This window comes from Eurosta solidaginis, chromosome 1 (assembly GCF_040869045.1).
Source record: "Eurosta solidaginis isolate ZX-2024a chromosome 1, ASM4086904v1, whole genome shotgun sequence".
In the NCBI taxonomy this organism is placed as follows: Eukaryota; Metazoa; Arthropoda; class Insecta; order Diptera; family Tephritidae; genus Eurosta; species Eurosta solidaginis.
Genome location: NC_090319.1, coordinates 136,352,996 through 136,629,750, shown reverse-complemented (window position 1 = coordinate 136,629,750; position 276,755 = coordinate 136,352,996). Strand labels below are relative to the sequence as shown.

The 276,755-nt window shown below is 37.9% G+C and overlaps 2 protein-coding genes, 3 long non-coding RNA genes and 7 pseudogenes across 8 annotated transcripts in view; 6 read left to right on the top strand and 6 right to left on the bottom strand.

Annotated features, from left to right (window-relative positions):
- The window catches only part of LOC137238186 (uncharacterized), a 4,166-nt gene extending 1,823 nt beyond the window's left edge, over positions 1–2,343 (bottom strand). Inside the window, exon 1 of the long non-coding RNA XR_010949127.1 lies at positions 1–2,343. This exon is cut by the window's left edge and continues 131 nt beyond it. This is a non-coding gene — a long non-coding RNA (uncharacterized lncRNA).
- Positions 2,344–2,445: 102 nt separating this feature from the next.
- Positions 2,446–8,466, bottom strand: LOC137236833 (uncharacterized). 4 transcript variants are annotated; one of them, XR_010948656.1, is made up of 7 exons: positions 5,560–8,466; positions 5,178–5,479; positions 4,796–5,123; positions 4,148–4,731; positions 3,665–4,086; positions 3,333–3,605; positions 2,446–3,251 (listed from the first exon to the last, which is right to left on the bottom strand). It is a non-coding gene; the product is annotated as an uncharacterized lncRNA (long non-coding RNA). The 4 variants fall into 4 exon arrangements; XR_010948657.1 differs by lacking the exon at positions 5,560–8,466 and having other exon boundaries at positions 4,796–4,943; positions 5,020–5,123; positions 5,178–5,538; XR_010948658.1 differs by lacking the exon at positions 5,560–8,466 and having other exon boundaries at positions 4,796–4,943; positions 5,029–5,123; positions 5,178–5,538.
- A 29,445-nt stretch (positions 8,467–37,911) lies between these two features.
- On the bottom strand, positions 37,912–102,238 carry Polr2F (RNA polymerase II subunit RpII18). The gene is made up of 2 exons (XM_067759861.1): positions 102,075–102,238; positions 37,912–38,576 (listed from the first exon to the last, which is right to left on the bottom strand). The coding sequence occupies exons 1-2, from the start codon at positions 102,101–102,103 to the stop codon at positions 38,210–38,212; spliced, it is 396 nt and encodes a 131-aa protein (XP_067615962.1). The 5' UTR covers positions 102,104–102,238; the 3' UTR covers positions 37,912–38,209.
- A 4,260-nt stretch (positions 102,239–106,498) lies between these two features.
- LOC137237911 (WD repeat domain phosphoinositide-interacting protein 1-like) lies at positions 106,499–175,088 on the bottom strand (annotated as a pseudogene).
- On the top strand, positions 110,108–113,478 carry LOC137238180 (gamma-tubulin complex component 5-like; annotated as a pseudogene).
- Positions 128,062–129,419, bottom strand: LOC137238177 (uncharacterized). Its single transcript, XR_010949122.1, has 3 exons — positions 129,408–129,419; positions 129,194–129,350; positions 128,062–129,131 (listed from the first exon to the last, which is right to left on the bottom strand). It is a non-coding gene; the product is annotated as an uncharacterized lncRNA (long non-coding RNA).
- LOC137238636 (trans-1,2-dihydrobenzene-1,2-diol dehydrogenase-like) lies at positions 129,424–136,078 on the bottom strand. Its single transcript, XM_067763787.1, has 6 exons — positions 135,904–136,078; positions 132,445–132,736; positions 132,127–132,373; positions 131,726–131,854; positions 129,469–129,593; positions 129,424–129,427 (listed from the first exon to the last, which is right to left on the bottom strand). The coding sequence occupies exons 1-6, from the start codon at positions 136,016–136,018 to the stop codon at positions 129,424–129,426; spliced, it is 912 nt and encodes a 303-aa protein (XP_067619888.1). The 5' UTR covers positions 136,019–136,078.
- LOC137238637 (transcription termination factor 4, mitochondrial-like) lies at positions 130,557–131,885 on the top strand (annotated as a pseudogene).
- LOC137237905 (histone H4 transcription factor-like) lies at positions 154,706–156,278 on the top strand (annotated as a pseudogene).
- Positions 172,973–175,544, top strand: LOC137237897 (putative OPA3-like protein CG13603; annotated as a pseudogene).
- Positions 175,545–233,370: 57,826 nt separating this feature from the next.
- On the top strand, positions 233,371–234,847 carry LOC137237890 (NADH dehydrogenase [ubiquinone] 1 alpha subcomplex subunit 9, mitochondrial-like; annotated as a pseudogene).
- LOC137237884 (T-complex protein 1 subunit eta-like) lies at positions 234,618–243,122 on the top strand (annotated as a pseudogene).
- The last annotated feature ends 33,633 nt before the right edge of the window (positions 243,123–276,755 follow it).

The following is a 276,755-nucleotide window of genomic DNA, read 5'->3' as shown; positions in this document are numbered from 1 at the left end:
TCTTAAGCCAAACTTGCTAAGAATTTCAGAAAAGACGCCTGTATATTAACTTTTGTGATCGGCCATTTGTATTTTAATTAATAAGGGATTGCTTTATTTGGTTTCGAATGTTTTGACCAATTCTTAAAATTTGTGTGTGCTCGCCTATATCAATATCATTCACAGCAACATTATTTGCAGTTACACTTGGTTGGTTAAAAGGGACTTTAAATTCCATACATATGTTGTGTAGAGCTGCGCAAACGTTGGAAAACATTGCCACCTTTTGTGGGTCATATCCTCCGCGCTTATCGTTGCATAGTATTTTCCACCGCCCTTTGTAAATACCAATTGTTCTCTCCACCATACATCTGGCTTTTGAGTGAACCGAATTAAATACACTCTCACTTGAATCGTCCGCAGGATTTCTGTATGGGGTTATACACCAAGGTTTAAGTGGACAAGGTTTAATGCACAATGACAAAATTTCCATCGTCTTTGGCGATAAAGTGCTGTCGGATGCGCTTTCTGCCGACAATATGTAATGCATTCTACGGTTGACAAAGCCAGACGGCGGGCCAACAGATGCGCACACAAGCATAAACACAGCACGTAACCAATTACCATTACCGCCAAAGAGATTTAAGATTATATCGTTCATGCTAAACCATTTAAATCAGTAGGCCCATAGGGCATAGCCATGCCGATGCTCAAAAAACTAGGCAAAGAGCGATTTAATTATCTAGCGCATGTCTTCAATCTGTCCCTGTCCACTTTCGTCATCCCCGAAAAATGGAAAATTACCGGGGTGGTTCCGCTATTAAAGCCTGGAAAACCAGCTAACAGATTCTTATCATCCGATATATCTCCTATCGCCAGTAGCCAAGACACTTGAAGCGATTCTGCTTCCGTATTTCACTGCAAATTTGCGTCTTGCCAATCATCAGCATAGATTTTGAAAACTACATAGTACTACCATCGCGCTAAACGCAACACGCAAAAATGTTGCTGATTAAAACAAATACCCCACCATTGGACAGTACTTGTTGCGTTAGACCTGTCTCAAAAGGTTGACCGCAAATTATGCCTGGTCGGCAAGCATCGGTGCAAGTCAGGAACATAACATCTAAACCCAGAAGAATTAAGCAACCTGACATTGTCACCGACCAAAGCATCGGCGACCTTATTTACATTATGGACGCGCCAAATGTCGACCACATTCAACATCCATGGTGATGGCATTACGCTACCGACTGTCTTACACTCAAAAATTTGGGGAGAATGCAACTGCAATTGTTACTAACATATATAGCGCCATAATAAAATCTTAGAATCTCTTGCCGACATCACTTGGGGTAAAGACAAAAAACGCTTATTATTTAAGTGAAACGAAACTAGCTGGGACAAGGTTTTAAAGGCGCCACCCCGTGTTTCCAAGAAAAAGTTTTCCCACCTCTTGTATACTAACATAACGCCAACTTTCATCGTAGCAAATATTTTACTTGTTGTTAATATTTCATTTTGGTTACAACAAAATTCCTCAGGAAAAGCAAAAACCTTACATTAGTATATTCAATACATGGAGAAATTATTTTTTAAAACACCGTTGTTGTTGGTTCTAATTTTTCCATATTTTTACTGGGGTGTATTTGAATATATTATACCACAATCTGTAAAAAATCCATTGGTTAGGGTCTTTGTGAATTAAGCTAACGATATGCACCTGTACGATAACAGATAAAGGATAGCAATTTTTATCAGCCTTTTTTTATTTATTAGCTGAAATCATTACAAAAAACGCTTATTATTTAAGTGAAACGAAACTAGCTGGGACAAGGTTTTAAAGGCGCCACCCCGTGTTTCCAAGAAAAAAAGTTTTCCCACCTCTTGTATACTAACATAACGCCAACTTTCATCGTAGCAAATATTTTACTTGTTGTTAATATTTCATTTTGGTTACAACAAAATTTCTCAGGAAAAGCAAAAACCTTACATTAGTATATTCAATACATGGAGAAATTATTTTTTAAAACACCGTTGTTGTTGGTTCTAATTTTTCCATATTTTTACTGGGGTGTATTTGAATATATTATACCACAATCTGTAAAAAATCCATTGGTTAGGGCCTTTGTGAATTAGGCTAACGATATGCACCTGTACGATAACAGATAAGGGATAGCAATTTTTATCAGCCTTTTTTTATTTATTAGCTGAAATCATTACAAAAAACGCATATTATTTAAGTGAAACGAAACTAACTGGGACAAGGTTTTAAAGGCGCCACCCCGTGTTTCCAAGAAAAAAAGTTTTCCCACCTCTTGTATACTAACATAACGCCAACTTTCATCGTAGCAAATATTTTACTTGTTGTTAATATTTCATTTTGGTTACAACAAAATTTCTCAGGAAAAGCAAAAATCTTACATTAGTATATTCAATACATGGAGAAATTATTTTTTAAAACACCGTTGTTGTTGGTTCTAATTTTTCCATATTTTTACTGGGGTGTATTTGAATATATTATACCACAATCTGTAAAAAATCCATTGGTTAGGGCCTTTGTGAATTAAGCTAACGATATGCACCTGTACGATAACAGATAAGGGATAGCAATTTTTATCAGCCTTTTTTTATTTATTAGCTGAAATCATTACATTATTTGTATAACTAAATTTATAGTATTTAAAAGTAACTATACTAAACAAAGGCACTGCAGTTTTTACAAATATGACTGGAATTCAATTAAATTTTTGTATTCAATAAATGTTTATATATATATTTATATAAAATTAGAACCAACAACAACGGTGTTTTAAAAAGTAATTTCTCCTTGTATTGAATATAGTAATGTAAGGTTTTTGCTTTTCCTGAGAAATTTTTTGAGAAATTTTGTTGTAGCCAAAATGAAATGTTAGCAACAAGTAAGATATTTGCTACGATGAAAGTTGGCGTTATGTTAGTATACAAGAGGTGGGAAAATCCCACCTTTTTTTCTTGGAAACACGGGGTGGCGCCTTTAAAACCTTGTCCCAGCTAGTTTCGTTTCACTTAAATATTTTTCATAATTTTTTTAGAAAATTATATGTCTATATATAATAAGAATTAAGCCAGTTTAAAGTTTACAAATTCCACGAATTTATGAAATAAATCGTTATATTCTTGAGTCTTTTCTTATATGTTTCTGATTGGATTTCGCGCTCTTTCAATTTATCGTTGGATTATCCAAGCACGTCAACTTCATCTTAAAGCTGTATTAACTCAGACGTGTTTTTCTTTAATGCAAAAAGATAAAATTAATACGTTAATGAAAATAGCAAATCTTTGGTTGCATTATAAATATGGACGATATTTACTATCAGCTCGTCATTACGCTGTTTTATTGTTTGAGTTTCATTTTCTTGCTGCTGAACTTTAATTTCAGGTCCTCTCGTGCAGCAGCTGATTGTTTAAGGTCTTCTTCCATTCGATCGAGCTGTCACGAAGTTCAGGATAACGTACAGAACCAGCTTGAACTGGAACCAGTGATACACCATCATCACCAATTTGAGCACCACCCGATGAACTTCATAATGCAGTTTATTAAGCTCTTGTTACATGTTAGATTTTTCTTCTATGAGTAATAAAATCTGTAAAATATGAAATTTAATATAACCTTTTTTAAGTAAAACTCAATTCCACCAAATACCTTTTTATCAGATTCAAAACACTTTTGAGCAAAGCATCTCGTTCTTACTGCAATATTTTATAATCGAAATTAGCTATACTTGACGAACTACGAGATGTACACCCTCCAAGCCAAGTTGACACAAGATCTTGCAGTGCTGGCATTATATTAGCTTGAATTGATTCCACTAAGCACGTTATTTGTCGTATATAATTTGCTTGGCAGCACAATTTACTGCGCAACGTAGTACAACCTGTAAACAACGCTCGAGCTCAGAAGGATCACATTTTTCGGAAATATGTTGAGCATCAGGTTGAGGAAAATCTGCTAATGAATAACTTAATACATCGCTGTAATAATCATATACTCCTTCAATAACTTTCTTTAAATGCTCATCGTCAAGCGCCAATTTATTCCTGTGTTTATTTAAGACAACCAAGCATCTGTAAACGGGCGGGATTATTATAGTTTTTTAGTTATTTCTCCTGAATTTCTCACACTTACCTGTAAAAACGTCTGGAGCGAATTGGTGTAAGGCTTGTGCCAGAGCCACTCCATTGGAAAGTTCTCAACTTACATTGCCTATATTATGTGTATATTGACACACTTTTTTGAAAAAGAGCGAAATTATTTCGTCTTAAGCCAAACTTGCTAAGAATTTCAGAAAAGACGCCTGTATATTAACTTTTGTGATCGGCCATTTGTATTTTAATTAATAAGGGATTGCTTTATTTGGTTTCGAATGTTTTGACCAATTCTTAAAATTTGTGTGTGCTCGCCTATATCAATATCATTCACAGCAACATTATTTGCAGTTACACTTGGTTGGTTAAAAGGGACTTTAAATTCCATACATATGTTGTGTAGAGCTGCGCAAACGTTGGAAAACATTGCCACCTTTTGTGGGTCATATCCTCCGCGCTTATCGTTGCATAGTATTTTCCACCGCCCTTTGTAAATACCAATTGTTCTCTCCACCATACATCTGGCTTTTGAGTGAACCGCATTAAATACACTCTCACTTGAATCGTCCGCAGGATTTCTGTATGGGGTTATACACCAAGGTTTAAGTGGATACCCGGAATCACCTAATTAAATGAAAGTAGAGAATAAATGCCCATAGTTCATACTAGTTGACTAAAAAATACATACCAAGTAACTACGAATTATTGTTAGAATTTATTTCAAATTTCTCTTCTAGCATTATTCTTTGCTCTGATTGCTCCCATACAAAAGAATCATGGGCAGCCCCTCCATATCTAGCATTTATTGCATTAATTTTGTATTGTTGATTGCATATCTGCAGCAAGATACATTTATACGTATAAAATAATTCCTTTGACCATTATATTCTTCGAAGTTTATATTCTTCTTACAATCATTACATTTAAACTATGAAATCCCTTGCGACTAAAAAACATATGTTCGTTTTCGCTGGGTTTCTGCAGGCCAATATGGGTACCGTCAATACATCCAATTGCTGTAGGAGGGAAAAGTATAGGCGCATCCAAAAAAAAATATTTCATTTTCTCACCTCGTGGTATCTTATACTTCTCGTAGAACCATTCCATACAGCCAGTCAGACTCTCCGGTATAAAACAGATATGTTCTGGACATAGTTTTCTTTCTATTTCAGTCGCTACTCGGGTGCTCAATTTTGAAACCAACCTTTGACTCATTCCCATTAGGTAATCGTCCCCTACAGCTCGCTGGTAACTGCCACTTCCAAGAAATGAAAGCGTTACCGCCAACTGGAGGATGGGCGGTGCAGCTGCTGAGGAATGGCAATTGAAATTTGTATTTCTCAGGACATAATTACGAAACCTTTTAATGAACCTAAAAATTAGCCAGTTAAATAAACAATTCGGTAACAGTTCCCAAATGTTGAAGTTACAGTGAAATATAAACGAACTTACGCATTTTAAGACAAAGAAAGAGGATTGCTTTTGTCTGTTAGGTGCTGTCTTACAACCTTCTGGTCATGCCCATCTACGTCTTGGTCGGAACTTTCTAAAAAGAAAAGTAGTTCCGGCTCCATGGTTTCAACTCTAAAAAACTACAACATTAGTTTCCTTGATATTTCTTCGAGTGATAGAGCTTATTGGTTAGGGCGAAGTACTGTTATAACAAAAACTTGAAATTATCAATATCTGCATCCCTCCTGTCACCTGCTGCCCCAGTGTATACCGCTCTGAAATCAGCGCACTACTCACCGGAAAAAATTGCATAATAGGAATGGCCCACCACGATCTATGGCATTCTGATCTACAGACGGACAGAAAGGCGAAATAGCGTTCTACTCGATAAAGGCGGACATCCCGTGCGTATGGTAGGAAGCTGTCATTGCTCGGCAGAAATCTCAATCGTGTTGCAGGACTCGTTAACTGCGTCAACTGGCAGCCGATGGTAACGCTTCGCGTCGTTTTATTTCCGCCTGAGGAACATCGAAAATCCGGCCACATTTTCCAGCGCAGGCCACAAATTTAGCGAGAGAACGTGACCTTATAAGACAATACGACCACGCGACCCCTAAATAAGGGATATAAACCAACGCTTAAGATTGCTAGTGGATGAAAACAAACGGGCGAAATCGGAGTAGCATTTAAAGAATTGCAACCTCTCTGCCGGTGTAGGTAAGCTATAGTCTACCGTAAAGTCCCTATCGAACCCGACTAAGCACAATGACAAAATTTCCATCGTCTTTGGCGATAAAGTGCTGTCGGATGCGCTTTCTGCCGACAATATGTAATGCATTCTACGGTTGACAAAGCCAGACGGCGGGCCAACAGATGCGCACACAAGCATAAACACAGCACGTAACCAATTACCATTACCGCCAAAGAGATTTAAGATTATATCGCTCATGCTAAACCATCTAAATCAGTAGGCATATAGGGCATAGCCATGCCGATGCTCAAAAAACTAGGCAAAGAGGGATTGAATTATCTAGCGCATGTCTTCAATCTGTCCCTGTCCACTTTCGTCATCCCCGAAAAATGGAAAATTGCCGGCGTGGTTCCGCTATTAAAGCCTGGAAAACCAGCTAACAGATTCTTATCAAATCCGATATATCTCCTATCGCCAGTAGCCAAGACACTTGAAGCCATTCTGCTTCCGTATTTCACTGCAAATTTGCGTCTTGCCAATCATCAGCATAGATTTCGAAAACTACATAGTACTACCATCGCGCTAAACGCAATTAACAAGCAAAAATGTTGCTGATTAAAACAAATACCCCACCATTGGACAGTACTTGCTGCGTTAGACCTGTCTCAAAAGGTTGACCGCAAATTATGCCTGGTCGGCAAGCATCGGTGCAAGTCAGGAACATCTAAACCCAGAAGAATTAGGCAACCTGACATTGTCACCGACCAAAGCATCGGCGACCTTATTTACATTATGGACGCGCCAAATGTCGACCACATTCAACAGCCATGGTGATGGCATTACGCTACCGACTGTCTTACACCCAAAAATTTGGGGAGAATGCTACTGCAATTGTTCCTAACATATATAGCGCCATAATAAAATCTCAGAATCTCTTGCCGACATCACTTGGGGTAAAGACAAAAAACGCTTATTATTTAAGTGAAACGAAACTAGCTGGGACAAGGTTTTAAAGGTGCCACCCCGTGTTTCCAAGAAAAAAAAGTTTTCCCACCTCTTGTATACTAACATAACGCCAACTTTCATCGTGGCAAATATTTTACTTGTTGTTAACATTTCATTTTGGTTACAACAAAATTTCTCAAAAAATTTCTCAGGAAAAGCAAAAACCTTACATTAGTATATTCAATACATGGAGAAAATACTTTTTAAACACCGTTGTTGTTGGTTCTAATTTCTTCATATTTTTACTGGGGTGTTTTTGAATATATCATACCAACATCTGTAAAAAATCTATTGGTTAGGGCCTTTGTGAATTAAGCTAACGATATGCACCTGTAAGATAACAGATAAAAAGGATAGCAATTTGTATCAGTCTTTTTTTTTATTTATTAGCTAAAATCATTACATTATTTGTATAATTAAATTTATAGGATTTAAAAATAAATATACTAAACAAAGGTACTGCAGTTATTACAAATATGACTGGAATTCAATTAAATTTTTGTATTCAATAAATGTATATAAATATATATATAATAAATACTATCCTTTAAAACTATGGAAATTTTTTCCTTCAAAATTTAAATAAGGTTCAACATTTTCATTTCAGTTCTTATATACATACCCAACAGGCATTTCTGTAAATGTTTCGAAAAGTTACTTAAAGCAAGCTTGTTGTGTTAAACGATTTCAGTATTAAATATATATTTTTTTTTTTTTCAGAAAACATTTTACGCGTTTTGAGACGAAACGTTAATAAGTAATTTAGCTGTGAAAGTATATTATAAATGTTTACAAAAAAGACGACAGAACTATTTGTCAATATTTTTCAACTTCGAAAATTTCAAATTACACAAGTTTACAAATTCAGGTCAACTTTTGGATCTGAGCAGATAAGAACGATTCTTAACTATATTTGATATGCTGAATTCGAATCTGCATTCAGGGTTTTAAGATTGATTTTAGTTTCCGAGTTCTCGCATGATAGCACCATTGTGCTGTTATAGCATTTTCTAAATAGTTTCACTGCTTGTTAAGTCATTTCAACTGTAACTGTAAAATAACATAAGTGATTAGAGCAAATAAAAATGCAGACAGTGTTGCAAAGTTGATTCAAAGTGTTTTTGTTGTTTTTTATGCTTGTGGGATAGCCGCGCAATTGAACATCATTTTGTGAGAAAGGAATGTCAAAGTCGTACTCAATATGAGCCTTGATAGCAAAACGCCTCCGCTGAACCATTTGTAAATCCACAAGATATTTTCCTGCCACCTCTTCACATTAAGCTAGGCCTTATAAAGAACTTCCTCAAAGCATTAAACCGTGAAGGACCGGCTTTTCAGTACTTAGTCAAAATGTTTCCTAAATTTTCATATGCAAAAATCAAAGAAGGAATATTTTTCGGCCCTGATATTAGAAAATTAATGGCTGATAAAAAATGTACAAAATGTTTAACGCCCGATGAAGCAGCCGCATTGGAATCTTTTCAAAATATCGTTCACCAATTTCTTGGTAATCACAAATCCCCTAATTTTAAGGGAATTATTGGCGATATGTTGGAAAATTATCGAAAGATTGGAGCTAAAATGTCTCTAAAGATGCATTTTCTGCATTCCCATCTCGATTTTCCCCCGAAAACTTGGGTAATACGAGCGACGAACAAGGAAAGCGGCTACACCAAGATCTAGCCAACATTGAAAGACGATACAAAGGATTTTGGGATGAAGGCATGATAAGCGACTACTGTTGGACTCTAATACGCGAAACAGATACTAAACAATACAAAAGGCAAAGTTCCACCAATCTTCATTTCTGATTTGTTACTTTTAAGTTAATAAAATTAATATTATTTGACAGAAATCTTTAAAAATGAATTTATTGACTGTATTATAAACTAGAATCAATCTTAAAAGACGGAATGAAGAATCGGATTCAGCATCATAAATTGTTTAAAAAACCACTTTTAGTTGCCTAGATCCAAAACCGTGTATACTTGTGTTATTTTCATAAACGTTTATTCATGAGAGGGAATGGCTGCATCTAAACCGTTTCCTGGATTCTACTACAACTTATTCGAAATGCAGCCATTCTTCATTTAATGTAGGCATGAAATTCAGAATTAATTCATATGTATATTTACATACACATATGTATTTCTTAATATTATTGAAATGATTGAACTAAAAATTATCATTATAAAAAGTTTTGGGAAAACATTTATAACAAGCGTTATTTTAGAATTTTTTTTATAAATTTACATTTATCGATTATTTCACGCTTAATTCTAAACAATTTGTAAACAAAAAATCAACATTTTGTAAGCTTAGTGTTTGTTTGAGAAAACTTTTTATAAATTTACATTACGTCTACTTTGCTTGTTGGGTATATATGTAATAAAAATATTATGAACTAGTTGGCCCGGCAAACTTTGTACAGCCTTAGAATGTATGGGCGCTGTCACGCCCCCTTTAGGAAACATTTTAATTCGGTACATTTCCGCAATTATGGTATGGAGAAGAATAAGAAGAAAAATATAGTAGAAGAGAATGGGATTGAGATTGAAGATGTGGATGGAGCTCACTTTTTAAATGTAAGAAAAACAATTTTCGGGTAAGAAAACGTCTGCCAGGTAGGCTAGATGAAAAAAAAAACTATATAAATTCAATATGGGAAAAATTATTGTCGCTATTTTTGCGAACACAAGTTTACAAAATTTGATATCTTTATTCGGAATCGGAAAATGGATTTAAGTCCCGCTTCCTCAGTTCTATTTCCAAATCGTTTAGGGCACAAAAACGTTTGTGTGTTTCTTCCCTTATCTGGAGCTTCCGCTCCTGGATTTGCAACATCCGCTCTTGGATTTCCACGAGTCTGCGAGAAGCTTGTCATCCATAGTGAGCTTTGCCTCATTTACAGATTTTAAATTTTGCTCCACTTACTTTTCTCCTCCTCTTCGAAGAGGACGGGACATTATATTTTTCAATGTCATAATCAGAAACTTTGATCTTCCGTGTCGAAGTTGTTGGGTTGTTTCCTGCATCAATTTCAATTGAAGGCATCTCCTCCTGCAAAAACTCAATCTCGTAAAAGTCCTTGCTTACCTCGACTGGAGATTCAAAAAGGTGTTGAGAAGAACTCTTCGAGATGTTACCCCAGGTTTGCACTGTTTGCAGACCATCAACCGTCGCTTCTAACCCGCTTTGCTTTCCTCCGCTGATGTTATCAATTTCTCCTCGTATGGTCCACCACCAGTCCGAGATTTTGAGCTCCGGTTAAAGGTTAGTTTTCGCTTCGCTTGGTATTTTTGGTCAGCATATACCTACAAATTGTAAATATCATAGAATTACAAATTATCATACCAACAGATGAGTATTTCGATCGGTTGTTTGATTTACCTTTCTCCACATTTTTGCATCTTTCATAGGTGGGCCTACAGCGTTAAGTTTTTTGATAAATTCCCCCACAACCGTTGAGATGTCGCCTTTCCTTGGGCACAATTTGGTGTGATGTTTTGGCCAGGTTGGGGTGCTGCTGCATAAATTCTCCCATCATTTCCTTTTGTTTATAATTAAGCTTATTTAGATGCGTTCTTTGGGGAAACAAACATTTTATATTATAAATACTTTTAACTAATTTTATATTTATTTACTCACATTATTAATCTTGAAATTTTCCTTTTTATAATTAAAATATGATTGATCACAGTTTGATAAAATTTTCCTTTTTAGTTGTGCTAAGATCACTTTATTTTTTTAAAAACAAATTTTAAACGTAGCAACTGTTAATTAGTTCGTTTAATTTACAAACTAAAACCAATTTTAAAAGCTCTCGAACGTCTTTTTGCTATCGTATAAAAATTTTTAACGTTTACGATTTGTTGTGTACGTTCACTGAACACATAATACCGAATTTCGATTGCAGCTATTCGTTCACGTATCACGTAACGTGCCCGACGGATGCACAGCCATCACACTAAGAGAGTCTAAATGCTGGAAAGAAAAAGGTTATGGCCACAGTGACATCCTAACAAGGCTCATCGATGTAGATTCGACAACAGATTACCTCTCAAAAACACTGATTTTCGACAGAAATTGCAAGGTGCAGATACCCCCTAGAAGGGCTGGGCGGACGACAGAGTTGGCGGGGAGGCCACCTCAATCTACACTGACGGGTCCAAAATGGACTGCGGCGTCGGTACAGGTGTCTACTCCAACCAACTAAAAGTCGCAATCCCCATCCGTCTTCCAAACACAGCCAGCATCTTCCAAGCAGAGCTGCAAGGAATAGAGAGGGCCTGCATCTTCCTTTTGCAGAACCGGATAGATGGTGAGGTAGTTATATACTCCGACATCCAAGTCGCAATCCCCATCCGTCTTCCAAACACAGCCAGCATCTTCCAAGCAGAGCTGCAAGGAATAGGGAGGGCCTGCATCTTCCTTTTGCAGAACCGGATAGACGGTGAGGTAGTTATATACTCCGACAGCCAAGCGGCACTCAAAGCGATAGAATCACCGTACACATCCTCTAAAGCCGTCGATAACTGTAAGAGGGTGCTACGTGAAGCAGCCAACCAGGCAGCTGTCACTCTCAGCTGGGTACCCGGCCACAGGAACATTGACGGCAACGAAAAAGCGGATGAAATAGCAAAGGAAGGAGCATCGTTAGACATCACGGAAGCAGTCGCGGTGCATCGACCACTCACATCAGTTCAGAGAGACATTCTCACCTATCTAAGGAAAACAATAATCCGCGATTGGTACTCTACGGACACCTGTAGAATCACCAAATTAATATGGCCAGACTACAATCAGAAAAGAACCGATGACCTACTAAATAGGTCTAGGAAGGAAATATACAGAATCACGGCCACTATTACAGGGCACTGGCCGTTTGGCACACACGCGAATAGAATGGGTATCCCCTACAATGAGAGGTGTAGGAGCTGTAGAGAGGGTGCCGAGGAATCGGTTACTCACTTTCTCTGCGAGTGCCCAGTCCTCGCGAATTTTCGGTCCCGAACTCTAGGTAGTTATGTGTTTCCGGACTTAAGGTCGGTGTCAAACTGCCGAATGAAGGACATCAGTAGGTTTATTAATCTAACCAAGTGGTTTGAGTAAAACTATACGCAGGAGGAAGTGCATCAAAATGGCGCCTGGAGCGCTACTTGGGCCCGGTTCCATAGGCGGGCAGCGCAGCAACCAACCAACCATTGTCCCCTCATCTCCTTCACAGCACCTCATCCAAGCCGACTTCCTCGATGAACCCTTTTTGTGAGTGAGGTTGAGTGGAATCCAAAGGATGCAGCCAATTGGTGGTGTCCTGGCCCACATTACCGGTAGTAATGGTAAGTGTTCAGTATTTCGGGCGATATGTAGATGAAACATAAAATTTTAAGATACATAGTTGATAGTTGGTAAGACATACCCTGTCTGTATCTGAAATCCTTCGGAGTAGGGTGATCGTTAAGACCTCCTTTGCTGCGGATAGCAGAAACTAAATTTTCCAGAACGACCTGATTTAGCCTATGTGTTTAAATGTATTCCACATACGAGTTAGTATTCAAATACTCGTATAGCATGACTAAAGCCCGATTAGACATCACTATGTCATTTTGGAACAGCTCTACGATATAGTGTTTATTTTTATTTTTAAATCTTGGAACAATCGGCTGCATAATAAGCTCATTCATTCTCTCTAGCCATCAAGCTGGTTTGAAAGAGATCTTCCACATGGTTCCTTTAAAAATTTATTGGTTTCAAAAAGATATTTTATTAAAGGTCTAATAGGGGTTGTACATGTTGTATCTGATTACCTTCCCTGGGAACCATATGTTTTCATGTTCGAGTTCATAACGTCAAACCAATCGTTAACCAGCTGAATAAAATCTGCTGTCTCCTTCGGTTTGTATACATTGAACCCTAGTGAGTGTCTATGGCCCCTATTATGAGACAAATTCGATCTTCGAAAGAGCTGATCGAACGAATTTTCGTTCGGTATTATGACGCTAATTCGATCAAGACTAGTGTCATTGTTCGATAATTCGATAAATTCAACCGTTCAGAAAAGCACATTCCCATCATCTGTCAAAAAAAAAAAACGCAAAATTATTTATGAAGAAAAAAGCTTAAGTACTGGAACTAGCCAGAAATATAAAACGCTGAAATGAGTTTCAACGCTTAATTGTAGCTTTCTAAACATTGTAACTTTCTGAACATGTTGTTACATGTGTTAAAAAAACTAAACCTCATAATGACCATAGAAGCGTTCATGGACTTGCTATCCAGTAAAGATGAATGGCTGCAAAAATGCACAAGAGCCAAGTCTATTCCAACCATTTTGAAATTGGCAACAATTCTCAGATTTTGCGTAAGGGATTGTCTCAACTGAGGATCTGGTACGAGAATGCAATCGGAATTTTTTCCACCTGATCCTTTCTGCAAGTTCGTTTTGTTATAAACGGAGTTTGTCCAATTTATGAAATCAGTCTTCCAAGCAGTTGTTTTGTATTCACGACCTTGGACCTATATGTAGGGTTCTTAAATTATATGGCTTCATACGGCTGAGTTTTCAGGTGCCGTATTTCCTCATAATACTTACGGAGATGACTTCTTAAGGCCCCCGGCGATGTTGGCCCATCAATCAGATACCTGTTGGGATGCCCAGGCTTCTGGGTATTCAACAGGAACTGTTTGGTTAGCATCCCATTTGTCTCCCTGACGGAGAGTATTCTCGCCTCATTATGCAGATGCTGTTCTGGGGACATAAGAAGACAGCCCGTGGCGATTCTGAGAGCAGTATTTTGGCAGGCCTGTAGCTTCTTCCAGAGAGTAGTTTTAAGGCTTGGTGACCATATAGGGGACGCGTAGCATGCAATCGGGCCAATTGCTTTGTAAGTAGTAATGAGCGTTTCTTTATCTTTTCCCCAAGTACTGCCAGCAAGAGATTTGAGGATTTTATTACGGCTCTGGATTGTCGCTACAATTGCGGCTGCATGCTCACCAAAATGTAGATCTTGATCAAACGTCACACCCAAGATTTTGGGGTGTAGGACAGTCGGTAGCGTAGTGCCATCGACGTGGATGTTCAAAATGGTCGACATTTGGGACGTCCATGTTGTAAATAAGGTCGCGGATGATTTAGTCGGTGATGCCAGGTTTCGCGAGACGAAAAAACTGTGAGGTAGCCGTTTATTCTGTTGCAACGCGCATCGATCTGTGGGCCTAGGCCTGTCGCCATTATTGTGCAGTCATCGGCGTAAGAAACGATAGTAACTCCTTCTGGTGGCGAAGGAAGTTTTGATATGTAGAAATTAAACAAAAGTGGGGATAGGACACCACCCTGTGCCACCCCTTGTTTAATTCTTCTTGGCTTTGATGTTTCGTTTCTGAATTGCACCGATGCCTACCGACCACCCAGATAATTTGCGGTCCACCTTTTAAGACATGGGGTAGACCTTTCCAGGTCTTGCAGTAACGTGCCATGGTTGACCGTATCAAAAGCTTTTGATAGGTCTTGCGCAACGAGTACTGTTCTATGGTGGAGCTTTTGATCTAAACCGCAATTTATCTGGGTGCTAATGGCATTTAGCGCGGTGGTAGTGCTATGGAGTTTTCTAAAGCCATGCTGATGACAGGCTAGCTGCAAATTTGCTTTGAAGTAGGGGAGCACAATGGCTTCAAGCGTCTTGGATACTGTCGTTAGGAGAGATATCGGGCGATATGACTCTCCTATGTTACCTGGTTTCCCAGGCTTCAGTAGCGGGACCACCTTGGCCATTTTCCATTTTTCGGGAATGACAAAGGTGGAAAGAGACAGGTTGAAGAAATGCGCTAAATATTTGAAATCCTCTTTCCCTAGGTTTTTAAGCATCGGCATGGCTATGACCCACTGCTTTGGATGGTTTAGCATGACCGATGGCATCCTCAACCTCTTTGGCGGTGATGATAATTGGTGACGCGCTGAATTTATGTTTATGTGCGTGTCTGTTGGCCCTCCGTCTATCTTTGTCGACCGTAGAATGCATTGTCGGTAGAAAGCACTCGCGCATTTTTTCGCATCCGACAGCACGCCGAAGGCGATGGAAATTTTGTCATTGTGCTTAGACGGATGCGATAGAGACTTTACGGTGGACCAAAGTTTACCTACACCGGCAGAGAGGTTACAACCGCTTAGGTGCTCCTCCCATTTCGCCCGCTTGTGTTCATCCACAAGCAATTTGATGCGTTGGTTTGTTTGTTTGTTTGTATGCTTTCTTCATTTTCTTATAAACATTTTCTGTATAATTAGTATTACAATCTAAGTTAATAATTAAATAAGAAAATAGATAATGACGTTAAATACTCATATTATGAGCAGTGGAAATGCCATTTCATCCATTCGGTATTCGCTTTTTTAAAATGCTTGTGGGGCGCATTACAATAAAAAAGGTACAATATATAAGATAAGCATGAGTAGAGAGATTCAATGATACAACTATTATAAATACAAACAATAATTAGAGATATAAAACTTTTTTTTTTTTCTTTTTACTATAAATATCCCTTATTTGCGTGTCGCCGGGATCGAGCTGTCTTATGAGGTCACGTTCTTTCACTAAATTTGCGGCCTCCGCCGGAAAGTGAAGCAGAATTTCAGGAATTCTATCGGCGGGAATGAAGCGAGCCGAGGCGGATTCGACGACCTTACGGAAAGCACGCTCCCATTGGCGAGCATCAGTCTGGATAGGGAGGGCAGCAAAGCGGTAGTCTGTAAAGGATTCGTATTTTTCCGACTTTCCTTTTGTAAAGTTAATGAAAGTTCTGTGACGATGAAGTCGGCGGTACGATCGAGCGAAATAAGTATAGGTAGGTGGTCGGATGCCAATGTTGCCATGGGTTGCCAGTTAACCCAGTTTACGAGGCCTGCGCTCACGATAGATATATCTGGCGAACTGTGACAGCTTCCTACCATGCGTGTGGGAGCGTCTCCGTTTATTTTGCAGAACGTGGTTTCTTCTATTTGATCCGCCAACATCTCACCCCTACTGTCTGCCTGCAAGTTTGAATGCCATAGATCGTGGTGGGCATTGAAGTCGCCTAGAATAATGCGATTATTGCCAGTGAGTAAGGTGCTGATGTTAGGGCGGTATCCACTGGGGCAACAGGTGGCAGGAGGAATGTAGATGTTGCTGATTTCTGGGTTTGCATCACCTGACCGGATAGATAAGCATTGACGTTCTAAGACACTGTCCCTGCGGCCGATGTCGGGATCAAATATATGGTATTGCACTGAGTGGTGTAAGATAAACGCGAAGCCGCCTCCATTTCCGCTCTCGCGATCTTTTCTGCGGACATTATACCCAGAACAGGTCTGCAGAGCAGATCTTGCTGTGAGTTTAGTCTCTTGAATCGCAGCAATGCGGATGTTGTGCCGCTTCATGAAACCGACTATCTCCGTGATCTTCCCAGTTAATCCATTACAGTTTAACTGCAGAATTCTGAAGTGCAACGGGGAGACGTCGTCACTCTAGGAGTAAGTTATGGGTGACTACGCCTGGGTTGTGAAAGGCTAGGACGCAACTGCTGTTGTGGGCCTGGGACTGGACGTCCTTGGGTAAGCATTGGGGTACCCGGTGTATTTGGGTTTGCGACCTGGCAACATGGCGGAATGAAACCCGTCGGGGGGTTGCCGTCGCGGAGACCACAACATCTAGGAAAGTGGCACCGTCCAAGGCAGGAGCTGCATTGGGCGGATGTCGCAAACATATATATTCTGTGCTGGCAAACGGCGCAAAAGGGGGTAGGGACTAAGAGTGTGTCTCCCTCACCAACGCGATTGCTGTAGGAAAAGAGGGGGGAAGAAGACGGGGGCAGGGGCTGATGCTCAGCATTGCTACCAACTCTACTACGGAGATAGTAGTTGAGCGGTGGCAGCCGTTTGAGTTGGTGGCGCCGTGGGGCGCGAGCAGCAGCGGATAATTGTTGTGGTTTGCTGCACAGCGGGGCTGCTAGAAGGTAGGGGGGGGGGGGGGCTAAGACTTAGACTACGGGACGCCCTTGGGCGTGAACAGCAAGGAGCCATACAATATTTATAAAAGTTACGTGGACGTCGGGTTTTGGGATCAAGCCCAGAATAGTCTGTCCGATGCAACCATCCCTTCCTAAAAAGATCCTTTTCCGGCAGATGCAGCAAACGGCCGGGGTCAGGAGACGGTGTAAAGAAGCTTTTCCTTGCCCCGGTGCTTCTTCAATAAGTACTGGGGTATACTCGCCGTGTCCAAGGTTCGCTTACAATAAATTTTTATTTTGGGGCACCTTGCAAATCTTTTTCATATAAAATTCACTTTATTGCTTTAACTCCTTAAACTATAATATAAAATGTAATAAAAAAAGATGTGTATGTATTCTTCACTTCGTTTGATGCTTGCTCTATGATTAGTGGTGGGCTAACGGTGCCTCATGTCCCGTTAGGAGCGTTCCGTCAGGACGCCTTGCTGGTCGCTGCCTGGGTATGTGTAAATGTATCTCAGTGACGCCTTGCGTCGGCGTGTTTCTCTTACAGTTAGCGACTGCGCTGTCTCTGCTGCGGCTTATGTCGGTGCGTCTGCGTGAGTGTAGCTCTGATATGGTTGACTTCGTATGTTTGCGTAACTCTGCTGCGGTCAACGTCGTATGTTAGCGTAATTCTGCTGCGGCCAACGTCGTATGTTAGCGTGACTCTGCTGTGGTCAACGTCGTACTCATGTAATTCTGCTGCGGCCAACGTCGTATGTTTGCATAGCTCTGCTGTGGCCAGCGTCGTATGTTTGCGTATCTCTGTTGCGGACAAGATTGCATGCTTGCGTGATTCTGCTGCGGCCAACGTCGTGCTTGCGTGACTCTGCTGTTTCTGCCGAGGCTTACGGCGGTAGTGCGCGGGCTCGTGACGCTGTGGGCCTTCGCTTAGCAGGGAGCGAGCGTGGTCTAAGGCGTTGTAGAGCGGTCAAAACCAGGTTACCCACAATCCTCAGCCCACGGCTTTCTCTGTCTTGCGATGGTCAAAACCGATACGCCCTTCAGATGCCTTTCAATTGCTGCTCGGGTAACAATCACAACTTCGCGTCCCGTTAGGTGAGATCCGTTAACCTCGGTACAGTGGCGTTTCACTTCGATTCACTTCTTCTGCGGATGCCGACGTACTTCTGCCACGGTTGACGTTTGTCTGAGCGCGAGATTACGATGCCGTGGAGGACGTTTGCTTACGAGAGAGCGAGCGTGGGCTAAAGCGTTGTAGAGTGGTCAAAACCAGCTTACCCAGAGTTCTTAGTCCACGCCTTTCTCCTATGAACCGCACAGGCTTGCAATGGTCAAAACCGATATGCCTTCCAGAGTGCTCCAATAGTAGCTTCGGTCGCAACCACAACCGCGTGCTGACTGACTGCTGTCTTCTTGTGTTACCTTTATCATAGCCAATGCTCTTGATGTTGCTAACTTAGTTCGTTGCGTTGCCATGGTTACGGTGTTGCTGTGGGGTATTGCGGCTACTTGTTGCGCTAGTGATGTTTCAGAGACTTGTTTGTGTTTCGTGTTGTGTTGGCTATGTTGCTGATCGTGTTGCTATGTAGAGTTTTATTTGTTTTGCGTTGTCTATGTTACTGATCCTGTGTTGTGCGGCGATGGTTTTGTATGGGCCAAATTAAGGGCTTATATTTGGTCCTCACACTCCCCCCACTTCGGCGATTTAAACCTCCGTTTCTACTTCTTGTATCGTTACCTTCCTTCTGGTCATCGTGACTTTGTATTTATCGGTTCGGAATTTTACCCGGGGGTTGCACCTCCCTTCGGCCATGTCGGTGAACAAATCTCGTACCTCATTTACCACCTCCTGTAATTGTTGTAGCACTGGGCCCTCTGCGTCCTCGATGGATATTGTTGTTCCTTGCCCGTGTCCAGGCCCCTTTGCTGGATCCGGCTCAGGTTCTGCTTGCGGCGGCTTATTACTGAGCTGGGCGCGTACCGTTTTAGCGAGTTGTTGGGGTGTTGGGTATGGCTGGTCGACGGTGGTGGTATGTGGCTGTTTTCTGTTCGTACTATGACTGCGGCGAATCGTGGCTAGGATTTCCGCGCGCTTCCGGGTTGCCATATCCTCCGTAAATGGTTGTTGTATGAGCCCTGGTCCCCCTTCTCGCCGTCCCGTATAGCGTAGTACTATCTCTATACTTTCGAGCACGTATGTGCCAGAGTCATTTTCGCTGCTTTGCTGGGGCACTGCTAGTTGCAATTCCTGGGCCATGAAGCCTGAAGTTCTGTATCTCTGTTGATATTCCCACCGCAGGAATTTCAGCCACACCTCATTCGCGTATGGGACCTTGCCCCTGACCCTGGAATCTGCCACCCATATGTAGTGCTCTTGCCATCACTCCACGTCGGTCACTTGCCGATTCGCCATCGCTAGTAAGTACCAGTGGTTCGCTACGTTGTGGGGTGCCAGTATGACGCGCTTACAAAACAGGTCCGTGTTTCTCAGCCATCGGTGTATGCGCCGATGGTTTTCCTCCTCATTTCCTTTTTGGGTGAGCTGCCAGATTACAAATGGACTTAGTGTGGTGCCTTGTTGCCCGTACTCGATTTCCAGGTCCTTCGCCCATGCGTCGATGACCGTGTCGGTAAGCCAGCGGCTTTTCTCAAGAGAGCGAAGATCGGTCGCATAGAGTGCGATACCGCGTGGTCCCGGTGGGAAAATTATCTCCGGCCCTTCCGTCTCCGGTGTCACTGACTCATTGTCTGGTGATAGCTCGATTGTATCGGGCTGTGTTATTAGGTTATGTGGGCGGTTCATATTGGCCTTATCAATCGCGGTAGCCTGGGTTACCCGTACCCTTCCCAGGATTTTAGTTGGTGTTGGCTGCATGGTTGTTTGCATGCCGGAGTCGGCCGAGGCCCCCTCCCGTGCTGCCGCGTGTGTGGCGTTCGCAAACGAAATAGTTGCGCGCATGACTATGGTTTCGGTGATGGCTGTGTTCGCCGCGTCTATGCGTGCTGCCTGCACGTATGATACGGCAACGCGTCTGGCGTTCGCTATGGTGGTGGCTGCGTTTGCCGCAACTATGCGTGCCTTCGGTCGCCTTCGGGTCGCTGTCAGGGTGCGCGTGCGGTGGGGCGCATGTCGTCAGCGGTGGCGTTCGGGGGGGCTGCGCATGCAGGCATACCGTCGGCGCTGGCGTTGACAGCAACTGCTGCTCGGGCTTGTTAGGTAGTACGCGTGTAGTTGGCGTCGGCGTTTGCAGCTGCATCCGTCTCCACCAGCAGAGCCCTGGGGCGTTTTGCTTCCGCCTCCTCATAGCTTAGGCGCGAACGTTTGGCGCTTTTGGCGAACTTTTCATCAAAATTTTCAATTTTGTTCATGTTGGCTTTGTTTAAGCGTGGTTTTGACTTGGTTGGGATATTCTTTGCACGTGTTATCACTTCGGTGGTTCCCTATAGAATGACTGGTGTCAGTCCGGTGTTCTCTGCTCCCTGCCTGTGTGTGTTTTTTTTTTTATTTAGTTTTTGATGATTTTTTTATTGTTTCGTGGTTTCGCCTGTTTCAGACGAGTGGTATGCCTTCAGCTCTGCGATGCTTGCCGTCTTCTCCTTTCCGCTGTCGATTTTCCTTAATTTAACAATTACTGGGGAGACGTACCCCAGGATTTGGTAAGGGCCATCATACTTGGGGCCAATTGCGCTGAAAATCCTTCGGTTGCCTTGGACAAGTGGTGCTCCTTGGCAAGGACTAACTCGCCGACTACGGGGGTCCATTTCCTCCGCCGTAGGTTATAATGACGCGCTTGATGCATTGCAGTTCCATATTCTGCCTTACTATTCTAAATGCTTCCTGCATTCTGTTGGACTTCTCTTCGGCTGAGGTGTGAGTTGCACCTGTTCCAACGTTGACTTCATCGAATAGGGCTCCTGGCAGTCGTGGCTCCGTCCTAGCACGAGGAAAGCTGGGCTGTAGCTTGTAGAGGCGTTGACACTAGTATTTATCGCTAGCTCAATTTCAGGAAGAAGGTCGTCCCATCGCTGGTGTTTTGCGTTGGTAAGCTGCGCTATGATCCGCTTAATGGTCCTGTTTGCTCGTTCCGTTGGGTTTTCTTGGGGGGTATATGGTGCGGTGTATTGTTGTCGTACCCCGACTTCCTTGAGGTAGCGCTGCCAGAGCGTACTACAAAACTGTGCGCCGTTGTCGGATATTAGTACTTTGGGGACGCCAAACTGTGCGAGGATGCGTTCCCTGAAAGCCCGGCGAAGGCCGTCTGCGGTAGCACCCCTCATGGGGATCAATTCCACCCACTTGCTGAATCGGTCGAAAAATACCAGTAACATCGTGTTTCCGTGTGTAGACCGCGGTAGGGGTCCAACGAAGTTGACGCATATCGTGGCAAATGGTTCCTGGGCTACCTGTGAGAGCATCTTTCCGGCTGGCTTTTGTTGTGTTTCCTTGTATTTCTGGCGGTACTCGCATTGACGTACATACCGGCTGATGTCACGGAACATACCGGGTCAATAATATCGGTTGGCGATTCGTGTTACTGTCCGGCGGATACCCATGTGTCCCGCGCTTGGTATGTCATGATTTTCCTGTAGTACTCGCTGTCTGAGTGGTATGGGTGCACCCAGTTTCCAGGGTACCGCCTCTTCGTCGTGTGACCGGCAGGGAATATGGCGGTATAACTGTCCATCCTGTATTGTATAGTCGGCGTATTTCTCCGGGTTGGTGCGTACTTCGCCGACACGCTTGTGCCACCACTTACATTGTGGTTGCGTCGTTGTTGTTAGTCGTATGCGATCCGCCTCGCCTTCTATACCATTGTGTTTATTGCTGGGTACGTCGCCGTAAATTCGGTTAATGGTGTCATACCTGTCGTCGCTCGTACTCGGTAGTGTTACACTCTGAATGGCCCCCGACGTTGCTCCAATGATGTCGTACCTGTCGTTACTCGTTCTCGGTTATGTTATACTCTGAATTGTCTCTGACGTGGCTTTCGGCGGTGTGTGCTGAGCAAGGGGTCTGGTTGACACGAGGTGGCCTTCCCCACATGATATGGCTGCTCCTATGCTCCCTAGCGTGTCTAGGCCAAGTATAATGTCGTCAATTGCGCCGGGCATCACATGTAGGACTGTGTGAAGTGACGAGCCCCCGAGGCCACTCTTACCTTCTCTCCGCTTCCAGAACTCACCACATGATTCGCTAGGGTGGCTGAAACGAAAATCCTTGAGGCCCCTGCATCGATTACTCCCTCCGATGATACTGTCCCAATCTGAGCTGGGGCGTAAAGGCGACCGTGTTCCTGGTACATAACTATTGCTGATTCGGCGCTGGGTTCAGTGGACTCACCGCGCCTTGTCCTTGGTGACGCCCTCCGTCGTTTCCCTGACGTCGACGGCAGCATTCAATTGTGCGTATATCGTTCCGACCGCACTCCCAACAGAAAATTGTCCGCGGGTTACGACATCTCCTTGCATAATGTCCTTCTTGACCGCACCTTCTGCATATGCTGTTCGGATCGAACACCCAAGTTTCTGGTGGTGAATGGCGCTGTACGCCCGGGGGGATGATCGTTCCAACTGCGGTGATGAACCTGTAGTTTTGTCACCAACGACGTGCCTCACTATTTCGCGACGTCATCCGTCTGATGACCGTCGGTGACCTTCGTGGATACCTTCGTATTCCTCGGCGAGAGAGATGAGTTCTCCTAGGGTGTTGAAATCAGTTCTGCGAATGTAGAGTAAATAATCGGGGTGGCTATTGCGGAAGATTCTTTCCAGGCGCTGCTCGTTGCTGTACCCGGCATGTCTCATCAAGCCATTGTAAATTTTACCAAGTAGCGCAACTAACAGCTGATCGGTGAGATTCGCACATTCACACGCACAGTTCTCGACTCAATTTCAAAAAAAAACTTTAGATTATTTAGCTTAAATTTTAAAGTGAGATAAACCTTACCAATTGATGTATAAATAGAATATATAAGGCGTATTTGTTGTTATTAAAAGAAGCTTTTTATTTATATTAAAGTTTTTAACATTTTTTTTTTTGAACTTTAATTTAACAATTTCAAACGTTTTTAAAGCATTTTCGCGCATTGAAATACAACCATGTGCATATACCTTTTGACATTATATTTCATACTCGTTCGTGTTTGCCATTCTCATTGTTTCTAAATTCGTAAACAAGGACTGCAGTTATTCGGTGTGATTTTTCCAAAAAATGTATTAATTTTGGGAAATTTTGCACTTAATCTGTAGTATTGTGGTAGTCAAAAAGGTTTTATGCAAAAATACTTTGGCTTACAATGCGACAATGTATTTCGTAATGTCGAAGTACTTATATGTATATGTATTTGATGTGGAAGCTTGCATTTGAGAACACGGTTGACACCTCAGTCCATTTGGACAAAAAATGGCCCTTTTCAACCCCATGTCCGCTGGTCCCTTTTTCTCAATTTTGGTTCTTGTTCGGCACGGATTTGGTACTTTTATTTCTTTTTCACTGAAACAAAAATTCAAAATACTGCTAATAAAATTTTCGGCAAATCTATTACCCACACATAATTTTCAATTTACTCCTGTAAACCCATTATGTACATGTAGCTTAAGTTATTAGAAGTTAAGCAACCCTATTGTAAAACTATCGATATGAAAATAGAGGGCAACCTTGAGAGTAAATATGGTGGCCGGCACTTCCGGTAAATCTAAAGACTAGAAAAGTCGTGTTTCAACTTAATCATTAAACATCGTATAAAATACACTTCAATGGAATTCTTACCACGAAAATCGCTCTATCTATAAAATGAAGCAGAACAATGACATTTCACCCGGTAGATAATTTAGGCAAGGCATTAAAAAGGAAGTGTTGAATATTCGGGCAAACACATTGTCATTAATTTTTGATGAAACAACGGACTTATCAGAAAAAATACTTGTTTTAGTGGTTAGATATTTAGATCGGTATTCAGTTATTACACAGTTGAAACTTTTAAGACGCTTAATTTTTAGACTGAGTTCCAACTCACACTTACTGAATCTAGGCTCTGGTATGAAGTTTAAACTGTTAGGGAAAAAGTAAACATCTATAAAAATAGCATTAGTTTTATTTACGATTTACTGAGTTTGCCACAACGGAAATTTTTTAACCGTTCTTTAATAAAACCTAACTGCGCTATGCACTTTATTCCATTGCAATCAAGCAAAACTAGGTTCACAACGTTTGGTTGGTGAAAGACATAGACTAATCCTAGAAATGTGAACATATAATACCTAAAGGTGCACTTTATTTTTGTTTATGCAGTTTGAATTAAAACCAAGTTTCTACTTTATTCAAATTTTATATATTAAACCATTGAAACATCCCAATTGTTTGTATACCAATAAAAACCTAAAATGTGGTCCTTTTTTTTTTGAGATCAGGTCTTTTTTTCGATGCATTTTGGTCCTAAATGAAAACATGGTGTGGCAACCGTGTTTGAGAACGCATATGACAAGGTTGCATTTTTCAGAACAAATTTTTTTTTTTTAAATAATGAAATATATTAAAGCGACATGTATGTGAATATTAAGCATATATGACACTACTTTATTTTTGTTGGATTCCAAGCTAAAAAAAACTGACGAAACTTTATCGTAACTTCAAAACACAAAAACAATTTCTATCATGAAAAATCGAGACCACTATTCCCTCAAAATTAGTGAGTTTGACATGTTTTTGTTTATGTTTTACATTTTATTTTTACATTAACACTTTTAACAATAAAAACAATGCAAATAACACACGAAAATTACTTCGGTTTCTAATGGTTCAATTTTTTCACAAGAAAGTTGATTTTAATTGTATTTTTATGCACCAAATTTTCAAACTAAAATCAAAATTTTCATGTGTCAGAAAAAATAAAGAAAAACGGCCGAAAGTCAAAGAAAACTTATCGAAATAGAAACTCGCTTGTTTGCATTTAATGAACTAGATGGAATTTTCCTTGTATTTCGTTAGTTTTTTGAAATTTAGTTTACACACTTACACCAGTACTGAAACCGTATAAGGAGGGAGTGCGACAAAAAATTGAAGATAAAATACAAGAAAAAATACACGAAAATAAAGTAGTGTCATATAGGTATTAGCAAACGTTAAAAAACAAAGCATTTTTCTTTGAAAATAATCTAAGGGAAGATGCACACGAGGCGTATCTTCATAGAGGCGTATTAGGTACAGCATTAGAAATCTTGAGGATTAGAAAATCGTAGCTGCATTCCATATTTTGTCAGCGTCTACGAAGCTATGCCTCGTATGTATCTTGCCTAAGTTTAGCTTCCTACCAGATCCAACATTTTTAATTAATAATGATAAATAACACGCGAAGCAACTAAGATTAAGGTGACTTTTGAGTCGTTTTGGCACTTGCGTTGCGCGTACATCTGACTTTGAACACACGCGCTTTAATTGTTTCAATCTATAAGCAACGCACCGCCAACGTCAAACACAAATAATTAAAAACTTAGGGTTCTTCTTGAAGTTTCCTGGATTTCTATAAGAATAAGAATTTCTATCGCCGTTCAACTAAATAAAAAACATAATTTTGTATTCATGTCGATTTCGTGACCGATCAGGAGAGACGGTGGAACATATCCTCCTAGAACGCGACGCAATCTGATGAGGGCACAATAGATCAACGATCGCAGTGCAATCCCCAATACATTTTCTATCTATCTTCATGTTATAAAAATAGTTGTATTTCATTTTTCCTCATGTGACAGGGGAACTTTTAACGTCCGTTATTTTAAAGTAACCCTTATTTGACGAATCACTGAACGATTTCTTTCAAATAAAGTGTTTGTTAGCGTTCACCGAAGATGGTAAAATGGCCCCTGGGATTGTTATCTTATATAGCCAAAGAAAGTTATGCATAAGCAAAATTTAGTCAGCACAAAACGAATAGTTAGAGAAAATTTAAAATATAATGCATATGTATAAAATGCATGCAATTTATGAAATCATTTTTATTATATAAAAATAGTTTGACATACCAGATTTGTCAATATTATTTTAGTCCTGCTACTTTTCAACACATTTATAAAATTTAAGAAGAACATTTAAGAAGTAAGAAACATGATTACTGCTTACATTAATACGTGTTTCATTTATTCTCATTGAGGAATAAGTTCGTAAAAATAAAAAGCACGTTTTTATAAAGTGCATGTGAAGCTCCATAAATGAAATGAGTAATAGAAGGAACATTGGTTTATATATTACATTTTTAAAATAAAAATCTCCTGCTAAAAAAGTGATAGAATGAACATTGGTTTGTATATTACATTTTTGAAATGAAAATCTCCTGCTAAAAAAGGAGCAAAACCTAACTAAATTTTTTCATTTTCGTACTTAACTACACTCCCTTTTGTGATTCAGGATTTCGGACGAATTTTGAAAAAACTCCGAACATCAATTCCTTCATGATATGACATTCGACTGCCTAGTCCACTGCCTTCCACTCTATTCGCAACATAAGCTCTATTTAAGCTGCCAAACTATATAGTAAACAATGCATCAAGCTCTGTATCGCTAGTACATAGTCTTTATATTTTTCGCGGGCGTGCTGCCTTCGTCGTCGAGACGCTCGAAGTACCTGGCTGGTAGAAAGAAGTTTAAAAAGTCGCGCTTGAAGGTCGTCCAGTCACTCCAGTGCACGTTGTTATTACGATACCATTGAAGGGCGGTGCCATCTAGCAATTCGGACATCGTTTTTGGGAGCAAGTCTACTTTGAGCGTGTAGACTTCGGCTAGTTCTTCCAGTCGTTCGACGAAAGCTAGAGGGTCCCGTCAACCTTCATATTTTACTGACCACTTTCTTACCTGGTCGATGATAGGTGCGAATATAGCGGTCGGTGCCTGAGATGTACCGTTGGATTGTACCGCTATTCCTGACGATAAGTACTGTTGTGGGGGTGCTGTACTCCTGGGAGGTACTGGATTTGCTCTAGTTGTCTATCGACGATGTTCATGGTGGCACTTCCGTTCGTCGGAATCGGTGTGTTAGCCTTATTTAACTCACTCCTGTCGGTAGTTTCCTTATAAGCGGCTTCTAGGGATACAAGTTTTGCGTGTATTTCCGAGTCCATATTTGCTTTTGAAGCCAGTGCTGCTATGCGCTTTCGGATTTCTCGGGTGGTGCCTGTCTGCTCAATACCCAACTCCTGTGTGATGGATATCAGCTGCTCCTTGGAAATATTGTCTAACCACGTGGTGTCAATCTGGTCGGCCATTTTCCGGTTAGGTTTCTAGTCAGGAATGTTCCTTCTGACTTTGTACGATTTGCAGGGTCCCTGCTCGGGCGCCAATTGTAACGAAGCTTTTCCTTGCCCCGGTGCTTCTTCAATAAGTGCTGGGGTATACTTGCCGTGTCCAAGGTTCGCTTACAATAAATTTGTATTTCGGGGCACCTTGCAAATCGTTTTCATATAAAATTCACTTTATTGCTTTAACTTCTTAAACTATAATATAAAATGTAATAAAAAAAGATGTGTATGTATTCTTTACTTCGTTTGATGCTTGCTCTGTGATTAGTGGTGGGCAACGGTCCCTCGTGTCCCGTTACGAACGTTCCGTTAGGACGCCTTGCTGGTCGCTGCCTGGGTATGTGTAAATGTATCTCAGTGACGCCTTGCGTCGGCGTGTTTCTCTTACGGCGACTGCGCTGTCTCTGCTGCGGGTTATGTCGGTGCGTCTGCGTGAGTGTAGCTCTGATATGGTTGACTTCGTTTGTTTGCGTAACTCTGCCGCGGTCAACGTCGTATGGTAGCGTAATTCTGCTGCGGCCAACGTCGTATGTTAGCGTGACTCTGCTGTGGTCAACGTCGTATGTTTGTGTAGTTCTGCTGCGGCCAACGTCGTGTTAGCGTGACTCTGCTGTTTCTGCCGCCGCCAACGCCGTATGCTTGCATATCTCTGCTGCTGCCAGCGTCGTATGTTTGCGTATCTCTGTTGCGGCCAACATTGTATGCTTGCGTGATTCTGCTGTGGCCAACGTCGTGAGCTTGCGTGACTGCTGTTTCTGCCGAGGCTTACGTCGGTGGTGCGCGGGCTCGTGACGCTGTGGGCCTTCGCTTAGCAGGGAGCGAGCGTGGTCTAAGGCCTTGTAGAGCGGTCAAAACCAGCTTACCCACAATCCTTAGCCCACGGCTTTCTCCTATGAGGGGAACTGTCTTGCGATGGTCAAAACCGATACGCCTTTCAGATGCCCTTCAATTGCTGCTCGGGTAATAATCACAACTTCGCGACCCGTAGGTGAGATCCGTTAGCCTCGGTACAGTCACGTTGTGGCGTTTCACTTCGATTCACTTCTACTGCGGATGCCGATGTACTTCTGCCACGGTAGACGTTTGGTTGAGCGCGAGATTATGATGCTGTAGAAGACATTTGCTCTTACGAGAGAGCGAGCGTGGTCTAAAGCGTTGTAGAGCGGTCAAAACCAGCTTACCCACAATTCTTAGTCCACGCCTTTCTCCTATGAACCGCACTGGCTTGCAATGGTCAAAACCGATATGCCTTCCAGAGCCCTCCCAATAGTAGCTCCGGTCGCAACCACAACTGCGTGCTGACTGACTGCTGTCTTCTTGTGTTACCTTTTTCATAGACAATGCTCTTGATGTTGCTAGCTTAGTTCATTGCGTTGCCATGGTTACGGTGTTGCTGTGGGTTGTTGCGGCTACTTGTTGCGCTAGTGATGTTTCAGAGACTTGTTTGTGTTTCGTGTTGCGTTGGCTATGTTGCTGATCGTGTTGCTATGTAGAGTTTTATTTGTGTTGCGTTGTCTATGTTACTGATCCTGTGTTGTGGGGCGATGGTTTTGTGTGGGCTAAATCAAATGCTTATATTTGGTCCTCACAACGGACCCGGATTGGGTTCGATATCATCCCGGAGCAAGAGAATATGGAGCAGTCCCGCTGCAAGGAGCTGCTGGGAGGTATGCAACAAATTAAACGGGGTTACACTGAAATGACAGTCCCTGGTCGGGAAAAATCCCGAGTCGCTCCGGTACATAGAACCGACTGCCTTGGGAAGCTTCTAATGGAATTTTTTTTGTATTTTGTTTTTATGGATATATTTACAAATTTGTCTCTCATGCACTATTAACGTAAATCTAGTTTTTATTGTCGGTTTTAATATGTATTTGATATTTCAGAAAGTAAAAACTCACCAACAGTAACATTCAACTCCTTCCAAAGCCCACGATTTTTTGATCCCATGTCACTCATTATGGCAACTACAGGGAACCCAATATTGTATAGCGCGAAAATTATGGAGTTTAAAATACTTTTGATTATAGAACAGTCGACGTCAAAGAATATAGGCTGTTTCCATGAGTTAAGTAGCCCACGAACCATTGCTACTTGTACGTAGTCATACACTTCAAAAACTTTCATTTCGTCAAACGAAAGGACGCATATTTGGTCTTTATGACTAAGACATTCATACATGGACTCCGTAACAGTAAGCGAGGCCGTAAGTATTCCTTAACTTACTTCCGTTTTGCCATACCAGCGCTTCAAGTTAGCCACAGAAGGAAGCGGGAAACACTCGCATACAAACGGTTATAGGCACAGGGACCCGACGCATGAAGGAAAATGGCACTGGATATATCTTTCCATGACCATTGCACCACTCCTCCTGAATATATCTAATAGTGCGGATTATAGTTGAATTTTCAATTATCGCTATAAACAAATTAATCATACCAGATACAATCATTTTTCTTATCTAACCTTTGCACAGTGTTTCGCGTAGAACAAGCTAGCTGGACAAAATTATTTTATGAGATTTTCCGTTTCATATGCAGTCATTTATTACAACTACGTAATTTTTTTCAGCCACATTTTCTTTTTTTTATTTTTTTTCCAAAATTTTACTTCATATGCATACATTTGCTATTTCATATACAGTAACTCATGTGAATAAGTGACATAGGTTCAAAAAAATTTAAAGGACTTGAGAATATACTTTATTATACTTAAATTGAATGGACTACAAATCTCAATACTCTAAAATTTTAAAAATTCTGAAAAAAAATTAAAATTTTTTATGAAAATTCGTCGAATTTTTCAAACATTTTTTAAATATAACTTAGTTTTTGTTATAGATCGTGACAAATTTTCTTATGGGAAATTAGTTAAAATAAATTTGCGAAAGCGAAAATTGTAAGAATTGTCCAAAAAGGGGTGTCTACTTATTTATGTGAGTGACTGTACATATGTACATACATATTTTTTATTTATTTGAGTATTTATCCTGGCACTACAATTTTTACAAAATTATTTTATAGTACCAGTCAGGAATGTAAAAGTGAATTACAACAAAAATAATAACAATGTAAATAATTAAATTAATTATGTGAAAATTACTTATTACAAAAAACTTAAAAGTAAAGTATCATACAAAGTAGAAAAGACAATAGATTTAAATTAAATAAAACCTGATCCAACAAAAAGTTATAGGGTAGGTTATCTTTTATAATTATGTTATTATTCGCTATCATCACTTTCATTCGATGAGTCACTTGTGGAATAGTCATGAGCATCAGCAACACTACTGTGAAAGCTTGAAACAACTGGGGTATTTTTTGACTCCCCAACATTATCGGGGGACAGTAAATTTAAGACATCTGAAGTCAGACATTTAAATTTTTTCTGAGGTATCTCCCAAAAAATGTTAACTAAATGATCCGATATTATAAGCAACATATTCATAAGATCTCTATTCGTGGCTTCACGCGACTGCTTTTGTGTGTTATCGTCCCTGAATCGTCTCAAATCTTTGTTACGGGCTTCCTCAGAAAGTTTAAAATTGCTGATTTTATAATATCAGTACTATGCACTAAGATTTTATGAACTGTAACAGGCATATTAAACCATGGATAGAGATCTATATATAGTTTTTTAGTCTCGACCTCAAATTTTTCAAATCTTTGGATATTTATATTGTACGCAGATGCTAATGCGCGAAGGAGAGTGTCGAATCTTTTGATGAGCGTTGCATCCAATCCCGTATTCTCAGCACTAGCCTCAGAATTTTCAAACAACCTACGAGCAGTGTTGCCGTCATCGGTATTGCCGAAACCTGGTTTTGGTTTATCTACTATCAATCCAAGTACACTTTTAAATTTATTCTGGATTTCGTTGGAACGTAGCTTTACACTCTCTTTATCTGCTTCATTCATAAGCTGCCATCTTTTTACTTCGAGGCGATAACTTATGTGAAGCAAGCATTACAAACATCTTATCCATGCATGGAGAGTAGACAAACCAAAACCAAGATTATCTAGGTTAGGCGTAAAGTCCCGTAACTTATTATTCATGTCTTTTGGAGTAGCACCACAAATATAACACTTTTGTACGGAAGAAGTTTCAGTCAAAGCATTGCAAACTTTTCTGTCAATCATTGTAAGAAGCATATTGTGATTTACGGAAACTTTGTATTCTTCGAGCATGTTCTTTGTTGGCAACAACGCACTTATCTCCTCTAAAACTTTGTTCGTTTCAAAAAGAATAAAATCTTTTGTTTCTTTAGAAAAAATAAATATAATTGGTAGAAGAAGGTCGAGGATTCTGCCGAACAATGTTACCTTTTTCATCCTGTAATTGAAGAGGAACGAAAGAAAATATAAACAAAAACTCATCAGTGTCAGAACTGCATGTAAACTTTTGCTTATATGTGCTATGGCCAGAGCTTCCATCGCAACCCCACTTGCTGATTAAAGTATACGTCAAGTTTGTAGGTAATAAACTAACAAAAACTTCTTGATTTGCTAAAACTAAACGCTCAACAGTTTTATCTAATACGGACTGGACTTTAATTTCCGCACGTGTTTCACCCACATCAATTTCATTTGGATAGCATTCTGCCTTAGCTTTTCTTAGACTATAAAATGATGGATAAACCTTATGGGCTGCCTTGATGCTCCACTTCCAAGTCGTTTTGTACCCATGAGTCGTCGATTTGCTATCTACGTAGTATGCTAAAGCTTTTACATTGCTCAATTATCTTGCATCTGGCTCACATGTCATCTTTTTGGCGGATATTTGAGTGGTTTCCTGTGTTTTTTTTATAATGTTAGCAACATTTCTGTTGCCGGACATACGCGTTGATACTTCTGCCGCATAAAGTAATTCACCAGGACTTCTAGATTGCAAGAGGTCATCCACTCGACGCCGTTTGGTTTTTTCACTGCAGCTGACAAAGTCCTTATTTCGTTTTCCGGGGTCGGGGTTACCTGAAGAAGTGGTTGGTTGGTCTGATGGCAACTTTGAATCCACCGTTATTGTAAATGTGAAGTCTGGACTCGAAAGCCACTCCGAGTTTTTATTCAAAAATCGCTCCTTATGTCTTCCAGAAGTGTTCCACTTTTGATCCAGCTTCGACGAATATGCCGATATTTGTAAGCTTAAACTTTTTATCGAATACTCTGCTGCTTCGCTTAAATCGTACTTAAGTACAACAAAACTCAATAATTCTTTATATCTGATTTCCTTCGAATGTTGAACCCAAATGTCAAAAAACTCCGTTCTTGCTACGGTTATAACTAAACTGCTTTGTGTTGTTGATTTTCCGACTGGGTGTATAGCTGATGATTGTTGTGCTGTCATCTTAAGTGTCGTTGATCGTTCTGATTTGTTATCAGTTGTGCAGTATTTATATTACATTCAGGTATTGGCGTAGATGCTACCAAATGGGGTTGTTTTGTGTAGCGTTCCTGTGTGGTTATACCTGCATTAGGATTGTTTTGTATGTACCTGTTTTATGCCTTGGTGACTTTTGCGGTAGGTTGTGGCAGGTTGAAGTCAGTGATCTTCGCCTTTTTGCTTTTGGTGTGCTCTGGTTGACCTTGCGCGTTTATTTTTGTGTGTTTTATGGCTACGTGTTTGTTCCCTGTACCTGGGAATTGGTTTGCCGTTTGTATATCAGCTTTAAAGGTTCAAATATCTCGTCGGAGCTGGTACGTACATACATCCTATTTTATATGTGGAGATAACAAAATCTACAAAAAAAAAATTTAAAATAGATGTGCAAAGAATTCGCAATGGTTTTTTCTTTCTACTATTAGAGAATACTTCCGACTATAACATATGTAAAATTTAGCCCGGATGTCCGCGGATGTATGTAACTTTTTTGTCCCTAAAGTTAAAAATATAGAGAAAAAATACCTTTTCTTATTAATAACGGAATGTTAAATATACTGAAAATACTCTAATTGCAAAAGAATTACTATTAAAAAATTTTGCTTACCTTCTGGCTTAGAATGCATCAAAAAAATTATATAAAATTGTTCACTTAAAAGAAATATGAAGCTTAATATTCAACAAGAATTTTGCAAATTAATCAACGCATTTTACGGTCACTCCTGCCTTCTTACTTCAATTACTCAATATAAATGAGCAAAAATATCAAAAAAAGCAAAAATCCCGTTATTTTGTTTGTTTTCTTTCACTCATTACACTTTTCTTGGAATAAGAACTTTGTTTTTGTCCAGCTAGCTTGTTCTAAACGAAACACTGTGCTTCGGTGAAAATTTTCCTTGCGGAATCCATCAAGGCATTTGCCTCCTGTAATACCTGCTCCAAACTACTTTTCTCTTCCTAGAGCTTCTTAATATCCCTTTTGAGGTCAGGGATTTATGTTACACTTATAGCTTCCAATATTTCAGGGCTACGAGTATATTGGAAATAAAATTATACACATAACAGATACAAAAATAGTCTAAACAATAAAAACATTTAATAAATAACCACTCACTCAGTCTTTGTACGTCCTTAGAATTCGAATCCCACTGCTGACTGTCTAAAACTACCCCAGAATCACATAATTCCGCTGGTTTACAGTATGTGTCATCAGAAAGTGACCTACATACAAACATGTATCACATAAGTCCGTTCTTTAATAAAAATATGAAAATGTGCGAAATCACAGTCCATCCAATACGTTCATTCACTCGTGAATGTTTATGCTCTTTTACTTCGAACACTTCTCTGCCGGATGTTTTCATAGTGTCTGGATATGAATTTTTATTTGCCCGAGGCATGAGCTGCACTGGGTAGAGTCCGCAAAAGTATATATTCTGTACTGGCTTACAGTGGAGATGTTCAAGGGATCATATTATAACAGGCCGGTCCTACCTATAACGACGATGTCTCTAGAAAACGCTACAACCGAACAGCATTCCAACTCCCATACGATATGGTAGCCGAGCTTAAAAGAAACACACGAGAGGAAACTTCAGGTCTGTCAAGATACAGGGCGAACTGCCCCAGGATGTCTTCCTATGTCGCCACATCATCATCTACACAATATTCTGGGAGTACTCCCCATCAAGTAGAAAATCTAAATGCTGCACAAACAGTAGATGTCAAATATTAAGAAATCTGAGCATCCTAACAGGCATCTGATTAAAGAGGCCTCGCCGCTCAGGGACATGGGATGAATCCTTACATCTTTTCAATCTCAAATTCCTAGGAAACGCGGGTCAGTCTGGCACAGCTTCGATCTGGATACCGCAATAGGTTAAGTCTTTTACATATCTCGAATGTACCCCGACATACACAATGTAGGTCCTAAATGTAATGTGTCTTAACCTGACACCAACCACCTTTTCAATTTCAATGCATAACCATCGCCTCAGTTAACATCCATGTCTATTTCGTCTAACATTGCTACAACAAGAGGAAGATTGCGACTGAGCAAACAGCCATCTAGGCCGCGGAGTTACCCAAGATCCACTATGATTTCGCAACGCGTCGTTCTTATACATAAATCTTACCCCAAATAGTCTTAATCAAGCGATACGATTCCGGAGATACATGGAACCACAGGTACCGTATTCGGCATTAAAGTCGCCCGCTTTCCTCTGAAAACGTAAACAGTGGACGTGCAGTGTTCAGTGCATATTACTTCTCTTGTTTTGAAATATCGCTTGCAAACACGGTTCCATACTTCGCGGCGCTTAAAATCTTTAGGAGCTTGGAAAAATAGACCACTTCCTGGTTGGGATCATTTTCCACATATCACACACTTGGACATGTTTCTTTTTTTCTTTGTCGATTTTCCGACAAGGTGGATAAATTATGTATATTGAAAGATTTTCCCGTCATGCCTTGTCAAATTTGGTTTCGAGACAACCTGGCTTCGGCGTTGTGCCGTCATAATACAGAAGAGAAATCAATAAAGAATCTATGGTATAAACTAAGGAAAAACAATATTGTCACAACGAAAGCGGACAAAGGAAACGCCACTGTGCTAATGGAGAAAGAGGAATATATAGCCAAAACTGAAGAACTCATAAAGGCAATGAAATGTCGGAGAACAAGAGAGGATCCCGCGGATGAATGCCAAAAACAAATCAAAGTTGCTATAAAAAATGCAACAAATATAGTAGATTCTAACATGGCACATAGATTGGTCCAAATGAACCCTTCGGCTCCTCCACTGATTGCGCTCCCAAAAATCCACATGCCGTACACGCCAATGAAGCCCATCATTAATTTTATATCGGCACCATGTTACAAACTGTCCAAATATTTAAAAACGATATTGAGAGATACTCTGGAGCTAAGGAACGAATATGCAATAGCTAACACAACAGAACTAATAGAGAAACTTGAGACCGTAGAGCTAACAAAGAACAGCAAATTGGTATCTTTTGACATAAAAGATTTATACCCATCAATACCACTATCGGACACTTTTGGCATAGTTAGCTCAACAATAGTTCATAATACAAAAAACAAAGTGAAAGTGAAAACGGCGGCCACCGTGGTGTGATGGTAGCGTGCTCCGCCTATCACACCGTATGCCCTGGGTTCAACTCCCGGGCAAAGCAACATCAAAATTTTAGAAATAAGATTTTTCAATTAGAAGAAAATTTTTCTAAGCGGGGTCGCCCCTCGGCAGTGTCTGGCAAGCGCTCCGATTGTATTTCTGCCATGAAAAGCTCTCAGTGAAAACTCATCTGTCTTGCAGATGCCGTTCGGAGTCGGCATAAAACATGTAGGTCCCGTCCGGCCAATTTGTAGGGAAAAATCAAGAGGAGCACGACGCAAATTGGAAGAGAAGCTCGGCCTTAGATCTCTTCGGAGGTTATCGCGCCTTACATTTATTTTTTTTTTAAGAACCACTTTCCCCCCTCTCCGTCACAACAGACAAACACACAAAACAATTAACGCTCCAAAACAACAAACCCACCAAGAAGGTCAAATGACTAAAATCACGGACTTTTACCTGCCTCTGTCAGCCACACAAATCGATCAGTAAAACCCTCCCTCGGTTGTGAATGAGCACACAGCACATACACATACCTAAATATACACAAACATTAATTTTGACAATACCTGTTCATGTACCTACGAACTATAAAAACAGGACAAACGCCAACAAAAGATCAGAACGAAAATCGACACTGATGATGGCACAACTCCGAAACCGGTTTGTTTCGAAACCAAATTTGACAAGGGATGACGGAAAATCGTTGCAATATACATCAATGGAAATTTACTTTTTCTTATATTTAGGATGGTGGAAAACGATTTAAACTCCCTTGGTGTGACCTATTGGCGCCGGTTAGCAGAGAGAAGAAGCGACTGGCGCGCCGCATATAGGTAGATTTCAGACATTTAGGCGGCCATAATTGAATTTCTGAAAGTTGCCACAATTACAAAAAAAAAGCACTCCCACAGCTTAAGAATAGACAGGGAAACAATAATTTTACCCCTTCCCATCCATCGCATATCTGACGTTAGCTGTCAAGTAATCTGAATTTAGCTATTTCTGAAACGCGTGTTATGGTTTTTTTTAACCTATGTGAAATCGCATATTTTAACGTGAATATTTTAAGTTTTAAGACAATTTAATTGAGAAATTGTTATGGATTCTGATATTTCAGGTAAATACAAACATTATTAATGGTGTTTGTGATTTTTAAAGGTTATAAATTGATAAAGAACCTATTTTATTTAGGATGTTAAAAAAAATTATAATTTTTTTTTTTGGTGTTCAAAACCAATTTTGTTATGTTTCCAAGTCCGTCCAAGTGAAAATTAGTTTTGAACATGGTACTTGGCACAATTAACTTGCCAACTGCATTGCATTAAATTTAGATGCAGGTACTTGCAGATAGGGGGTTAGATAGAGTGTTTGGTACACCCCTGTTGCTGTACAACATGAAAAATAGCCTGACTGCGCAGGTATTTTTTAGTGTTACACAGTGTAATATCTATTCTAATATAACCGATTAGTTATACAAATTATTATAATTTTTCATAAAACCTATTAAAAATTTACCCTAGATAAAGACAGAACTAAGTTATTACACTTCTTGCTGTACAAAAAGAAAAATAGCCTCACTGCGCTGAATTTTTTTTAGTGTTACAAAGTGTAATATCTATTTTTTTAACATAACCGATTAATTACACAAATTATTATAATTTTTCATTTATTAAACAGTTTTAAGAAGATATAGACAATAAAATATTTTCGGCCGCCTAGAACTTGAAAATCTACCTATGTGCGCCGTGTTGGACGGCCATAACCGTTTAAACGGTTAAGCGCCAATTATGTAAGTAAGTGAGTAAGGATTCACCACCACTTCTAGTAAAATATGCGGAATACTCTTTTCTTTGAATTAAACACAACTGCCTGTGGTTACAATCGAATGAATATTTTATTTCTTTTGTCGTTACATACCCCAGATATTAGTGCTTACAAGTTACCAGTATGTTTTTTATTTAATCGAACAGTGATGCCAGATAGTTTTTTTGTACTAAAACCTTATATTCAGTTCTACTACACTTTAAAGGTTAAGTATTACTTTCTGTTACATTTTATTATTATTCCACTCTAAACCGGGGATATTAACCAGTTTTTAACACCGGGATTATGTACTAGGGTAAAATAGTTATATACTCTTAAATAAAATGAAATATTTAAAACAAATCTTAATGATCCACTATAATTAATTCGTCTATGCTCCAGTCCTCATATGAGTGATCTGGAAGAAATCGTCTTATAATGATCGGTATCTTTTTTTGTTTTAACTCTTTCATTGCAATTTGCAATGGGTCCGTTTCGCCTTCTAGCTCTACCATTATGGGTGCACACATGGCAATTTGCAGAGCACGAGTACCTAAAACTCTCGCCCGCTCGTACTTCGTCATATATTTGGTAGTGATACGTTTTGCCTTGGGAACCCCGCCACCTGCATTCCCTGGCGCAATGATTTCAATATTGTCGGTCTCTTCCTCCTGATTTATGTCATCAATGTTGTCCTCTTCGTCAACGTCATCGAACTCATCACCTCCAATGCTGAAAGATAATATTCAAAGAAGAAATGTATAAATATATAATACCTTAAAAAATACCTGAAAAATTTCGGCAGGTATCATAATACGCGTTTTAACAATCCGAATACTATTGCCGCGACAGAAAACAGTGGCAAATTTTCAGGTGGTTGTTGTATTTTTCATGATTGTATTGTAAATTCACACAGATACGGAAATATTCTGCCCTGAAAAGCCGTGGATCGTAAAACCGATGATGGACCCACCCACGGCTATTTATTCGTGCCGAACTAGTACATTGGCGGATCCCCCCAAAGCCATCGAAGCTCTGTGACACAGATTCAATTCTAAACTAAAATAAAATTTTTTCCAAAGGAATTTCTTCTCAAAATAATAAAATATTTCTAAAAACAAAAGGAAAAACCTATCCAATGTGCAGGGAAATTATTTATAAAAAATGTCGGCCACTGTGGTGTGATGGTAGTGTGCTCTGCCTACCACACCAAAGATCCTGGGTTCACATCCCGGTCAAAGCAACATCAAAATTTTAGAAATACGATTTTTCAATTAGAAGAACATTTTTCTAAACGGGTCGCAGTGTTTGGCAAGCACTCCGAGTGTATTTCTGCCATGAAAAGCTCTCAGTGAAAACTCATATGCCTTGCAGATGCCGTTCGGAGTCGGCATAGAACCAGTAGGTTTTTATTATAATAATTCTTGTAGGTAATAAATTGAGAAAAAATTACTTTGCCTATTCAAGTCTAAGCCGGGCAGCCACCTTAAGCTGTAAACATAATGCCGAAATAAACACGACGAACTTCGCCTTGTCAAAAATTGAATCAACGTAATTACATTCAGCCCAATTCTAAATATTTCCTCAGAATTTTGTTCTCACCGATTTTTTTGTTTCCGCGGAAAAATTCCTCCAATTCTTTTCTCCTAGGGAGAACAATAATTGGGGAATAGGAATTTAGAATTTTCGAAGTCAGCTATTTTGTCATTTGAAATTTCGTTGCGCATTTCTTATTTTGTTTAAAAAATTTAAAAGTTTAATTACACTGGATCACAAATTCCAACTTTTTCTGCACCAGAGACGCCATTATGAAATTCCTATGTAAATGATTCCGAGGTTATTTTTAATTCTATGGTAACGTTTTTGAGATATTTACGAATTACCGTTATTTCAAAAAAAAAAAAAAAATAAAATTGGGTCCACTTAATCATATATATCTCAAGAACGAATTGAGCAATTCCAAAACGGTTTGAAGTTTTTAAAAGGGGCCCTGCAGAATCAAAGATAACGAACAATCATTACGAATTTTTCAATTTTTTTTGTAAAAATATAAAAAAATTGTACTTTGCGAGGAGGGATCTCGAAAACTTTTTATTTATTTTTGCAGATTTTTTCTTTTCTCTCTAAGCTCTGTTTTATTACAAACAAAAAATAAGCTTTCATTCAACAAAATGGATGGACTAATACAAAAGTTATAAGCATTCAAGTAAAATTATCCATTTAATACTTAAGTACCCTACTGGTACATATGTGTTAGTATTCGTATATCAGTTAGTTAGCAGGTAGATTTTCGAAGGGTTATTAGATACAAAAAACTGTTAGTGTCGTTTTCTCAAACCCAAGCAAGAGCATATTTTTAAGGCGGGTAGTGTGTTCTTTGTAGAACTAGGCAACCGTTTTGTCTAGGTAGGCTTGAATTTTTCCTTGATCTAAGTATAAATAATAGTAAATGCGCCTTGTCCCTTCATAATATCTACAAGGCTCGCCGGATACTGTTCTATTTATAACCGCAGTTTATAAATCGTCATTTACTTAAAAATATAATATGAATAAAAGGGCGCGAGAGGTTGAGTGTACAAATGATCCAGATATGTTCTGTTTCATCTGCGGTCAATTTATCGTTAAAAGGATGCGATGTGTGTTTTCAAATCCTTTGAAAGTTACATACTATAAGTATTTTGGAATTGAGCCTAAAAACAATGGACACCGAATACTGTGTGCACCACATGTCGAGTCGAATTGATTTTATCGGAAACCGGAACAAAAAGGTGCGTTGTAAAAATTAGGAATTTGCTCCCTTTTAATGCATAGCTGACTAATTTCTGAAACTATATATTTAGGCGACATATGAAATTTATTACACCAATGAAGTGGAGGGAACCAACTTGCCATTTAACGGACTGCTATATTTGTACTACAAAAGTACTTGGGGTTGGAAAGTCAAGAAAAGTTACCTATGCGAGCGTATCTACCATGTCATTACCAGAACTAAATTCAACGGAAGCTACATTGCCAGAATCAAATTTAACTTTAGTTCCGGCTCCAGTTTCATTGTCAACAGCAGTATCTGATTAAGCGGTTGTATTGGATTTGAAACGGAACACGAAAAAACTCTTTGTCACAAGCACAACTCAATGATTGGATAAGGGATTTTGAATTGTCAAAGGAAAAGGCCTAACTACACGCCTCTCGTATGCAACAATTTAAATTGGTTTCATCCGATGTTAAGGTAACATATTATAGAACTCATCACGACCAATTTTCCCAGTACTATACGAAGGAGGACAATGTTTGTTACTGCAAAGACATTGCTGGTCTATTCAAACAGTTTGGTGAACCATATGATTCAAAAGAGTGGCGATTGTTCATAGACGGCAATAAATTAAGTTTAAAGGCCGTATTATTGCATATTGGCAACAAAAAACCATCTATCCCGATCGCGCATGCAGTAAATACGAAGGAAACGTATGAGATAATGCAAAAATTGCTCAAATTAATCAAATACGAAGAACATGATTCGAAAATATGTGCCGATCTTCAAGTCGTTGGAATGCTATGTGGTCTACAAAGTGGATACACAAAATACTGTTGCTTTCTATGCAAATGGGATAGCCGAGCTCGTCAAGACCACTACATCATAAAGGATTGGCCAGAACGAATCGAGTTTAAAGTTGGGGTGGATAACATAAAATACTCCCCACTTATAAAGAAGGAAAAAATAATTCTACCTCCGCTCCACATCAAGCTCGGCCTTATCAAAAACTTTGTCGAGGCTTTGGACAAAGAACACAAAAAACACAAAAAATTTGTTCTGAATTGAAAGATAAATCCAGCCTAAGATAATGATATACTAATGTGTCACTAATGTATTTATCTAATATACTTTTTTATTTTTTTCAGGAGTAAATATGTCTTTAAAAATTAATTTTTTACACTCCCATTTAAATTTTTTTCCGCAAAACCTTGGCGACGAAAGTGACGAGCATGGCGAAAGGTTTTACCAGCAAATGAAAATGATTGAAAGTCGGTACCAAGGATTCTGGGATATCGCTATGATGGGCCACTAATGTTGGTTTCTCATAAGAGAAACCGATCCTAATCTAAATAAGCGTCAAAACGAGACACATAACTTTTTCAATTATAAAATGAGATCATATAGTTAAGACAGAATCATATGTACATATGCTATTATTTGTAGGGTACTTAACTTTTGTATTAGTTTATCGATTTTGTTGAATGAAAGCTTGTTTTTTTTGTAATAAAACAGATCTTAGAGAGAAAACAAAAAATCTACAAAAAAATAAAAAGTTTCCGAGATCCTTCCTCGCAAAGTACAAATTTTTTTATATTTTTACAAAAAAAATTTTAAAAATCCGTAATGATTGTTCGTTATCTTTGAATCTGCAAGGCCTAGAAAAAAGTTGTATGCACAGCTTAGAGAAAATTCTATTACCTTTTAAAAGCTTCAAACCGTTTTGGAATTGCTCAATTCGTTTTTGAGATATATATGATTAAGTGGACCCAATTTTTTATTTTTTTTTTGAAATAACGGTAATTCGTAAATATCTCAAAAACGTTACCATAGAATTAAAAATAACCTTGATTTTCAGAATCAGAGTGATTTTACATAGGAATTTCATAATGGGGTCTCTGGTGCATTTTGGCTGTAAACCAGTGTTATTGTTGCGAATTTGTTTGAAATCAAGAAATAAAGTATAAACAATGCACAGCATTGCATTTCATATGGTATTCACTGAAATGAGTAATGAATTGGTGCCACAGCAACATCAACAGAATTGTAAAAACATGAAAGAGTTAAGGGGCTATTATACAAATATTGTAAAGGACTACCTATTATGTAAAAAAGAAATACATTTTATAAATCAAAATCAATTATGCAAAATCCAAAGACTATACAATGTATAAATGTGATCTCATAGATTTAATCTAAGTCCAAAGACTGTAATAAATAAATAAATTATATTATTTTGTTTATTTCTTCAAAGGCGATTATGAAGAGGACTACTGCATCCCAAAGGGATCGCCATTGCATAACTTGTACGAGTTTGACAACTTATTATTGACTTTTACAGTGAAGAGACGGTTGATTAAGAAATCCAACTCGAAACTTGTTGAAGGATTACATGCGGGCCGATTTTATCATATGCTTTCTTGAAATCAATGCTAAGGACGGATATGTGGTTTTTTGTTGTTATTAAAATTTAAGTAACTTCCCGATAAGCTATAAGCTTGAAACTTGGAATTTAGTTCAGAAGAAAAAAAATCCGATAGGTGGCGCATGGATCGAAATATTTCAAAAAATCGTATTTGTGACCCGCTTAGGCTCATATTCGGAACACATATTATATACATGAATAGAAAGCGACATATGAAAAAATTGCCGCCAGGTGGCGCAAGGATCGAGATATTCAAAAAAATCGTATTTGTGGTCCGATTTGGCTCATATTTGATACACATAATACACACATGAATATAATGTTAATCGGTTGCATCCCTCAAGAGAGCTTTTTAAAAGTCTAGCGATTCTTCCAGTAAGAGATCTTAATTATTTAAAAGTTTTAAAAATTTTGTTGATAAGGTGTGGATACCTAGATTAGGGTGGGTAGATTTGTATGGACGAAAGTTAACCGATGGCGCGATCGATTTTTCGATAGGATTTGAGCTCAGGAAAAAAGTTTCACTACGCATACCCAAAAAAATAATTCTCGAGCCTGCGAATTTCAATTTTTTCTTACTTTGTTTCGACTTGGATTTTTTTTTTCAAAAAACTGTTATTGCTAACGTTTTCAGCGGACATTTTTGGGAGGGACGGGGTATACATGAAAATTTTACAATCAAATGAATATTTTTTTAATAGGTCATGAAAAAAACCTTAAAAATCAAAAATTAAATTTTGCAGGTTAGAAAATTATTTTTTTTGGGTATGCGTAGTTGAACTTTTTTTCCTGAACCCAAATCCTATTGAAAAATCGATGGCACGATATCGGTTAACTTTCGTCCATACAAATCGACCCACCCTAATGTAGGTATCCACACCTTATCAACAAAATTTTTAAAACTTTAAAATAATTAAGATCTCTTACTGGAAGAATCGCTAGACTTCTAGACAATTAAATAAAAGCGTTGGGCGCGTGAAATTTCTAAAAATGTGACTATCAATAGAAATTTGACGCTTCTACACTTTTATTTAATTGTATGATCAACGCCCTAGATTGATGAGGACTATGATGACTAGTACCTAGGACCTACCTAATTAGTTTCTAGCTTTTAGTATTATTATTACTTAATGTAAGCATTGTTTTCAATAAAACCGTTTAACTTAAACATTTTTTTTATTATTTTATTTGAGGATTAGACTAGTAGGGTAAGACTTCGGAAATCCTTATATGGATTTAAGCAGTCCATTCGCATGTGGAACATGAAGCTTAATTCTGTCTTGATAAAGGAAACTTGGTTTTAAAATATCAAATTTTGACCAATGTATTTACTTCAAGAGCTCGGCGAAAAATATTCCAATACTGGCTGTGTACGTTGACGATATTTTGATTTTCGGAAGCAGCACTACAATAATTGGAAAACTTAAAAAATATTTGTATGAATTAAGCGGGGACTGCCCTCATTGCTTTTTTAAATGTACGAAAACATTTATTTGAAGCAATTTATAATTTTTTTTAACAATTTGGGAAACATTTAAACAACATGACTTCAGGACGGACAAGGCGACAGCTGTTGCGATTATACCTTGTAAATCTCTTCAAAGCCTTTTCTCCCGGGAGTGGGATTTGAACCCGCACTCCAACGATGGTTGAAGGGTTACAAACGCATTCAGCCACGTCATGCCTTAGTTGTAAACTTTATCCCAATTGCCTTCCTTGCATATTTTATTCTTTTTGCATAGTAGATACTTTGTATGTAATCATGTGTTAAAGATATGCTTTTTGTTGGCAGTTTCAATAAAACTGGTATTTTTGCTTTTGTTCTATTTATAGAACTACAAAGAATTACCAATGTTGTCTATTTGTATGAATTAAGCGGGGACTGCGAAACAGCTGTCGCCTTGTCTGTCCTGATGTCACGTTGTTTAAATTTTTCCCAAATTATTAAATAAAATTGTAAATTAAAAATTGCTTCAAATAAACGTGTTCATACATTAAAAAAAGCAATGAGGGCAGTATAGACATGAAACTAACATATAAAAAGAGCAATGATGATCAAATAGTAGGATACTGTGATGCTGATTAGACTGGTGACCAAGATGAACAATATGGTTTAAACAAAAAATAGTTTTTTCACATATTACTATGTACATTACATATACTGTACACAAAGTTTAATTGTTAAAATACCGTTACTGAATTTTTTTAATGATAAACATGAACTGATTCTCTAGTGAGTGTATGTAGGGTACTTTTATTGTATTGTTCTTGTTATTTTAGCTTTAACACAACTCATGTTTCACTTTGAACTGTTTTAAATATTTATTTTCCAAATTATTTTCCAAATTTTTTCTTTCAAAAATTTTCATTCAGTTGTAAAATATAAAAATAAATAATAACATAATTTTAGGAGTGAACAAATAAATTTCTTCTTATTAAAAAATAGTGGTAAATTTATAACCACTACATTGGCGATCCTGCCAGTCTGTGAAACGTAAAAAGTGGAAAACTTTATAAATTAATTGGACTAATTTTAAAACTATAAAGAACTCCAAACTATCTAAAAAAGCAAATATAGTTTATTGTGTATTTTGCATAATAAAAGTTTGTGCAAATCAACACGCACTTCTACAACTACAACCGCTTTCACCACCAATCGTACCAGAACAAGAACAACAGCTAGAAGAGAGCGACAATAATATTATTGCTGGTGCAATTGACACAGTGGCTTAAAAAGCCATAACGGTTGGTGCATCTAATGAATTGAATGCTGATAACGCAACAACCAGTCGACAGCCACAACAATAAAATCTGTAACAACAGGAATCGTATGCAGAAGGCCGATCTCAATTTGAATTACCATCAAATTTAAGCAATGCTCAACGCTAAGAGGGTGGTTTCGGTGTACTTCTAGAAATGGGAAGCAGCGCGAAAATTCTTTTTCGCAATCTACTCGACGTAGCAAGGCGTTGGTTCTTATTTACTCTAATTAAATATTTTTCCTTCAACAAGAAATCATCAACATCTACAACAACAACAACATCCCTCATATCACCTGTTGCCCCATTGGATACTGCCCTGACATCAGCGCACTACTCACTGACGAAAATCGCATTATCCTAGGCGATTTCAATGCCCACCACGATCTGTGGCATTCAGTGTTGCCATCTTATCTTTTTTACAGCTAGATTTAGCTTTTTTTCCTCCTTTTAGCTTGAAAAGTTGCGATTTAGCTTTAAGCTTTTTTTCAGCTATTTTTTTAGAAATTTTTTAGTTCTTATTAGCCTTTTTCCAAAATTTTAGAAAACCTAGATAAACAGTTTTATGTAGATTCAATTTTAAGAACATTGAATGGATTTAAAAAAATTGAGGGGCTAAGGAACAGATAACGTTGGCATTATGGTTGGCAGAAATCGAAGCGTAGTAACTTTATCATGGCAACATATAATAATATAATTTCCGTTCCGTGTGTTTGCCACCCGATTCTATGACTGCTTCGAAACTGCTTCCGAGCGAAATTGAATTTTTGATTTCAGAAACATTTAACTGGGTTTCTAAGAGAGCTACGCAATGATACATATATGCTGCGTAAAACGACGGACACGACCCGTTGCAAATCACATCCCCACGAATAGGATAACTCCTTGTTTTTCTGTACTTATGTTAACAGGCATAATAATTATTTGAAAGATACCGTTGTGTGTAAGGCTTACTTACATAATGCCTTATTAAAAGAAGCTCTTTGCTGTATTAGGACCTTTTATATAAGGCTTATATATAGCCCATCCAAAATCAGGCTTACATAAGCTGTTATAATATCGAGGTTGAATAAGGATTGCTGTACCATAGTGTAACCTTATTATACGTTTTATTGCACATATTAAATAGCTTGGCCTTATAATAAGACACCATCTGACTTCAAATTCATTTATTCATATTCATAATAACATATTTCAAAACTTTATTTAACTCGGGGTCACTCATCGGCAGTGGTTCGGACAGCCCAGAAAGTGTCATGCAAATATTCCCTCCAAAAATTTATTTGCCAGATATCGCTTGGAGTCGGTGTAAAACACATAAAAACTTGAAAAAAAAAGGTTCTCAAACAGTGTGGTTCATGAGTTCTTTAAAAGGACAAAAAGTAGATTTCCTTATTGAAAAGTTTTATCGGCGTTCCTATTTTGAAAAAAAAAATAAAAATTTATTCTTATGTAATTATGTCTTTTATGAAAAAAAAAAATTAATAAAAACGCATAGAAAGTTGCCTGTTGGGTCAGGCATATACATAAATAGAAACTTCCATCGTGTCAGAGAAGATTTAATGTTGGGTCATTGGTCACATTCAGCTTGATGCTGGGTTGCATATATTACATACAAATACGTATATATACTCAACTGTATTTACTCATATTTAAAAAATAACTTTGGAGTTCTTTAAATTGTAGCATTAACTGAGTTACTCTTATACACACATGTATGTATATATCATGTCCAGATAGGAACATTCTCTCTATTGTTATATTGCATTTTATGCTTTGTGCTATATTTGTCATAGCTTCATGAATTTAATTGCTTGGCTAATAAAACAGATCGGAGTACGACAGCAGAGATCACGAGTGTTTTAATTTTAATGTTTTCACCCCCACAACATATGCGGTTCAGCTAAATATTTTCTGATCATAATTGCCTTTTCTTAGCCTTAAAAATTTTTATTTAGCCCTTTTAGCTTTTTATTTTTTTCAATCTAGCCTTTTTTTTTTAAAAGTTCTGGCAACACTGGTGGTATTCTGATCCACAGGCGGACAGCAGAGGAGAGATTATGATAGGTGCTTAACGTGAGTACCTGTCAGTGGTAGACTCAACCCCACGGTGTCAGACGCAAATCTAATTGCATGATCAGTGGCCCAACTATCGGCTCCATGTTGCCTTCCTCAACACTTCAGTGCTCGAATCATTGGTACCAACTTAGCTTGTAATCGGACGATTCAATTACAAGTTCTGATCTTGGTTTTTTATGGAGTATGTCAAGCTCCCGCCATTTTAAGGACAATGGCATCCGGTTGTAAGGCAACTCCACCCTGAATTCCACTACGATTCCAATCTATGCACAAGTACTTCGCTGTAACATGTTCTGATGTATGGGCTCATCAGATACATGATACTATCCCACAATTTTAATACAAGTATTAGGGGATGTAACAACCCATTCTGAGCACCAGGGAATTGCTGGATCACAATTTAGGGATGTAATTACAACTTGGCCAACACATCTAATAGAACTGCTCTATCACTGTGGCATATCCAACTACTACAATAAATTGATAACATTTACACAGGATTGAAATGTCCGTTCTTTGTGAAAAACTACTACGATGCACATATGTAGATTTTCAAGTTTTAGGCGGCCAAAAATATTTTAGCGCCTATGTCCTTTTAAAACTGTTTAACAAAGGAAAAATTAAAATAATTTGTGTAACGAATCGGTTATATTAAAAAAAAATAGATACTACACTGTGTAACACTAAAAAAAAATCCTGCGCATTGAGGCTATTTTTCTTGTTGGACAGCAAGAATTGTAATAACATAGTTGCCTTTATCTAGGGTAAATTTTTAATTGGTTTTATGAAAAATTATAATAATTTTTGTAACTAATCGGCTATATTAAAATAGATATTACACTGTGTAACACTAAAAAATACCTGCTGATTGAGGCTATTTTTCTTGATGGACAGCAAGAATTGTAATAACTTAGTTGTCTTTATCTAGGGTCAATTTTTAATTGGTTTTATGCAGTAGAAATTTGGGCCTTTCCAACAGTAAAAATGCCGGCTTAAAAAACTCATAAGAAGTTTGACGGTGTATATATTTGTTAGAAATACACCAAAATGGACAATATATGTATATGTGCAAAGAAATTGACTAATTTATTATTAGATTAGATTAATATTTATTATTAATATGTTTAAATATTTTTTGATTTCACAATAAATTTAAAATATCACAATTTCATTTTCATTTCACAGACGTGTATGATATATATATTGTGGCGAATATTAGCAACACTAAGGGATACTATCATTTCTAAGCCGATACTAAGCAGTCACTGGTATGTACATAAACAAATCAATCATTATATCTACACATATGTACGTACAAGCAGCGGAGAGAAACGCACAAACACATGCATATATCTGAGATAATCACAAAAGTATGCAATCATCGGTGGAAGTATCACTCACATATACACGCGCATATGGCTATGCGAGAAGCTATAAACGTGCATCTGTAGTTTATAGCTGGTAACTAAGTAATAAATTCTAGAAGAAGGAACGCCTAGAAGTATGCGAACGATACAGCAGAGAGTATAAAAGGAGCAAAAGCTGAGTAAGCTGCAATCAGTTTGATTTAAGCACGCTATCAGTTGCGAAGTGAAGTTTAATTGCGAAGTAGACTAATAAAGACCATTTTGTTATATAGAATATTGGAGTGTTTTATTCAACAGTTTAGCGATACGAACGGAAACAGAAGGTTGCAAATAAGCGGAGTTTCACTAAATTCGTTACAATATGTATATGTATGTATATATTAAGTAATAAAAAGTATGTATTTTAAGTAATAAAAAAGTAATACAAAAATATTTTAGCCTCGAATAAGATCTATGCATAGCCGTTTAAAATTCAAAATATTATTCTCTCCTTTGATATAATCAGGTAACGAGTTAAATATGTTAAGGCCCTTAAGTATATAATTTGTTTTGGGCTGCAGTAGTCCGCTGTTATCCTAGTCGAAAGTCATTCGCATTCCGGACAACATATTGGTGTGTATCTCTAACATACTGAATGCAATTTGTTAAATACATCGGCGCCATGTTGTGTTTAATTTTAAAAATCATTATTAGTGTATGCACAAGTTTTTGCTCAATATTTCAATGTTTCAGGCATGATACTTATTGGGGTGTATTTGTGGCATTTTATTATGGATCTCATACATTTGTTTTGCAATTTCTGTATTCTTCCTATTTGTGATTGGTTACAAGATGTGTACAGAATTATGGAACAGTACTCATAATGTGGCTTTATGATTGTATTGTAGATTTTTATTGCTGTTAAAGTGTCTAATTTATTTCGTATTCTTCTAAAGAAGTAAATTTTTTTTGCAGCTTTTTTACACAAATTGTCCACGTGATTGTTAAATCTGAGCTCATTGTCTATTATTACACCTAAGTATTTCATATTGGTTACTTGTTCAATAATAGTATTATTTATCACTAAATTTATTTCGCTATTTGTATTCATCGCCATTACTTTTGTTTTCTGTTCATTCAATTTGAGCCTATTAATTTTCAGCAATAAGAATAGACCAGAATATATGTAGACAATGTAATAGTAAAACAGGCGACCGATTGGACACAAGGCCTCTTCAACCGTTCGAATACTGCCCCAGGTGAAGGAATAAAGCACGGATTGGAGAGACGGCCTCTTCTACCGTGTGACCAAAAGCAGTCAACATAAACCCAACGACAAACCTACGGAATGGAGACAAGGCATCTCCAACTGTAGAAACAACACATGTAATCAGGGTTTATACACGGATTGGAGACAAGGCCTCTCCAACCGGTGGAAGTGCGAGAAAAGCCATCGTTACCTATTGTGGGGAAAAAGAAAAAAAACCTATTAAAATTAAATGAAAAAAAACCTATTACAATTAAATGAAGAAAAAAAAAAATAAACTTATTTGTATATACATATATAAAAAAAAAACCTACAATAGAAGTAGTCGAACGCACAAACATGCCACAAGCACTGTATGCACAGTGTTTAAGGTATGCTTGGAAATATTCGTCGAAGTGGTATGTGTCAAGCATATTGAGGTAGTAAGCAGGGCGTGCCAGTCCCAGCTTTAATTATACCGCGGGACTATCAAAGTACAGCAACGTGACCCCGACAGATGTAGAGCTAAGTGCTCAACCTACCTCCTGACGGAATACTTGACGGTAGTACCGGGGGGTAAATGGTACTGACGCTAGGAGGTTTAGTGCGGTTAAAATCCCACATTGACTATGAGCCATTTCAATGTTTCAAGCATCAGACTTATTGGGGTTTATTTGTGGCATTTTATTATGGATCACATACATTTGTTTTGTAATTTCTGTATTCTTCCTATTTGTGATTGGTTACAAGATGTGTACAGAATTATGATACAGTACTCAAAATGTGGCTTTATGATTGTATTGTAGATCATCTTTATTGCTGTCTAATTTATTTCGTATTCTTCTAAAGAAGTAACCCAGCCAGCATTTTTTGAAAATTTTGATCAAAAAATATTTAAACATCATACCCCAAGATGATTAAAACCGTTCAAATTTAAAAGCATTTTCTGTTCGAAAATTAACGTATTGTCGGGAGAAAAATGTACCATAAATGTGTTTATTCTTGAATAATCATTTATGATTCCTATTTCGAAACGCTTTTTATTCATATTTGATATCATTGTAAAATTGAGCTTTAATAGTTTTAGAGTAATATTTGACTGCTTTTCACAGTAATTTTCTGATCATATTCGTGAATATATTTCAATCGTTTTGGTTGAGATTTTTTAATCATTTTTGAATGACATTATAATGCATTTATTCTTCATATCTCATTCTAAATATGATACTACATAATAATCTTATTTCATCAGGGGAAGAAAGTATGCGAAAGTGAGCTATTCGAACCACAGCTAACTCACAAACAAACTTGACCGATATACACCTGCGACTACAACATCCAATATCAGCATTATTGTCTGGATCTTAAAATACGGATACGATACGGGATGTTGAAGCCGTATCCAGGTATGTCAAGATAGTTTCACTTACCTGGGGCTCAAATACACAACCTATGTATTGTCCAATCATTATGTATTTTCCTGGGAAGCTGGAGGGGAGAAATGGTTGGGGAAATCTTCGTTCACGATCAGCATTACATTATTTTTGTCTTGAAGAATATCTTTTGCATAAATAATAACATTTTTATATATTTTTTCTTGGCTTCGTGATTGAAAAAATATGTGTATGTGAAAAAAATTAAATTTTTTATGAAAGGTAAAATATCAACAAGTATAAAATTCATTATTCAGTCAACAAATATATTCATAAAAGATTCATAAAGCTGAATGAAAAATGTTTATAAATTTTTGAATTGTGTGTAAACACATTTGATTCAAATATGATTCCAAAATGTGATTGGAAAACTATATTAAGTTCTTGATCATCAAAGGTAAGTATATTTCATTATTCTTTTTGTTGGTTTTTATGTAATATTATTTAGTCATTAAAGGACTTCAAAAATGATTCCAAAAAGTGATCTAAAAATGCTTTTTAATTTTTCATCATCAAAAGTATTCATATTTGATTATTTCTTTTGTTCAATTGTATGATAACTCATTATTTAGTCAGAAAGAGTAATCAAATTGTATTGATATGTAGGGAAATTCAAAATTGAATCACCTAAATGCTGAGTGGGAAATTTTTTTTGCAGCTTTTTTACACAAATAGTCCACGTGATTGTTAAATTTGAGCTCATTATCTATTATTACACCTAAGTATTTCATATTGGTTACTTGTTCAATAATAGTATTATTTATCACTAGATTTATTTCGCTATTTGTATTCATCGCCACTACTTTTGTTTTCTGTTAATTCAATTTGAGCCTATAAATTTTAAGCCATTTCATAATTTCATCTATATCACATTCTAAATTTCGTTTACATTCTTCCACTGTTTCTGCTTCAACCAATGTATCGTCGGCATACATTACCACTTTGGATTTTGATATCACTTTTTCTATATCAATAAATATATTGGTTTGATGAGTTCGAGGCCGTAAAGTAAATAAAACACGTTTATTTTCCTTTTTCAAAAATATTTAATTGGTCGATATTTCGACTTCAACCTGAAGTCATCATCACGAACGCAATGATGTGCTTGATCGATTTTTCTATATGATTTATGTAAATTATAAAGAGAAGTGCTCCCAGAATCGATCCTTGGGGTACCCCTGTATTCAGATATGAAAAACTTGATTTTGTGGATTTTATTTTTGTTTGTTGTCTACGATTTGTAAAGTAGTCCTTAAACCAAAGTAGCTCTTTTCCTCTCATTCCATACATCTACAGCCTTTTTGTAAGAATACATCTGTCTAATGTTTCAAACGCTCTTTTAAAATCAAGAAATAGCTTGTCTATTATTGCTTTTCGTGGACGCTTCTTCCACTCACATACAACGAAGTTTATTGCACTTTCGCATGAATATGATTCTTACGAAATCCAAACTGGTTTAACAAAATAAATGTAGGGCGCGATAACCTCCGAAGAGATTTTAGGCCGAGCTTCTCTTCCAATTTGCGTCGTGCTCCTTTTTAATTTTTCCTACAAATTGGCGGGACGGGACCTTCTTGTTTTATGCCGACTCAGAACGGCATCTGCGAGGCAGATGAGTTTTCAATGAGAGCTTTTCATGGCAGAAATATACTCGGAGTGCTTGCCAAACACTGCCGAGGGGTGACCCCGCTTAGAAAAATTTTCTTCTAATTGAAAAACCTTATTTCTAAAATTTTGATGTTGCTTTTGCTCGGGGTTGTGAACCCAGGGCATTCGGTGTGGTAGGCGGAGCACGCTACCATCACGCGACGGTGGCTGCCTTTTAGAGACAGTATATTATTAGTTTCAAGGTACGTTTGTAGTTGATTTATCTGCGGCCAATTGTGGGTTTTAAAAAAATTGTCGGCTTGTATTGCCATCGTTGGTGTTACCATAATTTGCCTGGGGCATGTCTATAAATAACCCTGACTCCTCTCGAAACCTTTTTTCAATATAGCGGGTTCGAATCGAGCTCAAGGCCTAACAATAATTTTTTTAACATTATTATTGTTATGATACATTTTTTCTTAATTGAAAAAATTTTTTAATTAGAATAGAAGAAAAAAAAATTTAGACAACTGCCAAAGCTCGTTGTATAGATCCAATTCGGGAACTGCTAAATTCCTTCATCTGCATAGTTTAGGCACCGCTGCTATAACCATTCAGCCATCACAGCGGTTTTTTGTTTGTCTTCATTAATCGTACTTCTATTCTGGTTCGTGCCAATTGATATTCACAACACAGAATGCAGAATGGATGTGAAAATTGGACTTGTTTGATGGCAATGCTGCCATAGTGTCATATTTTATTGACACTTTTTTCCCCCCCGTGCACTGGGATGTATTAACAATTTTTTGTTGTTATATCGGCCTACTGATTTGTAAGATCGCGGGTTCGAATCGAGCTCAAGGCCTAACAATAATTTTTTTATCATTATTATTGTTATGATAATTTTTTCTTAATTGAAAAAATTTTTAAACTAGAATAGAAGAAAGAAATAATTTAGACAACTGCCAAAGCTCGTTGTATAGATCCATTTCGAGAACTGCTAAATTCCTTCATCGGCAACGTTTAGGCGCCGCTGCTATAACCATTCAGCCATCACAGCGGTTTTTTGTTTGTTGATTAATGAAGACAAACAAAAAACCGCTGTGATAACTGAATGGTTATAGCAGCGGCGCCTAAACGTTGCCGATGAAGGAATTTAGCAGTTCCCGAGATGGATATATAACGAGCTTTGGCAGTTGTCTAAATTTTTTCTTTCTTCTATTCTAATTTAAAAAATTTTTCAATTAAGAAAAAATTTATCATAACAATAATAATGATAAAAGAATTATTGTTAGGCCTTGAGCTCGATTCGAACCCGCGATCTTACAAATCAGTAGGCCGATATAACAGCAAAAAATTGTTTTTTGAATATTTTCTTTTATTTTTTCCCATTAGTTATCCCTCAACTATTGTCTTTGCTCTATACTTTTTCACTGGTAATTTGTAGGCCAAATGTAAAATGCTTTCAAATAATCTTATTCTTGAATGCAGGACAGACAGTCAAAAATCAAGAGAATCTGTCTAGACTATTGAAGTCTGTCTAAGCTTTGGGCAATTGAGGGCGAGCAGTTTAATAAGAGTTATAAATGAGTAATTTTATGTGCTTGTAAGCGTATGAGTCGTGGCACAGTGGCTGACGTACCCGACCAAACGCCCGGGGTTGCGGGTTCAACTCCCACCAAGCATTCCTTTTTTTTTTTAATTTATAAATTATTATTATTAATGGACTGTATTGAGTTTATGGGGTTTTTGATTTAATGTATTCCATTTATTGAGTTGGGTAGTTTTAGTGTTATTGGTGTATTTAAGTCATGGGAGGATGCATAGCATCAGTACACCTTTATTTATTTATTTGGGTTTATTTTAAGGGATTCAGTTTATTAAGTTGGGTAGTTTTAGTGTTATTGGTGTGTTTAAGTCATGGGAGGATGCATAGCATCAGTACACCTTTTATTTATTTAATTTGGGGGCGAGCACTGGGGGCTCTGAGGCTTCGCTCTACTGAGCCACCTCATCCTCTATTTGAAGAACCCTTTAAAATGTGATATGGAGGCGAGCACGGGACGGCTCTGAGGTATTGGCACCCCATTTTCTACAAGAAAAACCTCTATTTATTTAATTTGGGGCGAGCGTTGGGCACTCTGAGGTTTCGCTCTAATGAGCCACCTCATCTTCTATTTGAAGAACCCCTTCAAAGTGTGATATGGAGGCGAGCACTGGGCTCTGATGTATTAGCACACCATCCGAAGAACCTGGTTTATTTAATTTGGGGCGAGCGTTGGGCACTCTGAGGTTTCGCTCTAATGAGCCACCTCGTTTTCTATTTGAAGAACCCCTTCAAAGTGTGATATGGAGGCGAGCACTGGGCTCTGATGTATTAGCACACCATCCGAAGAACCTCCATTTTAATTAAAAAACTCAAACTATGTCTTTAGAATATTTCACTAACCAGTTGAGAATTACAAGCACACTCAATGGCTACTGAAACAAACGAACGAAAAATGTTCATAGTTTAAGTCGCTTAAACATACTCCCCCCTTAGACGGCTTAGTCGTCTAATGAAACTTCCATACGAGCCAGTGATCCGGCTCGAAGGACCATGTCTAAGCTTTGGGCAATTGAGGGCGAGCAGTTTAATAAGAGTTATAAATGAGTAATTTTATGTGCTTGTAAGCGTATGAGTCGTGGCACAGTGGCTGACGTACCCGACCAAACGCCCGGGGTTGCGGGTTCAACTCCCACCAAGCATTCCTTTTTTTTAATTTATAAATTATTATTATTAATGGACTGTATTGAGTTTATGGGGTTTTTGATTTAATGTATTCCATTTATTGAGTTGGGTAGTTTTAGTGTTATTGGTGTATTTAAGTCATGGGAGGATGCATAGCATCAGTACACCTTTATTTATTTATTTGGGTTTATTTTAAGGGATTCAGTTTATTAAGTTGGGTAGTTTTAGTGTTATTGGTGTGTTTAAGTCATGGGAGGATGCATAGCATCAGTACACCTTTTATTTATTTAATTTGGGGGCGAGCACTGGGGGCTCTGAGGCTTCGCTCTACTGAGCCACCTCATCCTCTATTTGAAGAACCCTTTAAAATGTGATATGGAGGCGAGCACGGGACGGCTCTGAGGTATTGGCACCCCATTTTCTACAAGAAAAACCTCTATTTATTTAATTTGGGGCGAGCGTTGGGCACTCTGAGGTTTCGCTCTAATGAGCCACCTCATCTTCTATTTGAAGAACCCCTTCAAAGTGTGATATGGAGGCGAGCACTGGGCTCTGATGTATTAGCACACCATCCGAAGAACCTGGTTTATTTAATTTGGGGCGAGCGTTGGGCACTCTGAGGTTTCGCTCTACTGAGCCACCTCGTTTTCTATTTGAAGAACCCCTTCAAAGTGTGATATGGAGGCGAGCACTGGGCTCTGATGTATTAGCACACCATCCGAAGAACCTCCATTTTAATTAAAAAACTCAAACTATGTCTTTAGAATATTTCACTAACCAGTTGAGAATTACAAGCACACTCAATGGCTACTGAAACAAACGAACGAAAAATGTTCATAGTTTAAGTCGCTTAAACAAAGTCTTTCGATGTTGCTTTACACAAATAACATTGGCTAGTGGCTTTAGATATGTTGCGGCATTGCAAACCTTACCGTCAATCATCGTCATCTAAAAAATATGCCGGAAAACGAGCTTACTTTCTTACAGCTCGATTTTAGAAGCAACTAAGCTCTTTAATGAGCATTCAACAAAATTAATTTCTTATTTTGTGACGTCTGCGCTTTCTTTGATGAACTTAAAAATCTTATTGGTCTGCAAAATCTAGGCGATGACGGAGAAGGGTTCTGCCATACAATCTTTCTGTTTTCGTTTCCACAGAAGATTTGTAGCGGCACAAAAGAGCTAAGGAAAATGTTGGCATCCGAATCAAAAGTATCCTCAATTTTTTATACTCAGCATGCTTTGCACACAGAGTATATTAACTTTGATTGGATAACGGTTGGTTGTAAAGGTATAAAGGAATCGATTGAGCCATGTCCGTCCGTCCGTCCGTCCGTTAACACGATAACTTGAGTAAATTTTGAGGCATCTTAATGAAATTTGGTATGTAGGTTCCTGGGCACTCATCTCAGATCTCTATTTAAAATGAACGATATCGGACTATAACCACGCCCCTTTTTTTCGATATCGAAAATTTCGAAAAACCGAAGAAGTGCGATAATTCATTACCAAAGACGGATAAAGCGATGAAACTTGGTAGGTGAGTTGAACTTATGACGCAGAATAGAAAATTAGTAAAATTTTGGTCAATGGGCGTGGTACCGCCCACTTTTAAAAGAAGGTAATTTAAAAGTTTGGCAAGCTGTAATTTGGCAGTCGTTGAAGATATCATGATGAAATTTGGCAGGAACGGTACTTTTTCAAAATTCCCCGAGACATTTGAAAATAAGAAACACCTATATATTTGTATGTGTTAACTTTTATTAGAAACGGTATAATATTTATTTCTGTATCAAGCTAATTTTTTACATTTGAATGACTTGAGAGACAACAGTTATCTGAATAATAAGAAACATGTTTTTCGCCTGCTGTCGCTGATGTTCCTTTTGTTATGGTTGTTGGTTTTACATATGCACGTAGAGAGCGGAGATCGACCAATCAAAGGCTGCGAACACATCAAAGCTCTTGTTAACGAAAGTAAGATGCACAAAGCATAGCTACCGATGACAGGTGCACTCTCAGCAAATATTCATGCGTTTTTATTAGGGTTGCTGTGCTGCCTGATTGTATTGATCTTTGACATTCCGCCCACCTCGCCCATCTGGTGCGACGAAATTTTCCAGTGAAAACCGCCCACCATACGAATCAATATCAGGGTTGGTCGGTAAGGGGAATAGCTTGGAGATGGCTCGCTTAAATGCTGGCATGGCAGTTCGTATAGTTGCCACCCTCACAATACCATCGCTACCTGGGTGTATATCTACAACTCGACCCAGGGGCCATTTCAACGGAGGAGAGCGTTCATCACGAAGCAACACTAAATCGCCGATCTGCAGGTTCTGACACGTCTGCTTCCATTTGTATCTGACTTGCAACGCCGGAAGATACTCACGGCTCCAGCGTTTCCAGCCATCTTGTTGAATCTGCTGTAACAATTTCCATCGTTACAGCCGATTTGTGTTTAGTTCAAGGAGGTTGGGCTCGGGGATCGCGACCAGCGGACCGCCCACCAAAAAGTGGCCGGGAGTACCTAAGCGCTGTTAAATCACTGTGATCATCCCTCAAAGCAAATAATGGCCTTGAGTTTAGTACTGCCTCTACTCGCTTGAGTACAGTGAAAAACTCGTCGAAGGTTAGTGTTGCTCGGCCTATAACGCGTTTTAAATGATGCTTTGCTTTTGATGCTGAACTCGCCAAACTCGAGTGATGCAGATTTTATTAGGTATCTTAGCGAAATATTAAACAGCCATTACCAGGATGAGAATACTGTAATTATTGAAGACTTCAATATTAACATGTATAGAACTACAACGTATAGCAAACAACTGATAGAGTTATTTCAATCCTGGTATATGTCACAAAAAATAGATTTCTATACAAGAAAGTGAGAAGATGTTGAAACTATGATAGATCTGCTGTTTACAAACAGTAACAATATTAAATGTAAAAGAATGGATATGCATAAAATCTCGGATCACGAAACTATCAGCCCAAGTCTAAACCAAAATTCCATGCGAGTTTTTTCCCTTCTCCCATTCCTCGTATTCTAAATAAAAATTCCTTGTGAGTTTTTTCACTTCTCCCTTTCCTCCTATTCTGAACAATGTTCGAAAAAGCGGAAGCCGGTTATGGGAGAAAAGTAGGTATTATGAATGTGAAGGAGAGGGAGATTTCTCTGCCATTTCATAGGAGTTTTTTCACTTGTTAAATTAAAGGGAATGCATCAAAATAGTTAAAGGAAAATAGGTTAAAATGGATTATACTCAAATCAAAACCAACAGCAACAACGCCAGAGCATTAATAAATAAATTACAGTATATTTCAAAAAAGTGGTAAAGCAAAAATGTAATATGAAGTTCCTTTTAAAGTGCAGAAAATCTAAGTTAGTTCCTAATTTTATTAAAAATTCTAAAAAATGTAACAGCTTGTTCATATTTGATCGTTATACACAAACAGACATAGACAGAACATTAGATAGACATACATACTGTTTTCACACAAAAATCCTTAGTCTGCTAATAAAACAAAAACACAACATACTAAAAAGACAGCAGCAACAGATGGAACAAACAAAAACAAAACTTAAGGAATATCTAAACGCGGGAGATTTTGAGAAATTACTTCAAAGTGAAACAAAAGTCGCAAAAAAACTCACAACAACTCTAAAGAAACGACAAGAAGCAAAACACGACAAACTGCGTCAAAATCGAAATCATCTCTTTGCTGGCAACAATAAAAATGAAGGTTGGTTCGTAAACAAAACGAAAGTCGAGTTTCCATCAGAAATACAAACGCTTTTGACAAAAGGTCCAAAATTTGCGCTTCCAAGCGAGAATACAAAATTTCCTTTATTCAAATATATAGCTGATGGAGAGAATCTTGTACAAACAATTAAAGTTAAAGAGAAACAAGAGGAAGCAAGAACAAAACTCTCATTACTTATAAAAGACCATACAACAACAAATAGGCAAAGTGCAATAGATCGTGCAATAACTGATACAGTGGGACGGACTCAGAAATTTCTTAGTAAAAATAAAAACATTCGTATATTAACATCTGACAAAGGCAACAAAACGGTAGCTATGGATATAAGTGACTACAATAAGAAAATGGGCGATATATTAAACGACTTGACAATGTATAGGGTTCAAAGACAGGACCCTACATCGAGACTACAAAGCAAAAATAACAGTCTGGTCGACAAACTTTATAAATTGGATTTAATTTCAAAAATAGAGAAAAATAAATTATCTACAACAACAGCTTTACCTCCGATGATATATGGACTACCAAAACTACATAAGGAAGGAACACCGCTCAGGCCAATCTGTTCGGCCACTGGATCACCAGCACATAGCCTATGCAAATATATAGCAGATATATTAAAAAACGCAACAGCAAACTCGGCATACAACATTAAAAATACACTTGAGTTTAAAACAAAAATTAAAAACACCTACAGTATATAGCAGATATATTAAAAAACGCAACAGCAAACTCGGCATACAACATTAAAAATACACTTGAGTTTAAAACAAAAATTAAAAACACCTACAGTAAGTACCCAGATTACTCACAAAATATGTCGACGATCTATTTGCTATAATACACGAAGATGATGTAAAAAGTACGCTAGACACACTAAACTCTTTCAATAAATATATAAATTTTACAACGGAACTTGAAGAAGACGGAAAACTACCATATCTTGACTCAGTTGTTATTAGAAGCACAAACGAATTGGTATAAGAAATCAACATCAACAGGACGAATCATCAACTTTTACTCAAAGCATCCAAAGACGATGATAATGAATACAGCAATGGGCTGTATAAGAAGAATGTTAGAAATTACGGACGACACTTACCACGAGGAAATTAAAAATGAAATAAAACTTATGTTAAGAAGAAATGATTTTCCTGAAAACATAATTAAAACACTTTTAAATAAATATCAAGAAGAAAAGAATCAAGAAAAAGAAAAAGAAAAACCGCAGAAAATATTTTAGTCAGTAGCTTATGTGCCAAAATTGTCGGAACGATTGGCCAAATCAGACTGCTACAACAAAGATGAAGTAAAAATAGCCCATAAGCCGATAAATACATTAAAAAACATATATAATCAAACAAAATCAAAAATTCCACATACAGAAAAAAGCAATATAGTTTACGAAATTCCTTGCAATGGAAAAAACAGCCAACCATGCCACAGCGTATATATTGGAACAACAAAAGGCAAACTTAAAACTAGACTAGCGCAACACAAATCGGATTACAAATATTGCCAACATACTGCAAACCAAAAAACTGCACTTATGACCCACTGTACTGAAAACTCCCACTCACCAAACTTTGACAAAGCTACTATTCTTCAACAAGAACAACATTACAGAAAACGATTTACTCTGGAAATGCTTCACATTATTAACACACCATTAACATTTGTTGACAAACAAACGATCAGTGATAAACTCCACGTCAAGTGATACACACGTGTAAAAAATGTATGTTATAATTTTTTTTTTTAATTTGTATGTTAGGAAATTTGTTATTTATTTATTTATTTTGTTGTTTTTATGTTTTGTAGTGTTCACCCTGAAGACGATTACCGTGTGTAATCGAAATATATTGGTAATATATAAAAAACCCTTGTGTTTTTATTTCAACTCAGACCTCAAGCCAGCTAGAAAAAAAGTGATTAGGAAATAGGTTCTTTTAAGAAAGAACACTTATTTGTACAAATTTGTGCTAAAATATGTATTTACATTCTACCACAATATTCTCACTGTTAATACAACAACAACGACAACCACAATATTCTTTTTTTTAAGTCGAAAAGTATATCATAAGCAACGGTAGAGCTCTTGGTATACATAATTGATGCAGCCATCCAGAAATTGCGCAAGGATTTTTTAATAAGGCTTAAATAGATTTTGGCATATGACGAAGGACGAATTCAACTCAACTTGGTCGCCAGAAAATTGCTTTGCTGAATGAAACCAGGCAACTCCGGCAGATTTCTGTTATGCGGCCGTCTTCTTCTTATGTTCCGCTGTTGATGTTGCTGTGGCACCAATTCATTACTCATTTCAGTGAATACCACATGAAATGCAATAAATACTGTGCATTGTTTATATTTTATTTCTTAATTTGCAACAAATTTGCAACAATAATTAAACTTTTAAATTTTTTAAACAAAAGAAGAAATGTGCAACGAAATTTCAATTGGCAAAACAGCTGACTTCGAAAATTTGAAATTCCTATTCCCCAATTATTGTTCTCCCTAGGAGAACAGAATTGGAGGAATTTTTCCGCGGGAATAAGAAAATCCGCGAGAACAAAATTCCGCGAGAATATTTAGAATTGGTCTGTATATCTTTTACAATAAAAGTTGAAAAATGTTTAAGAATGCGCTTAAAAAAGTCTATTGTGTCTTGGGAAAATTATTCAAGTGAAAATCTAGTTCACCTTTTAAGTACCTATAACTACTCTGAATTCTCACAGTTAGAGCTTAATAATAAAGTCACATTTTTAACAGCTATATTGACAAATGCTATGAATACCCTCAGTTATCCTAAAGAAATAAGTGTTAAATTAATGAACAAATGGTACGATAGTGAGTTAGCTAATCTAAACAGGCAAAAATACAATATATATAAATCTGCAATAGAAACGGGAAATTGGCAAAACTACCAAGTTATTAAGCATCAATAGAAACGTTTAGTGAGAGTCAAAAAGGTAAAATACATGGAGCGCAAAATCACCGCTAATATGAGAGATAGTAAAGCAATGTGGAACCATCTCAAAAATTGTATAAGTATGTCGAAGACTAGAAATACCATAAATAAAATCTCACGTTGATGTGACAACGTGTTTCAAATGCAGAGGATACAATCACAAGGCGACTGAATGCAAAAACGAGGAAGTTTGTACCAAATGCTTGGGTAAGCATAAGACCATTGAGTGTAATGAACAACCAGCAAACAAGTGTATAAACTGCATAAAGGCAAATGAAAAGTTAAATTTAGGACTAGATGTCAATCACTCGTGCAATAGCAGACAGTGCCCAGTCTACCTAAAGCACTTGAATGCAAAAAAACAAAGGCTAGGATACTAGCAGCGAACACCCGACGCACTGATAAGCCCGCCACAATCCAATGAGATACCGCTGAAGAAAATTCGATACAAAGAAAGACTGCAGACTAGACACAATGAACTAAAGCGCATATACTTGAATATTAATATCATAGTATCAAACAAATGTGTACTGGAAGTGTTGGCTGAAGTATCATATTATGTTCGGAAACGTGTACAACGAAAGATGTTGAAGACAGCGAATTAGAAATAGCATCGTATAATATGGTTAGATGCGACTAGCACAGCAGGCATACAGGAGGAGTACTAGTGTATGTTCATAGGACAGAGGAGATAAATGCAATTTATAATGCTAGTGTCAATATGAAATTATAGTGCATTATAATAAAATTGAAAAAGGTTGATAAAAAGTGGCCAATAGGGGTTCTGTTCGCGGCCACCGTGGTGTGATGGTAGCGTGCTCCGCCTATCACACCGTATGCCCTGGGTTCAACTCCCGGGCAAATCAACATCAAAATTTTAGAAATAAGATTTTTCAATTAAAAGAAAATTTTTCTAAACGGGGTCGCCCCTCGGCAGTGTCTGCCATGAAAAGCTCTCAGTGAAAACTCATCTGCCTTGCAGATACCGTTCGGAGTCGGCATAAAACATGTAGGTCCCGTCCGGCCAATTTGTAGGGAAAAATCAAGAGGAGCACGACGCAAATTGGAAGAGAAGCTCGGCCTTAGATCTCTTCGGAGGTTATCGCGCCTTACATTTATTTATTTTTTTTTTAATAGGGGTTCTGTATCATTCGCCAAGCACAAGTGATGCAGCTTTTATCGAGTACCTAAATGAAATAGTAATCGATAAATTTGAAAGAAGTAAATGTAATATACTAATCGGGGATTTTAATATAAACATGAGCTACATATCAACATATAGTACAAAATTTAATGAGATATTTTCTGTGATGAGTATGACCCAAAAAGTAGAATTTAATACTCGAATTACAGATACAAGTGCATCTAAAATTGATTTATTATATTCAAATTCAGATGAAATTCAGTGCAATAATTTGCCTGCATACAAAATTTCAGATCATGAAACAATGTTCAATATTAAAACGTCTAAATCATACCAGATGAGAATGACCAAGAAAATCACAGCTTGGGATAAATATAATAGTGAAATCTTAATAAACATCCTGAGATCATGTAACTTCAACATAAATGAAAACCTATTAATTGATGAGAAAGTCGAATTAGTGAACAACATAATAATGCAAGCTATGGAGAGTTTAACGTATGAAAAAGAAGTTCATATCAAGCTAATGAATAAATGGTACGACAGAGAATTGGCGCAATTGAATAAATGCAAATATAATAATTATAAGCTTGCGATACAAACAGGTGATTGGAACGAATATAAAAATATAAATCGTATCTACAAAAAGCTAGTAAAAATAAAGAAAGTTAAATATATGGAAAATAAAGTCGAAATGAATGAAAATAACGCCAAATGTGGAAACATCTCAAGCAAGTGGTTTGCTTAACGAGAGATAACGAAGGGATTAAAAAGGCGATAATAGATGGTATGATGGTAGAAAATGAAACTGAGCTGGCAAATGGTCTAAATAGGTTCTTTATAAATAGCGTAATAGAAATTAATAACATCATAGAACCTTGCCGTGTAGCACTAAGTGATGTACAAGTCAATTCTAGATTAAAGTTTGCCAAAATAACAACAGATGAAGTTATTAATATTCTGAAAGAGTTCAAATATAAAATAGGCGGCAGAAAACTTTTATCTGATGGAGTACTTAAAGACTGTATATCGTATACAGGATATTTCTACGCACAAATAATCAATAACAGCTTAGAAGGTGTTTTACCAGAAAAGTGGAAATATAAACGGTGATACCAGTGGAAAAAGTTAAAAAGACAGTAAAACCTGAAGAACTTAGACCCATAAACACCCTGCCTAGTGATTGTAAAACATAGATGTTAAGTAATGATTAGATAATGCTAATGATTGCTAATTAACCTTCATTTGCGATATTCTCTAATTCATTAAATAATTAGAATTAGTTCAACTAATTCCCATTAGATAATTGCAATTTTTATTCTAATGGTAAATCTAATTGCAATTAGTTGCCATTAGCAAACAAATTGGTTTACCTTTACAATTAGAAATCTAATTGACTTCTGCTAATGCAATTAGATATTCAATTAGCTCGAATTAGAATCAATTATTTTGATAAAAATAAATTTTATCAAAGAATTATTGAAGTGAACGAATAATGATGTAAATAAATATAAATAACTGATTCTAATTCGAACTAATTGAATATTTAATTGCATTAGCAGAAGTCAATTAGATTTCTAATTGTAAAGGTAACCCAATTTTTTTTTTGCTAATGGCAACTAATTGCAATTAGATTTACCATTAGAATAAAAATTTCAATTATCTAATGGGAATTAGTTGAACTATTTCTAATTGTTTAATGAATTAGAGAATATAAACCAATTGCACCAATTGCTAATTCTAATTGAAATTTAACATGTATGTTGTAAAATACTTGAAGCTTATGTTAAGAACCAGTTAATGAAATACCTTGAAGATAATAATATACTAGCCCACCACCAGTCAGGTTTTAGAAAGAAACATTCATGTGAGACAGCTCTTAATTTGGTGATACATGACTGGAAAGAAGAGTTAAATAATAAAAAGTGGTTGTTTCAGTCTTCCTTGACCTCAAACGAGCATTTGAAACAGTGGATAGGGAGATCTTAATTAAAAAAATGCAACGTATAGGTATAACTGGTATAGAACTTGACTGGTTTCGCAGCTATTTGAAGCAGAGGAGACAGAAAACGGTTATAAATACCGTGATGTCTGATGAATTGGAAGTACCCATAGGGTTACCACAAGGCTCAGTTTTGGCACCGATACTGTTCTTAATTTATATTAATGACATAGTTAACGCTATTTCGCCGATGATGCATTAATAATGATTAGTGAGAATAATATTAATTCTGCACTTTCTAAAATACAACATGAACTGAATAACCTGTATAAATGGATGTGCGGAAATAGACTGAAACTTAATATAAATAAAACGAAATTTATGATAATAACAAGGAGGAACGTTAATGAGGATATAATTGGTTTAAAAATAAATGATGAAAGCATACAAAAAGTTGACAGTATAAAATATTTGGGAATTATAATTGATAACAAACTCAAGTTTGAAGAACATATAAACTACACAGTCGAGAAAGTTGCGAAAAAAATTGGGGTTATGCAGAGAACATCCAAATATATTCAAAAAAAGTACAAAATAATTATATAAAAGTCCATTATAGAACCGCACTTTGTATACTGTCCATCTATTCTATTCATTGTGTCAGACAAAGAAATAGATAAACTTCAAAAGATGCAAAACAGATGTATGAGATTTATTCTTAAAAAACCTAGAGATACTCGTACGGCTTATATCCTGAGAAGTTTGAACTGGTTAAGTGTCAAGCAAAAGATTTTTTTCACGCTATGAAGTTTATATTTAATATTAAAAGTGAAAATGTACCTGAATATCATATAATATTAGTTAAGCAAACACATAACATTAATACAAGGAATAAACATAATTTCAAACTGCCTTTATTCAGAACTGAAATAGATCAGCAAAATATTTTTTATAAAGGTCTAAAAAGTTTCAATGAACTGCCTATAGATATAAAAAGTTGTAATAAAATCGTAGCTTTTAAAGCAAAACTTTACGAATATTGTAAAACCTTAGCAATAAGATAGTAAATTGTAATCTAATTTAATTTATGAATTAGGCTTTTTTGCCGTAATAAATAAATGAAATGAAATGAAATTGATGACACAATTTACACAGCTGAACGTGAAATTGCTTAATCGTTAAACAAGTATTTTATAGACAGCATCACAGAAATCAATTCAAAAATAGAAGTTGTTGATAGGGAGTTTCCCACAGGCCAAACAATTACAAACAGTTTTCAGTTTGTTGAAATAGATACGGATGAAATAATAAGAATTGGCAGGTCTGCAATATAAAATAGGCGGAAATAATCTTCTAGCGGAAGGAGTCATAAAAGATGCGATAAAATATTGTGGGTTTTTTACATGCAAATACTCAACGAGAGTTTGAAAAATGGGGTGTTTCCAGACTTATGGAAAACTTCTACAGTTGTGCCAATAGAGAAAGTGGCGAATACAATTAGAGCCGATGAGATGAGGCCCATAAACACATTACCGAAAGAGGAAAAAATACTCGAACGAGTGGTAAAAAAGCAATTAGTGCAATATCTAGAATCGAACCAAATATTAATCCCGCAACAATCTGGCTTTAGGAGAAAGCACTCTTGCGAAAGTGCTCTAAATCTAGTCATTGCCCGTTGGAAAGAAGAGTTGAATTGCAATAAATACATTATAGCTGTTTTCTTGGATCTCAAACGAGCGTTTGAGACAATAGATCAAAACTTGCTTCTAAAAAAGCTACTTAATATAGGTATAAGTGGTACTGAACTGAAATGGTTCGAAAGTTTCACAAAGAGTCGTAAACAAAGTACTGTAGCTGGTTCGTCAGTATCTGAAGATAAGAACATTACGATTGGACTGCCACAAGGATCAGCATTAGCGCCTATATTATTTAATATATATATAAATGATATTTCAAATTGTATAAAGTATTGTGATATCAATCTTTTCGCGGATGATACATTAATAATGATAAGCGGTGGAAATGTGAGCGAGATGGCTGCAAAGCTACAATATTATTTGGATGAAATATATGAGTGGCTGTGTTTGAACAAACTTAAACTTAATATAAGCAAAACAAAATTGATAGCCATATCGAGAAGAAATTTCGATGTAAATGACCTTAATAACATAAATATAAACCATCAAATTATAGAAAGAGTATCAAGTATTAAATATGTGGGTATTAAAATCGATGAAAAATTAAGTTTTAATGATCATGTCGATTACACCATCAGCAAAATTGCAACAAAGGTATATTTTATGCAACGCACTTGCAAATTTTTAAAGAGGAAGTACAAAATAATGGTATACAGAGCAATAATTGAACCTCTTTTAAATTATTGCCCAACCATATTTTTTATAATGAATGATAGCCAAATTTATAAATTGCAAAAGCAACGAAATCGAGCAATGAGATTCATTCTTCGTAAGCGCTATGACACGCCTATCAGGAACATGTTGTCGGCTTTAAACTGGTTAAGTGTTAAACAACAGCACTTATTACACAATGATATTTGTTAAAAGCATTGTAGATGGTACCCTACCAGACTACTTAAGGGTCAATATAAGGTATGGTAATGATATACACAACATAGCCATTCGTAGAAGAAATGATTTTAAATTACCTGCGTTCAGATGTGAGTCAGATAAATGTAATCTTTATTACAAAGGGCTAAAATGTTTTAATGAATTACCAAATAACATTGAGCAATGCAATAGCATAACTAAATTTAAAAGAAATTTGTTTGAATATTGTAAAACTACTTTTACTTCCTAGATTATAGCAGAGTTTATCTCATATTTATAAATAATTTTTTCTCTCTATCTACAGTTATAAATATTTTTTCCCCTCTTCATTTATGTTTTACTTTTGTTTCCGTTTACTTTTAAAACTTATTATGAATGAATGAAAGCATATGCTTTATCCCTTGAGTTCCTATAGGCTTAAGTTACTTGTAATTAGTTTTAAGCCTCTCTAGAAATTTGTTTTGATCTAGACTCAATAGAGTCGTAATAAATAAATAAATAAATAAAGTGCCACGAAATGCCTCTGACTGCCAGAAACAGAGCTGCAGCTTCAAATTGTTCTTTACAGGCCGCAAGGTCAGCCTTAAGTTCTAAATTCGCTCCAACAAATGTAGTTGCGCAGTCGCTGAATATGTGAGAAACAGGTCCTCTCTGCGTGATAATCCGTCGTAGAGCAGCTAAAAAAGCATCGGTGCTTAAATCGCTAACAAGCTCCAAATGAACGGCACGAGTAATAAAATATACAAACAGTGCGATATACCCTTTGTAGGTGTTATAGCCTCTACCCTTTGTGGTGCGAATATAATACGGTTCCTCATAGTCGATACCGCAATAATCAAATGCTTTAGCTATTGCAGCGATGTGAGGGGATGTTTCCCATAAGTTGCGTGAGTGTTGTAGTGTTTTGCCTGACGCATTTTATATATCTATGAATGTACTGTTTGACGGCTGGTCGTGCTTTGATAATCCAATAGCGCTGTCTTAAAAACAAGAGTTGCCTGTGTACCTCCGTGTAAGGTAGTTTCATGTGCATGCGCAATTAACAGATTGCTCAGTATTCCATCATGCGGTAAAATGACTGGAGAACGTTCATCTGCTGAGAGAAATCGCGCATTTTGTAATCGCCCATTTAACCGAATGATGCCATCTTTATCAAGAATTGGATTGAACTGAAGAATCTTGCTTTTTGTATTGATCGGTCGGTTCATGCGCAAACAAGACAATTCGTTATTAAAATGTATACTTTCAACGTACCTTAACCAGAATTTCAACGTTTCTGTCCGCTCTTCGGAAGAGCACCATGAAGTAGTTTCGTGTGGTTTCTTCTTTAAAGCTGCGATGAATCGTCGAACAAAGGCGGTGACTGCTAGCAATTTGTTTAGATTTGAATACCGTGAGAGTAGTGCCGTTAAAAACGAGGCAGAGTCGCTTAATGGCGTTGTGACCAACGACGAAACAATTCCATCACACTTAGCTGGTTCACGGTGAGTTTGTGTGGGCCATTGGTGAGGTGGTAACTGAAGTCATTTTGGTCCATCCCACCAAGTAGAGCGCTCCATTAACTGTGACGGCATGCAACCACGCGATGCTACGTATGCAGGATTGCTGGCTGTTGGAACGTATTTCCAAGAGTCAATCGATGTGTAGGCTTGAATTTTGCTTATTCGGTTACTGACATATTGTTTGTATTTTCAAGGATTTGATCGGATCCAACTGAGTACCGTTTTTGAATCAGACCAACAATACTTTTCAAGAGACGGTAGCTGAAGTGTTTCAGATCGTTTCCTTGCAAGGTTGGCTGCCAAGAGAGCACCGTTTAATTCCAAGCAAGGAATGGTAATTTTCTTTAGCGGAGCGACTTTTGTCTTTGCTGCAAAAATCGAAACTTAAATGTTGCTATGCGATGTGTTGATTCTGACGTATGCTACCGCAGCATATGCAATGTTAGACGCGTCGGAAAATACGTGCAGTTGAAAACCTCCAGACTTGGGTAGTACACCAAGCCACCTGGGAATCCTTAGACGTTCAATTTCACCTAACTCTTACCTAAATCGTTGCCATTCCAGCTGCATTGGGTCGTGGATGGGATCATCCCAGTCTAAACCTGCTAGCCACAGCTTTTGACACATAGCTTTTCCAGTTACAGTTATGGGGGCTAATAAGCCTGGAGGGTCATACATTTTTCCGATGTCTGATAATTGCTGACGTTTGGTGATTTGTGTCGGTGAGGAAGTCAAGCTAACTTTGTATGTCAAAGAGTCTGAATCACACAGCCAATAAATAACAAGAGCTTTCGTCTCGCGGTCTAGATTTAGGTTACAGCAAATGGTTTTCTGCTGGTCATCTATGCTTAAACGCTGCATGAGGTCTGCGGAATTTGAGCTCCATTTACGAAGAACGAACCCACCTCTTTCGAGTAACTGCCGGAGTTGGTATTGCACTTCCAATGCCGCGTCAACGGTGTCAGCTCCATACAAGCAGTCGTCTACATAAAAAGACCCTCGTAAAACCTTTGACGACTCCGGATAATCTTTCTCTTCATCGTCAGCTAATGTTCGCAGTACTTTAATTGCAAGGTATGGTGAGCAGTTCAACCCGTATGTGACGGTTAGCAACCGATTTGCTGCTGGCTAACCCTCGTCATTTCTCCAGATAATGCGCTTCATGTCAGCGTGTTCTCTGCTTACCAGAATCTGGCAATAACACTTTTCTATATCTGCCATGAAACCAATGCGATGTAGTAGCCATTGCATAATTATTCGGCTTAAGTCGCTTTGCAATTTCGACCCGACATGGAGGCAGTCATTTAAAGAAATGTGCCCTCTCGGTTTACGGGACGCGTTAAACACGGTATGCAATTTAGTTGTAGAACTTGATTCCTTGTACACGCCATGATGCGGTATATAGTAAACAGCTTTTGGTTCGTCGTTTTCAGCTACTTTTTCCAATATGCCCTAAAGATAAGTGCTCTGTCATGAAGACCGTGTACAACTGATTAATTTCGGGGGTATTTCTAAGTCTACCTTGCAGGTAATGGAAGAGATTGATAGCGTCAGCTTTCGATCTTGATAATTGTGTAAGGTCACAGTCTTTTTTGAACGGATAACGAATTTGATACCGCCCCAACCTGGTTCTCTGAACTGTGGACTTGAAAAATTCTTCGCAGAATAGTTCGTCTTGTGTCATCGTGGACATAGGTTGTATATCATCGCATTCATAGAACTTCCACATCTGCTGGACTTAACTGCTTAAGTCATCCGCAGTTGTTGTAGTACACAGCGTTGTACATAGCTGAGGAGATGCAGAGCTGGGTATACGCCCATAGACAACTCAACCAAGGTGCGTATTTTGTGCTATAGACGCACCACAGGCGGTGTGCTTGACATCACCTTTTAATAATAGACCATAGAGGTCTGCGCCAATGATGACGTCTATCGAGGCTGGCTCGAAGAAACAGGGATCTGCGAGTGTAAGGCCTAAAAAGTCCGTGTATGGTTTTGGATTGACTCTCTTTAATGGTAAAAGATTTCCCAACCTTGGCAAAATGAGCGCAGAGCAAGTGACCCTAAACGATGGTTCTGTAGGTGATGTTAAAAAGAATGAGGTTATACCTTTTGATTCGCCAACGCTACGGGCACCAACGCCTGTTATGGGAATTCGCATCCTATTCCTACGAAGTCGTAATTGTTGAACGGCATACTCGCTTATGAAAGATGCTTGCGAGTCGTTGTCGAGTAATGCCCGCAGTTTTATGTAGTGACCCCTCAACGACTGAGCTTTGATATACGCCGCAGCTAGAAAACAGCTGGAACACTGGTTTTAGCATGGCTAGGAGTTCGGTTATCGCAGTGGTCTGGACACATGTGAAGTGTAGCGACGCTACTACGTGGTGACGACAGGCTGTCGTGAAGAAGAGTGTGGTGCTTCAGAGAGCACCTAAGGCAAGTATATGATGATTGAGATTCGTCCGCGGAGTGATTTGTTTTAAGGCAGTTTTTACATAGTTTGAACTTTAAGACCAGTTCAAGCTTCCATACTGGTTGTTGCTTCTTAAACTCAGCGCAGTACATTAACCCATGTTTACCTGCACAACATACGCGACGCACGATATTGGTTTGATGAGTACGAACTGTAGCAAGGGCTATTGGCTTACTACTGAATGATGCTTCTTTCGATTTGGTCTTATGAACCGAAGAAACTGCTCCTAGTCCCTGAATACGTTTTTCGAGAAATTGTACCAGTATTTTATATTCGGGTATAACATTCGCAGATTCCAATGACATTTCCTATTCCTTAACTGTTGCCATATTAGTGATCGAAAAAGAAAGACGACAGTAACATATGCGTGATAATATGCGTGGGGTGGCCGTATATTTAAAATTATTATTTTTAATGTACATTCAAATTTTTTCCATTTTTAAATGTTTATATTTCAAATATTTGTATTAAAGTGTGAGAAAAAAATGTGTTGCTACATGCGTAGTATACAAATGTATATAGAAAAGGTATGTTTAGAAACAAAAGTGTCAATTTGTGTTGCTACATGCATAGTATGCAAATGTTTATAGAAAAGGTACTTATGTACAAAAGCAAAAGTGTCAAATTAATTTGCTACATGCATAGTATACAGATATTGAAGAAGATTACTTATACACAGAAATCAAATATTAGATATATACGTATATACTAATCTACTCTACTGTACCGCTCTTTGTATTCTATGCCTGCTGGTGTAATTTGTTGTTGGTATTTTTTTCCGCTTCTTGCTGATGTAGCTGTTGCCGTCCAAGGTGATGCTGTTGCCAACTGGCTTTTTCTTCCTCTCTTACTTTCGCTATGTAGGTTTTTCTGTTTATGTTGATGGCGTTGAGTAAATGGCGTGATTTTACCGCTATTAACGGTAGTGCGTTTTAAAGACGTAGCGGGTGGTTATGATTTATGGCATGGTACAGCATTTTCAAAAGTTCAAAAAAGCTGTTCATATATATGTATTTATGCATGTACCACCGCAACTTTTGATCATAGGTTTCTTTTGTAAAAGTCCACTTTTTTATATGTAATTATACTCAGTTGAGCAGAGCTCACAGAGTATATTAACTTTGATTGGATAACGGTTGGTTGTACAGGTATAAAGGAATCGAGATAGATATAGACTTCCATATATCAAAATCATCAGTATCGAAAAAAAATTCGATTGAGCTATGTCCGTCCGTCTGTCCGTTAACACGATAACTTGAGTAAATTTTGAGGTATCTTGATGAAATTTGGTGTGTAGGTTCCTGGGCACTCATCTCAGATCGCTATTTAAAATGAACGATATCGGACAATAACCACGCCCACTTTTTCGATATCGAAAATTTCGAAAAATCGAAAAAGTGCGATAATTCATTACAAAATATGGATTAAGCGATGAAACTTGGTAGGTGAGTTGAACTTATGACGCAGAACAGAAAACTAGTAAAATTTTGGACAATGGGCGTGGCACCGCCCACTTTTAAAAGAAGGTAGTTTAGAAGTTTTGCAAGCTGTAATTTGGCAGTCGTTGAAGATACCACGATGAAATTTGGCAGGAACGTTACTCTTATTACTATATGTCTGCTTAATAAAAATTAGCAAAATCGGAGAACGACCACGCCCACTTTAAAAAAATTTTTTTTTTTTAAATTCAAATTTTAAAAGAAAAGTTAATATCTTTACAGTATATAAGTAAATTATGTCAACATTCAACTCCAGTAATGATATGGTGCAACAAAATACAAAAATTAAAGAAAATTTCAAAATGGGCGTGGCTCCGCCCTTTTTAATTTAATTTGTCTAGGATACCTTTAATGCCATAAGTCGAACAAAAATTTACCAATCCTTGTGAAATTTGGTAGAGGCTTAGATTCGATAACTGTTTTCTGTGAAAAAGGGCGAAATCGGTTGAAGCCACGCCCAGTTTTTATACACAGTCGACCGTCTGTCCTTCCGCTCGGCCGTTAACACGATAACTTGAGCAAAAATCGATATATCTTTACTAAACTCAGTTCACGTACTTATCTGAACTCACTTTGTATTGGTGTAAAAAATTGCCGAAATCCGACTATGACCACGCCCACTTTTTCGATTATGAAAATTACGAAAAATGAAAAAAATGCCATAATTATATACCAAATACGAAAAAAGGGGTAATTGTATTGGTCTATTGACGCAAAATATAACTTTAGAAAAAAGCTTGGTAAAATGGGTGTGACACCTACCATATTAAGTAGAAGAAAATGAAAAAGTTTCGCAGGGCGAAATCAAAAGCCCTTGGAATCTTGGAAGGAATACTGTTCGTGGTATTACATATATAAATAAATTAGCGGTACCCGACAGATGATGTTCTGGATCACCCTGGTCCACATTTTGGTCGATATCTCGAAAACGCCTTCACATATACAACTAAGGGCCACTCCCTTTTAAAACCCTCATTAATACCTTTAATTTGATACCCATATCGTATAAACACATTTTAGAGTCACCCCTGGTCCACGTTTATGGCGATATCTCGAAAAGGCGTCCACATATAGAACTAAGGCCCACTCCTTTTTAAAATACTCATTAACACCTTTCATTTGATACCCATATCGTACAAACAAATTCTAGAGTCACCCCTGGTCCACCTTTATGGCGATATTTCGAAAAGGCGTCCACCTATATAACTAAGGCCCACGCCCTTTTAAAATACTCATTAACACCTTTCATTTGATACCCATATCGTACAAACAAATTCTAGAGTCACCCCTGGTCCACCTTTATGGCGATATTTCGAAAAGGCGTCCACCTATAGAACTAAGGCCCACGCCCTTTTAAAATAATCATTAACACCTTTCATTTGATACCCATATCGTACAAACAAATTCTAGAGTCACCCCTGGTCCACCTTTATGGCGATATCTCGAAAAGGCGTCCACCTACAGAACTAAGGCCCACGCCCTTTTAAAATACTCATTAACACCTTTCATTTCATACCCATATAGTACAAACAAATTCTAGAGTCACCCCTGGTCCACGTTTATGGCGGTATCTCGAAAAGGCGTCAACATATAGAACTAAGGCCCACTCCTTTTTAAAATACTCATTAACACCTTTCATTTGATACCCATATCGTACAAACAAATTCTAGAGTCACCCCTGGTCCACCTTTATGGCGATATTTCGAAAAGGCGTCCACCTATAGAACTAAGGCCCACGCCCTTTTAAAATACTCATTACCACCTTTCATTTGATACCCATATCGTACAAACAAATTCTAGAGTCACCCCTAGTCCACCTTTATGGCGATATCTCGAAAAGTCGTCCACCTATAGAACTAAGGCCCACGCCTTTTTAAAATACTCATTAACACCTTTCATTTGATACCCATATTGTACAAACGCATTCTAGAGTCACCCCTGGCCCACTTTTATAATGATATTCCGAAAAGGCGTCCACCTATAGAACTAAGGCCCACTCCCTTTTAAAACACTTATTAACACCTTTCGTTTGATACCCATATTGTACAAACGCATTCTAGAGTCATCTTTTTGTAATTTTGTACATTTTTGTTGTAGTCTTTTTGTAATTTTTATAATTTTTTTAGAAATTTTGTAATTTTATAAATTTTTTTTTTGTTTTGAGATTTTATGTACTTTTTTTTGGAATTTTATATATTTTTGTATTTTTTCTTTTGTAATTTTTGTAAATTTTTTGAAATTATGGCAAAATTAAATTAGATGCTACTTCATGTAACTTTTCGCAATAACAACTTTTGTAATATGTATCATTTTATTTATTTTGTGTATATAAGTTTATTTCTTTTCTTGGCACAACCACCACTGCACTTTTCCATAACCACCAAGCACATATTTTATTATAAATTTTAGTATTTTACGCTGGGAGGTTTTCCCATCTCCCAGGAGGTATTTTTCCGCATTTGTCATGGTCGCCATGTAAGATGACCATCGTGGTCATCTGTATGTCCATTGAGGTGGACATGGATTTTTGCCATGTACTGGCTAGAATACGGCCTGCCAATTTATAATTGTGCAATTGCATGCACTAGCTTACACTCACTCACGTATTTGTTCAATCGAAATAAAATTGTTTGTAGTTTATATAAAAATAAGCACACGTGTATTTATTAAACTTTAAATATATGTTACACACAAAATGAAAGAGTCTGCAAAAACTCTACTAAAATTAATTACACTCTCGTGATTTACAATTTTTCACAACCGGTCTTTTCAACGTGCGCCAATACTCTGGCGTCATTCAGTTTGACTTTTGTGAGGTAACCCTCATTGTGAATGTTGGGTGTGTTTAATAAGCATTGTTTGACATTTATGTCCAAGCAACACTTAAACATAAGGGTTACCTTACAACCCGACAGATGATGTTGTGGGTCAGCCTCGTCCACATTTTGGTCGATATCTCGAAAACGACTTCACATATACAACTAAGGGTCACTCCCTTTTAAAACCCTCATTAATACCTTTAATTTGATACCCATATCGTACAAACACATTATGAATCACTCCTGGTCCACCTTTATGGCGTTATCTCGAAAAGGCGTCCACCTATAGAACTAAGGCCCACTCCCTTTCCCAACCACTCCCTTTTAACATACTCATTAACACCTTTCATTTGATACCCATATCGCACAAACACATTCTGGAGTCACCCCTGGTCCACCTTTATGGCGATATCTGGAAAAGGCGTCCAGCTATAGATCTAAGGCCCACTCCCTTTTAAAATACTCATTAACACCTTTCTTTTGATACCCATATCGTACAAACACATTCTAGAGTCACCCCTGGTCCACCTCTATGGCGATACCTCGAAAAGGCGTCCACCTATAGAACGAAGGCCCACTCCCTTTTAAATAATCATTAACAACTTTCATTTGATACCCATATCGTACAAACGCGTTCTAGAGTCACCCCTGGTCCACCTTTATGGCGATATCTCGAAAAGGCGTCCACCTATAGAACTAAGGATCACTCCCTGTTAAAATACTCATTAACACCTTTCTTTTGATACCCTTATCGTACAAACACATTCTAGAGTCACCCCTGGTCCACCTTTATGGCGATATCCCGAAATGGCGTCCACCTACAGAACTATGGCCAACTCCCTTTTAAAATACTCTTTAATACCTTCCATTTGATACCCGTGTCATACAAACACATTCCAGGGTTACCCTAGGTTCATTTTCCTACATGATGATTTTCCCTTATTTTGTCTCCAAAGCTCTCAGCTGAGTACGTAATGTTCGGCTACACCCGAACTTAGCCTTCCTTACTTGTTTTGCTTATACTTAGCTTGCGGGGAACCATCACATCCCCACTTGCATATTATTATAAGCGATTGCCATTCGTCCTCGCTAAGGGTTAGGAGCACCTCCTCTAAGTACATTGATAAGCGCATAGTTGTCTTATCCATGAGGCTTTGCAAGTCACTTTCTGCGTAGGAATTAGTTACCCGTATTTGGGTTTGGTAACATTCCTTTTTAGCTTCTAATAAGTGATCGTTACAGCGAGGCGTCCGCCTGATGAGCTGGCTGCACCTAAATTAACCAAAATATGGTTTAGAATTGAAAACGAATGCAACGAAACAAAACAAAACTGGTTTTGAACACCAAAAATAAAAAATAACAATTTAAAAATTTTTTAACATCCTAAATAAAATAGGTTATTTATCCATGTATAACTTTTAAAAATTACAAACACCATTAACAATGTTAATATTTACCTCAAATATCAGAATCCATCATCAAAATTACTCAATTCAATTGTCTTAAAACTCAAACTATTCACGTTAAAACATGCTAACAACGCTTTTATTTAATTGTCTGTTCAACGCCCTATATTGATGAGGAGTGTGATGTCTAGCCTAGGACCTACCTAATTATTTTCTAGCTTTTAGTATTATTATTACTTCATGTAAGTATTGTTTTCAATAAAATCGTTTAACTTAAAAATTTTTTTTAGTCTTTATTTAATTGCCTATTATTTCTCATTCCATTTAGTTCATTTAGTGACTCATTATTACAAGGACTCTTTCCTGACAATTTGTTACAATCTAAGTCCTCAATACATAATCCTTCCAAAGACTTCACTGGACTCTGCGCCACGTATGCTTGTCCCTCCTCCAACTCCAAAATATTTTGATGTCACTTCTACCGGACTGTATGTAATATTTGTTCCGATATGAGCCAAATCGGACATCTAGGTCGCTTTCTATACATGTATGTATTATGTGTTCAAAATATGGACCAAGTCGGACCACAAATACGATTTTTTTGAATATCTCGGCGTTTGCGCCACCTAGCGGCAATTTTTTTTCATAAGTCGCTTTCTATTCTTGTATGTATTATGTGTTTTAAATATGAGACAAATCGCACCACAAATACGATTTTTGTGAATATCTCGATCCTTGCGCCAGCGGCGATTTTTTTCATCGGTCGCTTTTTATTCTTATATGTATCCAAATATGAGCCAAATCGGACCACAAATACGATATTTGTGAATATCTCGATCCTTTCGCCACCTAGCGGCCCTTTTTTCATAGGCCGCTTTCTATTCTTGGATGTATTATGTGTTCCAAACGTGAGCCAAATTGGATCACAAATACGAGTTTTGTGAATATCTCGCTCCTTGCGCCACCTAGCGGCGATTTTTTTCATAGGTCGCTTTTTATTCTTGCATGTATTATGTGTTCCAAATATGAGCAAAATCGGATAACAAATACGATTTTTGTGAATATCTCGATCCTTATGCCACCTAGCGGCGATCTTTTGCATAGGTCGCTTTCTATTCTTGTATGTATTATGTGTTCCAAATATGAGCGAAATCCGACCACAAATACGATTTTTGTGAATATCTCGATCCTTGCGCCACCTAGCGGCCATTTTTTTCATAGGTCGCTTTCTATTCTTGTATGAATATCTCGATCCTTGCGCCACCTAGCGGCCATTTTTTTTTTCATAGGTCCCTTTTTATTCTTGTATGTATTATGTTTTCCAAATATGAGCCAAATCGGACCAAATTTCAATTACAAAATTCGTTCACAACGGCCGTACATGCAGCCGTGCGGCCTGCCTGCCTAGTCAAGCTAAATAAAACCGTTTAAAAAACTAAGTTAGGGTCATCGGTACCTCACATGTTGGGTATCATTGTCATAGTAAATTTGTTATAAACACAAAAGGTAAGTTGCGGCGATGTCTGCGGTGTCTTCTTTTTTGTTTATTGTGTTTTCTCTCTGCTGCAATATTCTCAAGCTTTCTAACGAGTATCTGGCTCTCCCACGTTTGTTTTTGTCTAAAATTTTTGTATTCGCCAGATCAGCTTTATGTCCACTCGATGTGATATGCTGTGATAAGGCAGTATTGTTTCTGTGGTTCTTTATGTCCGCTTCGTGTTCTGTTAGTCGAACGCCCAATGCTCGTTTCGTAGTTCCTATGTACAATTTGTTGCAGTCCTCATTCTCTTTTCCTTCACATGTGATCTCGTACACCACGTTGTTTTGTTTTGTTGTAGGGGTTCGATAGAGCTCTTTGTTTGTGTAAATATATTATTAAGGTGTAGTTTGATTTGTATGCGAGAGCTATTCTTCTCGTTAATAACATTTTTCCTAAAGCTTTCGGCGAGTTTAGGAATATATGTAACGCTGTAAAATTGCTTTGTTTTATATTTTGTTTCTTGCGTTGTAATTAGGTTTCTTTTTTTGTCTATTTCCAGGCTTCGCTGTTTTATTAAAGTTGGTATCATGCTGTACGGATAATTTTCAAGATTTCTATTATTTTTAGGACATTAGCATCTTGGAATCGATCATGGCTTATGGACAACACTTTGTTTATGAAATTTTGCGCTGTGTTAATCTTATACTTTAGAGGTTGAGGGGAGCGAAAATTTATCATGCGTCCAGATTATGTGGAATCGGGTTAGGGGGTCAGAATATTCCCGCGGTAGGTATGCCTGTCGTAAGAGGCGACTAAAATACCAGATGCAAGGGGCTGTGTAGCGCAACCCTTCAGGTTGCCAGCGCAATATACACCTATTTCCCGATTTACACGGTACTTGTTTTACACGATTTCGCCTTTACACGGTTCATAAATCAGCAAACTCCGAAGATTCACAAATCATTAAAAACCTTTTTGAGTCCCCTTGGCAACACTGATTGCAATATTGAGGGATTCCCCTTATTGTGAATATGTATGTACATAACCAAACGCAGAGTACATATGTAGTTCATGTGGAAGGAAAATCGTTTGAGTTTGAATTTGAACAAAAAGCCATCATTTTTACTATTATTGCGAGTTTTTTTGGTTTGAACTGGTAAGTTATCGATTGAATTATCTTTTCGTGAACCTTCATTAAGATGTTTTAGTTTTGTTTTATTTAAATAAATGACTGAATTGGGTAGTTTTTTCGCTTTACACGGTTTTTGTATAGGAAAACGAAGATTTCACTTTACACGGTTTTGTCTGGAACCGATCTTCCGTGTAAATCGGGGGATAGGTGTATAGCTTCTCCAAAACCAATTGTCAACCTCACCTATCCTGTTTCACTAACAGACGAGGCTCTGGCGACCCCAGGCTTCTCATGGAACTTGGGGGCGGTGAGGGAGAGAATGGCCTGAAGGTTTAATGTGACCACACAAATCGTTCCCGAAATGGTCGAGCTAGCACCTTAATGGTGCTGTGGTACCGGAACGTACCGGATCTGTATCCGGCAAAGGACCATTACATCGATAACACTCCCCAAAGCCTTCGGGGAGCAACCTTATCGCTACAACAACAACAACAACAACATGTGGAATCGAATATTAGAGAATGGTTTTATTTGTGCATTTTTACATCCAGGAATGGAATGCAATTGTCTTTTTCGAATTCAATTGTAAATTTTAGTTTTTGTGGTAACTATTAAATGTATATAGAATTATTTTTACGTCATTACGTCGGACAATTTCGAATATGTCGTCTACCTATTTGACTAGAAATTTTATTTGAATATTGTGCTGTTGCTTAAGAGTTTTGAAGGCGTTGTCAAGTAGGTCGTCCATTATATCTGTTATTGTGGAGGAGAGGGGTTTCCCATAGGCATTCCGAAAGTTTGTGTATAGATTTTGTTGCCAAACATAAAATAGCTGTCCAATAAGCAAAAGTTCAGTATATTTCGAAATTTGTTTTTGGGGATGTTCGTTGCATTCTGTATTTTTCCCCATTTGTTCATAATTATATTGATTGCAAGAGACGTGAGCATGATACAAAGAAATACAGGATGAGATCACGATAGTCACTTAAAAAATTAGGTGATCCATTATATCTGTAATTTTGACGCCTATGCAGAAGATATCACACTTATAGTGATGCCAGCTTTACAACAATACAAGTTACGTGTGTTTTTCTGTGGTTAGAACATTATAAGGTGGTGTTGACATTGCTCGAGTTTATAATCAGATTCAATTGCATGCGTAAAATTGCTTGCAAATAATTGAATGACTCACTGTTTTCACCAATGAAATGTCACTAAAAATTAACTCCTTTCTTCTCTTATCTTCTCCTCTCTTTTCGTGCGAAAAAATTATCACCTTTTTTTTTTTTGATTTCCTTAAAAAATAAAAAAATGTCGTATGCAATCGCGCGATTTTTTATTAAACATTTTCGCCGCCGGGCTTTGGTTCAACAAAAAAAATACACCTTTTTTTAATTTCCTATCATAATAAATTAAACATTTTTAATTTCGGATCATAAAAAATGTAAGTGTTTACTTAAAAATCTCGCGTTTCGGTAAATTAAATACATTAATTACAAATTATTCAGAGAATTCCAATTAAACAAAATATACATAAAATGTATGTTTGTTTGCTTTTATGTTGACCTGCTACCACCTTAAAATGTTCTACCCATTAAAACATAAGTAACTTCTATTGCTGCGGAGCGGACAACACTATTCCCCACCTTCATATGTTTTTGTTTAATTGCAAAAACGAAAAAAGCGACAACAGTACCGACCGGTTTATCGCGGATAACTTTAAAACGGTTAAAAAAATATAATTTCCGCTAATGGATTCTGAATCTTGGCGAAAATACGCGTCCTTGGATACCACTTTCGCTTCCCACAGCAGCCGGTTCTACGCTTCCCGCGGCAGAGGGTTCTATGTACCGGAGCAACTCCAGATTTTTTTTCCCAGACCAAGGGCTGTAATTTTAGTGTAACCATATTTAATTTGTTGCGTCCCTCCCACAAATTGTCATCCTCGGAGCAGCTCCTTGCAGCTGGACTGCCCCATACCCTCCTGCTCCGGGAAGGTATTGAACATAACCCCGGTCCCACGCTGTGGTTCTGCTGCATATGTCGGAAAAGGATTTATCTCAGACGGTCATACTCTTGCCAGTGTCTCAAGTGTAAAAGATGGTTGCATCGTTCGGGCTATTCTGGGTTAGAACCCAACGTTCGTCGCCCCCGAAATTTCTATAAAACCTTTGTGGCTCCCTGCTGTTCACGTCCAAGGACGTCCCGCGGCTTACTTTCAAACGTATCTACGCAGCGACGCTGCTAAGCAGGCCACATCATCTGTCCGCCGTTACTCGCGCCAAATGGCGCTTCCACTTAACGCAGCCGCTACAACTCATCACTACAATCTACGTAGCATTGAAAGTAGCAATTCCGAGCACCAGCTCTTACCCCCGTCCCACCCCTCCACGACACACGTACTCGCGTAAGAAGGAGTCATCAAATCCTTGTCCCCCACCGTGTGTTCTGTATGCCAGCTCAGAATATTTACGATCGCGGCATTGGTCCAATGCAGTGCATGCATTGGCCTATGCCATCTTCATAGATGCTCTGGGCTTAGAAACGGTAACCGTCCGACCGGTAAATTCGTTGCACCTTGCTGCCAAAACACTAGTACCAACTCATTGACACCAGGTACCCCAGCAATCGGACAGCACACTGTTGTTGTTGTTGTAGAAGTGCTTCGCCCCATCCAATAGGTGCTACCGATCACAAATTGTCATCAATATCCTCTAACGGGAGTCCGAGGAAACTTGCTGTTTCAGCAGGGTCGGACCATAATGAGAGGGGTGTTAGAGGCGTTGGTTCCACAATACAGTTAACGAGATGGTCATTTGGAGGCACATTACAAGCAGGACATATGTTTTGTATGTCGGGTTGATTCTGAATAGGTAAGAGTTTAACCTGTTACACTATCCAGATCGAAGTTGGGATAGAGTGACTCGCATTTCCCTAGGGAGAGTGCGTTCATTTTCTGCTAGTTTTGGGTATTGGTCTTTGACTACAGGATTCACTGGGAGGTCCGACGCCTGTTTGTGGAGTTCACTGAGGACCTGCTTGTGTTTTTTAGCTTCATACGGCTGTGTTCTCAGGTGCAGTATTTCCGCAGTTGACGGAGATGACTCCTTAAGTCCCTGGGCGGTGTTGGCTCATCAATCAGATGTCTGTTGGGATGCGCAGGTTTCTGGGTATTCAACAGGAACTGTTTGGTTAGCATCTCATTTCTCTCCCTGATGGGGAGTTTTCTCGCCTCATTATGTAGATGGTGTTCTGGGGACATAAGAAGACAGCCCGTGGCGGTTCTGAGCGCAGTATTTTGGCAGGCCTGTAGCTTATTCCAGTGGGTTATTTTTAGGCTTGGCGACCATATAGGGGACGCGTAGCATGCAATCGGCTGGCCAATTGCTTTGTAAGTGGTAAGGAGCGTTTCTTTGTCTTTTTCCCAAGTACTGCCAGCAAGGGATTTGAGGACTTTATTACGGATCTGGATTTTCGGTACAATTGCGGCTGCATGCTCACCAAAATGTAGATCCTGTCGGTAGCATAGTGCCATCGACGTAGATGTTCAAAATGGTCGACATTTGGGACGTCCATGTTGTAAATAAGGTAGCGGAGGATTTAGTCGGTGATAATGGCAGGTTTCGCGAGGCGAAAAAACTGAAGAGATCAGGGAGGTAGTCCTTTATTCTGGTGCAAAGCTCATCGATCCCTGGGCCTGGGCCTGTGGCCATTATTATGCAGTTATCGGCGTAGGAAACGAAAGTAACTCCTTCCGGTGGCGAAAGTAGCTTAGATATGTAGAAATTAAACAAAAGTGGGGATATGACACCATCCTGTGGCACCCCCTGCTTCATTCTTCGTGGTTTTGATGTTTCATGCACCGATGCCTACCGACCACCCAGATAATTTGCGGTCCACCTTTTAAGACATGGGGTAGACCTTTCCAGGTCTTGCAGTAACGTGCCATGGTTGACCGTATCAAAAGCTTTTGATAGGTCTAGCGCAACGAGTACTGTTCTATGGTGGGGGTTTTGATTTAAACCGCTATTTATCTGGGTGCTAATGGCATTTAGCGCGGTGGTAGTGCTGTGTAGTTTTCTAAAGCCATGCTGATGAGAGGCTAGTGGCATATTTGCCTTGAAATGGGGCAGTAAAATGGCTTCAATCGTCTTGGCTACTGGCGATAGGAGAGATATCGGGCGATATGACTCTCCTATGTTAGCTGGTTTCCCAGGCTTTAGTAGCGGGACCACCTTGGCCATTATCCTATTTTCGAGAATGACAAAGGTGGAAAGAGACAGGTTGAAGACTTGTGCTAAATATTTAAAACGCTCATTTCCTAGGCTTTTAGGGATCGGCACGGTTATGCCGTCAGGGCCCACCGCTTTAGATGGTTTAGCTTGACCGATGGCATCCTCAACCTCTTTGGCGGTGATGGTAATTGGGGACGCGCTGAATTTATGTTTGTTCGCGTGTCTGTTGGCCCTCCGTCTAGCTTTGTCGACCGTAGAATGCATTACATATTGTCGGCAGAAAGCGCTCGCGCATTTTTTCGCATCCGACAGCACTTTATCGCCAAAGGCGATGGAAACTTTGTCATTGTGCCTTGACGGATTCGATAGGGACTTTACGGTGGACCAAAGTTTACCTACACCGGCAGAGAGATTACAACCGCTTAGGTGCTCCTCCCATTTCGCCCGCTTGTGTTCATCCACAAGCAATCTGATGCGTTGGTTTATATCCCTTATTTGGGGGTCGCCGGAATCGAGCTGTCTTATAAGGCCACGTTCTCTAGCCAAACTTGCGGCCTCTGCCGGGAAGTGGGGCCGAATTTCGGGAATTCTACCGGCGGGAATGAAACGAGCCAAGGCGGATTCAATGACCTTGCGGAAAGCACGCCTTTGTTTCTATCTTGGATATCTTCATACTTGATGGATGAAAAACAGACAGTTTTTTTTAATAACTGTAGATCAGAATATATCGATGTTACTTCTGGTGTTAGTCAAGGCAGCCACCTTGGTCCATTGCTGTTTCCGCTGTTCATTAACGACCTTCCAAATATTTTGAAGTACTGCAAGCCGCTAATGTACGCTAATGATGTCAAACTTGTTATGCCTATCTGCTCACCAATGGATAAATCAAATTTACAATCTGATCTAAATAGCCTAGTTGAATTGTGTACTGTAAATATAATGTCACTAAACCTGCACACAAGTGCACACAAGGAAATCCTACCACTCCCAGGTGTATAAGATTGATGATTATACAATTAACCAAGTCATTAGCTTCGTAGATCTTGGCGTTACGATGTACCCAAAACTTGACTTTAAATTGCACATAGAAGGTTGCCTGAACAGAGCAAAAGGGACTTTGGCGTTCGTCAAACGATGGTCTACAGAATACGATGATCCATATATTACTAAAACTCTCTTTATATCTTTGGTAGGGCCAATACTGGAATACGCTTCGATAATCTGGAACTCTCGTTACCATACCCAATGCGACAAATTAGAGTCGGTTCAGAAGCAATTCCTGATGTTTGCGCTAAGGGATTTATCGTGGAACACCTAAAAGATTCTTCCTCCCTACTGCGGCTGTTTAAAACAGATTCAGCTCCCTACGTTACAGAGTCGTAGGGAGATATTGTGTTATTTTTAGTAAAGCTTATTAGAGGGATGGTAAATAGCCCATTTGGAATCACGTCCTTTCCAACCTCCCGCTCTTATAACCAGCTCCAGTAATTTATCCCGCAGTCCTACTCGTTGTGTGTTAAATAAACATCAGCTGCTCGAAATCACGTCCATTCCGACAGCACTAACAATCAATTCCCGTTGCTCGGGATCACAGTCCATCCCGACAACTGATTTAATAATTTAATAACGAATTTAGTAAAATGCCGCTTATTTGCAACCCTCTGCTTACGTTCGTATCGCTAAACTGTTGAATAAAACACTCCAATATTCTGTATTACAAAATGGTCGTTATTAGACTACTTTGAAAGTACTTCGCAATTAAACTTCACTTCGCAACTGATAGCGTGCTTAAATCAAACTGATTCCATGATTGCTCAGCTTGCGCTCTTTTGTACTCTCTGCTGCTTCATTTGCATATTTCTACTACAGTCTAGACGTTTCGCCTGCTAGAACTGCTGTACATATCTCCTACTTAGTAATTAGCTATATACATGTATATTTTAGTTTATGCGTTTCTCATAGCCATATGCGCGTATACGTGTAGCAACTTTTTGCTGATGACTACAAGTGTGTGCGCGTAATATCTCTTCGTGCCTTATATATATGAGTGTAAATGATGATTGACGTGTTTATGTACACAGTGTGGCTCGCTTCAATGTTTTTGTGTTGGGAGTTTATTACTAGTGATGGTAATATTCGTCACTCAGCCCTCTACCTAAGTCTGATCGTCCCGATAAGACAAATCTCTCGATCTAACCGCTGCTAGCCTCTCCAAACGAACAACGAATTTGTGTAGAATCGTAAGCTTTCCAATTAAGACCTCACATACCACTTCTCCTTGGACTTGGTTATACGCGCCAGTGACCGTACGCAACTTTGCTCCAGGTAATGGCTTTACTCTCCTGTTGACCAAATCAGATCGGATTAAGGAATGAGATGCGCCCGTATCTACAGTCAGTACACGTTCTTTGTCATCCACAATTCCTTTGACGGTAAGACTGCTCGATTTTCTTCCAATTTGCGAAACAGGTATCACAGGACATTCAATAGCTGGGGCAAGTTCTCGATAAATTTGAATATTTGGAAATTACTTAAATCAATGATGTTGATATAATATTCCTGAAACACATCTAACGCCAAATATTGAAGATAATGAAATAAGTCTTCCAAATTATAGAACATTAAGTTGTGTGTCGAACTCTGCGCATGCTGGAGGGGTAACAATATACATACAAAATAAATAGGAAGTAAGAAATATAACTCACGAATCAATAGACGCCAAGGTGTGGGTGACATCTTGCGACTGCTATTTAATAATTTAACAATGAGGGCAATGGCGATATATGGATCACCAAGTAGATCCGAAAAAGATTTTTGTGAGTTCTTTGAAGAGTACATTAAAACAACTTTGGATAGTGCGCAAAATGTTATAATCTCGGGAGACTTTAATATTGACTGGAAGAAACCAGGAACGTATAATAACAGAATAGAAAGCATTTTAAATGATAATTGTTTAAAACAACATGTCAATAAATATACGAGAGTGACAAATAACTCAAAAACGCTTATACACTTTATAATTAGCAACATTCCCTCGATTAGTGTTAATGTTGGCGAATATGGAAAAATATCGGATCATGACATTATTGAAATGAAGATAAAATCGGAAAATTGTGATAAAGACAGAAGGAAAAAAGTGAAAATTTTTAAAAAATGCTTCGCAAAAGAATTTAAGAAAGAGCGTATATGTGTAGGCCATCATAACATTCACGAGATTATAAAATTAATGGAGCTAAGATTAAAAAACACTATTAACAAATTAACTGTGGAAAAAGTCGTCAGTAACGGCAGTACGCCAACCGGATGGTACAATATGCGGTTAAAAAATATGAAACGAAGGAAGGATAGCCTATATAAAATTGCAAAAGAAAATAACAACATTAATAACTAGGAAAACTTTAGAAAATACAGAAACTCTTACAAAGTACAAGTAATGAACGAAAAAAAAGAAAGACATAAACAATAGAATAAGCCTGGCAAATGACCAGAAGATGATGTAGAGTGAGATTAAACACTTAGTATTAAAGGAAGAAAAAACTGTGAAATTTGGCAACGAAGTATGTAAGGCTGATTATGAAACAGCAAGTAATTTTAACAAATATTTTATTAGTAGTATAGAAGAAACAAGAAACTCTATAGAAAATGTGCAATATAAAAATCTAATAGTAATTCACCGTATACTTTCAAGTTTCGCATGACAAATCGGGAAGAACTAAGGAAAATATGCACTAAGATCAAAAACAAATCGGATTATGAAAAAATCAGCCCTAAAATGATATTGGATAATTGGAGTACTATTGCAGTACCTCTGACAGAATTAGTTAATGAATACTTACGAGCGGAGTATTCCCCAATAGCTTGAAAGATACAATGATAACGCCTGTTAAAAGAGTAAACAAAACCGTTAAATGTGATGAATTTCGGCCTCTAAACACACTCAAAACTTTGGAAAACATTTTAGAACAAATTGTTAAAATGCAATTAGAAGAATATTTTGAAAACAATAATTTGCTTATGAAATACCAATCAGGGTTTAGGAAAAATTACTCATGTGAAACTACAGTCAACTACGTTGTGGAGAGTGGAAAACAGTAGAAAATAAAAAAAAATATGGCTGTTTTTCTAGATTTTAAGCGTGCATTTTAAACTATAGACCGAGATATTCTTATCCAAAAACTTGAAAAGTACGGTATAAAGGATGTCAGGTCGTGGGTCGTCCCCGCGTTGGGCTTCACTCACACCTTGGCCCGCTCGGATGTATAGAGCCTCATATGTTAGGGTGGAGTACGCTGTTAAAACAGCAATATTGAAATAAATTTTTTTTGCTCGTTCAAATTATATGAACAAAAAAACCGAAAAATTACCAGCGGGCCCATCCTAAACCGGGGGTGGTATCCACAGCATGGTTGCACAGAACACCATTCTGCGTTGGTGGCCGTCGGCCGCGCGTATAAAAAAAGTACCCTGGGTGGGTCCAACACCGGTTTGGAGACCAAAACTATATCCACGCAAAGCACTTATGTTCACAGTTTTTTTGTTGGGTATTGCACAACAGAACAACAATCACCTGAAAATCACCAACTTCCACTGCAAATATCTCCGGACAGAGATACAATTTTTATTTTCCGCCTTCGGAGTATTGTTCTCGAGATTAATACGCGTCGTGGGACACCTCTTTCGACCTTCTAGGTAGCAGTCGACCTCGCACCTAAACTCGAAACTTTAATAAAATTTTATAAAATTGTGTTTACAAAAAAATGTAAACACGAGAAATGTCAAATGACATGTCCCAAAATACAACACCATGGTGAACTCACATAAGTTCACAATGATGAAAAAAGCTTCATTTGGAAGATTGCCAGATGGGCGTGCTTGATATGGTGAGAATAAGGACAGGGATGGATATAGGGTGGTCAGGATTGGAATAGACAAAAGAAAGACCGTGGGAAACGGCATAAGGAAACGGTTCTTTTCAGCGGTTCGGATGGTATAAAAGGGGGTAACTGAAGGAGAACAAAAATAAAGTAAAGTATAGCAGCATATCAAGCTGAAGTGCGCGCGCCGCTTTTTTGTAAGAAAGATATCCTCGAAAAATTTGTGTGTGGTTTAAGTTTTTTAACATTCCCTGTGCGCGGAGACCCAGAAAGGGTCAGTGTAGTGCCGAGCATAACAATTCGGTAGTTTGGACATAAGACAAAGTGCCTTCGGTTCTGAACGCGGTTTCGGTCGATAATCGGGAGGGAGAAGGGCAACACAAAACCCAACTACCAGGATAGGATTCATCGCGACAGAGAGAGGTGGAATAATTAATAAGCAGGTGAGTCCGTAAATGTAAAAGGATTTTTTTTTTGTCATCTGGACTTCCGCGCCGTTTGGGGTTCACGCGACCTCAATTTTGACTTCGGTCACCAGCCTCCTCATTAAATCCGCAGGCACGGATTCTCTTGGGTGAAGATTCCCACTCAAGCATTGTTTTCGTTTGCATAATCCCAAACTCTAGAATTTATTATCGCTTTGATTTTTTTTTGATCAAAATAATAAATTTTTGTGGATGCATTCATGTCATATTGCGCGTAGGTATGAGGGCAATATAATAGTGATGCATGTGGGACATAAGGCGCGTGAACGCCAAATCGTGTTTGGGAGCCGTAGTGAGAAAAAAGAAAAGGAAATTTGTTTTAAGTGGCGCTAATTGAGATTTTATTCTCGTAGTGGGAACCGGAAGTGGCCAGTGAAGCCTTCTGGAAGCGCCAGGGAATCACATTTTTGCGAATCACATTTTTTGCGAATCACATTTATTACGAATTACAATTTTTACAAATCACGAATTTTTACGAAAACTACGAATTCGGTATGAAATTTTACAAATGCAACAATTCTTTTTGCAACTTCAACATCAAAATTGTTACGAGTATCAACCATTTTTATAAAATCAACACCGTTTTTGTACAAAGTCCATATTATTTCTACATATTCGACGTCATTTTATACAAACTCAGCGTCATTGCCTACAAATCCGATACAATTCGATCTCCGATCTATCAAAACCCTACAACATTTTTATCAGGCAAAAATCGTAGTGCATCTCATCACGATTTTGGTATTACCATTTCATCACCAATAAATCCTTTTACTTGCGTCTCGGAAAGCTGCGTCCAATTGGATTTGTTTATTCACCTAGCCATTTACCCTAACGTTGGAGCGACCTACCTCATTATAGCATTCAGCAAAAAAGTTCACCATAATTGTAATTTGTACAAAAGCTTTTTATGGTAGATAGAAAATTAACAAACAAGTCAGGGTAGTCTTAAAATTGCTTTTTTCGTATCCCAAATTGTAAAATGTTTTAAAATTTGAAAATCACATGTATGTGCATTGACATATATCCGAGTCACTTATTCGTTTTAGTCTTAAACGCAATGTTCAGAGTAGATCGAAAATTCTATAAAATTGTAAGGTGTCTATCAGTCACAAGATATACCAAAACGATTTAGACTGTTTTTTTTTGTCTTACCTTTTTTTTTTTGCAGAGGGTATGAACCCTGCACCAATATGCTCCCCCCCCCCCCCCCACCCAATCCCCACATAAAAGAGCTCTTTTAGGCAGGCATTAGGGTGTGTTTAAAACTACTTTTTTTATATACATAACTCCAATTGAGTAGATAAGAGTTTGCTGATTTTGGCGAAGGAAAGACCCAGAAATATAGTCGAAAGGAATATTTGTCATACATTTTTTTTTATACGGAATTCATGTGCGCATTTTGATTCTTTTTAGGTTGATAATATTTATAGGCCTGTTTACGCGTGCATAAATACTGTTTGTAATACGTTTATTTTTACTTTTATATGTTTGCCTAAGGATATACATTTTTTTTTGCGAAGAAGGAACCCATATGTGTTAAATTAAAATTTACATATATGTATATATATAAATTAAGGTGTTTGAAGAAAAATATTATTGAATATAAACGAAGCTTGATTTTTTGTATAAGATTTTATTTCATTCGTGTATAGATTTTAAGATTATGTTTATTAAAAATGCGTTATTGAAGTGAAAAGAGAAGTAATATGGCTGGCTAATTTCTTTTGGGGCGGGATGTAAGGATGGAATGATGAGGAGGTAAGTAGGAGTATGGAGCATGGCATTAGGGTGACCGCAGAGTAGGTTGCACGATGCGAGCGGTCCAAGGTTGGGTGGGATTCCTGTTGTGCGGTGGGTAAGTGAACCCGAAGAGGTGAACGGAAGTAAATAAATATATATGTGCGTCCGGTTCCAAGATGGCGGGTTGAGAACCACGGCCTGCCAAACGTACTGAGCTAGCTAGGGCCACCATCTGGAACCAAAGCAACGTGTACGTGACAAGGATAAAGATAGCAATTGGTTTAAAACCTATTTAGATGGAAGAACTCAAAGAACTAAAATAAATAACGCTGTGTCTGAATATCCCAAGGCAGTTGGTTCTATGTATCGGGGCGAATCGGGATTTTTCCCGACCAAGGACTGTAATTTCAGTGTAACCCTATTTAATTCGTTATGTCCTTCCCACAAATTGTCATCCCTCCAGCAGCTCCTCGCAGCGGGACTGCTCCATACTCTCCTGCTCCGGCGCAGGGACCCAATCCGGGTCCGTCTCCTGACCCCGGACCTGAAAAATAGTTTTGCTGCGTTTGCCGGAAAAGAATCTTTTTAGGACGGTCATACTCTTGTCAGTGTGTCTCGTGCAAGGGATGGTTGCATCGGACAGGTTGTTCAGGGCTAGACCCTAAAACCAGACGTCCCCGTAATTTCTATAAAACTTTTGTGGCTCCCTGCTGTTCACGCCTAAGGGCGTCCCGTAGTCCGCGCCTTAGCGCAGCCCCTCCCCCGACGTCTCCCCCGTTGCACTTCAGAATTCTGCAGTTAAACTGTAATGGATTAACTAGTAAGATCACGGAGATAGTCGATTTCATGAAGCGGCACAACATCCGCATTGTTGCGATTCAACAGACTCAACTCACAGCAAGATCTGCTCTGCAGACCTGTTCTGGGTACAATGTCCACAGAAGAGATCGCGAGAGCGGTAATGGAGACGGTAACGCGTTTATCATACACCACTCATTGCAATATCATATATTTGATCCCGACATCGGCCGCAGGGACAATGTCCTGGAACGTCATGGCTTATCTGTCCGGTCAGGTGATATAAACCTAGAAATCATCAACATCTACATCCTTCCTGCTAGCTGCCCCATTGGATACCGCCCTAATATTAGTGCGTTACTCGCTGGCGACAATCGCATTATCTTAGGCGATTTCAATGCCCATCACGATCTATGGTATTCAAATTTGCAGGTGGGCAGCAGAGGTGAGATGTTGGCGGATCAAATAGAAGAAACGACGTTCTGCACAATAAACGGAGACGCCCCACTCGTATGGTAGGAAGCTGTCACAGTTCGCCAGATATATCAATCGTGAGCGCAGGACTCGTAAACTGCGTCAACTGGCAGCCGATGGTAACATTGGCATCCGACCACCTGCCAATACTCATCTCGCTCGAGCGTACCGCCGACTTCATCGTCTCTGAAAAACGCATTCTCATAAACTTTAACATAGGAAAGTGGAAAGAATATAAATCCTTTACAGGCAGCCGCTTTGCTGCCGTCCCTATCCCGACTGATGCTCGCCAAGGGGAGCGTGCTTTTCGCAAGGTCATTGAATCCGCCGCGGCTCGCTTTATTCCCGCCGGAAGAATTTCCGAAATTCAGCCTCACTTTCCGGCGGAGGCCGCAAATTTAGCGAGAGAACGTGACCTAATAAGACAGCTCGATCCTGACGACCCCCAAATAAGAGACATAAAGCAACACATCAGATTGCTTGTGGATGAACACAAGCGGGCGAAATGGGAGGAGCATCTAAGAAGTTGTAACCTCTCTGCCGGTGTGGGTAAGCTTTGGTCCACCGTAAAGTCCCTATCGAATCCGTCCAAGCACAACGACAAAATTTCCATCGCCTTTGGCGATAAAGTGCTGTCGGATGCGAAAAAATGCGCGAGCGCCTTTTGCCGACAATATATAATGCATTCTACGGTTGCCAAAGCTAGACGGATGGCCAAAAGACACGCGAACAAACATAAATTCAGCGCGTCCCAATTACCAACACCGCCAAAGAGGTTGAGGATGCCATCGATCAAGCTAAACCATCTAAAGCGGTGGGCCCTGACGGCATAGTCATGCCGATGCTTAAAAGCCTAGGAAATGAGGGTTTTAAATATTTAGCACATGTCTTCAACCTGTTTCTTTCCACCTTTGTCATTCCCGAAAAATGGAATCTGATGCGTTGGTTTATGTCCCTTATTTGGGGGTCGCTTGGGTCGAGCTGTCTTATAAGTTCACGATCTCTCGCTAAATTTGCGGCCTCCGCCATGAAGTGGGCCGAATTTCGGGAATTCTCCCGGCGGGAATGAAACGTGCCGAGGTGGATTCAATGACCTTGCGGAAAGCACGCTCCCCTTGGCGGGCATCAGTCGGGATAGGGAGGGCAGAAAAGAGGTTGTCTGTAAGTGTAACCCCATTTAACCGACTGCCTTCGGCCGCGCTTTTAAAAAATAACCCTGGGCTACGCCATGCCAAGTCCGGGTGTGTGGTATAACCGTGGCTACCGGCACGGCGATGTCCTTCTACGCAGAAGGAGGGTTAGATTTTATATAAGGTGCCACGATTTTCAAACTTTTGTTGATTTGTAGGTTTAGAGAGGGTCCTAAAAATTACAAAATTATCATCCGCAACTCTAGGAAACTCTTAGTTTATGAAATATAAGCTTTTTAATTTCCAAATTTAGTAAAATTTCAACTTAAGTCCTGCACTAAAATTCGGGTCGCACATGTCGATAGCGGTATCAAAAGACGCGTATTTGCGTCAAGATTCAGAATCTCGTTTAAAAGTTATTCGCGGAAAACCCGTCGGTTCTTTTGTCGCTTTTTTTGTTGTTGCAATTAAACAAACGAAAACAAATGAAGGTGGTGATTAGTGCTGCCAGCTCCGCAACAATATCTTTTTATCTTGGTAGAACATTATAAGGTGGTGGCATGTCGACATAAATGCAAACAAACATACACTATCAATGTATTTTGTTTTTGTAAAACACTTAATAATTTGTAGTCTAATATTATTTGGGGTGCTGCGCAGAAGGGTGTACTACGCAGAAGGACATCACCGAAAGCGGAAGTTAACTTTTTTCACCCGTTCAAAAGTTATCGGCGAAAAAAAGGTTTGTGTGAGACATATTATTCCCGCATGTTTGCAATCTTTTAAGCGCACACATCACTTTACTTTTTATACTTGGTATATTAACATAAACTTACTTGCACGAATTAACAAAAAAATTATGTTAAATTTTACTAATTTACTTATAAAATGTCAACACAAATATTGCAAAATATTTCTGTCCAAATGAAAACATGAAAGTGAACAGTGTTGCCAGCTCAGCAGGTAATAAAACAAGGTTTTGTTTGGTATATAAAACATCTATATTTACAAGAAATTTCTATAATAAAATTATGTTTTTATGGGAAAATGATGCTAACTTATCATAAATCGAATAATAAGTCGAATAAATGTGTTATTGACAAAATACTTTAATTTTATTTTTTCAAAAAAGGCTTAACTAAACATGCACAGTAATTGTGCGTAGAACACCCTTAGCCGATCCAACACAGGCTGCGCCATGCACAGTAATTCTGCGTAGAACACCTTTCTGCATAGGCGGCCTTGTTGTTGTTGTTGTTGTAGCAATGCTCGCCCCACCTAATAGCCGCGACCGATCACAAATTGTCATCAATATCCTCTAACGGGAGTCCAAGGAAACTTGCCGTTTCAACAGGGGTGGACCATAAGGAAAGGGGTGTTAGAGGCGTTGGTTCCACATTACAATTAAAAGATGGTTGGTATCATGTGGGGACACATTGCAAGCGGGGCATACATTTTGTATGTCGGGGTTGATTCTGGATAGGTAAGAGTTTAACCTGTTACAGTATCCAGAACGAAGCTGAGCAAGAGTGACACGCATTTCCCTGGGGAGTATGCGTTCCTCTTCCGCGAGTTTTGGATAATTTTTTTTAAGTACTGGATTCACCGGGAAATTCCGGCATAAAGGTCCGACGCCTGTTTATGGAGTTCACCAAGGACCTGCTTGTGTTTTTTCCCTTCATACGGCTGGGTTCTCAGGTGCCGTATTTCCTCAAAATGCTTACGGAGATGACTCCTTAAGCCCCTAGGCGGTGCTGGTTCATCAATCAGATGTCTGTTGGGATGCCGAGGTTTCTGGGTATTCAACAGGAACTGTTTGGTCAGCATCTCATTTCTCTCCCTGATGGGGAGTATTCTCGCCTCATTATGCAGATGCTGTTCTGGGGACATAAGAAGACAGCCCGTGGCGATTGTGCGAGCAGTATTTTGGCAGGCCTGTAGTTTCTTCCAGTGGGTTATTTTTTAGGATTGGCGACCATATGGGTGACGCGTAGCACGTAATCGGCTGGCTAATTGCTTTGTATGTGGTCATGAGCGTTTCTTTATCTTTTCCCCATGTACTGCCAGCGAGGGATTTGAGGATTTTGTTACGGCTCCAAATTATCGGAACAATTGCGGCTGCGTGCTCACCAAAATGTAGAACCTGATCAAACGTCACACCCAAGATTTTGGGGTGTAGGACAGTCGGTAGCGTAGTGCCATCGACGTGGATGTTTAAAATGGTCGACATTTGGGACGTCCATGTTGTAAATAAGGTCGCGGAAGATTTAGTCGGTGATAATGCCAGGTTTCGCGAGGCGAAAAAACTGGACAGATCAGGGAGGTATCCGTTTATTTTATTGCATAGCGCATCGATCTTTGGGCCTGGGCCTGTGGCCATTATTGTGCAGTCATCGGCGTAGGAAACGATTGTGACTCCTTCCGGTGGTGAAGGTAGCATAGATATGTAGAAATTAAACAAAAGTGGGGATAGGACACCACCCTGTGGCGCCCCTTGTTTAATTCTCCTTGGTTTTGATGTTTCGTTTCTAAATTGCACCGATGCCTGCCGACCACCCAGATAATTTGCGGTCCACCTTTTAAGACATGGGGGAAGGGTAGACCCTTCCAGGTCCTGCAGTAACGAGCCATGGTTGACCGTATCAAAAGCTTTTGATAGGTCTAGCGCTACGAGTACTGTTCTGTGGTGGGGGTATTGATTTAAACCGCAATTTATCTGGGTGCTAATGGCATTTAGCGCGGTGGTAGTGCTATGGAGTTTTCTGAAGCCATGCTGATGAGGGGCTAGCTGCAAATTTGCTTGGAAATAAAGGAGCAAAATGGCTTTAAGCGTCTTTGCAACTGGCGATAGGAGAGATATCGGACGATACGACTCACCTATGTTAGCTGGTTTCCCAGGCTTTAGTAGCGGAACCACCTTGGCCATTTTGGCTTTTAAGCATCGGCATGGCTATGCCGTCTGGGCTCACTGCTTTGGATGGTTTAGCACGACCAATGGCATCCTCAACCTCTTTAGCGGTGATGGTGATTGGTGACGCGCTGAATTTGTGTTTATGTGCGTGTCTATTGGCCCTCCGTCTATCTTTGTCGACCGTAGAATGCATTATATATTGTCGGCAGAAAGCGCTCGCGCATTTTTTCGCATCCGACAGCACTTTGTCGCCAAAGGCGATGGAAACTTTGTCTTTGTGCTTAGTCGGATTCGATAGGGACTTTACGGTGGACCAAAGTTTTCCCACACCGGTAGAGAGGTTACAACCCCTTAGGTGCTCCTCCCATTTCGCCCGCTTGTGTTCATCCACAAGCAATCTGATGCGTTGGTTTATATCCCTTATTTGGGGGTCGCCTGGATCAAGCTGTCTTATAAGGTCACGTTCTCTCGCTAAGTTTGCGGCCTCCGCCGGGAAGTGGGGCCGGACTTCGGTAATTCTCCCGGCGGAAATGAAACGTGCCGAGGCGGATTCAATGACCTTACGGAAGGCACGCTCCCCTTGGCGGGCATCAGTCGGGATAGGGAGGGCAGCAAAGCGGTTGTCTGTAAAGGATTTATATTCTTCGCACTTTCCTTTTTTGAAGTTTATGAAAGTGCGTTTTTCAGTGACGATGAAGTCGGCGGTACGCTCGAACGAAATAAGTATGGGCAGGTGGTCGGATGCCAATGTTACCATCGGCTGCCAGTTGACGCAGTTTACGAGTTCTACGCTCACGATTGAGATATCTGGCGAGCTGTGACAGCTTCCTGCCATACGTGTGGGGGCGTCTCCGTTTATTGTGCAGAACGTCGTTTCTTCTATTTGATTCGCCAGCATCTCACCCCTACTGTCCGCCCGCAAGTTTGAATACCATAGATCATGATGGGCATTGAAATCGCTTAAGATAATGCGATTGTTGCCAGTGAGTAAGGCCCTGATATTAGAGCGGTATCCACTGGGGCAACAGGTGGCAGGAGGGATGTAGATGTTGATGATTTCTAGGTTTGCATCGCCTGACCGGACAGATAGGCCTTGACGTTCTAAGACATTGTCCCTGCGGTCGATGCCAGGATCAAATATATAATATTGCACAGAGTGGTGTATGATAAACGCGAGGCCGCCTCCATTTCCACTCTCGCGGTCTTTCCTGTGGACATTATACCCAGAGCAGGTCTGCAATGCAGATCTTGCTGTGAGTTTAGTCTCTTGAATCGCAGCAATGCGGATGTTGTGCCGCTTCATGAAATCGACTATCTCCGTAATCTTCCCAGTTAGTCCATTACAGTACAACTGCAGAATTCTGAAGTGCATAAGGGGAGACGCCGCCACTCTGGGGGTGAGTGACGGGTGACTACGCCTGGGTTGTGGAAGGCCAGGACGCAATTGCTGTTGTGGCCATGGGACTGGGCGTCCTTGGGCAAGCATTGGGGTACCCGGCTGATGCTCAGCGTTGCAACCAACTATACTACGAAGGTAGTAGTTATGAGTGGTATCAGCTGTTTGAGTTGTTGGCGCCGTGGGGCGCGAGCAGCAGCGGGTACTCGTTGTGGCTTGCTGAGCAGCGGGGCTGCTGGAAGGTAGTAGGGGTGGGGGGCGCTTAGGCGTAGACTACGGGACGTCCTTGGGCGTGAACAGCAAGGGGCCACAAAAGATGTATAAAAGTTACGTGGACGTCGGGTTTTGGGATCAAGCCCAGAACAACCTGTCCGATGCAACCATCCCTTGCACGAGACACACTGAACAGAGTATGACCGTCCTAAAAAGATTCTTTTCCGGCAGATGCAGCAAAACCATTTCTCAGGACCGTCAGGAGACGGACCCGGAGTGGATTCGATGCCTTCCCGGAGTAAGAGAATATGGAGCAGTCCTGCTGCAAGGAGCTGCTGGGACGATGACAATTTGTGGGAGGGACGAAACAAATTAGATGGGGTCACACTGAAATGACAGTCCTTGGTCGGGAAAAATCCCGAGTCGCTCCGGTACATAGAACCGACTGCCTTGGGAAGCGGCGTATTTGCGTCATGGTGAATAGTGTTTCCAGCTTCGCAACAATATCTTTTTATCTTGGTAGAACATTATAAGGTGGTGACAGGTCGACATAAATGCAAACAAACATACACTATCAATGTATTTTGTTTTGTAATTCTCTGAATAATTTGAAAAATTATATATAAAATATTCCCCCAGAAGGACATCACGATGTTTATACCACACACCCGGACTTGGCATGGCGTAGCCCAGGGTTATTTTTTATAAGCGCGGCCGAAGGCCGCCTATGCAGAAAGGTGTTCTACGCAGAATTACTGTGCATGGCGCAGCCTGTGTTGGATCGGCTAAGGGTGTTCTACGCACAATTACTGTGCATGTTTAGTTAAGCCTTTTTTGAAAAAAATAAAATTAAAGTATTTTGTCAACACATTTATTCGACTTATTATTCGATTTATGATAAGTTAGCAACATTTTCCCATAAAAACATAATTTTATTATAGAAATTTCTTGTAAATATAGATGTTTTATATACCAAACAAAACCTTGTTTTATTACCTGCTGAGCTGGCAACACTGTTCACTTTCATGTTTCATTTGGACAGAAATTTTTTGCAATATTTGTGTTGACATTTTATAAGTAAATTAGTGAAATTTAACATAATTTTTTTTTTGTTTATTCGTACAAGTAAGTTTATGTTAATATACCAAGTATAAAAAGTAAAATGATGTGTGCGCTTAAAAGATTGCAAACATGCGGGAATAATATGTCTCACACCAACCTGTTTTTCGCCGATAACTTTTTGAACGGGTGAAAAAAGTTAAACTTCCGCTTTCGGATTCTTAATCTAGACGTAAGTGCGCGTCTTTTGAACCTCACTCCAAAATTTTGGCCTAACTTTATGGTGGGGCCCATGATTCAATTACTAGAGGTTTGTTCTTCAATGACAGCAGAGCTTTGACACTCCCAAATTGAAAAATCTGGACGGGTTGCTTTTACGAAGTAAGGAAAACGGGGAATAATTCAATTCCCTTTAGCGAAAATTGTAGTAGCAAAGTACATTTAGTAGTATATTAGTAGTGATAAAAAATTTGTAAATGCCAACAGGTTTTGGAGGAAATAATTCATTTTCTACTAAATATTTCATGAATTTATAAAGAGCTATGTTGGTTTAGAATTTTATTCAAAAATACACTATCACAATTTGTTTCAAAAACCCCCTATATGAGCATAAGTTCAATGCATTTTGACATAAGAGGGAGTTAATGAAAAGCATTCTGAGGCGTTCTTCAATCTAATTCTATTATAGGGCGTTTTTGTGACAAATCATGAAATGGTAAGTTTTTGAAAAATATTTTGAGATAGGACTATATTGAAAAGGCAGCCGACATGGTCTGCCAAAAAAAATGTAAAAGAAAATGGCTTATTGTCTTAGAACTGTATATTCCAGTCTTGACTTTGACAGAAGAGTTCAGCGTTTATGTGGTCCTGCTACACAGGGAGTATTCACCTTTTTACTCTGAAATTTCGGAAAGCTCCTTTACGTTGAGTATTCATGGAAGTCTTCCGTTAATTTAGAATATTCGGAACACGTCCATTTCATACTACCTCACGGGGTCCGAATATATCAAATAAGTATATACTACATAATATTCCAAATATAAACCGATTACCCAAATTCTTAAATGGGGACGAATTTTCCGAACATACGGAATGAATAAGTTAACATGCTCAATGAGTACATTTCATTATGGCATCTCCGATATTTACTAATTACATTTTTATGTAAATCGATTTACTAGTCGAGTTTTTGACGTTGAACGATGAATTTTGAAGTGGTTTAGGTTTACGAAAGTGCACGATTCCTTGATGTCCGTACTTTTCAAAAAATTACCTATGTTCAGCCACACTAATAGATCATGGCATAGTTAATAAATTCATCATAAAATTAAAATAAATGTTCTAATGAATTATGCAGTTCAGTACTTATCGGGGATTTGTAAACTGATTGCTTCCTTTTTCTATACTAATATTTTTCGAAAATTGCAAAGAAACAACACAGTTAACGGATGTCAATTCGATTTGGGAGCAAAATGGCTGCAATTGTCAAAAAATTCGTCTGTCGAGCAAACCTCTTCTGATTGAATCATGGGTGGGGCCCCTAAATTGCAATACTACCATTTTCATGTGGTTGTGCTCTCAAAATTAATACTGATGTCAGTACGCGTCGTTTGATACCTCTCTCGATATTTTTGGACGAGTATTAGCAGGGTCATGCTGCTGTATACAATTACCGTAACCTTATCGGTACAACAATACCTACAACACCACCAACCAAATTTGTATGGGAAGCCATGGAACAAACTCAAATCTAACATTTTTAATGAATGCTGCACTGTTATCAATTGTTTCAAATTCATATAACATACAGCATTACGAAAACTTTTGAACTGTCTCATTGTTACTTACTCATCATTATCATATTCTCCTTCGTCCATGTTAAGCAGCAAATTTAGCTGGTAAGGCAAACAAAAAATTTACCCAAATTAGCGATGAAATCATAGCATAGTAAAATGAATTTAAGGAATTCTCGACTATCGTTATCCTCTATTATCGTTTCCAATCACTGAACTAATAGAGTTGGCAAATATCTGTGACCTTTTGATTTTGTCACAGCTACTGAAATATCACAGTACAATTAAGTGACAGGTTAGAAGGAATAACCGTGATTGCCTGTGACAGCATTTATTACCCGTTGCCAATCACGCTTACCAATAAACTCAATCACAGAAAATTTTTTTTTATTACGCGAGCTCGAAAAACACGCTCCAACTAGCTAAACAATTTCATTATGGCAAAACCATACAGATGGTTACTTTTTTTAGCTGCTTTGACATATCTACTTCTAGCGCAGTATGTTTTTGACACTCAACCAGAGAATTACAAAAACAAAATACATGAATTATTCTAATTAATTCTTATAAGCTACCTACATACATATTTACATTAATACATAAGGGTTTTTTTATATTACGCGAGCTCGAAAAAAACGCTCCAACTAGCTAAACAATTTCATTATGGCAAAACCATACAGATGGTTACTTTTTTTAGCTGATTTGACATTTCTACTTCTAGCGCAGTATGTTTTTACACTCAACCAGAGAATTACAAAAACAAAATACATAAAATGCGTGTGTTTGATTGTATGTATGTCACCCTGCCGCCATGCTGTTCTTTTGTTTTTTTTGTTTATCTGCACATTCTTATATTCATTTCATTCACTCGTTCACAATAGTGCCCTATTTTTGAATATGCAACACTATACAACACTATACAACACTATCAATCAGGTCGGAAATTTCCTAAGCGGTTTCAGTTGAAACCGCTTATCCAACTCAACTCGATTACTTTTTATTGTTGCTTTCCATGCAATTCGGTAAGCTAGCTAGTGTTTTAATTGTAATAGTTTGCAACGAAATACAGCTAGACTAAAGCAAAGCTATGATCACAGGAAAATATCGCTTCTATGCTATAAACCAATAAAATGAGCGTATTATTTAAGCTGCGACTGAATAAAAGTAGATGTCCCAGAAAATGATACAGAGGCGGCTATTGAAAAATCGACGGTCGCAGTCATAGTGTACCTATACAAGTGTGTCAACTAAGCGATAAACGTCAAAACTACAAACAGCATCGCTCACCTGATGCAAATCTCAGGTCTAGAGTTGCATTTTTGGTACATAAGAGTATTTCAAACTGAGTTGCATTTGATAGTTTAATAAAACTTTGTAGTATTTACAGATGAAATAATTGCAGATATTTCCGCGGAAATAAGAATACTGGAATATTTATAGCCTGCAACAATACGGAAACATACGGAAAGCAAATTTTTTTAAATTAGATTCAAAATATAAAGCGCCACACGTATAACGTGGAAAAATTCCACTTCTAAGGCTGTTTACACCAATGCATAAGGGCAAAATTTTACAAACGCGTTGGTCGCTTCAAAGCAAAGACAACGTACGGCGTTTCATTGTTTTTCGTATGGCGTTGTCAAAGCGTAGGCACGCAACCAAAGCATTTATGTAAATTTTTCGATACTTCGCCCGACAGATGAATTAATGGATGCGACACAATTCGCCTTAATTTCTGTGGCTGTGAAAATCTCCTGCAAATAAAATGGTGCTGTAAGTGCAAATAAATTAAACTCCTATATGACACTATTTTATTTTCTATGTATTTTTCTTGTATTTTCTCTTATATTTTTTGTCGAGGGTGCAAATAAGGCTTCAGTACTGGTGTCAGTGTGTGAACTATATTGAAAAAAAAAAACTAACGAAATACAAGAAAAATACAACGCAGTTTATTAAAAACAAACAAGTCAGTTTGTATTTCGATAGGCTTTTTTGACATTAGGCCGCTTTTTCTTTATTTTTTCTGACAAATGAAAATTTTGTTTCTAGATTCAAAATTTTATGCATAAGAACACAACTAAATTCAAAGTATAAATTGTGTGTGCAAATGAGTTTTCAATAAGTGTACATTATTCAGTTTTCCATAGATAAAAAATTGACCTCGAGGTTCTTGTGTTACACAAATATAGTGAACTTGGGTACAGAAATTAAAATTAAGTTAAAGTTTTTCACAATAACTTGAAAAACTCTACGTTTTCTCTGTTTTTTACAATTAAAGGAGTAACCCTCCGTAATAAATTAAACTTTTAATGAAAAACAATAACTCTGAACTGAACACCTTTCGCCATAATATAAAATTAAAATGCTGTGGAACAGGAGCAACACTTTTGTGACTACATAAACCCTGTTTCTATCTTTTACGTCTCTGCACAGGACTCTAATTGACCGTTTTCAACCAAAACAACAATGGCAACCCAGATTTTCGCGTTATGCTCACTTAATCGAATGCCTGTCAGAAAGAAGTCAACACACTTGTACTTATACACTATGGTCGCAGTAACAGTAATGTTATGTATGTATATATCTACTGCTAGTGAGTGCGTTTCTAGAGGCTGTTCCTTAGGGCTGATTTCACCAATTCGACTTAACTTAGTTAAGTCATATTTTTTAATTTTTCTGTTTCACCACCAGCTTAGCTGTTTCACCACCAGCTTAGCTGAGTCACAAATTAGCCTACCTGATAGCTTTATTCTCGACTTTCAACAGTGTTGCTGTAGTACAAATTTTGAGTCGAATTGAATGGCAGTATTGATACTTATTTCACTATGCAAATATAGCAAACCCGCTATTGCGTGAATTCACATCGGCCTGCAGAGGTTTTCTGCGACATCTGCTACCCTGCAAAAACGCTCCACGTCATTTTACTAGTTATTTTACGGTCATTGTGACTTTCTGCAACGGTTATATTCATAGTCATTTTTGCATGGCGTGATTAGGTTTTGTGACCAAATTTTCCGTTTCGTTCCTATTAATGTGATCGTGCATACCGCTCCCACTTATAGGATATGAGCATAGCACTGTTCTGCTCACACACGTCACAATGCTCGTCAAATGGCGGTCATTTCTTCGGACATTTCACTCTACATTTGCCAGTCTTTTGACAATCAATTTTACTGCGGTTTTACCATTTATATAACCGCCATATAACTTGAATTTTACCTGCCGATTTACTTTACCTGGACCAGCCATATGAATAAAATATGAACCAAAAAAATTGAATTTTCAATATTTATTATTTCCAATATTATTATATATGTACATGAAATTCGAACTTATATTAATACAGTTCATATAAAAAAGAAGTAAGTACTTTAATAATAAATAAACTCGCTTAATTGGTTTTTGTTTTCCAATTGAAATCTTTTCTAAGCGAGCAGAAAATAATTTTAAGCTTTAGAAAAAACTCCAATTATTTGAATCAATTTAAATCTACAACTTAAAGCTAATTAGAAATTCAGATTAGATTTACTCCTTTTTTTCAGATCAAGAATATTCAAAGGTGTCGTGGAATCCGATTGCTGTCGTAATTGAATTTGAAAGTAATAAAGTAAAGTAAAATATGAATTTAAAAATGAAGGACTAGTAATTGAGTCAGACTTATTATTGTTCTAAATCTAATCATTCCAGCAATAATTCTGCAACCCTTAGCAGAAGTATTGATTGGTTTCAAATCTAATTCCAACAGCAATCGTAACACGACATACTTTATTATATATGTACATGATATTGTAACTTAAAGTAATACAATTCATATAAAAAAGAAGTAAGTACTTTAGTAATAACATAAACTCGCTTAATTGGTTTTCGTTTTTCAATTGAAATCTTCTCCAAGCGAACAGATAATAATTTTAAGCTTTAGAAAAAACTCCAATTATTTGAATCAATTTCAATCTACAACTTTAAGCCAATTAGAAATTCAGATTAGATTTACTCTTTTTTCAGATCAAGAATATTCAAAGGTGTCGTGGAATCCGATTGCTGTCGTAATTGAATTTGAAAGTAATAAAGTAAAGTAAAATATGAATTTAAAAATGAAGGACTAGTAATTGAGTCAGACTTATTATTGTTCTAAATCTAATCATTCCAGCAATAATTCTGCAACCCTTAGCAGAAGTATTGATTGGTTTCAAATCTAATTCCAAAAGCAATCGTACCACGACATACTTTATTATATATGTACATGAAATTGTAACTTAAAGTAATACCATTCATATAAAAAAGAAGTAAGTACTTTAATAATAACATAAAAAATATATTAATTGCTTTGAGCTATATTACTGCAGCGTCATCTAAGTGACCAGCACTGTACATAGAAAAATATTGTTATATTACAATATATTATATTGATAATAATAATAAAATTTTAATAAATTTCAAACTTCCAACGCCGCCACAAGAACCTAAACTAAACCAGTAAAAAAATGCGTAATAATTTTTCATGCTCAAACAAAAATTGTTTAAGCTTTCGCTGCGGCAGTCAAACGTGTCGTGTCATTAAATAGCCATTGATTGTTGATGTTCATGCAATAGCCATTGGTGGGAACTGAATTTCGTCATAAAGTAGCGAAGGCACGGTCCTGCGCAAGCACATCGCTAATCTGTGAAGATATGATGATACTGTCTTCGATAGATAGCCGGACCAGCCGCTACTCGGCGAAGTAGAGATTATCGTTGTATCGGTCGCAGCAGTTTCCGTACAGTGTGATGAATGCTTCTGTCTTTTCCAATTTCTTGGCGGCAGCAATTTTTGCTACTTGTAAAGCTTCATCTGTAATGCAAATAAATAGATGGGTTAAAGTGGTTTTCGTATGTTATTCAATAACTCACCGTTTAATGCAATCATCACAGCCTTCTCATCCATTTTAAATACGTGTACTGTTTCCGTATTTGAAGTGGCTCATAAGAAATATCCATGTATCAAAGATACCAATGATGCTATACGCACACAACGCATTGTACCACGTTGAAACTCTTGCACACGCTGTCCATTCTTTACACAGAATACTTGGTGAGAAATTTAGTGTTGATAAGCGACTTTCATGAGCTTTTACTAATGGGATAAGCTAAATGGGAGTTCAACGATAGCGAACACAGACCCAGTCCGTTTGGTGCAATATTTTGGATTTGATGTAACACTTTCATGTCTCGTATATCATGAATATGTATACTATCCGTGTAGTGCGTACAGCGTCCACTATTGATTGAGAGGCATTGATGTTGGATATGAGTTGAGGTTTACCTTGAGAGTTATCGGTACCCAAACTTTTTAACACAAAAAATTATCCATATGTTGGAAATGTTCAGTTGGCACTGTTGAGATAAAATATGGATCAATGAACACGAGTAAAAGTGAAAGATTTATTTTACCTTTTGTTGTTACTTTACACATAAGATATTGGAAACAACGACCAGCATCAACAAATTGTATATTTGATGACTTATAAGGCTTGCTACGATTACATCTAATTGGACCCAATTCACCAAAATTTACAATGGGTGAGATGGTAAGTGCAAAGGGTAAAGCAGTTGTTTTTAATAAATCAGCTGTTGCAGGTATGCAATACAAAGACGGCCTGCAAACGATAAAGATCAATATAATTGACAAACAAAACATTAATTTCGAATATCAATACCTAAAATAACGTAGCGAGGAGTTACCCTGATCTTGTACCACATATTTTGTGCATACATGGAAGTTGGCGCATTGGCTTGAGGCGGCGGCTTAGCTGTTGGGCCATTGGCATATTGACCAGCTATAAAGTTATTGTTATTTTTCGGTTATTGTTATTGTTGGTGCCGTTGTTGCGCTTGCATGTAAGTTGGTGGTCTATTGGATATTGGTTGAGCATCTTCCTGAGTAGCATTATTTGGAGGAGCACCTGGTAGGTTAGCATTTATAAATGGTGTATTGGGTTGCGGAGCAGTCGGAGACGGTTGCTTCAATGGATAGGCCGCTCATGGAATTTGTTAACTGTTGGATGAACAAAAGAGGAAAAATAATTATATATAATTTTCATCGTTTCATTTATTGGGCAAGCTTAAGTACATTATTGAAGTTTAATGAGGAAACAATTGTTGCTTCTAAATAGATTTGCGAAAAATATGTTCAATTATCACACCTATTCAGATTTGCATGAACGTTTTATATTTACCTGCAAAAATTATATATATTCGACATTATTTCATGCTACAAAATAACCGCACGTCTGCAGCGAATAATTATTTCTTATTTTTTAAATACCGCCTCTGTTTGCATCTGTTGTGGCTTAGGGTTGGTTATGCATTTGCTGAGGTCGTCCTTAAACGTTAATCGACCTAGTAGTTTGAAAATTTCTAGAAAATATTAAAAAAAATCAGAATAGTCAAGTCATGTTATAAGTATGTTTTAAGACAAAGAATTACCAAATAAAGCAATGTGCACTATTTTTAGCTTTGAGAGTGCTTTTTTATTATTTCCACCACTCCATTTAACCAAATCGAGCACATCATCGCTGAATATCTGTTTTACCACACCACAAAGATCGCCGGACGTGCCCCTGAGAGCGAAAAAATATGTAATCTGCAAACAATGTTGCTATGAAGTAATATATAAAACTAAGCACAACTAGTATAAACATTATACAAAACATTAACAGAGGAAAATCACTTACAACTGCATCCTCGAAATTTTTGTCTTCCATCTTTTCCTCGAAGTCAAAGACTGCATTGAGGGTCTTCATTGGAAGCACCTCTGCGATGTCGGTTTGGAGATTGTCTCCACTTTCGCCGGTGATCCGAGAGACCATTTTATGTACTCTCCTTATAAGTACCTTGGTTTCCCGTACCACTTTTTGGTGCGCCATCACATCTGTTTTAGGGATTATCTACAGGTTATGTATAAAAGTAGTTATTTAAAACTATATTATAAATTTACTCACTATTATAAAAAATATATAAACATGTGTTTATATCTCTGGGCACAGGGATATTGAAGGCAATTGCAGAGCAGACGAGCTGGCCAGAAGAGGCACCACCGACCATATCCTTCCGGGAAATGATTCGGTAGGTATACCCATGCCACTTTCAGGCTTCGTGTGAACACAAGCACTATAAGAATTGCAAATGGACTATGGTCAGCCATATCATCGTCTGAGATATCCAGGCAAACCTGGCCCTCATAAGACAAGGGGCGCACAGAAGCGCTTCTGATTTTAAACAAATCAGTTCTATCGTCCCTGATAAGGGTTCTAACAGGGCATTGCTTAATAGGCACGCATGGTGCTAGAATGGGGGTAACGACCTTCGACTATTGTCGCAGCTGCAGATGTACAGAAGAGGAAGAGAGTGTCCATCACCCTCTCTGTTATTGTCCAGCGCTTAGTAGGCGTAGGTTGGCCATCCTTGGTAAACCTTTTCTACATGACCTCGCTGAGGTCTCTAGCTATGAAGTAAAGGCTCTAGCAGAGTAGGGATCCCCTTTGATACTGTATAAATAAAATAAATGTAAGGCGCGATAACCTCCGAAGAGATCTAAGGCCGAGCTTCTCTTCCAATTTGCGTCGTGCTCCTCTTGATTTTCCCTACAAATTGGCCGGACGGGACCTACATGTTTTATGCCGACTCCGAACGGCATCTGCAAGGCAGATGAGTTTTCACTGAGAGCTTTTCATGGCAGAAATACACCCGGAGCGCTTGCCAAATACTGCCGAGGGCGACCCCGCTTAGAAAAATTTTCTTCTAATTGAAAACCCTTCTTTCTAAAATTTTGATGTTGCTTATTGGGGTGTGAACCCAGGGTATTCGGTGTGGTAGGCGGAGCACGCTACCATCACACCATGGCGGTTGCCAATACCAATTTGATACTGTATAGGGTATTACAATGGGCCCATTGGTGGCCTAAGTAGTGAGCTGTTACCATAGTGTCCAGCTCAGCCCTTGCAACCTAACCTAACCTAAACAGAAACAGAAGAAACGCGAATTAATCTGTACACATCGGTGAATAGACCGGCCATCAAAAGCCAAAAGATAAAAACACATAATCAATGAAACATGTCTACACAAGAGAAGCGCAACGAAATCATACGCGAAAATATACCATTACTAATCAAAGAGTTCACCGGACTTCAAGATGACGATGAAAATCTACGCAGCTGTGAACAACTGGAATTTGAGTACGAACAGCCATGAAGTACGGCGAAAAATAGAAGGCATTCAAGAGAAATTCGAAGTTGATAACCAAACTGAATATGCGGAGCAATTGGGCAAATTATGTGAAGAAATCATACAACATCCACTCTGTGTGGAACATTATGAAGTGGATGTGCATTAGTCATTACTTGATTTTCTATTAACACTGACATACAATCCGACTGAAGCATTGCGCCGTAATAAAGAAAAAATTGAAAGACTGCTCGAGGAGCATGAAGAGATTAAGCAGGGTGAATGCGTAGAAAGCGGCATAAAATGTTACAAGAAGATTTTATACCAATAGAACGTTTTAGTAATAGCTCTTCAGAATTGAGTGTAAGTATTGTGTATACTTATTTTATTGTAAATATATGAGCTGATAAATATGCTTAATTATTATTCAAGTCGTGGTCTAATGATTCTCAAGAGGATGTAAGTTCCTGTACAGATGAAGACATGGAAACGCGCCATTCTCAACCAATAGATATCACCCCATTCCCACCACGTGGCATGGAAAACATTAAGCCACCTATGAAATCGTTTACGTTTAAAAAATATGATAGCTCTAAAGCAGAAGAGCGTTTGCTGAACACTCTTGGTGGGCGAAGGGCATTAAAAAAATACAACTTCATATCGAAAGTACAAATAAGGAAGCGAATTTCGCTTTAGAATATTATCATCATAATAACTCAACAAAAGGTCATCGACTGCGTGAGGAACCCGAAACAGCTACAGAGTATTGTTTGCTACGTGAAATTTTTTGGATGTTCCAAGTGCCTCAAACTTGCAAATTTTTCCACGTAAAAAACGAAAATATTGCCGTCAGAAAAAATGTCACACTCACCAGCACACGAACGGTAAGTCCTATTACATTTCGTTGTTGTAGCAGGGTTTGGATCTGCTCAACCCACGTATAAATTTATCAGTACACTTTTGTAGTAGTCCTAAAAATTAGGCCAAGCGGTTTTAATTAACCCAGAGCCTATCGCACTGTAGCACGCCAATACCATGACCCTTGAGCAATGTTGTTGTTGTTGTAGTAGCGATAAGGACACTCCCCGAAGGCCTTGTTGATGGTCCTTTGCCGGATGCAGATCCGGTACGTTCCGGTACCAAGCCCGACCATCTCGATAACGATTTGTTATGACCACATGCGACCTTCTTCGCCATACCGTTCTCCTACCCCCTAGATCCATGAGGAGTTAGGGGTCGCCAGAGCCTCGGCTGTTAATGAGACAGGATTCGCCGCTGATAGGTGAGGTTGACAATTGGGTTTGGAGAAGCTATATATTGCGCGGGAACCTGAAAGGGTTGCGCTACACAACCCCTTGAATCTGGTATTTTAGTCACCTCTTACTACAGGCATACCTACCGCGCGTATATTCTAACCCCCTAACCCGCTGGGGAACCCTTGAGCAATCGGTTGTTGGGATTAAGACTTTATAATCTCGAGCTCGAATGCATATCGATCAGATAGGTATGCCTATTCTATGATGCTATATGAGCTGTGGCTTTCGAAGTTGAATGAACAATCCTGCGCTGTGCTTTCGGTGGTGAACCTAAGGCTGCCTCCGTTGCCTCATCCGCGACCTTTTCGCATTCGCTGGATATCCCTGCAGCGGAAGTACATATTATATTATGCTTAATGTTCTTAAGTGCTTTTCCAGCTACAAAAACGGATTTTAAATTTGTATGTCCATGATAATATATTTAATATCATCCATTCTTTTCTAGATCGTCATTGTATCAATGCGTGATGAGCACTTTCTGCCGTATATACAAACTCATTTATGCTGCCGACGATTATACGCCACCAAATACGCTGAGTTGCTTGCTTGCGAGAGAGAATTGCTTCTACAAGCCGATTGCGAAGTTAATACTGTTATAAGTTTACATCATATTTACACAATATCCATCAGCAGGCAATTGTAAGTACACGGCAATTGCCTGCACATATCGCAAGTGTTCATTTGCTAGCCGCTTTAGTACATTGCAATAGAGTTGCAATTACATCGACTGAAGCTAATTTGGCAATGTCATTATTTTTTGCAACAGTGAAAGTATTTTTAATGATTGCCGATACTTGGTGGACAGAGGGGCGTTTAGATGATTGGCATAATGAATTTATTATTGAACGAATCGACGAACAACCGGGGCAAAGTATACGAGTGCGTGAATACAGCAAGAATAAGGAGAAAGCATTTTTTGTACCAACGCAAATTTCTAAAATGATAACAGAAAATGGTTTTTTTCAATTGCTATTGGAACATTCACTCGAAGCCGGTTGCATACTAAATCTGTTGTATGAAATTAATCGCATCGGTGAGTTACGCACTGCATGCGGTGCAATTGAGGATAAATTGTATGATGTTTTCATCGAAGATGTGCTTAAATATGTGCGCATTTTACAAAAACAAATTGTGCAAGCGAAATGGTGAAGAATCAAAAAATGATAATAAGACAATTGAAACGAATGGTGGTGGGGAAAATGTGGATGTTGTGGATACCGCTGTGGAGTCAGCTGGATTCGATAATTGCTATGCAGATGATAAAATACTCCAAAAACTCACAATAAATGATGATTTTCTACTACTCGCTTTTACAATGAATATGAATTTATCAGACACTGAAAAAGGCGCTGGTGGAGATCAATACGATGCACGCGAAGCAAATACTATGAAAGATGCAGAACCAACCGCTTTAGCGATATTCGAACAATTTGAGCAATCTAAACATATTTTACCTTTGGAAGAAGTAGTTTTAAATGCGTTAAGTCGTATACTCAAAACACGCATTGCATTTGCAAACACGTTCGTAATGCGTTTGTATCGTGAAGAGTTCGATATTTTAAAACATTTGCGTAATATACGTAAAATATATTTGTTGGAGGCGAGTGATATAATGCATCAGTTTTATAGCAAACTATTTAAGCAGGTATGTTATACAAGATATCACATGCCATTAGGCATTTTAAAGCAAACTCATATTGATGATTTACAAACAAATTGCTCTAGTACATGCATTTAAATATTTCTTTTATTAACAGATTGAATTTGGTGACGAATGGGCTAATGCTTTCTTACTAAGCACACAATTAGATGACATATTCTGTGCTAAGGGATTAAGTGCAGTGCTTGTTGGGATTAAGTGCCGCTTTCAACACCAGTTTGCCATATTAATCATTATAGTATATACCTATGTTTTGTTTAATATAAATATTTAAAATTGTTATTTTTAATACACTTAATACTTATATCTATATATATGTACATTTTAGTATGCTTAAAATGCTTAGGAAAACATTTAGTAATGAAGTATTAAAAGAAAGATATTCGTGCGTTTTTTATGTAGAATAATTCCAATTTGATCGGCGGCCACCGTGGTGTGATGGTAGCGTGCTCCGCCTACCACACCGTATGCCCTGGGTTCACACCCCGGGCAAAGCAACATCAAAATTTTAGAAATAAGGTTTTTCAATTAGAAGAAAATTTTTCTAAGCGGGGTCGCCCCTCGGCAGTGTTTGGCAAGCACCCCGGGTGTATTTCTGCCATGAAAAGCTCTCAGTGAAAACTCATCTGCCTTGCAGATGCCGTTCGGAGTCGGCATAAAACATGTAGGTCCCGTCCGGTTTGTACGGAAAATCAAGAGGAGCACGACGCAAATTGGAAGAGATGATCGGCCTTAGATCTCTTCGGAGGTTATCGCGCCTTACATTTATTTTTATTTTAATTCCAATTTGAAATAAATGATATTGATCCATATATAAGAAAAAACAATTTGCTTAAAAGTTTATGAGCACATTCGATTTTTTTTCGAAATCAAATGGCTTAAATGCAGAAAAAATCGAAATAATTTTAAAATGACACACGATCTAGAAGTTTTAAAATGGCTATGAAATCGTTCCCGAGATGGGAGCAGCTGTTGTTGTTGTTGTTGAAGCGATAAGGTTGTTCCCCGAAGGCTTTGGGGAGTGTTATCGATGTGATGGTCCTTTTCCGGATACAGATCCGGCACGCTCCGGTAACACAGCACCATTAAGGTACTAGCCCAACCATCTCGGGAACGGTTTGTATGGCCACATTAAATCTTCAGGCCATCCCTCCCCACCCCCGAGTTCCATGGCTGCAAATCATTCAATAGGCACGGTTCGCTTAGCAGCCTGTCAGTTCTGGGTCACCACCATCATACCGCCCGGCCTAAAGCTCGACGCCATAGTTGAGCGCTATGGAGTTCGGCTGAGCCCTAACACCAACAACAAGGTGCCTGCCATTATCATCAAAAGTTCAAAAAGCGTGTAGGAGCATTCCATAGTCAGCGGCATAGTTTAGCGAATGACGGAAAATACTTCGGCCGCGAATGTGTCTTTATCGAAACCAACCATCCACTGCTTTTAAAATATCAACAGAACAAAGACTGCGCTTTCCGTTGTTGCCGTGGTAAAGTCCTTGACTGAAACTATGTCGGGCTTTTAGGCTTCCCCGAAGGTTGTAGGGCAGTTCTTTTCGGGTTAATGGTACGCCATATTTCAGTTCTGGTACCAGCACCTTTTAATACCAGCCCGCCTGAATCAGGAATGATACTTTAGAACAGGCATGCCTACCCAGGGATATTCTAAAACCCTTAACCCGCTCGGGTTGAGATTCGGATTTTTCAATGGGTTCAGGTATTGTCTAGCATTTATAACTGATGCGACTTGTTAATCTGCCAGATCAGTACGATGACCGTTTTGAAGGTGTTACAGATACCTGCCGCATTTCAGTTAGCGTCTAAATCACTTTACCACCTTGCGCTGAATGCCGCGTTTCACTCTCAACCTAGCACAAAGAAGGTACGGATCCTGCTTATAGAAATCCAAACAACTGTAGCAGAACTTCAAACTGTATCCTTCTGATTTGCTTGCTTGACTATCCGCTTACACATTATCATTTATATTCAACTTTTTTCACATCTCCAGGACAACTGAGGGTTTAAGCAACTTGAAGTGCTACAGCAACTACAACAAATAAAATTGTTGGGAGCGTTGACAGCCTACGACTTCTTGTTGTAGCTATAAAGGCATTCTCCAAAGGTTGTGGGCGCGGTTGACAATTGGGTACGGGGATTTTGAAGCTATTATAAAGCTTTGTATTGGGCTTATAAACCCCTTGATTCCGGGCGTTCTGCCTTTTGCTGTATAAACCCATAATGTTCAGGTACTGGCATCCTCAGTTAAGACATTTCACGTTAGTTTGAGTGTTATCTGTATATATAGCTTTTTAATGTTAATAGGGGCAAATCGCGATATGAGTATGTCGAAAGTCCCCATTTTCTTACGTTTTTTTGTCCAGCTATTATTGTTCTCTATAACCACACTTAAACCTACTCGATTTAATATGAATTTAGTGTCAAAGTGCTCATTTGCTCATCTCTTACCACAGCAACTCCAAAAGCCTTCTATATGATCTAGGCGTGGCGGGTATTCACAGCATGATCAGTTATCTCGTTCAGTACTGCCCCGTATCCCAATAACATAAGCAATAACGCAATGTAATAAATGGAAAACTTGTCAATTTGTTTCTTTTTTACTAATCTTACCTGGACAGTGTTCGGTCAGGGGCTTAGCGCAAAGCATCGCTAAAATGCGTAAGCAAAGTGTTTCCACAAACAAAAGCGCATCTTCTTTGGCCGATAAACGTGGGTGTACTTGCTCCAGCACCTTTGCAACATTAAACAAATATAGTTTAATTGTATTATTTCTAATATACATATGTATGAAAGTTTTTGCATTAAATAAGTATAAATAGACACATCTTTTTCAAGGACGGTATAAATAATCCTTTCCAGCGCCCTGCGTTATTGCTTTTTGTAAAATCATAGCCATCATCATCGCAGCTGCTTATACAGGAGGTATGATTCTACGATGAGAACATTTCGCCGTTCTAATCGTACAGCGCTAATGTCAGTCGCCAATAAAAACACCACGAACAACAACCACCACGACCTACACTGTTTGGGTTCACCTTGCTGCTGCAAACACACCTCCGTCACAATAATTAATGGAGACCATGGATGGGTATCTCAACAAGAGAGGCTATTTTATTGCACACATAGCCGTTTTTTTACACTGAATTTTCTAATCATTTTTTTCAATTTTGGATAATAAATCTTAATGGTATGTGTTTTGTAAATAAATCCATATAAGCACTGTAACAAGAATTTTTTCTTTTATGTATGTGGAAATCAAAATTTACTATTCTGCATTAGAATTGCTCACGATTATTTATACTATGCAATTACATATTTCACTTTCTTTCCTCTGCATGTTTATGCACACATTGATATGAGTTTTTTGCTAAAACACACTTTAGTAGACCAAAAAATATTAAAGTATGCGTATATTAATTTCTGCAAAATGTAAATACAGGTTGAAAAAATTAACCAAAAAATCGATTTGATTTTCACACAAATTGAAAAAAATTTCCACTTTTCTGCTGAATTAGAAATGGCGAATTTTTTTGCACGCAAAAATGACGTATTTTGCTATCCCTATGAAAATAATAGGTGCGAGAGAGCACGATACATTGGGGGAAAGCAAAATTTGTCAGCATGCTATTTCATTTGCACAATTTTTCATTCCAAATCGTCACCCCTGTCAAAAATTCGTGTGGCTGTGTGCGTTTTTGGTCACACGATTTTTGCAGGGTACTTATTCGCAACACAACCCCTAGGGAAAAATATGAAACTGATTCCTGTTGTTTTTGTTTTTTTCCAGTCACCGTCTCGGCTAAAAATCGCTGTGACTGAGAGGTAACAATCACATATAAATTTGTTCCTCAAAAATCACAGGATCGGTCGACATTCCTCGTGTTCCAATGGTACATGAAATAGACACGGAGAGAGATAACTACGAAAGAAAAAACAATAAGATTTGTGTCAGTGAAATGATAATTATTGCTTTTGGTTGTTAGTTTTGAGGCATTGTCTTCGAGTGCCTTCTGATGTTGTTGTAGTAGTGCTTCGCCCCAATAGGTCTGACCAATCACAAATTGTTATCAATGTCTTCTAACGGGAGTCCGAGGAAACTTGCTGTTTCAACAGGGGTGGACCATAAATAGAGTCGGGGTTGATTCTGGATAGATAAGAGTTTAACCTGTTACAGTATCCAGAACGAAGTTGAGCAAGAGTGACACGCGTTTCCCTGGGGAGTATGCGTTCCTTTTCACTGGATACTTTTCTTTAAGTACTGGATTCACCGGGCAGTTCCCGGCATAAAGGTCCGACGCCTGTTTATGGAGTTCACCAAGGACCTGCTTGTGTTTTTTCGCTTCATACGGATGGGTTCTCAGGTGCCATATTTCCTCAAAATGCTTACGGAGATAACTCCTTAGGCCCCTAGGTGGTTCTGGTTCATCAATCAGATGTCTGTTGGGATGCTCAGGTTTCTGGGTATTCAACAGGAACTGTTTGGTCAGCATCTCATTTCTATCCCTGATGGGGAGTATTCTCGCCTCATTATGCAGATGGTGTTCTGGGGACATAAGAAGACAGCCCGTGGCAATTTTGAGAGCAGTATTTTGGCAGGCCTGTAGCTTCTTCCAGTGGGTAATTTTTAGGCTTGGCGACCATATGAGTGACGCGTAGCACGTAATCGGCTGGCTAATTGCTTTGTATGTGGTCATGAGCGTTTCTTTATCTTTTCCCCAGGTACTGCCAGCGAGGAATTTCAGGATTTTGTTACGGCTCTGAATTCTTGGAACAATTGCGGCTGCGTGCTCACCAAAATGTAGATCCTGATCAAACGTCACACCCAAGATTTTGGGGTATAGGACAGTCGGTAGCGTAGTGCCATCAACGTGTATGTTCAATCTGGCCGACATTTGGCGCGTCCATGTTTTAAATAAGGTCGCCGATGATTTGGTCGGTGACAATTTCAGGTTTGGCGAGGGGACAAAACCGGAGATATCAGGGAGGTAGCTGTTTATTTTATTACAAAGCTCATCGATGTAGGAAACAATAGTATAAGCGTAGGAAACAATAGTAACTCCTTCTGGTGGTGAAGACAGCTATTGATATGTAGAAGTTAAACAGAAGTAGGGATATGACACCGGTTTGAATGTGAGTTTTTTTGAAGTTATTGCAAAAAGCGTTGAGGGTTTTTAATATCTTACGAGTTACCTTTGTAAATGTTTCTGAGAATAAAGAATGAGACCTATTCTAACTCAATTTTCACCAGGGCAATGCCGCTGAAACTTGGCTATACTTTAGCATACAATACTATAACCCTTTTTAACACAATAATCATTTTTGATTTTATTAAATTTTAAAAATGGTTCTTCTTCTACAGTTCAGCATATCTTTTGCCACCACAAGTTGGCGATGTGTTTGCGCAGGACCGTGCGTTCGCTACTTTACAATGAATGTCAATTCCCGTCACTGGATATTGCGGCGCGCGATTGACCAACAAGACGATGCCACGACACCTTTGAGTATTCTTGATCTGAAAATTAATATGCAACGAATTTGTACAACAAACGAACAACACACACTGAAATAATCTTGGTTAAAAAGTATCTAAGAATCTAATAACTCTAAGTTTTGTCCTACGTTATTAATCTAAGCTTTTTATGCTCTAATTAAAATAATATTCAACAATCTCGTAAAGTTTGCAAAGAATTTTAAAGCAATTTAATTGCAACGAATTTGTCAATAATTTTTAAACAAAATTTATAAACTAGATGTATAACAAAAAAGTATTTTGAATATAAATATTTGTGATGTACTTAACTGAAATAATTCGAAGTTTTTCCTACGTTACTATTCTATGCTCTTTATGCTCTAATTAAAATAATATTCAACAATCTCGTAAAGTTTGCAAAGATTTTTAAAGCAAATTAATTGCAACGGATTTTTCAATAATTTTTAACCAAAATTTGTAAAAGAGATGTATAACAAAAACATATTTTAAATATAAGTAATTGTTGATGAATTTAACTGACAGTACCAATGCCATCAACTAAATGGTTCTTATAAATATTGTAATCACATAATTCAAAACAAAAAATTACTATGAGTACCTACGTTTATTATTGCAAAATCACGAAGAAAGAAAATTGCATGAAGTACCCTCAATCTAAAATTATTCCACTGTATATATATATCGCATTTTAAACTAAAAAATGTGAAAACTTAAAAAAAATTAAATCGGTATTTAAGTGTAAATCGATCCATGAAATCATCGTAAAATAACTTATGTTTTTTTGGTGGTTAACGTTACCATTTAGCCTGGTTTTGTTAAGAATTTTGTTATTTTTGTGATATAAATCAACATTCAACAAAAAGCTTCTCTGATTACGAGTTGCAATACTTTTTGGTTTTGGTTGCGATATGTAAAATTACATATTTTTGTACACAGTTCTAAAATGTAAAGGAAAAAAATTTATATTCGTCTACTAAATAAATTATTAAAAAGATATTGTTATATTAATGATATAGAGAAGCGCCAACACGAATGAAAGTGGTTTCAAACCACTGGTAGGCAATTCACCACTTTAACTGTCAGAAAAAATGTTAAATTGTTCATTTTATGTAAAAAAATTTTGAAAGTTGCAATTGAAGTTCTGAAAGTTCGGGAATTTCAATTGCAGTTAAAAAAATTACAATTGAAGTTCAGAATTTTCAATAGAAGTTCAGTAAATTATAATTGAAGCTCAGGAATTTCAACTGAAGTTCAGAAAATTACAATTTAAGTTCAATTATAATTTTCCGAACTACAAACAGAAATTCTGAACGACAAATTTAATTTTCTGAACTTACTTACTTACTTAATTGGCGCTTAACCGTCTAAACGGTTATGGCCGTCCAACAAGGCGCGCCAGTCGCTCCTTCGCTCCGCCAACCGGCGCCAATTGGTCACACCAAGGTAGTTTAAATCGTTTTCCACCTGGTCCTTCCAACGGAGTGGGGGCCGCCCCTACCTCTGCTTCCATAGGCGGGTTCCGATAGGGAAACTTTCTTGGCCGAAGCATCGTCCTTCATTCGCATAACATGGCCTAGCCAGCGCAGCCGCTGCGTTTTAATTCGCTGGACTATGATGATGTCTGCGTATAGCTCGTACAGCTCATCATTAAATCTTCTTCGGTACTCGCCATCGCCAAGGCGTAGAGGTCCATAAATCTTTCGAAGAACTTTTCTCTCGAACACTCTCAAAGCCGCTTCGTCTGCTGATGTCATGGCCCATGCTTCTGCCCCATATAGCAGGACGGGTACGATAAGTGACTTGTAGAGGATGATTTTCGTTCGCCGAGAGAGGACTTTACTTTTAAATTGCCTAGTTAGTCCAAAGTAGCATTTATTGGCAAGATTGATTCTTCGCTGGATTTCAGTGCTGATTCCCAAATAAACGAAGTCTTTTACTATTTCGAAATTATGGCTGCCAACAGTAGCGTGGTTGCCAAGGCGCGTATGCGCTGACTCTTTGGTCGCTGCCAGCAGGTACTTAGTTTTGTCCTCATTTACCATCAAACCCATCTTTACCGCTTCTTTTTCCAGTTTGGAGTAAGCAGAACTAACAGCCCGGGTGTTTAGGCTGATGATATCAATGTCGTCAGCATATGCCAGTAATTGCACGCTTTTATAGTATATTGTTCCAGTGCGGTAAAGTTCTGCAGCTAATATAATTTTCTCCAGCATCAAATTAAAGAAATCGCATGATAGGGGGTCACCCTGTCTGAAACCTCGTTTAGTTTCGAACGGCTCGGAGAGGTCCTTCCCAACTCTGACTGAGCTGATGGTGTTGCCCAACGTCATTTCGCACAGCCGTATAAGTTTTGCGGGGACTCCAAATTCAGACATAGCGGCATATAGGCAGATCCTTTTCGTGTTGTCGAAGGCGGCTTTAAAGTCGACGAAGAGGTGATGTGTGTCGATTCTCTTTTCACGGGTTTTACACATATATTCCATCATCATCGATTGCGGGATCGGGTTTTTCAGCTCTGCGCAGTGAATTGCTGCCTCCATTTGGGAGAGCAGAGAAGTGTTCCCTCCATAATCTAAGCACTCTGGACATCAGTTACATGGTCGCCGTTTTCGTTCCTACAGGAGCTTGCCCCGGTCTTAAAACCTTCCGTCTGTCGCCGTGTTTTTTGGTAAAATTTTCGGGCGTTATTCCTGGTGGCTAACATCGCAAGCTCCTCGCACTCACGCCTTTCTGCTTCTGGTTTTTTCTTCCTGAAAAGGCGTCTCGCTTCCCTTTTCAAATCACGATAGCGTTCACACACTCCTCTTGTCGCGCTCGCTTTTAACGTAGCCCTGTAGGCAGCGTCTAAGGCGGTGCGTATTTTGGCTGCAACGAGATAATGGTCCGAGTCGATGTTAGGTCCTCGGATCGTGCGCACATCTAAACCACTGTAGGCATGCCGTCCGTCTATCCCAACGTGATCGATCTGATTACGAGTATTTCGATCAGGAGACAGCCATGTAGCTTGATGTATTTTTTATGCATGAACCTCGTGCTGGTTTCGAGCACCGGCAAAGTCAATCAGCCTCAGTCCATTAGGAGAAGTTTCATTGTGTAGGCTGAACTTTCCCACTGTAGGGCCAAAAAGACCTTCTTTTCCCACCCTGGCGTTAAAGTCGCCAAGCACGACTTTTATATCATGACGAGGGCAGCGCTCGTATGTGCGTTCTAATTGTTCATAAAAAGTGTCTTTCACCTCATCGTCTTTCTCCTCTGTCGGCGCATGGGCGCAGATGAATGATATATTAAAAATTTTGCTTTTATTCGGATAGCGGCGAGACGCTCGTCCACAGGCATGAACGCCAAAACTTGGCGACAAAGTCTCTCTCCGACGCCGAAACTGCTCTTATTCGTATGGCCACTCCAATAGATGTCACAATTTTTGATCTTCTTTCTTCCTTGCTTCGTCCAACGCATTTCTTGGATGGCGGTGATGGCAGATTTTGCTTTGACGAGGACATCAACCAGCGGGGCATCTGCACTAATCTCATTCAGGGAGCGGACGTTCCAGGTGCATGCCCTCAATTCATTGTCCTTCAAACGTTTGCCATGGTCGTCATCAATAGAGAGTGTATTTATCCGAGGCTTGTTGTTATATTTCATTGGAGTATAGTTTTACGTGGCGGGTCCCAAGCCCAGCGCACAACCCGCTCAGCGGGGGTGAAAATGTTACTTGCACGTTTATATAGCGAGCCGCTTGCTCCAAGACAGGCGCTCGCTTGCAGCCGCAGCGAGTGTAGGTTTACCGTGAGTACCTGTCTTCGAAGACCTAACCTCACGTATGCACCAAGTGCACGGCTCAAAGCAGGTCTGACCAGCCCCCAAGGCTCGCTTACCTTGGTACCAATTGATAATGTGAGTGGACACATCATCACCTTGGTGGGGTTGGAGGCCTATCTAACACCTCTTCCATTCTATGGGTCATGGCACCCGGTTGCTATGCAACTCCACATTCGAGCTGACCAACTCTTACCGCATTCGGATATCAACCACAGCCACCACGATGCTCCCAAAGGGGCCAACCGCAACCGAACAGAAACGGAGCAAGCTCCGCGGGCTATCTGTTCCCCGTGGTACCACTTTAAAGTCTTGGTATGACTTTCGCAGCCGAAGCCACTTTCGGTTGAGTATCCACCAACTCCGGACCGGCCGCCTAGGGGTGAGATGGGTTTTCCGCCACAAATGAAACGTCCTGGATGTACCCGTACGTTACCCTGCCGTTGGGACTATTGTCCCAGCGCTCCTGCCACTTCCCTCTAACCACCCCTTCTAATCGACGCCTATTTTCTAACCATCCACTGTCCACATTATCGTCGGCGGCCCATCCATCCTCCAACAGCGGCAAACTTGCCCTCCTTCTCAGCCTGAAGGAAACAGCGAGCTGTATAACCACCAGGTCGAGAGGGGGTGCACCCAGAAGCACCTGCATCGCATCCGTAGATACGGTACGACACAAGGGCAAGCATGGGAGCATCATGAACCTCTGTATGCTCAGCACGCGCCTCTGACCATGAGCAGTCATGACCGTTCGGTACCATATGGCGGCACCAAAAGTAGCACATGCTACGAATAGGCCACGATATATTGTACAAACGGCACGGCGACTCAGGCCCCAGTCACTCCGAATGATGCGTCGTAACTGCCCCGAAACATTCTGCATCTTGTCCCTGACAGCATCCATGTGTGGCAGGAAGTTCATTCGCTCAGCCATTATCAGCCCCAGGTATTTGACTTTCGTCGCATATCTGATGCTGACCGCGCCGATGCGGACAACCGGTGGGCGATTCTGGGACAATCTGCCCTTAAGCAGCATCATCACAGTTTTGTCCACCGAAATCTCTACGCCAACATGGGCGCCCCAGCCAGCCACTATATGACATAGGGACTCACTGGTACGCTCAATGCTGGCGCGAGAATCCCCCTCCACTAATAAGAGGAGGTCATCCGCATAGGCGCAGAGTTTGCAAAGATGCTCGAGTTGCCTTAAAAAGGAGTCCATCATCATGTTCCATATATGTGGACCACAGATGGATCCCTGCGGACAACCTCGAGCCACCTCCCTTTCCACACTTTCACAGGCACCAACGATAGTAGCTCGTCTGTCCGAGAAATAGCTCTGCCACAAAGCAATTTCCGCTCTATAACCCTGTCCCAGCGCAGGAAGTCAAACGCCCCCTTGAAGTCAATAAATATGTGAATGACATATTTATTGGTGCTTCTCTCAACAAAGTCTTGGACATGCATCCAGGCGTCTTCAATGCTGCGTCCTTTCCTGAACCCAAACTGTCTATCCGACTGATTACCCCCAACTAGCTCCTGAAGACGCTCAACCATAACCCTCTCCAGCACTTTGCCAAGCACTGGGAGAAGGCTGTTACCTCGGTATGACCGAGGATCAGACCTTATTTTGTCGGGCGACTTCAAGAGAACAACAACCCTAGCAGCTTTCCACTCACGTGGGAAGTAACCCTCCCATATGCATTTATCATAAACGGCTTCCAAATATTCCGGAATAAACTTCCACAAGCATTTGCACATTTCTCCGTTTATCCCATCCAAACCCGGAGACCGTTTAGACCTAACCAGGCCAAATGCATATTCCAGCTCTTCAACTTCTAGTGGAGGTACAGGTACATCCTGCGCAAGGGGAGGTACCTGGACCTCCGCCCTAGGAAAGAACCCTTCGATAAGCAGCTCTGAACATTCCCTCCATGTTGATATTGTTCTTTCGCCTACACGGAGGGAATTAACTTCGGTCTGGCGGCGACCCCCACAGGGGTTGTTCGAATTTTCTGACACGAAGTTGCGCCATTCTTCTTCTTTCACCTCTACAATCATTCTTTTGTATTCACGCGTTTCCACACTTAGTTGACTTCTGAGTCGGGACAGATCATCGGAATCAATATGCCGGGCGCGTTAAAACTGCCGGCTCAGGCGCCTGACAGATCTCCTCTTCTGGGTTAGCTCACGCGTCCACCACCTGACACGATGAAATCGCTGGTTCTTCCACCTTTCAAACATGCTGTCATTTACCCGCCAGATACAGGCATTCAAGAGGGCAATCTGCTGATCTACTGGAAGCTCTGCAAACACATCGAGGGGTGTAGCAGTCACCTCCTACTCGACGTATAACCCATACAGAATCCAATTTGCTCCAGCAGTACGCCACCCGATTACGGAAGGCGTAACAAGCATATCCGGGGTGGTACGGGGAGCAACCACAATCTCGATGAGATTATGGTCGCTTATCCCCTCACCCCCCTTACTCTCCATCCGCAACTGAACGCTCTCGCTGCTGGCTCATTCATGAGAGTAACATCAATGTCACTTTTACCCATGGGCCCATCGAACGTGTACCACTCACTCGTTTCGTTCACAACGTGAACACGAGAAGTAAGTACCCATTCACCCAACGCCTCTCCCCGTCCATGACTAGCATATCCAGGGGAAGCCCTGGATATTTTGCTATGCCATATAGGGGACACAGCGGTATCGAGGTATTGGATATATGGTTCCATGGGTTCACCAAACTTACAATATATGCTTGCAAAAATGGCTCTCCCAAAACAGCCCTCAATGCTCACACATACTCCCCAATCAGACGCATTCAACAAGCATTCATAATTAGGCTCATTCACCACAACTGCAGCATTGCCCCGAAGGTTACAAAAGGACCTAAACCCCCCAGGGAGACCTCTCACCACACCATTGGTGGTGTAGGGTTCCTGGAGCAGGGCAATACTGCAACTCTCATCAGTCATACGCGCCCCCAATTCACACACAACAGAGTACGCTCCATGAAAGTTGAGTTGAAAGACTAAACCCATTAATGTCTGGCGAGTGCACGGGCAACAACGGCAGCATATGTCGGGCATTCCGCGACATCATAAGATGTGCGGGGGGTCTGCCCCTAAATGCGCAATTTCGGCAATGCACCCCATTAGGGCACTTTGCCTCAATATGCCCTTCCTGCCCGCACCACCGACAGACGGCAGCCTTCAACCCACAGTCCCTCACCTGGTGATCAAAGATCAGGCAACGGAAGCAGCTATAGGTTACGCTTGCAGCCGCACCTAGAGGTGTACAGACGCTGCCGATGAGGTCTCCCCCGGCTAGCCCTTAAACCGATTATGTCAGAGTGGGCTAGCCAGATTGTCGCCTTCTCACATTAGCTCACTGCTTAACGGATGTTTAGCGGCTACACAGAGGATACTTGGCCGCAAGCGACCGGCAGTAGTGAACTGCTTGAACCGCATGCAGAAAAATCGCTCTGGCCATTCTCCCACTTTCGTGGACTTCTACACACGGCTCCACCCTCCTTTTCTGAACTACAAATAGAAATTCTGAGCTTGAATTTAAATTTTCTGAACTTGAATTGAAAATTTTGAACTTCAATTGTAACTTTCGAACCTCAATTGCAGCTTTCTGAACTAAAGTAAAAAAGGTATAGTATTAAAATTGGCGAATTACAAGTCAACTTACTGAAATTGTGAATTGCCTACTCGCGATTTGATGGTTTACTGCAACCAATAGTTCTGTTAGTTCCTCTCTTTTGTTTTCTATATCATTAATTAATTTATTTAAGTTTCCCTTAACTTTGTATGTATATGATCGCACACAATAAAATTTGTATTTATGGCTCAAGACTAAAAAACTATTCCTTCCTTAAGACTTATAGTTAATAATTTACAACTATTTTAAATAATCTAATATATTATAAAAAAGTTGAACAAAAGAAATGTTAATGGATTTCAATTAAAGAAATGTTTTATTTATATAGCAGTACAATCCAAGTAAAAAAACGGTCGTAATCCTAGTCAAAAGGCGGTCATATTAACGTAAAAATACTCGTAAAGTTACAGGTATATAACCTAAACAATTACGGTTATATGACAGTTAACGTGAATGTAAGTACAGTACAGCACTTTAGTTTGTTTACATTTCGATAACCTAATACCGTATATGTGTGAGCAGTATGGACAATCACATGAATAGGTACGACCGAATGGACTGGTCACAAAAGTTCCAGACGCCCTGTACGAATGCTACTTAACGATTTACGTGTTCCATCGACACAGCTTTTAGTCATTTTACTAATCAATTTCCGGGTACAGTTTTTGCTGGGTTATGCATTCCAATAACATCGCCACAATTAACCAAGATGTTGCGTTTGTAAATACCCCAGCAAAAATGTGCCCGTAAATTGCTTAGGAAAATGACTAAAAGCTGTGTCGATGGAACACGTAAATCGTTAAGTAGCATTTGTACAGGGCAGCGGTAACTTTCGTGACGAGTCCATTCCGTCGTACCTATTTATGTGATTGTCCATACTGCTCATACATATACGGTTTTAGGTTATGGAAATGTAAACAAACTATAGTGCTGTACTGTTCTTACATTCACGTTATGGCAGTCATATTTTAAGTTATATACCTATAACTTGACGAGTATTTTTGCAGTATTTTTACGTTAATATGACCGCCTTTTGACTAGTATTATGACCGTTTTTTTACTTGGATTATACTGCTATATAAATAAAACATTTCTTTAATTCAAATCCATTAACATTTCTTTTATTCAACCTTTTTATAATATATTACATTATTTATAATAGTTGTAAATTATGAACTATAAGGAAGGAATAGTTTTTCAGTCTTGTTGGTGACCCATAAATACAAATTTTATTGTATGCGATTGTATGCAAACAAAGTTAAGGGAAACTTAAATAAATTAATTAATGATATAGAAAACAAAAGAGAAGAACTAATAAAACTATTGGTTGCAGTAAACCATACAATCGCGAGTAGGCAATTCACAATTTGAGTAAGTTGACTTGTAATTCGCCAATTTTAATGCTATACCTTTTTTATTTTAGTTCAGAAAGCTGCAATTGAGGTTCGAAAGTTACAATTTAAGTTCAAAAATTTCAATTCAAGTTCAGAAAATTTAAATTCAAGCTCAAAATTCCTATTTGTAGTTCAGAAAATTAAAATGGAAGTTCAGAATTTCTGTTTGTAGTTCAGAAAATTATATTTGAACTTAAATTTTAATTTTCTGAACTTCAGTTGAAATTCCTGAGCTTCAATTATAATTTACTGAACTTCTATTGAAAATTGTGAACTTCAATTGTAATTTTTTGAACTTAAATTGAAATTCCTGAGCTTTCAGAACTTCAATTGCAACTTTCAAATTTTGTTTACATAAAATAAACAATTTAAAATTTTTTCTGACAGTTAAAGTGGTGAATTGCCTACCAGTGGTTTGAAACCACTTGCATTCGTGTTGGCGCTTCTCTATGTCATTAATATAACAAAATCTTTTGAATAATTTAATTAATACACAAATATACATTTTTTTCCTTTACATTTTAGAACTGTGTACAAAAATATGTAATTTTACATATCGCAACCTAACCCTTAAAGTATTTCAACTCATAATCAGAGTAACTTTGTGTTGAATGTTGATTTATACCACGAAAATAACAAAATGGGTAACAAAACCAGGCTAAACGATAACGTTAAATACCAAAAAAAAGTTATTTCACGATGCTTTCATGGATCGATTTACACTTAAGTACCGATCTGAATTTTTTTTAAGTTTTCACATTTTTTAGTTTAAAATGCGATATATGCATTCAGTGGAATAATTTTAGATTGAATGTACTTCATGCAATTTTTTTTCTTCGTGATTTTGCAATAATAAACGTAGGTACTCATAGTAATTTTTTGTTTTGAATTATGTGATTACAATATTTATAAGGACTATTTAGTTGATGGTATTGGTACTGTCAGTTAAATTCATCAGCAATCATTTATATTCAAAATATTTTTTGTTATACATCTATTTTATAAATTTTGGTTAAAAATTATTGACAAATTCGTTGCAATTAGATTGCTTTAAAGATCTTTGCAAATTTTGTGCGATTGTTGAATATTATTTTAATTAGAGCATAAAAAGCTTAGATTAGTAACGTAGGAAAAAACCTAAGAACTATTTCAGTTAAGTTCATCACAAATATGTATATTCAAAATACTTATTTCTTATACATCTAGTTTATAAATTTTTGGTTAAAAATTATTGACAAATTCGTTGCAATTAAATTGCTTTAAAATTCTCTGCAAACTTTGGGCGATTGTTGAATATTATTTTAATTAGGCATAAAAACCTTAGAATAGGAACGTAGGAAAAAACTTAGAATTATTAGGTTCTTATATAGTTTTTAATCAAGATTATTTCAGTGTGTTTTGTTCGTTTGTTGTATGTAGGCTTATGCTGTTGCAGAGCTGGATTTATTGCTCAGATACCGCCTTTGTTTATGCCGGTTGTGGCTCAGCGTTAAACACCGTCTCATGCTGTCTTCGAAGTCGATCCTGCCTTGCAGTTTGAAAACGTCTAAATTAATAGGAATGGACAATGAAAATAATGACATTTTAAAACAATTTAAATTACACTACCAAAAAGTACGCTGTTCACGAGTTTCAGTTTAGATAAAGATCGTTTGCCATGTACTCCGTCCCAGTTAAAATTGAAAAGAACGTTGTCAGAGAAAAGTTTTCTCATTACTCCAATAATGTCTGATGATGCATCTTTCAGCATAAAGATATATGATTTCTAAATGAAAACCACCAATTTAAGTTATGAAATACAATTAAAAATATTCAAAAATACCATTGATTCTTGACAATCATCTGAGTCCAACTTTTTCTCAATGTCATAAACTGAATCCAACGATGTTAGTGGCATAACGATAGAGAGTTCGGTGTGAGTATCATTTTCCATTTCTCCGCTGATACGGCATACTATTTTGTGCGTTTTCTTCCAATGTTGAGCCATGACTTCTGCCAATTCTGGAAGCTGAAATTATAGCATAAATAATAATTAAAGAGAATCAAGGTATTGCGGCTACAATTACTAGGGTTTCACAAATAACAGTTCAATATTTCACTATGCACCCTTTCTTCAATCTTAGTCAATCTAAATTCCAGGTCGATATGCTTCTGTAATATTGTTTGTAGTATCGCCATTATATTTTCGTTTGTTGTAGGGAATGTTCCTTCGTTGGTTAAGGAAGTAGCCGCATTATTCAAAACGGTACTCGTTGTATTAAGGAGGACTGAAAGGACGCGCTGTGTTGTGCTACATCGATGATGTAGTCGTATCCCTAACGTAATCAGCTGTTTATTGTTACGACGGTAAACCAAAAACCAATTGGTTGGCTACGATATGTTTACGACCTTAGCGGCACCAATAATTGATTGCATTGATTCTCATAAGGTTGGTCGAATCAGCTGTTATAAGGTTACCGATAAAGCACCAATGTCTGCAGCTTTAGTGACGCGATAAACGTAAAAAGCCAAAGCAAAGAGGATAAATTATGAAGAGACGTATGCTCAATGTTTTCTAAGAGGAAGTCGCTGTTTTTTTGGGCGAGATGTGCATAAAATGTCTTCTAACCATTTTCGTGGGGTACTTGCGTTTATTTTTCCGCCTGTATTTAATTAACTAATTAATTCTCTTTCCAAAAATCACAGTTGCATAAAGTATCTACACTGTAGGAATAAATGCGAGACAATTCAAAAATGTCCCTCTTTGAAAAAATTCGGCATATATTTTTTGATTTCTGGGAGTTACTCGCCACTCGTAGCAGACTGGTGGCTCTTATTTTATTTATCCTCTTTGCATTGTTGCTCAACACAAGTTTCCTGAAAGCGCCGATTGTGACGCAGCCATTTTGACGAGGCCATTTACAGTACGGCATCACATCACCGCAATCTGCTGTTCTATTTGTTTTGAACCGAGGTTCCTATAGCTTTCGTAATGTTGCGGAAATTTTTAACAAATTCCAATAAATATGTGCCGTTGCTTCACAGAAGACAGCAAGTAAGATTAAAATTAATGAGTTAATGAATATTTTTAATTTAGTTCATACATGACCAACAGCTATCAACACCAAGTACGGTGAGCACAGTGCTCGATGATGAAACACCATTGGATTAAGCGCACATAGACGAAGCTGTGAGAGTGAATCCTTTGTTGGCTAGAGTGTCCCGGCACAATGGCGTAATGCACATGAAACACTCATGAATCACGGTCTCAATACGAGCAATTTCCTGCGCATTGCAACCGGTAATCCGGAGGTGTTTGCACGTCCGACACAACGTCTAGTTGATGCAATGGAATTTTGGCGCAGCTTTCAATTCACCGAGAAGCTAATGTTTTTACTGCTAACAAAATATCCAGAACTTTTAGATGTGAACGAAAACATGCGTTTACGTAAACATATTGGTTATTTGAAATCATTTGCTGGCACTAGCAAAAATGTTTGGAAATGGTTAATGAATTGTCCGGATTTACTTGAACAGTCGGATCGACGTGCCGAAGAAAAGGTGACGTACTTGAAAGAGGTAATGCGTGCGGAAATACCTGAAAAAATAAAATCAGAAGCGTTATCTAAGCCATTAGAGGAGATACGTTGCCGCCATGTCTTTTCTTTCTTGAAAGACTGGGTCTATTCAAACCAAGACCACTTAAAGTAGATCCAGATGAGCCAACTAAGAATCCACTTTTATATCAAATAACCAATAAATCGGACAATGCATTTGCAACTAAGGTGTGCCATGTTACACTTGCTGAATTTGAAGCATTTAAAGACTTGTACGCACGGGAATTGAAACGAAAACAGGATGCTGAATACGAAGATGAGGATATGCAGCTAGTACGCGGGTATAAAAAGCATTGAAAAGCTCGTAGATATTTTTGTTAGTTACATGTTACATATATTAATTTAATTAAAAAAAAAAAAACAATTGTTTTAAAATTCCGATGTGAATTTCTTATTCGAACAATTTGCACAAATTTGTTTTATCCTCTGCGTAAGTAACGCCCAATTGTCTACGAATTTGATCCTCAATATATTACAATGCCAAACTTTCTTTATGATCAAGTAAATCACTTTGTGTTTTGTGCTCTAAAATGCAATGACGTACCTCTTCTGCTTCAAAACTCAGCGCTAAGCGATTGGGAAAATATGTTGATAAATCACTTTTTGTCAATGGAAATTCTTTTTCTTCACCATTTACATCTATAATTTTCACAGGACACCAATAGTACGGCACCTAGTTTCATTGAAAATTCCATAGCTCATATTAATTTATGTATAAACGTTTTTTATATCGTCTTTGAAAGTTCAAACCACATATAAAAGGGCTTTCACTATAAAGGGATCTTAATACCAAAAAGTGGAAGAAATGCCATGCGCCCGGTAGTAAGCCGACAGTTTTGGAGGCGAATTGATATAACCACCTCAAATCTTCAAAGAACACATGACCAAGAACAGTTGTTTGGAACTTTCACCGACGATATGTTTACGACTATAAATTATACTAACAGTCATAGTGCCATCGGTTCCTTTTATAATTGCTTTATTATCGAATCGTTTCAGACTGCTAAGCATTAGTTCAGCTTTCCGATCAGGTCCATAATGTAGCACAATATTAGCTTCTTCATCAATACCATCCTTATTCAATGTACCATTAGCCATGATATTTTGTGGGAAATAGCCGAATATCCACAATGCGAACTGTAAAGCATAGACACCCAATTCAAGTGTAACACCACCACCAAGACTGCGCCGCCTAAAAGGAAATACAAATTCAGAGATAAGTAATAAGTAAATGATTTACTCATCCACTCATACATCACTTACATTACACGGCCGACTTTTTCCATTGGCAAACCGAATCTGCAATTAACATTGAGCACCTCACCCAGGGCGTTGCTCTCGATCTGTTTGCGTATGTATTGATATGCGGGTACACAACGTGACCAAATTCCCTCCATAAGGAAACAGCCTTTGCTATGCGAATGTCCTATCAATTGCAACGTTTGATCCTCATTCATACAAAGTGGTTTCTCACAGAGTACATGCTTGCCATGGTCCAGCATCATGCGACTTATTTCCAAGTGAAAGGGGTTTAGTGATGAAATGTAGACAACATCTAGAATGAAAGAGACTACAGTTGATACATGAAGGTAAATAACAGGTAGAGGTTTCTGACATGCATCTTTTTGTGACCATACCACTTTTGTTCAATGCTTGGTTTACGTTAACCGGCAATTTATCTGACAGAAATAGTTAGTTCAAGTGTTGAATGAGAAGCGCCTGAATTACACGGGCAAGATTGTAGTTAAATTAAGTGGGGGTGGAAAGGAATAGGTCTCTGAGAGATTGCTACCAAATTTTTATTGAAATTTCAGGACAATGAGTCCTCACAAATTGGGAGATCGATCAAGCATAAATAAAACTTCAGGCCCATCTATCGAGATGTTCTTTATGTTAAAATGCACATTCGTAGTAAATTGAAACATCCAGCACCACACGACATTGACACATAGGAAAGTCGTGAGGTTAGAAGGCAGTTCAAAGGGAGTTCTCCAGACGTTTATGATATGAATTTCTTCGAAAGCTGAGGTAGCACAACCGAGCGGCCAATGCCAAAATACTGCTCTCAGAACCGTCACGGGCTGTCTTCTTATGTCCCCAGAATACCATCTACATAATGAGGCGAGAATACTCCCCATTAGGGGGAGAAATGAGATGCTAACCAAACAATTCCTGTTGAATTCCCAGAAACCTGGTCATCCCAACAGACATGTTGTTGTTGTAGCAGTGCTTTGCCCCACAAAATAGGTGCGATCGATCACAAATTGTCATCAATGTCCTCTAACGGGAGTCCAAGGAAACTTGCTGTTTCAACAGGGGTGCACCATAATGAGAGGGGTTTTAGAGGCGTTGTGGTTCCACATTACAATTGAAGATATGGTTGGTGTCATGTGGGGACACATTGCAAGCAGGGCAAACATTTTGTATGTCGGGGTTGATTCTGGATAGGTAAGAGTTTTACCTGTTACAGTATCCAGAACGAAGTTGAGCTAGAGTGACTCGCGTTTCCCTTGGGAGTATGCGTTCCTATTCCGCAAGTTTTAGGTACTGTTCTTTGAGTACTGGATTAAATGGGCAATTCCTGGCAAAAAGGTCCGACTTCTGGAGTTCACTGAGGACCTGCATGTGTTTTTTTGCTTCATACGGCTGAGTTGTCAGGTGCTGTATTTCCTAATAATGCTTACGGAGATGACTCCTTAAGCCCCTAGGCGGTGTTGGCTCATCAATCAGATGTCTGTTGGGTTGCCCAGGTTTCTGGGTATACAACAGGAACTGTTTGGTTAGCATCCATGAGGAGTTCGGGGTCGCAAAGCCTCTGCTGTTAATGAAACAGGACTCGCCACGGACAGGTGACGTTGACAATTGGGTTTGGAGAAGCTATGGTAATTCTTTACTTTAGCTCACAACTGCTAAAACTCGTCCAAAAATATTGCGAGGTGTCAAAAACGCGTTACGAACCCAGGACCACGAATCCGAAAGCGGAAATTAAATAATTAGTAAGCTATGGTAATTCTTTACTTTAGCTCACAACTGCTAAAACTCGTCCAAAAATATTGCGAGGTGTCAAAAACGCGTTACGAACCCAGGACCACGAATCCGAAAGCGGAAATTAAATAATTAGTGTCAAAAGATATTTCCAAAACCGAAAAATGGCCCTGGGGAATTCCGAAACCGGGGGTGGGATCCAAAGTAATTTTGCGCAGAGCACCTTTCCTGGGTGGGTCCAACACCGGTTTGGAGACCAAAACTATATCTGCGCAAAACACTTTTACCCAGCTTTTCTTGTGGGTTCAACAAAATCATCAAAATTACAACAACCACATGAAAATTTTCTAATTTGTGATCCTGGGCCCAAAGCACGTCTTTTGACACCCCTCCCAATAATTTTGCACGAGATTTAGCAGTTATGAGCTAAAGTAAAGAATTACCCTATGATTTAAACAAATTATATATTTGAAACAATGGAAACAACTGAAAATGTTACACGAATACCACTCTTATGATTTGTGAATCTGATTCTCAGGCTCCAAATAGTATTTTTTTAATATACTTGTGCATTATTTTTTTTACAATGTAGCTATTAGTTACTGTTAATTATACTTACCAACAAAGGCTTTTAACTCATAGTCAACGCCACAAGATTTACCCGTATCGCCAGGCGCGGGTTGTAGTGACACAGAAACTGGACAATAAGGAGGAACTTCAAACGTTCAGTTTGTTGTGGCGGATATATTTGCTCATGCGCTAAATACAAGTCTTTACGAAATGTCAGACCAAGCACGTCCAAATCCTCACGTCCTTGCGATCTTTTTTCGGGATCGATGAAAACTACCCCGTCGATAGGACCAACATGTGAAATGTGGTCGACGAAATCACGATGGGACTTTTTGGTGGTAAAGTTCCTTTAAACTTAATTCCTATTTTGGAATTCTTAGAAATATTGCAATCACCACCTTGATTGACCCACGGGTACCTCCGTAACGGGAGGTGGAATCCATAGTATTTTTGCGCAAAACACCTTTCTGCGTTGGCAACCTTCGGCCGCGCTTATAAAAAATAACCCTGGACTACGCCATGTCATGTCCGGGTGTGTGGTATAACCGTGGCTACCCCCACGGTGATGCACAATTTTTTTTGTGGGCACGAACACAACAACAACCACATGAAAATCACCAACTTCAACTGCAAATATCTCCGGACAGAGATAAAATTTTTACTTTCCGCCTTCGGATTATTGTTCTCGAAATTAATACGCGTCTTCTGACACCTCTCTCTCGCTATTTTTGGTAGCGTATTAGAAGTCGACCCCTCAACTAGACTAATACCATAGGGAAAAATATTCGCAACGACCACCTTCATCAAAGCAGCGATAGTCACATTTTTCGCAATGTTCATTTATATACAAAAACAATTACCCCACCTGATGCTGAGCGACTATTTTTTCTTGGCTTTCCAATAAACATGCATTAAAAGACAACATAAATTGAAACATTTTCTCCACAGCATCTTTTCACACAATCACAAAAGAAATTGCATGCACGAATTGAATTATTCACTGTACGCAGATGCTACCAAAAATGCAATAACCTACATCCATTAAAAATCACTTGATTTTGGTTCCTTTGTGGAAAATATAAATGCAAATACCGTAGCGCACACAACACTTAATTTAAATTTAGTTTTTATTATATCCTAAATTATTTGTAAATAAATTTTTCTTACTCTGCTGTTGCGTTTCAAGCTGAAAATAACAAATGGTGGATTCGCATAAAATTTTTGTGACGTATTTGAGGGTACATAGCATGTAAGAAAAGGCAAGCATATATGTATCGGGCATTTCAATTAGGCCATCTCATTCTGCCATACTAATAATTGTGGAACAATGTGGGATATTTTGTTGTTGGTCGCCATCTTTGGTCACTAGCTTTTTGCTGGGTACCCTGCAAAAACGCTCCACGTCATTTGACTAGTAATTTTACGGACATTGTCACTTTCTGCAGAGGTTATATTTATAGTCATGTTTGCATGGGCGTGATGAGCTTTTGTGACCAAATTTTCCGTTTCGTTCCTATTATTGTGATCGTGCATTCCGCTCCCACTTATAGGACGTGAGCATCGCACTGTTCTGCTCACACACGGCACAATGCTCGTCAAATGGCGGTCATTTCTTCAGGCATTTCACTCTATATTTTCGATTCTTTTGACAATAAAGTTTACTACGGTTTTACCATTTATATAACCGCCATATAACATGAATTTTACATGCAGATTTACTTTACCTGGAGCAGCCATATGAATAAAATATGAACCAAAAAAATTGAATTTTCAATCATTTCAATCAAATCAATCAATTAATACAGTTCATATAAAAAAGAAGTAAGTACTTTAATAATAAATAAACTCGCTTAATTGGTTTTTGTTTTCCAATTGAAATCTTTTCTAAGCGAGCAGAAAATAATTTTAAGCTTTAGAAAAAACTCCAATTATTTGAATAATCTACAACTTAAAGCTTAGTAGAAATTCAGATTAGGTTTACTTTTTTTCAGATCAAGAATATTCAAAGGTGTCGTGGAATCAGATTGCTGTCGTAATTGGTGAACTTAAAAATGTACGACTAGTAATTGAGTCAGACTTATTATTGTTCTAAATCTAATCAGCAATAATTCTGCAACCCTTAGCAGGAGTATTGATTGGTTTCAAATCTAATTCCGACAGCAATCGTATTACGACATCCCTTATTATATATGCATATGAAATTGCAACTTAAATTAATACAGTTGATATAAAGAAAAGTTATTATTTTAATAATAAATAAACTCGCCTTATGGCCGTTTTCACACTGGCGAGTTACCTCAAGTTTTACTTTAACTCAGTTGCAAGAGTTAACCTACACTTCAATAAACTTCAATTTCACAGTGAAGAGATAACTTTTCAATGAAGTCAAATAAAATCAGCTGATTTTAGTAATAAAGTACGGCAACATTATTTATTAGTGAGAAAGAAGAATAATAATCAAAACAAAATAGCAAAATGTCTGACCAGAAGCGCGCATCAAATTTTTCATCAGCAGAAATTGACAAATTATTATTAATTGTCGAAACAAAGAAAAGCATTATAGAATGCAAAAAAACCGACCGTGTTAGTGTCGATATGAAGGAGAAGTGTTGGGATGAAATAATGCTTCGTTTCAATGCCGAGTTTGGTACGGGACGCTCGAAGAAAGTGCTGAAGGATAAATATAGTAATTTAAAGAAATCGTTAAAAAAAACCAAATCAGAAGTGCGAAAATCCTTATATACTACTGGTGGAGGCCTAGCATCAAGCCATACATATTCTCCATCAGATGAGCATTTAATGCGTATAGTGCATGGTATGCAAACAAGCGGTAGGGGATCGCAATACGATGGCGACCACACTATGGAAGATGGTAATCATACTTAATATTCTATAGGATGAGCTGGTAATTATTTCTGTTTATTTTCAAACAGTTCATGCAAATAGTTTTGAAAACGAAGTAGTGACTGAGGAAGGGATAGTAGAAGTGTTAGAGGACTGCGAATACAAGGAAGGTATTTCTAATATTAATTTCAAATTTGACGACGATGTGACTTTTAACTATGTAATTTTTCTAGATAATGTAAACTGGAGCAAATATACTCCTAGTATGCTTAAAAGCGCCAAGCTGGCACCAAATTTAAGACAAAGCTCGAAGTCCAGCTGGGACGATTTGGCTGAAAAGGACTTGGAAATGCGTATAAAGGAACATGACATGAATGTTAGGCGGGAGGAAGAGGGACGTGCTCAACGGCTATTAGAGCATGAGCAGCGAATGAATTTGGCTGAAAAGGACTTGGAAATGCGTATAGAGGAACATGACATGAATGTTAGGCGGGAGGAAGAGGGACGTGCTCAACGGCTATTAGAGCATGAACAGCGAATGAGGCACGCAGAAGAAGAGCATCAAATCAGGATGAAGATTTTAAAAACTGATTTGCAAGAAAAACAACTACGTCTGCAAAGCCCAAAAAACGAATTGGAGCAGCTCTAGAGATTTTGGGAGTAGGAGGGCGTGTATGAGCGGGCACAAGAGTAGGAGTGTAAGTTGGGAGTGGGAGTGGGAAGTGGTAGTGGAGTGGGGAGTGTGGGGTGGAGTGGGAATTGGGGAGTGTGGAGTGGAGTGGGAATTGGGGAGTGTGGACTGAAGTGGGAATTGGAGAGTGTGGAGTGGGGAGTAGGGAGTCTGGTGGATTGTGGAGTGGAGTGGGAATTGGAGAGTGTGGGGTGGGGAGTGGGGAGTCTGGTGGATTGTGGGGAGTGGTAGTGGAGTGGGGAGTGGGAATAGGGGAGTGTGGAGTGGAGTGGAAATTGGAGAGTGTGGAGTGGGGAGTGGGGAGTCTGGTGGATTGTGGGGAGTGGTAGTGGAGTGGGGAGTGGGAAGTGGGGAGTGTGTGGTGTAGTGGGAATTGGGGAGTGTGGAGTGAAGTGCGAAGTGGGGAGTGGTAGTGGAGTGTATTGGTGAATGGAGTGGAGTGGGGAGTGGGGAGTGGGAGTGGAGTGGAATGGGAATGAAGAGTGGAGTGGTAGTGGAGTGTATTGGGCAATGGAGTGGAGTGGAGAGTGGAGTGTATTGGGGAATGGAGTGGAGTTGGGAGTGGGAGTGGAGTGGGAAGTGGGAGTGTGTGTGCGAATGCGAAAAATGTATAAATATATGAAAGCCAAAGTTCGGAAGGGACAAAGACGCAAATATACAACCTTGAAAATAATTTTAAATTTGTTTTATTTAACTGAATATGTTATTTTAGAGTTTAGCTCATCAGACGACTGCTCATCTGCGTAGGAATGTATCCTTCCGGCTATTCAAATAGTTGGCGGTCCACTTCTTAAGGCGCGGGGAAGCGTTGACTCTTCTATGTGCTGGAGTAGGATGCTGTGATCTACTGTGTCAACAGTTTTGACAGGTCAAGCGCTACGATTACTGTCCTATGATGCGATTCTTGCATTAGCGCTAATGTGCTATGCAATTTACGGAACCATGATGGCTGTCCAGCAAAAGGGGTTGTTGTTGTTGTAGCGGTACTTCGCCCCGTTCAAGCGAGACCACTACCACTGTTGTTGTTGTTGTAGCAGTGCTTCGCAGTCAGTGAGTAAGGCGCTGATATTAGGGCGGTATTCGCTGGGGCAACAGCTGGCAGGAGGGATGTAGATGTTGATGATTTCTAGGTTTGCATCACCTGACCGGACAGATAGGCCTTCGGTCGATGCCAGGAGCAAATATATAATATTGCACAGAGTGGTGTATGATAAACGCGAGGCCGCCTCAATTTCCGCTCATGCGATCTTTTCTGTGGACATTATACCCAGAACAGGTTTGCAGTGCAGATCTTGCTGTAAGTTTAGTCTCTTGAATCGCAGCAATGCGGATTTTGTGCCGCTTCATGAAATCGACTATCTCCGTGATCTTCCCAGTTAACCCATTACAGTTTAACTGCAGAATTCTGAAGTACAGCGCGGGAGACGTCGCCACTCTGGAAGTAAGTGACGGGTGACTACGCCTGGGTTGAGGAATGCCAGCACGCAACTGCTGTCTTGGCCCTGGGACTGGGCGTCCTTGGGCAAGCATTGGGGTAACCGGTAGATTGGGGTTTGCGACCTGGCAACATTGCGGAATGAAACCCGTCGGGGGGTTGCCGTCGCGGAGACCAGAACATCTAAGAAAGTGGCACCGCCCAAGGCAGGAGCTGCATTGGGTGGATGTCGCAAACATATATATTCTATGCTGGCAAACGGTGCAAACGAGGTTAGGGACTAAGAGTCTGTTTCCCTGACCTACACGATTGCTGCCGGAAAAGAGGGGGGGGGGAGAAGACGGGGGCAGGGGCTGATGCTCAGCATTGCTACCGACTCTACTACGAAGATGGCAGTTATGAGTGGTAGCAGCTGTTTGAGTTGTTGTTGCCATGGGGCGCGAGCAGCAGCGGGTATTTGTTGTGGCTTGCTGAGCAGCGGGGCTGCTGGAAGGTAGTGGGGGGGGGCGCTTAAGCATAGACTACGGGACGCCCTTGGGCGTGAACAGCAAGGAGCCACAAAAGATTTATAAAAGTTACGTGGACGTCGGGTTTTGGGGTCAAGCCCAGAACAACCTGTCCGATACAACCATCCCTTACACGAGACACACTGAACAGAGTATGACCGTCCTAAAAATATTCTTTTCCGGCAGATGCAGCAAAACCATTTCTCAGGACCGGGGTCAGCAGACGGACCCTGATTGGATTCGATACCTTCCCGGAGCAAGAGAATATGGAGCAGTCCCGCTGCAAGGAGCTGCTGGGAGGATGACAATTTGTGGGAGGGACGCAACAAATTAAGTGGGGTTACACTGAAATGACAGTCCTTGGTCGGAAAAAATCACGAGTCGCTCCGGTACATAGAACCGACTGCCACTACCACTCATAGGTTGTCATCGAAGGGAAACAGCTGCTTCGAAAGGGTTGGACCATTCAATGTGCCATTAGATCTGTTGGCTCCACATCACAGTTAAAAATATGGTTTGTGTCATGCGGAGACCCATCGCAGGCTGATTGATTCTGGATAAGTATGAGTTTGCTCTACTACAGTATGTATGTACATGTCATTATTTACAATAAGTTCGAAAAATGCTGATCAATTAAAGTAAGTATCATATGATTATTTCGGCTAATGCTTGGTAAATGATTGTAAGCTGGAAATTCTAGGCTGCTTCTTATTATGTCTTCAACGCCTGGCGAAAAAGGTGGAGGCTCCCAATCTCTATTCAAACAGCAAATATTGTGCAAAACTGCAGTGGCGACAACAATACTCTCAACTTTTGCTATATTTATTCGCAACCCTAATGATAGTACTGGAAATCTACGTTTCCATACGCCATACGAACGCTCAACGCAGTTTCTTGTTCTAACTAAGGACTCGTTATAAAGATTTTCTTCTGGACTATTGCATTGTGACAAAGGTGTTAATACCCAATTTGTATTTTGATAACCACTATCAGCTACAACGATTCCATTTTGGAATTCCCCATTTTCAAGACGTGCGCATATACGAGAATTTCGAAAAATGGTTGCATCATGTGCGGATCCTGGCCACCGCGCTACAATATCCAATATCTTGAGAGTGCTATCACAAAGGGTTTGAACATTGAAAGAAAACCACCCTTTTCGATTCCGATAAAGTTCAGCCTCATATCCTCCTGTAATAATACATTTCCAATAACTAATGAAGGAAACAATTTTCGAGTTAGTTTACCAGGTGAACTAATTTTTATATGAGTACAGTCCCTAGCAGCTATAACCCGGGGGAATTTAGCTATCATATAAAACTGCTTTTGAATACTTCGAGGTTCTTCATCAGAGGGAAAACAGATGATTTCTTTGGCAAGTAGCGCTAAGTTGTGGGCGACAACTGTAACTACGCGCGAAGTTGTTGTTGTTGATACTCCACATAGATCGCCTACTGTTTGCAGAAAACTTCCAGTTGCATAAAAGCGAAGAGTAACTAGCAGCATTGTTTCAGCGGTTAAGGCACTATTCCTACGTTTAGAAAAATTACAGTGATTTCTGCAATGCTACCAAAGTAGCTGCTTACCATTTCGTTTTGTGTTCCAGTTTATCCTAAATTTTAGCTAATACAGCCCAAGCTACTTCTTTAGTCAATCTAAACCGATCACGAAAATCCTTCTCATCATAGTTTGAGAACACAGTTCTTTCGCGAATAGTTTTGATCCTACGGACAATTATTCTTCTAGCAACACTATGATCTTCTGCATCGTTCATATCCTGCAATTCCTGATAGTCAAAACGGTCCATTTTATTACGGGCAACATAAAATAAAATTTGCATTTAAAATTTCTATTTAAAAGTCAACGTCAAATTAATAAATAAATAAATATGTATTTCAAAGTCAATCAGCTGATTTCTAACTAGAGCTTAACTCGCCAACATTGGGCAGTAAACTTTTAGTTAACTCGCTACAGTGAAATTGAGAATCAATAGTTAACTGTGGAATGTAAGTTAACTTGCCACTGTGAAAATAGCCCTTATTGGTTTTTGTTTTCCAATTGAAATCTTTTCCAAGCGAACAGAAAATAATTTTAAGCTTTAGAAAAAACTCCAATTATTTGAATCAATTTAAGTCTACAACTTAAAGCTAAGTAGAAATTCAGATTAGATTTACTCTTTTTTACAGATCAAGAATATTAAAAGGTGTCGTGGAATCCGATTGCTGTCGTAATTGAATTTGAAAGTAATAAAGTAAAGTATGAACTTAAAAATGTAGGACTAGTGATTGAGTCAGACTTATTATTGTTCTAAATCTTATCATTCAAGCAATAATTCTACAACCCTTAGCAGGAGTATTGATTGGTTTCAAGTCTAATTCCGACAGCAATCGGATCACGACATACCTTATTATATATGTACATGAAAGTGCAACTTAAATTAATACAGTTCATATAAAAACGAAGTAAGTATGTACTTTAATAATAACATAAAAAATATATTAATAGCTTTGAGCTATATTGCTGCAGCGTCATCTAAGTGGCCAGCACTGTAGCAAAATATTGTTATATTACATTATATTATATTCATAATAATTCAATACTCATAAAGTTTAAGCGTTTTTTGTTTTAAATTTACTGTCAAATTAAAATTTTAATTAATTTCACACTTCAAACGCCGCCGCAACAGCCTACACTAAACCAGTAAAAAAATGCATAATCCTTTTTTTAAGCTCTCGCTGCCGCAGTCAGACGTTCTTTATCTATACTGCGCCGTCGTCTTGTTGGTCAATCGCGCACCGCAATAGCCATTGGTGGGAATTGACATTCATCATAAAGTAGCGAAGGCACGGTCCTGCGTAAGCACATCGCTGACCTGTGTTGGCAAAAGATATGATGATACTGTCTTCGATAGTTAGTCGGAACAGCCGCTACTCGGCGAAGTAGAGATGACCGTTGTGTCGGTGGCAGCAGTTACAACAGCAGTTTCTGACTTTGCATCATCCGTAAAGTGTGATGAATGCTTCTCTGCCTTTTTCAATTGCCTGGCGGAAGCAATTTTTGCTACTTGTAAAGCTAAAGCTGTAATGCAAATAAATAGATGGGTTAAAATGGTTTTCGTATGTTATTCAATAACTCACCGTCTAATGCCATCATCACAGTTCAGACCCAGTTCGTTTGGTGCAATATTTTCGATTTGATGTAACATTTTCAAGTCTCATATATCATGAATATGTAAACTATCCGTTAGGCTCGTTCGATTCATTCGTATACTGTGTATATTTGGGCCGTAGACGCAATGGCAGATATTTTGATTCTTTTTGAAGTGTAACATTTGTAAACAGTTGGGTTTCTCTGCTGTCACCATCACCACTAGGGAGCTATTAAAGAAACGCTCGACCAAGATAATATGTTGCGATTTACGCGCATAGATATCTTCAACCTTGTCACAGTTATTTATGGACAAAATGCGAAAGTCATCTTTACCATCCAATACGGAAATTGAACTGTAGAGGAAGAAACAATTTATAAAATTTAATAAAATCAAAAATAATAGTTGTGCTAAAAAGGGGTCAAGTATTGTATGTTAAAGTATGGCAAAGTCTCAGCGGCTTTGTCCTGGTGAGTGAATGATAAATACCATAGATTGTTGCAGCAGATAACTTTAAATTTGGACTAGCGATAGACACCTCGTAGGTTTTGTGATGGCTGATGCGGTTTTCGCAGTTCTGTGTGTTTTACGTTTTACTATTTTTTTTTTGTAGGTAACGCCTCTGTTTACATCTGTTGTGACTTTGGATTACGTATTTTCGGTGGTCGTCCTCAAACTTTATCCGGCCCTGTAACTTAAAAATTTCTGCAAAACACGATTTAAAATAAATATCTCCTTGCCAAAGATATGTATATGTATTACCGAATAAAGCAACGTTCACAACTTTTAGTGCTGAGAGTGCTTTTTTTCCGCCTCCGCCAGCTCAGTTAAAAAGGTCAAGCAACTCGTCAGTGAAAATGTGCTTCATCACACTGCCAAGTTCGCCGGACGAGCTCTTGAGAGAAAAAAAATGTAATCTGCAAAGAGCGTTGCAACTTATTATAAATATTAAACCAAATATAAATAGTGGAAAAACTTACTACCGCGTCTTCGAAATTTTTCTCCAATATCTTCTCTTCGAAGTCAAAGAGAGCATCGATGGACTTCATTGGCAGCATCACAGCTAGATCAGCGTGGATATCCTCCCCACTTTCACCAGTAATTCTGCAGACCATTTTGTGTACTCGCTTGACTAGAACCTTGGACTCCCGTACTACTTTATGATGCGCCATCACATCCGTTTTGGGAATTGCCTAAACTTTAAATATATGTATATAAATATAAACGCATGCTTTATAATTAGTAAATGCTTACATTTTCTTCCAAGCTCTCCAGTCGCCTTTCAATGTTTGTTTGCTTCTCAAGTATCAAACGAAGCATACCCATAATATCTGTTAAAATAAACAAATTGTTTTGTCATTGGATTTATTATTAATAAAGTCTTTTTTTCCTAAGATGTTGTTCGAGTTTCATTTGAAAAAAGTTCGCTCTGGTTGCGAACTGGCACTGGCGGATCAGGTGAAGACTCCTCAGGTTTTCTGCAGCCTGCACAGAGGAGATTTCTGTACAGCCACTAAACAATAAATCCTGGCTGCAATGCATCGCATCCTGCAACGGCGCTATATCAATAGCATTATGCGGTGGTGTAACTGTTATAAAGAGTTTTTAAAAATTTTAAAATGGTAGAAACAGGGGATTACTTTAAATTTATAAATATATATAAATTTATTTGCTTACCTTGATTTTCACTGCCATTAAAATTAGTTGAGATCTCCAATTTTCGTCTCTTCACAGCCTGAGAATTAGTGGATGCCGTTTCGTCACAAAAGTATGAAAACTGACTGTGATGCATTGGTTTAACTAAAGGAAAGATATTGGGTAAGAGATTACGTGTTTACAATTATCTTTAATTGACATAGCTACCTTTATTTGAAGGAAAGGCTGGCATGGTTGGTAAACTTAGAACCTGGGTTGCTTTTAAAATTTTGCATTTGAAAACCTTGCTGTGCTGAGGTTGTGAAACTGAAATAATGAGAAAGTATGACGAAAATTGTATATAAATAAGAACATTTTGACACTTAACTACCTTGTTTTCTGTTTTCCGCTCGAGGAGTGGATGTTGCCGCTGGTGAAGTGAACGGCACAGCCTCCATATTTTCACGTATAAATTTTATTTCTAAAAAAAAAAAACAAAGTAAATCAAATTGTTAGAAAAGTTTAAATGAAGGTAATTGTTAAGTTAGTTCAAGTATAATTAGTTTACAAACTCATGAAAGAGGTGGTGTAGAATTGGAATTAAAATATTACTAGATTGGAAAGGTATGCAAAAATATTTATATTCAATATTTCGTTTCGGAATTTGTAATGGCTGTTCACTTAAACCGCTCGCAAGTAAGATACCAAGTGCAGGAAATGATTCGACAGGTTCGGAGAAGTAACTACTTATTTCTTTAAAATTATACCCGATAGCTAGCTCTTCTCCTAATTCCATACGAATATCTGTCACTTTGAATGGTCCCGTATCTCGATTATAACAAAATAAATCTTTTTATTTTTTAGGATTAATAATAAAACTGTCAAATTTAGATTTTTTTTCTTCGATTAAGCTTTTTCTTTCTTCAAGTCGTAAATATAACTGTTGCAAAATGTTAGTGGGGGACTTTATAAGTTTCTTTAAATGCTGCATATAATTTTCAAATTTTGTAGGCTGAAAAAGAGTCTAAAGGACCAATTTCTTTTGCGCAATCTGCTAAATACAATAAGACATGAATATTAAAACTAATTTTATGGTCCCCGTAAATATCTCCAAATAAATTTACAAATTCCGAGAATAATTGTTGCGCAGCGTTATTTTCTGACAAATACGATTTTTCGGAGGAGAGAATGCGTATACTGGTATGTAATAGAAGGAAATGGTAGTACAAATCATTATCAACACAATCCTTTAAAATAAATATTCCCGGAGTACAGTAAGAACTGTCTATATTCTGTAGACTTCCAAATTTTCATGTTACTAAAATTTTTGCAATTTCTCCCAAATTCAGACGGCACCCACGCAAAAACTAAATCAAACTTATCGTTCATAATACTAATGTTAGAGTTATTAACTAAAAGACCGAGCAACTTCTTAGCTACACCTAAATCCACAAGATGCAGTGGGATCTAGAGGAAACTGAGAAACCATTCCAAAATTAGCTGCTTCTAAAACATTTCCTTCTTCCCGAAAACTCAAACTGTGGTGTGCCTGATCGTTCCTATTCTTGAATGAAAAATCGGTTCTTAATACGCTGGAATCTTTACAAAAGCACACTGGTTTGTTTAAAGTTTTCCCGACTTGACAACACTTAGGGCAGCCATTATAAGCGTTGTGGTTTTTAACCCCCGTAATATAAGCTCGCGCGGGCGAGTCACAAATAAATAAACGAACGTCAAGCTTTTTCGAGACTGGATGCCCTAAACCGACTTTTAACCCATTTTTTCTTAATAATACTACTTCGTTACAAAATTCTTCCATAAAATCATTTACGTTAAGGGGTTTTTGTTTCCCTGAGAAGCAGGCAATAGTAAAAAGGGGTTCTTTTGGAAAATCTGCGATTGACCCAAGAATCGGCCACAAAACTTTTTTTGAGCTATTAAACACGTTCAATCCGTCTATTCCAACATCTATTAAAACCTCGTCTTTTTCATTCAAACATGGAAACGATTTAGATTTAAAATACGCTTGAATACCAAAATACGCGAACTTTCCACCCGAAATATTTTTTACAACCAAATTACTTATGCATGTCTGGAACAAAGTTTGTGCGCACAAAGGAAATTCATTGTAGCCCATTTTGTTTAATGCTACAAGTAATTTACTTATATGCGATTGACAAATGTTGCATTCCATTGCCCATGATTTTAATATTTTGAACTTGGTATCCAAACTTGGACGAAATTCGTTTTCATTTTCTGAGCAGGGGTCTGAATCAGAAAATGAAAAGGAATTTTTTGGGCAATAATTTGGCGTAATGGCGAAAGCTCCGCTCTTTTCACTTTCCATCTCAGCAAATGAACATAAACGCTTATAATTTTCCGCGCTTTGCTCACACTCTTTCTTTTGTTTTCTCACTTCATTATAAACTGAACGCTTCATATTGTATATTTCCGTTTACTAACCAGTTGTGTATTTTGAATTATAAATGATTCCTATATGTCACCAATAACGAAAGTGATACTAAAAAGAAAAAGGGAACAGAAGACAGTTATTTCAAATTGTCGTTAGAAGAAAAATATTGAAAAATATTTGTATGCCTAGATCACGTTGAACTATGGGAAAGTAAGTATTAGCTTTAAAAGAGTCAATTTACTATAAGGTTCATTATTTGTTTTTTTTTTTAATTTTAACTTTTGTTTAACTTCTACATATCAAAGCTACCTTCGCCACCAGAAAGAGTTACTATCGTCTCCTACGCCGATGACTGTACAATAATGGCCGGCCACAGGCCCAGGCCCACAGATCGATGAGCTGCAACAGAATAAACGGCTACCTCCCTGATCTCTCCAGTTTTTTCGCCTCGCGAAACCTTGCATTATCACCAAATAAATCCTCTGCGACCTTATTTACAACATGGACGTCACAAATGTTGACCATTTTGAACATCCACGTCGATGGCACTACGCTACCGACTGTCCTACATCCCAAAATCTTGGGTGTGACGCTTCATCAGGATCTATATTTTGGTGACCATGCAGCCGCAATTGTACCGAAAATCCAGAGCCGTAATAAAATCCTCAAATCTTTTGCTGGCAGTATTTGGGGAAATGATAAAGAAACGCTCATTACTACTTACAAAGCAGTTGGCCAGCCGATTGCTTGCTACGCGTCCCCTATATGGTCGCCAAGCGTAAAAACTACTCACTGGAAGAAGCTACAGGCCTGCCAAAATACCGCTCTCAGAACCGCGACGGGCTGTCTTCTTATGATCCCAGAACACTATCTACATAATGAGGCGAGAATACTCCACATCAGGGAGAGAAATGAGATGCTAACCAAAGAGTTCCTGTTGAATACCCAGAAACCTGGACATCCCACTGACATCTGATTGATGAGCTAACACCGCCCAGGGGCTTAAGGAGTCATCTCCCTAAGCATTATGAGGAAATACTGCACCTGAGAACTCAGCCGTATGAAGCCAAAAAACACAAGCAGGTCCTCAGCGGACTCCACAAACAGGCGTCGGACCTTTATGCCGGGAATTGACCGGTTAATCCAGTACTCAAAGAACAGTACACAAAACTTGTGGAAGAGGAACGCATACTCCCCAGGGAAACGCGTGTCACTCTTGCTCAACTTCGTTCTGGATACTGTAACAGGTTAAACTCTTACCTATCCAGAATCAACAGACAAACAAAATGTATGTCCTGTTTGCAATGTGTGCCCACATGACACCAACCATCTCTTTAATTGTAAAGTGGAACCAAGGCTTTAACACCCCTCTCATTATGGTCCTACCCTGTTGAAACTGCAAGTTTCCTTGGACTCCCGTTAGAGGATATTGATGACAATTTCTGACTGGTCGCACCTATTGGATGGGGCGAAGAACTACTACAACAACAACATATAATTTTCATATCACTTGTGATTTAATTGTCAGAAATTTTTGCTAATGCGATAGTTGAACAAATGTGCATATAACTCAATGCTTGTAGGGTACAATGTTCTGATAACTGATGAAACTCACACTGTTGGGGAACGGACCTAAAATAATTGAACTTTCAATTTGACATTTTCATGTAATCAAAGTTCGAAGTCAGCTGCTTTATTTATATTATATTGCAAAAAAGTTGAAAAGCAAGAAACAGCATAGGAGTAGCTGAAAATTAAAAAAAAAAAGTTGAAATGGCTTCTAAAAAAAGATTAAATTTATTTATTTATTTATTTATTTATTCAGTCTATGAAGATTCAGGTCTTACAGACTGCCAATAATGGTAGATACAAAAAATATTAACACAAAGATAACAAAATATACATGTAAATATATAGTTTACAATAAATAATAAGTTCTTATAACAAACAAATTAAAAAAAATTAAATACTTACTTACTTACTTACTTAATTGGCGCTTAACGGTCTAAACGGTTATGGCCGTCCAACAAGGCGCGCCAGTCGCTCCTTCGCTCCGCCAACCGGCGCCAATTGGTCACACCAAGGGAGTTTAAATCGTTTTCCACCTGGTCCTTCCAACGGAGTGGGGGCCGCCCTCTACCTCTGCTTCCATAGGCGGGTTCCGATAGAAACACTTTCTTGGCCGGAGCATCATCTTTCATTCGCATAACATGGCCTAGCCAGCGCAGCCGCTGCGTTTTAATTCGCTGGACTATGTTGATGTCTGCGTATAGCTCGTACAGCTCATCATTAAATCTTCTTCGGTACTCGCCATCGCCAACGCGTAGAGGTCCATAAATCTTTCGAAGAACTTTTCTCTCGAACACTCCCAAAGCCGCTTCATCTGCTGTTGTCATGGTCCATGCTTCTGCCCCATATAGCAGGACGGGTACGATAAGTGACTTGTAGAGTATGATTTTCGTTCGCCGAGAGAGGGCTTTACTTTTCAATTGCCTACCTAGTCCAAAGTAGCATTTATTGGCAAGATTGATTCTTCGCTGGATTTCAGTGCTGATGTTGTTGCTAATGTTGATGCTGGTTCCCAAATAAACGAAGTCTTTTACTATTTCGAAATTATGGCTGCCAACAGTAGCGTGGTTGCCAAGGCGCATAAGCGCTGACTCTTTGCTCGATGACAGCAGGTACTTCGTTTTGTCCTCATTCACCATCAAACCCATCTTTACCGCTTCTTTTTCCAGCTTGGAGTAAGCAGAACTAACAGCGCGGGTGTTTAGGCCGATGATATCAATGTCATCAGCATATGCCAGTAATTGCACGCTTTTATAGTATATTGTTCCAGTGCGGTTAAGTTCTGCAGCTAGTATAATTTTCTCCAGCATCAAATTGAAGAAATCGCACGATAGGGGGTCACCCTGTCTGAAACCTCGTTTAGTTTCGAACGGCTCGGAGAGGTCCTTCCCAATTCTGACTGAGCTGATGGTGTTGCTCAACGTCATTTTGCACAGCCGTATAAGTTTTGCGGGGAAACCAAATTCAGACATAGCGGCATATAGCTGACTTTAAAATATTTATAAAAGCGTCCCTACACATAGAAAAATCAAGCTCAATAGAAGATGAAATCTTATTGAATTCGTTCAGGGCACGTGCAATTGGCGCATTCCTTCCATAATTGGTTCTAATATTGATACCATAAAACAGGTAAACATTACGAAGATCCCTCCTTGGAACATTAAAATTAATATCCACAAGAAGGTCAGCGCAGTCTACATCTCCGTGGATAATGCCAAACAAGAAAGTCAAGGAGAGAATAGATCTCCTGGCTTCCAGGGATTTAAGATTCAAAAGAAGTAAACGAGCAGTATATCGAGGAAGAGGTATGTAAACCTTAATGACCGTAAAGCATACTTAAGAACAACTTTTTGAACTCGCTCAAGCCTGTTGATTGAGAATTGTTGGAAAGGTCTCCAAATGATGGTAGCATACTCAAGATGAGAACGCACGAATGAGGAGTAGAGTACTTTTAAAGTATACGGGTCAGAAAACTCCGAACTATTACGCCGAATGAAGCCTAGCATAGCATAGGCCTTGGGCAATGATGCAATCAATATGGTTCACGAACATAAATTTTGTATCAAATACAACCCCAAGATCTTTGATTTTTTCAACAGTCTGCAACGTACTGTTAGCGATACTAAACGAACTGTTGAGATTTGAACGAGATTTTGAGTAGGTTACGTGGAAGCATTTATTTATATTTAATGAAAGATGAGATCTAATGCACCAGGAGTAAAGTTTATCGATATCAGCTTGAAGATTAATCATATCGTTTGCGAAATTTACAACAGAGTAAACTTTGAGATCATCGGCGTACAACAGAAATCTAGCGTAAGAGAAGCATGAGCTAATGTCATTGATGAATAAGACAAAAAGTAATGGTCCCAAAATACTACCCTGCGGGACGCCCGATGTCGCCAAAAAGGGATCTGATGATACCCCATTAATAGAGACGGCACACGATCTGTTACTTGGGTATGATTTTAGCCACTGCAAAAAGGTCGAATGAAAGCCAAGGCAGTACAGTTTGTAAATTAGAACATCATGCGATACCTTATAAAAAGCTTTGGAAAAGTCGGTGTAAATACAGTCGACCTGAATACCAGATGAAAAGGCAGAGATAAAATATTCACTGAACTCCACAAGATTGGAAACGCACTCAAATAGCTTAGAAACGGTGGAAAGCTTTGAAATTGGCCTGTAATTGCAGACATCAGTCTTACTGCCAGATTTATAAATAGGAGTTATCGAAGCGAATTTCCAAGCATCGATAAACTCACCAAAGCTAAGTGACAAATTGAACATGATGTCTAACGGGACAACTAGGGAAGTGCATCCTTTTAGCAAGGCAGCCGAGAGACCATCAATGTCAGATTTTAGAGTTGCTCAGTTTCGAGATACCACTGAAGATATCTTCAGATGAAATTGACGTTGAACCAAAATTTAGGGACGAAGAAATTTCAGACGAGAAGTCAGACGAGGGACTAGCATCATGATTAGCAAAATTAGAACTAAAAAATTCAGCAAATGCGTTAGCCACATTGTGGGGAGTGTTAACAGGTCTGTCATTGTAGAAGACGGTGGCAGTCACCGAGGAGCGAGATTTCTTCGACTTAACGTAATTCCAGAATGCTTTCGGGTTAGACTTTATATTCGTATCAAAGCTTGTAATGTAGTTTCTGTAAAGAAACTTCTCTAGACAGTTGAAATCCTTCACATAATGTTTATATTTGGTAAGAAATAACGGGTTTTTGGTTCTTTTAAACTTTTTGAAGAACTTGTTTCTTAAATTCTTCAACTTTTTTAACCTTGTTGTGTACCATGGCACCCTATATGGTTTCCTTTTCGCAACTGGTACATGCCTCGTACACAGATCAAAGATAGTCAACTTAAATATTTCAAAGCAATGACCAACATCAGAGATGGAAAGCAAATTGGCCCAGTCTATTTGAGCTAGATCCTGATCGAGTCCAGAAAAATCACACTTCGAAAAGTTAAATGAAAAATCATCAATTAAAGAGCGAGCTCCAAACTCATAAAATTCGAATTTAAGAATTAGAGCAGAATGGTGCATATCCGTCGGAGCGAATTGCGCATGGCACTCAGAAAGATTAGAATTTATGTCATTACTAATAAAAATTAGATCTAATATTCTATCGAGCCTGTTTTTGAAACTATTGATTTGATGCAAATTTAGACTTAAGATATTATCGATAACGTATGACTCAAAAGACTTAGTAATATTATTAAGTAATAGGCCTGACGCAGAGTAACTATGAGACCAAGAAATATCACAAAGGTTAAAATCCCCTAAAACACATAAGTGATTATCCCCTAATTTATTTAAAAAAAGGGACGATATATTGTTAACATGAGCTTTGTAAATTTCTTCCAAGCTGTTCGGCGATATGAATGATGCAACCAGATATAGAGATCCAGACAGTGGAGAACCACGGACATTGACGCAGATCTGGTCAAGGATGGTATCAGAATTATCTAACATAATAAGGGAGGCATTATACTTGCGTTGAACAGCGATTAGTACGCCACCCCATCTTGAACGCCCAGTTTTAGTACAATCCCTGTCCTTACGAAAAACGACGAATAGCTGGGGATCGAAGAACTCAGCGTCGAAGAAATCCGAAGTAAGCCAGGATTCAACAATAACAAACATATCGTACTCCAATTGGCAACTAAATGCTCTCAAAATGTGCGATTTAGTCCTGATACCAGAAGCATTTTGGAAATACACTTTAAGCTGTTTGTTAATTATGTTCTCATTACTGCTGGAAGCTAGGTGAACTGGAGTTGCTTTTCCACTTGAGGAAAAAAAGGGACACACCAGCAGGCCACAAGTCTGGCGATAAAATTTTCTCATAAACAGCATTAGTAACGCCAAGCTTAAAGTTGACTTTGGTTATTGAGTCAACAGGTGTATCTTTCTTAACGAGCCCTTTGCATGAAAAATTAGACCGATCAGCCTTCAGATGCCTTGCCAGGTAGCTAATAATATCATTAGAAGAAACTGATGGCTGAAATGACGATAGATGAAACCAAATCATTCCAACGACTCCCAACCCATTATTAGCATTAGAGCCAACGAAATTTGGCATACGACGCTTGAAATTTTCAGTGCTATCTTTCAGCGCAGAAGGGGATAAAGATGCAGGCGTAGAAATAGATGTAGATGTGAACGTAGAAGTAGATGATGATAAGCCAGGTGCAGAAGTTGTAATCGAACCGACAGCGCTAGGCTGCTTACGACGTTTGTATGTTTGTTTGGTATTAACATTGTTTTTATTACCAGCGCCATCCATACAGGTAACATTAGAGTTATTAGCCTGTGATTTAAGAACCGAAGCAAACGATCTACCACTATTAGCAGAATTATTAACAGAGTTATTCTCATAGGTTTGAGACACAGCTGTGGTGGAAGCATTGTTAATAGCTATTGGTAATGAATAATTATTTTTGTTGTTTTCAACGTTCATAGCACTATTTTTAACAGTAGAACAAGCATCAACATTAGTAGCCATAGCACACGTATTAGCAACTGCTGTATGTTTAGAAGCAGCAGGCAAAGCAGAAATAATAACTACTTCTTCACTTGTCGTGTGTGACGATGAGGAAGTACCATTACAATGAGCAGCACCAATTATACCCACATTCGAACGAACATTGGAAACAGCAGCAATGCATGACTCAGCGGAAGAGCGAGAGCGACAGGTAGCCAGCGGCAAGTTACAGAGCGCATTCTGCATAGAGCTTAACTTAACTTGCAGTCGCTGACTTGTCGACGTAAACGATTACCTTCGTCTATTGATGTTTTAAGCAGACGTAAAATCTTCTCTTCATTGCCTTTTAGCACAGCAATATCACACACTAACGACTTCAATGTTTTTTCTATATTGCACAAATTATCGTGATTGTTTTTGTTTTGCATATCTTCATTGAGTGAACCAGCAGGCAGCAAGGGCAGGTCATTTACAATACACGATGACGCTTTGTTAGATGATGATTTAAGAGAGGCGGGCGGCGATCGAATCGACCCACGACGCTCACACGCACAAGCTTTACAGTAAAAAGCACTATTAGACTCTCTTAAAAAGTCTAAGTCAGTCTCCAAAACACCCACACAGGGAAGATGAACACTTAGCACATTGAACCTTAGGTTGAGTGCGCTCAACTCTAAGACCACAAATACAAGGCATTAGAGTAAAACAAGCAACTAAAGCGATTAACTATGTCACAGTAAATATAGCAACAAATGCAATTAATTATGTCACAGTACATATAGCAATACAAAATTGTTGCAGAGCGATTAAAAATTACGTCCGGTCAGTACGACTGTTCGATCGGATAATTGATGCTTCCGCCCGTACCTTGTCATCGGAAATAATGTAGAATGTAGCGCATTATTCGGTGATCATCGGAAACTTTGAAACAAATAATTTTGTGGAAATCAGAGGACATGTATATTATCACGGATACTATACTGCGCTTTTAATAAGAGGAAAATATGAATGTGAACAAAATCCGGTAGTAGTGCAGTTTAGGGGCCCCACCCTAAAGTTGGGCCAAGATTTTCGAGTGAGGTATCAAAAGACGCGTATTAATCTCGAGAACAATAATCCGAAGGCGGAAAAGAAAGATTTTATATCTGTCCGGAGATATTTGCAGTTGAAGTTGGCGATTTTCATGTGGTTGTTGTTGTGTTGGTACCCACAAAAAAAATTGTGCATCACCGTGGCGGTAGCCACGGTTATACCACACACCCGGACTTGGCATGGCGTAGCCCAGGGTTATTTTTTATAAGCGCGGCCGAAGGCCGCTAACGCAGAAAGGTGTTCTGCGCAAAAATACTATGGCTTCCAACCCCGGTTTCGGAAGTACCCGCGGTCTTTTTTCGGTTTTTCGTTAATATCTTTTGAACGGGTTAAAAAAGTTAACTTCCGCTTTCGGATTCTTGATCTAGACGTGAATACGCGTCTTTTGATACCTAACTCAAAAAAAAAAGGCCCAATTTTAGGGTGGGGCCCCTAAACTGCACAATTATCCAAAATCCTAGTATACCTAAATGTAGTGCGCTACCTACGCTGATAGACAAACTGCCCGAACTAAAGAATAAATTTTTATGTGAATGCCTCATTTGAGTATGAAATTCAAAAATCACCAAATGATACCAGACCAAAAGTACAATGCAATTGGAGTATATGTCGTAGGTTGATTGAGCACATTCAGACACATTCAAACAGAAAGTTTGTGGCATGCCACAATTGTGGTGAAATTTTCCGTACTAAAACTACACTGTTTGATCACCTACGTAGACAACCGGAAAATAATAGTAAGTTTATATACATATAAAGTTTACTGGGAGTGTACCATACAATGTTCCTAACGAAATTATGTATATTTGTGGCAACCTATTGATGATTGCAGAAGAGGAAACTAGCTACACATAACATAAATGTGATATTTAAGCTCATTAACTAAGATCTGTTCAAAGTCCGCCAATACTGTTTTTGATATCCTAGAGCACATGGGTTCGTATAAATGTGCTAAGTTATGATGACTAGCCGTTTATGGATTGCCACAGATATGTATGGGTCACCAAACATTTCACATTGGTTTTATTTACAGCGCATGAATTTCACTGCAATCAGTGCTTCGAGTATTTTGCAACGGAAAAGTTACTACGTTCACATTTCTTAAAACATGTAAATTGCTACAAGTGAAGCCTTTGCAATATGTCGTCTTCAAGTTCATTATCATTTCATTTCATCATTTCTTATATTTTTAGCACCAATTTGTGTTAATAATCATGCAGCACCTACGTCTTTGTTAGAGAATATCAAATATGATGCCATGCTAATGTCACAAACTTCGGAAGGTTGATCAACCAGCGGCTGTAGTAACACTAATACACGTTCGAACAACGCGCAGGAGTCAACGCCTCGCACGATAACACCAAATCCTTATAATGGTAAGGGATTAGCTTTTCGCATTCATTATAATATATATGTTTTTTTTTGTCAGATTGTTAATTTTGAAAATATTTGCCTGTCTATTATTGCAACTCGTTGTAGTGCTTAACGTACACGAAAGTGTTAACATACCCACAAAATTCAAAATAACCTCCATTTACAAATCAGAATTATGCAAATATGCCTACCAACGTTGTTGGACCTTTGGCCGCTGCCTCTAAAATGGTACCAGTACCAGAAACTTTAATGAGCCCGGACGTATGCCCCGCCGTTGTGGCACAACGTGTCACCGTCAACGCAATTAATACACAATTGTAAAATTCTAAAACACATAAAAACAAAGGTGATTTCACTCAAATGTCAATAATTTTTCTTTTTTCTAAATTGGCAATTTCAAAATTAAAGATAAATATTTTGAAAAATTTTAGGTTTTTCATTGTTATTTATGTTGCTGTTGTTGTTGTAGCGATAAGGTTGCTCCCCGAAGGCTTTGGGGAGTGTTATCGATGTGATGGTCCTTTGCCGGATACAGATCCGGTACGCTCCGGTAACACATCTCGGGAACATTTATATGGCCACATTAAACCTTCAGAATATCCCTTCGAAACAGCAGCCGTGATAAGGCAAAGAGAATATATGTATCTATTCTCTTTAGATATGCAGGCGTGTTCTGAATTCCGACTCGAAATGAAAAGTAAAACGACATTGATTTCGACTCGTTTTCTATTTGGTGTTCTCAATTCCGATTTAAAAAACTGATTCCAAGTCGATTTCGAATCGTTTTCATTCCGACTCGATAACCAGTTTAATCAGCTGTTTTTGTTTATGTGTTTTGGTTTAAATATCATAAAATTGTATTTTAATTAACAAAAACCTGCAGCTATGGTTTTTGGATGCGCAGACGCAAGAAGACGTGCTATTGTGCGTGCGAATCCTAAAAATCGGGAGCTAAGATCCCGTGTAAATATCTTTAGGCACCTGGACTGCAAGTATGTATACTTAAATAAAATTGCTGGATGGAGGGAGTATCTACACCCTACAGAGGAATATTGGATAGCTATATTTGTGGTCTTATCGTTAACGTTAAAGGATTACATAAAAACAGAGTCATAAAATGACACCCAGTAGTGAGTGCAGTTTTTTTGGCAGACCTGCAGCTTCCTTGCAGTTTCTGCCCACTAAGTGCGGCGACAAAATTGAAGGCGTCTCGTCGCCTAGCCATTTTGGTTAATTTTATTGCGCAACATAAATTGGGTAGATTAGCAAAGACGTTATCCGTAAATTCGGTGAAGCCACTGCAGTCACCTTTCTTAAAGTTGATAGAGGTATGGCGTTCCGAAGTTATAATTTAAGAGCTAGCATCAGACTGAATTTTAATCTACTTTTCTAATATAATTATACCGAAAATTGAATTTGCATCAGTTCTTTGATATCCCCATGCCGATCACTAGTATAATTCTGTAACGTTTTCGTCGACTCGAGAATAACTCTAGTTATCCAATGTACCATTCAAAGTTTCTCAAGATAGTGTATAAGCTCAAGTACTAATTGGGAATTTTTAGATTTGTGGAGTCATACCGCGTGAACAAGGAATTTTTAAAATACTCCTCGGCAAAATAGGCAACAAGTTGGCAGAAAGACATCCTCTTATTTCACCAACTACGCAACTAGCGGCTACACTCCGATGTTTAGCTACTGGATCATACCAACTGGGTGTAGCTAAGGATCAGGACATAAATGTTGGCAGAAGTAGTTTTTCGAAGATATTACACTATACTATCCAGGAATTGGAGAACTGTATTTGTGAAGAGAATATTCAATTGAATATATCTGCTGTGGAGATGGATCGATCCAAGCAATATTTCTACAGGCAATTTAATTTTCCTTGTGTCATTGGTTGTGTAGGTGGCACTCACGTGAAAATAATAAAGCCAGCAGTGGACGAGTCCCTCTTTTTCAATAGAAAGGGATATTTTAGCGTTAATGTTATGATAGTATGTTATCAAATATTACAATATTTGGCTAGAAATCATGAAATGTCTTACAGGTTTGCAATTACAATATGGAAATAATAGCAGTAGATGCAAGTCACCCTGGTTCGTGCCATGATTGTTTCATTTGGAATCAAAGTGACGTGAGACAATTCTACATCAATAATCGTACCGAAAATTCTTGGATTTTGGCGGACTCTGGCTATGCCCTGGAAAGTTTTATGTTGACACCATACAGGAACCCACAACACGGATGCATGGAACATGTATACAAAGCATGCTACAGCCCGCAATATGGTTGAGCGTACTATAGGGTTATTGAAAAGTCGGTTTCGTTGCTTGCAAGGAACTCTGCACTATGATCCACAGTTTGTTGCGCAGATTATCAATGTTTGTTCTGCGCTACACAACATTTGCCTCCAAGCAACGAAGATGATAGAAATCACGAAATGCCAGATAGAAATGCTGAAACCGAAGAGGAGCATGAACCAATTGAGCAGGTCATTATAGATGCAGCAGAGGTCAGGAATGAGGTCGCTCGCACTTTTCTTGCGGAAACCTCATTCTCAGGGTCTTGAGTTTTCTCTTCCTATTTTCTCCACCTTCCTCCTCTCACTTTTCATCACACACTCCTTAGTCTTTTGCTTCTGACATTCCTAACTCCTCTTCCTTTTCCTCTGATATTCCTCTAATTTTCCACTACTCTGTAAAAAAAATTCTCATATTTATTAGTTTTGGTAAAATAAATTGATTATACTGATAATGGTGATTTATAACTTTTATTCCAATAACTACGTATTATTATTAATGGATCCTCTTGAAACAAGAACGTCCCTGAAATATATACATGTGTTTTTACAGGTGCACTGCTGGTCAAATTAAAGTGTTAAATTGACAATCGTTTTATTCGCGTCTTTAATAATTTGTTCAAATAAAAGAAAAATTTTACTTGTGATTTGATTCTCCGTTCAATTCAAAGATGCTTCTGATTCGTGATTCGAATCTCTATCCAAACCAAAGTCTGCGTATAGGCAACTTCCTGCAATTTTCTTCAGCTTTGGCTTCAGTAAAATTATGTTTCCTAATTTTCTATTCAAATATATGCATAATTATAAGGTCACTCATATTAAACAGTTCTTATTTTGTTTATCATTTCGTTTAAATTTAAATTTTTGTATAAATTAATTCCAAGTTAGGAGCCTTGCAAATATACGCCTTAAATAAAAAATTTTAAATAAGTTGAAAAAAGTTTTGAAAAACGTTGAAATTTTTTTGAAATACTTCAAATCAAAAAACCGAAACTCTATCAAATTCTAGATTCTAGGGGTATAACTCCTAAGTCTGGGAAAATCTATTTTAATTTTTAGAAATTTTTTTCTTTAAAAGAATATTTAAAAAGTTTAGGACGCAGATTTGAACGGCTCCTAACTGGCAATTAATTTAATTGGAACATGTCCACGTGAGTGACCTTATGATTATGAAATGGGGTATATGTATATTACACAAACAGTAAATTAAAAGTTAACACTTTATGCAAAATTTGCAAAAACTTTACAAAATTTTTTTTTTTATAGACTCAAGATTAGTACTACAAACGTAAACGTTTTTCCGAAAATTATTTAAATTTTTGTATAATTTGTAAACTAATATTTACAAATTTTTTAACACTCACTACCATATACATTTATAAAAAAATTATTAAAATAATTTTACTGAAGCCAAAGTAGGCGAAAATTGCTAAAAAAAAATACCTGTAATCCATTGACTTCTACAAAATTAATAGTAATAATAAAAATTAATACATTTTCTGGTTCTTAAATTACTTATGAGGCCTTAACCAAAATTTTGCGGGTGCCGCTTATAAACAACTTGGGAAATAAAGGACACCCTAATGTACATATAGAGATCGATATTCACAGCATTGGTTTAGCATTGCAATTACAAAAATTTTCGTAAAGTTTCCAACTTCAGCATCTCTATTTCCTCCAATCTTTCGTTATGTCTTTTTCTCTCCTTTTCCTCCTGCTCTTTAATTTCCAATTCTTTTTTCTTGAATGTTAGCAGTTCATCGAATGCACCGGCAATCCGATCAAATGCAGCATTTTGCTCCATGCACATTTTTTCAAAAGTGTCAATAGATCGCCGACGTGCACGCGATGTATTTCGTGGCTCAATTGTAGCAGCTTTATTTGTGGTTGACTCTGCAATGCTGTCGCTGCTTTCATCAGCAGACTTTTCAGCGCCGTTACCTGGGACTTCCCGGTTGCTGCTTGTAGTTGGAGCTTGTGAGGGTCCATAGCGACTGACGCCATCCATACCATTCACGGATTTATATAGGCTACAGAGCACCGCAATCGCTTCTTCAGTCGGTGAAATAGGTTCTTGGGAATATGGTCCACCACCAGTTGAATTCACTTCGCGCCGGTTATCTGACAACCTTTTCTTTACAGTGGACTTCCAATCGACCCAAGACTGTAAAAAAGAGTTGAAATAAAACCAAAAGAAAACAAAGAGTAACTGTGAAAGTCCACACCAGAAAAGCACAATTCACTTATTTATAATTTTAAGTAAATTGAAAAAAGTTTTTTCGAATGAACTGAGCATAGTAGTAGAAGCGGGCGCCAGGGAAAGGGATGTGCATTTAAAAGTCAATTTTAAACATTTTTGGAATCGTGTATTTTTGGTGTGGACTTCCACAATTCTTTACTACAATAAGCGAATTGCAATCGATATTTGGATTATTCTCTGCGACAGCACGCAACTGCTAAAACACGTTCAAAAATGCCGGGGGAGTTATACAAAAAATACGCGGTTTGACCTTATCAATAATCCGAAGGCGATTTTTTATTTCTGTCGAGATATTTGCAATCAAAGTTCAACACTCCGTAATTTTTATTGGTTGTTGTAGTCACACATTTAGAGTGTTCCGAAAAGTGCAGAAAGCTGTTCTGCAAAGTAATACTGAATATCGCGTAGCCGGTGATTGATCGGTTAACGGTTATTTTTTTTTAAATCGTTGCCGAATACAGCCAACTCAGAAAGGTGCCAATAAATGTTCACAGAAACAAAAAAATGTACTTCCAATTATTGATACGGTCAAAACGCGTCTTTCCATCCCTTTTCCCAAATTTTTTGCTGAGTCTTAGCCGTTGGGAGCTAAAGTAAAGAATAACCAAACAAGAATAACCAAACCTTTTTCCAACCAGCCAAATCTTTGCACGGAGGACCAACAGCATTCAGGGACTTTTTTAGTTCACCCCATTTTGCTTCTACATCCACTCTGTCCCCTTTAGTGAAACCTTTAGCAATGGCTTCGTTGCCTTGCATAAAGGATAAGAGGATTTCTTCCTGTTTTGGGTTTCGTTTCTTTCCCCTGAAATATATGAACATACATATATATATCCATATTTGGTTTGGAACAAATTAAAGCAAAGTAAAACTGCCAAATGAATACTTACATTACAAAATCTCTTGTTTTTCCCAAATATTTGTAAGATATTTATTTTTATCACACTTCGTATGATACACAATGCAATAGATATCAGCTGATCGAAGTAAATAAGGGTTGCAATTAGTCGTACTTTTTATAGTGACAAATTTATTGGACGAAAATATTTTCGAAAATTGTACTACTTTGATGTATTTTAGCAATAACTTTATAATAATTAGAAATAATAACAATTATTATTATAATTCCTCATATAATGCCAATAGAATAACAAACATAGGACCAAAAATAAAAGTGCTTAGATTTTATGTTCTTCGAATATGGCACTCGAATATTTTTTCTCTACACATGGCAATAATGAGTTTTTCGATTAATACTGCGCATGCGCTGGATCGGAATTCAGAACAGGTCGAGTTCATTTCGATCAGCATCGATTTCTTTGCCTAATAGATTTCTTGATAGAAGTTTTTAAAGAAAGATTTATTATGCATATTTAACTCAAATTTAAACAAAAAACTACACATAACTCTTCCAAATAAAACGAAGAATTAAAAAAAAATTATTTGAAAGACAAATAGCGCAACATTTGTGTTTAATCTGCCAATTAATTTTCATTCCGACTGCTCAGAGGCAATACTTTTCAAAACGATAATTTTTGGTAGGAATCGAAATTGAGAACACCAATCCATTTCGATTCCGAAAAAATTGATCGGAATTGGAATTCAGAACAAGCCTGATGGTGATATTCCACTCAGCATTCAATGAATGAGGCAATGCAGATGCTTTGGAATTATTCATTTGTGCGCCTGTAAATGTAGTATAAGCAAAACAATAAAAATCAGATGAAAGTGGCAGCCATGGTGAACACAACAAAAAAGTGACAATGAAGTCAGCAAATAAATTTGCTGTCATACACCAGTATAATCTTTGAGGTTTTCTTTCATTCTCGCGGCAATTCTCAGCGTGTGTGGACGTGTTCTTTCAATTGGTGATCTTTCTGATTAGTACAAGTTCATATAACAGAAGTGCCATTTGTCGAAACTTCTTTAGTGGTTTTAAATAAATTTTGCGATTTCATAATAAAATTAACAACAACTGCAATTTTTTACCAAATCTTGCAACAATCTGAGTGAGTATTTTGCTGATTTTTAGTGTTCGATATTTCTTTTTTTTTTTGCATATAAGTAGTGCGTGTTACTCTTGAGACTGCCTGCAGCGGCCAAAAAAACTAAGGCCGCTATGGCGTCCTCGACTCCTGGGTCGACGACGCCAACGGCTAGTGAGGCATCATTCGAAATTCTCTCTAACGTCACCCTTGCCAAAGGCATGAGGATGAAACGTGAAAATGAGACAAAAATAATGAATGCGTTAAAAAATGCGAATTTTAATTTAAATACGGGAGGTTCAAAAAAATAAAAAGTGGCGGTTTTAATGTTTCTAATATGAATGTTGATGCATATGGTGCAGACATGGACATGGACGCACCAGGTGCTTGTTCAACTCTACTTTTACAAGAAAATTCCAGCTCGCCAAACAAAATGGCTGAAAACAACGCCAATATGGCTGAACATAACAACGCCAATATGGCTGATTACAATGATACAAATACCAATAGACATGGCAACGCTTCAAATTCGCATACACTCACAAGTACCAATACAAACACAGACCCTAATATTTCAAAGGCTTCAGGTACAGCCGAAAACACCATTTTGTATCCAGCTAATTTTAAAGGCATTTTTTTCGTTTTAGTTGATTCTTCCTCATGTGATCAACTAAAAAATGAAAGAATCAAGAATGGTTTGGCTTTGCACAAACTAATTACAAATTTCAAAGTTAATGACATTGAGCCAATTCAGCTAGTAGGTAGAACTCTTTTTAAGATAACTTTTAAAAATTTGGCTTCTGCAAACAATTTTGTCTTAAACGAAAAAGTTAAGGAAAAGGGACTAAAATGCTTTATCCCACGTACTGCTCTTGAGTCCTTTGGAGTTATTAGGGGCATCCCATTAGAATTTTCTGAAAATTACATTAAAGAAAATGCTATCTCTGCTATTCCCACAAATTCAGTAATGCGCTTCTCAAAAAAAAATTACGACAATGGCAATTTCGAACCCACTACGTCCATAAAAATTGGTTTCCTTGGAAAAGATATTCCAAAATCACTTACGTTTGAATACACGTTCTTAAAGGTGGAATTCTTTATCCCGCCCTTAAGGCAATGCAAAAATTGTGGAAGACTTGGACATACACAATTTTCGTGTAAATCAAAAAAACGCTGTCTAAAATGTGGTAGACAAGACTGTAATGACTCCCAATGTAATCAATGCTGTCTTCTTTGTGGTGATGCTGATCATTCGGCAGAGGCCAAAAACAAATGCCGTATCTGAGAAAAAGAAAAAGAAATTAACTTTGTTAAGGCAGTCCGCAAACTCTCCAGGAGAGAAGTCGTGGACACGTATTTCAATAACGATAACCGTTTTAGTATTTTGCAGTGTGATGATGATGAGTTCCCTGCTCTCCCTAGTGAGACCGAGATAGAATTAAAGAAGTGAACAGCAAAATCCGTAAGGTAAGATATAACAATGTTGCCAAAAGAGCAATTAGGGATGATGCTCGTTCTGTCCCAAAAAACACCCCATCATACGTTAGAAAAAGTCATCAGTCCACTTCTGTGCTGGATTCCCCAGCATATCTTAAAAACAAAGTTTCAGAATTAGAAAAAATTGTATCTGAACTTTTCAAAGTTTTTTCCAACAACATTTCCAATTCACAAATAGGGTCGATTCAAGACCGTATTAGAGCAATTAAACAACAATATCAGATGACGTTGATCGAAGATGACGTCAGGCTTATTAACGAGAACAGCCCTCAACCCTCCTTAGCATCAGTATGATGGTGCTCCAATTCAATTGTCAATCTTTAAAATCCAACTGTAACTATATAGAGTTTTATCCAAATAATTATAATTTTGATATAGCTTGTTTCAGTGAAGTTTTTACTTCACGTGAACAACAACATAGAAACATCATAAATTTCCACATTGTAGAAAAAAACCGTGATGATGGCTACGGCGGTGTAGCTATTGCTTTAAAAAAAATATCAAATTTCAAAAAGTTTCCTTTTTTTCCAACTATGATGTATTAATCATACGTACAACAAATATTCGTCCTAATCTAACTGTTTGCGCCACATATTTCCCACCGAACTTACCCGTTGGTAGCTTCAATGATGAAATAGAGCGTATTCTTTCTTTTCTAGAAAACTGCAACAATGTCTTGTTGTTGGGTGATTTTAACGCCAGAGCAAGGGCATGGGGAGATCGGCTTAATTCAAGCAGAGGGAATAATCTTGTGAGAATAATCCAAAATCACAATCTCAGGCCTCTCAATGACGGCTCCATCACATATAAAAGAGAGCTGAATTCAAATGAAGGATATGTTTTGGATCTATCGTTTACAAACTCTTCCTTATCATTTAAATGGAAAGTTGACCCTTGTAGGTTCGGTGGCAGTCATCATTTTCTGATTATCATAGAGTCGGTAAATGTTGAAATCCCTTTAACTAGTAAATTTCTTTCTCAAAAAAAACTCCTAAATAATCTCCAAAATTTAGAATTTGAACCAGATATAAATGAGATACACTTAAGAATAGATGATGAAATTAACTCAGCTACTCATGCTATCAGTCATAATAGGCAGCCAAAATCATGGTGGAATGATGACTTATCCAAAAACTTTAGATTTCTTAGAATTGCTTACCATAAATGTAGGATCACCCCATCACCTGAAAACTTTGAAGAACTTATTAACATTAAGAAAAACTGGAAAAAGAAAATTAAAAATGCCAAAAGGAAAAACTTTGAAGATAGAATTAAATTGTTAAATGAAGAACCCTCCAGTAAACAAGCATGGAAATTTGTAAAAGCATTAAGAGGTGACTTCAAACAAAATGGACGTGGTATGTGGTCCAATGACAACGACCAAAAATATTGCGATTTTGTGAAACTCAAAAATGGTATCATTCTAACGTAAAGAGTGAGAACGGGCAATTTATATGATCATACGTTGGTTGTATAGTTGTTAACGAAAATTAATCAATGTTAAATATATGATAATAAAAGAGAAAATGTTGGTTAAAATTGCATCGTTAACGGTGCAACAGTTGAAAGATTTTCTTAGTGAAAAGAACTTGAACACTACCGGTACGAAAGCCGAATTAATATTGCGATTGTCGGAAGTGTTAAGATCGGATGAGATTGAAATGTGTAGTCAAAATATAGTAGACGAAGAACTCGAAACGACACAGAGTCAAAATGGTTCTCTTCAAGAACAAATTAATGAATTAAAAGAAATGTTATCGGGTGTGGTAAATGCTCTGACGCAAATGAATGCGACATCTGTGTCTCAGCCAAGGTCGGTGATTAGCATTCCAGTGGTTGGAAATGTGAATGAGATGTCTAGTATGACAAGTGTTCATAATAGGTATTCAGTGAAAGAAATCGCAGAAACTATTCCTGATTTTGATCCTACTAATTATCTTGCGTTAACTGCCGAACAATTTATTGAGCGTGTAAATAGTGCTATGAATGCGTATGTTTGGGAAGAAAAGTGCGTACTGTTGTTGGCTGTGTATAGTCGAATGAAGCGTGTAGCACGTTTATGGTTAGACGGTCAACAAAGTTTGTTTGCAACGTGGCGTGATTTTTCAAATGCATTAATTGAAGAATTCGGTACGAAGATGGACGAGGCTGATATAAACTATATTATGAGTAGTACGACACGAAAACAAGGTGAAAAAGTTATTGAATATTGTTTTCGTATGAGCGCAACGGGTAAACGGTACGGATTAAGTGAATCAGCAATTATAAAATATACTCGTGAAGGTTTAAAATATCGTGATTTACAATCTGCAATCGCTGTTTTGAAATTTAATACAATGAAAGAGATGCGTGAAACTCTTGACGAATATTTAAAAAATTTGCCTACAACGTCGCGGAATACATATGACAATACATCGAAAAAAACAGAAACAAAAACAGCTCCTAATGAAAAATTTGAAAAATCCAGTGAAAAGTTAACTTGTTATAATTGTTCCGAAAAGGGGCATTTGTCTAGTAATTGCTCCAAACCTCAAAATCGTCCACGATGCAAAGACTGTCAAAGAGTGCATCCGCGAAATGATCCTGTAAATTGTGGTAAAAACGTGAATGTGAGAGCATGCGAAACTAGTAAAATGGTTGAAAAAGAAATATACATTAATGGTGAACGATTAATTGCATTTATTGATAGTGGCAGTGATTGTCACATGGTACGTGAGTCGATAGCCAAAAAAATAAGTTGTAAAATTATGCCCTGTATAATGAGGATGAAAGGTATATGTGGTGGTACGAAAATTTCTAAAAATAAAATTAACGTTAGTATGCAAGTTGATACAGTAAATTTGCAACTTGACATGTATGTTGTTCAAGATGATTTTTTGTCAACTGATGTGCTTTTAGGGCACGAAATTTTCATAAATGACTTTATTGTAACTATTAATAACGGTAAGTTGAATTTTAATCACAATTCTAAAATTTATAAAATAAAATCGGAAAATAACACAACGTACGATAACAGAAAATTGCAACTAACGAAGCTTTTAGCAGAGTATCGAGATGTTTTTGCTGAAAATTTAAGTGAAATTGGTAAAACTAGTCTCATTGAAATGAAAATTGAGGTCGATTGTGGCGAGCCCATCTGTCAACGTCCATATAGAGTTCCCGAACCAAAAAAAATTTTGGTTTCGAATATGATAAAAGATTTGTTAGATAATGATATTATTTGTGAATCTCAGTCTGAATTTGCTAGCCCTGTAATAATGGTAAAGAAAAAAGATGGAACTGATCGTATGTGCGTGGATTACAGGCGATTAAATCAACATACAAAAAAAGAAGTATATCCAATGCCAAATATAGAGGAACGACTGCATGAAGCCATGCAGTATAAATATTTCTCCGTACTCGATTTAAATAGCGGGTACTATCAAATTCCAATCGAATCCAATAGTCGGAAATATACAGCTTTTATTACGACAGAAGGTCTGTATGAATTCAAGCGAATGCCATTTGGGTTAAAGAATGCGCCAACCGTCTTTCAACGTTTAATGGCACGAATTCAAGAACAAACGCAAAAGGGTGATATGTTGCATTATATGGATGACATACTCATCGGAAGTAATTCAGTTGTTGAAATGTTTGAGAAACTTGAGCGAATTTTTCAAATACTTCGTAATTTGAATGTAACACTTAATCCAAAAAAATGTGAATTTTTAAAAGAATCGATACAGTTCCTTGGTCATGAGTTGACACCAAATGGAATCTGTCCAGGAAGCGTAAAGACAGCTGCTGTTCAAAATTTTCCTGAGCTACGAAATTTAACTGAAGTTCGACAGTTTTTAGGCTTATCAGGCTATTTTCGAAAATTTGTACCATGTTACGCTGTTATTTCCGAACCTTTACGAATGCTATTACGTAAAGATCAAATTTTCGAGTGGAAAGAAGCGCAAATAGATTCATTCAATAAATTGAAATCTGCTTTGGTTAATAAACCAGTAGTAGCTGCATATCGAACAAATGCAGAACATCAAATTCACACCGATGCAAGTTCAATAGGTTTGGCGGGAGTACTTTTACAGAGAGAAGTAGACGATTGGAAGGCTGTTGCTTATTATTCTCGATCTACAACAACAGAAGAACGCAAATACCATAGTTATGAGTTGGAAACGTTAGCTGTGGTTGAAAGTCTTGAAAGATTTCGTTACTATGTGTCTGGCAAAAACGTCAAAGTTGTTACTGATTGTAGTGCAATAAAAACTGCCATGCAAAAAAAGGAATTAATTCCTCGAATCGCTCGATGGTGGTTACGTATACAAGATTTTGAAATAGAAGTAGAACATCGATCAGGACAGCGTATGTTACATGTTGATGCAATCAGTCGAAACCCAGATGAACCGCCTAATGACATCGAAACTGCTTCACTAAAAATAGATAAGGTGGAGATTGAAGAAGACGACTGGGTTTTTAGTATGCAACTTCAAGATGACAACATTAAAGAAATTGTTAAAAAAGTTCACGAAAACGATAAGCAAATTAAAGTTGATTATTGTCTCGCAAATGGACGGTTGTATCGCATGGTAAATAATCAACGTCTTTGGGTTGTGCCAAAATCGTTAAAATGGCAGATAGTTCATGACTGTCATGTGAAATCTGGTCATCTGGGCGTTGAAAAAATTTACGAGAAGCTTCGAAGGAACTTTTGGTTTTCAAGAATGCGAAATTATATTAAAAAGTATATAGCAACCTGCATTGAATGCGCGTACAACAAAAAAATGGGTGGTATGAAAGAAGGTCAATATCATTTCAGTGATATGGAACCAATACCGTTTAAAACGATTCATTTAGATCATTTAGGTCCATTTCCGAAGTCATCTAAGCGTAATGATTGTGTTCTCGTTGTAGTTGATTCGTTTACCAAATTCACGATTCTCAGAGCAGTAAAGGGTACCGTAACGAAGCATGTTGTTGAGCTGTTGAAAGAAATCAGCAGTTATGTTGGAATACCAGAACGAATTGTAACTGATCGCGGACCAGCGTTCACATCCAAACAATTCCAGCAGTATTGTCAGGAAAATGTTATTAAGCATATTTTAAATGCAGTGCAAACTCCTCGTGCGAATGCTCATGCAGAGCGTACAAATCGAACGGTTCTGTCAATGCTTTTACCATCTACGACTGCAGACGATAAATGGGATAATGAATTAAGCAAAATTCAATGGTCTATCAATACCATGCGAAACGGAACTACTAACAAAACGCCACACGAATTACTTTTCAATTTTACACCCCGAGATATTTTGAAAAATAAGCTTATTCTTGCTCTCAATGATGATAATCAAATAAATTGTGATATAGAACAAATTCGAAAAGAGGCTGCTATGCGAATCAATGAAAAACGTTTAAAAGCAAAACAACGATTTGACAGCCATCATCGAATACCACATGTATATAAAGAAGGTGATTTAGTTCTAGCAGAGAACGCAGCGCCATGTACAGGTTTTTCACGAAAGCTTGAACCACGTTATAAAGGCCCCTTTGAAATTGGTAAAGTGCTCGATCGGGACCGATATGTAATCCAAGATTTGCCGGGAAGTAGACGTAAACAGCGACCATATAAATCTGTTTATGCTTCAGATAAATTAAAGCGTTACTGTGAACCAACAGAAATCGATGATATATGTTGTGCAGAAGATGAATCCGAAGGAGAAGATGTAAACTGATACGAGGTCGTATCAATTAATCAGGAAAGGCCGACTGTAAACAAATCAACTGTAAACTGATCTACTGTAAATTGATCTAGAGCTCTTGGCAAAGAAAAATAAGCAAGCTTTGAAATATTTGATATAAATTTTCAGTTTCGAATTAATTGTAAAACTTGATGAACGAATTTTTAAATTAAAAACCAATTAGTTTTATAATTTTACTATTTTATTACTGGTCTTTCCCTGAATAACATACGGTCAGCTTTAAATGATTGCTTTTTAAACAATCAAATTCCTGAGAGGTGGCGTGATATTAAAATAGTACCAATCCCTAAAAGGGACAAAAGTTTAGAAGATTTCAGAAATTTTAAACCAATTGCTCTGATCCCTGTTTTTTTAAAATGCATAAATTTAGTTATTAAAGAACGCATCACCAACTGCGAATCTGTAAACTTGGTTCTGCCTAACAACTCGTTTGCCTACAGGAAAAATATGTCTGCTCCCATCTGTATCAATTATATCCTCCATCACGCAACTGTTCTCAAAAATCAAGGATTCAAGGTTATCTTATGTTCCACAGACATAAGCAATGCGTATAATTGTGTGAGCGTACGCAAACTGATCGACATGTTGGATTCCTTGGGTATTGAAGAAACCTACAAAGAGTGGATTGCAAATTTCCTGAGTCTTAGAAAGTTATGTCTGGGTAAGGAGAAAATAGAAGTCACCAATGGTCTGCCTCAAGGTAGTTGTCTTTACCCACTTCTCTTTAATATATATACGTCTGGACTACACAGCATTGAAGATGACAAAACAAAAATCTTTCAATATGCTGATGATTTTCTTATTATGTCTTATGATAAATGTTTAGTAAATGCAACGTTAAATTTACAACAAAAAATTGATGAGTTTTCTAGCAAATGTCAGGATATCAACCTTTCTTTTAATGCAGATGAAACTAAAATTCTGTATCTTTCTGGATCAAATAATTTAAACATTCGAATTCTTACTCAACGTAACCTAATACAAGAAGTCAGGGCTCTTCGTTTTCTAGGCAGAACAATTAACTCGTCTCTGACGGTCAGTGAGCATTACAATAATGTAATCAAAGCATCTCACAAAAATGTCAATCTATTTACATGCCTTACCACCATCAAGGCTGGATTACACCCCCAAGTTACCCTCAAATTTTATAGATCAATTGTAAGATCTAAAATTGAGTACTGTAGAACTTCAAAAACAACAAATTCAAAAATACAAATTTATCAGAATAACTTTTTAAGACGATGTCTTGGCTTGACTCCGTCTACACCTCCGGCTACCCCCAGAAAGTAGAGCTAAGTGGTTAACTGCCAAAGAAGTTACAAAAGTTCTATGTCATGATGAATCATTCAAAGATTTACTATACAAATTTTCTAATATTAACACTAGTTATGGAAAAATATTCTCTGAGTTCAAAGAGGTGTATGACAGATTGTGTGAAGTGAGTAGCTATGTCCACTCGCCCAATTTGCGCATCATCAAGGACTCACTATATGATAAAAAAAATAACATACCTACAGAAGCCATTAAAGCTATATACACACATATGCTTAATAAATATATACAAGACAACCATAAAATCTTCTTTACAGATGCGTCTGTAAATGACAACGGTACTGGGTGCGGCATTTACAATTTCTCTAACAAAAATGACTACATGTTTAAAATCAATTTCAAAACTTCTTCCACATTTGCCGAACTTCATGCCATTAAACACGCCCTAGAGATAGCTGCTAACCTTAACTACAACAAAATTACAATCTTCACGGATAGCATGTCTTCGTGCTGTCTTCTTGAACAAAAAAGTACCATAAACTCATGTGTTGTGGACATACACAACATCATTAGCAACGGAAATTTTGAGGAAGTGGTCATCATCTGGACTCCAGGTCATTCTGGAATCACAGGTAATGAGCACGTGGACCATTTAGCGAAAGAGGCTACATTGTGTGAAAATGTTGTTGACGTCAAGTTGACTATTGATGAAGCGTTAAGACATATTAAAAATCAAATGTTTGGAGATTGGTTCTTAGAATTCAAGAACTTCTCCAACAATAAACCTTACACTTTAGACTACATTTATACTCATACTCATTCTCATGTCAAGCCATGGTTCAAAAAATGCACAAATGCAACAATGCAAAATACTTAACAGAATCATTGTAGGTATCATAGGTGTAACCTGCCTATCTACATAAAATTAAAATCCGTAATAATAATACATGCATTTGTGGCCAAACAGACAATTTTTTTCACAAAGTTTTTGAATGCCACATGCACAACAATGCTAGAGAGGATTTTGAAATTTTTAATAATAATCATAATTTTAAGGAAATATTTCACAACATGGATATCAGCAAAATAACACAACTATCAGATTTTTTAATTAAAATTGAAGCTAATTTTTAATTTTTTAAATTTTATTTTGATTTGGTGCGGTTTTATATCGTCCACCGCGCTAAATATTCGTTTAAGTAAAAAAGAACACACTCAAAAGCACATGACAATATTGGTTTGATCACTGGCATGTCAAGCAAGTTGACAACACATCCGAATTGGCTTAATCATATGATACATACTGAAAGAACATCAAGCACTACAAGAAGTGCTAGGAGATTTATCACGAAAAAGGAGGGATAACCTGGCTGTGTTGGAGCACTGCTCCTTGCCATCTATTTTAAACCCAAAAAAAAAAAAAGAGGTTTTCTTACATAACACCCTCACAGGCCCGAAATCCAATAGAAAGGATGGCGATAGGTGCTTTTCCAGCTGCAAAATTAGGCGTTTTGGTAATAAAACAAATCAGCAAACCCATAGCAAATGTAATCAAGAGCAATGCTAAACAGAGTCGTAAATATGTTTGCATGCCACCGGCACAGCGTAAGTATATTCGGTAATAGTCTAGTTGAGGGGTCGACTGCTAATACGCTACCAAAAATATCGAGAGAGGTGTCAACCGACGCGTCTTGACATCAGTATTAATAATCCGAAGGCGGAAAATAAAAATTTTAAGTCGTTCCAAAGATATTAACTAAAAACCGAAAAAAGACCCACGGGTACCTCCGAAACCGGGGCTGGGATCCATAGTATTTCTGCGCAGAACACCTTTCTGCATTAGCGGCCTTCGGCCGCGCTTAAAAAAAATAACCCTGGGCTACGCCATGCCAAGTCCGGGTGTGTGGTATAACCGTGGCTACCGCCACGGTGATGCACAATTTTTTTTGTGGATACTACACAACACAACCACATGAAAATCGCCAACTTCAACTGCAAATATCTCCGGACAGAGATAAAATTTTTCTTTTCCTTCGGATTATTGTTCTCGAGATTAATACGCGTCTTTTGACACCTCTCTTGATATTTTTGGTAGCGTATTAGCAGTCGACCCTTCACCTAGACTATTATCGTATATTCAATATATTAACACATAAATTAAGTGAAACTGGGCGCGAGGAGCAGAGTTAGCGAATTGGAAATGACATCACTTTATAGTTATAAGAAAATAATGTATGAAATTACCATTTTCTTAGGCAAGATATTATTTAACACCCGGTACAGCTTGAGATTAGAATTAATGAAATATCATCTCTAGTTGGAACTGCACTAACGATTTTTGACTTTACAGTTTACAATTGGGTTGAAGTGAAGACGAAAAAATGGGCGTTAAATTTAGGTAAACCAGTCACAGTTCCCCCACTCAATTAGGCCATGGCAATAGAGCTAGGAGCTAGTTTGCTTGGAGAGGCGATTATATTTGTGATAAGCCCTGTAGTGCTAATATTTGAATACAACCGGTAGGCTTCATTTCCCGATAAACGAGAGAAAATAATAAAAATTATATCTTTTTATTATTCCTCAGTCAATCAAATAATGAAACTAAAAAGCAAGAACAGTTCAGGGAGGAAAAAGAAGAGCTTGCATTAACACTGGCTGAAATGGGTTTCCGCTTAGAGTGGCTAGACGCAGAAATAAGAGAGATGACTAGAGCGCTGGCCGATTTAGGTAAGTGTAAAAAAATAATCCTTTTTCAATTGTAGTATTATGTGTTAATTTTGTTTCCATGTATAAAATAATTTTCAATAACTCATGTTGTATAATTTTTAATTTAGCTGATATTTTTTTTAATTGGCACTGAACAGTTTAGACGATTTTGGCCTGTACCAACAAATACACGTTTCTCTTTCGTTATTACCGTTGGCTCTTAGTAGCACTAAGGGGAGGAAATGGTTTTATAATATCCAAACAGAGAACATGCTGAGATATTGTAAAACCATTTCCTCCCCTTAGTGCTACTAAGAGCCAACGGTAATAACGAAAGACAATATCTCAGCATGTTCTCTGTTTGGGATTCAAGGGGTTGTGTAGTGCAATATATAGCTTCTCCAACCCAATTGTCAACCTCATCTTCGAGCGGCGAATCCCGTTTCACTAACAGACGAGGCTCTGGCGACCCCAAGCTCCTCATGGAACTTGGGGGTGGGGAGGGAGGGTTGGCCTGAAGGTTTAATGTGGCCATATAAATCGTTCCCGAGATGGTCGGGCCAGCACCTTAATGGTGCTGTGTTACCGGAGCGTATCGGATCTGTATCCGACAAAGGACCATCACATCGATAACACTCCCCAAAGCCTTCGGGGAGTAACCTAATCGCTACAACAACAACAACAACAACATGTTCTCTGTTTGAAGAAGTGGTTTCTAATCCTTGGTATGACTCGCAATCAAGATACCACTTTATGGCTCAGAAGTTTCAATGTGATCCTATTAATAAATCCTTCCCGAGTTGGTCGGGCTTTTACCTTAATGTTACTTGTTACCCGAACGTACTGTATGTATATCCGGCACAACCCCATAAACATTGGTAATACTCCTCAAAACCCGTACTCTATTATATTATGTCGAAGTAGCTGGAAACACTCTCCCAAGCTTCATCTCCAAATAAAAATGAAATTATGTCTATAAATTTAGTTTACTGTTGTTGTTGTTGTAGCGATAAGGTTTCTCCCCCTGACCCGCTGGGATCATTGTTATTTATAATGATACGTGTTATTGATATTGAAATTGTTTTAGATAATAAACTCAATTCACCAAAGCTGCGTAATCCACATTTGATGAAACAAAATACCACAGAACGATGCAGTCCTAATATGAGTCCTCGTCGCGGTAGTAGCATGTCAAATATTTTGTTACAACATAATAATTTATCGAACAGAAATCGGGCAGTAGCTGTCCACGCACAATCAGAAGTGGAAAATCAAATGAAATTACGTTTAGCCAGCAGTTCGATGCATGTTGCAATACCAGACACTGGCTCTCAATAATTGCACTATGGAAGAAAGTGTCCACAATGCAGGGCGGCAGCACAACAGCTGATAGTGCTACACAAGCTCCGAGTAATGATGCCTCCAGCATTATCGAGCGCCAAGTCAGTTCAGCGGCAGCGACAACAACGATTGATAACAGCTCGACAGCGGCGGTTCACGATTTGGCTAAGACATGCACTATGCTGACCAGTCAGGTATATGTACGCCTAACCAAAAAGATGCGGAGAATATTTTCTGCACTGGAGGCATTTGGCAAAATTTCCATGGCATCCGTGTATTCTAAAACTGTTTACTTACCGGAATATTTGATTTTTAAGTGGTACTTCTTCACTGGGTCCCTCCGCAGAATTTTTGTGAATTATTTTGTAAATTTTCCCACCGCTGAGCTGATGCGCACTTGAAATCAAAATTGTAATTAGCAAGTCGAAGAAATAAAATGGCGCGCAACTCCGGCTGACAATTTTCAAATTTCACCATCCATATGCATATAATGTAAGAAAAAGAGTGAGATAATAAATATAAAATAAATATTTCATCATGCTATTTCATTTTCTGAATTCTATGTTCCGAATTTTCACATGTACACTGGGTGTGTTAGTGGCTGTCAAAAAAATCAAGTGAATGTGTGCGTTTTTGGTCACACGATTTTTGTAGGGTATGAAGGAAAAATGTCATACAAGACATTCATTTACATTTAGAGATTACCGTTTCTTTGATCGTTACGCATTATTTTCTGATCTGTCTAATGTAAATTGGTGTCAATGTTGGAATCTTATTACAGCTATAGCCCATTATATTCCCATTATTTCAAACTTTTATTTATAATTCATTATAGAATTCATTTCAGAAAAAAAATTTATTTGAAAAGCAACATTATATATATTTACCAAATACCTGTTAACCCTCAGAAGATTAAAGCTAAGTAATGGTCAGTCTTCTGAAATCAAAATCAAAAGAGAAAAAAACTTGGGTCATCATGGATAGTTAACAGGGTTCTATCTCTTCTTCACTTATTGGTTAGTGACGATAAAGGTTTGATCTATGAAAGTTGTTTTAATCTGTTTTGATATTGACTTTGTAGGACATTATTCCTCACAAACAATGTAGCTAAACTTATGCTATAAACTTACTTACGATATCTTAAGAAAACCCCAAGGCATAGAAAATTTCTCAAATTTTGTGTGTTACAACAGGTAGTATCCCTGCAAAAATTGTTGGATTACGTGTTCCATTTTCTTCATGTTGGAGTACTCTAACAATACTCCTTTGCAAAGCGTTTGCGGACCACCATCAGCCGATCATTGCTCGTTTTTTAACGACCGTGATCACGACGCGATGACGATCGGACAGAGTTGCCAAAAGTAAAATATTGCATACAAATAACTGATAATAAAATTTTACTATGGCAACTCTGATAAAATGCAACCGCGCACTGGTTTTATGTATACATACTGTAGTATAGAGAAATATAAGTTTCTTTATTCACGCAAATGCTAAATAACATAAGAATATTCGTAGTAAAAAATATAAAAGTTGTATTGCCCCTCTTCATTTACTTTCATTTTAAATTAAATTCACTCCGATAATTCTTTTCGACACAATTCCTCTTTAGTACTTTGGCATATGATCCTCTGTGGGTGCTCCATGGAGTACTACAGTGAAAGTATTTTGGAAAGTACTCTCACGTATGTACTCTATGGAATACTCACACACAAAGCGAGAGTGGGATCACCTACTCCTCTCCTAGGACATCGCAATGTTAATTGGAGCACATTTTTTGTATGAATACAGATTAGTTTGGAATACTCCTATACTCCCAAAGGAGTATTCCTTACATTATTTATGGAGTACTCGCGTTTTTTGAAGGGATGTAGTGAAGTGTTTTGGTTATTTTCTAACCTTACCTGTCGGCAACCCTATCCACAATTCAATCACCAAAACAGAGTGGCAACATAGCAACTTGCAACACCACTGGCAACATCCACGACGAACATTTAAAAACGAACCCAGCAAAAATCTAGTGACTGAAAATGGCGACCAACAACAAAATATCCCACATTGTTCCACAATTGTTAGTATGACAGAATGAGATGACCTAATTGAAATGTCCGATCCATATATGCTTGCCTTTTCTTACATGCAATGTACCCTCAAATACGTCACAAAAATTTTCTGCGAATCCGCCATTTGTTGTTTTCAGCTTGAAACCACAAGCGCAGCAACAGCAGGGTAATAAAAATTGATTTACAAATTATTTCGGATATAATAAAAACTAAATTTAAATTAAGTGTTGTGTGCGCTACGGTATTTGCATTTTATATTAACAATACATTTATATTTTCCACAAAGGAACAAAAATCAAGTAAGTTTTAATGCGATATGGGAAAAGCCATTTTCTGGGAAATCTAACATCATTTTCCCATATCGCTACACATCCATTCATTCATTTTCATTACTGGTGCTACAAAATCTGCATCGTTCAATCTGTTATATTGTAGGATTTGATTTAATATAATTTGAATTAATAAAAAACTATTATTTACAGGATATCGAAAACTTGTCCCCATTATCGCCAGAGGTAATTTCGCGTCAGGCAACAATCAATATTGGCAGGATTGGACACGGTAAGTCCACTGTTGTGAAAGCTATTTCCGGAGTTCAAACGAAAAGCCATTTTTTATGCAATGCCACGACAGCAGCAGCACCAACCTATCTGCCAATGCCACAACAGTCGGGCTATCCACCACAACCTGGTCCACCTGGTTGCCCTCCACAACCTCAACATCCAGGCTATCCTCTAAAACAACCAAGTGCACCAGGTGGTTACATGGGTCAAATGATCCCATAAACACAACCTGGACAGGCGCTAATGCCCAGTCAGCACCCATGCCGGGTCAACCCCAATACCCGGACGTCATGGTTATAATATATGCTAATACCACTAATATATTTCAAATATTACTGATGATTATTTTTGTATTATTTTCTTTAGCAACCACCTGCACCTGGTACTGGTATATATCAACAGCCGAAACAGTAGCCCAACGCCGTTTAGATCCCGATCAGATGCCTAATCCGATAAGCGTTATCGTTGAAAATCAAACTAGCGCTGGTGGTGCTTTTCTTACTAATGAACAGGGTTTATTACCACCATTGGTGACCACAAAATATGTGGTACAAGATCAGGGTAACTCCTCGCCACGTTACGTTAGGTATTGTTATTTGAAATAAATTTTTTGGCAATTACATTGATCTTTTTCGTTTGCAGGAATTTTTTTATTGCATACCTGCAACAGATGATTTATTAAAAACAACAGCTTTGTCCTTTACACTTACCATCTCACCAATGGCACGCACTGTTGACGGTGAATATGAGCCACCCATTGTAAATTTTGGTGAAATGGGTCCAATTAGATGCAATCGTTGCAAGGCTAATATGTAATTTGTAGATGCTGGTCGTCGTAATGGTAAAAAAACTCTTTCACTTTTACTTGTGTTCATTGATCCATATTTTTTTTTCAACACTGCCAACTGAATATTTCCAACATTTGGGCTACACCGGACAGCGTGTCGATAAATATGAACGTCCTGAACTTGTATTTGGTACATGAGTTTTTGTGTTAAAAGTATTTGGGTACCGATAGCTCTCATGGTAGAACCTCAACTCATATCCATCATCAATGCCTCTCATTCAGTTGTGGACGCTGTACGCACTACATTGGGTTCACACAGTAAGGACAAACATATTGTTGATTCCCGTGGTAGGGCCACAATTTCAAATAATGCGGCAACCATTATGAAACTATTGGATATTGTGCATCCAGCCGTAAAACTCTAGTCGACATCGCCAAATCTCAAAATGCTGAGGTAAGTTTATTGTTATACTAGAATGTGTAGAATAAAAATGTTCCTCTTATCATGTCGGCGATGGCACCACTTCAGTAGTACTTTAAGCATGTGAAATCTTAAAACAAGTTAAGCCATATGTTGAGGAAGGCGTGCATGCACGTATCATCATTAAAGCTATACGCAAAACATTACAATTATGCATGACCAAAATATGACATGGCTGAACATGTCGAAGCGCCAATCAAAAGAACAACAACGTGTTTTATTGGAAAAATGCGCTGCCACAGCAATGTCCTCCAAACTTCTTCATCAACAAAAAGATTTTTTTCTAAAATGGTTGTGGACGCTGTACTTTTCTTTGGTGGATCCAACGTCATACAAAAAATATAAAATCGCAATTTTAAATATAGAATTGGAATTCAAGGCTGAGCGTGACAATGCTGAAGTACGTATTGATAATGTTCAAGGGTATCAGAAAATTGTTGATGCTGAATGGCGTATTCTGTACAATAAATTAGTCAAGTACGACGCCAATGTTGTGTTGTCCAAACTACCAATTTGCAGATCGTGAAATGTTCTGTTAGTGTACCAGAAGAAGATTTGAAACGTACAATGAAAGCTTGTGGTGGTGCTGTTATGACTACAGCTAATGATTACTTTGAAGAACGTCAAGTTGGTGGTGAACATTTCAACATTTTGCAAGCTTTGATAGTGGGTTTGACGTTAGTTTTATTTTTACAGTTTATAATTATTTAAAGGTTGCGTTAATGCTAGAACTTGTACATTGATTTTACGTGGCAGTGCCGAATAATTTTTGGAAGAAACTGAGCTTCGTTACATGATGGTACAATGATTAAGCAGCGTACAATTAAACATGATTCTATTGTTGCTGGTAAGTCAAAATACAATTTGAAAAAAATGTCTAATCTTAAATTGTTAAGTAATATTATGAAAAGATTGTGTCCAACTACGGAAGAAAATACTATAAAATGTGTGTCAGTGAAATAATTATTGCTTTCGGTTGTTAGTTTTGAGGCATCATTTTCGAGTGCCTTCTGATGTTGTTGTTGTAGCAGTGCTTCGCCCCATCCTACAGGTCTGACCAATCACAAATTGTCATCAATGTCCTACAACGGGAGTCCGAGGAAACTTGCTGTTTCAACAGGGGTGGACCATAAAGAGAGGGGTGTTAGAGGAGTTGGTTCCACATTACAATTGAAGAGATGGTTGGTGTCATGTGGGGACACATTGCAAGCAGGGACATTTTGTATGTCGGGGTTGATTCTGGATAGGTAAGAGTTTAACCTGTTACAGTGTCCAGATCGAAGTTGGGCTAGAGTGACTCACATTTCCCTAGGGAGCGTGCATTCCTGTTCTGCAAGTTTAGGGTATTGCTCTTTGAGTACTGAATTCACCGGGCAATTCCTGACATAGAGCTCCGACGCCTGTTTATGGAGTTCACCAAGGACCTGCTTGTGTTTTCTTGCTTCATACGGAGTTCTCAGGTGCCATATTTCCTCATAGTGCTTACGGACGTGACTCCTCAAGACCCTGGGCGGTGTTGGCTCATCAATCAGATGTCTGTTGGGATGCCCAGGTTCCTGGGTATTCAACAGAAACTGTTCGGTTAGCATTTCATTTCTTTCACTTATTTATATTTATTTATTTATTACGACTCTTAGAGCCTAGACCAACACCTAAAAGCATTATTGCATTAATTAACAATATGTACTATGTACGAAATTGAACTTAAATTAGTATCTCAATTTGAAACATGAATTTGATTTTGAAACATGTATTTGAATTTGAAACATGTAACACAAATTCATTCGAATCCTAATATTTATTTATTATTCATTGATTTCGCGTGAGCATATAATCTCTTCTTAAATAAGTTATCACAATTCCTAATATTTGCAGGTAATTCGTTGAAGCATTTTAACCCTTTGTAAAAAAAGACTATTTTTTCAGACTCCGTTTTGTAATTAGGTAATTTAAAATCATTTCTCTGCCTCGTACTTCTGTCATGAACCTCGTAGTTAAATTTAATACTTGTTTCTAGATAATCAGGCAAATTTCCGGTTTTTATGTTGTATATAAACTTCATACTGTGGAAAAATATTTGCTGTTTTACGCTCATCCAATTCAAATTTTGTAGCATATCTTTATTGGGGGTATCAAAACGTTTACCTAATATAAAGCGCATAGCTTTATTCTGCATTTTTTGTAGTTTGTCGATTTGCGAATCCTTCAAGATAAAGAAAATAGTAGAACAATGTATGAAGTATGGCTCAATAATGGACCTATATACTTTTGCTTTATAATAACTACTCAAGTTTTTACTGGTTCTTTGAATGAAATATATTTTTTTAGCTATTTTACCTGTTATATAATCAACATGGCAATCAAATTTTAGTTTGCAATCTATTTGAATGCCGAGATATTTAATTCTCTGCACTTTTTCAATTTTAGCCTTATTTATTTTAATAGTTTCAAAATGACCAATATTCTTCCTAGTTATTACCATATATTTAGCTTTTTCAATATTGATTTTTAGTCTGTTATCACACATCCAAATATAGAGAGCATCTAAATCACTTTGCAGTTTTTCTCTTATTTCATGTTCATTGCTACCATTTATGGAAATTAGTGCATCATCCGCAAATAGTCTTATGGTACTGAATTTCAATATAGACTTAATATCATTAATATAAATGTTAAATAAAATTGGAGCTAGCACAGAGCCTTGTGGTAAACCAATCTTAACGTCAATTTCGTCCGATAATGCTGAACCAATTATTGTTCTTTGCTTACGATTTGTTAAGAAATTATCAAACCAATTTATTCAATATCTTTAATACCAATGCTTGATAATTTTTCTAATAACATTTTCTGATCAATAGTTTCAAAGGCTCTTTTGAGATCAATGAAAACTGCAATGATCGACTTTTTGTTATTAAGTTCTTCTTTCCATTCAGCTATAACCATGTTTAAAGCTGTTTCGCAAGAATGATTCTGTCGAAATCCTGGCTGTTGTGGTATAAGTATATTATTATTTTCTAGATATTGAACTAATTGATTTTTAACCACCAGCTCTAAAATTTTCTCATCACTGGCCAAAGTATTTATTGGTCTCAGCTCCTCTGCTTTAATAGTATTTCCAACTTTTTCTATTGGGACTATAGTCGAGGTTTTCCAAATGGTTGGAAATATGCTACTGCTTAAACTTTCATTTATAATTTGAGCATAGAAAAAACCTAAATATGGTATTACATCTTTCACAACACCATCTGATAACAATTTTTTTCCACCTCTTTTGGCTTTAAACTTACTGACAATTTTTACGACGTCATCCGTGCTAACTTGGTCAAATTTAAAAACGCAATTAGTTAGACTAGGTATATTGGCATCTCTATCAAATACTTCTATATTGCTATAAATCTCTTGAATGCTATCCACAAAATATTTATTTAAATTGTTGGCAATTTGCGATTCATTATCATATATTAATCCATTTATTACTATTTTCTTTATTGATGAAGTTTCCTTTCCCATACTTATTTCCTGTTTCAAATGTTTCCACATCTTTTTACTATCATGGCTATTGCTATTTATTTTATGTTCCATATGTTTAATTTTTTTAATTTTCACAAGCTCTTTGTATTTTTTTTTATGTTTCTGTACTCATCCCATTCTCCTGAAAATTGCGACAGTTTATACAGTTCAAATTTATATTTATTCATATTGGCTAACTCATTGTCATACCATTTATTCATTAATTTTAATTGAACAACTTTTTCATAAGCTAGATTTTGCATAACACTCAAAATATTGGTATTAATGATTGAAACTTTATTATCCAAACTTACTCTGTCAAAATTGCTAAAATCACATATGCGCAATTGATTTGTAAGTGAATCAATATTATAGTACTCCCATGATGTAATTTTTAGAGGGCTCCTCATTCTAAATTTAGGGCTTATTTTTATCTTAAATTGTATTGATTCGTGATCGGAAATTTGGTGATTATCTAACTTTTCACACACTATGTCTTTAGTGTTCGAAAAAAGTAAATCAATTTTTGTTTTGGATACATCGGTTATACGAGTATCAAAATCAATTGTTTGATACATACAGTATGATTTAAAAAGTTCAACTAATTGTATGCTATATGTTGACATATTATTTAAATTAATATTAAAATCGCCTACAAGAATGTTATTTATAGACAGCTCACTAGTACTATCTAAGACGGTACCTAAGTAGTTTATGAAATCCGCATCGCTTGTGCTCGGTGAGTGACAAACCACACCGATTTGCCATTTTAGGTTAAAATGCTTCAATTTAATAAAAATACACCACATATTTTTGGCTATTGCTTTATTATACTTAATGCTATATTCGATGGAATCATGCACATACACCAGAACACCACCAGTATGCCTACTATGTGAATCACCTCTGACTAGGTTATAAGTTTGTATGCTCAACTCCTGATTCGTTATTAAATTTGTGGTACATGTTTCAGCACACAGTATTACGGCTGGATTTTTAATTTCAATCAGTTTTTCTAATTCTGCTTTGTTCCCTAAAATACTATTTATATTGAGATACAGACAAATTAGATTGCTCCTATTTGATTGCTACTTTCTAGTTTTGGTTTTAACCTGAATGTATCTTTTATATGCTGGACATTCTTTAATGAATGCAGCATGGTGCACATCCGTCTCTAACAGTTTTTTCTGTACAAGTTCGCAACAATTTACACAATTATAAGCAATTGATGTACAATCTTTGAAGTCGTGATTACCTCCACATTTACTACAAGCTTTTTTGTTAATACAACAGCTTTATGATTGAAACCCAAACATTTAAAACACCTAAATACTCTTTTATATTCAATAGTAATACAAGAGTCCCACTCTACATTGATTCTCTTTTGTTTCATGATATTTTCATGTGTTTCTCTATTTGTTTCAACAATAGCATTAAAACACTCTTCTCTTCGACTAAAATTTTCAAACATCTTTACCACTTTAAATTGTTTACCCTCACATATACTATTTTGCTTCGTAATACATTCTACTAAGCGCTCACTACTAAGTCTCTCAGTTAAACCAACAACTTTAAATAGTTTTTTCATCTCCCTTTTATCTTTAGTTTTTTCCATCTCAAATTCATTTCCAATTTGTTCCGCTATCTTCTTCTGCAATAGTTCGCAATATTCCTTGTTCTTGCATTGCACTATTATCCCGCCGTTGTTGATTTCTTTCACTGCTGTTACATGACATTCTGTTGGTTCAACCACTGTTTTTAGCGCTACTTTCGTATGTTTGTTTTTTTCGCTTTATCTTTTGGTTTAATACTATCATATTTTCATTTAGTGCGGCTGCTTGTGCATATATAATTTTGTTTTTAACATTTGTGTTGTTGTTGTTGCTTGCATTATTGTCCGATAAAACTTCGTTTAATTTTTCGTTATTGTTTCTATTGTTTGTGCCAACTCTGCTAATATGTCTTTTCTCATTTGATTTATTTTAATTTCCACATTATGTTCTAAGAGTGAATTGAAGTCCGTCATTAGACTGACTTTCAACTGTTGAATCTTATTAATATAATGCTTCTTCAATAATGTCCTTCATTTCTGCCTTTCCGAGTCTCTTTTGGTCACAATTTTGTATTAAATGTTGGATTTCAACGAATTTGGTATTTGTATCACATAACGAACATTGGTTGCAAAACCACTTTAAATTCGCATTTTCACTCAACAATTTAATTTCTTGTCTTTTCATATTGCTGCATTATATGCAGAAAAAAGAACCACAGCCCACCGAACATGAAATTGAATCGTCTATTTGCACTAATTTTACCATACACTCTTTGCACTCGGATGGCGGCATTTTCCCATCAATTTCTTAATAAATTTATTTAAATCACTGCCTTTTTTACTTTAACTTTATATTGATTGTTAATCAGTGGATTGTTTATACCTTTTAAATAAATAATAAGGCTGGAAGTACTCTCGCCTCATTATGTAGATGGTGTTCTGGGGACATAAGGAGACAACCCGTGGCGGTTCTGAGGGCAGTATTTTGGCAGGCCTGTAGCTTCTTCCAGTGGGTAATCTTAAGGCTTGGCGACCATATGGTGTAGGAAACAATAGTGACTCCTTCTGGTGGTGAAGATAGCTATTGATATGTAGAAGTTAAACAGAAGTGTGGATAGGACACCGGTTTGAATTTGAGTTTTTTTGAAGTTATTGCAAAAAGTGTAGCGACAGCCTGTTGGTTAATGCAGTGTTAATAATATTCGAACATCTACGTAGGTATCTGTGTGCTTACGCCAACAGAGCTATGTATACATGTGTTAGTAACTGGTAGAAAGCAAACACATGTATAGAGATGTACGAATATGTATATGTTATTATATGTGGAGATAGTTCGTGTAAATTTGTAGATACCGTATCCCGCCAATGTTAGATTGTGTGTATTGGGTCCTTCGTCTTTGAGTGAAAAAGGAAAACGGGAAACTTTCAGCTTGTTAGGATTGCTTACGAAACGAGCAAACGGCTTCTTGCAATATCAAAAGCGACTTGAACATAAACGGAAGTGTCTAGTGTGAAGTTTATTTTAAAAGTGCCAAAAGTTTTTTTAAGTTTGGGTTTTTTTCCTGTTAGCCGTGTTAACGGACCAAAAAGCACCGACCCACGACACAGTCTCGGTATGCTGTACCCTGTCCAGGAGTTATATAGGTGAGTCTAGTGAAGCCCCTTTTTCTACACCCCTGTGCATGTGAACTAAATAGTGAAAATAAATCGAAAATAAAAATAAAAATGCATAAAATAATATAAAATGATAAAATTAATTAAACTGTAAAATAATAGTAAAATACCCAAAGTATGTTTGAGCTATAAAATACCTAATTTCTAATAATAATGTGCATATTAAATAATATTTAAAAATAACTTTCTAAAATAAAATAAAATAAAATTAATTTAAATTAAAATAAAATTAAAATAAAATGAAAATTAAATTGAAATAAAATAAAATTTAAATAAAATGAAACTAAAATAAAAATAAGAATAAAATGAAAATAAAATCAAAGTAAAATATAGGGAAATATAAACAAACACATAAAGCAATATTTAAGTAAAAGGATAAGAAGTTCACATGCATGCCTCGAATTTTTTTCTGAGTCCTTGTACCTAAGTCACTTCTTATTTTCTTCTCTGAATAGGAAGCCAAAAATATAAATTACACTAAGACAGCCTAATATTCAATAAGGAGCAGAAGAAACATAAGTACGGTGCCGGACCCCACGCAGAGACAGGAAAGGTGTCACACTACGCTCCTGGACGGCACCGAGGATTTTTGGATGATATAGCGCAACAGAGGAGAATAACGAAGAGGGGAGGAGCAAGTCTCGAGCCACCGCCGAGCAGAGATCAAAAATTAATCAACATTTTTTTGGGTTTTTTTTGTATTTTTTTTTGGTATAATATTTGCATTTGGTTTTCTTATTAGACGATTTAGTTTTCCGTATTTGAGATTAATTTTGATTTGTTATCTTTTATTGGAGTTGATTAATTTTCAGTTTTTTGGTAAATAATTTTTGTGTCACCCTAATGTTAATCCTCTGAAGCTTTTAGTTTCCTAATTTTTTTTGGGTTCAGATATACATAAATACATATGTAACCATATGTGTATATATGTAGATAATTATATGCATATCACTAGGCCTCAACTTGGCCCCTCCTGTTTTAATTTTTTGTTGTTCATATTAGTTTTGCTTTTTTTATATTTTTATTTATTTATTTAATTTTGCCAAAAAATCACAATTTCCTCTTTTTGTTCGTTTGCCGATCATTAGTCTTCATTCTTTATTTATCTCACTCTCTCCTTACTCATAATCTTTAGTTTACTTGCTTCCATTTTCAATAGTTTTCATAAAGTTTATTTTAATTTGTTTTTTATTTTTATCTGTTTAACTTTCGTTCCTTATAAATTACCTTTTCTTTTTCAGTTTTTCTCTACGGAATCACGATTCTCGTTTTGTTCAGCTACTTTTTGTTCTTTCTTTTTAATTAAATTATTTAAATATTTTTGTCCGCACAAGATAGAAAAGAGGAAATATTCTGCTTTGATTCGGACCGCAACCGCATGCCCGAATAACGTCAAAACAAAATATCTCCTCTTCCATTGCCGGTAGTTGATTGGAAAACTTCCAACATAAATTCTCTTAGGTATATGATCCATATGTATGTGCTCTTAAATTTTCAGCTGCCCTCTCCCTCCGACGCAGGCGCCTTCGTTGCTGGTAAGATCGGTGAGTGCTAATATTTAAGGTATCACATTTCTGAGACAATACACTATGTATACATTTGCATATATATATGTATAAACCCATCCATCTTACAATAGTAGCTAAGCATGGGGCAGTTGAGGGCGAGCAGTTTAATATGAGTTATAAGGGAGTAATTTGATGCGCTTGTAGGCGTATGAGTCGTGGCACAGTGGATGACGTACCCGACTCACACGTTTGGGGTTGCGAGTTCAAAGCCAGTTATTTTATAAATTACTATTTTAAAGGACTGTATGTTATTTTACTTTGTTTATGGTGTATTTAAAATACGGGACGATGCAAAGCATCGGTACACCTTATTTATGATATCTGTATTTTAATGTATTTGTTGTTGTCATTTTTTGCCAGTGCAGAACAGTTTTTCTAACTACATTTTCTTTTCGCGAAAATTTTATATATAAAAATAAAATATATCCAGTTTGCCAAAGTTAGTTTTGGAAATCAAAAACCTTATTAAAAGTTACAATTTGTGCTATCGTGCGAACAAAAAGTTTTTATACGGTTTGATTGGCTTTCGCTTTTATATTTTGCTTTTGTGCAAATCAACCACTTGTGCCTTCTCTGAAAAAATTAACGTTTGCTAAATTTTGTGATATTCTGCACAAGTTCGCTATAGTTGTGGCAAGTTTTCAGTTTTATTATACAAACATAAACCATTCTGGCTTTTCCTGAGTTTCTTAGTATTATTATAAACATTGCAAGTAAACGCGTGTGATTACAAGTAAAGCTAAGTTAAATTGAAGTTGATTTTTATGAAGCACCAAGAATTGTAGACGGTGATATAAAATTACATTAATAATAATCCAACAATTCGTTGGCCCAATAACTACAAGTTTTGTTCTTAATATTCATCTCTGCGCCGTACGCGCAAAGCCAAAGTGTGCGCCCTATAGCCATCTTCCCCAACATTCTCGGGCATAATTTCCGTCGATTGGATCTATTGGTCTTGCCTAAAGTTCGACGGTGAACCAGTGTATGACCCCATTAACTAAAGGAGACACGAATTTGCCGCAAATACCAGAACAGCACCGCCGCCAAGGCACTATTACTGCCGTGCTCAGCCAGTGCATCCGCATCACAAAAGGGAAGCCGTTCCCCAATCAACCCTACCAGGAAATCGGTGAGTAACACCTTCTCAAATAACTAAATAGGGAAGATTTTATTTTTGAATTTGCACAAACTACAGAGGCGGTGCGATAATTCCTATCTTCCGATTTCACTACTTTTATAAAATTTTCTTTTCGATATTTTTTTTACTTCTAAACACTCATAAAATCCCATAACAACTTGGGTTTAAATTGTTATTACGTTATTCTCTCTTTCTTTAAATTAATTTTTTTTTTGTATTTGTTTATTCACCAGCATATAAATAGATGCATACATACATATATGTATTTATTAGTTATTATTTTGTAAAGTCGAGGATAGGTATTAGTAATAGGTTAGATTAATAGATATTTTTTTGGATTCCAATTAATTGTAGTCTTGATTTATTTTTATGAAGTTGTACGGTATTCTTTTCTCTCGCGAGCTCTGTCTTTGTTTTTTATTTTTTCACTTTCTGTTTACGTGACCAAGTGACTATTCAACTTAATTCATACTTATAATCGAAATTCTTAAAAGAGAATATAGAAAGTGACTAGAAGTGTTGAAATATGGGTTCCGACCCGCCTGATCGACCTAACAGGTCTAATAGGTTTGAACTATTAGCCGATATGGACGATTTACCTACCAAAAAACAAAAAACTTGTGCATTTCCATCATTACCCAGCAAAATAAACAACTTAAACTGCCCCAAATTCGTCATAATTTCTTCAACCGATACAAACAAACCATTTACCAAAATGAGCCCTTTCGCTGTAAAAAAAGGTGTAGAATCTATTTCCACCGAGATTGATTCTACAAAGTTGCTTCGCGACGGTAACCTGCTCATATAAGCACGCTCGATTCGAGTGGCCGAAAAATTCCTTAAAGCAAAAACACTATCAAACATGTGCTCAATTAGTTGCAAGCTGCATGATACATTAAAATCGGTGAAGGGCACTATTTATGCACCTTGTCTAAACTGTGTCGACGAAAAAGAGATTATCAATGAACTAAGACTTCAAGGCGTAACAACGGTATATAAATTCACCCGTCCCTCCGAAAATGGCCCTATCCCCACCGGAAGAATCGTATTGACATTTGACATGCTTAACTTGCCAGCTGAAGTCGACGTAGCATGGTATAAAGTCAAAGTCTCACCATATATCCCCAATCCCATGCGCTGCAGAAATTGCCAGAAGCTGGGCCACACCGCAAAGAGATGCAGAAGTGGCACCACATGTGCTACTTGCAATCTCCCCCCTCATAACCCCAACCCATGTTCAAGAACCATGTGCGCCAATTGTTCTGGTAACCACACTTCAGATGACAGAAACTGTCCCAATTACCAACAACTCAAAGAGATTTTAAAAATCTCTGTCACTGAGAAATGTAACATTGGCGAAGCACGGCGCCTTTACAACTCACGCAATCTTTCTCATATTTCATCATCCTCTTCATATGCAGAGACCACCAAAAATAATAAAACCAACAAAAAATTCTCGGCACATAACTCTCCCAACAATCAAAAATCAACTCAATAAAAAGATCTCAGCACCTTACCCCCTCATCCGCCTCAAACTGCTCGTGTAGAGCACTCAGTCGAAAACTTAACAACAACCAGCAAATCGAATCTAAGAGAATCTCCTCCTATCCCTCTACCATCAGCTCCCACACTTTTACCAAACTCTAACCACATGGACACAACAGAAGATAATCAATCAATCCCCTCTTCCAACACTCAACTAAATAATGAAACTGCAACTAACTCTCCCGAACTTCTACAAATTTTATTGAATTCAATTTCATCCACTCCACCTGATTTTGTTACAACAGGTAACGCAAACTTCAATAACTCTCCTCCCTTTTAAAAAATCATATCTCTTTCGATCTCCCTTAACTAGCGTATTTATAAATTTATCCCGTAAAACAAGTTTACTAAATACAAAGTATTTTATTTTCTCTTCAATTATCATGGTCTTTAGAATATTACAATGGAATATTAAAGGCTTCATGAATAATATTGATGAGCTAACTGTACTTATTAAAGAGCACAACCCAAGTGTAATTGCATTGCAAGAAACACATTGCCCATCATACTTTAACCCTTACCCACCGCGAGGCTATACTGGCCTTTTTTATAATTCAGCCAATAACTCCTCTTGCAAACAAGGGGTAGGAATATTTATAAAAGAAAATATACCATATAAACAAATCAGTATAAATTACCCTATACAGGCGATTGCCGTAGAACTGCAAATGCAAACAAAAATTAAAATTATCTCCTTATATTTACCTCCTCAAGACGCTATTGACGAAAAAAATCTCACTGACTTGCTAGTTTCCATGGGAAGCAATACGATTCTATTAGGTGACGTCAATAGTTGGAACACGCAATGGGGATCTTTAAGAACTAACAAACGAGGAAAAATAATAGAAAACGCACTACACTTATCTGACCTCTGTATCTTAAACCAAAACAAACCAACTCACTTTTCAACACATTCCACATTCACTAGCATAGATATCACATGTTGTTCTGTATCCCTACTTCCATACGCTTCTTGGGAGATAATCGATGACCTACATAATAGCGACCACTATCCTATTTTAGCCAATTTTTCAATCTTTTGCGACCAAACGCGGCGAAAACCTCCTAAAATATTTCTTCTGGACCGAGCCAATTGGCCTAACTTCTCGAAACAGGTAGATTTAGAAATCTGCAACCGTCCTTTTTCAGGCAACAGCAATGCAGATGCGGCCACTTTCACAAAAGCTTTACGTGCTGCGGCTAATTTGCATATCCCACAAAACTTTCCAACAAAAAGAAAAAGCGTTCCATGGTGGAACGATAAGCTAACAACTCTGAGAAGTTTAAAAATGACACTCTGGCAAAAATTTAAGAAATATCCTTCACAAGATAATCTGATTGCATACAAAAAAGCGAACTCTGATTTCCGAAGAGAAGTAAAGAGTAGCAAATCTAACAGCTTCGAAAAATTCACTAAAACTATAAATAAAGACGCATCGACTTCTTATATCTGGCAAAGAATTAACGCTCTCTCGGGCAAGCTTAAAAAAATGGAAATCTCTTATATTATAGCAAATGACGAAATCTTGTCGGATCCCTATAGAACCTCAGATCATTTCGCAGAAGCCTGGTCCAACTATTCCGACAATTCAAATTTCTCAGATACGTACAAGCAAGAAAAATCTCAGATTCAATCAATCGAAGTAGCGAGGGCTTCCAACCTTCAAGCCATATTAATAGAAGGAAAGATTTCGCAATCAGAGTTACTCTCAAACCTGAATAAAGTCAAAGGCAAAACCCCAGGTTCAGATAGAATTTCATACAAAATGTTAAAAGCTCTATCTCCCATCGGAAGACTCTGCCTACTTTCATTATACAATACTGTGTTTGAATCAGGAATAATTTCTCAATCTTGGAAATTTTCCACGGTCATCCCTATTCCAAAAAATAACTGTAATATCTAAGAAATAAAATCGTATCGCCCAATTTCCCTAATATCATGCCTATCCAAACTTATGGAGAAAATTATTGCCACGCGTTTAGCTTGGTTCTGCGAATCACGAAACCTCATTCTACCAAACCAAGTAGGATTCAAACGCGGTAGGGGATGCACAGACGCACTCCTACACATAGATTTTATTGCCTCCAAAGCTATCTCTTCACGAAACAACATCTCGATTCTCTCCATAGACTTTGAGAAAGCCTTTGACCGTATAGGTCCACATATTATTCTGAACTGCCTGAAGGAATGGGGCGTAGGCCCTAAAATCTTTAAATATATAAAATCATTCGTATCAAATAGAAAGTGTAGAGTAAAAATCGGCAATATTTACTCAAATATCTATTCCCTTCACAATGGCATACCCCAAGGGTCACCACTCTCGGTAGTTCTCTTTCAAATCGCTTTTAATGAAATAAGTAAGATAATATTAAAACATAAGCACATAGAACATTGCCTGTACGCAGATGACGTTTATATTATTAGTAAAAGACACTGCGATTTGGAAAACGACACCGCTTTAAAAAATGTGTTGAACGATATACTTGCATGGACCGACAGCTCCGGTGCAAGAATATCACTTGAAAAAACGAGGAATTACATATATGTCGTAAACAAAAATGCAAAGCATCGGAGTCTATCCTTACTGTTAGTAACCATTGTATTGAAAATGTAAAAAATTTAAAGATCCTAGGTATAACATTCTCAAATAGATATTATTGGGTTGAACATTGTAATTTGTTGAAAAAATCATTAAGTAAAAGGCTAAATCTCATACAATACATTGCTCGAAAAAGTCATTTTCATATCAACACACTTATATACTTAACTAAAACCTTAATTTTAAGCAAAATCGATTACGGCTTATGGCTCTATGGCCATAGTGCAAAATCGGTATTAAACATAATTCGCACACAATATCATGCTGCCGCAAGAGCAAGTACTTATGCCATAAGAACCACCCCAGTATCAAACATCCTTGCTGAAGGCGGGTTTCCTAGTATTAAAGATAGAGTAACCGAATCGGAACGTAAACTATGCACAAAGTTACTTTTTCTCAACAACTCAGTTATCGATGGGCACATCAAAACTACTATGAAAAGCAACAAAACACCCAGGATACCATCAGCCATCCATCGATCCTTGCAATATGCTAAACAACTCGATATTAAGGAAGCAAGAAATTACATCACACGATACCCTCCATGGAAAATCAATCCGAGATCATGCGATACGGAACTCTCTCGTTACAAAAAAGACACCACATCAGATACTATATACAAACAACTATTTCTCGAAAAACGGTGCACTGCGAAACAAAATAATTGGCAGTTGATGTACACAGATGCTTCGAAAATGGGAAACGATAATATAGCATATGCTGTGGTTAGCGACGAAGGAAATACCTTACTCAATAAACGTCTGGCCAGTTATTCCACAATATTTACCGCCGAAGCTTTAGCCATTTACAATGCCTCTTTAATTGCCCTGAAAACAAAAAATAAAGTGCTAATATGTACAGATAGCCTGTCGGTCATAAAAGCGGTAGCAAATCCCTCAACATCCGCATGGCAAACAATAAACAAAGTTAAAGACTTATTGATAGAAAACAAAAATCGGCTAAAACTTTTGTGGATACCAGGACACTGTCCATCAAAGGCAATGATCATGCCGATGCAGCAGCGAAATTCGCTTGCCAAGCCCCAATAGTTACGGATCCTACCGTTGAAAAAATTGACTTTCGTAACCTTATCAAACAGTTGAACAAGAATACAACAATGAGCAACTGGTCGCAATACCAGCATAGACACTACAGAAATATCATGGCTAACTTCAATCCGCCTGCTTTCCCCTCCAAATGTAAGCAAAATTAAATTAAGAACTTTTGTTAGGCTTCGTCTTGGACATACACTTGCTACACACAAACACCTACTAAGTCACGAAAGCCCACCAACATGTATCAGATGCCAACAAACACTTTCATTTGATCATATAGTATATACCAGCTGCCCATCAATAGCAGGTATTAAAAGAAAACATTTTGGAAACGAACCTATGATACAAATATTGATAACACCTTCAGAAGACAACATTGAAAAAATCTTCGAATTCATCAATACTTTAAAAATCACCTTTTAGGACAGCAATAGTCATTATACATATGTAAAAGCATACTCACACAGATATATAAATAAAATTCTTACTTATTTTTATTCTCTCATACATACATAGGTTTGCACGCTATATAAACCCGTTGCACAACCAATTTTATCTTAAGTAGACAATTACTATTATAAATACATAGAGCTGATAGCCTTGTAGCTTTGCTCAATAATAATGTTAAACTTTTAATTAATTGTAAGTTTAATAAAATAATAATAATAATAATATAATAAATTAATTGTAAAATTTCCCGCTGAAATCGGATATTTTTCTTTTACATCATTTGGTTTTACATTGAATGGGTTGAAGTCCAAATAATATGTCAGGCTAGATGGGCATCTAATTGGTGTAGGTGTTGCACGGCGCATTAGAGGGGACGTGGATGTGGGGTTACCGTGACGGACTAGACAGATTAGGGACATGGGACATTGACGGATACATGTCAGGCAAAGGGGACGTTGCTAAATTTCGGAATCACAGCGACGTCCAAGGCTGTGTCAAGGTTTTACGCAGAGTGGGTGGGATGACTCCACCTCACACGGACAGGCCTTTCCTTCCAGCTTTTCTCTTTATCGTCCATGTTTCTATCCTAGGAATGAACTCAAATTTGTTTATATAACTGTAGGTAAGGCTGGTGAGCAAAAACTCACCCCACCCGACGAGCTAGCAGGGGCTTGCCAGCATGCCACATGCCACCTCCGCCTTACCCCAACAGTCAGTTATATAACAATGGCGCCCAACGCTATAGCCCAATTTTTTTATTTTTCCCAAATTTCTGTCTATTTACAATTTTATTTACTTACATTTTTTTTTAATTTTTACATCAAAGACCAATTGTCAGTTTGCTAATTTTTTTTTGCTTCATACTATTTTTTTAAATTAGTTTTGATTTCTCTGTCACTTTCTTTAATAATATTCTTTTCTTCGACTGGATAGACGACCGTTATAGTGGCAACATCACTTGGACGCATTCGATGTGATTAGTGTCGAGGGCAGGCCGCTGTTTAAGCTGCTGTGCAAGCAGTCCAGCGTGCCTGTACCAAAGCTGTTTGCGGTAGTGTGGCAGCCAAGCTTTAGACTATGGCTTCGAGGCCTGATTCAGTTGACCTGGACTTTGACAAATTACAGACGGACGGCTTGCATCCACTATGACCTTGCCGAGGTGCAACACCAACACACACCAAATGTCAAATCAATTGATAACTTTTTTTGCAACAACAACAACAATAGCAAACCATTTCTTTTAATACTTTTTACCTACTTACAAACATATATACCCATATATATGTACATACATATATCTGGATACATACACGTATATAAATGCTGATTGAATTCTCTTAGATACACATATGTATCCATTTGCATTATAAATATATATACATATTTATAAGCTTGAACACATATGAACCTATAAAATCCCAATTTTTTTATCGGCTGTTACTGCCATTATTTTATATATTTTTGTATTGAAAGTTCGGTTCTTTTTTAGGAAGTTGGATCTTCGATTCCGTCTTTAGCCATATTTTATTTACTTCTATTATTTTTTAAATATATGCTTTTGAGATCTGAAATTTTTGAATTTGAATTTTTTGTCATTGCAATTTGTACTTGTCTGTATATTTTTCTTTAGTGAAAACCTTTTTTTTATTTTTTTTTTTTATATACTCTTTAATTGATGCGAATACAATTTTTTTTTTTTTTGATTTGAACTTTTTTAAATTTTCGGATATTTTCGTATACATATGTATATATATATATTTGTTATTGAACCTCTTTTTTTATATTTTTGGCATTGCAAATTTTATTTTCCGCACTTTTATTCTTTTTGCCTTGTATTTCCGGTTAAATATTTGTTGAAATTGCAATTTCCAATTTACTTACGGGATTCAACATTATTCAATTTGAAAATACATTTTAATTCGAAATCTCTTTTCTGAATTGCATTTTGGTTTTTATTTATAAGTTTTTTTTTTTTGGATTTTGAAATTGAAGTCTTCATACCTTCCTTATTATTATAAATAAATTTTGTTGTTAGGTTTTTGTTGGGTTAATTGTCTAACGCAATTTCCAAACGTATTTTTTGCTTATCACTTCTTTTATTTTGTGGTTTAAGCCATAAACTATTGAATTATTGGATTATATCTTTTCATTTTTATTTTTTTTTGTCTATATTTGAAGTAAATTTAAAAGGCGGCGAAATATCATTGTCCCCTACACTTGAAAGCTTTTTTTTTGAGTTTGAGTTTCAGAATCTCGATTTTGCTATATTCTTCTAAAGTTAGATCTTCCTATTTATTGCAAACCTACATTTGGCGGTCCAAATACCCCACAGCAATTCGAGAAGGTTTTCCGTTTTCTTGAGCGTCTGTCTTCATGTATGGAGAAGGGTGACGAAGCGGAAGGAGTTGCTGGTGGATTGGGATTATTCAACGCGAATAAGAGGGTGACAAGGAGCGTGAGCAGGGCATTGCAGAATCAAGTCGTTGGTTCCATCTTCACGCAGATCGACACGGGCATACCCCATCCTGTGGAGTTTTTACCAACAGACTTTTTTAACAGGTGCACTTCGCGGGTATATGTACGGTAAGGGAAGAAATCGTCCGTCCGCCTAGGGTTAGAGTTTCTGACAGCTTTTATTTTAGCGAGGAGGATAGTAGTCTGAATTTTTCGAGGAAAATCGACCAACTTTTTGAAATGTTAGATACGGAGGAGTCTGGTGCCATTGGGGGTGCAACTGCAGGTGCAGCTGGAGGCGCAATCCCTAAGCGAAGGGAGCCACCAGTGAACGCGGGTGCTGGGGGTTCGGAACCTCGGAGTAGCGGAGCCAGTACGACAGCTGCCAACATCGATCAACTAAGCAACATGATGCAAATGATGGCACAACAGAACGAGCTTATGGTGCAGTACATGAGCGAGGTCCGCCACATCCGAGATAACGTTTCGAACCTCAGCACACGCGTAGCTGACATGGAGTCATCGACACAGGCGTTAGGGCACCAGTCCCAGCGGGCATCTACTCCAGAGACGAGGAATGTTAGGAATGAATGATGCAGCAGGGGGTTTCAGGTACCGAAAGGCACACCCAGTACCCACCGAGATGGAAGAAGTTGGACCTGGACAAGTGGCATGTTAAGTTTGACGGTACAAGCAAGGGAATTACGGTGGAGAGCTTCATTTTCGGAATCGAGAAGTCGAGGCAACATCACAATATCTCTCACTTCCAGCTCTTCACCGATTTCCATTGTCTCGGCCTTGAAATGGTACTGTCAGGTTCTAGAAGATCATGCGGACGAACCCGATTTTGGGTATTTAGAGCTCAAAGCTGAACTTCTGGCCCACTGCAAGACAGCAGAGTCTGACTACGAGATAACACGAGAAATTATGGAGCGTAAACAACATCCACAGAAAGGGTTCGACGCCTTCTACGGTGAGGTCCATAACCTGACATTCCGCCTGCGGAAAACAATTCAAGAGAAAGAATTAGTTGGAATAATCCGAGGAAACGTGAAACCCTACCTTGCGAACTTAACCTTCGCATATAAAATTGAAACGCTGGCTGAGCTTAGGGCGGAATGTAGGCGGGCGGAACGGCTAATTAAAGAAAACCGTAGCAGAGCTAAACCGGTCAATGAACTCGAATATCCCGAAGTGACACCTGGGGATTAGGGAATTAACCAAAAACCCGTGGACGCGATCGCGAATCATGTAAAATCAAAGACAGCATTCCAACAACAACAAACACACCCAATGCAAGGGGGGGGGGGGGTGGGTGCGCCCCAGCCTAAGCCTTTCAGTAACCCCAAACCCACCACCAATTCTTTTTGTGCGTCTCCTTTTCACCTGATGTTATGTTTTTCGTGTGGTATGCCTGTCGACTTTTTCGTTAAAAATCCGGCCGATTTGAAGAAAGAAAATCACTGTAAATCGTCCTTTCATAATATGGTATTGTTACGAATATTAGCAAAACTAAGGGGTGATGCTATCGTCTTTAAGCCGATGCTAAGCAGTGACGTGAATTCACATCCATAGATCAATCATTATGTATCTACATAAACGAAACAATAATTGCGTCTACACATATGTACCATGTACGTATACGAGCAGCGGAGAGTCAATGCACAAACACATGCATATATCTGAGATACTCCTATAAGTATGCAATGAGAAAAACTATAAAATTGTGCAATTGTAGTTACAGCTGATAAGTTTGAGAGCTGCTGGACTAGTAGATTCTGGAAGCGCCTGGAAGATGCGAAGGTTGAAATCAAAGAGTATAAAAGGCGGCAATTGTAGAGGCGCTGGAATTCAGTTTGATTTGAGACGCTATCTAGCAAGCAATAGCAGTATTATTTTGAATAGTAGAGTTTCATTTGAGCTATCAATCAGTTTGGTTATTAAGCAAGCTTATCGTTGCACAGTTTGAGTGTTATTGTGAAGTACTTTAATAAAGGCCATTTTGCATTATTACAAATTGGAGTTATTTATTCAACAGTTTAGTGATTCGAACTTAGAAGAGGATTGCAAATAAGAGGATTTACAAGTAAATTCGTTACAATTGGTTTCGGAAGACGAATTGTTGAATAAATTCCGAAGATTGGGAATACAACTTGGACATGGCAAAGTTGAGTGAATTGACGATCCAGCAACTGAAGGAGGAGTTGGAAGTCCGTGGATTGGCTACTTCTGGCGATAAATCCCAGCTACAAAAACGACTAAGTGTAGCTATGGTATTTGAAGAAATCTACAATGCTGAGGAGTATGTCTTTCATTATGGTAGCGACAAAACAACAACAAAAATGGAAGAAAAAAACGAAACACCGCAGACAGTGACGAGCACAATATCTGTACAAACATCGACAATGGCATCTCAGCTGGAGTCACAGGAGGCACGCATTTCAGAAATGGCGTCGCAAATGTCATCTCAATTGGAAGAACAGAAGACATATATGTGGTGCCTCTTATTTTAATGAATAAGAAAGACTTATTTTAATTTGGGATGTTCAGCATTTATATTCGTTTTTCAAAAATAATTAATACTAATTACAAAATTAACAATTATTTGAATATTTAAGTCGGTATATGTCGATACTCGTTTTATAACTCAACTTTTATATTTTCCATTACTTCAATATTTTATTACAAAAGAATATGTTTCTGTGTTCAATCTGGATACAGTAAAATACAGTAGAACGGATTAAAGTATTTAGTACCTTAACCCATTCCCACATTCGGCTATCCTGACAAGGCATTCGACCCGAATGCTGCGCTCCATTTTTTAATATTCTCAGCCACAACATAAGTTCTACGTGGGCCTTCAGTGTCCCCAACTTTCTCTACCGAATACCTACCATGATTAAACTTTTCAATTATTTTATAGGGACCTAAAAATTTTGGTTTTAATTTTAACCCAGTTCCAAACTGAGTCCTCTTAATTGCAACCAACTCCCCTGGCAAGTATATCGTTTCAGCAACTCTTCTCTTGTTGAAAGATTTCCTATTTTCTATTTGAATTTTCTGTATGTTATCCCTAGCTTCGTCTCTTATTTCATCGCGGTCTTTTGTTGATTCCTGCACATTTTCTTCCTCAATTATTTTCCTTATGTCCGGACTTTCGCTTATCCTCATTTCGATGCCTGTCAACAACTTAAAAGAAGTAAATTTTGTACTACGCGGAGGTGTATTATTCATTGTTTGTTGAACTCACTCAACATACTTATACCAACTTTTTGGGTTCTCGGAACACAGTTTTGCTAGCATTGGAACAATGATTTTATGTATCCGCTCTACCTGACCGTTTCCACGTGGAACTCCTGTTGCAATTAACATATGTTGAATCATTTCTCTCTTGCAATAATCCTCAAATATTTTTGCTGTAAATGCAGTGCCTCTGTCTGTTATTATTCTTTCAGGGTTGCCAAAAATACTAGCCTGCTTTTGCAATTTGTCTATAACCTCTCTGCCCCTACACTCTTCGTTGGATAAAGCCATACAAATTTCGAAAAAGCATCTACTATTACCAAAATATAATTATAATGTTTTGCGGTTTTATCTTATCTATTTGATCAATATGATATTTATTAAGTGCTCTGTTCGTTTTATCTATAGGACTAAGGAAACTTTCTTTCCTACCTGCTTTTGCTTCAATGACAATACACTCAACACAAGCCTTTACTATTACTGCCACTTTTATATTTATATTTGGAATATAAAAGTACTTTTCGATTATTTCTTGCGTTTTCTTTATACCAAAATGGCCCTGACGATGTGCAATTTTTATAATCTCCTCTTCCATAACTGCTGGTACTACCAAAAGTTCCTTGGCTGGATCTTTGTATAAAATATCATACTTAAAAAAAAATCTTCATAACTGTTGCTTTCTAATATTTTCTGACAGCGCGTGTCCACTTATCTGCCAATTGAGCTTCCTTGATACGATATCGCAACGTATCCCCAACTACTAAACAAACTACCCGACTTAGCGCATCCACATGTTTCATCTTGGATCCCGATCGATGCTCTATAGTATACGTGAATTCTTGCAGAAAAAGAGCAAATCTAGAAACTCGCAACGGCACATCCTCCTTTCGCATTGTCATCGCAAAGGCATTGCAGTCTGTAATAATTTTAAAAGTAGTTCCTAAAAGGTAGACTCTCCACTTCTTCAATGCTTCGATTATTGCAAGCACTTCTAATTCATAGGAATGGTAGTTCTGCTCCGCCATTGTCGTTTTCCTACTCATATATTGAATTGGATGAAGCTGCCCATCAGCTTCGTCTTTTTGTAAAAGAACTGCTCCATAACCAAATTTACTTGCATCTGTATGCACATCAGTTGCTGATGAAGGACTATATATATTTAACACAGGTGCACTGGATAAAACATCCTTTAACTGTTGTACTGCTGCTACCTCTTCATCACCCATTACAAAAGTTGCATTTTTCTTCAAAATATCTGTTAACGGTCTTGCAATTGTAGAATATTGCGGAATAAAACGCCGAAAATAAGAAGTAAGACCCAGATAACGCTGGAGTGACTTCTTATCTTTAGGTAACGGAAAATTCTTAACTGCCTTAGTCTTCTCACTGGAAATCCTAATCGTCGAATTTTCAATTATATATCCTAAAAAGTTCACTGTCTTTTTCAAAAATTGACATTTTTTCCATTTAATCTTAAGCCCATTAAATTCTGCTACTCTTAATACTTTTTTGAGCTTAAACATTCCCTCGTTTTCGTCCTTTGACGGAATAATAATATCATCCATATATATTACTACTGTCCCGTCTTGCAAAAGTTCCCGAAATATTGCAAAAATGAATCTACAAAACACCGCAGGAGAATTTGAAATTGCGAACGGTACATAATTAAATTCATATTGACCATTGTGCGTAATAAACGCAGTGTATTGCTTTGACGCTGGTTCTATCGGTACATGGAAAAATCCATCCTTCAAATCTAAAGTAGAAAAAAAAGAGGCTTTCTCTAACCGCTGTAAAACGTCATCTATTGGAACCATGGGAAAATTATCTCGCACAATCTTCTCATTTAACCTCCTATAATCGCAGCAAAGTCTTTTAGAACCATCTTTTTCGCCCACAAGGACTACTGGTCAAGCATATTGAGATGAACAGTGTTGAATAATGCCTTGATCTAACCATTCTTCTACTTGTTTTTCAATTATTTTCTGATTTGCAATCGGTAATCTTCTTGGTCTACTATAAACTGATATTTCATCCTTTAAAACTATTTTCATTTTAAAAGGAGAACTCATAGTTTTTGTTGCCCGGTAATTGTCAATCATATTTTCTAACTTCTTTCTTAAATCCTCATTTAAATGCTCTAATTCAAACTCCTGCTTCTGAATAGATTCTTCTGCTACAGTGGACATACAGATTTGCCCAAACTCTTGTGTTAGCTCACGAATGCCCTCGTACATTCTATTTCCCGATTTATTACCGTAAACCTCATCTTGATTACTATTTGTCTTATGCAAGACTCTTTCTCGTTCGCATTGCTTTAGATTCATCTTCTTTTTAACCTGGAATGAAGCACCTTCTTCCCTAATAAATATGTCAACTAATTTGAGAACATCATTTTCGATTACCGCATTGTATATAATATCATTTTCCCTTACTACATGAAAAGTTAATTGTAACTTTAATCCATCAACCTCTACTTCTTCTGTAAAATGACCTATTGTTACTATTTTCCCTTCACCAATACCTGTAAATTTCCTATTCTCTTCACACAATTCAATATCACCTAACATCATAAAAGTATCATATCGAATCATACTGATATCACTTCCAGTATCGATTATAGCACTTCTTTAAATATACGCGTATTTGTTTTAATGCAGGTCAAAATTTCATTCTCAGACGTCATATACAAATCGTCCTTACTATTTTTCGCCACTTCCTTTTTTGTTTCTTCTTTACTATTTCCAGTTAACTTGCACTCAAACGCTCGATGACCTATCGCATTGCATTTAAAACATTTAAAACTTTTCGAAGTACAATTATTAGCAATGTGTCCTTTTACTCCACATTTATAACAGGAACAATTTTCCAAATGCCTACTTGCCGAAACTTTTCCCCCCGCAACAATACCTTGTTGATTTTCTTTCGAATAATTTAGCTGCGTTTTAGAAAATTTAATTTTTTCATATACCCGAAGTTCAGTTTTTAACTCCTCTATGGTTTTTGCACGATATAAAACCGATTTATTTTGCCATGAATCAGGGATACCTTCAACAAAGTAATTTATAATACTTTCCTCATCAACGTTAACTTCATTTCCTATCTCTATAAGACAATATAAATATTCACGGAAAGTTTCCATTGGCCTCTTTCGACAATTTTTTAACATTCTATGAATTTCAATAGAAGATAATTTCTTCCCAAACTCTTTGAACAACGCTGCCCTTAAGGAATCCCAGTCGAAAATATTGAATTGACTTCTTATAAAAGCCTTTGCATCCCCTTTAATCAATTGTTTTGCGTAAATATATTTTTGCAGGTTATTCCAACTAAGCGTTAATGCGTTTTCCTCAAAATCTTTAATCCATTGTTTTACGTCAGGAAATCCTACCCCTGTAAAATGTCCCAACGAATCCTCTATATCCCGTAAAGTAAAATATGAAGGATGAGAATTCGGTAGATGGCGAGGTACACTGGCACCCACGTCTTCATAAACAGAAGCGTTTTGTTCGGTATCGGATTCCCCGTTAGCAGATAAACCCAAATGCTGAAGTAATCTATTTTGTAACTCATGTTTCCTTCCAGTTACATCTAACCCTAACTCTGATAATCTTGTTTTCAGTCCTTCGACTGTTAAAGTCAAAGTATTCTGTGCATCCATAGAGGATATAACTAAATAATTAAATATAAATACAACGTAATACAAGTATAAACAAATATTTGAAATAATTAGCGAAAATGATGAATTACAATAAATTCAACTTAATAAAGGCGTCAACATCTATTCCAAGAATGCATAAAGTTATTATTATTAAAAATCTATTTTATATTAAACTTCTTTTACATTGCATTTAATTCAAATTATAGTCGTAAAACCCTGTCAGTATACCATATATTAAACACTTTATGCATTGCCCTTTTCTTCCGACACAACGTCCTAAACTTCGCCTTTTTTCAATATTTTCTCTCAATTGTTAAAATATTTTCTTTTCTTTCACACAACATACATACAACTTGTTTCGCTGAAATCAACTTAATCCGTCTTTTGGTATTGCAACTGTTTCATTCAACTCTCAAATCCGCTTTACCTCGACTCTTGCTTCCTCTTTCCACTGCAATTTTCAGACTATTTTCACTCATTCTTAAATCCGTTTTTACCTTGATTCTTGCTTCCTCTTCCATTTGAATTCCCATTCCTTTTCCTTCCATAAATTGTACCATGAACATATCCAACAACTTCATTCGTCTTCCACTAGATTCCTTTGAAGGTTTGATTCAAAATATATTTTCTATTATTTCAGCGCGTCTTCTCGTATATAAATTGTTGCAATATAGGTTGATTCCAGGATTTTTAAAATTAAGACAATCTCCACCAATGGTTTATAAATTTAATTTTTGTTCATATGTGCAATTAAAAAAAAAAAAAAAAAAAAAAAATCGCCGCTTAGCTGAATGATCTCGGTTGAGCCCCCGATTGTGGTGCCTCTTATTTTAATGAAAAAGAAACATTTATTTTAATTTGGGATGTTCAGCATTTATATTCGTTTTTCAAAAATAATTAATACTAATTACAAAATTAACAATTATTTGAATATTTAAGTCGGTATATGTCGATACTCGTTTTATAACTCAACTTTTATATTTTCCATTACTTCAATATTTTATTACAAAAGAATATGTTTCTGTGTTCAATCTGGATACAGTAAAATACAGTAGAACGGATTAAAGTATTTAGTACCTTAACCCATTCCCACATATTTGTCATCTCAACTGGAAGCGCAAGAGGCACGTATATCTGGAATGTCGACAAAAATTTCGGAACAGGTATCATCGCAGCTCTTTGCGAAACTGGAAGAGCAGGATGCAAAAATTTTACAACTGGAGGACAAAATTGATGCCGAGATAGAACGTTGAAAGGTCTTATGCAACAGTTACAACTAAATCGCCCAGCTGTTCCAGCGAGCAATCCGAAGGTAAAAACTCCATCTTTTGACGGCTCTGTTCCTTTCGAGGTATTCAAGCTTCAGTTTGAGAAGACGTCAACAGTGAACAACTGGTATGCTGAAGATAAAGTTGCTCCTCTATTCGTAGCATTGAAGGGGCCAGCAGCCGAAATCCTACAGACGATTCCCGAGGGAGAGCGGAAATACCAAGAAGCATTAATGGCCGCTGTCGAGAGACGTTATGGAAGCGAGCATAGAAAACAGATATACCAAATTGAGTTGCAAAACCGTTACCAAAAAGCAAATGAGACATTACAGGAGTTTGCTTCGGATGTTGAAAGATTGGCTCATCTTGCAAATGCGGACGCACCCGTGGAATACACTGAAAGGGTAAAGATTCAGAGCTTTATTAACGGCATACGGGACGTCGAAACGAAGCGAGCCACATACGCGAACCCAAAGCCAACATTTGCTGAAACGGTATCCCATGCACTGACTCAGGAAACAGCGTAACTTTTGAGTAAGCTCGCATACAAAGCTCATCGCGTGGAAGTGGAAAGGCCAGATTGGGTAGACACAATTCTGAAAGCACTGAAGGGATTACAACAAAACAATGCCGGAGTTATGAAGTGTTTCAAGTGCGGTAACCCAAGTCACATTGCACGTCACTGCAGCACCGGTCATGGTAGTTCCAACTTGGCTGGTCGTAAACGCAAAGCTGGAGGAGATAAACAAGAGCAAGTCAAATGTAAAGATGGATAACTTGCTTCAGCTATTGAATGTCGTGTGATACCTATCTCGCAAACTGGAAGGAAATCGAGCAGTCTTACCGTCAAAGGAAATGTGGATTGCAAGGAGCGTGTACTGACTGTAGATAAGGGGCGCATCTCATTCCTTGATCCGATCTGATTTGGTTAACAGGAAAGTAAAGCCATTACCTGGAGCAATATTACGTACGATTACTGGCGAGTATAACCAAGTCCAGGGAGACGTGGTATGTGAAGTCTTAATTGGGGAGGCCATGGTTCTACAAAAATTCGTTGTGGCAGAGATCGTTGATGAAGTCATATTGGGAGTGGACTTCTTGGTTGACGATGACATCAAGATCGATATGCAGAGAAGGGTGATGCGTTATAAGAACCAGGATATACCACTTGACTTCAGTTTGGAGAAAGGGTTCAGCAGTAATAGGGTACTGGTGGAAAAGACTCGACAAAGACCACGAAAGTCAAAGGCAAAGGTTGATAGATCGAATGGGCCAAATATATCAAAATCAAAAGTACATGCGAGAGAAAGACTGGCATTGACAAAACCTAATGGACGCACAAACCGAAGCAACGAATTTCCCAGAAAAAATACGAGGGTAGTTTCAAGCCAGGGCACACTACTGTTGTGAAGCGTCGGAACGATACTGATTATGCAAAGCAAATCCGTCCAGCGCAAGCTCTACGAAGTAGTTCATTGGCCAAACAACAGAGTGCGAAGGAACGACCCAGGGTAATGAGTAGTAAGATGAAACACTGGCATGAGAAGAACTTTAATTCGGAAGGTTTCTTGGCGGGAGATTTGGTACTGTTAAACAACCCTCACCGGCGGAAAGGTGTTCCATCCAAATTTCGGTGCAGTTGGGAACGCCCGTACAAAGTTGTGAAGAAGATCAGTGACACCATCTACCGCATACAAACCATTGGGAAACCACGAAGTAGAAGAGTGGTACATTTGGAGATGCTGGAAGCGTTTAGATCGAGAGATTTGTCTGATCTGGACGATCAGACTTAGGTGGAGGGCAGTGTTACGAATATTAGCAAAACTAAGGGGTGATGCTATCGTCTTTAAGCCGATGCTAAGCAGTGACGTGAATTCACATCCATAGATCAATCATTATGTATCTACATAAACGAAACAATAATTGCGTCTACACATATGTACCATGTACGTATACGAGCAGCGGAGAGTCAATGCACAAACACATGCATATATCTGAGATACTCCTATAAGTATGCAATGAGAAAAACTATAAAATTGTGCAATTGTAGTTACAGCTGAGAAGTTTGAGAGCAGCTGGACTAGTAGATTCTGGAAGCGCCGAGAAGATGCGAAGGTTGAAATCAAAGAGTATAAAAGGCGGCAATTGTAGAGGCGCTGGAACTCAGTTTGATTTGAGTTTTCGATTCAGACGCTATCTAGCGAGCAATAAAAGTATTATTTTGAATAGTAGAGTTTCATTTGAGCTATCAATCAGTTTGGTTATTAAGCAAGCTATTCGTTGCACAGCTTGAGTGTTATTGTGAAGTACTTTAATAAAGGCCATTTTGCATTATTACAAATTGGAGTTATTTATTCAACAGTTTAGTGATTCGAACTTAGCAGAGGATTGCAAATAAGAGGATTTGCAAGTAAATTCGTTACAGTATGTTTTTCGTGTGGCGGCGATATGTCTTTTTGTGTTTTCAAAGCGGGTAAGGGAAACTCCCAACTGGCGGAGATTGCCGGGAGCTCTCGCCAGGGCACCGACTGCCCGGAGACCAACCCAGCTTCCAAATAAAAGAACAGACAATAGTTCAAATAGTGGAAACGCAGGGGTATCGAAAGTCGAGCCAAAAGGTCTTCACCAAAGAAAGTTGGATTATGAGGCCGCTAGACATCGAATTTTTTGTGAAGAAATGTTAGCAAGGAAAAGAAGTAGGAATTATAAGAAAATAAAGAAAATGAGAGAAAGAAAAAAGATCATGAAAAGAATTTTTAATAAAATAATTTCAACAATTGTCGCGTTGAAGGGCGACAACCGTTTCTTCGCTCAAACGAAGATCGGTGATAGGGATGTCTTAGCCTTGCTGGATTCAGGTGCTGGCGCGAGTTGCTTGGGTAAAAATTACGAAAAAGTAATAGAAGGCAGAGAGGGTAGCATCATCCCATTAAAAAATCAAAAGATACGTACAGCGAATGGCGGCGAAACGCCGGTGGTTGGTGCTATCACTCTGTCTGTCTTTTGGGATGGAGTGTATAAGGACCTTGGATTCCTTATCGTGCCAGGCCTCCAGCAAGAGGTTTATTAGGGGTAAACGCGTTCAACTCACACTGCCGTGGCGGAACTTGTACCCACCGAGGGCGATTTTTCTTTTGATGCCGTGCAGCATGTCCTTACAAGAGAGCAAACTGTGGCTTTAGAAGGGATCAAGGCGCAGTTCCCATCATTTGCTGTTTTGGGGTTAGGGAAAACCAACGTAGAAGAACATGTAATCGAAGTTTTGGATGAGAATCTCCCAGCCAAACAGAGGCACTATCCAATATCACCAGCGATTCAAAAACTTGTCTTTGAAGAACTAGACAGGATGCTGAGTCTAGGGGTGATTGAGGAGAGAAATAGTAGCTGGAGCTCCCCCGTATCGCCGGTGATAAAAGGTGAAAAGAAGCGGCTCTGCCTCGACGCGAGGAAGATCAATGAGCGGACTATAAAGGACGCTTATCCACTTCCGAACATTGACGGGATTCTCAGCCGGCTTCAAAACACTAGGTTTATTTCGGCCATCGACCTAAAGGATGCCTTTTGGCAAATACCGCTCGAAAAGAAATCTAGAGAAAAGACGGCTTTTACAGTGCCAGGGCGTCTCCTATACCAATACAAAGTCATGCCGTTTGGACTGTGTAACGCAGCGCAAAGAATGTGTAGACTTATAGACAAGGTTATACCCGCTTCTTTACGTGATTCCGTGTTTGTGTATTTAGATGATTTGTTGGTATTGGAAAAGGTCGCGAAATGTTTACGTGAAGCTAACCTTACCATTAATGTGGAAAAAAGTAAATTTTATTTCAAAGAAGTTAGATACATAGGCTATGTAGTGGGCGAAGGTTGCTGCTGTGAGGGATTTTCCCGAACCGAAAACACCAAAGCAGCTCCGATGGTTTCTAGGGATGTCAGGCTGGTACCGTCGTTTTATCCAAGACTACGCGACCATTGCAGCTCCGCTGCACGACTGTCTCACTAAAGATAAAATTAAAAAGTTTAATATGACAGACGAAGCAAGAAAGTCGTTCGGGCGACTAACGGAGGGCCTTATTTCTGATCCCGTACTGGTACATCCTGAGACAGACGTTTTTACATCCAGTGCGATGCTTCTACAGACGGAGTGGGCGGGGTACTCTTTCAGTTAGACGACGAGAACAACGAACGACCGATAACTTACATTTCCGCGAAACTAAATAAAGCGCAGTGAAATTATAGCATCACCGAGCTGGAGTGTTACGCGGCGGTGATAAGCGTAAAAAGATTTAGGCCGTACGTTGAATGTTTGCCGTTCACAATTATAACTGATCACGCGAGCTTGAAATGGTTGATGAACCAGAAAGATCTGTCTGGAAGACTCGCGCGGTGGAGTTTAAAATTGCAGGCCTTCGACTTCCAAATTGAACACCGGAAAGGAGCACTTAACGTTGTCCCAGATACGCTGTCGCGGGCTCACATCGAGGAAATTACGTTATCAGACAGACTAATGGACATTGACTTAGACTCACCCTACTTTAAAACTGAAGAGTATGACGGACTCAGTTTGACAGGGGGGACGATCTTCAACAGGACCAGACCTGGAAGCTCTGGGTACCATCGGAGCTGCGTGCAGGATTGGTGGATGCTTCTCACAGCTCACCTTCAGCCGGGCACGGAGGCATCCATAAGACGTTAGCCCGTATACGTGAGAAATATTACTGGCCTGGTATGGTGATCGATGTGCAAAGATATGTTAGAGATTGTGAAGTCTGCAAAGGAAATAAGACCCAAAATTCTTTCCACCGACCACTCATGGGCAAGCAGCACGTAACTGAACGACCTTTCCAACGATTGTTTATTGACTTTATGGGCCCATACCCACGTACGTGTGATGGAAATGTTTATGTATTTGTGTGTCTTGACCATTTTTCTAAGTTCGTCTTTTTAAAACCTATGCGTAAGGCCACATCTGTAGAAGTAGTTAAGTTTTTAGAAAAAGAGGTACTTCACATCTTTGGAGTTCCGGAATACGTCCATTCTGATAATGGCAAAAAATTTGTCTCTGATATTTTCACGAAACTTTTAGAGAAGTATGGAACAACTCACATCCGAACGGCTTTCTACTCTCCACAAGGGAATGCAGCGGAGAGAGTAAATCGCTCAATGCTACAAATCCTGAGGTCATTTATTAAAGAGAACCAAAAGAATTGGGATAAGTACATCTGTGATGCAGCTTTTGCCCTGCGCAGTGCGGTACACACTTCCATAGGTTGTGCACCATACTATGCCACGTTTAGCATGCCAATGAGGCAACATGGGGCATCCTATGAAGTGTGTCGCAAACTAGGATCCGTTAAAGATTCGGATATAGAGATATATACGCGAGCAGATAAATTACAGGCAATAAGAGAGACTATTATGAAGGAATTGAAGCTAGCACATGAGCGAAGCCAAAAGGTTTACAATACTCGGAGCAAAGATGTGAAATTCGAACCCGGACAAGTCGTATACCGCCGAAATTTCAAGCAGAGTTCGAAAATTGAAAGGTACCATGCGAAACTTGCCCCTAAGTAAGTAAAGTGTATAATCCTCAAAGTGATTGGTAACTCCATGTATGAACTCGGCGATACAAGTGGCAAGAAAATCGGCGTATACCACGCTAAAGATATATTTGTTGCGTAATTACATGTTGAATGTTAGTTTGTTGTTGTATGTTAAATGTAGATATGTGTTATGTTTTCTAGCTTTAGTTTGTGACTTGACCATGAAAGTAATTATTTATGCAATTATCTATATTTATAACTATTTATATACTTGACCTTACTGACTTACTTATTTATTTATTTATTTTTTTTATTATCTATTGTAATTTTTTTTACTCTGTGATATTTTCTTCTACTAACTGACTAAAAACTGTGATATAGATTTAGATGCATAACTGTGATATAGGCTTAGATACTTACCAGTGATATAACTTTAGATTTAACCCGCATGTCCTTCTAGTCCGTAAAATAAGCATACATCTGTGATATTAGTTTTAGTGGTAGAAAATTGAATAATTCTGGTTCTGCCCCTATACGAGTTTAACCTAGACCCTGAATAATGGAGAGAATAGGAAATAGCCCGGCTTTAGGTCGTGGGACGAGGCCATACGTTAGGCGCATCAAGGGAAAAGGATTACAGGCTGCTCTTTGAATTTTTTTACGCCCAAGCTCCATGCTGCAAGCAACATCGGCGGATGCGAGCCTGTAGCGGCAACCTGTTGGTTAATACAGGGTTAATCATATTTGAACATCTACGTAGGTATCTGTGTGCTTTCGCCAACACAGCTATGTATACATGTGTTAGTAACTGGTGAAAGCAAACACATGTATAGAGATGTACGAATATGTATATGTTATTATATGTGGAGATAGTTCGTGTAAATTTGTAGATACCGTATCCCGCCAATGTTAGATTGTGTGTATTGGGTCCTTCGTCTTTGAGTGAAAAAGGAAAACGGGAAACTTTCAGCTTGTTAGGATTGCTTACGAAACGAGCAAACGGCTTCTTGCAATATCAAAAGCGACTTGAACATAAACGGAAGTGTCTAGTGTGAAGTTTATTTTAAAAGTGCCAAAAGTTTTTTTAAGTTTGGTTTTTTTTCTGTTAGCCGTGTTAACGGACCAACAAGCACCGGCCTACGACAAAGTCCTGGTATGCTGTACCCTCTCCAGGAGTTACATATATAGGTAAGTCTAGTGAAGTCCCTTTTTCTAAACCCCTGTGCAGTGAAAATAAATCGAAAATAAAAATAAAAATGCATAAAATAATATAAAATGATAAAATAAAATAAAACTGTAAAATAATAGTAAAATACCTAAATTCTAATAATAATGTGCATATTAAATAATATTTAAAAATAACTTTCTAAAATAAAATAAAATTAAATTAATTTAAATTAAAATAAAAATTAAAATTAAAATAAAAGGAAAATAAAATTTAAATAAAAATAAAATTTAAATAAAATGAAACTAAAATTAAAATAAAATAAAATGAAAATAAAATCAAAGTAAAATATAGGGAAATATAAACAAACACATAAAGCAATATTTAAGTAAAAGGATAAGATGTTCACATGCATGCCTCGAATTTTTTTCTGAGTCCTTTTCCCTAAGTGACTTCTTATTTTCTTCTCTAAATAGTAAGCCAAAAACATAAATTACACTAAGGCAGCCTAATATTCAATAAGGAGCAGAGGAAACATAAGTACGGTGCCGGATCCCACGCAGAGACAGGAAAGTTGTCTCACTACGCTCCTGGCAGGCACCGAGGATTTTTGGATGATATAGGGCAACAGAGGAGAACAACGAAGAGGGGAGGAGCAAGTCTCGAGCCACCGCCGAGCAGAGATCAAAAATTAATCAATATTTTTTTGGGTTAATTTTGTATTTTTTTTTTTTGGTATAATATTTGCATTTGGTATTCTTATTAGACGATTTAGTTTTCCGCATTTGAGATTAATTTTGATTTGTTCACTTTTATTGGAGTTGATTCATTTTCAGTTTTTTTGGTAAATAATTTTTGTGTCACCCTAAAGTAAATCCTCTGAAGCTTTTAGTTTCCTAATTTATTTTTGGGTTCAGATATACATACATACATATGTACACATATGTGTATATATGTAGATAATTATATACATATCACTAGGCCTCAACTTGGCCCCTCCTGTTTTAATTTTTTGTTGTTCATATTAATTTTGCCTTTTTTTATATTTTTATTTATTTATTTAGTTTTGCCAAAAAATCACAATTTCCCCTTTTTGTTCGTTTGCCGATCATTAGTCTTCATTCTTTATTTATCTCACTCTCTCCTTACTCATAATCTTTAGTTTACTTGCTTCCATATTCAATAGTTTTCATAAAGTTTATTTTCATTTTTTTTATTTTTATCTGGTTAACTTTCGTTCCTTCTAAATTACCTTTTCTTTTTCAGTTTTTCTCTACGGCATCACGATTCTCGTTTTGTTCAGCCACTTTTTGTTCTTTCTTTTTAATTAAATTAATTAAATATTTTTGTCCGCACAAGAAAGAAAAGAGGAAATATTCTGCTTTGATTCGGACAGCAACCGCATGCCCGAATAACGTCAAAACCAAATATCTCCTCTTCCATTGCCGGTAGTTGACTGGAAAACTTCCAACATAAAATCTCTTAGGTATATGATACATATGTATGTGCTCTTAAATTTTCAGCTACCCTCCCCCTCCGACGCAGGCGCCTTCGTTGCTGGTAAGATCGGTGAGTGCTAATATTTAAGGTATCACATTTCTGAGACAATACACTATGTATACATTTGCATATACATATGTATAAACCCATCCACCTTACAATAGGGAAGACTTTATTTTTGAATTTGCACAAACTACAGAGGCGGTGCGATAATTCCTATCTTCCGATTTCACTACTTTTATAAAATTTTCTTTTCGATTTTTTTTTACCGCGGGCCGAACTTCTAAACACTCATAAAATCCCATAACAACTTGGGTTTAAATTGTTTTTACCTTATTCTCTTTTTTCTTTAAATTAATCTTTTTTTGTATTTGTTTATTCACCAGCATATAAATAGATACATACATACATATATGTATTTATTAGTTATTTTTATCTGAAGTCAAGGTTAAGTATTAGTAATAAGTTGGATTAATAAATATTTTTTTGGATTCCAATTAATTGTAGTCTGGATTTATTTTTATGCAGTTGTTGTTCAAATAATTTATTATATAATAAATTAGTTGTAAAATTTCCCGCTGAAATCGAAAAGTTTTCTTTTACATCATTTGGTTTTACATTGAATGGGTTGAAGTCCAAATAATATGTCAGGCTAGATAGGCATCTAATTGGTGTAGGTGTTGCACGGGCGCATTAGAGGGGACGTGGATGTGAGGTTACCGTGACGGACTAGACAGATTAGGGACATGGGACATGGGACATTGATGGACGGACACATGTCAGGTAAAAGGGACGTTGCTAAATTTCGGAGTCACAGCGACGTCCAAGGCTGCGTCAAGGTTTTACGCAGAGTGGGTGGGTTGACTCCACCTGACACGGACAGATCTTTCCTTCCAGCTTTTCTCTTTATCCCCCATGTTTCTCTCCTAGGCATGAACTCAATTTTGTTTATATAACTGTAGGCTGGTGAGCAAAAACTCACCCCACCCGACGAGCTAGCAAGGGCTTGCCAGCATGCCACATGCCACCTCTGCCTTACCTCAACAGTCAGTTATATAACAAAAGCGTTGAGGATTTTTAATATCTTACGAGGTATCTTTGTAAATGTTTCTGAGAATGAAGAATGAGACCTATTCAAACTCAATTTTCACTAGGACAAGGCCGGTGAGACTTTGCTATACTTTAACATACAATACTTTACCCGTTTTTAGCAGAACTATAATTTTGATTTTATTAAATTTTAAAAATATTTCTTCCTCTACAGTTCAGCATATCTATTGCCAACACAGGTTGGCGATGTGTTTGCGCAGGACCGTGCCTTCGCTACTTTATATTGCGGCGCGCGATTGACCAACAAGACGATGCCAAGACACCTTTTAGTATCCTTGATCTGAAAATTAATATGCAACGAATTCTTACAACAAACGAACAACACACAATGAAATAATCTTGGTTAAAAAGTATCTAAGAATCTAATAATTCTAAGCCTTTTCCTACGTTCGTATTCTAAGCTTTTCATGCTCTAATTAAAAAAAAAATATTCAACAATCGCACAAATTTTGCAAATATTTTTAAAGCTATTTAATTGCAACGAATTTGTCAATAATTTTTAATATGATCAATAATTTTAAATTGAATAATTCTGGTGCTGCCCCTATACGAATTTAACCTAGACCCTGAATAATGGAGAGAATAGGAAATAGCCCGGCTTTAGGTCGTGGGACGAGGCCACATGTTAGGCGCATCAAGGGAAAGGGATTACAGGCTGCTCTTTGAATTTTTTTACGCCCAAGCTCAATGCTGCAAGCAACATCGGCGGATGCGAGCCTGTAGCGGCAACCTGTTGGTTAATACAGGGTTAATCATATTTGAACATCTACGTAGGTATCTGTGTGCTTTCGCCAACAGAGCTATGTATACATGTGTTAGTAACTGGTGAAAGCAAACACATGTATAGAGATGTACGAATATGTATCTGTTATTATATGTGGAGATAGTTCGTGTAAATTTGTAGATACCGTACCCCGCCAATGTTAGATTGTGTGTATTGGGTCCTTCGTCTTTGAGTGAAAAAGGAAAACGGGAAACTTTCAGCTTGTTAGGATTGCTTACGAAACGAGCAAACGGCTTCTTGCAATATCAAAAGCGACTTGAACATAAACGGAAGTGTCTAGTGTGAAGCTTATTTTAAAAGTGCCAAAAGTTTTTTTAAGTTTTTTTTTTTTTTTCTGTTAGCCGTGTTAACGGACCAACAAGCACCGGCCTACGACAAAGTCCCGGTATGCTGTACCCTCTCCAGGAGTTACATATATAGGTAAGTCTAGTGAAGTCCCTTTTTCTAAACCCCTGTGCAGTGAAAATAAATCAAAAATAAAAATAAAAATGCATAAAATAATATAAAATGATAAAATAAAATAAAACTGTAAAATAATAGTAAAATACCTAAATTCTAATAATAATGTGCATATTAAATAATATTTAAAAATAACTTTCTAAAATAAAATAAAATTTAAATAAAATGAAACTAAAATTAAAATAAAATGAAAATAAAGTCAAAGTAAAATATAGGGAAATATAAACAAACACATAAAGCAATATTTAAGTAAAAGGATAAGATGTTCACATGCATGCCTCGAATTTTTTTCTGAGTCCTTGTCCCTAAGTCACTCCTTATTTTCTTCTCTGAATAGGAAGCCAAAAACATAAATTACACTAAGACAGCCTAATATTCAATAAGGAGCAGAGGAAACATAAGTACGGTGCCGGACCCCACGCAGAGACAGGAAAGTTGTCTCACTACGCTCCTGGCCGGCACCGAGGATTTTTGGATGATATAGGGCAACAGAGGAGAACAACGAAGAGGGGAGGAGCAAGTCTCGAGCCACCGCCGAGCAGAGATCAAAAATTAATCAACATTTTTTTGGGTTAATTTTGTATTTTTTTTTTTTGGTATAATATTTGCATTTGGTTTTCTTATTAGACGATTTAGTTTTCCGCATTTGAGATTAATTTTGATTTGTTCACTTTTATTGGAGTTTATTCATTTTCAGTTTTTTTGGTAAATAATTTTTGTGTCACCCTAAAGTAAATCCTCTGAAGCTTTTAGTTTCCTAATTTATTTTTGGGTTCAGATATACATACATACATATGTACACATATGTGTATATATGTAGATAATTATATGCATATCACTAGGCCTCAACTTGGCCCCTCCTGTTTTAATTTTTTGTTGTTCATATTAATTTTGCCTTTTTTTATATTTTTATTTATTTTTTTAGTTTTGCCAAAAAATCACAATTTCCCCTTTTTGTTCGTTTGCCAATCATTAGTCTTCATTCTTTATTTATCTCACTCTCTCCTTACTCATAATCTTTAGTTTACTTGCTTCCATATTCAATAGTTTTCATAAAGTTTATTTTCATTTTTTTTATTTTTATCTGGTTAACTTTCGTTCCTTCTAAATTACCTTTTCTTTTTCAGTTTTTCTCTACGGCATCACGATTCTCGTTTTGTTCAGCCACTTTTTGTTCTTTCTTTTTAATTAAATTAATTAAATATTTTTGTCCGCACAAGAAAGAAAAGAGGAAATATTCTGCTTTGATTCGGACAGCAACCGCATGCCCGAATAACGTCAAAACCAAATATCTCCTCTTCCATTGCCGGTAGTTGATTGGAAAACTTCCAACATAAAATCTCTTAGGTATATGATACATATGTATGTGCTCTTAAATTAATTTTTATATTCCAATCTCAAAGGCGTTTGCTTTAAGTGCGGGGGCCAAGGGCACGCGGCGAAATCATGCACTAACGCGCTTAAGTGCTTATTGTGCGCTAGAAGAGGGCTCAGCGGCACAGACCATCACACTGGTGGCTATAAGTGCCGAGTATATAAAGAAGCGGTCCAGAAACAAAGACCTTTATGAGATTATTGCAACTTAATCTTCACCATTGTGAAGCAGCCCAGGACCTTCTGGCACAAACAGTTTTGGAGTTCAAGATTGACTTAACACTTCTTAGTGAGCCCTACAGAGCGAAGACTGCGAATTGGATACAAGACGAATTGAGCAAGACCGCTATTTGGTCCTGCAGACATAATCCCTTATATGCGGAATTAATACTTAAGGAACGAGGATTCGTATGCGGTAAGATTGATGCATTTACGTTTACAGTTGCTATATACCACCTAGTACGCCGCTGGACGCGTTCGAAGAAATCGTCGGGAAAATAGCCATGGATGCGACGTTCCGGGAGCGTTTTGTCATCGCGGGAGACTTTAATGCATGGGCTATAGAGTGCGGCTCACAGAGAACATCTCCCAAAGGGAGGGCTCTGCTCGAAGCATTTGCATGCCTTGATGTAGGGCTCCTTAACGTGGGTGGGCAAAACACCTTCTTAAGAAATGGGTTCGGCTCCGTAATCGACATAACGTTTGTCAGCGCCAATCTCTACAGGTTGGCTGAGTGGAAAATCAGTGATTGCTATACCCAAAGCTATCACTCAGCGATTGTGGTGGACATCAACCTCGAGGGGGGAGGGCGGCCCACTATACCGCCACCCCTAAAATACAGAGGTTGGAATATCAATACTTTCGACCCCGACATATTCAAGCTAATGTTGACAACAGTCGAACATAGAGGAAGTGCTAACGACATGGCGAATAAATTAATGGCGGATATTAGAGCAGCATGCGATGCGTCAATGACTAGAAAGCCCAAGCGCAAACAACATTGTTCCACATTTTGGTGGAACGAGCGCATACACTCCCTAAGGAGAGAGTGTATTCAGGCTAGGAGGCGCTATCTACGAGCCAGAGGGAGACAGGAATTTCTAGAGTGAAGAGCTACCTACAAAAGAGCGCGACTCGCACTTAAGAGAGCAATAAAAGATAGTAAGCGCGAATGCTTTCTCAAGCTTTGCGATGACGTCGAGAATGACACTTGGGGCACAGCTTATAAATTGGTTTTTAAGAAATTGAAACACAAAGGAAAGGCGATGCCAAAATGCCCCTCTTTTCTTAGAAACGTGGTAGATACTTTATTTCCCACGCAAAGGGAGCTAGTGTCTCCCACATCAGGCGCCGTACTATACTCATTTGACGAGGTTACCGTCGTCCAGGTCCTTCAAGCGGTGAATAGACTGCAAGACCGCAAGTCTCCTGGCCCAGACGGGGTACCAACCAGAGCACTGAAACTAGCTCTCACTTATAACACGCCAACATTTGCGGAACTATTTAATGCACGCTTGGCTGAGGGGACATTTCCTACAATATGGAAACGACAAAAGCTGGTCCTGCTGCCAAAGTTTGGTAAAAATACGGCGGAACCATCTAGCTACAGGCCCATTTGCCTGCTTGACTCCGCCGGTAAGGTTCTTGAGAGAGTCCTCTATAATCGACTCGAAAAAGAAATTGAAGGTATGGGTGGTATTTCCGATAACCAGTTTGGGTTTAGGAAAGGAAGATCCACCATCCAAGCTGTGAACATGGCGAAGGAAGTGGCCCAAGAAGCCATAAGTGGCACCCGATGGCTCGGAGGCTCTAAGGAATATTGCCTTATCGTTACTTTAGATGTAAAAAGTGCCTTCAACACTGCCAATTGGGCAAAAATTCTAGACACGCTGGAGCAGATAGGCATATCCCTTTACCTGCGTAGGATCATACGCAGCTACTTTGAAGGTAGAGTGCTGGAATATGAAACGGCTGCTGGAGTAGAAAAGCTTCACGTCACAGGCGGTGTTCCTCAAGGCTCCGTGCTAGGTCCACTGCTTTGGAATATTATGTACGACGTAGTATTTCGACTCAAGGTACCCAATGGGGTGAAAATTATCGGCTTCGCGGGCGATATCGCATTGGTAATCACCGCCAAGCACCTAGGCGAAATATGCGCCAAATCTAATACAAGCATAGCGATGGTTCAATCGTGGCTTACGAAAAATGGACTGCAGCTGGCGGAACAAAAAACAGAGGCTGTACTCATATCAAGTAGGAAAAGGGTGGAGCAGGTCACTATAAGAATCGGCCGCCATGACATCGACACACTGCCTGCAATAAAATACTTGGGGGTTGTGATAGATAGGAGGTTGTCATTCAAATCCCACTTAGAGTATGCCAATGGAAAGGTAGCAAAACCCGTAGCAGCATTATCTAGGATAATGATAAATGCAAGAGGACCAAAGCAACGACGGCGTCAACTTCTGGCTGGCATTGTAAAAAGCCAAATACTTTACGGGGCTCCTGTTTGGCATCAGGCCACGGAGTATAAATCATACTTCCGCGGGGTAAAGTCGACTTACCGCCTGTGTGCACTACGCGTCTGTAGCGCCTTTAAAACTATCTCTGAGGACGCAGCACTAATCATCGCAGGAATGTGTCCTATAGACATATTAGCAAAAGAAGCAGCGACGATTTATCGGGATCAAAGCTCACGTAACGGAGCACGAGAGCGAAGCGTGCAGAACTGGCAGCTCAGGTGGAATGCCTCAACAAATGGTCGCTGGAACCACCGATGTATCCCAGATATTAATATATGGATATCTAGAAAGCACGGCGAGGTGGATTTCTACCTCACACAGTTTCTGAGTGGTCACGGCTGCTTTAAGGAATATTTGCACCGATTCAATCACGAGCCTAACAACATATGCGATCACTGCGGCGGCGATACAGTAGAAGATGTTTACCATGTATTTTTCGAGTGTCCTAGGTTCTATAGCTCGAGATGCAAACTGTGCAGAATATTTGGAGAGGATTACACTCCTGAAACAATTGTTGGATGCATGCTACAAAGCAAGGTAAAATGGTCAGCGGCGTGCGATGTAATAGCGGAAATTATGAAGTGTCTACGAAGTCTTGAAAGGCTACGGCGCAGCAGCGAACATTGAACAGTCGAGTTGTGTGGGTGGATAACAAACTGCTAAGGTGGAGGGGATCGAGCTGAGCACATATTGGATGCAAGGATCTGTACAATTAGCGGCGTGAGAATGATAAAATAAGAAAATACCGTAATATATGTAGGTAATGTAATAGCAAACCAGGCGACGGATTGGAGACAAGGCCTCTTCAACCGTTCGAATACTGCCCCAGGTGAAGGAATAAAGCACGGATTGGAGACACGGCCTCTTCAACCGTGCGACCAAAAGCCTACGGATTGGAGACAAGGCCTCTCCAACCGTAGAAACAACGAGTATGAGGGTAAACGTCTCACATGTAATCAGAGTTTATACTCGGATTGGAGAGAAGACCCCTCCAACCGGTGGAAGTACGAGAAAAGCCCCGTTACGTTTTGTGGAAAAAAAAAACAAAAAACAAAAAAAAAAAAAAAAAAAAAAAATTAAATGAAAAACGGAAAAACCTATTGAATTAAAAAAAAAAATTATAACAAAAAAAAATTCTATTTATACATATATAATTTATTTACACATATATACATATATAAAAACAAAACCCTACAATACAAGTAGTCGAACGCACAAGCATGCCACAAGCACTATATGCACAGTGTTTAAGGTAGGCTTGCAAATATTCGTAGAAGTGGTATGCGTCAAGCACATTCAGGTAGTAAGCAGGGCGTATCAGTCCCAGCGTTAACCATACCGCGGCACTATCTAAGTACAGCAACGTGACCCCGACAGACGTAGAGCTTAGTGCTCAACCTACCTCCCGACGGAATACTTGACGGTAGTACCGGGGGGTAAATGGTACTCAGACGGTAGGAGGTTTAGTGCGGTTATGAGGCTTTCGATGCTTCCTCCTCGTTAAAAAAAAAAACAAAAAAAAAAAAAAATACATACATATATGTATTTATTAGTTATTTTTATCTGAAGTCAAGGTTAGGTATTAGTAATAAGTTGGATTAATAAATATTTTTTTGGATTCCAATTAATTGTAGTCTGGATTTATTTTTATGAAGTTGTAGATCAAATAATTTATTATATAATAAATTAGTTGTAAAATTTCCAGCTGGAATCGAATAGTTTTCTTTTACATCATTTGGTTTTACATTGAATGGGTTGAAGTCCAAATAATATGTCAGGCTAGATAGGCATCTAATTGGTGTAGGTGTTGCACGGGCGCATTAGAGGGGACGTGGATGTGAGGTTACCGTGACGGACTAGACAGATTAGGGACATGGGACATTGACGGACGGACACATGTCAGGTAAAAGGGACGTTGCTAAATTTCGGAGTCACAGCGACGTCCAAGGCTGCGTCAAGGTTTTACGCAGAGTGGGTGGGTTGACTCCACCTGACACGGGCAGACCTTTCCTTCCAGCTTTTCTCTTTATCCCCCATGTTTCTCTCCTAGGCATGAACTCAAATTTGTTTATATAACTGTAGGCTGGTGAGCAAAAACTCACCCCACCCGACGAGCTAGCAGGGGCTTGCCAGCATGCCACATGCCACCTCTGCCTTACCTCAACAGTCAGTTATATAACAAAAGCGTTGAGCATTTTTAATATCTTACGGGGTATCTTGGTAAATGTTTCTGATAATGAAGAATGAGACCTATTCAAACTCAATGTTCACTAGGACAAGGCCGGTGAGACTTTGCTATACTTTAACATACAATACTTTACCCGTTTTTAGCAGAACTATAATTTTGATTTTATTAAATTTTAAAAATATTTCTTCCTCTACAGTTCAGCATATCTATTGCCAACACAGGTTGGCGATGTGTTTGCGCAGGACCGTGCCTTCGCTACTTTATAATTAATGTCAATTCCCATCAATGGATATTACGGCGCGCGATTGACCAACAAGACGATGCCAAGACACCTTTGAGTATCCTTGATCTGAAAATTAATAATCAACGAATTTTTACAACAAACTAACAACACACAATGAAATAATCTTGGTTAAAAAGTATCTAAGAATCTATTAATTCTAAGCCTTTTCCTACGTTCGTATTCTAAGCTTTTCATGCTCTAATTAAAAAAAAAATATTCAACAATCGCACAAATTTTGCAAAGATTTTTAAAGCTATTTAATTGCACCGAATTTGTCAATAATTTTTAACCAAAATTTATAAACTAGATGTATAACAAAAATGTATTTTGAATATAAATATTTGTGATGAACTTAACGAAAATAATTCTAAGTTTTTTCCTACGTTACTATTCTAAGCTTTTTATGCTATAATTAAAATAATATTCAACAATCACGTAAAGTTTGCAAAGATTTTTAAAGCAATTTAATTACAACGAATTTGTCAATAAGTTTTAACCAAAATTTATAAAATAGATGTATAACAAAAAATATTTTGAATATAAATAATTGCTGATGAATTTAACTGACAGTACCAATACCATCAGCTAAATGGTCCTTATAAATATTGTAATCACATAATTCAAAACAAAAAATTATTATGAGTACCTACGTTTATTATTGCAAAAGCACGAAGAAAGAAAATTGCATGAAGTACCCTCAATCTATTATTATTCCACTAAATGTATATATCGCATTTTAAACTAAAAAATGTGAAAAATTAAAAAAATTTTAAATCGGTATTTAAGTGTAAATCGATCCATGAAAGCATCGTGAAATTACTTTTTTTTGGTAGTTAACATTATCGTTTAGCCTGGTTTTGTTAAGAATTTTGTTATTTTTGTGGTATAAATTAACATTCAACACAAAGTTACTCTGATTATGAGTTGAAATACTTTTTGTTTTAGATTGCGATAAGTAAAATTACATATTTTTGTATACAGTTCTAAAATGTAAAGGAAAAAAATTTATATTCGTCTACTAAATAAATTATTAATTGTTATATTAATGATATAGAGAAGCGCCAACAGGAATGCAAGTGGTTTCAAACCACTGGTAGGCAATTCACCGCTTTAACTGTCAGAAAAAATGTTAAATTGTTCATTTTATGTAAAAAAATTTTGAAAGTTGCAATTGAAGTTCTGAAAGCTCGGGAATTTCAATTGAAGTTAAAAAAATTACAATTGAAGTTCAGAATTTTCAATAGAAGTTCAGTAAATTATAATTGAAGCTCAGGAATTTCAACTGCAGTTCAGAAAATTACAATTTAAGTTCAATTATAATTTTCTGAACTACAAACAGAAATTCTAACCGTCAAATTTAATTTTCTGAACTTACGTACTTACTTAATTGGCGCTTAACCGTCTAAACGGTTATGGCCGTCCAACAATGCGCGCCAGTCGCTCCTTCGCTCCGTCAACCGGCGTCAATTGGTCACACCAAGGTAGTTTAAATCGTTTTCCACCTGGTCCTTCCAACGCCCTCTACCTCTGCTTCCATAGGCGGGTTCCGATAGAGAAACTTTCTTGGCCGGAGCATCATCTTTCATTCGCATAACATGGCCTAGCCAGCGCAGCCGCTGCGTTTTAATTCGCTGGACTGTGTTGATGTCTGCGTATAGCTGGTACAGCTCATCATTAAATCTTCTTTGGTACTCGCCATCGCCAAGGCATAGAGGTCCATAAATCTTTCGAAGAACTTTTCTCTCGAACACTCCCAAAGCCGCTTCATCTGCTGATGTCATGGTTAATGCTTCTGCCCCATATAGCAGGACGGGTACGATAAGTGACTTGTAGAGGATGATTTTCGTTCGCCGAGAGAGGACCTTACTTTTCAATTGCCTACTTAGTCCAAAGTAGCATTTATTGGCAAGATTGATTCTTCGCTGGATTTCAGTGCTGATTCCCAAATAAACGAAGTCCTTTACTATTTCGAAATTATGGCTGCCAACAGTAGCGTGGTTGCCAAGGCGCGTATGCGCTGACTCTTTGCTCGCTGGCAGCAGGTACTTTGTTTTGTCCTCATTCACCATCAAACCCATCTTTACCGCTTCTTTTTCCAGTTTGGAGTAAGCAGAACTAACAGCGCGGGTGTTTAGGCTGATGATATCAATGTCATCAGCATATGCCAGTAATTGCACGCTTTTATAGTAAATTGTTTCAGTGCGGTTAAGTTCTGCAGCGAATATAATTTTCTCCAGCATCAAATTAAAGAAATCGCACAATAGGGGGTCACCCTGTCTGAAACCTCGTTTAGTTTCAAACGGCTCGGAGAGGTCCTTCCGAATTCTGACTGAGCTGATGGTGTTGCTCAACGTCATTTTGCACAGCCGTATAAGTTTTGCGGGGAATCCAAATTCAGACATAGCGGCATATAGGCAGCTCCTTTTCGTGCTGTCGAAGGCGACTTTAAAGTCGACGAAGAGGTGATGTGTGTCGATTCTCTTTTCACGGGTTTTACACATATATTCCACCATCATCGATTGCGGGATCGGGTTCTTCAGCTCTGCGCGGTGAATTGCTGCCTCCATTTGGGAGAGCAGAGAAGTGTTCCCTCCATAATCTAAGCACTCTCTGGACATCAGTTACAAGGTCGCCGTTTTCGTTCCTACAGGAGCTTGCCCCGGTCTTAAAACCTTCCGTCTGTCGCCGTATTTTTTGGTAAAATTTTCGGCCGTTCGAGCTCCTCGCACTCACGCCTTTCTGCTTCTGGTTTTTCCTTCCTGAAAAGGCGTCTCGCTTCCCTTTTCAACTCACGATAGCGTTCACACACTCCTCTTGTCGCGCTCGCTTTTAACGTAGCCCTGTAGGCAGCGTCTGAGGCGGGTGCGTATTTTGGCTGCATCGAGATAATTGTCCGAGTCGATGTTAGTCCTCGGATCGTGCGCACATCTAAAACACTGTAGGCATGCCGTCCGTCTATCCCAACGTGATCGATCTGATTACGAGTATTTCGATCAGGAGACAGCCATGTACTTGATGTATCTTTTTATGCATGAACCTCGTGCTGGATATGACCATGTTTCGAGCACCGGCAAAGTCAATCAGCCTCAGTCCGTTAGGAGAAGTTTCATTGGGTAGGCTGAACTTTCCCACTGTAGGGCCAAAAACACCTTCTTTGCCCACCCTGGCGTTAAAGTCGCCAAGCACGACTTTTATATCATGACGGGGGCAGCGCTCGTATGTGCGTTCTAATTGTTCATAAAAAGTGTCTTTCACCTCATCGTCTTTCTCCTCTGTCGGCGCATGGGCGCAGATGAATGATATATTAAAAATTTTGCTTTTATTCGGATAGCGGCGAGACGCTTGTCCACAGGCGTGAACGCCAAAACTTGGCGAAAAAGTCTCTCTCCCACCACGAATCCGACGCCGAAACTGCTCTTATTCGTATGGCCACTCCAATAGATGTCACAATTTTTGATCTTCTTTCTTCCTTGCTTCGTCCAACGCATTTCGTGGATGGCGGTGATGTCAGATTTTGCTTTGACGAGGACATCAACCGGCCGGGCATCTGCACCAATCTCATTCAGGGAACGGACGTTCTAGGTGCATGCCCTCAATTCATTGTCCTCCAAACGTTTGCCATGGTCGTCATCAATAGAGAGTGTATTTATCCGAGGCTTGTTGTTATATTTCATTGGAGTATAGTTTTACGTGGCGGGTCCCAAGCCCAGCGCACAACCCGCTCAGCGGGGGTGAAAATATTACTTGCACGTTTATATAGCGAGCCGCTTGCTCCAAGACAGACGCTCGCTTGCAGCCGCACCTAGAGGTGTACAGACGCTGCCGATGAGGTCTCCCCCGGCTAGCCCTTAAACCGATTATGTCAGAGTGGCCTAGCCAGGTTGTCGTCTTCTCACATTAGCTCACTGCTAAACGGATGTTTAGCGGCTATCCAGAGGATACTTGGCCGCAAGCGACCGGCAGTAGTGAACTGCTTGAACCGCATGCAAAAGAATCGCTCTGGCCATTCCCAGGTGAATGGCGGTCAGAAGCTTTTCCCACTTTCGTGGACTTCTACACACGGCTCCACCCTCCTTTTCTGAACTACAAATAGAAAGTCTGAGCTTGAATTTAAATTTTCTGAACTTGAATTGAAAATTTTTAACTTCAATTGTAACTTTCGAACCTCAATTGCAGCTTTCTGAACTAAAATAAAAAAGGTATAGTATTAAAATTGGCGAATTACAAGTCAACTTACTGAAATTGTGAATTGCCTACTCGCGATTTGATGGTTTACTGCAACCAATAGTTCTGTTAGTTCTTCTCTTTACAACTATTTTAAATAATCTAATATATTATAAAAAAGTTGAATAAAAGAAATGTTAATGGATTTCAATTAAAGAAATGTTTTATTTATATAGCAGTATAATCCAAGTAAAAAAACGGTCATAATCCTAGTCAAAAGGCGGTCATATTAACGTAAAAATACTCGTAAAGTTACAGGTATATAACTTAAAAAAGGACGGCTATATGACAGTTAACGTGAATGTAAGAACAGTACAGCACTATAGTTTGTTTACATTTCGATAACCTAATACCTTAATGTGATTGTCCATACTGCTCACACATATACGGTTTTAGGTTATCGAAATGTAAACAAACTATAGTGTTGTACTGTTCTTACATTCACGTTATGGCAGTCATATTTTAAGTTATATACCTGTAACTTTACGAGTATTTTTACAGTATTTTTACGTTAATATGACCGCCTTTTCACTAGTGCTATGACCGTTTTTTACTTGGATTATACTGCTATATAAATAAAACATTTCTTTAATACAAATCCATTAACATTTATTTTATTCAACATTTTTATAATATATTACATTATTTTTAATAATTGTAAATTATTAACTATAAGTCTTAAGGAAGGAATAGTTTTTCAGTCTTGTTGGTGACCCATAAATACAAATTTTATTGTATGCGATTGTATGCAAACAAAGTTAAGGGAAACTTAAATAAATTAATTAATGATATAGAAAACAAAAGAGAAGAACTAACAGAACTATTGGTTGCAGTAAACCATCAAATCGCGAGAAGGCAATTCACAATTTGGGTAAGTTGACTTGTAATTCGCCAATTTTAATGCTATACCTTTTTTATTTTAGTTCAGAAAGCTGCAATTGAGGTTCGGAAGTTACAATTGAAGTTCAAAAATTTCAATTCAAGTTCAGAAAATTTAAATTCAAGCTCAGAATTTCTATTTGTAGTTCCAAAAATTAAAATTGGTGTTCAGAATTTCTGTTTGTAGTTCAGAAAATCATAATTGAAGTTAAATTGTAATTTTCTGAACTTCAGTTGTAATTTGCTAAACTGCAGTTGAAATTCCTGAGCTTCAATTATAATTTACTGAACTTCTATTGAAAATTGTGAACTTCAATTGTAATTATTTGAACTTCAATTGAAATTTCCTAGCTTTCAGAACTTCAATTGCAACTTTCAAATTTTTTTTAAATAAAATGAACAATTTAACATTTTTTCTGACAGTTAAAGTGGTGAATTGCCTACCAGTGGTTTGAAACCACTTGCATTCGTGTTGGCGCTTCTCTGTATCATTAATATAACAATATCTTTTTAATAATTCAATTAATAGACAAATATAAATTTTTTTCCTTTACATTTTAGAACTGTGTACAAAAATATGTAATTTTACATATCGAAACCTAAACAAAAAAGTATTGCAACTCATAATCAGGGAAGCTTTGTGTTGAATGTTGATTTATACAACAAAAATAACAAAATTCTTAACTAAACGATAACGTTAACTACCAAAAAAAAGTTATTTCACGATGCTTTCATGGATCGATTTACACTTAAATACCGATTTAAAATTTTTTCAGTTTTGACATTTTTTATATGCGATATATACATTCGGTGGAATAATTTTACATTGAGGGTACTTTATGCAATTTTCTTTCTTCGTGATTTTGCAATAATAAACGTAGGTACTCATAGTAATTTTTTGTTTTGAATTATGTGATTACAATATTTATAAGGACTATTTAGTTGATGGTATTGGTACTGTCAGTTAAATTCATCAGCAATTATTTATATTCAAAATATTTTTTTGTTATACATCTATTTTATAAATTTTGGTTAAAAATTATTGACAAATTCGTTGCAATTAGATTGCTTTAAAAATCTTTGCAAACTTTGTGCGATTGTTTAATATTATTTTAATTAGAGCATAAAAAGCTTAGTAACGTAGGAAAAAACTAAGAATTATTTCAGTTAAGTTCATCACAAATATTTATAGTCAAAATACTTTTTTGTTATACATTGCATTTAAATTGCTTTAAAAATCTTCTCATACTTTGTGCGATTGTTAAATATTATTTTAATTAGAGCATAAAAAGCTTAGATTAGTAACGTAGGAAAAAACTTAGAATTATTTCATTTAAGTTCATCACAGATATTTATATTCAAAATACTTTTTTCTTTATACATCTAGTTTATAAATTTTTGGTTAGAAATTATTGACAAATTCGTTGCAATTAAATTGCTTTAAAGTTCTTTGCAAACTTTACGAGATTGTTGAATATTATTTTAATAAGAGCATAAGAAGCTTAGAATAGGAACGTAGGAAAAAAAGAATTATTAGGTTCTTATATAATTTTTAGTCAAGATTATTTCAGTGTGTCTTGTTCGTTTGTTGTAGGTAGGTTTATGCTGTTGCAGAGCTGGATTTATTGGTCAGATACCGCCTTTGTTTATGCCGGTTGTGGCTCAGCGTTAAACACCGTCTCATGCTGTCTTCGAAGTCGATCCTGCCTTGCAGTTTGAAAACGTCTAAATGAATAGGAATGGACAATGTTAGTAATAATATTTAAAACAATTTAAATTACACTACCAAAAAGTACGCTGTTCACGAGTTTAAGTTTAGATAAAGATCGTTTGCCCTGTACTCCGTCCCAGTTAAAATTGAAAAGAACGTTGTCAGAGAAAAGTTTTCTCATTACTACAATAATGTCTGATGATGCACCTTTCAGCATAAAGATATATGATTTCTAAATGAAAACCACCAATTTAAGTTATGAAACACAATTAAAAATATTCAAAAATACCATTGATTCTTGATAATCATCTGAGTCCAACTTTTTCTCAATTTCATAAACTGAATCCAGCGATGTTAGTGGCATAACGATAGAGAGCTCGGTGTGAGTATCATTTTCCGTTTCTCCGCTGATACGGCATACTATTTTGTGCGTTTTCTTAATCAGAACTTTTGAGTCACGCACGACTTTATATTGAGCCATGACTTCTGCCAATTCTGGAGGCTGAAATGATAGCATAAATAATAATTAAAGAGAATCAAGGTATTGCGGCTACAATTACTAGGGTTTCACAAATAATAGTTCAATATTTCACTACGCACCTTTTCTTCAATCTTAGTCAATCTAAATTCCAGGTCGATATGCTTCTGTAATATTGTTTGTAGTATCGCTATTATATTTTCGTTTGTTGTAGGGAATGTTCCTTCGTTGGTTAAGGAATTAGTCGCATTATTCAAAACGGTACTGGTTGTATTTAAAGAGGAGTGAAAGGACGCGCTGTGTTGTGCTACATCGATGAAATCAGCGTTTGCTGAATCGGAATTGGAGGGAAGTACATCAATCAATTAGTTGTGTGAATGGTTGGTACTAGAGCTGGGTGAATTATTGAAATTGTTGTTTATAGCTTTCGAGCTATATGGAAATGGTTCGCTGTGTAGTGCTACATGGACCAAATGCGCATTTGTTGCATTGAAGCCCTTTGACAAGTAAAACTTTCGGAATTTGGCGTATATGGTTCGCTGGTTGTGGCGCTAGACGGATTACGGAGATTGGTGTTCTTTGCATATAATTTAGATGGAAACGGTTCGCTGTGTTGTGCTACATCCACGAAAGGGGGGTTTCTTGCAATAGAATTCGAAGCAAATTCATCGACCAAATTGGCATTTACTTTGCCCTTCACCAGCTTTGCCTTTTTAATTCTTAGTTGGTTGGCTGTAGAGCCAGACGAACTATGCAAATTGGCGTTATTTGCATATAATTTAGATGGAAACGGTTCGCTGTGTTGTGCTACATCCACGAAATGGGGGTTTGTTGCAATAGAATTCGAAGTAAATTCATCGACCAAATTGGCATTTACTTTGCCCTTCACCGGCTTTACCTTTTTAATTCTTAGTTGGTTGTTAAGTTAATTTTACCATTGATGCCTTATGAAAGCTTCTTACGAATATAATATATTTTCCAAAATAAACATTTTGGAAATGTTACGCTTTGGTGTGAACCTCCGCATGTCATCAAATTGGAGCAAGTGATAATATAAGAATATTAGTTAGAAAATTTGTGAAAAAGGTTATGAAGTAAGGGTATGAGAAGATATTTATTTTCAAAAGGAATACAAAAATACTTATGTTCAATATCTTCCCAGGAAATTTCAAGTCTCTTTTCATCCAACCTACTTCCAACCAATATACCAAGGGCTGAAAGTGACTCAAGTGGTGCTTCGTAATAATTATCGACTTTAAAAAATGCGTTCGCTACTACCACGTGCTTTCCCGATTCGTTTATTGTTTCTATTATTTTTATTGGACCTGTCTCCTTACTAAAGAAATATGAGTCCTTCTCTTTTTTTGGATCAATAATAAGAGAACCATATTTTGATGTTTTTTTTTTAAGCATTTTCTCTCCTGAAGGCGAAAATAAAGTTTCTACAAAATTTGATTGGGCTTTTTTATCAACTTTTTCAGGAATTGCATAAAATTTTCAAATTTGTATGCAGAGAATTGATCCAAAGTCCTATTATCCCTAGCACACGCAGGCAAATGCAACAAACAGTGGATGTTAAAGCTAATTAAATCGTCACCGTAAGTTTCACCAAAGAGGTTGACAAACTCGTCTAACATTTCTTGTACAACATTGGTTTCCGTTTCGCAAAATGTTCCACAAGAAAGTATTCGTATGCTGGCATGTAAAAGAAGAAAATGATAATACAAATTATCATCAACGCAACCTTTTAAAACAAATATCCCAGAATAAAGTAAAAACTGTCTGTCCAGTTTTTATTTTCTTCTAAATTTCTGCAAACTCTTCCGAATTCTGAAGGGACGTAGGAAGATATATAGTCAAACCTTGTATTCATTTCAGCAATGTTTCCCTTGTTCTCCCACCTGGCAACACTTAGGACAACTGTGTTTTCCGCTAAGTCCTTGTACTCCAGAAATAAAAGCTCGTGCGGGTGAATCGCATATAAATAGATGAACATCAAACCGTTTCATATCGGGGAATGAGCCTACTTTCAAGCCATTTATCCTTAATTGACTAACTTCCTCCGCGAAGTCTTTCAAAAAACCGTTTGCGTTTGTGGGTTTTTGTTTTCCTGAAAAACACGCAATAAAAAAATGACGCTCAATTGGATCACCGACAATTGATCCTAGAATCGGTCCTAGCACTCTCTTCGAACTTTCAAATGGTTTGAGACCATCAATTCCAACATCTATTAATACTTGTGTAGTGTTTTTTAGACTAGGAAACAACCTTGACTCCAAGTAGGACTGAATGCCATAGTATGCAAACTCACCACCGAGAATATTCTGTACTTCCACACTATTTTTGGGTGTTTCAAGAATTGTCTGTGCCGACAGCGGCACCTGATATAGGACACGTTCAGAAACACCAAAATAGCGCGGACCCAAACACGCGTGCGTAAAAATTCTGCTTCCACTGCTGATATACTTAACCTTTTCCAAAGTATATGCTTGCCTAAATATTGAATAAAAAATGTAAATGTTAGCCAAATCACTGTGTAGGGGCGACCCTGCTTAGAAAAACTTTTGAAACTAATTGAAAAAACTTGTTTCTAAATTTTTGATTTTTTCAGACTCAACTTTATGGAGTTGAATAAATATAAACCATGTCCCAGAGTCTCTCAGACCAGGGATGTCAGCTCAGTGGGTTTTACGGATATGAATTTGGTATGTTCTAATACACGAATATTCTGGTACTACCCCGACACACTCAGAAAAACTGGAATGAAATGGCGCTTAAGAAATTATTCCTCATTCGCATGGCCAAAATTTATTTGAAATGCAGCGGGACTGCTCCATATCTCTTGCACCATATGTATATTTTTATAGCTCATGCTGTTCAAGACTAGCACTACTGTTAAATAATTTGCCAAATAATTGTGCCCAGAACAAATTTTCAAATATATACAAATATTATGCTCCATATGTCAAATTCTCCCTCTTATGCTTTGATTGCAAGAAAAGTTGGAAGTTGGCTACTTTTTAATGTCAGATGGCGTTAGTGTTGCTCAATCTGCGGTTCTCCATAAAATATGCATAAGATTGAGTTAAACACATCTATATGAAAAACTACTTCTGTGACTGGACCTTAAACCGCTTTGCACCTTATATAAAATCCAACCCGAAAAAAGTGAACCGTTAGAGACCGAAGTAATTTTCGCGTGCTATTTGCATTGTTTTTATTGTTAAAGGTGATAATGTAAAAATAAATTGTAAAACATAAACAAAAACATGTCAAACTCACTAATTTTGGGGAATAGTGTTCTTGCTTTTTCATGACAGAAGTTGTTTTTGTGTTTTGAAGTTCCGATAAAGTCTCGTCAGTTTTTGGAATCCAAGCAAAAATAAAGAAGTGTCATATATGCTTTAGCTTTAAATCCAATTAGGTATGTAGGAGCGATGGCATTTATTTTGGCAACATAAAAGCAGTTAAAGCTGAATATTATCAACGTTTCGGCCCTTTTAAAAGTGTGACATAGATGCGCAGAACGAAGCAATTTTAAGCTTGTGGATGCATAATCTTCTATTTTTCTGTGTGTGATTTGTGGATTTCCTCTGACAACCTTCCAATTTTAAAAATCAACAATTATAGAAAAACTTATGTGAACGGTATACATACATATAATGAAAATTTATTTTATTGTAGTTTGAAACTGATTTCCCAAAATTTGTTGGCACGCAAAAAAGAACGCCAAATTTTGACATTTATAAATTAGACGTGGGGTTTTTTTTATTGTATAATTGCAGCTTTTTAGTTAGGAACGACGGTTTGGAAAATTTTCGGAAATTATACCCAACTCAACTGCCTTAGTAGACTATTTTCGGCACTGCTACAACAACAACAACAACACTATTTTTGGGAGCGAGCAAATAGGAGTTAACGAAACATACGTCAATCCTCTTCAAGTTCATCCGATGCTCCGCGTCCTCTCAAAACCACTAACCTGAGTTCTATGCGACGGGGCACCGGCGGACGCAGCAGTTTCAATGGCATTGTTGCTAACCCCGAACCAATAAGCTATGTTAACGAAGGGGGCAGTCACTTTTTGAAGAGTAAATACCATGGTGAATGCGCAGTGCGTGATGAGTTCCCTGACGCAACAATTATTAGGCCAGCAGACATCTATGGTTCAGAGGATCGTTTTCTACGTTACTATGCTCACGTATGGCGGCGTCAGTTCCGTGGTATGCCATTTTGGTATGCTGGGGAACGTATTGTAAAGCAACCAGTTTATGTATCTGATGTTGCGCAGGTTATTTTCAATTGCGCTAAGGATCCTGATACCGCTGGACAAGTTTACCATGCTGTAGGGTGAGTTTTAGCTAACATTTTTTATTATTAGCTTTTAAGCTATAAAGCTTTGTATTTCGCCTATTAACCGCTTGAATCCCTACTATGGCTAATTGTAGCGAAGTTAGTTCGAGGATAGCCTGTTGTTGTTGTTGTAGCGATAAAGACACCCCTCGAAGGCCTGTTGTCGAGTGGAGTGTTATCGATGTTGATGGTCCTTTGCCGGATGCAGATGCGATACTTTCCGGTAACAAGCACCATTAAGGTACTGGCACGACCATCTCGGGAACGATTTGGTATGACCACATTGAATCTTCAAGCCATCCCGGCAGGTAAGAATAACATAGATTAGAAGATATATTGTTTCCTATTCCAACTCACCTGTTCCTAGCTTTCTCATAAAAGAAACCAAGGCAGTACCTTCAATCACCGTGTACTAAAATCTTTTTTATCTTTACAGACCCAAACGTTGTCAGCTGAGTGAATTGGTTGACTAGTTCCATCGTGTTATGCGTAAAGATCCAAAATGGTGGGGCTATTGGCGCTACGACATGCGTTACGATCCTACCTTCGCCCTCAAAACCAAATTTACAGAGCTTATTTGTCCTGGTGCACCCATTGGCAATTTGTGTTTGGAACGTGTTGAACGAGAATTTGTTACCGATGTTGTGCGCGCAGATGTACCATGCTTAGAGGATTTGGGTGTTCAACTGACAGTTATGGAAGATCAAGTACCATGGGAATTGAGACCATTCCGTGCTGCTCAATATTATGATGCCGAATTGGGTGAATGGGAAGAGCCTGCCCCACCAAAAACTATTGGACATCGGGAGGAACTGCGTATGTTCGCATAAAAATACGGTAGCGGCAACAACGCTAATAACGAAAGCTCAACAAATCAAAAACAAAATGGGGCAAATGAAAGTTGGTGGCGTTGGTGGCCACGCAGTAATTTGAAGAAGAAACATTTACGAATACGTGAGCTACTTTTCTTTGTACTTGTTGTGCGTTCTTTCTGGTATGGTGTGACATCTAGTGAATTGTGGTCGATTATGTACGATCTTGGGGTAGACTTCAATGTTAAAAAGTTGGTCAGAAAATAAATAAAATAAAATTCTATTTAATTATGAAAACTAAAATGAGTTGCAAAAACAATTTTTTAATTTACCCGCCGTTTGGCATTGCTAAAGAGCACCGCAATATATGTTTGGCTTCCCACGATAGACGGCTCTATGTACCGGAGCGACCCGGGAAAACCCGACCAAAGGCTGTCGTTTTTGCGTTACCCCAATCAAGTTTTTGCGGCCTTCCCACAAGTTGTCATCCCCCAGTAGATCTTTGCAAAAGGACTGCTCCATGAAGGCGTTGAACCCAATCCGGGTCCAGAACCTAATCCTGGCTCAGCAAATTAATTTTGCTGCGTGTGTCTAAATAAATCTTTTTCACAAATCTTTTGTGGCACCTTGTTGTTTACGCCTAAGGCTGTCTCGTGCGCCAGAAACCCAACAGCACTTTCGACATAGCCTTCCTCAAGAGGCTAAGCTCATGGCAAGATTTGCAGACCTGCTCTGGGTACAATGTCCATAGAAAAGATCGTAAGAGCGGAAATGGAGGCAGACTCGCATTTATCAGACACCACTCAGTGTAATATAATCTATTTGATCCCGACATCGGCCACAAGGACACTGTCCTGGAACGTCAAGGCATATCTGTCCGGTCAGGTGACGCAACTTTAGAAATTATCAACATTTACATCCCTCCTGTCACTTGATGCCCCAGGGGATACTGCGCACTGGTGAAAATCGCATCATTCTAGGCAATTTTAGTGCGCACGACAATCTGTGGCATTCTGGTCAACAAGCAGACAGCAGGAAGGAGATGCTGGCGGATCAAATGGAAGAAACGGCGTTCTGCACGATAAACGGGGACGCCCCAATACGTAGATGTCGCTTTTTGTCGGCAATATGTATTGCATTCCTCGGTTGAAAAATCTAAACGGTAGGACGTCAAACACGCACATAAGCAAAAACAAAGCGCGTCTTTTATTACCCTCCCCGCCAAAGAGGAAGATGTCATCAAAACATGTTAAAACATCCAAAGAAGTAGCGCTAGATAGCCATGCCGATGCTCAAAAACAATGAGGGATTCAAATATCTAGCACATATCTTCAACCAGTCTTTGTTCACCTTCTTCAGCCAGACACACGAAGCCATTCTGCTCTCCCTGCAGTAAAATACGGCACATTACTGCTGGACTTGGAAGGGTCTCCTCTTCCTCCTTGTCTCAAAAGGGAAACCGTAAATTATCTTGGTGGTCGGCAGGCATCTGTGCAATTTAGAAACGAAACATCAAAACCAAGAAGAATTAAACAAGGGATGCCACAGGGTGGTGTCCTATCCCCACTTTTGTTTAATTTCTACATATCTAAGCTACCTTCGCCACCAGAAAGAGTTGCTATCGTTTCCTACGCCGATGACTGCAGAATAATGGCCACAGATCGATGAGCTTTGCAACAGAATAAACGGCTACCTTCCTGATCTCTCCAGTTTTTTCGCCGCGCGAAACCTGGCATTATCATTGTTGAAATTGTAGCAATCTATGTAATTCAAGTTTATGAAGAAAAAAATGTTTTGTCATATTTTTTTCAGTCGAAGAATTTTCTTACCATAATTTAAACTGTTTTCTGTATCGCTTAATATAATTTCAAATAAATTATTATTATAAAACCGTGAGATTATAATAGGTTACGGGCGAACTAAAAGATCACGGGATACTTCAGTAAATATGAAAGTTCGAATTTTAAATGCGACGACATTGATGTTATAGCGATAACCACACTTCTCGACTTCTAGGCCATTCCGCCCAGCCCCTAGTTCCATGAGAAACTTGGGGTCGCCAATGCCTCGGATGCTAAAGAAACGTGGTTCGCCACGGGTAGGTGAGGTTGACAATTGGGTTGGAGAAGCTATGGTAATTCTTTACTTTAGCTCACAACTGCTAAAACTCGTCCAAAAATATTGCGAGGTGTCAAAGACGCGTATGAACCCAGGACCACGAATACGAAAGCGAAAATTAAATAATTAGTTTCTGTCAAAAGATATTTCCAAAACCGAAAAATGGCCCTGGGGAGTTCCGAAACCGGGGGTGGGATCCAAAGTAATTTTGCGCAGAACACCTTTCCTGGGTGGGTCCAACACCGGTTTGGAGACCAAAACTATATCTGCGCAAAACACTTTTACCCAGCTTTTCTTGTGGGTTCAATAAAATCATCAAAATTACAACAATCACATGAAAATTTTCTAATTTGTGATCCTGGGCCCAAAGCACGTCTTTTGACACCCCTCCCAATAATTTTGCACGAGTTTTAACAGTTGTGAGCTAAAGTAAAGAATAACCCTATGATTTAATCAAATTATATATTTGAAACAATGGAAACAACTGAAAATTTTACACGAATACCACTCTTATGATTTGCCCAAGTGAATCTGATTCTCAGGCTCCAAATAGTATTTTTTTAGTATACTTGTGCATTATTTTTTTTACAATGTAGCTATTGGTTACTGTTAATTATACTTACCAAAAAAGGCTTTTAACTCATAGTCAACGCCACAAGATTTACCCGTATCGCCAGGCGCGGGTTGTAGTGACACAGGAACTGGACAATAAGGAGGAACCTCAAACGTTCAGTTTGTTGTGGCGGATATATTTGCTCATGCGCTAAATACAAGTCTTTACGAAATGTCAGACCAAGCACGTCCGAATCCTCACGTCCATATCTGAAAGCGACAAGTACTTGTCCAAACACCTTGCGATCTTTTTCGGGATCGATGAAAACTACCCCGGCGATAGGATCAACATGTGAAATGTGGTCGACGAAATCACGATGGGACTTTTTGGTGGTAAAGTTCCTTTAAACTTATTTCCTATTTTGGCATATAAATGCTAATCATGCGTTGATTATGTGTTTACACTCGAATTCTTAGAAATATTGCAATCACCACCTTAACCTTCGTAATATTAAATATTTTTGGTTAATCTCTACACCAACCATTAATGATTTCGATTATTTAAATATGTTATATGTAAACGCACTTGGGCAAAATTTGGTTTTTCCTTATTATTTATTTTTTCCATACAAATTTAACACTTTCTGAACGTTTTAAGAAATTGACACGAATGAAATGTACACTCCAATTCTTAGAAATATTGCAATCATCACCTTAACCTTCGTAATATTAAATATTTTTGGTTAATCTCTACACCAACCATTAATGATTTCGATTATTTAATTATGTTATATGTAAATGCACTTGGGCAACATTTTGTTTTTCCTTATTATTTATTCTTTTCCATACAAATTTAACACTTTCTGAACGTTTTAAGAACTAGCAACAACCAGCAAAAAATTTACACGAATGAAATGGTAAACAGAAAATTTTTGTGACGTATTTGAGGGTACATAGCATGTAAGAAAAGGCAAGCATATATGTATCGGGCATTTCAATTAGGCCATCTCATTCTGTCATACTAACAATTGTGGAACAATGTGGGATATTTTGTTGTTGGTCGCCATTTTTGGTCACTAGATTTTTGCTGGGGCATTCCAATAACATCGCCACAATTAACCAAGATGTTGCGTTTGTAAATATGAAGGAACAATGTCATACAAGCAATTCATTTACATTTACAGATTACCGTTTCTTGGATTGTTGCGCATTATTTTCTGATCTGTCTAATGTAAATTGGTGTCAATGTTGGAATCTTATTACAGCTATAGCCCATTATATTCCCATTATTACAAACTTTTATTTATAATTCATTATTGAATTCATTTCAGAAAAAAAAACTTATTTGAAAAGCAATAGTATATATATTTACCAAATACCTGTTAACCCTCAGAAGATTAAAGCTAAGTAATGGTCTGTCTTCTGAAATCAAAATCAAAAGAGAAAAGAACTTGGTTCATCATGGATAGTTAACAGGGCTCTATCTCTTCTTCATATTGGTTAGTGACGATAAAGGTTTGATCTATGAAAATTGTTTTAATCTGTTTTGATATTGATTTTGTAGGACAATATTCCTCACAAACAATGTAGCTAAACTTATGCTATAAACTTACTTACGATATCTAAAGAAAACCCTAAGGCATAGCAAATTTCTCAAATTTTGTGTGTTACAACAGGTAGTATGTAGTGAAGTGTTTTGGTTATTTTCTAACCTTACCTGTCGGCAACCCTATCCACAATTCAATCACCAAAACAGAGTGGCAACATAGCAACTTGCAACACCACTGGCAACATCCACGACGAACATTTAAAAACGAACCCAGCAAAAATCTAGTGACTGAAAATGGCGAACAACAACAAAATATCCCACATTGTTCCACAATTGTTAGTATGACAGAATGAGATGACCTAATTGAAATGTCCGATCCATATATGCTTGCCTTTTCTTACATGCAATGTACCCTCAAATACGTGACAAAAATTTTCTGCGAATCCGCCATTTGTTGTTTTCAGCTTGAAACCACAAGCGCAGCAACAGCAGGGTAATAAAAATTGATTTACAAATTATTTCGGATATAATAAAAACTAAATTTAAATTAAGTGTTGTGTGCGCTACGGTATTTGCATTTTATATTAATAATACATTTATATTTTCCACAAAGGAACAAAAATCAAGTAAGTTTTAATGCGATATGGGAAAAGCCATTTTCTGGGAAATCTAACATCATTTTCCCATATCGCTACACATCCATTCATTCATTTTCATTACTGGTGCTACAAAATCTGCATCGTTCAATCTGTTATATTGTAGGATTTGATTTAATATAATTTGAATTAATAAAAAACTATTATTTACAGGATATCGAAAATTTGTCCGCATTATCGCCAGAGGTAATTTCGCGTCAGGCAACAATCAATATTGGCAGGATTGGATACGGTAAGTCCACTGTTGTGAAAGCTATTTCCGGAGTTCAAACGAAGAGCCATTTTTTATGCAATGCCACGACAGCAGTAGCACCAACCTATCTGCCAATGCCACAACAGTCGGGCTATCCACCACAACCTGGTCCACCTGGTTGTCCTCCACAACCTCAACATCCAGGGTATCCTCTACAACAACCAAGTGCACCAGGTGGTTACATGGTCAAATGATCCCACCAACACAACCTGGACAGGCGCCAATGCCCAGTCAGCCACCCATGCCGGGTCAACCCCAATACCCGGACGTCATGGTTGTAATATATGCTAATACTACTAATATATTTCAAATATTACTGATGATTATTTTCGTATTATTTTCTTTAGCAACCACCTGCACCTGGTACTGGTATATATCAACAGCCGCAACAGTAGCCCAACGCCGTTTAGATCCCGATCAGATGCCTAATCTGATAAGCGTTATCGTTGAAAATCAAAATAGCGCTGATGGTGCTTTTATTACTAATGAACAGGGTTTATTACCACCATTGGTGACCACAAAATATGTGGTACAAGATCAGGGTAACTCCTCGCCATGTTACGTTAGGTAACGATATTGGAAATTAATTTTTTGTTTGGCAATTACATTGATCTTTTTCGTTTGCAGGCCTTTTTTTATTGCATACCTGCAGCAACTGATTTATTAAAAACAACAGCTTTGCCCTTTACACTTACCATCTCACCAATGGCATGCACGGTTGAGGATGAATATGAGCCACCCATTGTAAATTATGGTGAAATGGGTCCAATTAGATGTAATCGTTGCAAGGCTAATATGCAATTTGTAGATGCTGGTCGTCGTTTCCAATGTCTAATGTGTAAAGTAACAACAGATGGTAAAAAAACTCTTTCACTTTTACTTGTGTTCATTGATCCATATTTTTTCTCAACAGTGCCAACTGAATATTTCCAACATTTGGGCCACACCGGACAGCGTGTCGATAAATATGAACGTCCTGAACTTGTATTGGGTACATGAGTTTTTGTGTTAAAATTATTTGGGTACCGATAGCTCTCAAGGTAGAACCTCAACTCATATCTAACATCAATGCCTCGCATTCAGTTGTGGACGCTGTACGCACTACATTGGGTTCACACAGTATGGACAAACATATTGTTGATTCCAGTGGTAGGGCCACAATTTCAAATGATGCGGCAACCATTATGAAACTATTGGATATTGTGCATCCAGCCGTAAAACTCTAGTCGACATCGCCAAATCTCAAAATGCTGAGGTAAGTTTATTGTTATATTAGAATGTGTAGAATAAAAATGTTTCTCTTATCATGTCGGCGATGGCACCACTTCAGTAGTACTTTAAGCATGTGAAATCTTAAAACCAGTTAAGCCATATGTTGAGGAAGGCGTGCATGCACGTATCATCATTAAAGCTATACGCAAAACATTACAATTATGCATGACCAAAATATGACATGGCTGAACATGTCGAAGCGCCAGTCAAAGGAACAACAACGTGCTTTATTGGAAAAATGCGCTGCCACAGCAATGTCCTCCAAACTTATTCATCAACAAAAAGATTTCTTTTCTAAAATGGTTGTGGACGCTGTACTTTTCTTTGGTGGATCCAACGTCATACAAAAAATATAAAATCGCAATTTTAAATATAGAATTGGAATTCAAGGCTGAGCGTGACAATGCTGAAGTACGTATTGATAATGTTCAAGGGTATCAGAAAATTGTTGATGCTGAATGGCGTATTCTGTACAATAAATTAGTCAAGTACGACGCCAATGTTGTGTTATCCAAACTACCAATTTGCAGATCGTGAAATGTTCTGTTAGTGTACCAGAAGAAGATTTGAAACGTACAATGAAAGCTTGTGGTGGTGCTGTTATGACTACAGCTAATGTTTACTTTGAAGAACGTCAAGTTGGTGGTGAACATTTCAACATTTTCCAAGGTTTGATAGTGGGTTTGACGTTAATTTTATTTTTATATTTTATAATTATTTAAAGGTTGCGTTAATGCTAGAACTTGTACATTGATTTTACGTGGCAGTGCCGAACAATTTTTGGAAGAAACTGAGCTTCGTTACATGATGGTACAATGATTGTGCTGCGTACAATTAAACATGATTCTATTGTTGCTGGTAAGTTAAAATATAACTTGAAAAAAATGTATAATCTTAAATTATTAAGTAATATTATGAAAAGATTGTGTCCAACTACTTAAGAAAAAACTATAAAATGTGTGTCAGTGAAATAATTATTGCTTTCGGTTGTTAGTTTTGAGGCATTGTCTTCGAGTGCCTTCTGATGTTGTTGTTGTAGCAGTGCTTCGCCCCATCCTACAGGTCTGACCAATCACAAATTGTCATCAATGTCCTCCAACGGAAGTCCGAGGAAACTTGCTGTTTCAACAGGCGTGGACCATAAAGAGAGGGGTGTTAGAGGAGTTGGTTCCACATTACAATTGAAGAGATGGTTGGTGTCATGTGGGGACACATTGTAAGCAGGAACATTTTGTATGTCGGGGTTGATTCTGGATAGGTAAGAGTTTAACCTGTTACAGTATCCGAAGTTGGACTAGAGTGGCTCGTGCGGGAGCGTGCCTTCCTGTTCTGCAATTTTAGGGTATCGTTCTTTGATTCTGAATTCACCGGGCAATTCCTGACATAGAGGTCCGACACCTATTTATGGAGTTCACCAAGGACCTGCTTATATTTTTTGGCTTCATAGGCTGTGTTCTCAGGTGCCGTATTTCCTCATAGTGCTTACAGGGGTGACTCCTTAAGACCCTGGGCGGTGTTGGCTCATCAATCAGATGTCTGTTGGGATGCCCAGGTTCCTGGGTATTAAACAGAAACTGTTCGGTTAGCATTTCATTTCTTTCACTTATTGGGAGTATTCTCGCCTCATTATGTAGATGGTGTTCTGGGAACATAAGGAGACAACCCGTGGCGGTTCTGAGGGCAGTATTTTGGCAGGCCTGTAGCTTCTCCCAGTGGGAAATCCTTAGGCTTGGCGACCATATGGTGTAGGAAGCAATAGTGACTCCTTCTGGTGGTGAAGACAGCTATTGATATGTAGAAGTTAAACAGAAGTAGGGATATGACACCGGTTTGAATGTGAGTTTTTTTGAAGTTATTGCAAAAAGCGTTGAGGATTTTTAATATCTTACGAGGTACCTTTGTAGATGTTTCTGAGAATAAAGAATGAGACCTATTCAAACTCAATTTTCACCAGGACAATGCCGCTGAGACTTTGCTATACTTTAGCATGCAAAACTATACCCCTTTTTAGCACAACTATCATTTTTGATTTTATTAAATTTTAAAAATGTTTCTTCTTCTACAGTTCAGCATATCTTTTGCCACCACAGGCTGGCGATATGTTTGCGCATGACCGTGCGTTCGCTACTTTATAATGAATGTCAATTCCCATCACTGGATATTGCGGCGCGCGATTGACCAACAAGACGATGCCACGAAATCTTTGAGTATTCTTGATCTGAAAATTAATACACAACGAATTTGTACAACAAACGAACAACACAAACTGAAATAATCATGGTTAAAAAGTATCTAAGAATCTAATAATTCTAGGTTTTTTCCTACGTTATTAATCTAAGCATTTTATGCTCTAATTAAAATAATATTCAACAATCACGTAAAGTTTGCAAAGAATTTTAAAGCAATTTAATTGCAACGAATTTGTCAATAATTTTTAAACAAAATTTATAAACTAGATGTATAACAAAAAAGTATTTTGAATATAAATATTTGTGAGAACTTAACGAAAATAATTCTAAGTTTTTTCCTACGTTACTATTCTAAGCTTTTTATGCTCTAATTAAAATAATATTCAACAATCTGGTAAAGTTTGCAAAGATTTTTAAAGCAATTTAATGCAACGAATTTGTCAATAATTTTTAACCAAAATTTGTAAAAGAGACGTATAACAAAAACATATTTTGAATATAAGTAATTGCTGATGAATTTAACTGACAGTACCAATACCATCAACTAAATGGTCCTTAAAAATATTGTAATCACATAATTCAAAACAAAAAATTACTATGAGTACCTACGTTTATTATTGCAAAATCACAAAGAAAGAAAATTGCATGAAGTACCCTCAATCTAAAATTATTCCACTGTATATATATATCGCATTTTAAACTGAAAAATGTTAAAACTTAAAAAAAATTAAATCGGTATTTAAGTGTAAATCGATCCATGAAAGCATCGTAAAATAACTTATGTTTTTTTGGCAGTTAACGTTATCGTTCAACCTGGTTTTGTTAAGAATTTTGTTATTTTTGTGATATAAATCAACATTCAACACAAAGCTTCTCTGATTATAAGTTGCAATACTTTTTGGTTTTGGTTGCGATATGTAAAATTACATATTTTTGTACACAGTTCTAAAATGTAAAGAAAAAAATTTATATTTGTCTGTTAATGAAATTATTAAAAAGATATTGTTATATTAATGATATAGAGAAGCGCCAACACGAATGCAAGTGGTTTCAAACCTCTGGTAGGCAATTCACCACTTTAACTGTGAGAAAAAATTTTAAATTGTTCATTTTATGTAAACAAATTTTGAAAGTTGCAATTGAAGTTCTGAAAGCTCCGAAATTTCAATTGAAGTTCAAAAAATTACAATTGAAGTTCACAATTTTCAATAGAAGTTCAGTAAATTATAATTGAAGCTCAGGAATTTCCACTGCAGTTCAGCAAAGTACAACTGAAGTTCAGAAAATTACAACTTAAGTTCAATTATAATTTTCTGAACTACAAACAGAAATTCTGAACTTCAATTTTAATTTTATGAACTACAAATAGAAATTCTGAGCTTGAATTTAAATTTTCTGAACTTGAATTGAAATTTTTGAACTTCAATTGTAACTTTCGAACTTCAATTTCAGCATTCTGAATTAAAATAAAAAAGGTATAGTATTAAAATTGGCGAATTACAAGTCAACTTACTCAAATTGTGAATTGCCTACTCGCGATTTGATGGTTTAATTCAACGAATAGTCCTGTTAGTTCTTCTCTTTTGTTTTCTATATCATTAATTAATTTATTTAAGTTTCCCTTAACTTTGTATGCATACAATCGCATACAATAAAATTTGTATTTATGGCTCACCAACAAGACTGAAAAACTATTCGTTCCTTAAGATTTATAGTTATTAATTTACAACTATTATAAATAATCTAATATATTACAAAAATGTTGAATAAAAGAAATGGTAATAGATTTGCATTAAAGAAATATTTTATTTATATAGCAGTGTAATCCAAGTAAAACAAGTAGGGAAGGCTAAGTTCGGGTGCAACCGAACATTACATACTCAGTTGAGAGCTATGGGACAAAATAAGGAAAATCACCATGTAGGAAAATGAACCTAGGGAACCCTGGAATGTGGTTGTATGACATGTGTATCAAATGGAAGGTATTAAAGAGTATTTTAAGAGAGAGTAGGCCATAGTTCTATGGATGGACGCCATTTAAGGATATCGCCATAAAGGTGGACCAGGGCTGACTCTAGAATTTGTTTGTACGATATGGGTATCAAACGAAAAGTGTTACTGAGCATTTTAAGAGGGAGTGGGCAATAGGTCTATAGGTGGACGCCTTTTCGAAATGTCGCCATTAGGGTGGGCCAGGGGTGACTCTAGAATGTGTTTGTATGATATGGGTATCAAATGAAAGATGGTAATGAGTATTTTAAAAGGGAGTAATCCTTAGTTCTATAGGTGGACGCCTTTTCGAGATATCGCCATAAAGGTGGACCAAGGGTGACTCTAGAATGTTTGTACGATATGGGTATCAAACGAAAGGTGTTACTGAGCATTTTAAGATGGAGTGGGCATTAGGTCTATAAGTGGACGGCTTTTCGAGATATCGTCATTAGGGTGGGCCAGGGGTGACTCTAGAAGGTGTTTGTACGATATGGGTATCAAACGAAAGGTGTTACTGAGCATTTTAAGAGGGAGTGGGCATTAGGTCTATTGGTGGACGTCTTTTCGAGATATCGCCATTAGTGTGGGCCAGGGGTGACTCTATAATGTTTGTACGATATGGGTATCAAACGAGCATTTTAAGAGTGAGTGGGCATTAGGTCTATAGGTGGACGCCTTTTCGAGATATCGCCATTAGGGTGGGCCAGGGGTGACTCTAGAATGTGTTTGTACGATATGGGTATCAAATGAAAGGTGGTAATGAGTATTTTAAAAGGGAGTAATCCTTAGTTCTATATGTGGACGCCTTTTCGAGATATCGCCATAAAGGTGGACCAAGGGTGACTCTAGAATGTTTGTACGATATGGGTATCAAACGAAAGGTGTTACTGAGCATTTTAAGAGGGAGTGGGCATTAGGTCTATAGGTGGACGCCTTTTAGAGATATCGCCATTAGGGTGGGCCAGGGTGACTCTAGAATGTGTTTGTACGATATGGGTATTAAATGAAAGGTGGTAATGAGTATTTTAAAAGGGAGTAATCCTTAGTTCTATAGGTGGACGCCTTTTCGAGATATCGCCATAAAGGTGGACCAAGGGTGACTCTAGAATGTTTGTACGATATGGGTATCAAACGAAAGGTGTTACTGGGCATTTTAAGAGGGAGTGGGCATTAGGTCTATAGGTGGACGCCTTTTCGAGATATCGCCATTAGGGTGGGCCAGGGGTGACTCTAGAATGTTTGTACGATATGGGTATCAAACGAAATGTGTTACTGAGCATTTTAAGAGGGAGTGGGCATTAGGTCTATAGGTGGAGGCCTTTTCGAGACATCGCCAATAGGGTGGGCCAGGGGTGACTCTAGAATGTTTGTACGATATGGGTATCAAACGAAAGGTGTTACTGAGCATTTTAAGAGGGAGTGGACATTAGGTCTATAGGTGGACGCCTTTTCGAGATATCGCCATTAGGGTGGGCCAGAGGTGACTCTAGAATGTTTGTACGATATGGGTATCAAACGAAAGGTGTTACTGAGCATTTTAAGAGGGTGTACCATAGTACAAAGCCGCAAAAATAATTTCGCTTTTTCTACTTTCATTTGTAGCTACTTCTTCTTTTTTTGATTCATATAGTTTTACTTCCCTTGCCACCACTGTTCAGACTTCAAAACTTTAAGTAACTCAGCTCATGTCAAAAACATATGTTTTGAACTGAGTTATCGACACATCTTGGAAACGCAAGGGTCTAGTACCATTTCCTGAAAAAATTATCTTTCTTTTCCTGTGGAGATCTGAAAGAAGTAACATAGTTTGTAAAGTTGTCGCGGTGATATAAATTTCTTTTGAGTTAGAAGTGAAGTAAAAGTGAAGCTTCCTAAAGTTAACTAAATAAATTAAATAGCGCGAGTGAGCATAACTATATTTGACCAACAAAAACACTCAAAAGCAGTCGTCAACTGCGAGCCGGAGCCTTGTTATCTAATCTTAAAATTTTGCATCTATATACATGGTGAGTTTTCAAATAAGTTATAAACCCATACGTGCAAAGTTCCCCTTTTTTTTTACTGCTATACCAGTTTAAATAAAAATATAAAAACTGCGGTATTTTATTTATTCTACTAGATTTCTTTCGAGAATTCCCAGCAGAAAAGTTGTATCATATGCATGTGGGTTGCTTGTGGCTCTCCCTCATCTCCCTGCATTTCGCCATCAAAGCATAATTGTACTAAACGCTGCAAACGTTGCTGAGATCTTCCTAGGGCCACTCTCGACCTATCTCTAAGTCCAGCCTGATCGAGTTTTCCCACCCCCAGCTTTGGAATTTTCAAAATGAATGAATAGCAAATCCTCTCAAATATTTGCATAAATATTAAAATATGTAAAAATGTAAAATTTGGCATATAGTACAATGTACGAAGAAGAAGTTAAAAGTTAGTATACTGAAAAGACAAGTCATTAAATACAACAAAACTTGGAGCAAAAGGTTGCTAATAAGAATGTATATGATAGAAAGATGTTGCGAAATTGAAATTATTATTATTTCCGAATAGAAACATCAATCTAAGAAGGATTATCCAATAAAATTAAAATAATACCTAGATTTAGTCCCATTTAGATTTAAACCCACTGTGGAAAACAAAAAAAGTTAAATTTAACATATCCATTAGATTTTCATAATCAAATTTCATATAATGATTATCAACATGAATATGTAATGTAACTAGCGATCGCTCATCAACATATGCCTATGTTGTTGTTCGTGTACATTCAGATTGTTTAAACATGCGACAAATATAAATTGTAAGGAATGAGAATGATTGAACATGTTTGAGAGAGAGTCGTATGACGTCGTTTGAACCCAAATTATAGCTTAAATAATTTTTTGTTGCGATCTCTCTTAAGCATTTTGTATGAATTCGGATGGTTACCGTCATTCGCAAATTTATTATAGATGGGTAATTTATATTTAAAAGAATATTTGAATGTTTACGATATTCCTAATGCAGCAACTGCAAGCGTGAAGGCCTTCGATGCTACGTAGCAATGCAATATATATATAAATATTTATATATATAATATATACCTATATCTACCTTTTTTTTGATGCCCCTAAATATTGAAGCACACCACATACATATGCATATCTAGTCTTAAGATTTTATTAAGGTTACTTAAACACATATTTTTCTTAAAACATACTTACTTTGTTATTGTTGTACATACATACTGTACATAAGCATGTGCGGATATACGAATGTAATTTCAACTTAAGTGAAATTCGATGATTTTTAATGATAAATACTTTGTTCTTGCAAAGTGAGTTTTCTTTGCATCTACACACATACATATTTACATACATCTGTATAAAGCTTTTTATTGAAGTTGAAGTTAAAGACAAAAAAAAAAGTGAGTATGCTTATAGGAATCATTATAGTTCTGCCACCTCATACTTTTCGTTGTAGTTTTGGGAAATAATAGGCAAAATAAGCTAATATCCTTAATATTGTAATGGATTGATTTTGGATGAAATAATAATTGTTAAAATGGGTAGATAATTTGTGTTTGCTTTGGTTTGAGACATAGGAGTTAGTGGTAATGTATCGGGGCCTCAATAACATCTATGGGGCCAATGGTAGGGCGGGTAAAGAGGCAGCCACCAAACCTTGCAACAATGAGCTGCCATGCATGGAGGTGAGTATACGGTGGGTCATATGACTGAAGTGTGGCATGTAAGTGCGTTTGTTGTTTTATTTTATCTTCTTATGCTAGTGTATCCCAGTGTGCAAAACAAATTATTCTGTTTGACCATTGACTGGGGAGAGTAGTGCTGTGCAGTGATCACGTTAAGGAATCCACGAAGCTGAAGCTCCGGGCCTAAACGCCAGTGCACACGCCGTGGTCATCGCACCTTGTCACAAGCACTGTTGCTCGTTTGTTCCTGAATGTGCCTGTTGCACACTCAGTCGATGGATATCATAACAGATAAAATGGCGCCCAACGTGTGGGGCACAGCCCTATAGAGGAAAGCAACTTTTGTGTGCTTTTGTTAGATATTGGCTCCACATACATGATTCACGCCTGGAATCAAATAGTCTGTCTGCTTTTGGAATTTTTTTTTTTAGATTAACATTTTATAAATTTTTGATTTTTTTTCGGTTTTCGTTGTGTTCAAACATTTTTGTATGGATGCCAAGAATTTTCGCTGGAATTGACCATCCTATAGGCTAGATGCTTGGAGATGCGTACCGCGTTAAAACTTCGCGTTTAGGGAATTATTTGAGCATAGCACTTCTTTTGGTTTTGTTCCAAAAATACGTTATACGCTTCTTGGGAATTTTTGTCATTAAGGCTAAATGCCAACTAACTTACCAGGCGTTTAAGTTTGCTACAAACCAATAGAAAAATATATGCAAGTTTTCATTAGTTAGTACATCTCACACTCATCGTCGAGATGCCACCTCAATTTCATACCTTTTTTATAATTCTAATTTAATTTATTTGAGAAAGATTGTGAATATGTCGGAATTTGTGAGTTTAAATCAAATAAATTACAACCGATCTTTTTTTTCAAAATGTTGCATGCCACAACACAGTATGACATTATGCCATTACTTACACCTTTGTGCCACATTACCACTACAGAGACTCCCATGGTCTCAAACCAAGTTTCTCTTGATGATTTTTGTTCTTTGATAAATAACCTTTTGGCGTTTAATTACAAGCGGAAAAGATATAATTATTTTGATTTTTGTTGGGTTTTCTTTAAACGAAAGTTTTCCTTTGCGTTTAAGGACATAACAAGCAGATAAGCTTCTAATATTTTTGGTGCTTTTTTTTTATTGGTTTTCGTAAAAACAATTCTGTTTGCGTTAAACTATTTTTTTTTAACACTGCGTTAAAGGGTCATATCTTTTTTTTTGCGAGTGCAAATATACATATACTTTTTTTAATTTTTTTTGGAACATGCCATTGCGTCACAGCGACGAACACACTCCTTTGCAGGCTGGATGTTTTCTATGTAGGAAGGCTTTTACGAATAGGGATAACATACTAACTACCGCGTGTGACCACCGCTTCCACCGAAACTGCCTATTGCCGTGGCTTAAGAACAATTCTTCATGCCCACTTTGTAGAGCTCCTTGCCGCAGTAGGGAGTTTAATCAGAATATATATAATACTAGATTATTGAAGACGATGTCTCAGGGAAACGCAGGTAATACTAGTGGGAGTGGAAACCTGCAAAAGTCCCATAGGGAAGCGCAGCATGAGCTGCAACAAAGATCCGAAAATGCCAATAATTTGTCAGCTGAAGGAGCACATGGTGGTGACGTACCACCCGTAAATGATGACGAAGCTCGTATTAGGAATATGGTCTCGGCTATTGTATCAGCGAGGTCAGCAACAGTTTTTGAAGATTTAGAGAATCGCGTAGCGCAAATGGTAGAACAGCGGATAGAAAATACTTTATCCAGTTTTTTAGAACGGTTAAATATTAACCCTACACCAGCAGTCCCTGTAGGCAATGACATAAGTCAGCCAGCTAATTTGTCCACAACTCAACACCCACCAAATAGGTCTACTCCGGTGTGGCCTAGAGATGCACCTCCATTGCCAAATAATACCAATACAAATTTTCATAACCAGATTGACCAAATACGGCTAAGTGATATGTCGACCGTGCCGTACATGCGTAGAATAGCCCAATTAATTGCAAGTTGGGACGTAAAGTTTGACGGTACGTCTCGTTTATCGGTAGATAGCTTCTTATCGAGAATAGAATTGCTAGTTATCGATTCGCTTAACCGCAATTTCAACCTTTTGTGTGAACACATACAAAGCCTTTTTATTAATGAAGTCAAGGAGTGGTACTGGCGATACCGTAGATCCGTCGAACGTGTCACCTGGCCAGCTCTTTGCCAGGCGTTAAGAACAAATTTTCAACAACATAAGAGTGACTTCGAAATTAAAGAATCGATTCGTGCTCGAAAGCAGGGCCAAAACGAATGTTTTGATGAGTTCCGTAATGCCATCCTAAAAATCGCAGAACCACTTGAAACTCCACTTTCAGAGGTAGAGTTACTCGAAATTTTAAAACATAATTTGCGACCTCGGATTCGGCAACAGCTTCTTTTCATTCCTATTCATTCTGTGGCAGAATTACGTAGACTCTGTTTGAAAGGTGAGAGTCTTGCCAATGAAATTGCGAAGACAACGTCATCTTCACAAACAAACAGCTCTCGAATATTGCCTAGGAGACAGGTTAACGAAGCCTACCTTGACTTGGAAGTAGATGATGACGCGATAGTGCAAAGTGAACTTGCTGAGGTACACGCAGTTTCTCACCTAGCTTCCAAACTAAAACCTGGCTGCTGGAATTGTAACAAAGAGGGACATAGATATTATGACTGCCTTGAAGAGCGAACGGTGTTTTGCTACGGTTGTGGCGCCTCAAATACTTATCGTCCCAAATGCCCGAAGTGTAGCCCGGGAAACTGCAAAACGAGCGAGGAATCTCGACAGATCCCTCGCAACGACAGCAAACGCTAGCCAGCAATATCTCACACAAGTATACGCAAACCAGCTGTGTACCGCCAAGTATACACACTGGTGATTCTCAGACTTTTACAACTCCGCCAAGAAAAGAAATTATTCCATACGAAGAACGGTTGAAGAGATACAATGAAGTTAGAAGAAGAATATTTAGTCCTGATGATAGTACCTCAGAATTTCCAAAACGTTCCTCAACTCGTATGAAAGACTTTTGGATAAAAGTTAAAACAAATAGAAAAAAATTGAAGAAGGTTATTTGTTCGTTGCAGCGAAGTGAAAGTGATTTGAGGCCCTATGCCAAGGTTAGGTAATTGGAAAGCGACCACTTAGGCCTCCTAGACAGTGGAGCTCAGGTGTCTTGCCTAGGAGGTTTGTTAGCAAAGGAGGTTTCCAAACGTCCTTTACGAAAACACCAAATTCCGATCTGCACAGCTGATGGCAAGAATCAAATAGTTTTTGATACTATAGACCTTACTGTAAAATATAAAAATAAAACAGAAATCATAACTTTTTTTGTTGTACCGAGTATGTCACAGGATTTGATACTAGGTGTTGATTTCTGGCTTAAGTTCCAAATTGCGCCGAACATTATTTCGGAAATTTCACTTGATGAAAATTATAATGACGAAAACTCGCTTACGTTGAATGTTGAGCAACAAAATAGATTTCCAAGCTTCGAAAAAGAAGGCTTAGGAAAAACCTCTTTATTGGAGTACGAGATACAGCTCGAACCCAATGTCCGTCCGATAAAGCAGCGCTACTTTCCAATTTCGCCAGCTGTCGAGAAACTCGTACATGCCGAAATTGATGAAATGATTAAGTTAGGTGTAATCGAGGAAGCTCCAAATAGTCCATGGTCCAGTCTGGTGGTGTTAGTGAAAAAGCCAGGTAAAGTCCGTCTGTGTCTTGATTCAAGAAAAGTAAATAGCGTTACCGTGAAGGACGCTTACCCCCTTCCTCATATTGATGGGATTCTTAGCAGAATACCCAAGGCAAAATTTATAAGTTCACTAGACTTAAGGCGTGCCTTTTGGCAAATTCCCCTAGCCGAACAATCCCGAGATTACACCTGTTTTACCATCCCTAATCGTCCGCTTTATCGATACCGTGTGATGCCTTTCGGTCTTTGTAACGCCCCACAAGCACTTTGTCGCTTGATGGATCGCGTAATTCCACCCTATTTAAGAGATCAAGTTTTCGTCTACTTAGACGATTTATTAATTGTGTCAGAAGATTTTGACACACATATGTCCGTCCTTGCTGAAGTTGCTCTACATTTAAGGAAAGCGGGGTTGACCATAAACGTCAACAAAAGTAAATTTTGCATAAAGGAAGTGAAATATCTGGGGTATATCGTAGGCAACGGAACTATACGTACCGACCCCGAAAAGATTTCGGCTGTTACGCAATATCCGGTTCCAACAAACGTCAAGCAAGTTAGACGGTTTTTGGGAATGGCGGGCTGGTATCGCCGATTCGTTGACAATTTCGCTGCATTGACATGTCCTCTTACTAACTTATTAAAGAAATCCAAAAGTTTTGAATGGAACGACGACGCCCAACTAGCCTTCGAAACGCTGAAAGGAAAGCTCTGTACAGCACCAGTACTGGCTAGTCCAGACTACACAAAACCTTTCATCATCCAGTGTGATGCCAGTAAGCTAGGAGTTGGTGCGGTGTTGGTCCAAAAGAATGCCGAGGATGTTGAGGTTCCTATAGCATATTTTTCGCAAAAGTTGAACAAAGCGCAAAGTAACTATAGCGTAACAGAACTCGAGTGTTTAGCAGCTCTGCTAAGTTTAAAGAAATTTAGAGCCTACGTCGAGGGGCAGGAATTCACTATAATTACTGACCACGCTAGCTTGCAGTGGCTTATGCGACAAACTGACTTATCCAGCCGACTAGCGCGTTGGTCTCTCAAATTGCAAGGTTTCAAATTTAATATAGAACATAGGAAAGGCTCCCTTAATGTAGTGCCTGATTGTCTATCACGACAAAATTTTGAGGAAGTAGCTGAAGTCCGTGAGATTGAGGTCCGTCCGTTAGTTGATTTACAGTCGTCCGAATTTTTGTCCGATGATTATCAAACGTTGATAAGTCATGTCCATCGAAATGAGAACCGCTTGCCTGATCTTCAGGTAATCGACAACCTGGTTTATAAAAGAACCGAACACCCCGATGGCAATCCTGAAAGGGAATCATTTAATTGGAAGCTTTGGATTCCCACATCTCTAGTTCCAGGGGTCATCGAAAACGCGCACTGTCCACCAAATAAATGTCATGGTGGGATTGCCAAAACATTGGAGCGATTGCGAAACAATTTGTATTGGCCAAATATGACAGTTGATGTCAAGAACTACGTTAGCCGATGCGAAACATGTAAGCAAAGCAAATCGCCCAATGTTACGCTAAGACCACCAATGTCCGCACAATACACTGTACAAAGACCGTTTCAGAAATTGTATGTAGACTTTCTTGGACCTTACCCTAGATCCAAGCAAGGAAGCATAGGAATATTCATTGTATTAGACCATTTGACAAACTTTCCCCTTTTAAAAACGGTTAAAAAGTTTAACACTCCAGTTGTATGCGACTTCCTCCAAGATAACGTCTTTAGTATTTTCGGAACTCCCGAAATTGTAATGAGTGACAATGGCAAGCAATTTAGATCCACTCAATTTAATACCCTATTGTCGGCCCGTGGGATAAGACATGTTTACACGGCCCTATATAGTCCTCAGGCCAATGCAAGCGAGCGTGTGAATCGCTCAATCATTGCAGGTATAAGAGCTTACCTTAAGAAGGACCAATCACACTGGGACAGGAACATCTCTGAAATTGCTGAAGCACTTCGAAGTTCATACCACCAAACGATCGGTGTAACACCATATTTTGCATTGTTTGGACAGCAGATGATGTCCCATGCAGGTGATTATGAACTATTAAGGAAGCTCAAGACCCTGGACGACACCGTTTTGGAACGAAGTGACAACCTGAAACTCATAAGAAAGAAAATTTCTGAAAACATCTCAACAGCCTTTGAAAATTCCTCAAAACGATACAATCTTCGAAGCTCTGATAAACGTTTTGAAATTGGTGATTTCGTTTTTCGGCGCAACTTTGTCCAAAGTGATGCCTCAAAGAGATTTTCAGCGAAACTTGCTCCAAAATTTGTAAAATGTAAAGTGACTGCGATAAAAGGCAACTGTATATACGAGTTAGAGGATATCGATACAGGGAAAAGACGAATTTATCATAGGAAAGATATCCAGAATAGCAACTAAGGCACACCGCACCAGCTCTCTAGGTGGGGGGATGTGTACCATAGTACAAAGCAAAAATAATTTCGCTTTTTCTACTTTAATTTGTAGCTACTTCTTCTTTTTTTGATTCATATAGTTTTACTTCCCTTGCCACCACTGTTCAGACTTCAAAACTTTAAGTAACTCAGCTCATGTCAAAAACATATGTTTTGAACTGAGTTATCGACACATCTTGGAAACGCTAAGGTCTAGTACCATTTCCTGACAAAATTATCTTTCTTTTCCTGTGGAGATCTGAAAGAAGTAACATAGTTTGTAAAGTTGTCGCGGTGATATAAATTTCTTTTGAGTTAGAAGTGAAGTAAAAGTGAAGCTTCCTAAAGTTAACTAAATAAATTAAATAGCGCGAGTGAGCATAACTATATTTGACCAACAAAAACACTCAAAAGCAGTCGTCAACTGCGAGCCGGAGCCTTGTTATCTAATCTTTAAATTTTGCATCTATATACATGGTGAGTTTTCAAATAAGTTATAAACCCATACGTGCAAAGTTCCCCTTTTTTTTTACTGCTATACCAGTTTAAATAAAAATATAAAAACTGCGGTATTTTATTTATTCTACTAGATTTCTTTCGAGAATTCCCAGCAGAAAAGTTGTATCATATGCATGTGGGTTGCTTGTGCGAGCCACAAGCAACCCTCTCCCTCATCTCCCTGCATTTCGCCATCAAAGCATAATTGTACTAAACGCTGCAAACGTTGCTGAGATCTTCCTAGGGCCACTCTTGACCTATCTCTAAGTCCAACCTGATCGAGTTTTCCCACCCCCAGCTTTGGAATTTTCAAAATGAATGAATAGCAAATCCTCTCAAATATTTGCATAAATATTAAAATATGTAAAAATGTAAAATTTGGCATATAGTACAATGTACGAAGAAGAAGAAGAAGTTAAAAGTTAGTATACTGAAAAGACAAGTCATTAAATACAACAAAACTTGGAGCAAAAGGTTGCTAATAAGAATGTATATGATAGAAAGATGTTGCGAAATTGAAATTATTATTATTTCCGAATAGAAACATCAATCTAAGAAGGATTATCCAATAAAATTAAAATAATACCTAGATTTAGTCCCATTTAGATTTAAACCCACTGTGGAAAACAAAAAAAGTTAAATTTAACATATCCATTAGATTTTCATAATCAAATTTCATATAATGATTATCAACATGAATATGTAATGTAACTAGCGATCGCTCATCAACATATGCCTATGTTGTTGTTCGTGTACATTCAGATTGTTTAAACATGCGACAAATATAAATTGTAAGGAATGAGAATGATTGAACATGTTTGAGAGAGAGTCGTATGACGTCGTTTGAACCCAAATTGTAGCTTAAATAATTTTTTGTTGCGATCTCTCTTAAGCATTTTGTATGAGTTCGGATGGTTACCGCCATTCGCAAATTTATTATAGATGGGTAATTTATATTTAAAAGAATATTTGAATGTTTACGATATTCCTAATGCAGCAACTGCAAGCGTGAAGGCCTTCGATGCTACGTAGCAATGCAATATATATATAAATATTTATATATATAATATATACCTATATCTACCTTTTTTTTGATGCCCCTAAATATTGAAGCACACCACATACATATGCATATCTAGTCTTAAGATTTTATTAAGGTTACTTAAACACATATTTTTCTTAAAACATACTTACTTTGTTGCTGTTGTACATACATACTGTATGTACATAAGCATGTGCGGGTATACGAATGTAATTTCAACTTAAGTGAAATTCGATGATTTTTCTCGATGAGTTTTCTTTGCATCTACACACATACATATTTACATACATCTGTATAAAGCTTTTTATTGAAGTTGAAGTTAAAGACAAAAAAAAAAGTGAGTATGCTTATAGGAATCATTATAGTTCTGCCACCTCATACTTTTCGTTGTAGTTTAGGAAGCAAACTAAGCTAATATCCTTAATATTGTAATGGATTGATTTTGGATGAAATAATAATTGTTAAAATGGGTAGATAATTTGTGTTTGCTTTGGTTTGAGACATAGGAGTTAGTGGTAATGTATCGGGGCCTCAATAACATCTATGGGGCCAATGGTAGGGCGGGTAAAGAGGCAGCCACCAAACCTTGCAACAATGAGCTGCCATGCATGGAGGTGAGTATACGGTGGGTCATATGACTGAAGTGTGGCATGTAAGTGCGTTTGTTGTTTTATTTTATCTTCTTATGCTAGTGTATCCCAGTGTGCAAAACAAATTATTCTGTTTGACCATTGACTGGGGAGAGTAGTGCTGTGCAGTGATCACGTTAAGGAATCCACGAAGCTGAAGCTCCGGGCCTAAACGCCAGTGCACACGCCGTGGTCATCGCACCTTGTCACAAGCACTGCTGCTCGTTTGTTCCTGAATGTGCCTGTTGCACACTCAGTCGATGGATATCATAACAAGGGAGTGGGCATTAGGTCTATAGGTGGACGCCTTTTCGAGATATCGCCATTAGGGTGGGCCAGGGGTGACTCTAGAATGAGTTTGTACGATATGGATATCAAATTAAAGGTATTAATGAGGGTTTTAAAAGCGAGTGGCCCTTAGATGTATATGTGAAGGTGTTCTCGCGATATAGACCAAAATGTGGACCAGGTGATCCAGAAAATCATCCGTCGGGTACTGCTAATTTATTTATATATGCAATACCACTAACAGTATTCCTGCCAAGATTCCAAGGGCTGTTGATTTCGCCTTGTAGAACTTTTTCATTTTCTTCTACTTAATATGGTAGGTGTCACACCCATTTTACAAAGTTTTTTCCAAAGTTATATTTTGCGTCAATAAACCAATCCAGTTACCATGTTTCATCCCTTTTTTCGTATTTGGTATAGAATTATGGCATTTTTTTCATTTTTCGTAATTTTCGATATCGATAAAGTGGGCGTGGTTATGGTCGGATTTCGGCCATTTTTTATACCAAGATAAAGTGAGTTCAGAAAAGTAGGTGGGCTAAGCTTAGTAAAGATATATCGTTGTTTGCTCAAGTTATTGTGTTAACGGCCGAGCGGAAGGACAGACGGTGGACTGTGTATAAAAACTGGGCGTGGCTTCCACCGATTTCGCCCTTTTTCACAGAGAACAGTTACCGTCATAGAATCTATGTCCGTACCAAATTTGAGAAGGATTGGTAAATTTTTGTTCGACTTATGGCATTAAAAGTATTCTAGACAAACTAAATGAAACTGGGCGGAGCCACGCCCATTTTGAAATTTTCTTTTATTTTTGTATTTTGTTGCATCATATCATTACAGGAGTTGAATTTTGACTTAATTTACTTATATACAGTAAAGATATTAAATTTTTTGTTAAAATTTGAATTAAAAAAAATTTTTTTTTAAAAAGTGGGCGTGTTCTTCATCCAATTTTGCTAATTTTTATTTAGCACATATATAGTAATAGTAGTAGCGTTCCTGCCAAATTTCATCATGATATCTTCAACGACTGCCAAATTACAGCTTGCAAAACTTTTAAATTACCTTCTTGTAAAAGTGGGCGGTGCCACGCCCATTGTCCAAAATCTTACTAATTTTCTATTCTGTGTCATAACGTCAACCCATCTGCCAAGTTTCATTGCTTTAACCGCCTTTGGCAATGAATTATCGCATTTTTTCGGTTTTTCGAAATTTTCGATATCGAAAAAGTGGGCGTGGTTATAGTCCGATATCGTTCATTTTAAATAGCGATCTGAGATGAGTGCCCAGGAATCTTCATACCAAATTTCATCAAGATACCTCAAAATTTACTCAAGTTATCGTGTTAACGGACGGACGGACAGACGGACGGACGGACGGACGGACATGGCTCAATCAAATTTTTTTTCGATCCTGATTATTTTGATATATGGAAGTCTATATCTATCTCGATTCCTTTATATATGTACAACCAACCGTTATCCAATCAAACTTAATATACTCTGTGAGCTCTGCTCAACGATTTACAGGGCCGTTCCATTGGTTTATAGAGCTCTGGCTCTGGCTCAAATCTCATTGGAACGATCTGGATCAACTTTATGAGAACTGGCAGCACTAATATAAAACATCTGTTTTGTTGAAAATAAGAAGAAACGTTCACAAAATTTTAAGATACTGATAGAATTATTAACATTTAAATAGTTTCGCACGTAAGCAAACTATTTATTTTCCTTACATCATCTTCAAGTTGTTTACTCTTTCAGTGTTTTTGCTTTTAAATATGGCGAATTCTTTTTTTTCGTTTTGGGAATTGAATCTTTCAATTCCAATAAATGGCAGGAGGACACTTAAATTGCCTCTTAAATCGCCAGGTTAACAAACGTATAAGGGTAATATACTTGCAACATTTCGTAAATTCATACTCATTCCAGTAATTTTCATTTTACAGTTTTGTAACTCCGTTATATCATGAACTTATGATAATTTTACCGCCTCTTCACCCCATTTTATCATACAATTATGATCATAGAAATTATATTTATTTGTATTTTTGTCCAATTTAATTTGTTTATATTTTTCATATATATAAAGTCTTTTAATTAACCATTTAGCTTCATGCAAAGACTGGGAAGTTGAAATAAATTTTGTATTCATAAGTTATGTTGCAGTGTCAATATTTTTGTTTCACTTTCAATTATTCACAGTGCCTCCGAAATTTAGTTAAATCCTTAATTTTTCCTTTAATTTACATCGTAGCATAGATTTTAAGTTTAGTAATTTTAGGTTATATCGTCTCATCTTAATTTAAATTTTTTGTTAAAATAAGTGTAATGCATGTGCATCTATCCATATGTATATCAGCTCATGTTTGTGATTACTAATGTCATTTTGATTTGTTAAGTACTAGCTGGTGTCATTGTTTATGTTGATTAATAATTTTTATAAAATATTTAATGTACTTATTTTACGTATTGTATTAAATGTTGCATATCTATTAATCACTTAATTTATTTTTCTTCCATTTTGATTGCTCCGTTAGTCATCCAATAATTTTAATTTTACAGTTTTGTAGCTCCGTTATATCATGAACTTATAATAATTTTACCGCTTTTCATGTACTTATGATAATTTTACCGCTTTGCATCTCCATTTTATCATACAATTATGATAGTAGCGCTTATTTCTCCATTATATCATACGATTATGATATTAGCAAAGTAAATTTGATTTTCATCTTTCACATAATTACAAAATTTTTTTATTAATAAACGACAGTTTATTTAAATATCTAAAACATAATTCTTTTATCTAACACAAAACATATTTCCTTTACACGACAATGCTACATAAAACGAATATGTACTTATTACGCGGACATTTCTAAAAAAACGATGTTGCTTCTTCAGCTGAATACATGCAAGTGTGGCGAATTCTTTTATGTATACACAAATGTACACATATTTAGTTCAGTGCTACAATGGCTCAACTATATGGTTGGCTCATTCACCAGCTGATTTTATTTTTTTCATTTCACTGTAGTAGGGATTGTCAGAAGTAGATGGCATACTTAAAATTAAAGCAACGAATTTACAACATTTTCTTACTACATACAAATGCTGCTAAGTTTTATGTTTTCATTCCATTCCATTCGTCTAACGGCAACACTGTGATGTTGGCAATGTGAACAAATATATGTTGTTGCTGTAGAGATGAACCAACCATATAGTTGAGCCATGAGTGCTTCCAACTCAAAAGTGGTTAGCTGTCAAAAAATCTACTACAGAAAACGAAACAAACAGAACTGCTATACGGATCAGAAATTGAGCCAAATAAATATCAGGATCACAACGTTGTTGTTGCATTTGCATGTTAAATTTCTATCCGTATCTCGCTCAAGTCTCAATGGAACGTCACTTACGTGTTCCATTGACACAGATATTATTCATTTTACTGGTCAATTTACGGGTACATTTTTGCTGGGCAATGAAAAGCTTAGTTTTCTGAATAGTGAAATACAAGAAGCTGTTCCTAAACGTGTGGTAAAGTCCAAGTCAAAGTCCTCATCCTGCACGTGGTATAGCAGTGCAATTATTGTGGCAATAATGAAACGCAACAAGGCATACCGGGAATGGAAAAAACATCGGACTGAACATTGTTGGAGCTTATTTAAATTTGCCAGAAATACGGCGACAAAAATTATTCGAGCTCAAAAGCGTGAATATTTTAGGTCTAAGCTTGATCCATCACTTCCATGCAATACATTGTGGCGTAACTTGAAGAATTTACGTGTATATGGCAAGGAAAATGTCGATTTCAAACTAAAAGCTGATGACCTTAATGGTGCTTTCATCAGAAGTCCGCAAGTCAGTGTACCCATTGATCATTTTCCAGCTTGTTCAAACGCGCACTAATCGGGCACATCGTTTGAGTTTTCAGCTGTATCTGAAAATGATGTAGCGAAATGCGGTTTTAAAATAAAATCCAACGCAGTGGGTGGAGATGGGATTTCGCTAAAATTCGTGAAAATTATATTACCTTATATATTAAGTGGCCTTACCCATGTTTTTAATCATTGTATCACAACATCATGCTTCCCTGATCTGTGGAAAGATGCCATAGTTAAGCCTGTGCCCAAAAATAGACTTGCAAGCTCACCAAATGATTTTCGCCGTATAAGTATTTAACCTGCGTTGTCGAAAGTTTTTGAAAGACTTATAGCGGAGCAAATTACCCTTCATATCCAAAATAATAAACTACTTTCACCCTTTCATTCGGGATTTAGAGCCAAGCATAGCTGCTCAACTGCGTTGTTGAAAATATTGCACGATATACGGGTGTCTTTTGATAAAAATCAGCTCACGTTGCTCTGTCTATTAGATTTTTCGAAAGCTTTTGAGTCTGTCAATCACGAGTAGCTTTGTAACAAGCTCAGAAAATATTTTGGATTCAGTGCAAATGCAGTGAAGATTATGGTAGACCGGTAGATGCCAGCAAGTAAGCACGGGCTACGAAATATCGCAGTGAAAATTTTTAACTCTGGGAGATCCACAAGGTTCCATCCTTGGACCCCTATTATTCAGCCTGTTTCTAAATGACATTTTCCTAGACTGCAGTCACGTTAGAATGCATGCCTATGCTGATGATGTGAAAAAGTACATATCTGATAGTATTATTAACACCAATGACCTTTGCGCTAAATTAAATGGAGATTTGTTGAAAGTGTCGCACTGGGCTAGCAAAAATGGTCTCTGCCTCAACGCAAGTAAGTCTTCTGTATTACCGATATCAAGGAAAAAGATCGTTACTGGTAATCTACCTATCATACATATTGACAACAACGTGATTAAAATTGTTAACAAGGTTAACACCCTGGGATTTGTTGTTAACTTTAGTCTTACTTGCGTTGATCATATTAATTTCATGGTAGGGAAGGTGTGCAGTATACAATCCGAAATCTAAGACAGTCGTCAATATTTACGCCAGTTGCCATACGTAAAAAACTTGCAGCTCAACTATTGTTGCCGATAATAACCTATTCAGAGTTGATATACAATAAATTAGATTCCTGTTCCGCTCATAAAATTGATGTTGCGTTCAACCACATAATATGTATAGCCTATGTAAGTTTGACCATAATTCTGCTTGGAGAACTACACACAGAAAAATTTCTTACATTTTTAGTTAACATGAATCATGTTGAATCAACATGAACAGCTCTAGTACGTAAAGCAAAAACAATTTCGAAAAATCAACACGAACATTTTAACATGAATCGTATGGTTAAAATAAGATGAACTATTTCTGCATTAGAATTACATTAGTGTGTATCCCTCACCATAAATTCGGTTTGATTTAACATGAAAAAGTGTTGTTTTCGACCGCCATCTGTCCCCCATCAAAGGTTGTGAACAGAGTTTTGTTCTCAAAAGAACAGAAGTTAAGTCGTGGTCAGTGTTGCCACTATTGGTAATGTAAAATGACCAAAAGTTCGAAAGTACCAAAGTTCTCTTATCGAAAAAGAGAAACATTATTGTTTGTGGCATATTGGAGAAACTTTACGAGAGAACATCACGCTTTGGGAAAAGCTACTTTCTGGGAATGGTAGAGGGGGTCGTACAGATCACAACTGTGAAAGTAGAACCTAAAGGAAATTCAATATTTTAGTGTGTATATATGTATATATGGGTACCTACCGAAAATCTGATAAAATATATCAAATAGGGGACCCAAACAGGCGTATTTACGTCTAGATTAGGAATCTGGAAACAGAAATTTAATATCTCAATTCGATCAAAAGTAATGCGCGAAAAACCGTGCAAACCCAAAAAAAAAAAACATGTAGAATATAATATTAAAGGTTTAATAAGTATGTAATAAATGAAAAATAAATTACAGTGAAAACTCGGCGTACAAAAGTTTGAAGTAAAGACTGTTACGTTACAAACCACTTTGGGCTCTGAACAAGGTCTTAACTACAAACTCTGCTAATATTATAGTTTATATGAAAAATAGACTTGGAATGCTCGAAGGAAATTGAATTTTTCTGGTATGTTGACATGCTAGACTTTGGACAAAAAACTATTTTGAATTTTGGACTGTTAAATACTGTTGGTCAAAAGTACTCAAAACATTTGTCTTCTCGAAATATTTTATCTAATTATTTTCAGTTAACCTAAATCTGCCAGAAAAAGGTAACTAGAGCGTTAGAAATAAGATTCCTGAAATGCAACGTACCTTTTCGTTAGATAATGTAATTTTTAAAAATTTTGTTCATTAAGAAACACTACAGAAACTATCGTATGTTTTCGAGGAAAACAAGAGGTTGCGCGATGTCTTCAAGCATAGGTTTCTTTGGGCATGTGTGTAACCCCAAAGCAATCAAAAGCACACAATATTTGAAAAAATCTAATTTTTCTGTGGTTTCGTTTTTGGCGATGTTGGCCATATATGCAAAAATAGAGTACAAAAAACTAGCTTGACATTAGAAACTAACTTAGTAGTTAAACACGCCATTTTATTATTTAGTTTACATTTTGGATAAAAAATCTCTCTGTGGCAACACTGTTCGTTCGTTTTTCAATGCTGCGCTGCATGGCGAAACGGCAGCTGATTGCTAGTTTTTTCATAAGATTGGACATAACATTCTCTAGCGTAGTGCGATTTTGACATTACACTAGAGAATTACAAAAACAAAACACTTGGAACGTTTGTATGCATGTCGAGCCGCGGCCACCTTGTACTGTTCCGCCATGGCTGCGCTGCCTCTTGCATTATTCCGATTTTAATATGCAAGCGAATACGTGGCGAAAAATTCTGTGAATTTTTAATTATCTAAAACTTTATTTTGTGAAATTGTGCGAACAAATAGATTTCCTTATGCCTCATTTCGACCAAGAGTCGTATGTGTTATTTGTTGAGACTCCAGAGGAAATATTATTTGATTATTCTCCGAATAAAGAAGTGGAAGCTTTACGCGAAATTATTTGCGGTAGGATGCAATTTGATGAACGAGTTTTACAAAGAGTTTTGGGTAAGTAATTTGTGTAATTTTTCATGTTACGTACGTATCAATAATCCGAAGGCGCTTTCATGGTATTTATGTGCAGAACATACTTTGGCATTTGTTTCCTTCTGTGAAGAGATATTTGCAATCAAAGTTGCAAGTTTTCACGAGGTTGTTGTAATCACATTAGGCAAAAAAGTCTTCTGCGCAGAAATACGTTTTATACCTATTCCGACATTTGGACGTATTATAGCAGTTTTACAATTGCTTGGGCAATTTCGAAAGTTTTTAATGAAACGATTTTGGTTTAATTTTCAGATTGTGGCTTAGATGCTGGAAGCATGTGTCTTATAAACGATGCTGACTTGGCAGACATTTTCCTAAAGACAGATTGGGCTAAGAATAAAATTCAAGGAGCGGCTTTCACACTGGCGCCAAAACGAAGTAAGTTTCCCTTTTTATGTATTTGCCTTATTGTTATAAGGAGTATTCATGTTTAATTGCATATGGGTTATATATTTTTTATAAAAAAATGTGTAAATGAATTATAAAAGTATTTTTTTATACATAAGTTTTTTGTGTGCCTTATTTTTTTGTTATGCGAGAGCGCGTGCACCGAGTGCCACTCCAAATGTCCATATTAATATAAAAAAACAATCCTTAATTGAAAATGTCATAAACAAAAAAAAATTAATTTAAAAACCAAAAGCCAGGTGTTTTATTTTTAGCATGTTAATTTAACAATAAAAACCATGTTAAAATAACATGATCGTGTTAATTTACCAATAAAAGCTGTTAAAATAACATGACAGATCGTGTCACTTTTACAATAAAAAAACTGTTAAAGTAACAAGATGGATGGTGTTAATTTAACAATAACAACCTATTAAATTAACATGATAGATAGTGTTAATTTAACAATAAAACCCTGTTAAGTTAACGTGATAGATCGTATTAGTTTAACATGACATATCGTGTTATTTCAACATAGTATAGTGTTAGTTTAACATGTCAGATCGTGTTAGGGTAGCATGAAATAGTGTTAATTTAACGAGAATAATAATGTTGTATTAACAGAAAGTCATGTTGATTCAAACGTTTGTGATCATGTCAAATTCACACTGTTCCTTCATGTTGATCTGACATATAGGAACAGTGAAAAAGTAGATTCATGTTAAAACAACCTGAGCGATAGTGTTGAAGGTAATAGTCTAGTTGAGGGGTCGACTGCTAATACGCGACGTAAAAATTCGAGAGTGGTACCCAGAGACGCGTTTCGGCCCCAGGATCTCGAATCCGGTGGCGGAAAACCTCTATCTCTGATACTTCTCGACATATTTGCGAAAAACCCCCCCCAAAAATTCCCTATCTTTAAACCCCACTTAAACACTTACTGCGCACTGATCACTCACTTCACCACTTTTAATCATTTTATTAACATGTTTTCTCTTTTTTTTTATCAAAACATTCAACCAAAATGGTTTTATTTTTATTATTTTCTTTGTTTTATAACACTCACCACTTTTCTTATGCCCGAAAAAATTTTTACCTGAAATTGCCAGCGTTGCCACCGGATCGGCGTTTTTTAGGACCTTGGTTTTCCTTACATAGAGTCTACACTTAAAACTTGTTTGTATCTTGGTCTTAAAATCTAATTATGCAATTAAAGAAAAAACTTTATAAATTCTAATAATATCATCATAAATATTCTATACGCATTTAAATGCTACGAGTTGAGTATGACTACGGCGAATGATGAAATATCAAACGGTAAAACTCTAGTGTATTGTGCGAAAGATTGAAGCCCACCGTGAACCGGCTGATTGGACCTTATCAGTGCGGCTTCAGACCTGGTAAATCTACCATCAACCAGATTTTCACAATGCGCCAAATCTTGGAAAAAACCCGTGAAAAGAGAATCGACACACATCACCTCTTCGTCGACTTTAAAGCCGCCTTCGACAGCACGAAAAGGAGCTGCCTATATGCCGCTATGTCTGAATTTGGTTTCCCCGCAAAACTTATACGGCTGTGCAAAATGACGTTGAGCAACACCATCAGCTCAGTCAGAATTGGGAAGGACCTCTCCGAGCCGTTCGAAACTAAACGAGGTTTCAGACAGGGTGACCCCCTATCGTGCGATTTCTTTAATTTGATGCTGGAGAAAATTATACTAGCTGCAGAACTTAACCGCACTGGAACAATATACTATAAAAGCGTGCAATTACTGGCATATGCTGATGACATTGATATCATCGGCCTAAACACCCGCGCTGTTAGTTCTGCTTACTCCAAGCTGGAAAAAGAAGCGGTAAAGATGGGTTTGATGGTGAATGAGGACAAAACGAAGTACCTGCTGTCATCGAGCAAAGAGTCAGCGCATATGCGCCTTGGCAACCACGCTACTGTTGGCAGCCATAATTTCGAAATAGTAAAAGACTTCGTTTATTTGGGAACCAGCATCAACATTAGCAACAACATCAGCACTGAAATCCAGCGAAGAATCAATCTTCCCAATAAATGCTACTTTGGACTAGGTAGGCAATTGAAAAGTAAAGTCCTCTCTCGGCGAACGAAAATCATACTCTACAAGTCACTTATCGTACCCGTCCTGCTATATGGGGCAGAAGCATGGACCATGACAACAGCAGATGAAGCGGCTTTGGGAGTGTTCGAGAGAAAAGTTCTTCGAAAGATTTATGGACCTCTACGCGTTGGCGATGGCGAGTACCGAAGAAGATTTAATGATGAGCTGTACGAGCTATACGCAGACATCAACATAGTCCAGCGAATTAAAACGCAGCGGCTGCGCTGGCTAGGCCATGTTATGCGAATGAAAGATGATGCTCCGGCCAAGAAAGTGTTTCTATCGGAACTCGCCTATGGAAGCAGAGGTAGAGGGCGGCCCCCACTCCGTTGGAAGGACCAGGTGGAAAACGATTTAAACTCCCTTGGTGTGACCAATTGGCGCCGGTTGGCGGAGCGAAGGAGCGACTGGCGCGCCTTGTTGGACGGCCATAACCGTTTAGACGGTTAAGCGCCTTGTTGGACGGCCATAACCGTTTAGACGGTTAAGCGCCAATTAAGTAAGTAAGTAAGTAAAGTAAGTAAAACTCCATTTGAGGGATTTTGCACGCATTTAATTTTGATCCCACCCCATTGGTGGACCGCCCACCGTAATGTTTTATAATCGCGGCTGCCAACCCAGAAAGGTGTTTTGCGCAAAAATACTGTGGATCCCACCACGGTTTCGGAAGGAACCGCGGTCATTTTTCAAGTTTTCGTTAAAATCTTTTGAACGAGTTAAGAATTTTCTTTCCAACTTCGCATTATTATTGTCGAGGTAAATACGCGTCTTTTGTCACCTCTCTCGATATTTTACCTGGGTTACGCCTCAGGGCTCATAGCCACGTAGTCACACTTAACTCGTAGAATACTTGACAAACTTAAGTTGATTTGAGAACTTTCACATTAGTTGCGGGCTCTAAAGGTCGAAGATAATGTGTAGGTCTTACAACCTTAGGCTAACAAAGTTGCTTCTATCTTTAAAAAGAGAGGGCTGTAGACTCATTAGGGGATTTTGACTGGACACTGCCGTCTGACATCACATTCCTTTAACTTAGGCTTGGTCAGTGATAGCAGATGTAGGAAGTACGAGTTGGAGGAGGAAACGATCGTGCTCCTACCCTGCGCTTATCAGGATTCATCTATTAGGAGTGATACATAGGTTCTGGGTTTTATAAGGCTATTCAGTTTGGTCATTAAATAAACTTCTAGTAACACTACGAACCCATTCAGTCTATGTGAGGTATTCACGGACCGCCCAGTTCAACCTAACGTTAGTTGTCTCATAAGTTCTTTTTTAGTGAATTCTACATGGCTACTCAACACAAAGAATAATTTACTTGGTATTCCATTACCAAATATATATGGATACTCGTAGCAGACTGAAGTTGATTTGCGAACTTTCACATAAGTTCTGTTGGTAATTTTATACGACAGCATGACACCGCTAATACGCGTCCAAAAATATCTAGAGAGGTGTCCAATGACGCGTATTGACATCGACAACAATAATCTGAGGGCGGAAAAAAAATGTAGCTCGTTCAAAAAATATTAACGAAAAACCGTAAAGCAGGGGTGGGATTCAAAGTATTTTTGCGCAGAACACCTTTCTACATTGGTGGCTTTCGGCCGCGCTTATAAAAAACTAACTTGGTTGGGTCCAACAACGGTTTGGAAACCAAAACTATACCCGAGAAAAACACCTATGCCATCCTAGATCCAAAACACCTCTTTTGATACCCCTCTTGATGTTTTTGGACATGTATTAATAGTGCCATGCTGTCGTTAGAATTACTGTTCCGTTTAATGACTTTTGCATGTAATTGTTTACTCAACACATGGAATTACTTTACATGGTATTTTATTACCAAATATGCTGCAAAATTAAAAGTGTACATACATACCTAAAGCTGGAAAAATATCATCTTCATCTGTAAACGTACATGGCAGGTATTGTGTAGAATATAAGCATATCTATCGTACCATTAACGAACATCATTATTTGCATGTGCATACGGGAGTAAGTACGGGAATAAGAGTAAATGTCTTAATAAAAGGGAATGAAAGTGGAACCCATTCCTTTATTTTGCTCGGAATGTCAGAATAAAAACAAAAAGAAAAAACAAACAACTTATTACATGTAGGACGCTCACAAATCGATTTTAATCAAACAACGGAAATACAATAAATATGGAGACCGATGAACCAGAAGAGGATTATACCTTTCGAGTGCAAACAAACCCAATAACAACAACAGCGCAACCATTGAGAGGGAGAATAATACAAAATCTGAGAGCAATGTAGAAAAAACGCCAACAAATGGTCCGGCAGGCACAGAGGCTACCACTGCCAATGCAACATCAATCGCCACCAATTTTGGTGAGTGTGCTTTATCGTATGTGCCCCCTAATTTAGTATATGCTTTATTCTTATAGCATTCGTCATATGCATAGATTTTCTAAATTGGATAACATTTGCAGTGATATGTTAATTAACAAAACGAATCGTTGTCTGTTAATCACACAATATTTTCGCAAGATGTCGAGTCCCAATTGTCTAGTTTATCAATTGGCGATAATAATAGTACTGGCTATGACAATGGAAAATCAAATATGGATTCAATGCCTAATACTTGGCGGCCTATAAAGAAACAATACACATTATGCTGCTTCTATAAATAGGACGTGTAAAGCACCGAAGATCGATGAGAGTAAGCTAACTATTTTATTCAGGAGCAAACGTTATATATGTAGTACACATGGCAGTCAGGTCTAAGTATCACAGTGGATCGGTCTGATATTTCCGGCCAAGCATTGTCACACCGATGTTATAACAACAACATTAACTTTAACGTATTATTCCTGATATCCTACTTTCATTTCTTTAGATGAAGGTCTCATAACTCCAAATAGAACTTTAGAGTCCTTGGATATTGTAGAAGCTGAATTGGCTCCGTTTTTAAAGACAGGACGATCATTTGAGCCAAATGATTGTGTTCCGAAGCATCACGTTGCAATAGTGGTTCCGTTTAGGGATAGTTACGCTCATTTGGCAGTTTTCCTGCGAAACATTCATCCATTCCTAAGGAAACAGCATATCGCTTATAGAAATTTCTTATCGAGCAAACAAATTATTATTATTATATTATCCATAAATGATGCCGGAAGGAACCCCAAAAAATCACGAAAAAGTCCCGAAATGACAACGACGGGATCCCGAATGGATTCCGAAAACCATCCAGAAATGATGCCGGAAGGGACGCCAAAAAATCCCGAAATGAGTCACAAAGACAAACGTCTGGACAAACATCCAAACTTTCCCATTTATAATATACTAGCCTTTACCCGCGGCCCCGTCCGCAAGGAGAAAATGAAATATATACATATGCTATTCACGTTAGCCGGCTTATCAAGTTATCTGTTTACATTTTTGTTTCTGTGTAATGCATTTTATATTTGTAATTGAGTAAAAAAAGAACGAAATGAGCTGATAACCTGATAGGATCCCAAAATGATCCCGAAATTATCCATAAAAAGCCACGAAATGACCCTGACGCTATCGCGGACGGATCCCGCAAACCATCCAGAAATAATGCCGAAAGGGTCCCCAAATGATCCGGTATTAGTCGAAAAAAAGTCCCAAAATGACTCCGACGGCATCCCGGACGGATCTCGAATACCATCCAGAAATGATGGCGGAAGGAACCCCAAATGATCCCGAAAAAGTCGCGAAATGACCCCGACGGGATCCCGGACGGATCCCGAAAACCATCCAGAAATGATGGCGGAAGGGACCCAAAATGACCCCGAAAAAGTCCCGTAATGATCCCGGAAACCATCAAGAATTTATCTCTCAAAGGTACGCAAATGATCCCGAAAATACCCCGACGGGATCCCGAACGGATCCCGAAACCCATACAGAAATGATGCCGGAAAGGTCCCTAAATGATCGCGAAATAGTACCGAAATGATCCCGGAATAGTCCCGAAAATATCCAAAAATAACCCCGACGGGATCCCGGACGGATCCCGAAAACCGTCCAAAAATGATCCCGGGAGGGCCTCGATATGATCCCAACGGGAATACAAATAAGGTGAATCTAATTATAAAACCATATTAATAAGGCAGCAGGCGCATTGGAGCGAATGAAAAGTTACATAGAAACATACAGGTAAAGCTAATAAAAGCGTGCTAATAAAAACAATTGAAGGAGGGCGGATGGCGGGTGTAGAAGGAGAGGACTACTGATCGTTCTTCCAAAATTGTCTAGATCTCGATCTAAATGTGCCAGATACCAAAAACTATTGTTTTAGGAGAAAATTTATATTGAGTTATAACAATTTATAGATTTTACACCAGAGGGGTGATAAAGGGGGGAGGGGGCGGCGGAGTGTTTCACTGCTTACTTTGTAAGCCCTCGACTTATTTGACCCCTTGAGTCTGTGATATTGGTGAAGGCCAGTATACGTAAAGTTATAATGTGTAAAAATTATTAAAAAGTAATTGCTCGCAAGGGTCGTGGGACCCCCACCCCTCTTTCCATGTTCGAAAAAAATTTCGCTAGTAGACTACTGTCTGTGTCCCAAATTTCATCAAAATCCGTGTAGCCATTCTGGCGTGATTCACTCGAAAAGACGAAAAAATATAATAATTAAATTATAACTGTTCCTAGGGGGCGGGGACCACGCCCCTTTTGAAAAATATATAGCTAGTAGATCCTTCTAGACTATTGGCTATATGTGTTCAAAATTTCATCCAAATCGGTCCAGCCGTTCTTGCGTTATTGAGTCACAAAGACAAACATCTGGACAAACATCCAAACATCTTCACATTCAAACTTTCCCATTTATAATATATATTAGATTAGACTAGCCTTTACCCGCGGCCCCGTCCGCAAGGAGAAAATGAGATATATGGGCTATTCACGTTAGCCTGCTTATCAAGTTATCTACTTAAAAATTTTTTTCTATCTAATGCATTTTATTTTTGTAATTGAGTAAAAAAGAGAACTAAATGAGCTGATAACCTGATATGTTCCCCAAATGATCCCGAAATTATCCAGAAAAAGCCACGAAATGATCCCAACGCTATCGCGGACGGATACCGAAAGCCATCCAGAAACGCCCCGGAAGGGTCTCCAAAAGTTCCCGTAATAGTCCCAAAAAAACCCGAAATGACAACGACACGATTCTAGACTTATCCAGAGAACCACACAGAAATGTTTCCTGAAGGGTACCAAAGTGATCCCGAAAAAGTTCCGAAATTACCCTGACGGGCTCCCAGACGAATCTCAAAAACCATCCAGGAAGGGCTCCTAAATTATCAAGATCGCGACAACCATAGGGAAATGATTCCGGAAGGGTCATAAAATGGTCCCGAAATAGTCCGAAAATGGCTCCGATGGGATCCCGCACGGATCCAGATGTGATCCCGGAAGGGTTCCAAAACTATCCCGAAAAAGTAACAAAAAAAATCTCAAAATTACTCCTCCGGCATCCTGTACGGATCCAGAAATGACCTCGGAAGGGTTCCCAAATGATCCCAACATGGTCCCGAAATGACCCTGATGGATCCGGCAAACGATCAATAATTGATGCCGGAAGGGTCCCCAAATGATCCCGAAATAATACAGAAAGTCATGGAATGACCCCTAAGGGGTCCCCAAATGATCCCGAAATAGTTCAGAAAAAGTCCCGAAATTACCCTGATGGGTCCCCGTACAGATCCCAAAATCCATGCAGAAGTGATGCCGGAAGGGTCCCCAAATGATCCCGTATTAGCCCCGAAATGACCCCGACGGGATACCGGACGGATACCGAAAACCATCCAGAAATGATGCCGCTAGGTACCACAAATGATCCCGAAATGACCCCGTCGCGATCTCGTCGGGATCTACAGTATTTACACAGAAACTTTTCTGTTTTGGCGGCCACATGAAAATTTTCAACTTAACTATTGTATAATAATAAAAGTAGAAAATGAAATTTCAAACTTACCAAAACTTCACAAAAATGGTATAAAATGCAGTAAATTGGCAAAAAAAAATCAAAAACCGTTTTACGACGCTCTAATGAACGAAGTATCGAGCTGGAAAAAATAGAAATTAGTTTTATATTTATAAAAGTAGAAAATGAAGTTTCAAACTTACCAAAACTTCACAAAAATGGTATAAAATGCAGTAAATTGGCAAAAAAATCAAAAACTGTTTACGACGCTCTAATGAACGATGTATCGAGCTGAAAAAAAACAGAAATTAGTTTTATATTTATAAAAGTAGAAAATGAAATTTCAAACTTACCAAAACTTCACAAAAATGGTATAAAATCCCTGTAAATTGGTAACGAAATGAACAATGATTTACGACGCTTTAATGAACGATGTATCGAGCTGGAAAAAAAACAGAAATTAGTTTTATATTTATAAAAATGTGGTAAAAGTCTAGTTGAGGGTTCGACAGCTAATACGCTACCAAAAACATCGAGAGAGGTGTCAAACGACGCGTCTTGACATTAGTATTAATAATCCGAAGGCAGAAAATAAAAATTGCAACTCGTTCAAAAGATATTAACGAAAAACCGAAAAAATACCCGCGGGTACCTCCGGGTAATAGTCTAGTTGAGGGGTCGACTGCTAATACGCTACCAAAAATATCTAGTGAGGTGTCAAAAGACGCGCCTTAACATCAATATTAATAATCCGAAGGCGAAAAATAAAAATTTTAACTTGTTCAAAAGATATTAACGAAAAACCGAAGAAAGACCCGCGGGTACCTCCGGGTAAAAGTCTAGTTGAGGGGTCGACTGCTATACGCTACCAAAAATTTCGAGTGAGGTGTCAAAAGACGCGTATTAATCTCAAGAACAATATCCCGAAGGCGGAAAAGAAAAATTTTATCTCTGTCCGGAGATATTTGCAGTTGAAGTTGGCGATTTCCATGTGGTTGTTGTTGTGTTTGTACCCACAAAAAAAATTGTGCATCACCGTGGCGGTAGCCACGGTTATACCACACACCCGGACTTGGTTTGGCGTAGCCCAGGGTTATTTTTTATAAGCGCGGCCATAGGCCGCCAACGCAGAAAGGTGTTCTGCGCAAAAATAAAATGGATGCCACCCCCGGTTTCGGAGGTACCGGTCTCCGGTTTTTCGTTAATATCTTTTGAACGAGTTAAAATTTGGTAATAGTCTAGTTGGGGCGTCGACTGCTAATACGCTACCAAAGAGAGAGGTGTCAAACGACGCGTCTTGAAATCAGTATTAATAATCCGAAGGCGGAGAATAAAAATTTTAACTCGTTCAAAAGATATTAACGAAAAACCGGAAAGAGACCCGTGGGTACCTCCGAAACCGGGGGTGGGATCCATGGTATTTTTGCGCAGAACACCTTTCTGCGTTGGCGGCCTTCGGCCGCGCTTTTAAAAAATAACCCTGGGCTACGCAATGCCAAGTCCGGGTGTGTGGTATAACCGTGGCTACCGCCACGGTGATGCACAATTTTTTTGGTGGGTACGAACACAACAACAACCACATGAAAATCGCCAACTTCAACTGCAAATATCTCCGGACATAGGTAAAATGTTTCTTTTCCGCCATCGGATTATTGTTCTCGAGATTAATACGCGTCTTTTGACACCTCTCTCTATATTTTTGGTAGCGTATTAGCAGTCGACCCCTCAACTAGACAATTACCAAAAATATTCTTAGAACTTACCATACAGACGTTGCGGTGATTTAATTCAAATTAATAGTACAAAGCTGTTAAAAGGCAACTTGACACTCCAATTTGAATACAAGCTGTCAACGAATGATGACCAAAGCATAGACGAAAAAACTCACCACTAACTAGTTTTTTTACGTAAAAATTGGTTAGCAAAATGGTGAGCAAGGTGGTTAACGTTAACCACGAAGAAGTCATTTCTTAAGCTGGAGACATTGGTGCTTTATCGGTAACCGTATCGGTAACCTTTTAACAGCTGATTCGACCAACCTTATGAGAATCAATGCAATCGATTATTGGTGCGGCTAAAGTCGTAACCGTATCGTAGCCAACCAATTGGGTTTTAGTTTACCGTCGTAACGATAAACAGCTGATTACGTTAGGGATACGGATACAGCGATACGACATACGGCACCAATGACTCCGGCTTTAAGGTAAGCCCATTACGCTGCACGACATGTAGCAGTAGCGGCGCTTTACAGTACGACATATTTTGGTAATTCACATTAAAGGCTTGATTTTCTAGGAAAGCGGTACCGCTTTCTTGTAAAGTCAGGTTAACGTAGTTATTCTTTGTCAAATTATATCCGTCATTATTTTTGACTGTCCAATATTGTTTATGTTTATAAAATTCAACATATCTTAATGCACTTCACCGTGTTATATTTATGGAAAACTCGCGCCGGTGATCGCGGAAACCACTTCAAGAATTTTTATGAAATCTGGTCAAGTCCGTTTTACTTGGTCCAAAATAGGCTACTCTATAATTTGTATCTCAATCCCAGAATCAACTAGAGGCCGACCTATACGAAATAATCAATTTATTTGCACAGTCTATTCTTGGATTGGGTATTCCTATACATAGCTGATTTGACATTGTAGAGCCACTCATGCTTTCGCACAAAATCAATAAGTACCTCGTCCTCTTCGTTTCTCCTTGTTTCCGTTTCCATTTTCTAATCTGTTAATTAAAGATTAATAAGTATTCACGTACTTAAATATATTCCCTGCATTCCAATGAAGAGTATCTCGATAAAAATTTAATATGCAAATGCAATAATAATCACATTGTTGTTGCATTTGTATGTTAAATTTCTATCGGGATCTGTATCACTGTTCATTAGAACGCGAGGATTACTTTAGGAAGCCTTACCTTTTATGGCAATAGTTCCAAAGTCCAGTAAATAAAAAAAAATTAATGTTTATTTTTCCAAAAGAAATTTTTATTTTTGAAAAGCAAAATGACTTGAGTTATCAATCACATTCAAAAATCATTAAACGGAACTTATCTGACAGTTGTCAAATCAACTTAAGCCTGCCAAGCATCATTGTAGATTAGACAAGTGTGATAACTTCTGCATAGACGTCAAAATTACAAATAGAACCGATCAACTGATTTTTAATTTACTATCATGGTCTCATTCTGCATCTCTTTCTATCACCCGCTGAAGATATGCGCCGCCATATTGAACTTGCTGTTAAAATCACTAAAAGGTAGCCATCTTGATCACCCTGTCAGGGAGTTTACGGATAGGATATCATACTTGTTTTATCCACAATGCCAAGCATGAAAGTTCTCAAATCAACTAAGTCTGCCAAGTATGCTACGAGTACCCATATATATTTGGTAATAAAATACCAAGTGAAGTATTTCTATCCTTATGTGACAGTTGAGTAAGAGGCGCTGAGCTCTAGGTAATGATGAAGTACCATCATAGGTATAAAACCCATTTTTCAGAATAAATAAAACAAACGTGTAATTTATGTAACTTATATAATTTAACGTGGTTTTATAGTGGTTGACAATAATTTATTGAAATTGAATTTTTTTCTTGAGAATGTTAAAAATAGATGTTTTCAGCATTACTTTTCGATCTTGCGTTGCCTTTTCAATATTTTTCGTGATCCTTTAGTAGTTTTACACGTAAAATAACAAAAACCGGAATGACGATGGCGAGTGTAGACATGAGGTAAAATTCCGTGGTATATTTGTGGAACTTGTTTTTAAAGCGCATAGTGTAAGCGGGGTGTAATAAATGGAACTAAA

Bases quoted from the DNA above. Each gene is read 5' to 3' on its own strand.
- Polr2F (XM_067759861.1), bottom strand. From the start codon at position 102,103: ATGGACGAAGGAGAATATGATAATGATGA. The intron at 38,577-102,074 runs GTAAGTAACAAT...ATTATCTTTCAG, and splicing joins GGAGAATATGATAATGATGA to CATTGGAGGTGATGAGTTCG.
- LOC137238636 (XM_067763787.1), bottom strand. From the start codon at position 136,018: ATGCCCGATACATATATGCTTGCCTTTTCTTACATGCTATGTACCCTC. The intron at 132,737-135,903 runs GTAAGAAAAATT...CTTTCATTCTAG, and splicing joins GCTTGAAACGCAACAGCAGA to ATGTTGTCTACATTTCATCA. The intron at 131,855-132,126 runs GTTAGTATAATT...CAATGAAACTAG, and splicing joins GAACCGATGGCACTATGACT to GTGCCGTACTATTGGTGTCC.